Consider the following 278,235-nt stretch of genomic DNA (forward strand, 5'->3'; position numbering starts at 1 on the left):
ATGTAAAGGTTAAGATTCCACGTCCTTTTTCATTCAAACATTTAGCAAAGTCATATTAAAACAATCTCAAATTTATTGTCGGAAATTTGATTTTAACTTTGGATAGGCAACATAAATTTTGGGTGAAAAAAATCTTGTCATAGCAAGAAAAATTTAATAAGGAGAAAAATATCGAAATACTAAAAGAGCGGACTTATCGTACCAAAAATACGGAATTTTCACTATAAGTTCGATATGATACTTTATCGGAATAGGAATTTATAATTTCGGTTTGGGTTGAGTTCAGGTAACCCATTAAAATCTATTATTATTTTGATTCTTGTATAAATACTACTTTTATTGTATTCTATATATTCATGTTAATTCGATTTATATTATGTAAATTAGGTTTAAATCTTTTTAATCTGTTTAATAGTAGTATTAGGTTTCAATTTTGTAATTCAGGTTTAATCATATATGTTAATGGTTTGACTTGTTATTGGTCGTGTTCGGGTTTGAAAGTAGTAGGCCGGGTTCGTGTTCGGGTTGAGAATTTCCTTAACATGTCGGGTTCATGTTAGGCCTTATTTGATTGGGTTGCTATCGGATTAGCCTGATAACGGTCAAACTCACACAATTTAACCCGAGAACAGCCTAAATCACGCGATTTGTCACCTATATACTGTGATTTTTAATGCAATATGATACATTACCAAATATTGCAATATGATAAATTTCGGTATATACCACAATTTATAGGTGCATCGTGTATATACCGACATAAATATATATTGTACAAACGGTATATACTGTGAATACAGAATTGGAAAATAAAAGAAGTGAACATTTTATCAGTAGACTATGTTGTGTTTTTCTGTATAACGTCTTTGCAATTATTTATATAATTAATAATTAATTGGCTATAAAATTAAAAAAATAATAACAAAGCTCGTGTGCCTCACGCGAACGACAAGCGATTGGTGTGCCATTTCGGCATGCGCCCCCCTTCAACGTGGGACGTCCCCGGTGCGCGATTTTCCTTCCGTTGTTGATGCTTTAAAGCCGTTTCAGCATTAAATTTTTTCCTAAATTAAGTAAATAGTACGATACGACAAGCCCGGTCGGAAGAATTTTATCGACGGTATTTCTACTTACCAAATAAAAATAAAACGTACTAATATTTTTTCTTACTAAATGACAATTCTCATTAAATACACACATATTATGCTGACAAAAAAAATGACTATGGATCACCTGCCCCATAATTGCATCTTGTGGACTCATTTCTACACTTCGAAGACTCTTCTTGTCTATATATTCAGCCAATTGTCTTCACAGTCACACAGTTTAAAGAGTCAAATCACAAGAAATAGATCGTTTGCTAAATATATTTGAAGATGGAAAGTGGAGGAGGATTTAACTCTCAGCATGTAGCATCCAGATCTGGTAAAAGTGCTAAACTTAATCTGAAATTTTTATGCATTAGATTTTTTTCTTTTTTTGCCATGAGCCAACTGGTTTTAATTCTTTGAATTTTATGCTGTGAAGTATGTCAAATCTTTTGCCAAATCGTTAGCAAATTAAATTTTGCAAAATAATATTCTATGCATAAATTATTAACAAGTTAAAGCTGATTTCTGTCAACTTCCTGTGGAGTTTTGTTTTGATCTATATATGTTTATTTGTCGAGTGACATCTTTTGATTTTGTGCTATTTTATTGGTTCTCTTTATCCACTTTTGTGAGGCAAGTTGTTTATTTCATTTTTATTTTGTTATTCTTCGTATATGAACATGTTGATATGATATACTAGCAAAACTTTGTCGAAATATATCTTTTTTAAGTTTTTGCTCTTAATTGATGTATAAAGGTTGAATTTCTTGTTTTCTAAGATGCAATGGTGTGTTTTTAATTTATCAAAGTGATTTATGTGTCATTTGTTGAAAAGAATTTGATTCTAATGGCATGAATAAATTTGAGTTCTGATATTCTACTTTGGAGGGAAACCGTGTTAATATGTTGACATTAAAAAAAATTTCCTCTATAAAATTGGTGCAATGTAATAAAGTAATATTGTTAGCTAGTAAACAAAATCCATCAACCATCACACCAAAACTTGTCTTCTTGTCCATGAGAAAATGTGACACTCACAATTTCAAACAAAATTCCTTCATTTGCTAATTTCATTATAAATTATTTCTAATTAATTCATTTATTTTGTCACATTAAATCGATTTCTCTCCTATGGATCACAGAGGATGGTGCAAGTGCAGCAGCCGGTGGCGGTGGCGGTGGCGAGAGGATAGAGGAGGTGGCGCCGTTGCAACAAGTTCCGATGAGGAGGTCGGAGCAGTTCGTGCCGTCGGCGAACGTGAAGAGGATAATGCGGCGGGCTCTGCCGCTGCACGCGAAGATTTCCGACGACGCGAAGGACATGGTGCAGGAGTGCGTGACGGAGTTCATCGCCTACGTGACAACGGAGGCGAACGCTAAGTGCCGCGGGGAGAGCCGGATTACGATCACGCCGGAGGACGTGGTGGGCGCCATGGATGCCTTGGGCTTCTACAACTACTCCGACACGCTCGCTCTCTACTTGGCACACCATCGCGCCCAAGATCCCAACCGTCGCCCCGTGCCGCTCCCTCGTGGCCGTGGCCGTGGCAGTGGCAGTGGTGGAGGCGGTGGCGGAGGAGGTGAAGGCTCTTCCTCAGGGGCTGAGTTTGGGAACTACAACATCTTTCAGTAGGAAACCCTACTTTTGTTGTTGTTATTTTAATTTTGATTTAAATGGACTACAGTTATATTCGGATTTTGCATTGTTGTTTGAACTTGTGATAATAATGTTGCTTTTGCTTAAGAAAATCCTATCAAATTTGTGTTCAATAAGAAATCAAGAAATAATAATCGACCATGAATAAGTGAGTATTGGTTTGGATTAGAAGTATAATACCGACTTTCGTAATGGATAGATTGTCACACTTGGGATGTCATGAGATTTTATGAGCTTTTGTTCAGCGTGAATTATAAAGATTAAAGTATAGTTGAATAATTAATGGACATATAAAATGTAGTTTGAGTCACAATGAAGAGATAGAAGGAAGTTCAGGGTATTAGTGATGATTTTTTTTTTCCAGAAATGGAAGTGTGATATTTTTGTTTGAATGTAGAATGTTTGGTACGACAAAATGTTTGGATGTGAATTTCATATGAAAAGTAGATAATGGAATTTCAAATTTCAAATAATAATAAAATTTTCACACACCACACACACTTGCACACACACAAATACACACACTTGCACATACACACACACACCTGCACGTGCGCGCGCGCACACACACAAACCTGCACAGCTGCATTGACACACACATACACATACCTGCACACACATATATACACACAAAACACACCCTTGTACACACACACACACCTTCACACACACTGCATAATTTATTTAAATTCAACTTCATATCAATTATATCATTTTATCGAACAAAGGATTTGGAATTGAATAAAAATTCTTTCAAATCCAGTTCCATAGAATTTTTATTCCAATTTTGTGTACCGAACGGATAAGTATATTAGTATTACCTTCTTCGAAAACACGTTTATCATTTTGAGCACTTGAATGCTTTTGCATTCAAATGTGCAACATTTCAGTTCCTCATCAACTTTAAGTGAAATGTTGCACATTTGAATGCGATATGGTATTTGTAGGTGGGATTTGGATAGTGCTACGGAAAGAATCGTCAATAAAATCCATTCGTTTTAACATTAATTGTCACGTTACAACGTTCTCATGTCGTTTTCGCTGTCTGCAACGCTGCACTAGTGTAGTTGTGCAAACATTCAATATGTATATCTTCTTTGATATATGATGTCAAACATTCTTCTCTGATATATATTAAATATTTCCCATATTTTTTTAGAGGCGAATCTTTAAATCTCTTTAGTGGCTCCAACTTTAATACTTTCTTTTAAGTTTTCTTCATTGTGTTAATGGCAATATATACACATTTTCTCAGTATTGATCTCCAACTGATTCACACTACACTTTATAATATGATCATAACACATAAGCAGTGATGAAGCCACTATGGGATCTAGGGGGCAACTGGGCCCCCATCTAGTGTAATTATTACTATATATTCTATACACATATACATGAGTTCTGAGGTAGCGTAGTTGGTTTAGACCCAAGCCTCTAATTTTAGCGTCCCAAGTTCGACTCTCTCCTTCAACAAATCGATAAGTTTCTCTTGTTTTATTTATCTTGTTTTGTGTCCCAAGTTCTAATCCCCTCTTGAACAAATTGATTTATTCTCCTTGCTTTGTGTCCAATAGTTTTTTGTCTAATAGTACTACTTTTCTCTATAATCGAAATTAAATGCATTTGTATATATACTGTACGCCAATTATCATTTATATTGATTAAAATTTCACAAATCTTAGTAAATACGTAGTAGTTTATTTAATCAACTATATAAAAATAATTTATCTAATTAGATAAACAAGAACATATCAAATAAACTGAATGTATCGACAACTTTATTTGACAATCGTATGTTTGTAACACAATTGTCTCTTTTTGGTTATTCGTAATTTAATACCTAATCTTGGGATAATTTACGGCTCTAGCAATATTTGCAATTGATTAGATCTCTTCGATTTCTACGTGAAATTGTATTTGAGATTTTGTCATGGATTATATTAATATGGGTCTTTGTTTTATTTCTAAAACTTTTATGTCGAAGAGGCTTACCCGAACTGCTATTTATTTTCATATATCCGATTTTTAGTCTTATCTTTTTATTTACTTGTACTTTAATTTCTAAAGATGAGCAACATATCTATATTTAGTTTCTATTACGTATCTCTACTTTAGTTTTCTCTCATTATTCATCTATATCTCTTGCAACTCTCCATTGCCCATATTGCAACAATTTTCCGTCATACCGACACTAAAAAATACCTAAAACTTGGATCTCTCAATATAAAATTCCCGGCTTCGTCACTGGATATAAGTACAACTAGTCTACTAGGTTTATAACATAATTAGGCCTGGGGATTCGGTCGGTTCGGTTCTGACCGAACCGATTTATCGGTTAACCGACTCCCATTTTTTCTAAAATCTAGAACCGAAATCAAACCCTTAGTCGGTTCGGTTCCTTAAGGAACCGATCGGTTCGGACCTATAGGTTTTTCGGTTCCACCGAAGGAACCGAAATCAATTGCGATCGGAGAAGCGGAGCAGCAAAAGCGACAGTCGGCACAGTACGTAGGAGCATCGGAACAACAGCAGTAGAGAAGAGGGGCTAGGAGGAGAGAGAAACGGCGGTCAGAGAAGCAGCGGCGGTCGGTGCAGCAACTGCTAGGGGTGTCGAAACGGGTACCCGCGGGTACCCACACCCGATTTCAGCCGAAATTGTTGTCCCGATACTCGTCCCGCACTATGTCGGGTATTACCCGATACCCGAGTCGGGTATCCCGCACCCGACACAACGGGTACCCGACCCGACCCGACCCGATTTTTTTAATTTTTTTTTTGTTTTTATTTATTATTTGCTTTATCCTCGACTTGTTGATAGTTATATATCCATAGTAATGTTAGTATTTTTGTGCATCCTAAAATCACATAAAAGAATCCATAATCATTAGTGATTAGATTATATGTATATGCTACTGTATTTGTGTAGCTACTGTATACATATCACATATGCTACTGTATGTTATATAAGATTGGTATTTGTATGCTCTTTAATAGAAGAAAAAAAGACAAAAAAATATTATATGTAGAAATCTGAGTGTGACCTGGATAATTAAAATTTTTATTAATATTAATGATTACAAAATACTTAACTAAAATCGGGTAATTTTCGGGATTATCGGGTATCCCGAGCGGGTATCCCGATACCCGCAAAACCAAAAATATGATTACTAGATCCCGACCCGTTACCCGTTTCCGTCGGGTAACGGGTTCCCGATACCCGTCGGGTATCGGGTCGGGTGTGCGGGTACCCAATACCCGCTACCCGTTTCGACACCCATAGCAACTGCGTCGGAACAACAACTACCGAGAACAGTGGCAAGGAGAAGAGAGCAATGGCGGTAGGTGCAGCAGCCGCATTGGATATCAACGACAAAGAAGAGTGACGAGGAGGAGAGAGCAGTGGCGGTCGGCGTAGCAGCCGCGTCGGAACAGCAGCAACAAAGAAGAAGGAAGAGGAGGAGATAACAACGACTCTTTCTTAGAAAGAGCAGCAAGTCAGCAACTGTTCTTCTTAGTTAATGTCTTTTACAATTTTTATTTAGTTTGATGGATGATTGATTAAAATGAATATGGTGAACGATTAAAATTCAATCAACTATTACGGTTCTTCGGTTATAACTTTTCGGTTCTCGGTTAACCGAGAACCGCCTAAATCCAAAACTCACTAACCGGAACTGAACCTTAACCTTATTTTTTCGGTCCTCGGTTAACCGAGAACCTGAAACCGTTTCCCCACCCCTAAACATAATGATGATTATCGGAATTTCGGTATCTAATGAAAACTTAAATTTATGTAAAAGAATTTGTAACATTTAGATTGAAACATAGTATACGTTAAATAGAGATCTGGCCTTTTTGGGGAGGAAAAAAGGATTGTCACGCTTGAAAGATGTGTTTTGATTACTTTCAAGACTTTTTCAAACGGGATATTAGCCTGTAAATACACGAACTTTCACTTTTTTCTGCTTTTTCCCCCGAACTTTGTTTTTTGAATATAAATGCATGAACTTTGAAATTTTTTTTATTTTTCCCCCGATGAAGAATTCCGATCAAATTGAAGTTGATGTGGAAAATACATATTATTTTATTATCTATGTGGCAAAAAAATAGAATAAATAAAATCTGACTAGGATAATAATAAAACCCTTCATATTTCAATCACTTTTACCACCGTGTTTCTCACCCTTTCACCTTTCTCAACCCACCGCTTTCACCATTACTTCTATAAATTATTTTTCTTCTCTTGGACAAGCTCTTTCTTTTTTAAATGGTGGATAAAGTTGTTGGTGGTCCCAAGTCATCCAAATCTTCTGGAGAAAAGTTGCATAGGTAAGTTATGTGATTAGTCTTGAAGTATTAAACTATGTTTTTGGTAGGGTTTAGTGATTTTCCTTTTTTTTTGGGGGGGGGGGGGGCTAAAAAGGATTATTGTTGTTGTGCTCAAAACACACGTCCAGCAAACACACAAACACACGCCTGATTTATGTTAAATGGCAAGTGTTTACTAAATATGATGCAATTTTTCTCCACTCTCTTATTTGCAGTGATGAATTTGCCATTTATTTTCATTATGGAGGTGGTTTTGAGGACGTAGATGGTGTTAAAAATTATGTTGGGGGAGATTTTATTGGGAGATATGGCTTTGATCCTGATAAATTTGGTTATTTTGACATTGAGGAAGAAGTTAAAATATTAGGCTTTATGTCATGGTCTAAGATGTGCTACAAAATTCCTTGTCGGAATTTGTATGTGATTATAAAATCTGATAAGGAAGTTATGCAAATGTTGGCTTATCTTTCTCACAGAATTAGAACAATTAGTATATTTATAGATGGTGGGAGGAGATTGGAAGATGGATTTGAGGAGAAAAGTCAGGAAGTAGCTGCTGAAAATATTGAGAAAAATGTGAGTGACGATGAAGAGTCGAGTTGTGATATAGATGTGAATTATCTTCCATCTGAAAGTGAGGAGAGTGACAATGAGCTAACTGATACTGAACTGTTTGATGAGAATGACATTGTTGTAAAAGAAAGGAACACAGTGCTATATGATGATATCACTAAACTCCTTGATGGCTGTGTTGGCAATGATGATAATGAGAATATTTCCGATTATGCAAGCTCTGACAGCGATGTGCATTCATTTGAAAGTAATGACAATGATGATGATATTGGCCGTTTTAAGTGTAGGAGAAAGAGGGTTGTTTATAATCCTAAATGTGATCATAGCACCTTAAATATTGGGTTTGGGATGCAATTTCAGGATGTGTCTGAGTGTAAAGAGGCTCTTACGACTTGTGCTATAGAGGCCGGGAAATTTATACACTTTAAGAGGGTTGAAAAAGATCGCTTAGAAGCCAAATGCAATCCACCTTGTTGTGAGAGATAAAAATATTGTTGAAATCAAGGGATATGATGGTGAACATGATTGTCATAGGGATATGAATAACAAGCTTATAAGTTCAAAATGGATTGCCAAAAAATACTTGAATGTGTTTAGATTGCGACCAAACTTCAGCGTGAAGGATTTAGCAATGGACATCCTTCAAAGATATGCGAGTGAAGTCAATAAAAATAGACTTTACAAAGCTAAGGCCATTGTTGTAGAGCTCTTAAGAGGATCAATTGAAAAACATTATGGTTTACTCAAGAGTTACATAGCTGAACTAAGAAGAGTTGATAAAGAGGGCAGATTTGATTTGCTTTTGGATAATGGGAATGTTTTCAAAGGACTGTATATTGGCTTTAGTTCACTAGTGAAAGGCTTCAAGATGAGTTGTAGGCCTTTGTTGCACTTGATGGCTGCTTCTTAAAGACTTTCTTGGGTGGAATTTTAGTGAGCATCGTTGGACAGGATGGAAACAATGAAATATATCCAATTGCTTGGGCTATAGTTGAGGTAGAGAATGAACAATGTTGGACATGGTTTCTAAAGCGTCTCATTGAGGATCTTAAAATTGCAGATGGAGCGGGATGGACATTTATCAGTGATCAACATAAGGTATACATTTATGATTTATTTATGTTATTAACTAAAATTTTTATTAATTATTCTAAATGCTTGAATTTGCAGGGGCTTACAAATGCAGTCAATACTTTAGCGCCGCTTGCTGAACATAGAAATTGCGCGCGCCATGTGTACATGAATTGGAAGAAGGCACACAAGGAACATGATCTAAAGAAACAGTATTGGAAGGCAGTTAAAAGCACTTATGTAGAGAAATTCAAATCAGCCATTCAAGAAATTAAGGTAGAGAGTCGAGATGCTTATGAAGACTTCATTAGCAGGGATACAAAGAAATTTTGTAAGGCATTCATTTCCACCTCTGCATGTAGCGACGTGATTACTAGTAACATCGCTGAGTCATTTAATGCATCTATTGTTGAAGCTAGAGGCAAGCATATAATTTACATGTTTGAGAAAATTACGTGTACCCTCATGACACAACAAGTAAGCAGGTTACATACCATGTCAAGTGTGCAGGGAAGAATTTGCCCCAATATTGTGAAAATGATTGAAAAGTTAAAGTTTGATAGTCGAGAACACATAGCACATCCTGCGTTAGGTGGAAAATTTGAGGTTCACTTTGAGGATGATAAGTTTGTTGTGAATCTTAGGGATCGTACATGTACATGTAGAGGTTGGGATTTGACAGGAATACCGTGTGTGCATGCTGTAGCTTGTATAAGGTTCAAAAATGAAGATGTAACTACCTTTGTTGATGATTATTATACAGTAAGTAGATATCTTGAGGGCTATAGGGTGGGATTAGAACCCATTAGGGGCCAGGGAATGTGGCCCGAGGTAGAAGAAACCACTGTCAAGCCTCCAGTGATAAGAAGAATGTCTGGTCGACCCAAGAAAAAGAGAAGAAGAGCACCTGAGGAAAAAGATCCTAAATTTCCTCAAAAAAAAAAGAGGACAGGAGTGCAAATGACTTGCCAAAAGTGTCACCAACAAGGGCACAACAGCAGGGGATGCAAGAACGATCCAGTTGAAAAAATGCCTAAGGAAAAGGTAGTGAAGTTTCCTATAGTATCTTTATATAACTATATTAATTGCTACATTTCTATATGATTCACTAGGGTAAAAGGGGAAGGCCTGCAAAGAAAATTCCACCACAAGATAGCTTGGCAGGCTTGACTCGAGGAACACGAAAAGAGCATCCACAAGTGTTGATCTCTGCAAATGCTCGTCAAGTGAAGGAAAACAACAGGGGGTGCAAGAACGATCAAGTTGAAAAAATGCCTAAAGAAAAGGTAGTGAAGTTTCATGTAGTATCTTTATATAACTATATTAATTGCTACATTTCTATATGATTCACTAGGGTAAAAGGGGAAAGTCTGCAAAGAAAATTCCACAACAAGATAGCTTGGCAGGCTTGACTCAAGGAACACGAAAAGAGCATCCACAAGTATCGATCTCTGCAAATGCTCGTCAAGTGAAAGAAAGGGCATTAGCTAGGAAAGGAGTTGGAGTGATTGGTTTTTTGAGGAGAGTGGAAACATTTATATGAGGGTATATTGATTAAACTTAAGTTGTTTTGTTAAAGCTCATTTTTTGAAAAATTTATGTGATATTCTGACATAATGTATATGATGCAGATGTCTTCTCACAACAAGGTAACGCATGTGAACAAAGAGATTCTAAGCACGTCAAGTTCTAGGATTCAAAGCAATGTCGTTAAAGTTCGTTCAACACAAGGGAGTCAGAATGCACAAACACATGGGAAAGCACCAACACATGGGAACAATGATTGATTACAACTTTTTAGAAAAAAACTGCAGTCCTTTTTGTTAATTTTTGGTGATATTTGTTTGGATTAATGATGAACTTTTTAAGTGCTGTGGAATGATGGAGAAATTAATTTGAATGGAAAAATGATTAATTGAATTTTAGTTTTCAGTTCTAACTTAGTCAAATTATTGTAGTGTTTTGGTTGGGTTAGGAATATTTAATTGAATACTGTTTATAGAATGGATAGAAATGTACTAGCATCTTACTGATTTTGGGTATTGTTTATGTGTGTTTACTGTGAAGATTAGTGAGTTGAACAATCAGTTTGAGAAGTGCCAGCGGCTTCTGAACTCCAGTGCCAGCAGCTTGGGGAAATGCCAGAAAGTTTTATTTGATTTGGGGAAATATCAAAAAGTTTCAAAAGTTCAGGGGAAAAAATAGAATATCTCAAATGTTTGTGTATTTACAAGCAAATTACCTCATTTCATAACAAACGACGTCGTTTTGATTACCGGCGATTCTGCCATGTTGGCACTTCCGATGAACACCTCAGCTTTAATTTGGGGAAAAATTATATTTTGGGGAAAAATAAAAAAAGTCCAAAGTTCATGCATTTATATTCAAAAAATAAAGTTCGGAGAAAAAGCAGAAAAAAGTGAAAGTTCATGTATTTACATGCTAATAACCCTTTTCAAACACAGTAATTAAATAAGGAGCATCTTTTGAAGAGAAGTTAATTTGAAAAAAAATAATAAATACGGAGTTTTTAAAACTCCTCAAATGTTAACTGCAGAATACGTAGATTCATAATGTTAATTATGTTTTGTGCAATTTAATTTTTAACATTGAAACCACAAAAAGATTTGTAATGTTGACCAATCAGGGCAAATAAGTCCCTCCACCCAATGGCCTAATCTATGGTGGGATTTATATGCCCAGTTTATCTTGATATCTATTTGTATTTTTTTACACATATGTTTCTATTTAACCTATATATATGGAAATATATTCAAATTATAAATATATAACGAATTACTATGTTTATTTACATCAATCAATATAAAATAGCTAAATTTTAAGTACAGTACAATTTTTGTAATAAAAAATTGTGTGAAATATGTTAAAGAAATCAAAACAAAACTATTATTTTTAAAATACATAATTAAAATAGCATAAAGTGAGAACTTTTAGATAGATTGAAATATACTGTACAACTCTATCACCATGTAATGCGGTACCCGAAACTTGATTATAGTTTTGGATCGGATATTGCGTATTGTTATTCGCGAATTTCGGGATCGGGTACCTGCAGGTACCTAATTTGATAGCGCTCAAGTAGTAGTTTTTGAGGACTAAAACTATATTTTATATATAAAAAATATTTAAAATAATGAAAATAATGTGTTTGATATTTTTTTTTCATAATTATAATTTATATTGTTCCTAATATATCCTAATATTATTTAAGTAAATACTCCATAATTCCATATAGTATCAGTTTATAAAAATCAAATTTGAAAACTTGAAATAAATATTCATGTATAGTACTTATTCGCTACATCTTCTTCCTTCCGAAAAAGATTTTAAATCAAAATCAGCAAAACCCTAAACCCTAAAACACTCGCGCGACGCGTCTCCTTCCTTTCCTCTGGTCGACAAGTGAAACAATATGGTTTCTGAGAAAAAATCAAAGAAAATTCCTGTGTGGGATTTGCCTGATATCCCCAAAGGTGAGCTGCCGCCGCACATTCAATTGCAGAGGACCCGCGTCTCTTGCACTCTCGATGCCCCAACTCATGTATTCACCTACTCACCCGTTTCTTCCCTAATTTTCTTGTTAAATTTCTTTTCGATAGTTAATTTGATTCATGTAAATTTTTAATTTTGGCATCAAAGACCGAGAATGTACAATACTCGGGTGCTTATGCGGCGATGGGAGTGGATAACAGTTTGAGACTGCCGGAGTTTCGCAACAATTTTAAGGTTGAAGTGATTAGTCTCACGGAGGATGACATGGAGTTCGATATGATTGGTATTGATGCTTCTATTGCAAATGCTTTTCGAAGAATCCTCATAGCTGAGGTGCGAGTTGATTATGTTCATTGAGTTCTTTTAATTGAAGAGATTATTTTTGTTCTTCTCTGTTATAATCTGGAGTTTGCTAGTTAGTTTATTGTTAAGGTATGTATGGATATCCTGCAGTTGGATATCATTGTTTTAACTTGCTGATTTGTAGTGTAAATAATGTGTGAAAAGAGGAGTTTCTGGGATCTCTGCATTAAAAAATCAAAACTTTTATCATTAAAAGTAATTGAATTGGTTACTGGGATTTATGCAATGTTCACTGTCCGATTCTGTGCTAGTTATCTTGTTCCAGCAGAGAAAAATACTGAAGTGATGAAGGTGTAATATGAGCTTACTTATTCAAGACTCTGTTTTTAGATGAAAAGTGTGAAATATGAAGGCTGGTAAATTTGTGAATATTGTTATAATTAATTATGTTTAAAGTGCTAGATATAATTGTCTGGTTCCAAATGTTTTATTTGTTTTGGGTGTAAAGCTGAAAGTGTTGTAATAATGTATGCCTCTTGATCGTTGTTTCTTATATAAACTTGGTCCTATGAGATGTATATGCTTTTGAAGTTTTGGTTGGGCTAATGGCTGATCTCTCTCTCTGGTCTAGCTCCCCACCATGGCTATTGAAAAGGTTTTTATTGCAAATAACACCTCAGTGATACAAGATGAGGTGCTCTCCCACAGACTGGGTCTTGTCCCACTTAAAGTTGATCCAAGACACTTCAATTATATGTCAGGTTAAAATTTCATCTTATTTTTTAGTTGATTTCATTTGTAAGTTGGTCAGGCATGATGTCTGATGCTTTTAGGTCTTCTGATTCTCCAGAAAAGGATGAACCAAATGAGAAAAATACCATTGTATTTAAACTTCATGCACGTTGTGAGAAAGGGGGGTCACGTATTAAAGGTACTACTCAATGCCCAATCACTGAAAAATATTTCTCATCTTATGATAAACGATTTTTCTATCTAAAATTGTTTCTGAGAATGCAATCTTAATGCCTTTCCTTTTGTGGTACTAAAAAATACAGTGAAGTCCAATGAACTAAAGTGGTTGCCCAATGGCAGTGAGTTCACACTAAGTACAGAGAAATCAAATCAAGATTCGACATCAAAGCCAAAAACTTACACTTCTTTCGGTTGTAGTCAGGATTCCATGCCAGAATTTGCAAACAACCCAATTGCCACCAAGCATGGGGATATAATTCTTGCTAAACTTGGACCCAAACAGGTATTGTAGTGTTGATATTTATGATCTTTTTCTTTAAGCAAAGATTAAGGTGACTCTCATATTGATCCCTATGTTTGAGTTGTTGGTTAAATAGTCTAATTAGTTCAAGTGTAAAATCATGACAAATAACTCATCTTAGTTATAATCTGAAATAGCTCAGACAATTCCTGCACATGACTATTAGAACCCTGATACATGGTTAGACTGTAATACAAAGAGCATAGAGACTCTACTCAAAGGTTCTTATATTAGCGACTGATTGTTTTCTTGTATGGTTTTGTAATGCTTTCATTGCATTCTTGCATGCCACCTTCATATTAGCAGTGGCTTTTGGTCGAGGGTATTGCCATTTCGGGGAAAGGTAAACAAGAGACGTTATTTCCATATTGGTGTTTGGTTTCCAATTTTAGGCGATTCCCTTTCCTCAATTTTCATATTTTGATTCCCCACTCCTTACTTGGGATCTAGATTCCTCCATATCCTTATTTCTTCACCATCCATGTACCACCTCCACAACCACCACCCTCCTCCTCCGCTGCCACCACCCTCCTCTACCGCCGCCACCACTACCACCCACCACCGGCGCCGCTGCCACTCCCTCCACCCCCACTGCCCCATCTCCTCCGTACATATATAATTACTAGACCAAACAAACACAACCATTTGTTTCACTTTCATCATTATAGTCTGGTATTGGTTTAATTACATTCAAACTTCAAAGTGAGGAGTTGGTTTGGAGCTCATTTTGTACAAGCAACACTAAGCAGCCCACATACTCCAGTTTCTAAGAATAATATCCCACCTGTGCAGGAAATTGAGCTGGAAGCACATGCTGTGAAAGGAATGGGCAAGACACATGCTAAGTGGTCGCCTGTAGCCACTGCTTGGTACAGGATGCTGCCTGAGGTATAAGAATTTTCTATAGCCCACTAGAGATACTACTTCTAAAATATATAAAAAAAATTAATCTATACCATTTCTTCAAAATATCTTATTAACAAATAAGAGCAAGAGTATAACACTTCACAAAATCTATAAATGTGCAGATTGTTTTGTTAGAAGAAATTGTGGATGAAAAGGCTGAAGAACTTGTCAAGAAATGTCCTGTAAAAGTGTTTGACATTGAAGATATTGGTAAAGGTAATGTGACTTCTAACTTGTGAGCTGATGTTCATTATCGTTCATGTTTAAATTGTTAATGAACCGTGTTGGAACTTATTTGCATTACTAGATTGTTTCAGATGTATGGGTCTTGTCCATCAGGTAGAGTTTGTGTAAGTTGTTACTTATTAGTTTATTGTTGACTGCCAATTAGGTTCTAAAAGAGCAACAGTGGCAAGGCCTAGATCTTGTACCCTCTGCCGTGAATGCATCAGAGGAGATGATTGGGAAAAGCTTGTGGCCGTTCGGCGAGTAAAAGATCATTTCATCTGTAAGTATAATTTTGAAGATGTTAAAATCCCTCGCATATAGTGGCTGTAGTAGGAGTTTGATTTTATTTCCACTGTAGGACTTTAATGTGGAACTTTATCATGGCTCTCTTTACTGGGTATACCAATTAATATCTATGACAACATATAATCGTTGAATCTGTACCACCTAAGCTGCAACAACATGAATAAATTCAACATTTGAGTAAAGTAGGTTGACAGTTGGTTAAACATAGATATCTATATGGCTGGAAAAATTGCTTTTAACTTGTTTGCTTATACTTCTCTTCTTCAGTTCATCCCTATTTAGATAGTTTTTAGGATCAGGTTACTCACAATCTCTAATTGCATCAGATAACATCAAACTCTTACTGTAAAATACAGTTGTACTCTAATTATTTAAAGCTTAGATAATTATGTGTAGTGTTTTTGTCTGTAGAACCTTATGATCCTTATTTCCCTACTTCCGCAGTTACAATTGAATCTACGGGAGCATTGCCCCCTGAAGTATTGTTCACTGAAGCGGTGAAGATTCTGGAAGACAAGTGTGAGCGGGTGATAAGTGAGCTCTCGTGAGGCAACTCGGAAGGAAAGTTTTCCAGGGACAATCAAAGTATAATGTAAGCACACTGTGATCACTTAAAAGATCAAGTATGAATGGGTTTTCAATTTGAGTTCTATTTTGCTGGCGGATTTGAAAAACCAAGAATTCTCATACTACATCTATTAAGAAAAGTTTTTTTTGTTCCTGTTATGTTGTAATTTAAAATGTCAGACTTGGAAGAGTTTTCACAAAGAGCCAAATGTCTAACCTCTAATTTGTTTTGTTATGTGACAGCCAGGAAAAGGAGTACAATATCAACTTTAGAGGCTCGTGAATTAAAGAATGTTAAATCCTCAGAAATCACATGTGAAGAGCATATAGTGCTAGACAAATATATCCATGTAATCTGCTCCAATTAGAGAAGCATTTTCCTAAGATTCTTGTCTGCAGGTTAAATCACATTATTATATTTTAGGAACATCTTTGCATGAATTTGTTTGGCATTTTACCTTTTTCTCATCTCAGACTCTCTTAGCAAGTTTTGAGCAGTTATGTAAATTCAAACGAAATTTGGTCTTGATTATTCTACAATCTACATGATGAATTTGCTGTAGGAATGGTGGTTTGTCTGAGGAGAAACATTCTTTGGTTTATGGTCTGACCTATTTGGTGTAGTTTGGTGGGGGAATGGACTCTTGACTAAATCACAAGAGTTTATGTTATATGTGTCACTCAACCAAGGGAGATCCCCCTCTCTACATGCAATCCACCACACAGAAAAATGAAATTAAAAAAATTCCTTTTTTATGTCCCTTTAATTTCAATAATCAAAATTAGCTGTCTTCCTTTGCAGTCTCAATTCAAAGTATTTTACAAGTCCGTACCGATGAATGTGCCTCTTCTTGGTCATATTTTTGCATTTACAATAGTCTATGTCCCCAAATTCTTTTTCTTGGGTTTCTTGAATTTGAAGAAGCCCAGTCTAAGATTAAAATAAGAAAATAATTTGTCAAGGTCCTAATAAACTCCAAAATCATAGTGCATCTACACTAATTAAATACTAATTTACAATTACGAACTAATAAGCCATTCTTTGAAATCCTAAAAACCCATTATTTGATTCTTAATAAATACTATAGTTATTAATTGCGGTTTTTGCTTTCAAATATAAGGCAACTTTTTGATTTTGCACTATCTACAATAATATGTGAAGAATATTTTAGAATAGTAATTATAAATCAGTAGAAAACTCCATTGGCCACCTCATGAATTGACATGTAGTATTTGCTATTAAGTATGTCGTATTCAAATGGAAGAAAATGGACACAATTTCTACTTATCTAGAAAGTCATACATTAATAATTATTGTTGCTCTATTCATGCCACAACCGATTATAATCTACTTATTTAGAAAGTCTTGCTCCGGCAACCGTTTCTTTTTCATGATTCATCACAAAAAAAAAATATATATATATGGCCAACTCCCTACCCCTATCCATTATTATTTATTTTCTTTTCCAAAAGTAATGATAATTTGGGACCATATGCCCATAATTCACTCAAATAGTAGCTTTACAAGAATAGTTGTCCCTTTTCCATTTCTCATAATTCACTCAAATAGTAGCTTCACAAGAATAGTTATGACATTAAATTAAGAAAAATTGTTTAATTGGGAATTGATGAGAGAGAGAGAGTATGATAAGTAGAGCATGAGAGACAGGTTGGAGCATTTGAAGGCCCTTTTGTTGTCGAGAGACCCTTGTATTTTCTGACAAAAATTCATGGGAATCATTGAACATGTAAAGCTTCACTTTACTCTTCTTTGACCCCTCCACCCACTTCTCCACAGATAATTGAAATACAAGGAGTATTAAACTAGACAAGTACTGCGTTGGAATTGGTATAGCCCACAGGCCAAAACTCTCTTTCACCATTCTCAAAGCCTTTTCCTTTTCTCTCTTCTTTCTTTTATCTATCAGCACAGACACCACACATCTTTTTGGAAGGAGAAAGAGAGAAAAGTGGAGGTGCCACCCTCATTTATCTCGCTCCACAGTTGAGTGCCCCCCCTTTTTCCATTTCCCTTTGTTAAATTTTAGTTAAAGTTCTGATCTTTGTGACTTGCATCGCCTCTTTTTAGTGTTGGGCTGCTTTATTTTTCATCTGTCCATTCATTAGCTAGGTGGGTCTTTCGCTTTTCCCGGATTTGATTTCTTTTAGCATTCTCTGAGTTTTCTGTGGGGTTTCATGGATCCATCTTGGTAGGGTTTTTTGACAGAGAAGAATTGATATTGCAAGATCTGTGTTTTTCATGGACCCATTTTCCAGCTATTTATACTTGGCTCCATCTCTGTGCTGTGTGATAATGTTTGATTGCCAAGGTTTTGTTTTTAATTTCTCTAGTTTTATAGATGAATTGTTCTCTCTGACTGCAATTTGATGTTGATCTGATGAAGTATATGTTATTTATTCACTTTGCAAAGTGAAAAAGACTGCATTTTGGGGTATATATATAGAGAGAAGAATGGTGTTTTTTTTCATTTTCTATTGATCTGCATCTGCGTTCAAGTCCCTATGTCTTGACTCCTGTTGTTAATTTTTTGGTTTACCTTTTCAACATCTTTTTGCTACCTCACTACTGATTGTTGGATATGATCTAATTGGTGGTTTTTGGGAATCAAGTTTCTTTGTTAATATATGGCAGGACTAACTCTGAGTAGGCTTAATTGCTATTCCTTTGATCCACTTGTTTGGTCATTTTCATCATAAATAAGCTCCTCTCCATCTTTGGGCTAACCTGTAGATGTGGATGTACTTGCAGATGATGATGATGCTTGATTTCGATGCTTAAATGGAAGATTTCTTGTGTCCCAGCCCTATCTGATGCTGCTGTGCAATCTGTTTAATTGCAAATTTTGAATTCATTCCAATGGCCTCAGAGTCATATCTCAAGGGTTCCTCGGGAAAGCAAAGCAAGAGTCGTGGAGGGGGTAAAACAGGAAAATGCGACCCTCTCGTGAATGAATTGCCCGGTAATGTGGAAAGTCTTGCCTCAAAGAAATCACACAATCATCTGCAGAAGGGGGCGGTTTCTTCTTTGACAGATAAAATTGATTCAAGCTTACATTTGGGTAATGCTAAACAAGCACGGGCGTTGGAACAAACTGCTGATCAGCAAACAAAAATATCAGATCTTGGGAATGTAAAAGATAAATCAGCACCTGCAAAAGCTAGTGATGGAGCAAGCAGCCTTGCAAAGACTAGTGGAAACGCCAAGATAAGCGATCGAGTTGATTTCGTTGAGAGTGGCAAGAGCAGTTTGTGTCGCGGGAGCACAAGTACTGATGTCAGTGATGAAAGCTCTTGCAGCAGTTTCAGTAGCGCTGTTAACAAACCCCACAAAGCAAATGATCTAAGATGGGAAGCAATACAGGCAGTCCGCTCGAAAGATGGGGCCTTAGATCTGAGGCACTTTAGACTACTGAAGAAGTTGGGCTGTGGTGACATTGGAAGTGTCTATCTATCAGAATTATGCGGTACAAAATGTTATTTTGCTATGAAGGTGATGGATAAGGCTTCACTAGCTAGTCGTAAGAAGCTTTTGCGTGCCCAGACAGAGAGAGAAATTTTGCAATCTCTCGATCACCCTTTCCTTCCGACTTTGTACACTCATTTTGAAACAGACAAGTTTTCATGTTTAGTAATGGAGTTCTGTCCTGGGGGAGACCTGCATGGCCTTCGGCAAAGGCAGCCAGGAAAGCATTTTTCTGAGCAAGCTGTTAAGTATGACACATTCTTAACTCACAACTTCTTATATGGTTACTGTTTATCTTCAAGATGCCATATGTTGATGATGGTTTAAGAATAACATGTGATTTTTTTACAATTTTTGAATCATAATGATTTCGTAAAGATGCTTAGACCTCCAGATAAAGTACTAGATAATACAGAGAACTTGCTCTCAGGTTTTTATGATGCTCATACTTTAGTTTTTGTCTTAGGGATAGCTGTGACCATTTCTAGATGTAGAGGTTTAGGACTTGCCATTCATAATTAGTTTCCGAGCCAGTGTTCTGTAGGTAATGTACAAGATAATTTACCTCAATTCTGTGTCTTGCATTCTCTGTGAACATTCCATTGCAAAAGGGTAACTTACAGAATCTGGATTCAGATTGATGAAGACAATTCAGCTTGTCTCAATACCACATTTCAGCTTCATCCAATGTGCTTGCTCATATGCATACTTGTTTCCAATATTAATTCTTTCGATGTACCTCATTAATTCTGTACCCGATTGTTTCAAACTAAACTTTTCTGTAGCTGATATAACTTGAGTAGGTAAACGTAAATCCTATGTTTCATTACATTCATATTACAGTCTGGCAAAATAATACTTTTACATGTGTATTTTTCTGTAGCTGTGGATGTTCCACAACTGTGTTTATGCTTCATTATCTGCAAAGCATCCACATTTCTCTCATGTTCAACGGCGATGTCTTTGTTTGGAAAGCAGGCCTTATATTATCTGAGCTTTGTATTTTACATTTTTCTCATTTTATTGCTGTAACAGCTTAATGATTGAGATGTTATCGATTTGTGATATTAATTTGAGGATTTCACTTGTAGGTTTTATGTTGCTGAAGTTCTTCTTTCTTTGGAATACCTTCACATGTTCGGTATTGTTTACCGTGACCTCAAGCCTGAAAATGTCCTCGTGCGAGAGGATGGGCATATAATGCTATCAGATTTCGACCTCTCTCTCCGCTGCACTGTAAGCCCCACTCTGATAAAATCCTCGTCCGCAGAGCCGGATCCCCAAAGGAAAAACAACGTTTACTGCGCCCAACCTGCTTGCATCGAGCCATCATGTATCGTCCCAACCACATGTTTCGGGCCTCGCTTGTTTTCAGGCAAATCCAAGAAAGACCGTAAACCTAAGAACGATATTGGGAACCAAGTCAGGCCATTACCGGAGCTGATGGCCGAGCCTACAGACGCACGCTCAATGTCATTCGTTGGCACCCACGAGTACCTGGCACCGGAGATCATCAAAGGCGAAGGGCATGGCAGCGCCGTGGACTGGTGGACTTTCGGGATTTTCTTGTACGAGCTACTGTTTGGAAAGACGCCGTTCAAGGGATCAGGCAATCGAGCCACCCTATTCAACGTCGTTGGCCAGCCCCTGCGATTCCCAGAGTCACCGGTGGTCAGTTTCGCAGTCAGAGATCTCATCAGGGGCTTGCTAGTGAAGGAGCCACAGCATAGGTTGGCGTACAAACGCGGTGCAACGGAGATCAAGCAGCATCCTTTCTTCGAAGGCGTGAACTGGGCTCTGATTCGCTGCGCCACCCCTCCGGACGTCCCTAGACCAGTCGACATCGAGAGAATCCCTGCGCCACCGGCACCGGCTGGGCAGAAAGCTGCTGCTCCTGTAGCCAAGCTTGCTGCTGCCCCTCAAAGTAGTGACAATTATCTAGAATTTGATTTCTTTTAGTAGTGATTGATCATGTTTGAGCAACTACTTTGTTTTCAGACATTGAAGAGGATGGAGAGGAGGTTTCTTTGGCAATGAGTATATGATTATGTGTTTGGACAGTTGGTGGTGGTGATGATGATCACGATTTGTTATATTGCAAATGTTGTAATATTGATGTTTCTATCAATCCATAAACGCATTAATTCCTTTGAAATTTGCTGCCCATAATCATGGATTGTGGAATAGTACTATCTTTCATGCCAATGTGTGGTTGTAAAACTAAGCAAATAATTGATGTTTTTTTAGTTTGTTTGCAGGTGCACAAGAAATTGCAAATAATTCCATTTGTGTTGAGCTTTGGGTATAGAGAGTATATAAAATTGGATATAGATTAAACTAACATTTTCATATATTTTTATTTATATTTTTTAAAATTTGTGTCAAGTCAAAGTCGAGATTTGAATCGATAAAATGGTACTGTATTTACAATTATTCTTTTTTGTCAATAAATAGTAAATAAAATTATTTACTTAGATTAAAACCTATTGTTGTCCTTAAATAATTATCTAAAAGAACTTTTTGGTTTCTGTAATTGCTAAATTTTGGTCTTAAAATATTCTCCCTTCGTTCTAGAGATTGATTTTTTTTTTCACTCAAGTTTAATTTCAATTTTTAGCTCAAAATAAAATATCTAATATTTTTTATTTTATTCTTTTTTTATATCTTCTATTTTTTACCTCTTATTTTATTTTTCTGTACTTGACTTGTGTCGAAAAGAAATCAATTGCATGTGGTTGGACGTTAGAGTATAAATTTGGTAAACAAATTGGTTAGATTTTTTCATAGTCCCTCCATTCCAAGAAAGATGGGTTTTTCTCTTAGGTAGTACGAGATTTTAAACAGCTTTATTTTGTGAGTTAAGTGGAGAGAATAAAATAAAAGAGAGAAGATAAACTAGAGATAAAAGTGTTTTTAATCTTAGTAATAAACCATTTTGTTTGAGACAAATAAAAAAGAAAAAAAGTGGTCCTCTTTAGTGGGATGAAGGGAGTATAGCTTTTTTTGTTATAGATTTTTCTAGAAATAAATTACATTTCCCCATTTTTTGAAAAATGTTAAGGACGGACATATTGTTTAATACTCATTTCGTCTTCTAAAAATATAAACTTTTGAAACAATACGAATTTTAATACTATAAAATGGCTAAAGTCTAAGTAAGAAAGAAATAAAAAGAAAAGTAGGTTACTAGTAAAAGATTAGTACTGAACAAAAAAAAAGTAATACTCACACTTTTCTTTGAAAAAGTTTCCTCTCACGTAATTATAAAAATATACTCCCTCTGTTCACGAAAATTCGTCCCAATTTGACCGGGTACGGGTTTTAAGAAATGTAATGAAAAGTGAGTTGAAAAAGTTAGTGGATTGTGAGTCATACTTTTATATATTAGTTTTATAATAAAATGTGACTAGGAATGAATTAGTGAAATATGAGTTCCACTATCAAAAATGATAAAAATGAAATGGGAGAAGTTTTAGAGGACGGACGGAAATGGAAAAATGAGACAAATTTTGGTGGACGGATGGAGTACTTTCTCTCACATTTAATACACAAATTAATATCTCCTAAAATCCTGTGTCATCTTTCAAATGGCCAAGTGTGACATCTACTACGGAACGGATTGAGGATTTATTTTGAGGGAAGAGATAATATAAAAATAATTTTTGGATCAGTGTAAGTGAAAATTCTTGAAAAAATCCCTCAACATGCAAAAGCTTTTACTCACCTTCTCTGACCTTTCTCTCTCACACACAGATACAAAAGGCAAAGGGCAACTCTCTCTCTCTCTCTGTGTCACGCCTCCATAGACATACACAATAGATATAGTATTAAACTACAGTAGTACTGCTTCGGTATTGCTACTGCCCACAGTCCAACTCTCTCTTTCAGCATTCTCAAAGCCTTTTCCTTTTCCTTTAATCTATCAACACAGACACCACACATATTTTTGCAACAACAAAAAAGAGGCGTCACTCTCTCTTGTTTATCCCACTCTACAGTTCACTTCCCTCCCTTTCCATTCCTTTCATCTCTGCTGTTTCAACCCAATTTACACTAATGTGAAAAACACTAAAGGTCTCATCTTTGGCTCCTTCACGTTACCTCTTTCCTTGTGTGTGCTGCTTTTTCTTGCTTTACTTTTGAAGTGGTCCAATGCTTTGCTAGGTCAGTTTCTCTTCTCCAAGCTTTAATTTTTCTGCACTCTGAATTTTGTCTGGGTTTAATTGATCCCAATTTGTAGGGTTTCTTGACAGAGAAGAATTGGCTGTTCAAGATCTGTGTTTTTTTACATGGGCCCTTCTCTTTTTTCCTCGCTTATAATATCCTGATTTGATTGTTGTTGTTATCGGTAGTGTTTGACCATGAAGAGCTGTTTAGAGAAAGCACATTTTAGTTTTGTAGGTAACATTTCAATTCCTGTTAGTGCAATTTGATTCTAATCAATAAGCAAGTGAAAAGTTTGCATTTTGGAGAAGTACAATGTTGGATCTTGAACAAGGATAATCTAGCATTTTTCCATTTCTGAGAAGAAAATTGATGGTTCCCATTTAATTTTGTTAATATATATGGATTTTGTTATTGGATGTGATGTCTGTGGTGGTTGAGGATTATGCTCTTACTTAGCAGAGATTTTGTTCTAAAAAAACCAATATTTTCTTAGATTAAGTGTTCTTCCTTTGATGTGCTTATTCGTGTGTTTATTGTAATTGTTGTATCAACCGTATGTATGCTTGATCTTGTGACTGACCTGCGAATGGATGCAGTTTCAGATATGATTCGTGGTTTCTGTACTGAAGGGGCACACACTTCGTATTATGGTTCTATTTAGTGGTGTCGTTCGATCTGTGTAGTTGACGAAGTTGATATACGTTCTTCCCATGGCCTCAGAAGCGCATATCAAGAGTTCCTCGGGGAAGCATAGTAAAAGTCAAGCGTGCAAAACTGGGAAATCGGATACTGGTATAAGAGAATTACCTGGACATGTGGAAACTCCTGCCTCGAAGAAAGTTTCAGCAGATCCAATTACAGATAAAAAGTTACAAAACCAACTGCAAAAGGGCGCAGTTTCTTCTTTGACTGGTAAACTTGACTCAACCTTACATTTTGGTATGAGTGAATGTAGTGGTGATAAGGAAAAGAAAGCATCGAATCTCAAAAATGTCAAAGATAACTCAGCCTCTTCAAAAGTTAGTGATGGAACAAACAGTCTTGCAAAGACTAGTGGAAGTCCCAAGATAAGTGATCGGGTTGAATTTGTTGAGAGTGGCAAGAGCAGTTTGTGTCGGGGCAGCACAAGTACTGATGTTAGCGACGAAAGCAGCTGCAGCAGCTTGAGTACCGCTGTTAACAAACCCCATAAAGCAAATGATATGAGGTGGGAAGCAATACAGGCAGTCCGTTCAAAGGAGGGGTCGTTAGATCTGAGGCATTTTAGACTATTGAAGAAGTTGGGCTGTGGTGACATTGGAAGCGTATATCTATCAGAATTATGTGGTACGAAGTGTTACTTTGCGATGAAGGTTATGGACAAAGCTTCTCTAGCTAGTCGCAAGAAGCTTTTGCGTGCTCAGACTGAAAGAGAGATTCTGCAGTCTTTGGACCATCCTTTCCTTCCGACCTTGTACACTCATTTTGAAACAGACAAGTTCTCATGTTTAGTAATGGAGTTCTGCCCCGGGGGAGACCTGCATGGCCTTCGGCAAAGGCAGCCAGGAAAGCATTTCTCCGAGCAAGCTGTGAAGTATGTCACATTTTAACTCAAACTTCACTGATGGTTTTACTCTTTATCTTCAAAATGCATCTATGTGTTTTTCTTAACCTCGGGTGTTTCCTGCAAACTTCGTATATCACCGCTTTCATTTTGTGATTCTGGATTTTGACACCAACTAGTCAAAGATATATTACTATTTAGATAAACTTGAGAAATATATTTGTCTAAAATCTGAAGCTGTGATAACTGTGTTATACTTATCTGGTACAGATGCTATGAATAAATCATTCGATCACATAATTTTCTTCGTAGGTTTCGTTGTACATACCTCGCCTACTCTTCCTGCCTTCCCGAGTACATGGTCATAATGAAAGGATACGATTTAGAATCTGAATCTGTTCCAGATTCTAGTTAGCCGGTGTGTACGATTTAGAATCTGAATCTCTGTTTAAGTATCAAACTCTTAGGGGTACTTTGGTAGGTTAGATAACTCATCTATCTTGGATGAATATGACCAAAAATGATGTAAAATGTGTTTTTTTTAATAATCATGTTTTGTTTATTTATCTTTATACATAAATTGTTATGAGCTAATAGCCTGCTGTCTTAGGTTTTATGCAGCTGAAATCCTTCTTGCTTTGGAATATCTTCACATGCTCGGCATCGTCTACCGTGACCTCAAGCCTGAAAACGTCCTAGTGAGAGACGATGGCCACATAATGCTGTCAGATTTCGACCTCTCACTTCGATGCAGTGTCAGCCCAACTCTCGTAAAGTTCCCATCCCTCGAGCCAGACACCCTACGTGCCAACACTACTGAATGCATCGCGCCATCTTGCGTCCAGCCCTCGTGCATGGCCCCAACCACATGTTTCGGCCCTCGCTTCTTCTCAGGTAAATCCAAGAAGAAAGACCACAAACCCAAGAACGACATCGGGAACCAAGTCAGGCCGTTACCGGAGCTCATGGCCGAGCCGACAGAGGCGCGATCAATGTCGTTTGTGGGCACACACGAGTACCTGGCACCCGAGATCATCAAAGGCGAGGGGCACGGCAGTGCCGTGGACTGGTGGACTTTCGGGATATTCTTGTACGAGTTACTATTCGGAAAGACGCCGTTCAAGGGGTCCGGGAACCGCGCCACGCTGTTCAACGTGGTCGGCCAGCCCCTCCGGTTCCCGGAGTCGCCTGTCGTTAGCTTTGCCGCGAGAGATCTCATCAGGGGATTGTTGGTGAAGGAGCCACAGCATAGGCTGGCGTATAAACGCGGGGCGACGGAGGTAAAGCAGCATCCGTTCTTCCAAGGCGTCAATTGGGCGCTGATCCGGTGCGCGACGCCTCCGGATATTCCGAGGCCGGTCGACATTCCGGCGCCCCCGCCGGTGAAAGCTGTGGCCCCACCTCCTGCTGCTGCTCCACAAAATACTGATAATTATCTGGAATTTGATTTCTTCTAGTGTTTTGAGTAAATATGGGGATTTTTTCCAGACAAGTATGTGATTGATTATATTATGTGGTTGGACAATTCATGATGATGGTCTGTTGTAATGTGTAATGCAACTTATGCTATCAATCAATCAATGTTATCATTCTTGGCTTCAATTTAAACAGATAACTAAAATATACTAATATTAAATGAAGTTAAATTTCATTGTAGTTTGTTATTTAAAAGAGTAAAGGTCAAATGTGGTTTCTAACATACGGTCGTTTTATCAATTTGGTCCTTAATATTATTATTTTGATTATTTGGTCCCTCACAAATAAACTCGGACCTGAATCGATCCTCACTTAACTGAACCGTCAAAAAATAGACGATAATTGCAATTTGACTATATTAAATTACCAATGGTAATTAATTATACTTAATTATAATTCTTAATTCCTATTAAATTACAAATTATTCATTTCATTTTGCAACTGATACTATCTTTTTTCCATTTTTGCTAATAGAAAAAGAATTATAATTAGGTATAATTAATTACCATTAGTAATTTAATATAGTCAAATTGCGATCATCGTCTATTTTTTGACGGTTCTGTTAAGTGAGGACCGATTCGAGTCCGAGATTATTTGTGAGGGACCAAATAATTAAAAAGATAATGTTAAAGACCAAATTGATAAAACAGTCATATGTTAGGGACCATATTTGACCTTTACTCTATTAAAAAATTTGAGATTTGTAATAGAAACCTATATTGGCTGGCCCAATTAGGGTAATTAAGTTTTAAGAAATCAAAAGGGCCAACTATATTAGTAGTATCCAAATAAAAGGCCCAAGTATAAAAAACACAAAAAGAGAAAGAAAAGCTCCAAGCTTAAAAACAATGCGGTGAACGTGGATCGAACACGTGACCTTCAGATCTTCAGTCTGACGCTCTCCCAACTGAGCTATCCCCCCTTCTTGCTTATAATATGTGATTCGAAATACAAATTTCCAAAATCTTTTTTTAGCAAGTGCCGAATTGGGAAACCGTGAAATCGAAATTGAATTGTTTGTATATTACTACTACTATGTATTTGATTATTCGGAGCTACTTGTAACAACTTAGAACTGGCATAGATTAATAACTATTGCAATTCAGCTCTTGATTATTTTATATATGTATGACTTCCCAAGTAGTATTTTTCTTATACTATAACTTGTATAGTTTGTAAATAGTACTCCCTCCATCCACAAACAATAGATCACTTTTTTTCATTTTGGAACGTCCACAAAAAATAAATCACTTTCTTAAAATGGAAAGTTTATCTCTCATACTTTTTCCACTTTTTCTTCCCTCTCTCATACTTTACTCATTTTTTCTCCTATCTCTCTTACTTTAGCTATTTTTTCTCCACCTCTCTCTTACTTTACGAATTCTACATTAAAACACGTGTCACACACAAAGTGATCTATTTTTTGTGGACGGAGGGAGTATATTATTTGGAGTCGAACTAAAAAATTATTCAAGGAATAATACTTTTCTTAGTACCCATAGAAAATTGGCCAAGTGCATTTATTGAGATCCACACAACTCAATATCTTATTAACTTTTGCATTTATAAAAAAAAATTGAATTAAAATACTCTAGATTATAAGAGCTATTTATTTATGTATTTTTCATGAAATAGTGAAGTGTTTTTTGTTGGACGTAGTTCATTCATTACTGTTGTATTCTCCCACGAGAAATCGTCAAAATACGTGGAAAATAATTGCTAGTCACAACACATACTTAAAATTACTTGTACGGAAATGAATGAACCAAAGTAATGATTATCTCTCGCATGAAAAAGACATAAATAATCCTTATAGTCTAAGGTATTTTGGGCCTAAAAAATTTCCAATGATATTACATCAATGTTCAGAAATGATTGATATTATTTTTGAAAAAATATGAACCACTAATAATGTTAGTGCAATATACAGAAATAAATATAGTTCTCTCTATTAATTATTAGTATATATTCCCCATCTTTAGTATGGTGAGGGACACACGTTACCAAATAAAAATGTACTACTAGTAAACTAAAGAGACCAAGTGAAAGAATCATATGAAGTGAAAGATAATATATGAATAAAAGATAGTCGCAATCACATGTCCACTCTTCCAACTTTATGATAGATCACAATAAATCAAATCTATATAGTATAAACAATCTATTGACACCATGAATTTTTGGCAAAAGGCAAAGGCCTATACCATAGATGAATGCCGCTCCTTTTGAAAGTGCGCTTAATCGACGGTGTTACGCTTTTACACATCTATAAACAATCTATTGGCACTAACTAAGTTTAACTTAAACCATTGGTTATATTACAAATCTTTGCTTTCGGCATAATATCTTAATTTGTTCTTTCTTATTTGTTGAGTTGATATCCTGATTTGTTATTTTAATTTCACTTTTCATCTTTTTCGTATTCCATGTGGACTTTTAGAGAAAGAAATGTATTATTGCTGAAAATTTAAACGAAATTTTGGTCCATCCACGAAAATGTACTCCGGGGTTTTTCTGCCTACTCGAAACTCAATTTGGTTGATCTCGGCCCGAAATCAAGTTAGAAGATATGCTTAAGAATTAATGAAAAAAGAATATACGGCCTTGTTGATGAGTTAAAGGCCATCCATAATGGGGCGGACTATGCGACGGACGATGCATCGTCCGTAGCATAGTCCGCCACTGCAGCACCCCGCCTGAAGCCCAATTCTTAGTCCACGCCCTATGCATTGTCCCCGGACTATGCACACATTTTTGCATAGTCCGGTCTATCGTCCGCCCCATTGCAGGGGGTAAAGACGATAGTCCGGACTATGCACATATTTTTCATTTTTTTTTAATTTTTTTTGTATTTTCTTCTATATATATCACCAATTTTTTTTACTTCATTTCACACCTTTCACTCCACTCTCTTCCCATCTCAATTTCTCTCTAAATTCAATAACGAATTCCAACGATTTCCATATTTGCAAGCATAAAATATAAAAAAATAAAAAAATAAATACTGACAATAGGATATGCCTTTAATTTGGGGTGTTTTTTTATATTTTTATTCCTGCTAATTAATATATTTGCAAACATAAAAAATAGGATTAATGAATTTTTGTAGTGTTTAAATATTCAAATAATAAATAAAATGTTTAGGGCGGGCTATAGTCCGCCTCATTGCAGGTGGAAGGGGCAGAGGATAAAATGCTGAGTGGCGGTGATAGGGCGGGGCTTAGGGCGTCGTATAGTCCGCTCCATAGTGGATGCCCTAAATGAGATCGTACAATTTCAAACTTGGGTCCCTTTTTTGTATGGTCTCTTGAAAGTAGGTTAGCCAACATGTTTAGCTCAATAATTATTTTTGCCCAATTTGCTTTAGATGCTTAAGATGTTGGTGATTATATATGTTGGTATTGTTCTCGACTCTTTACATAATCTTAATAAAAGTTAATGTTGCTAATTCATTTATTTTGTTTACTTTTATAATTACTTAAGTGGATATAATGTTGGATGTGATATCTCCCTCTTTGAATTATTTGATGTTACTACTAACAAAGAAGAAAATATTGATAGATCATATTTCCTCACTCTTTAGGTGGGGAGTATAATACAACATGTCACTAATTTAATAATATAAAAATCAAACAAATCTAGCTTTGTGTTTGGTTTTTAATTCGTGGATATAAATATACACTTGAAATCTATGTTTATGTGCACATCATAGATACTAAGAAAACAAAATACTACCAATATATTGCATTTTTTATGTAAACTATCATATGAGACATTTGCATGTGGTTTCCTCAAGTATTTGAAGATTCTCCTAACACGAAGACCTAAAATTTGGCACAAATTTAATGTGATTCAAACTAGCAACGGTGGCAAAAATGCGTGAAGGAATTACAAATATTTTTAGAAAAAGCATTAGAATTTCCTCTTTATTTCATTATCTTTTAGGCATCATGTGCTTGACGAGTAGCATCCACTCTAATAAATTAATGAAATTTTGTTCCAGCTTTTTGTTTGTTTTCTTTTAGGTGTGATTGGAATTCTAAAAGACCTCAAGAATACTTTAGTGGGAAATTGTTGCATCCAACCAACTATATATATGGAAATGTCATGTCAATTATAAAAGGATCAAACTATAGACTCAAAATGTGTAAAGTCAGCAATCAATCTAGTATAGTAGTATTTTTAAAAAAAGAATAATATTATTTTAATATCTACGAACTTTTTCCCTAAAAGTACACCAATTTACATACAAGGAAAAAATAGTATTTTCATCTCCACCGGTCGTTTCAATTACAAATTAATTTTATTATTTCAAATTTTATATATTTATTAAATTTCCATTTTTATAAAATTAACATAAAATAATAGAAATTCAAAAATTAAATTAATCGAACTTAATAGTTTATAGACCAATTATGGAGCCCACTCTTATTTTTAGCTTTTATATTGTAATAGTACTAGTTATCAATATTCAATAGGGTCATCGTATTTTTTATTAATTTTAAAATAATTTATACTACCTCCGTCCCTGAAAACTTGTCTTATTTTTCCATTTTCTCCGTCCCTCAAAATTTGTATAATTTCACTTTTTACCATTTTTTTTATAGTGGACCTCATATTTCACTAACTCATTCATACTCACATTTTATTATAAAATTAATATATAAAAGTAGGACTCACAATCCACTAACTTTTCCAACTCACTTTTTATTACATTTCTTAAAACCCGTGGCGGGTCAAAGTTGGACAAATTTTGGGGGACGGGGATAGTAACATTTTAATGTAATTTGGATTTTTTAAATTTAATGTATGTATTGCATTGTGAAAATACGAAACTATTAATGCTATTAGAGAATAATTCCCACAATTGTTCTTTTGCTATGAGAAAATATTGCCCACAACTATTCGTTCACTATTATTGGTGATTCTTTTCTCATCGTTCCACAAATGAAAAAAAAAGTCAAATTTTTTGTGGAGTGTCGCAATAAAACAAAAAGCATCATACATTGAAAAATAGAAGAAAAAGCATCAAGTAATTTTTTAAGTACACTCTTCTGCTAATAATTCATAGGCCACTTTTAAATGTGGACAACTGTGACGTTTTAGTATTTAAAAAATATGTTATAAAAATTAATATCAATTTTTATATTAAAAATCAATTTTATATAAAAAAAATTTAAAAAAAAATTAATTGTATGGGCGCGACGGGCCCAACAAGTATCCAGCTATGCCAATTGCAATTTGATGTAACGTATGTATGATCTTTCCTAATATTTTAGTTTTAGTATATTGCCACAATTATTTTTTTTTATATTGTAATCAACAACTTTAATTATGCTGATTCTCGTGAGAAAGAAATCTCGACAAATATGATGTTGCGCACAACTTTGTGTTATTTGACAATATTATATATTTTCTTGCATGGTCAATTGCAAACATGTACTCATACTCTTTATAACGTGCCTATTAATTTACATGGCATTGGCAGTTGACACACACCAATAATATCAATCAATTACTCCCTACGTCTCATATTTGGAGTCACATTTAGTTATGACACGAGTTTTAAAAAATTGGTGTAGTGTGTAATTAATGAAGTGGGCTGGTAGAGTGTGTAATAAATGAAGTGAGTTGGTTGAAGGTGGGTCCCTTTTTGATTTTTTAATTTTTTATTTTTGTTTTGGTTTATTTTAATATAGATAATGACATTTTGATGAACAATGAGGTAAAATTGTGTGACTAAATATGGAAAACTCTAAATGTAACTCTACAACTGGGACAAATTTTTATGGCAAAATGTGACTCCAAAACTGGGACGGAGGGAGACTACTACTTAACTGCCCTCACATTTTGGAAGATAGTACAATTTTATGTACTACTACATGTTACGGAAATTACTCACTTATGGGTAGTGATAAAATGCAAACTTATATATATTGTATAAACTCAAAACTCCTCAACACAACTTCAACACGGTTTCATTACAATATCAACATAGTGTAAAATTCTAAGATTTTAATGTCAACATAGTATCAACATAATATCAACACAACATCAATCATTGACTACAGTTGAAATTCTGTTGACATTTTTCTGTTGATGCTTTTTTGTGATCGGTTGACATTTTTCAATGGTCCAGATCATAATTTTGAGTTTGTACAATATTTAGAGTTTTCATTTGATCACCTCCCTTATTTCAAATATCTATATACTTAATATTTTATTGGTGTGGATTATATGAAATATGAAAAAAAAAAAATTAAAGTGGAGATAATTTTTTTTGAAATTGGAGTTTTAACCATGGAAGTACTGAAATAGCAAAATGAGGCATACTAATGCAGTTAAGAAGACAAAGGATAAAACAAAGACTAGAATCTTAGACAACGAGTAGCTTAAATAAAAGTGATAATCTAAGAACATTTTTTATACTAGATACTATTATAAACTAATGCTGCATGTTTTAACTTTAATTTAGACTATTGAAGTGGAATATATTCCTCAAAACGTTTTTTATCTATGCACCATCACCACTGATCCTTATGGCTCTTGCTTCTACCAACAATCAATTTCCTCTAAATTTTAAATTGCCATTTATTACTAGTAATAATGCTATTAGCCTATTACTAATTTGGTCTTCAAGTATTTATACATCTGCAATATATAATCAGAAAACATATTAGACACTAGTATTGTTTATCGTTTGATGGGATATCCATCTTATTTCCACTTTATATTATTTAACTAAATATATTTGGATTTTAACTATACCATCATTTTTCAAATTTACATTTCATAGCATTGATCTCTGTTTTTAATAAGAGAATCAGCCAGATTTTTTGGGTAAAAATACGCAAAATTAGATGATAATCTATTTCCCATCATCACAACTACCACCAGTGTACTACACACCTAGATGTAGGTATATTTAATAAATAACTATGCTTTAAGTTTGCGAACCTACTAAAATATAATCGAGTCTATACATTAAATTTTAAGTATATTTTATACTCCTATTTGATTATTTTATTTGACAGTAAATTAATACTCCATATGCTTAATTAAAAATACAATGTGGTTTTCGCTTATAAGGGATAAAATTGACTAGATAGTAGATAGTTATCCATAACACTGTTTAAATTATAAATGTATACGTTAAATATGAAAATTAATGTTTTTATACAATTAATTTCACTAACAAGTTTAGCTTGAATTCTAACAAATCTTTTATTAAACAAACTTGAACATTTTTTTTTTATCTAAGATCATCTCTAATCATACATCAAATCTTATTTTTTATAGAAAACTTCTTCAATCATACTGCAGATCAAAATCTATTTTTGCATTTTTCTACAAAACAACATCAAAATGGCGCCACTGCAAAAATTTTATGAGACATATTTATAAATGATGTAAAATTTGAGTTTGGTGTAAATAAATTGGAATAAAATTACTTTTTAATATGATATATACTTAAAAATAATTTTGAATCTGATGTAAAGCCTGCAAATTTTAAATATGGATAATGTAATAACATAACAAACAGAATTAAAGTACAATTTTACACTTTAACAAAATTATCTTTACATATGCAAACAGTCTAGACCATGTATGAGATCTATGACTTGAATGAATTAGATTACATACTATATATACCATTTAAACTTTGGATATTGGATACTAAATTATTACCGTTTAAATGATTTTATAATAAATAATCAAATTCACCATTTAAATCATGAATTACAAAAAAAATATTTTTTTTATTAAACTATCAATTTCAACAATTTATATCACAGATGTCGAATTAAAAGAAGTCATTTGTAAAAAGTTTTGTAATATCATGGCACGGCATGGAAATACATCTATATGAAATCAAATTCCCAACATCCTATCCAGCTTTATATTATTGAACATTTTCATTATAATTACAAAAATCATATTTAAACTATCAATTTCGACCAATTATATCCTGAATCACAAAAGGTCATTTGTAAAAGTTTAGTAAAATATGTATAATTTGTAATTTGGCATTAAATTGCACTAATAAAAGATCAAATTGCCAACATCCTATTCAGCTTAAAATTACTGATTTTCTTTGTGATATAAATCTATAATTCACCGAAATTTAAAAATTTAATACTACTTACTTTATGATATATTTAGCCATACATACTAAAATAGCCTTTTGTAATTATAGAATAGTGGGCGTGACAAGCTTTAATTAATCAATTGAATTGGCATTTACCTAATAATTACTATACATATTTCCTTTAACAAATCACAAATGCCTTAGCTTTAGCTAATCGGATTCGTTTTTTGACAGAGCTTTAATCACTGGTTTATATATTAGCGAGAAGAAGACTTTCATTTTCGTTGTGAGAGTCTGTAACACAAGCTGAGAAGATTTGAAATAAATAATCATGAAAAAAAAAGCATCTTTTCCCATGATTCCTATGCCTCAATTTTAATTTCTTTCGTTGCTTGTCCTTTTTCCTTTTCCAGCCATTTATAAGATCCAAGAAAGCTCAAGTCTTTGAGGTGAGGTGGTTGATTGTTGTTAGGATCAAGAAAGATACACACAATACAAGGCAGCCCCCAAAATTTGAAGGTGGGGGCCGTGATTTCGCGACCCTAAATTTGTTCAACAGAAAATGGTGTTTATAACCGAAGATATGATCAAGGATTTTCAAGCCCAGATTGAAAAAAGTCAGCCTTTTTCTGCTTCCCAACATTTCACATTTTTTTTTTATTTGCTGATGTTTTAATCCTTTCATTGCAGTCGATGCACCGCTGAAGAAGACATTCATGGTTTGTAATTTTGTGTTGATTTGTTTTATGTTTTTTTTTTGAGTGTGTGAAGAGAAGTGATTGACTTTTGAAGCTCTTGATTTTGTAATACTTGCATAATACATGTCGTTAGTGGTTTCTGTTTATCCGAAAATATTGGATGGAGGAGAGAGGTTGGAGTGGTCAATGTCAACGTGTGGTTGCAATGAAGAAGACTTTGGTGGTTTGAAATTTTTATCTACTTTTGTCTCAATTTCCTGTTGTCGGTTACTGAGTTTGAGTAACTTGCTTAGTTTGCGTGAAAAAAGTTGTGAAATTTGGATTGTTTTTACTATTTGCTTTTCTTTTCAGCAAGTAGTGTTCTTGACCGGTTTATTTGTTGGTTTCTGTATCATTAATTGTACCAGTGTGAGTTTCACTTGATAGGCCAGTTTTTGTGCCTAAGATCCACAGACTGTTTGATGTAACTTTTGGTTTTACATTTGCCATAAAAAAAATTGACTGAAGTGAATAGGAGCTTGAACTAAAGAATTGGGGAAGAGAGCCTTTAGCTAAAGATTGATGCATTGGAACTTATTTGGAGTTTATTTGTTCGTCCCCGTAAACTGATTTTTTTACAACTTTTGTTCATCTTTGATAATATGCAGAATGTACATAGTGGTTATGAAAGGGAGACCTTGGTGAGGTTTATAAAAGCGAGGGAAGGAAGTATTTCGGAGGCATATGATATGGTTTGCTTCGAGCCTGCAATACCTTTTCTCCTTTTAAATCACGTTGATTATTGTTATGAAGCATACCCGTAAAACTACCCGATATTTTCCAGCTTGTTCAGAGTTTAAACTGGAGGATACAGAACGACATTGATAACATACTGGCGGTGAGTTTTTGGGGTCATTTTCTCGAATGCATATCGCATTCCGTGTGTTTCAATCTTTGTAGTCCAGTTTCATTTGATTTTTCATCAAATCTTATATTTGGTCAGCATTCAATACTGACTGATAAGGTATTCCATTTGTGTTAAGAGGAAATATAGAAGATTGATAATGTTTGGTATAGCCATTTAAGTTTCAGTATAATAGTGTAATCTACGGAATATACATTACTGGATTCAAGAGTTTTGTTTTAAGCACTCGAAAACGATGTCAAAGTTGGAAGTTGTGACAGAATTTATAAAACCTTCCAATGCTAAAAAACAAAAAAAGCTCTAAATCTTAACCTACTTGCATGCCATGGAATGAGGCAAATATTTTTTTCCGCACGTTGATAATGACACGGTTGTTTCACGTTTTACAGTTTCAATGTAATTGTGTTTCTTTGCAGAGGCCAATTAACCCTAGCGACGTCTATAGAGCAATTCGGGATACTCAGCTTGTAGGGATATGTGGATGCACTAAAGAGGTTAATTCTAACTGCTTTTACAAGACATATTTTTACCTTGTTCCATAAATCTGACCTAATGTCTTAGTCCCTAACATCTCGGTTTATTTTCCAGGGTCTTCCCGTCATTGCTATTGGCGCTGGGCTCAGCACATATGACAAAGGATCTGTAAGATGTCTATGCTTTACTTCCTTAAAGCAACCGCCTCTGATCATACACCATGTTGTATATATAGCAAGATTGTGTTTAATGTGGCTGTGTACTGTATATGTTTTCTTTTTTCGCTTTGTATTCCTTTCTAACGACTTTCTCCTGTTTTAGATTCACTACTATATTCAGTCACACATCCAGATGAATGAATACAGAGATCGTGTGGTATTGGTAAGCACCGCCATCCAATTTTCAATCTTCAGCTACCTGTACATCTCTAATTGTATCTGTTTAACCTACTTTGTGTTTTTGCAAACAGCCTTCCGCTTCCAAAAAACATGGACGCTATATCGGGACATGCATAAAGATTCTGGATATGACTGGTCTAAGGCTTTCTGCTCTGAATCACATGAAGGTAACATGTCCATCTCCATGTCCTTTCCCAGATGTTTTTTGGTCTATTGCAAGCTAATTTTGTACCTGCATCGAAGATTTTATAGCCACTCAATTTGTATGAGAATCGTAATCTCTTTGCCTAATTGGTAAAAGAATTTGATATTATAAGGTCTTTTCTGCTTAAAACTTAAAAGCCAGCCTTAATTGAATTCAAACAGATTTCTTGCATATTAGCCTCAACAATATAATAAAAGGCACATTGAAGTTATATGAGCTTTTGTGAAGAAGCGACTTCTATCGAATAAAGGAATTCTTGTTCTTTCTCATTCCGGCATCAATTGTAACGCTAGAAAAGTTTGACAACCGGCCTGCATTAATGATGAAATGAGCGAACCATTTATCTTTTTTCGTGTAAAAATTGCATTGGAATTCATATAATACAAAACTAACATCAATCCACCTCTCTTGTTTGCAGTTGTTGTCTGCAATATCTACAATTGATGACTTGAACTATCCTGAGAAGACGGAGACTTATTACATAGTCAATGCCGGATACATATTTTCATCATGTTGGAAGGTCTGACATCGGACAACGATGCACTTAATATGTTTGCATGTCAGCATTCGATAATGCCATAATTCCCTTTCATGTTTGCAGGTCGTTAAACCCCTTCTACGAGAGCGAACAAGAAAGAAAGTTCAAGTTCTTTCTGGCTGTGGCGAAGATGAATTGTTGAAGGTTGGCACTTTTCTGGCTCATATTCTTTCGCTAGCGAGTCTCTTAATAAATTCATCTCGAAAAAACATCATATTTTCTTGTGAGATAATGGTGAATGAATGTGAGGACTTAATCATCGTTCAACTCTAACGATACGCCTCATTCTGCAGATTATGGATTATGATTCCCTTCCGCACTTCTGCAGAAAAGAAGGTTCTGGATTTCGGAGATCTAGAAATGGAGTAGTTGGCAATTGTTATAGCTTGGACCATCCCTTCCATCAGCAGCTCTACAAGTATGTAAAGGAGCAAGCTGCATTACTGGAGTCGGTTGCTCCAGCGAAAGATGGTTCAGTCCACGTGGATTATCCCGAGCCTGATCCAGAAGACGTGAAAGTTGCACAAACCATAGAATCCGAGTTCCAAAAGCTTGAGAACCGGAAAGGGGTCTGTGACTCGTTGCACGAGCTTGAGATAAGTGGGGAGTGAGGCCAGCCGGTGGGACGTCTCTTATATTATTACAAACAAAAGCATTCAACGAAGCTCTAGGGCTGGAGACGTAGGAGCCGTCGAGGATGCGAGGATCCATCCTTTTATTGTTGGAATCGCACGACTTCAAATGTGTAAAATGGGTGGTCCTACTATTCTGCTATTGTTCTTCTTTTGTATATTTTTGTTATACAAGGCTTATAAATAGAAAGGTGCAGCAGCAGACTTTGCAGCATAATTGATGATCTACTCTTATCGATTTTTATAAAATTTTATTATTGTGTGAATTTAGATATTTTGGGAATGTAGTCTATAAACACTGGTTGGGAAAAAATGCAAAATATGCTCAATCTTACACAAACACAGCACATTGAATAAATACACCAGAATCAATACATTATACATATGCTTATAAAGGTGTCTGCAGTGGCTACATGTTCAATAGTTGGTCGTGACTCGGTCGCATGGCCATTGCACCTGTACAAACTACTCAACATGTACAAAGTAAGGTAGGAAGGGACACAAAATACTGAACATCCATTCTGCGTCCCGGCAACTTATGTTTTCTTTCTTGTCGCCCATCCTCACTGAGACTGCAACTATCTCTGATCGTACAACATAAGCAAATGCTACCAGGAACTTAGCTTGATTGCCTGTAGCACTTGTAGGCAAATGCAACTGATGTAGCAGCCATAACAACAGCAAGAGCAGCATATGTATCTTCCCTCTCCCAGCTTTCGTACCACGTAGGCATTGAGCAGACTCTACGTGGGCCAACCCCTTTACCACTATTTTTACGTGAGATGGGTTTTTTGGAGCTCTTCTTAGATTCAGTGGTAAAGTTTGGTACAGCTGGAGGATCTTCTCTTTTCTCTTCCAACATGGGGTTCTGACAGCAAGAGAAGTCTCCACTGACCTGACAACAACCCTCACCCCGCGTTTGAGATTCACACACTCTACCACTTTCTTCATTTGTTTGTATAGAGTCCTTCAAGCTCCTATCCATACTTGACCCACCTTGAACCTTGAACCTTAATTCCTGTGTTTTCTTCTGTTCTTCTTCAGATAATCCCATCTGTCCCCTGTAAGAAAACGATAATGTCCAATGACTAAAAGAAGGAAAAAGACAATTGAAATTGTCCAAAAATAGATAACGACCGACTCTAGAGTCAGAAGCATAGAAGACAAACCAAATTGTAGTTACCAACCATTTCTGACACCAGAACTTGCTCAAAAATTCAACTAAAGAAAAATCTCACGAAAGTGGATCTATCATTCCCTTCTTTATTAACCAATGTATATTCTTCAGCCTTTACTTTATCAAGGGAAAAGGTATTGACATGTCGCGCTTCTTCCGGTATCAATATAACATCAGGCATCTACTTGGTCGCTTAAATTTAGAGAATACCAAACATTTATGGACAAGTTTTTTATTGGATTTCAGGTTCTAACATTATAAGGAGCCTCTAATTTACCATGCACTCATATTTACATACATGGAAGATAAAGGAAAATACCTCCACAAGAAATCTACGATTTCTCCTTTACCAATATGCTGTTCGAGCAAAAGAGGCACATCTTCAGGCATAACATATCCATACCTGCAGCATAGCGGTCATAAGAAAACAGGTAATTACAGGTCAGAGCAACTCAGTTATAGACACGCATTGGCATCTTCCTCTTCATAAGGGTGTCCACAACTTCTAATAAGAAAATAATTAATAGCTGCAAAAGGCATTCTATGGCCAAACAAAATCACTAACCAATGCCCTGTGACTTCTTTCTTCATATTTGGTCCAAAAATGATCACGTTCCCTGCATACTTATGGCCTCCAATGTGTGAACAGGGGCTAACAGACACTTTTCCTTGTAGATCACGTAACTCAATCTCAGTTTTAAATTTACTAATGATAGATGGTCCGCATACACCGCATCGTCGATCCCTTGACCCATGGCAGCATACAAAGATGTACCAGCCCCTTAGATGTTCTGGACTTCCAGGCAACCATTCACCATTCTTCACAAGCACTTCCTCAACAAATGTGTCGACATCAAAATGTGTTAATCTCCTGCAATAGCAGTTGATATTAGTCCAAGCAATGGGACATTAAGGACACCAATGGTTTACTTCAGCATTAAAAGATGGATTTCTTTCTTTAACCTGTATCTGATCATATCCGGAAATATTAACACATCACCATTTGATGTCTCGGTTCCATCATGTCCCTCACATATTGTCAAGCGAGTCTGAGAGGAAAGGCACATTAAAGGATAATGATCATTAACACAGGCATTTCCATATAATTGCCATAAAACAGTATCAGGGAAAATATGCGCTATGATACAAATTAACGAACGATATGCTCATAAATTCCTCACATAGGGATAGTAACCATACAGAAACCAAAACACCACTATGGAGGGAACTATTATTGAAAAGTAAGGCACCCCATACCTAGATAACGATGTACATTAGGTTGCAGTTTGTAGGATGTAAATCACAACTTTTCTTGTCACTTTCACTTACAAAATATTGATAGTCTTTTTACTAAATGTACATTTAACCAAACACAAGCATGAATCAAAAGCACACTGACTAGCAAAAAATTAGGCAAAAAACACAATTTAGCAAACAGCAAAATGTTGAAGTCAGGCTAGTTGACCACAGAAATTCAAATTTCGAAAACATATAATTTTCACAGATCATCCAAATTCGAAGCAAAACCAAAAATATCATGTCAGAGTAACTGGCATTATTAGAAATGACACCAGCCGATTTGAAATTTCTAAACTCGTGGAACAGTGAGGCGAAACTGAAAAAAAAAAAAACATAAATCGGAAGAAAGGGGGGAAATACCTGGAGCAGCATGGAAGGGTTTCTGGCAGCCAAAGCGGCGGCGAGGAGGCGAGGGAGGCGATCGAATTCGGCGGCCTCGATGCGGGGAGGCCAGACCTGAGGGTTTTTGTAGCAGAGGAAGACGTGGCGGTCGTAGAGCTCGACGGTGCCGACGAGCGGAGACTGCCTGAAATCGGGTCGGGCGAATCCGTAATCGGATTCGTTAAAAAAAGCAGAATCGTATGCGCCACCGAGTATGCTGCCATCGTTCTGGAAGCTTCCGGAAGCGCTGCCGATTTGGGGGCCATCGAGGAGGTAGGCGTCGGCGTCGGAGACGGCGATTGGGGAAGAGGAGGGGTGGTGGCCACTGAGGAGCAAAAGCGGGTCATCGCGATTAGCAGCCATGAGTCAATTTTGGAGTCAATTTGGATTCTTCTTCAGTCAAAAACACACAAAAATTTGCCACTCACATTTTCAAGCAGGTGAAATGGAGTAAATAAATCATTAACCTTCACGTTCTAATTTATCATTATTATTTACTGAATACTTTTTCAGATTAAGGTAGTCAACACAGTTTAGAAACATGAGGATTGATGGTTGCAATTTGCAAATATTTAATCTGATAAAATTTCAAATTTATTAGATTGCACTCTATTAATGTTCGAGATGATTGATCCAGATGAATAACTAAACAAAAATAATAAATTTAACCTCTAATTTTTTTATTTAATAATAATATAGTACTACACCGTATTAGATTTATTAATATACTAATATAATGGTCCTGTTAAATTGAGATTTTTTAGTTTAATTATAATTAAGATGTATTTTCAGATACTCATCTATAATATTTTCGAAATATTAACATCAACTGCAAGTAGATTATGTCAACTCAAAGTATTATCATCAATAGTTTGCACATCAAATGTCAACAACTTATAGTTGATATTATATGTGTACAGTTGACATAAATTGTATATGTAGTTATATGTGTAGTTGACATGAATTGTATATTTTGTGGACAAAAAAAATAAAAAAAAAATAAAATTTAAAAAATAAAAAAAAAATTAAAAAGTTTTTAAAAAAATTAATAAATCAAATGTACCATGAAATTATCATTCTGCTCTTTCATAATTAATTAATCTAAAAATATTTTCTGTGTGATAAATTCTGGACCCAATCAATTAATAAAAATGAATGGTGATAATGAAGCTAAAAAATCTCAATTGATCACAACCCACTAATATAATAATAATAATAATAGATAGTAATATTTTGAATTTACTATTATAAATATTTCAAATTCTGATACATAGTCTAAATTTAATCGAAATATGTTTATATTCAATTTTAATTTACAAAACCTTAAATTAGATTGAAACATGTCAAGATTAATCATAATATATTCATATATGTTATGTAATAATTCAAGATTTATCAAAAGTTATTATAAACATGCATATCATACTGTACATACTTTTTAAATTTCTACATTAATCGCGTTTGAATCAAAGTATACATATTGAAAATTTTCTAATTAAATATTCTACATTAATTAAATATAAGAATTTTATAATTATGCATTTCCTTTGGATTTTTTGAAATATTTTTAAAATTTAATTTTATAATGTTATTTATATCTTTTATTTGGTATATGTATTTATGTAATACTCCCTCCGTCCGCCATTAAAAGTCTCATTTCTTGGTGGCATGGGTTTTAAGAAAGATTAAGAAAAGTCGGTGGAAAAAAAGTTAATGGAATATGGGTCTCATTTGTATATATTAGTTTTAAATGAAATGTGAGTGTAATGAGTTAGGTGGAGGTGAGCCCCTATTACCATTTATGGTAAAAGTGAACCGAGACTTCTATTCGTGGACTGACTAAAATGGAAAAACGAATCTTCTATTTGCGGACGGAGGGAGTACTTACTAGAATATTATAAGTATAGGATTTTACTATAAAAAATAAATTTTTATTGTTAATTTTTACCGCAACCAGTTTGAAATAAATGTATTTATAATTAAGATTGAAAATTTATAACTTGGTCAACCCACAGTCGGAATATGATTAGTCTAAAATTCAATAGATGGGGCCCATCGATACTCGTAATGGACTAACTCAATTGACATTCCTAAATTACATATTACACGGGTATTAAGAATTAAGAATTAGTCTTCTATCTTTTGTTGGATTTTTTGAAAATATTTATTTTGGATTGTGTTTTATGGAATACTAGTAATGATTTTTCAGTCATAGATGTTAATGTCTTGTCATTTTGACTGCGTAAGGTATAGAATGAATGCGTGGTATGAATCCTAAATTGCTCTAAACGGGATGTGTCTCGGAAAACACTAATAATTACGATTATTAAATTTTTACCCTTTTTTATACATGGGGATATGGAGTAATGACTGTCGATTTATTTTTCCTTAACCAAGATACACCTACTACTATTATTTAAAAACACTCCTATGACAGAATATACACCCATTGCATTTGCATAGTTGTAGATTCTGACTTTAATACTCCCTCCGTCCCAGATAATTTGAGACGATTTAAAAAATCTGATAGAAAGTGAGTTGAAAAAGTCAGTGGGACGTAAAAACTAAAATATTAGTTTTATATATATCACCGTCGTCATATCCAAACAATAATCTTTTTTCTATCATTTTTGTTCGTTTTAGATTATTTTGTAGACTTTATAATCTAGAAGTAAAATTCTAATTATTTTTATATTTTTATCTATATTATTTTATCATCCTATTTGCTTTTCGTTGAGAAATACGGCTTAGTATTTCAGTAGAATCAAAACAAACGAAATCAAATACGTATAGGAGAGAGGAAAGGGGGGAAGGGAAAAGAAAAGGAAGAGTTGGTGGCGGAAGTGTTGGAAAAATTTGAATCCAGCCGAAATCTAACAAGCAGATATTCATTTTCAGTTTCAGAAATTTCACTCTCTCACATGCTCGGCGTGAATTTGGAAGCCGAATCATCCGCGCTGGGCAGATGAGGAAACTCTGATCCAGGTTTTATGAGTGCAATTATGAAACCCCCAAATAATCGGCCCACTCACTATATATATTTATATTATATTTTTTGCACAAATTCCAGATTCAAATTATACGTGAGTGAAGAAGAGGAGTGAGAATCGAGAATCGAGAATCTCTCGATCGCGATGCCGAATACCAGCGGGAGTGAGAGTGATTCCGCGGCGGCGGACTCGCCGAGGTGGACGTGGGAGGAGGACAAGCAATTCGAGGACTGCCTCGTGGATTTCCCCGACGATTGCGCCGATCGATGGGAGAAAATCGCCGCGCGCCTCGGGACCAAATCGGCGGCGGAGGTCGAGCGGCACTACGCTCTGCTGCTGGAGGACATGGCGGCGATCGATGCAGGGGAGATCGAGCCGCCGGCGTACGTGGACCAATCGCCGGAGCCCCAACCGTGCCCTAAATCTGAGAAAAAGCAAATGGGGAGGAAAGCCGGCAGACCTTGGACCGAAGACGAGCACAGGTAAACTGAATTGCATTCTAGTAACATTTTTGTTTATTAGTTTGATGATCGAATTGTAGTTTTGTTGAATTGTTGTTTTGTTGCTGTCGTTCTTCAATTGTGACATTTTTGTATTCATGGAAAAGGCTGTTTCTGCTTGGACTGGAGAATTATGGGAAAGGGGACTGGAAGAGCATATCGCGATACGTCGTTCTCACGAGGAACCCGACGCAAGTGGCAAGTCACGCTCAGAAGCACTTCGAGCGTCAGGAGAGGGAGGATCAAAGCAAGAAGAGACGAAGCATTTTCGACTCTTCCATTTCTCAGGCGAAGGCGAAGACCAAGACATGAGGAGTTGTTTTAGGACATGAATATTTGTAGATAACATACTCTCAGTATCCATTCTATCTCTTCATTTTGTTCACAGATTAAGTCATTCACATCAGTTCATTCTCTTCTTCAAACTTTGTGATATTTGACATTACCAAACTCTCATTTTATGCCAGAAAGCAAAACCTGCATATTTTGCAGTTTCAACACCACTATTGATTTACAACTTGCACCATATAAACTGCAAATGCTATCTTGAATTCATGGCTGGTTTGAAAAAATTATGCATCAGTACAATGTACACAGGGAAAGTTGTTAATAAAGACAAAAGAAATGCCACAAAATCACTGTTGATGCAGGCGTTGCTCAAGGAGCTCGTTTTCTTTTCTAATGGCATCAAGATCTTCTTGTAACTTGCTCATGTTCATGCTCATACCATGGAGGGTTGCAAGTTTGGCCTCATAATCAGCAGCTTCTCTACGCGATCTGTCAGTGGCTAGGACTTTTTCGGCTATCTGTTCGAAGCTTTCATGGATATCCGTGAGAAGCCTATGAGCTTGTCGAGCAACACGATCCTTTTTGGCTTCCCTATAGAACCACATATCAAATGATAATAAGAACTGGATTCAAACAATTGATGTGCCTTAATAGACTTCAGATGAAAAGCCATGGGTGCATTTCAAAACTATACCTGAAAACTGTTTCATTAACTACTGCATAAGTTCGATTAAGGCGTTCCTGGATAGTATTACTCTCCAACTGGAGCTCCCTGGTATCTTTCAGGATACGTTGTATGTCGTTATCCTGTTTCCTGCTGTTTCTAGTAATTTCAGTGACACGCTCAATGTAGGACCTCCTTGGTGGCAGCTTGGGCTGTTTCTTGAGATCTTGTGATAGCTTAGAGAGTTCCTCCTCCCTTATTTTAAGAAACAACACAGACATGTTAGTTGATATTTTAACATACATCAACTAACTCTAGCTCTAGCAATACCTGGAATCTATGAGATAAAGTAAAACTTGAACTGTGTTGCACTAGAGACAGTAAGCATAAGAAATAATCTTAGGGGTGGAGATTGAAAACAACTGTTCCAAGAGTTTAACATGGGAAATAAGCCTAAGCAAACCAGCTGGTATCTGTGAAGATCATATAAGTACAACACCATTTACAACACTTTCAAGTCATAAGCAGACCAGTGTATGCCAATAAAGGAATTGTAATATACTGCCCAACTGCGGTCACATAGGTGCTTAAAAACAATATTTGGCTCAAATGACAAGCAATAGTCATGTGGCATCAAGACATTATCGTACGAAATTAAATCATGTCTTCAACACTCAGTAATACTACTATCTTGGTACAAGTGATCATGGTGGACAAGGAATAACTGTATCTGTTTGCTATCTTGCTACATCTAGTTTCAGAAAGAGATGCAAAATAGCAACCGAAGTACCTTGTTTTGATCTCCGCTAAAACAGATTCTGTTTCCATTTTCATCTTCACAAGCTTTCCACTTGCCTCAGGATATAATGAAAAGAGAGATTGTTCAAGATTTCTCTTCTTCTCCAACAGAGGTCCTTCAGTAGCTTTCCTGCATTTAAAATTCGTGACAATCCTTTTGTGGAAAATAAACACCACACTTCTCACTCAGGTTGAATGGTATACTCCTCAAAATTCAAAGAAATAAATATATAAAACGACTTAAAATGAAATCAATTATACAGTAAAGCCTGTCTGTTTCAGGTGTCAGTTCAAGTAAAATTAAAACCCCAAGCAAGTCATCAACAAATCCTACCACTCTGATTCCAGCTCCTTTAGCTTATGTCTTTTGGCTTCCACTTGTTCATTGAGCTGATCAATGTAAAATTCAACAGGGTGCTGGCCATCACACACCATTTCTGCAGCTGCTTTTAACAGCTGCAACTCTTCACCAAGATGCTGCAAGTAGAATAACTTGCTAATCTCAGCACTCAGTAAGTATACAATACATAAAACATCAATGGACACAAGAATCACCAATTTCAATATCACAAAATTCAACAAAGGCAAATACTTCTCTCCCGGTTGCATTTTCAGTATCGGTTTGATGTCGAACTGTAAAATGATTTTTCTAAGAGAATATTACTTCTAAGCTTTCAAGCTAATCACAAATAAATTCAACTGGTGAAGCTTGAATGAAGGAACACAAATTTACCTGAGAATTTTTTTGGTCATTCCTTCCGGAGCTCTCAGCCCCTTCTGAAATACACGAATACCGATCTCCCTTCGCATTAGTTTCTTTATCCTCTAGTTTCACATTGTGTAAAGCTGAATTAAATCCATCCAAAATCTCTTCAATTTGCACAGTATCTCCCTCATCACCGAGCTCGTTACCTCCATCTCTTAAAGGCGCTGTGCGAGCTGCAGAAGATTCAGAGAGTTTTGCAACCAAAAATCTCACTAGGTTATACGAGTCCTCCTCGGATGGGTACAGAAACTGCCTAATGAAAATCCATATCACTTCATCAGAGATAATAATTGCTCCATATGATGGAGAAACGGGAAATTTGTGAATTGAAATGCACAATTGAGAGAATTGAATGATAGTACTATGAAACAAACTGCCCTAATTGAATTGTGCAGTGAAAACAAGTAAGGATGGAAGAGAAGCAGTGGAAACCTTGTGGAAACTGAGGTCGGCGCTGTAGCCTAACTCATTAAAGGCGTGTGCGAGTTCGGAGCAGATTTTGAGCCTATCAGGGATTGAATCCACCGGCAAGCATGGAGGAAACGCCGACGCATAACGCTGGCCGTCGATCAAGCGGAGTGCGGCGGAGCAGAGGGAGAAGAGAGAGGGCGGTGTGAGGTCTCCGACAGAAGAGCAGCCGAGCGGAATCGGTACGCCCGAGTTGGCTAGCGAGTTGAGTAAGATCTCCTCCGAAGCTTCCATAGCTACAGTTGAGGTCTAAGCTCTGGTTCTGGCGATTTTCCAACCCCACGACGTCGTTTGGCTTCCAATAACTCGATATTTACAAAATCGTTGGAGGTTTTACTACTCTCCTCTGTTTCTTTTTAATAGAGATGCTTAGATTAAAAATAGTGTGTGAACTAAAAAATAGTGAATAAAATAAAATAGATAAAAAGATAATAAAATATAAGAGATAGTTTCTTTTAATACTTTTTAATAGAGATGCTTAGATTAAAAATAGTGTGTGAACTAAAAATAGTGAATAAAATAAAATAGATAAAAAGATAATAAAATAAGAGAGATAGTTTCTTTTTATTAAAAGTAGAAATAATTTAATTATTTTAAAATAAAAAAATGACTCAATTAATATGAAAATGATGGTAACGAGTACAATATTCATTTGAGTGTATACATATTTAGAAAGGCAAAAAAATGTTATCAAATTACTTATTTTATTAAATTGAATCTATTTCAATTTCTTATTTGATTTAAGATGATTAGACCAAACTTTGAAACAAATACTCCATCCATCCTCAAAGAATATGGCACTTTGAGTTCGTAATCCATTCACTTTTCTTTACATTTCATAAAATTCGTGCGAAACAAATATGAACAACAAAATTAACGATTAAACATACCATCTAACTATTACTCCCTCCGTCCATGAGTAGGAGTCCCGTTTTTCCATCATGGTCCGTCCACGAATAGGAGTCCCAGTTCATAATTACCAAGGTAAAGAGACCTCACATTCCACTAACTCATTCCACTCACATATCATTTAATACTAATATATACAAGTGAGACTCATATTCCACTAACTTTCTTCCATCTACTTTTCTTAACATTTCTTAAAACCCGTATCGGATAGAAATGAGACTCCCATTCGTGGACGGAGGGATATGTCTAGACTATAGAATCCACAATCCTATGCTAACCTAAAATCGCTACTTGTCCACCGTCGACCAACATTGAGAAATTAACACAACAACTCAACCAAAATTAAACATTATCAAATATCACAATAATTAAACAACCAAAATCAAGAATATCCAGAAAGATTACATGCCATGGCGGCAACCACCGGTTGCATGATGCGAACATGCCATATGGATCTTCTCGCCAAGATATGGGTTGAGTTTGCTCTCACAAAAAATCGGAGCAACATTAGCACCTTTTTTTGAACAAATTATCGATCGCCACGAGCACCCATCATAAAAACAGGCCCCAAACCCTAAATATCTATTAAAACAAGCAAATATTCAACCACTCAAACTCACTAAAATCAAGAAATCACCAAAACATTACCTCATTAAAGAATTTAATTACTCCCTCCGCCCCTTATTAGGAGTCACTCTTTGACCGGGCACGGGTTTTAAGAAATGTAAAGAAAAGTTGGTTGAAAAAGTTAGTGGAATGTGAGACCAATTTTTTTAGATTGATTTTATAATAAAATGTGAGTGAATTGAGTTAGTGGAATGTGAGACCTACTTACTATTTATGGTAAAAATGAAGTGTGACTCTTAATTGGGGACGGACCGAAATGAAAAATTGTGACTTTTAATAGGGGACGAAGGGAGTATAAAAAAAAGTCTAAATAGGAGATTGCACTCCAGTTGTGCATCCCTCCGTTATTTATGTAATTAAGAAATAAATAAAAGACTAATCAATTCTATAAATACCTAAATGGGGTAGTGATAAAATGCAAACTTATATATTGTATAAACTCAAAACTCTTCAATACAGCTTTACACAGTTTCAATACAATATCAACATAGTGTAAAATTTCAAGATTTTAATGTCAACACGGTATCAACACAATATCAACATAGCATCAATCATTGACTATCGTTGAAATTCTGTTGACATTTTTCTTATTGATATTTTTTGTGATGCATTGATATTTTTCAATAATCCAGATTATACTTTTGAATTTGTACAATATTTATAGTTTTATTTGATTACATCCCTGTCTAAATGAGTAATCAAAATCTCAATCATCAGTTAAATAAGTATGAGTAGTAAGATTACTATAATTGCGATCCTGAAAATGAAAATGTTAAAATCCTCCCCAAAATAGATGGTCACATGCTGAAAATGATTAGATTCAAAAACGTATGACCAATCCAAACCGTGCCGACAACTACGGTGCGAGTGGTGGGCCCCCACGTGAAAAGTTAGAAAACCGGAAAGGGCTTATTCGTCACTACACTCAAAATAACTAATCATTGCTTGACACTGAATTTAATTTTAAATCAAAAAAAAAGAAAAAAGAAAAATCAAACTGATTCAGAGAGACAAAGAGACAAGAGAAACAGAGCAAGACCTCTTCTCCACTCTCTCAAATTCTGTTAATTATCCCTTATCCCATTCTAGAATCGCAACAAAGACCCAATTTTTTCCCATGAAAGAGGGGGCCTGACGTCATTCCCCCTCTCCACATTATGGCCTTGGTTCCATACGATTCAGAATCCAAATCAAAATCCAACACCTTCTGCCCTCCCTGGCAGGAAATGTTCCGATCCGCCTCAATCAGAAAACCCGACACCAATTCGCCGTCTCCCGCCGCGGCGGCGCAGCCTCCGCCCGATGACGGCGCCGCCAATTCCCTCTCCAGTGATCCCCAGGTGCGCCTCGCCCTCTACATCGCCATGGCCCACGCCGGCCTCGCCTTCACCATCTTCCTCGTCTTCGGAGTCGGGAAGCTCCTCGAGAATTTCCTGCGCCCCATTTTGTGGGCGGTGCTCTGCTCGATCCCTCTCCGAGGAATTCAGGAAGCCCTCTTCGGATTCTGGGCTGAGCCCTTGAAATTGGGGCTAACCGAGACCACGCTAGCAATCCCCGTCGCCATTTTCAGGGTCTTCTTCGGAACCCTAGTAGAGATCAAGGAATTGTTTTTGGGAGTTGCGCTTAGGAAGAACAAGGCTGCGACTCCAATGCGGAGGAAGCAGAGCGCTTTCTACAAGCTTGTGCGGTGGCTGGTTTCATTTTGGTTGTTTGTGATGGCGTATGAAGTGATTGGTGGGATTGGGTCGGTTACGCTTGTGGCTTTGGGTTTCATGTTTACCACTAATGCTGTGGATGCCACTATGAGTAAAGTCTCGACCTTTAGGAGCAAGAGCTTCCGTAGGCTGCCGGTGAGTGCGTTTTTCACGAGGGTTATATTGTCACGGTTGAAGACTTTTATTGCTATTGGTTTGATTGTTGCTATGATTGTTGGCTCTTTAGCTGGGATTATGTTCTTCTCTTACAAGATTGGGTTGGAGGGGAAAGATGCTGTTTTTGCTCTCAAGTCTCATGTGGAGGAGAGCAACTATGCTGAGTGGATTGGTGTGAGGAAATGGATGGATGATAATGATGTTCCCGGAATGGTGGATATGTATTCGACCAAGCTCTACGAGACTGTGTCGGATCAGATTGATTCCTTGGCAATGCAGTATAACATGACTGAATTCGTCCTTGGGATCAAGCAGTTTGTGATCACGCCGTCAGAGAACGCTTCCACCAAGTCCACGGCTTTGATGAGTCCTTCCCCTTATGCTGAGAGGTTCTTGAGCTTGAAACAGAGAGTGAGGGAGCGGCATTGGGGGCAGATATACACCGAAGTGGACTCCCTTTTTCGGGAAATTTTGATAACGAGGGAAGATTTGGTGGAGAAGGCGAAGGGGTTTGCTTCTCAGGGGATGAATGTGATGCAGAGTGTGTTAGTCAGTAGCACGTCTGTTCTAGGTGGAAGCGCTAAGCTAGTGTTCTTGGTTGGGAGCTCCATTCTCTCCGGTGCTGCAGGGCTGCTCAACTTTGTTTCACAATCCATGGTGTTTTTTTGGGTGTTGTATTATCTGATCACATCGGAGTCTGGTGGAGTTACCGAGCAAGTGATATATATGTTCCCCATCACACCTTCTGCAAGAGACCGGTGTGTTGAAGTGCTGGATAAGGCCATCTCGGGAGTTCTGTTAGCAACCGTTGAGATTGCCTTCTATCAAGGATGCATGACTTGGCTTATCTTCAGATTATTCTCAATACACTTTTTGTATATGTCAACTGTAATGGCGTTTGTGAGCTGTTTGCTGCCTCTGTTTCCCCATTGGATCTCGACAATACCAGCAACGCTGCAGTTGGTGTTCGAGGGAAGATATTTATTGGCAATCACGTTGTCCATCATTCATCTTGCGCTTGTGGAGTATGGAACTATAGAGATACAGGAGGATATTCCTGGTCATAGTGCTTATCTTACGGGTCTCAGCATCATCGGTGGGATGACATTGTTCGACTCTGCATTGGAGGTAGTTTACTTCTGTCTTTGTCTGCTGTTGTTTGTTACTTATACTTTAATAGACAATTCAACATCACTTTCCATGGTTTCATTACCTCTGTTAAACTACATCAGATCATGCATCGTTTAGACAATGATTTTGGAACATCCTATGTAAGATGATCTTCGACAGAGCTGAACGAAAATCAATCAAAACTATGATTGTCAAGAAAATAGCCATTTAGACTGTCAAGATTGTAATCCTATGATTGTTTATTTGTGAATGTCTTCTACACCATTGATTCCTAAATGCTACTCACCCAAGTTCTCAAACAAGATTATGTAGATGTCGATGATAAGATTCATTGAAAAATTTGTGTTCTTGTCTTGTTTGTGCTGTTTGTCACTAGGTACCTTTATCTATTATGGAATCTTTTTTTGCTGGCATAGGGTTACATGATGTTTGCTGTTTGCTTCACTTTTGCAGGGAGCAATAATGGGGCCACTGATCACTACGGTTGTAATAGCTCTGAAAAATTTGTATGTTGAGTTTGTATTGGAAGGACAAAAGGAGGAAAGTAAATAGGAATTGGTGTGGTCTGATCTGTTTGGAATGTTAAATCGGCTCTGTAATGAGTTGGTGTATGGGTTGTGCGCACAACTCTGCTTCTCAATAACCGAAATGTGCAGATACCGCACCACCATGAGTCGTGTGGAAAGGTGTTTTGAGTTGCGTGGGGTCGAGTTGTTCGATATGAAGATGGTGCTGAAGTTTGCTCTTCCGCACAGCCAAATTTGACGCCACGTTCGTGTTTTTATGGCTTGATATAGCTTTGTGAGTAATACATACACGTGTCCAGAATTGTGTTATGACAATAGTACATCTGCAAATTGATTGATGAGTATTTATCTTCAGTCCTTGATTTTCTTACATTCGACTTAGCTTCAATCAGGTTACCAAGAGTTGTTCATCATTTGATTTGGAGATCACAGCATAACATAAACCGAAGTAATCTAAGCCATCATTTGATATATGTATATAGCAACTCAAGATCATATCACATCTTTCTTTACAAATCTTTTACAGCTCTCAACTAGTTCCACAATTTCACTTTAGCCCAAAGGTGTTAAACACATCTTATCTTTGACAATTATATAATTATACTATTATATGGCAACAATGGTAAGCAACAACTTGCAATCATAATCTATTTTCACTCGCATCATAAATCCAAGGCAGCTTTAATATTTATAATAACAGAATCAGGTAAAACTGTATATTAGGACTGGATTCCAGGGTGAAACACATACAATCCGTACAATCTTTACGAGTTTAGAAACACATACAATCCACATATCACATCAATACTTAGACCAAAGAACTGTTTCATTTGGTGGTCTCAATTCTCAACATCAGGCCAGAGTTCTATCAGTGAAATAGCGAAGTCATTATTTCATGTATTTATGGAGAAATTTCCTGTGGAAGTCGCTCCTGATGGTGTCATTGATGAAGCGCTTAGGAGTCTTGGTCTCACCACGAGTTTGGTTCTTGAAAACCACATCATCATCCCACCTGAACAAGATGGATTCAAAGAATGATTAGCTGGGCATAACAGTATAAAATTAAGTAAAGATATAAGAAAAAAGAAACTTTAAAAGTTGAAGGAAAGATGCAACCCCCAAACCAAGGAGACGAAAGGAAGGAATAGTTTTAGTACCTCCTCTTTACACTAAAAGAAGTAGGATTGTTTAGTAGAGGATTTCCACGCAAAAGTTGCTCTTCTTTAGCTTTCAACTCCTCATCTTGTTTTTCGCGTTCCTACAAAGATAAAACTCATCAGTTTTTCATCATGACCACATTTTTCAAATGGCGCACAGCACAATTCATGAATTGGACTAGCATGGACTCCAATTATACACTCCACCTATATAACATGCAATGTCTTAGACTCGTCATACTCGGTTAATACTTCAATTTGGAAATTTTAGAACATAATGCAATCAATAGGAAGAGTGATAACTGCATAAACTTGAAAACAGCAGAAAACACGCTGCTTACTTCTCGCTCTCTCTGCTCAGCTTTTTCTCTCCTTAGACGTTCAAGCTCAAGCAGAAGTGCTTCCTCATCATCATCATCGTCATCTTCATCACTACAACAAATGATTAATATAGCGAGTTAGCAATTACCAAGAGAAAAGATTTTTATGCGAACATAAATAGAACATTTCATCTTTTCAATGTTCTATTAAGAAGGGAAACAAAAAAAAGATCAGAGAAAATTAATCTAAACTTGCCCTCTGCAAATGGATAGTAAAAGATTATAGTAAAAGGTTTGCACAAAAATACATTAAATCACCATATGACAGGAGCCAAAAATCAACAATAACATGATAAAAGTAGATGAAAAATTGAAAATGGAAAACCTATCATCATCACTCTGAGCATTCACATCAGCATCATCTGCATCTATACTTCGTGGAATAATACGGTCCTCAACTTCTCTCCTAGACCCTGCAAATAAAGTAAACCAATTACTGCTAATTCGAAAAAGCATACAGTTCCAATTTTCAAACTCCATACGAGCAATCATGCATTGTTTACCTTCTAAAAGGAGATGATTTCCCTTCCGGCGATCTCTATCCTCTGCATAACATAGAATAAAGATTTGTATTAACAAATTAAATCACTTGAGAACTCACAGCCAGATACTCAAACTCAGAAGTGAAATGGATTATATTTTTCGGTTTGACATGGAGAAAACCAAACCTTTTGATGAGAAATGCCTCCTCTCTCGATCCTCTAGCTCTTCCCTGAGATTTCTCCTTTGCACCTCATCTTGGGTGTCTTGTCCTTCCTTTCTGCACCAGACCACCAGGACAAAATAAACTGGTATTCAGATTAACGTTGGCATCAAAATGTACGAGTAAACAGAGAATGCTAATTATGTGTCCTCAATGAGGAAAAAAACACATCGAATTCATATCTTTAGCTTGTGAAAGTCCTAACTCCTAAGTAATAGTTAAACATCACCATAACAATACAACATGAAAAATATTCTCATTATTCCCCTACATTGACAGACTAAAGTAGTTTACACCATAAAGTGACGAATCCCTCAGTTTCACATTAAATAGAAGACGTGAACATATAAAACAAATATCAGTATATCACCCAATAGTTCGACGCCAACCTCTTCCCTTGTTAAGAACTCCAGTTTGTGAAATTAAGACGTAATAAAACAGAATTTCTATACATGTACCGTAAACAGGAGCAAACCCTAGGAAATTTCAAGGAAAACAGAAATCAAAACCTAAGAAAAATTGAGGATGATAAATGCGAAAAGAACGAACCTAGGTTTGAGGGTAGTATGAGCAGCGATGTCCCTAGACGAATACTTTTGAGATGGACCGAAGATTCGAGTTCCTCCTTGTTCATTCCCACCTTTGGCTGGTGCCCAGGTAGGTCTTGCAGCAGTCGTCATCGCGGGAGCTGGAGATTATCAGAATCGAAGCTACGGATCGATAGGAATAAACCTCGAGAGCTGATAATCTTCACAATCGGTCGCCGAGTAGGATATTGGAAACCCTAGTAGATCGGAGATGCTTCGATTTGGGGATTTCTGTGGGAGATGGATAATATTGAAAAGTGACGGAATACAGTGCTCGACGACTCAATTTACGACCTATAAATATTAAATAATTAAAATCCTATTTAAGAAAGAAACAGTTATCTTAGAATGGGCCGATGGCCCAGAATAAAAGACCGGGCTTTTAGAAACTAGTCTTGGGCTTGGCCATGTTGAATAAAGCAAGGCAACATTCACATTATAATAGCAATGTTAGAAATTCAATAAAGCGAAAATTGTCAAATAAATGACATAAGACGATTCTAGTCAGTCACACACTTTTCCAAAATTTGAAAAATAAAGGGTAATTATACAATTTATACAATATGTTTAACTTTTGTTAGGGATTGGTACAAAATGTTTCAAGTTTGCATAAATTAGTAGTACAAAAAAGTTTCATCTGCGTTTCAATCTAATATATTTTGTCATATGTGTTTGAACGTCCTTAACTCTTTTACCCACATGGCGTATAAAACATGAAATAATGACTAAATATTTTGTATTAATATAAAACAATGATAGAACTTTGTATACTAGTAACATAGACCAATAATGAAACATTTTGTACCTCACATAGAAAAAAACAGCTAACGGCATCAAAACAAAAACAACAGAATGTACTTAAATGAAACACAAAGGTGAAGTATTTGTATGAGTTGTGTACATACACGATAAATAAATTACGAACTTTGAAAATTTTGCAATCATCCCATCCTTTTCTTTTCCGGCGAATTACTAGCTAGTGTGATCGTCGGTTTAAAACTAGTTGATAAAACATTATTTTGAACTTAAGCAAACGAGGTCGTTTTGTCCATAATCATTTTACCCACATGTTTTAATTGGAATGCTATAGCAGCATAATTCGCTGAAAAATGATTAAACTATAAGGGCCCGTTTGTTAATTTAGATATGCCAAGAAATGGGTAAAATAGATTTTTTATCTACGTATTTCCTTCTGTTTGATACACCAGAAATGCTTAACTCAAAGCCCGAGAATGGGGCTAGGCCCGTCTAAGCCTGAGGAAATTTTCCTTATTCTACTCGGTTACATAACCCACCAAATCTGTTTCGTCATGTTTTCCTCCACTACCCCTACTACTTTCACTCTCTCGTTTCCCCTTTCGGCCTTCCCAATCGATCTAGCTTTCAGCATCAAGATACATCTCTCTCACTATCAATTTGCTGTTGGGGGCAATTTCGACCCCAACGGTAGTGTTTTCTAGGTCGGCAGCTCTTCAATTTCTTGAGTAAGTTTCACTTTGGGCTGCTGTCAGAGCACGAACACTATTGAACCATAGCTGACGCCGATTCTATGGTGGGTTTCTCCTGGCTGGTAGATTTTTTGAGGATTTTTCAATTGGGTTAATGATTAGGCTGGTATGCTGTGGTCCTGTTCGATTCAGAGGGTTTTCGCCGGGAGGCAGTGACAAGCTATTATTGATTTGAACCCTGGTTCAATGCGTTTGATAATCTAATTGAATTGGTTACTGTCAATTGTCATTGATGATTTGAGTTTGGGTTCAAGCCCCCTTAATTTGATTTCATATTCCAAAGGTATACGGAATACTTTCATTTTTGACGAAAATATGTTATCAATGGTGAGTTCTATTATTGTTTATTGGAAGTTGCAAAATGGGTGATTAATGACTTATAATGATCAATAATTTGGATAATAGAAAATGGAAGTTGCAAACTGTGAAAATGAAAGATGTAGAAGATAAACAATGCGTCAATGGAAGTTGCAGAACATTGTTGACTTAATAATACTCCCATTAATTAATAAATTAATTTACTAATTCAACAACTAAATACATACAAATCTCAGAGGATAATTTTGTCATTTTGTGTTAACAAATATGCTATCTCTGATACGGGTATGTTTGATTGCCCTGATAGAGTCAGATAAGCCCTCCTATCTAGGGCTTATCTAGTCTTTGATTGCCCTGATAGTCTTATACAAAGATCCGGTATACAACCACCGACCCGGAAGAAATTAAGATACCAGTCTGGGTTTTTTGCATAAGCCTAACAGAGGTTTCGGCTCCGATAAACTTCTATGTGATATATCCAGATTGTGTGAATCTCAATGATTGTCTACAAAAGCCCTCCCTCTCTCATAAATTCAAATTGGTTGGAATTATTTTTCGCCGCAAAGGAGGATTTGTAAGCCGGCAAAATTTTGACGACGGCGATTTGTGGTCATCTCCGCATCAATTCGCCGATTGGTGCCTGTAAGTCCTTTACTTTGTTTCATTTTTTGATGAATTGCATAATTACCACTGAATTATTAGTTTGTTTGATGATATACAAAACTACATTTTCGCAGCGGCTTCATATTTGGTTGCACTGTTTATCCATTGCAATGGCTAACGAAGAGAATTTGCGGAAGGTATGCCAAATTGGTGCAAGGGACCAAATGCGAAATTGCATAAGTTTTGAACAATTGCAATTGCCGACTTTCATTTCTGTGTTTTGGGTTCTGTTTTAAAATTGAATTCGTAACCTTGTTCTTTTCCATTTTTTTTGACTTATTCTAACTGTTCTTGGTTGAATTTTTGATCTGTACACACAGATCCAATTTCTCAAATGGACTACTATTTGGTGTTTTCGAATAAAATTTGCAACTTTGTTTATTTGGCTTGGTTGATGTCAGTGTATGTGTTTTTTCAGTTGGTCTACATTTTGTTTCCATACCAATTCTTACAATAGGCTGAATCAACATGTTCAATTTTAGCTTCACTGATGGTGTGATTTAGCTTCTCTGAATCTGGTGTGATTTAGCTTCACAACTGTTAGTTTTTCTGCTTGTGATGTTTGTTGACGTGTGTTGTACTCAATTTGAAGTGAAGTGTGGTTTGTTTGAATTAGAAACATTGTTCAGGCTCTATGTCTTCAAAATGACTTGACCACCGTTATGATTTTGCTCGAGGAGATTATAAGGAACTACCAAATTAACTTGTTGCTTATCTCTTTTATGATCACAATGATCTGCCCTCAAAACCGCAAGCGTAAACGTTGGGATCGACTAGGTCAGTCAGCGGTTCTAGATTCTATCTCGGCTCATGTACGTCATTTGGGTAGACTTGTGCGTGTAACAGATAGGGCTTGTATGGATAATTTAAGAATGGATAGGAACAGCTTTGGGCGTCTCTGTCGTATTCTCCGTGACCGGGCAGGCTTAATTGACCAAAAACTAGTGACTGTGGAAGAACAAGTATCTATGTTCTTGTGTGTGCTAGCACATCACAAGAAATCCCGCATAGTAGGATTCAATTTCATGCGATCATCTCAAACCGTTTCAAAATATATACACACTGTACTCCGTGGAATTCTCACGCTGCATAACCTTTTTTTGGTGAAGCCCAACCCAATAGATGAGGCTTGCTCTGACCGTAGGTGGAATTGGTTCAAGGTACAATGAGATTGGAATGCTTACTTACATCAATCTTGGATAGAATGCTTGATTTTTTTTGTATTATATTCGCAGGGTTGTCTAGGCGCTTTAGACGGTACTTATATCAATGTTCGTGTGCCAATTGCTGACGTTCCCCGTTACCGTAATCGAAAGGGTCACATCACCACCAATACACTGGCCGCTTGTGACCCACAACTCAGATTCATTTACCTCCTTCCAGGATGGGAAGGATCAGCGGGTGATTCAAGGATTTTAAGGGATGCTATTACCAGACCCTTAGGTCTCAAAGTGCCTAAAGGTTTTGTTTACAGAGTTGACTCATTTCATACTACACTAAATATGATTTCCCTTGACTTACTGCATCAATATTTGTTACATTTTTTAGGATGCTACTACCTTTGCGATAATGCATACCCAAATGCCGAAGGTTTCTTGACACCATACAAAGCTGTCCGTTACCATCTTAAGGAATGGGGCGTCGGAAGACAAGCACCCCAAACACCCGAAGAGCTGTTCAACCTTAGACACTCCGAGGTGAGGAATGTCATCGAAAGATCATTCGCGGTGCTGGAGATGAGGTGGGGTATCCTACGATCAGCAAGCTTTTACCCGATTAATGTTCAAACCGGCCTGATAATCGCATGCTTTCTACTACACAATTTCATACGAATTCAAATGGTGGATGATCCCGTTGAGGCCGAATTGGATAATGAGGCGGATATTGATGATGAAAGTGACAACAAACCACTGTTAGGCGGGGATAATATTAGTAGCGTGGAACCATCGGCATCGTGGACAAAAAAAGGGATGATCTAGCAAGGGCAATGTGGGCCGACCGAAATCGTGGTTAAGTTGGGGTATCGGTGCATAATTTTTTTTTATGTATTACTGCCTTAGTTTAAGTTTTGTCATCGTGACTCCATTCTTCTTAACATCTTCCGTTTTGTTGTATTAATTCATGATACTTACTTTTGTATTGATTTTAATTGAGCATAAAGTTTCGCATGATGCATCCCACTTTATCAGAAAGCTCATTACTTTTATTATAGGCATTAAACTACAGATTGCAAACATATCACTTGTGTGTATATCATTTGTTGCTTTACTTATAATTACCTTATGATGGAGTCTATTAGTAAACATAAAATAACCAAGCTTTTATGGAAATAAGAAACATTACATACCATAGTCCACATAGTCCATACCAGTAGCATAATATCCAATATTCTGTAAGGGATTGTTGAAGCAAAACTATCAAAAACAGAAGCACATACATAGGCACCTATCAAACTAATATAATACCAATCCGATCAAGAAAATTTGGTGAACTATACTCACCCAACAACAAGCTGCATCGTACATTACAAACACCACATTAAACTACATTACTACCACGGTTCCACCAAGACAATCTGCATTTTTTTAAGAGCGATCAAACCACACATAAAACTGGACGTCATTCCGATCAATGAGCTTGAAGTGGCAGCGCACATCCACCACCAGATTGTTACCATATTTGAAACGTCTCCAGCCACGTTTCACCCAGATCTTGATTTCATTGTGGTCGAGAATGATGTACCAAGTGTCACCGTTCACATTGAAGTAAACCGGGTCTTGCAGGGCATTCATGCGAATGTGGTGGCGCCAAAAAGCCATTGGAATCTCCAAAGAGCGGTTGATGTTCGAACTGTCCAGTGTAATGGTGAAAGTAGGACAGACATCATCATTTACAACCCCTGGGTTCGGAGCATAGTTGTCATCATCCGATGAGTCGCCCCCCTTTGTTTCCGTTGGCACATAGTCGTCCTCCGTATCAACATCGGGGGCATCACTGTGGTCGGAGTCTCCAACTCCAGTGGCTTCTCGGAAGGTACATGTATAAAAGATAAACTGAAGTCAGTCGAATTCAATTAGTTAGTAAGCTAATGAACAGAGTTGCAATTGAGGATTCAATAGTTTCTTCGCTTCAATCAATCTTGTAAATAATCAGCAAGTAAAGAGCAATTGATTCGACCGTCAATGACTAAAATGAATGATTTTATTTTAACTGCTACAAAAGGTGACAAGTATTCGAGTTGATGACTCACCTGAATCTTCAAAGCACAACACCCACAGTGTTAGTGGAATTGAAGATTAGTTACAAATATGAAGGAAAAAGCAGAGTATCGAGTAAAATGACTGCTGCAACAACTACTGCACTATGTCGCAACAACGCCAAAGAAATTTGAGAATCGGAGAGAACTCAAATATTACACTAGTGTTAAATTTTATTCTTTTATCCAGTTACGCACCTTGAAAATCACCGAGTAGAGGGCATCCCGTTCTTGGATTATAGCGCTTCACATGGAATATGCACGCGTCAACCATAGTGAACGTAAGCCAATCGTCGTGCACAATGTTATGAATGATCCGAAAGTCAGACCATCCAGCATGGAAATGGCAACCACTCGCAATCTTCATCAAACGAACTGGCCAACTCCTTCCATGCGTTATGACTAAACGGCAGTCGAAAGGGAGATCCGCTCCATGAAGAGACACAAACTCTGGTGGAATGCGCTACAAATATGATGAACAATCGATTAAAACCGACACAATCCAGAATAGGACAACAACAGCAAAAAAATAACTACACCAAACTTTACCAACTCATTCATCCTCGGCCTGAATTCCATCTCTATTTGGATAAATGGTCCCTGCAGCATCACCAACGTCTACACGACGATCACCATCAGCACGGTCATTACCAAAAACCTCCTTCCAGTCTTCATATTGAGGCCACGATTTGTTCCGCATATACTTGGCATTTTTGTCTTTCTGGAAACCAACATTCACAACACACATACTAACAATTAGACACCAATTAGTTAAACATATGCAGCATTGTAAAAATGCATTTGGATAAATCATACCATACTCACTACAACTTTTATTATTCTATAAAAGCTATAAATGATTTGGATAAATCATACCATAAATCATACCATACTCACTGTTTATAAATTCATTTCACATAGTGTTGTAGTTGAATTAAGTATTCCTATAAATCATATGCAGCAACTTGGATAATTATACCATACTCACTGTAGTAAACCGCATTTGGATAATTATCATAACGCAACAGGGCATCGAACAACACAATACAAACCTTACAAAACAGAGCCCATTGCTCGTCATCACATTTAATTCGGTAGGTACCATCCGAATTGAAGCCAATGCCACTGTGGTTAAGCATCATCTTAAGTGATCCGTGATTCCTCTTCCAGCTAGTTATTTTCGAGTAGATGTGCGGGTGTGGCATGATATCGGTCTTCGGAAATTCACGCTTTATCGCCTCCCTCGCCCGCACAAGGTGACCGTTGCGGAAGCCATTGTCGGACTTCCATCCGTTAGCTGTCAAGTCCTTCAACGTGGCCATTAGTATCTCTTCCTCACGAACCGACCATACGCGTCTCGACCTGTCAGATCTCTGGTTCCTATTCGGGCCCAAATCGTTGCTTCCTGACATGGTAATAAACACTAATCAATCGGCCACAGAATTGTTTTGTATGTATTTCAGAGAAGCAATTACAGAAGAGAAATAAAGTTTTACCATTTGGGCTTCCATCGTCGTCGCTAACATCCTTGTTTTGGGAGGCCATACCAATCAAACTAGAGATGAAAACAACGATTACACTGCATTAGGTACCATTTCTGTTCAGGCATCAAATTTGTAGCAGGTTAATAATATATAATCATAACCCAATCGTACTACCTATGCATTTCACAAAATAGATCAATTAAGCCCAAAATTCAAGTATTTGTGGTTCGGTATCACAATCAATCGTTTAAATGTAGGGTTGATTCCCATAAAAATTTAAATTTTATGCTAAATCCACCATCAAATCAGACCAGGAACACAAAGCTATCAATGACATACACCAGCATATCAAATTCGAAATTAACAACGGTGTGGTGTATAATTACATACCTGTCGGCGGCGAGTTTTTTAGGGTTTAGGCGTTGGAGAGTAACAAATTCTGTCGCAGCTCTGTGGTAGATTTACAGCATATAGCATTCTTCGATGGGTAAAATGGAATGGCGCGGGAGATTAAAAATTTTAGGCGGCATTCTGAAATTGGTAGGGTTGTGTATAGGTTTTCAAGGACAAAATTGGAAATATAACAATTTCATGAGGACAAATAGGACAATCATGCTTCTTATCATTAGTTTTCATTTGCCAAATCAAAAACAATATAAGCTAGCTTAATAACCTTATCAGGGCAAACAAAAGGCTGGATGTGATAAGCCCTATCAGCCATATCTCGCAAAACCCTTTACACCTACCCTATCTCATTTAACCCTATCAGGGCAATTAAACGTACCCTACGTATATTTTTTTATCAAACAATAGTAATGAAATCTTATACGCGTATATCTTAACACAAAGCCCACGTTTCGTATCTTGATGTGCATATCTTGATATATCCCACGTTCCTTATCAAACGGACCCTAAATATTTTAAACTTCATGATTTATTTTTTATATTTTGAAAAATATGGGATGGACCAGAAATTGATCATCTTTCAAGCTTTATTTAATAAATTATTATATTTCATTATTTTTAAAATAAAGATAAAGTCTATTTTTATTGCCTTTTAAGTATAATATGACCATTTTACAATAAAAAAAATAACTCCTATGATTATTGATTAATATTTAATAGCTTCTGAACGCATTTATTTAAGTCGGCTCAAATAAATTACGTGTAAATGTAAATTAGGTGCAAAAGGTAGCATCAAAATTTGTTGGTTGACCAGTTATAGGCTTCCACATCTTCTTCTTCACGAATCATGGGCCCACACACGATGTATAGCAGAGCAGCAGCATCCATGGAATTGAACCAACAGAGCTACTCTGTCTCTAACCGCCACTATTCAAAATCGTTTAAAAATTCGCAACTGGTCAACACACCTTATTATCTTAGACCCGTCTGCTTAATTTATAGTATTCGCGACGTTAACATCACAATCAAAGGAAAAACTGCTAATCAAATCCACACAGCGAGGAAGCCTTCCATTCTCAAATGAACAACACTTGCTTCGCAGTTAAACAATTAGACCTCAGGAAGTTAGGCCAACCGTCCATACTCTGTTTCTCAACTCACTTTGAATCAAAGCAAAGCCGTTGGATTCTTGGTCGCGATCCCCATCCATTTTCCACCTTCCACTCTTTCGCCAACTGCTACGCCTCACCTTAATCCCATCCTTTTTTTTATTTTAGAATCAAGATTCGGTTGTGCTAAATTGCTAATTACTACTGCGCCAATTTTGTTTTTAAGGCCATGGTTTTTGGATTAGAAAGAGTACTGAGCGCCAAGTGTTTGTGTTTTTGCCTCTGAGAGACTAATCAATGAATACGAGGTATTTCTTCAGTCCGGATTCACTATGCACTTCTGCAAGCGGGATATCGATTTCATCGGCTCTGCCGGCAGCTGTGGATGAGGGGATTGGCCTGAATTCGTGGCCAAGGCAGCCGTCGAGGAATACGCCGCCTTTCTTGATAAGATTAGCGATGAAGGTATCGAGGTCGAGGTCGTATAGTTTTCTGAGGAGAGTGTTTCATTACCAGAACGGGTCGGGGTCGGACCTCGGTCCGAACCCGTTTGATTCCAAGAGATGGATGCTGATGGAGTTCGTGGCGCTGGCGGTTCAAATCCTCGTCACGCCTTACGTTTTGGTCATCACCAAAGACGAGAAGCCGGTTTGGCCGATGCGAATTTGGGTCGTCGGCTATGCCTTCGGATGCTTCCTTAGCCTCGTTCTTCTCCTTTACCGCTACCGCCATGTTTATCTATCTCCACGAGATGTTGAACGAAGCAACGATGAATCGAGGTAGAAATCGTATATTTTCGACTTCAAATGATAGTAGTGATTATTGATATTGGTGCTGATGTATTTGTCTATGTGTGTGATCAGAAACTTGCAGAAATGCAAGACGTGGCTCGAGCTGATGTTCGCGATATGGTTCGTGATGGGGAACGTGTGGGTGTTCGACACGCGCTTCGGATCATACCACCGCGCTCCCAAGCTCCACGTCCTCTGCATCTCGTTCCTGGCATGGAAGGCCGTCACCTACTCGTTCCCGTTCATACTGTTCGTGCTGCTCTGCTGCTGCGTGCCGCTGCTCAGCACCCTCCTCGGGTACAACATGAACTCGGCCTCCCTCAGCCGCGGAGCAACCGAGGAGCAGCTCTCCGCCCTCCCGAGCTGGAGATACAAGGATGTGGAGCAGGCTCAGAATCATGAGATTCAAGTAATCATTTACTACTATTACTTTCCCACACAAAGATTCTTTCACAGTAGTGTAAAAAAAACACACATCATATGACCCACAGTTTGTCAGCATGAGTTATCTTATGTTTCAATCTTATCTGATTCTTGAAAAGGAAAAGGGGGCTAAATGAGATTTATACATGTTTGTTTTTTTTATTTATTACAGGAGTGTTGTATATGTTTGGCTAAGTACAAGGAAAAGGAAGAAATAAGGCAGTTGCCATGTACTCATCTTTTTCACCTCAACTGTGTGGATCAGTGGCTCAAGATTATCTCATGCTGCCCTCTTTGTAAGCAGGAGATAGACAAGTAGAAACTGCCCAATAATTCTTGTATTTTTTAGGTGTTAGTACATTATTTTTTTTGTTGCCAAAATAGGGGAAAAAAGGGAAGGGAGATGCATGTTTATAAGTTGTGCAAACACAGAATGTTACTAGAGTGAGTGGAGGCCATGTATATTGAAGGCTCACCAGTAATAGGTATCAAGATTTGCTTTGGGAAACAGTTAGATACTTAGAAATATACAAATGCTTGTTTTTTCTGTTTTTTTAATTGTTGTGGGGAATCAGAGGCTGTGCAGTCCACAATTATCGAATGAATGATTTTCTTTAATTTATTTAGCTCGAGTACCTAAAACACACCAGAAACTAATACCATTACCAACCACCAAAAACAATTTCTAAGATTAAAGTGGCCTACAAATTTGATAATTCATCTTCAACTATATTCCATTTTTCAAGAATTCAAGAATGCAAGAAGTAAGCATATAGAAAGACATCTTTGACGACAGTCATAACTCATATACCATCTCAACAATTTTGTTACGAGGTTATGGACTATGTATAGAACATAAATTAAAAGGATGGAGCCATAATTTGTTGAATAGACTAAAAATTTTGTTGAATAGACTAAAAATTTAGTGATTTAGACACACTATCACAGTAAATATTCATGCTTTTCATTTTTTTTTCTCTTTCTTCCGTTGTCTTGGTTTGACACATCACATGATAATGTGTATCTGGACAACTAAATTTTCAATCGAAGAGCAAAAAATTGTACTCCATAGTTAATAATCAAACTAACATTAATGAATTAATATAAAAATGAGACAAAGCTTCCATATATTATCGGCAAAATAATAAAAATACTTATGGTAATAAGGAATAGAGGGAAAAAAACATTATGAGAAAATATTCAGTGGTCCTTCCACACCAAAGTGTCATCATGAGGTGGTGTATTCAATTATTTAAATTTTGATAAATAAAAAAAATAAATAGCTCACATCCAACTAGACATGCCAACTAATAGAGTTATTTTTAGAAGATATTCAATCACTTTTATAGAAGATAAGCATTAAATCACTTTTATATAATAATATATAAATTTTAATATTGAAATTATCAATATGTTTTGGCATCCTACATATACACTACATACTTATATGTATAATAATAATATATTTTATATATTCATCATCTTTTGGCAAAAAAAAAGTATAACCACGGATTACAACCCTTTGTTAGTATTATTTGAATTTTATGATTATAATTTTCTTTATCTTATATGTTTATACATAAAAATATATATGTAAGTGAAAATGCACACAAACAAAAAGTATGATCATAATTTAACTTTTCTATTTTTTAATTGCATTTAAATAGTTATATGTACTTAGTAAATTGATATGAATGTAAAAGCTAACTTATACTAACTATTTAAGTACAACTTAAATATATTTATATATAGGAGAAAAAAATATTACTAGCAATTTTAATATTTTAAAATTATCAATATTACGTAAAAGTGGTTTAATAAATTTTGTAAGATTTTAATGCATTAAATAGGTTATATATTTATTTAGAGTAACTTAATATAAAAATAAAAATTAAATTATAACCATATAAGTGTGTCAATATATTTATAAGTGTGTCAATATATTTATGTATAAGAAGAAAAAATATTGACAATTTTCATATTTTAAGAATTAAGAATTTAAGATTGTGCAACATTCTATAAAAGTGGTTTAATAAATAGAGTATCTTCTAAAAATACCTTCACTAGTTGGCATGTCTAGTCATTTATTTTTCCATTTGTCAAAATTTAAATGGTTGAGTACACCACCTCATAAGAGCATCCACAATGGGGCGGAGGATGCGACGGACGATGCATCCTCCGCCCCTTAGTCCACCACTGCAGCACCACGGACTATGCACATTTTATCCTCCGCGCCCTATGCATCGTCCGCGGACTATGACACGGAGGATGCATCCCCCAGCCTATCCTCCGCCCCTTAATCCGCCATTGCAGGGGGTGCGGCTATAGGGCGGAGGATGCACACATTTTTATTTTTAATTTTTTTTTGTATTTTCTTCTATATATATCATCAATTTTTTTACTTCATTTCACACCTTTCACTCCACTATCCTCCTCGTCTCAATTTCTCTCTAAATGCAATAATGAATTTCGACAATTTTTCATTTTTGCAAGCACAAAAAATAAAATAAAAAAATAAATATTGACAATAGGATTTGCCTTTAATTTAAGTGTTTTTATATTTATTCTTGCTAATTGATCTGTTTGTAAACATAAAAAATAAATATTGTAGTGTTTAAATATTCAAATAATAAATAAAATACGTAGGGCGGGGCTTAGGGCGAGTTATAGTCCGTCCCATTGCAGGTGGAAGGGGCGGAGGATAAAATGCTGATGTGGCAGCGCATAGGGCGGGGCTTTGGGCGTCGCATCCTCTGCACCATTGTGGATGCCCTAATGACACTTTGGCGTGGAAGGACCACCGATTATTTTAGTTAAGTATGATATCTAATTTTATTTCTAATTCTTACCATAAAAACATTTATGCTTTATTAAAACTTAAAAGCCTTGTGCTCCTACTAAACAATGTTTTTGAGAGCTTCTCTATTTAGATAAAAAAGAGTTGCATCGTTGGCATAACTTCAAATTTTGAGTTTTTCCTCATTATTTGTATTTATTCTTACATGACGTAAAGGACCCTGCATTTTTATTAATTATTCCAAACTTATGGATGATAAGGTGGACAATTGTTATACATGAAATGATTTGGGCTCTTATCTTTCTTTTTTTGTTGCAAAATGTTCGTTGACCGCCATTGTATCTAAGGCGGCTAAAGTGGGCTCATTAATTATGTTTTGTTATGACTTATGTGAATTTGTTTGTTGGGGATAAATTCTATAAAAGAAAAATCCCTTATTTAATAAAATAATAAATTTACAAATTAAAGTACTAAGTACGTACCTATTTTATTCTACAATTCTCTAAATTAAATTACAAATTTATTTTATAATATGAAAATTAGAAAATTATAATTTTTTTATAGATAAATGAATATTACTATAAATTTAAAGATTACTATCACATGAAACTCAAAATCAAAAACATTTAGCCTCAAATATTACCACTATACCATTAACCAACTCCTTAAAAATCATACTACTATTAATTAATCAATTACTAATAATTAATTAATTAGTTGTGAAAGAAGACATAAAATTCACGTGCGATGCACACTGCATAAAAGGCCTTTGTCATCTAATAATCTCCTCTCTTCTTTTGCTGACCTCTCTCGCTCCCTCCGGTTCGCTCCTCTGCCATTCCGGCCGATTCCAGGTATACTGCTCGCCTCAGAATCTCCGTCGCTCTTCACTTCTTCAGAATTAGGTCTTTTCAATACATGCTAATTCATTCCCTTAATTACCCTTTGTTGATTTATTGCAATGATGTTCTAGATGAAGATTAAATGTTCGTTTTGCGGCTGTCGTTATCTATTTTATTTGTTTTTCCCAAAAATTAAGGATTCATCTTCGACAGAGGGCTGCGATTTGGTTTATATTTATCTGGACTGCTGTATTTTAATTTTCAATTGTGTTTTGTAGCAGAAAAGATAGGGTTAAATTTGGTTTCTTATCACGAAATTGTTCAGTAAAACAGCTTTGATTTTGTGTGTTTCGGTTGCTTCCATTGGGAATTGGTGGTTTATGTGAAGTATTTCAAGGAGATCATGCACCAGTTTTTGTTTTTGTTTCTAAGTGAAGACATCGTGTTGGTGTCTAGATATGGGGCAATTATTGCAGAGCAGTTCACTCTTGGAATGTTGGAGCTGTTTCTAACTTCAATTAATGATAATGTGGGCATGCTCATGATATTTTGATATTGACTTTTCCCAGGTGGTATCTGTAATAAAGAAGGATATGTCACTCATTGCCACTGTTTCCAGTCCAATTGCATCACCATGTCTTGGTATGACTCTATCACCAGATGTGTAAATTGCATGGATTATCTTATGTTTTTTCAGCTGTAATGAGCATCTCACATTAGATGATGCTTTGGAAGCTTTGAAATTTTCAATTGGCTATTTGAGTTGTCGTTAAGTATTGTGATTTAGGTAGACTAATTCATCTGTTGTGCTTGCGACATATACTATCACATATGTTTTCAAGGAGTATGATTGGGTAAGAGAACGGGGTTCTGATTGGTTAGAACACTCCAGAAATGTTTGCTTAACAGCATAGGCTTAAAGCCCATGGATTCATTTTCTGTTTAGTTTTAGTTATGGACTAGATAATGATAGTCTATCAACTTACTCTAGTTGGGCATAATGTGAAAGCAGTCTGGTAAAGTCCAAGAACAATTAATCGGATTTTTTAGGACAAGGGAACATAATTATCTATTGCAAGGTGCAAGGTGCAAGGTGCATCTTGCAGCCCTCAAGATATGGTTTAATAAATCCACTTTCTGGTTCATCAGTTGATTGCACTGCAAGGAATCGAGAATTCTTCATAATTCCTTTAAATATGATTTGTGCTATAAATGAGCTATGTACAACTGACAGTAATATTATTTCAGTTTTCTTCACTATGTTGCAGTTGAAGTTTTATGCTATTGATATTAGTAACTTATACGGATATTTCTTTCTCTTTTTAGTACAATCACAAGACCGGTATTTGAAGCCACAAAAGAACGTCCAAGCTCCAGTTCGAGTAAAGCCTCTTTGCTTGCAGTTTCATTCACTTGAAAGGCAAAGAATCATTACTCATTCTTCCAGAGTTAAACGTGCTTCTGTGATATGTGCTGCTGCTCTGGTAACTTACCTTATTTGATGTTCTACTTATGTTTCATACTCCAGCTATCTGCTATGAATATGTAATCATATCTTTGAGGATGGAACCTACTTGTACAAAACATTTAGTACGTGCATGTGAAGTTACTTTTACTTTTGGCTAATCCACAAACCAGCAGAACATGCTGCAATACTCTTTATAGATTGAAAGAAATAAGATCTTGGCAATTATTATGTTGGCTCCCAAAAGAGGGTTTTAACTTTTAGATGCGCTGTGTCTGTCTTGTTCTTGGTAGCCAGCAACACTAAGTAGAACTTATCAGCTTAGTGTGTTTCTTGAACTGCAGAGTGCCACCTGTGCTTCAGAACAAACGCAAACTGTGACTCGCCAGTCATCTACCATAACAGTTGCACCCATCCAAGGTGAATTTTTTTTCTATGCACTTGGTTTTGATGTAGCATGCAAGTTATCAAGTGAGGTAGGCCTGCTTGATAATGTATATCAGAGGTGTGAGAATGAGTTTGGTGTAAAGTAGAGTTGTTCCCAAAATATGTTTCCACACACCCCTCCCCTCTTCTTTATGTATTGTGTAGTTTAGTATGTAAACTATGACTATAACATGACACCTGGGCTGCTGCCAAAAACAATCCATCTTGAGATGGCTCCTATTTCGAGTTCGTTAAGAAGTATGCCAGTCTACGACCTATCTTATCAATGAGCTCTTTGTGATTGATACCATGTATTATGCATATTTTATCACCGTGTAATCACTGTAAAGAACCTGAGCTGCTTGGATTAGCCAATATGTCACAATCCGATGCCTGAAACATTACTTTTTTTACCCGTTTCAGGAAAAGAAAAGTCTCCAGATCTAGATGATGGTGGAGATGGATTTCCACCCCGTGATGATGGTGATGGCGGCGGCGGGGGTGGTGGTGGTGGCGGAAACTGGTCCGGTGGGTTCTTCTTCTTTGGCTTCCTTGCTTTTCTGGGTTTTTTGAAAGATCAAGAGAGTGAAGGGACCTACAGAGATGAAAGGAGAAGATGAGAGATATTATGTGTTCCGTGATGCTATATCGCTTCCTCTTTACCTTTTACACTTTTGGTTATTGGATGATCTATGTCTTGCTCTATACTCTCTGGGTGCTTTAGTAGGATATAGAATGTAGCTGTGGAATTTCTGGTGACAAAAAATGTACCGTGCACTAATTATAGTCTTTTCAGCTTGAATTGAAAGTTGAGAGAGAAGTAATATGATCCATTGCAATTATTTTGTCGATGAGATTATCGATTGGGTCCAATTGTTCTAGATGTATAGACATTGTTTAAACCTACAGATACTGTATAATTTGATGAAATTGTTAAAACTGAATCATACACTGTTCAATATCGTAATGTGAATTTGATGAAATTGTTTAGAAATATTGAAAGTTGCATGTGAATTTATCAATTTCAAAACATACTTTGGTTCGAATATTGAAAGTTGCATGTGGATTCATCAATTTCTAAACATACTAAAGCAGACGACAAAACAATGTCATCTATGCTTCAACATGATAACAGTGTGCAAAAAATAACAGACCTTAATGAGAAGACAAGACCCATGTTATGTAACCACTTGATTTCATTCATGACTAGAAAAGTGGTATACACATAATACACTAGTTGGTAGTATTGTGAGACCCTACTCTCCAACAATGGTATCAGCAATTCAGCATAAGCTCAACCAAAGAATGTTAGGTTACATATGGAGATAACAACACTAAAGTGATTCTCTAATCTGTCGGCCTGACCCACGAAGTTACTGATGTCAACACGTTTCCGTAGTATACTTTCTTGGATGAAACATCCCAGTACGCCTGAAAATGAAAATAACAGTGTATTGATGAGTTTAATCTGGATTTCTGGAACTCCATAACTCAGAAAGTAATTCTTTTGAACCATAAGTCACGAAAGAGGGCACAAACCTGCCATCCAGATGGGAGGCTTTTTGAAAGTTCTATAAGATCAGGTTGCTGCTGGCTTTTATCTGCAGAAGCTTCTGGTGAAGTTTTTTCAGTTTCTTTTCTCTTTTCTGCCCTCCTGCGCTTTACTCGTTCTCTCCTGCATGATAACGAATATGTCAAAGATATGGTGGTGGTGGATGCGTCATTTGAATAAGAGGTTTGGAACATTTGAGTTTTTTTTCTAATTAAGATTGGCCACCGGAAATAAACCAACTTCTATGATTCTCCAGAATCCCAGATGATAATGTTATATTAGTCCGAGGCCAACTGAAGACATTCTGAGAAGACTCTGTACTATATGTAAAGCCTAAAGAGGAAGGACCAATACCAATCACCACCCAAAGGCTGAAAATTAGCATTATCTTTAGCCTCGCCACTGGCTATCTGATTCGCACGCCATTTCTGCAATTATATGAACTCAAGTAAATCGGAGAACCAGAGAAGAAAAGTAATACAAAAAAGAAATGTCAAAAAAAGTCCAATACCTCTATTTCCCTTTGCCGTTTCATCTCCAATATTTCATAAGCATCTTTAGGTTCTTCAACCTCTTCATGCAACTCCTCTTTTGCAGCTTTCCACTGAAGAAAAGGTACATAGAATTTAACACGGGACCACAAATATAGCTACAATAATAATAATCTAGTTGCAGTCAGAAGAGTAGTTGAGAATACCTTGTCCACCATGCTAGAGACCTTCTTGTTAGATCTCAACGTGGGGCCCACTGCAATTGTTCGCTTCTTTGTGCGGGAAACTGTAAAGAAGAAAACAAAATCCTGCAAGTCAGATCTTCGCCACTGAACGTCTAAAAGAACAAGAATACCACTCAATTGATCATTCTAAAGAAATTTAGTTAACTGTATCCCGTCCAGGACATCAATAGCAAGACACTAATTGATACAGGTTCGCTACTGTACTACAGCTGGCATGCTAAATTGCATCATCCAAAATAATATATACTACTCTGTCATTACCCTTAGACTGAGACTTCATTGCAGCAGCAGCAGCGGCGGCGGCAGCAGCAGCAGCAGAAGAGGATGAAACCGAAGCAGTGGTATCTGATGTTGAGGTAACAGGAGCATCATTTTCCTTAGAAGAAGTTGCTGGAGACGGCCGAGCTTCAGAGAGCTCTGGAGGTGCTATTGTAGTGCTTTCAAACGACTGATTAACATCGAAGTTGTTCTTCAACAATAGACTAGACCCAACTTCCACACCAGTATCTTCAAAAGAAGGTTCACCATTAGCCTTGCTATGCATCAATGGCACAGGATTCAGGGTTCCATTTTGAAGGCCATAATACGATGTAGTCTCGACAGGATTGACTATTGCAGGTGCAACAGGATATATATCTGGACCTGCTTCATAATAATTTGGTGGTGGTACATGGGAAAGAGCTACTTGTGCTCCCTCAGAATGTGTATAAAGGGCACTGCCAGAAACTTCAGGGTTTGTTTGCAGATAATAGTCAAGCCCAGTACCAGGATACAGGGTGTACTCTCCTGAATAAGGATTAGCCTGAACCAAGCTAAAATTGGATGGAGGATATGAAGTTTCTGGAGGTTCGTCAGGTGGTGGTGGAGGAAAAGGTTCATCGTCAGGAGGCAGTGGTGGAAAAGATTCATCATCAGGAGGTGGGGGAGGGATCCACTCTTCATCAGTAGGAATACTAACCTGCCCTGGCACGTTGGATTCCTGGTTTGAAAGCATACTCTGCATATCTAATGGCTCCACAGGGACATGATACTGAGCAGTGGGTGATGCATCTTCGACCTCCATGTCAACATCCATATCAACATCTTCCATGGAATGAAGAGAAAGCCGATTAAGTTCACTTTCCTTTCCAGTTACAATTATTTCACTTTTTTTACCCAGACCATGTTCCATGGTTGTGGCGCCATCATTATGAGCCTCTGGCATTGCCTTCTCGGTTGTGTCATGCAACTCCGGTATAGGAAATAGTGCCTTCATTTCACTAGAACCCATGTTTGTGTCATTACTGGTGTCTTCATAAGGTTCTTGTGCAGCCTCAACTTCATCCATGAATGCTGGAGTCGCTTGTTGAATGGCACAATCAATGGCAGCTTCAAGTTGTTTCAGCTGAGTCTCAGAATGCAACCAAAAGGGAAGCAGACATGATTCATAGGATGATAATGCCTTGATGTCCGCCAGTCTGATCTCAATCTCCAACCTGTACTTTGATTTAAGATCTTGGTCTTCCAGAGAGCTGTTCAAACTGAATTGCAGTAAAAGAAATAAGTGATGAGAGGGGGAGTAAGAAAAGTATGTCATATGTAGAAAGTAACAAAAACCTGATGGTCACCAACATGTTAACCAACACAATATTGATAAGGAGAAAACTAGATTCGTAGATATGTAGCATACCCTTTCATAGAGCTAAGTCTCTCTAACAGGCTTTCACACTGCTTTATCAGCTGGACAGATAGATCAGTGGAGCTATTACTTTCTATAGAGTGTCCACCAAGTAAGGAAGTACAGTGATCTTGGTTTGCTTCTCTATTGTCTTCTTCAACTTTCATCACATCCGTAATGGATCCATCATTAGGCCCATCTTTATTTTTCCATGGATCAACACTGTCAGCGGCTTCAGAATCACCCTTGGGATGAACACTAGCTTGGAAATCATCTTCTACCTTGCCCAGGGCCGTACTTGATTGGTATGTGCCCATGATAGCATCAGTTTTTTCTGCAGTATCACTGATATCTTTCTCTGCAGATGTGTCAACAGTTTGTTGGGCCAGAACATTAGGCATTTCCCATGAAGTTTCACCCGTTGTAACATTCCAATAGTAATACTGATTACTCTCTTCATGCAACACCATTTTCCAGCCTAAATTCACGTCACCAACAAGGTGTCCATCAAGTGCAGCAGAGTTTGTAGATTTCTTCATATTATTTGCTTGATTCTGCAATTCATTAGAATCGGTCTGCCCATCCTGAGGTTTTTCTCCAGGACACTGAGAAGCAGCAGAAGTGCTATCCATCAAAAGCTCTCCCACCTCTTCCGTGGAATCTTTTCTGTTATTAATTAAAGCAGCTCCAGCTTTGTTCGTGGCCACATCTTTTGGCTGAAAAGCAAACAAACAGAGAGAGAGACTTAGTGCATGGAAGGAGGCAACAGTATCCAAGAGGAAAGGAGCAGATTCAAGTAACGCTAGTTCTACAGCTATTTGACTACTCATTTCTGTAGGATCACCTGCTCATCCGTGCCGATAGGTGCATCCTCTGCATTTGCAGCACTTTGTACTTCCTTTGAATCCGCATCCAACTCATCATCACTGTATTGCTCAAGCAGTAGGAGCGGATTCTGTGGCTGTTGCCCTGTGAACAAGATACTACAATGTCAAACACCGAGAAGATCTAAATATAATTGCTAGGGTATCAAACTGAACACAGAAATGCTGTTTCATGGTTAGGATTTTACAAATATTTGTCATAAACATCAAATGAATAATTCAACATTAAGGGCAAAGGTTAGAGCATCAGCAATGCCATCAAACCTGTAGCAGAAATTTCAAATGTCAGTACCGCCAAAAGGAAATAAAGCCAAAGACATACGGACCAATTCAGCAAAATCCAGGTGAGCTCCAAACTGCCCTTGATGCCGCCAAAATAAGTTCAAGGCAGGTGGAAAGTTCACAGAATTATGCACTGTGGCAGGGGGCGGATGAAGTCTGATTACCAATTGATGTTCCCAATACCACAGCCATCCTACAGTCTCAACATAAAATTTTCGAGGTGCAAATAACATGTCTTGCACAAAAAAACCGAATAATTTCCACCAAAATTATGCGGTCACATCATGTCTTCTCTACAAAGAGCAGTCCTTTGAAGAAAACTGACGGAACCCACCTGAAGATGATGGTGAATCCGGAAACTCGGCATGTCTTTTGGAGTCACCGTCCCCTTCAACTTCTTCCTGGATAGATGAGCCCCCCAAATCTCCTAAAATGTTAACAGACAAACAACAAATCAGCTAAGCTCTATTTATAGGAACAATCAAAACACGCATAAATCGCATAGATATTGATCAAATAACATTCAAAGGAACACTCTTTCTAATGTCAAACCTAAGCCAAAACCAATACAACAGTCAACAATTACAGAAAAACAGCAGAACAGACACAGTTCCTCAAAACAGTTTAGGGTTTCACAGCCACCAATCCGAATGAAAGTAAAGCGATAATCGAAAGTACCAGTGGGTTCCGCGAACAGATCGAGCTTAACTCTACGACCAGCGGTGGCGGCGAGCCGGCGCTCTTTTCGCCTCCCCATCTTGATACGGATTCGACGATGAAATTCACCGAACGATCTACACAATTGATTAATGTGTAGCTTGGTACCTTGTGAAATTGAAAAGTAATGATGATTAAAAATTGATGATAATGGAGCCCTAGAGAGCTCGTGAATTGGGAAAAATTCAAGGGCTCCTTGAAATTGTCTGATTTTATAGAATGGGTCGGGTCAGTAAGGCCCAATTTTAAGAAGATGAACTTTGCAACATTAAAAATCCATTTTACATTTGGGCTAATCTTGTTGGACTGTCGAGTATTTAGTTAGAGTTAATTGGGTCATCCAAAATCAAGACCAAATCTCCACCTTTAGATTTTAAAATGAGTGGTGAGATTAAATCTAACGAATCTCAATAAGTAATAGACAAAATATCAACAAAATGGTAATATCGTCATTATATTATCATATGATAATTTTCGTGAATGTTTTTTTATATCAACGTAGGGGTGTCCGGTTTGCAAGATTGTATCCCGGACTAAATTAGTAGTGTGTGTTTGGTTCATGAGATTTAGTCCCTCAACTCAATCCTAGCTGGATAATCATTGGATAATTAGTTTTAGCTAACCCCCCTTTGACTAAAATAATCTCACAACTTCATCCTAGATTGTATTTTAGTATTATTTTATTTTAGCAACCGAACACCACCAAAGTGTATATTACAAATATCAACAATATGACGTAAGAATATCAACACTAGTACAAGAAAATATCAACACATATTTATTGAGATTTTTACATGGTTTTATTGAGATTTTTTTGATGTATTTGTTGATAAAAATCAGGTTATTAACATTTACGAAAACTAAAATAAAAAATATCAAATTTCATCATCCGAACATCGTCGGAACATATGCAATTGAAATCTCGTTGGAATCTTTATAAAATTATCTTTAATTTGATATATTTTTTACGAAAAAACAATTTAAATCGAGAGAGTTACGGAAATTTAAAGTTTTAAGATGATTTTAATGAGAGAGAATTGACATTAACACCCTCTAATTTTATTTATTATTTTTTTTAATTATAAATATAAGACATTATTTTAACCACTAAATCTTCTAATCTAATAACTAAGATTTAATTTTAATTTGAGATTGCTAATTAGTTAGCAATTGATCCCTTCTCTTACGGGGGTTATTCTATAATGTTGTGGATGTTCACTATTCGATTTAGAGTTAGTTGTTAAGCTAAATAAAACTATAAGTTTTGGATTAATCTGTGGGTCCCTTTGGATTGAGGGAGGCATGCGTTGGGCACGTGTGAAGATAGATTTGATGAAATGTGTTGGGTGGTTTGAGCGTCGGCCTAAATTTCTAATCTTAATCTACCATTTACTCAGTTACCAGAAACGATGGAAGCTCGAGCAGCGTTTGAAGGGCGTCTCCTGCTTCCACTCCTCTCCGCCTTTAGCAGCACCAGGTTTAAATTCACATATGCTTTTATTTGTATTCTCTTCAATATTTCTCAATTTTACCACTACTTTTTATACCTTCGCTGAATGTGGCGGATCAACTGGCTTTTTCTGTGACATGAAAACCATCGCACCCTTACTGTTAACGACATCAAGCTGAAAAAGTAATTTTAGCACTAAACCTTGATTTTTAGTGTCCCACATCGAAGTCTTAGAGAATAAATAACAGGTATATTAAGTGATGGCTTGGTGAAGCAGGCACGACCTTACTTGAACAGGATCTGTTCTATAGGCTCGTACCTCTGTATCCTTGATTTCTAAGGAGACAGGCAACCACGTCTGGTGGATGAACCGTGGCTGCCTGGCTAGAGCGTGATTAACAGCCACTCGGGTCAGGTCTCTGGCTTGTTGTGCAGTAGATGATCGTTCTTGGCTCGACTCTGGTCCAGTTAGGATGGCCGGGCAGCTGTCTGACAGACCTAAACCATTTTTTGTGTTTTCAACTTTTGATTAGGTGTGCATCACTTGATGAGTATGATAGTTATTATAGCTTCAATACAATGCTAGAATTTAGATTCTGTTCCATATTTCTGGTTGGATATCCAAATAAGAGGTCATTCTAATGGCAAATTAAGATGCATTTTTGCCATAGTTATGTTATATTAATTTTTTGGAGTCATATACTACTAAATGTAAGATGCTAAATATTGGTGAAGACTATAATATACAAGAGTGTTGGGGCAACTAAAGAAGAGAAGTTGTGCTTGTTTTCTTCTTCTGCACTACAATATTTGAGTTGGTTCTTACACATTATTATGGCTGCTCCAGTTTTGAAGTATTCAGGACATTGAGGCTTCCTAGTGGGGTAATAAATACAAGGTTAATTCTCCCAATAAATTTGGTATATTAGAGCTGAACATGTAGATAAACTTAACTCACAGAATTATTGATTAAATGTATCATTCAGAAATTTGGATTGTTACACAAGTACTACTTGATGGAGAAAGAGTTATCCGTGCCTATAATGGCAAGGACTGTCCCTGCTACCTCACTGTATAGCTTTTCACAAGTTTCTTCTCCTATGCACATTAGTCTGATAATCCACGATTGATACTCCATATTATAATTTTGGTTGACATATATTGCCAAGTCATTGTTGAAGGTTTGTCAGCATTAATATCCCATATCGAATTCTCTAGGAATAAATTACAAGTACTTAAATTGACAGGAGAGTGAAGTAGTCACGGCCTTACTTAACATGATATGTTCTGTAGGCTTATAAGTCATACCTTTGTATCCACCTTGATTTCTAAGGAGACAGGAATCCACAAAACCACGTTTAGTGGATGAACCGTGGCTGCCTGGCTAAAGCGTGGTTAAATAGTGTGATAACCTCTATATCTTTTTGGCCCTATGCTTTTTGAGTCATGTTCTGAATGTAACTAAGATACCAAATAATGAAGAATACAGTGAGGGTAGATGGTTTCTGTGCAAAAGAAGATGGACATGGAAGCTGGGTATCCATCAATTGTAGCAGTTAAGGTACCAAGAAGAGCTAATGTGTTCCTTGGAAATGTTTGTGCTGCACGGATGTGGGAAATGAAAGAACCCGATGTTCTAAGTTATATATACGCTTCCTGAGCTTGTTTTCTCTTGTAGATGCCTGTATGTATTTTAGTTGGTTCTTATCAGTTTAATATCTGATATGTGAGCCATTGGTTCACACGATATTAAATTTATTTTTTGAGGGGGAAGGCCCATCAAAGTAGCTTGCTGCTTGGGTTTTCATGCGTCGTCTTTGTGTTGCACTATTGCATTGGCCTGGCGCACCCCACCAATTTTAGTTTAAATTAGTATGTATTTGCTAGTTTGCTCCTTCGAGAGCAGTAGCCACCAATTTTGTGTTTGAATCTCTCATGAATGTTAAGTTTTTTTATAACTTAAGTTGATAATTCTCTAGTGGCTGGAGTTATCTGTGTTTATTTATAAATGAGTTGTGGTGGCATTTGATTAGTATGATATGTATTGGAGTTAGGGAAGTGAAGGTGGTTTGTGTGTAACTGTTAAAAGGTAATTATTCCATAAGAAATGGCATTAGAGATGAACATATATCACCTTCATGAATTAACCGCACAGTTGTGTTGTAGCATCATTCAGAAAAGTAGATTGGACTTTTAGCTAACTTCTGAAACCAATGAATAAATTAAATGTGTTGGGTGGTTTGAGCGTGGTTGCAATCTTACCATTTATCTGAAACGATGGAATTGTTCGAAGCCCGTCCCTGCAATCTCCCTTTATAGCTTTTCGCAAGTTTCTTAATCCCATGCATATGTAATATTTTGATATATATTTTACATAATTCTATCTACATTAGTTTAATGATCCATGATTGATCTCAAATAATTTTGTTTGCTATATGTCCAAGACATGGTTGAAGGACAAAGGTAAAGGAATGTGATCATTATTTTCCCACATAGAATTTTTAATGAATAAATGTCAGGTACATAAACTGATGGATTCGTGAAGTAGTCACGACCTTACTTGAACAGGATCTGTTCTATAGGCTCGTACCTCTGTATCCTTGATTTCTAAGGAGACAGGAAACCATGTCTGGTGGATGAACCGTGGCTGCCTGGCTAGAGCGTGATTAACAGCTCCTCGGGTCAGGTTTCTGGCTTGGGTTGCAGTAGATGATCGTTCTTGGCTCGACTCCGGTCCAGTCAGGATGGCCAGGCAGCTGTCTGACAGACTTTATATCTTTTTGTTTTCTAAACTGTTGATCATATTGATAATAACCATGAGAGGTGCTCTCTCATTCAGTTTGTTTGATAATTCCCTAGTAATGGCAGCCTCCCTGAGTGTGAGATTACATCTGTGCTTATTTGAGGTGTGGCATTTGATAAGTATGATAGTCATGTATTATTGAATGTTAATAAGGTCTTAGTATCTATTGATAATTATGGTCATCGAAATAATACTAATAATTCTCTTGGGAAAGTAGATGCATTTTGTTCCTAGGCTTTTTGCATCCTGTGCTGAATATAAGATGCCCTATATACAGCGTTAGGGCAACTAAGCTGGTTTGTGTACAAACGAAGCTGGACATGGAGGATGGTTATCCACCCATTGTAGCAGTTAACGTAGCAAGAAGAGCACTTTTGGGGATTGTTGGAGTTAACGTGGTCCTTGGTAATTTTTGTGCTGCTCGTGCTGCACCGATGCAGGACATGAAAGAACCGGATGTTCTCAGGTGTATATATATGCTTCTTGTGCTTGTTTTCATCTTCTATACACATGTAATTATGCATTTGAGTTGATTCTTACACACTATGGCTGCTCTGATTTTGAAGTATCCAGGACACTGAAGCTTCCTAGTGGGGTCATAATACAAGGTAAATTCTTCCAAAATTTTTGTTTAAGCACAGAATAAGTGTTTTAACACAGATAGTGAATGTCATTAATGCATCATTCGGAAAATTAGATTGGACTTTTAGCTAATCCTATGTGCATTAGTTTGATAATCCACGATTGTTTTTTCTTGCTATATTTCAAGACATAGTTGAAGGAAAAGGGAAAGAAGCTGGCGAAGAAGATACCGTGCAATTCAATTATGTATGTCGGAGGTCAAATGGTTATTTTGTCCACAGGTATTATCAGATGGTGTATATATGTATTTATAATGCTAAATCACATAATTTTTTTCCTTTTCACTTATCTGTCAGAGTCATTGTTTGTTAGTTGATGGTGATTTCTTTTTCATCTATTTTCTACGTTGTAGCACCGTCAATCAGTTCAGCGGAGAAAGTTCTCCTGTCATACTCCGTCTGGGTGACGAGCAGGTTTGCATACTCGATACTTTTGTGGAAGAGAAGAAAGCACTCTATATAGGAAATGTTGTTTCTCACTGCTGTTATTTTGATTTACTTCTGGAAATCACAGATGATAAAAGGTCTCAAGGAGGTTTTGAGTGGAATGAAGGTTGGAGGTTGGTTGATATTCAGATTAAAAATTGTTGTTTGGTTTACTTACAAAAATGAATACCTCAACTTGTATTGGCATATATACTTCAGGAAAACGACGAGCTTTAATACCTCCTTCAGTCGGATATACTAGTGAAGCTTTACAACCGATTCCGGAAGAGGTCTTTTTAAAGTTATTATTCATCAAGATATGTGTGTGTGATGCAGGATCATCGTGTAATCTTTCCTTGTTATTTTGATGCAGTTTGGTCCTCGTCGAAGCCTTCTGTCTCATGCGAAGGAGCCTTTAATTTTCGAGGTGCAACTCTTGAAGCTTCTTTGATTATTCTTTCCTCAGATCAGACTCATATATAGATTCCATTCATATAACTTTTTCTGGATTTACTCTATCCCATCATGGCATCATCGATAGCCATACATGAATTTCTCTATCTGCAAATTGTGGTAATTTGAGATGGAAATGATTGTATCTGCAATCATACATATGAATATGATATTACATCTCAATCAGTTCATTTTCTGTGTACACGCACATGATACTCCATATTAGTAGTATAATTTTGGTTGATATAATTCCAACTAATAGTTGAAGGACAGGGCCAAGAACTGTGAGCATTAGTTGGTTCTTAGGGCAGCTGTCTGACAGACTCAAATCTTTTTTGTTTTTTCAACTATTGATTCATTGATGACAGTGTTTGATGTAGATTGTAGAAAAAGTTTATCCATACCTGTAATAGCAGGAACTGTATTGCAACATGACTTAATAGCTTTACACAAGTTTCTTACTCCTATGCACATGTAATATTTAGATATATAGTATGTCTACTTAATTATATGTACATTAGTTTGATAATCCACGATTGATACTCTATATTAGTATAATTTTGGTTGATATAATGCCAACTAATAGTTGAAGGACAGGGCCAAGAACTGTGAGCATTAGTTGGTTCTTACACACTATTCTGCTCCAATTTTGAAGTATCCATGACATTGAAGTTTCCAAGTGGGGTAATAATACATTCTTCCAAAAATATAGCATTATAGCTGAATATATATCACATTCATAAATCAAAGTCCCAATTGTGTTTTAACATAGCTTGCCTATCCTTATTGAAATTTTATTCCCACATCGAATGTATAAAGAAAGGTTGAGCAGACCATGTGGTATAAACTCATGGGTCAGTCTATAGAAAACTCATACCTTTCTCGGCCTTTTGGCTAAGATCAAGTGTAGTATCTGTTCTTATCAGTTTAATATCTGATATGTGAGTCATCGACTCACACGATATTAAATTTATTTTTTGAGGGGGAAGACCCTTCAAAGTAGCTTGCTACTTGGGTTTTCACGTGTCGCCTTTGTGTTGCACTATTGCATTGGCCAGGCACACCCCACCAATTGTAGTTTCAATATTTGTTTTAAGGAATTTATTGGGGCTTATTGTAGCAAATTTTATGGCATCAGGAATTTGTTGGCCTCGTATCAAATTTTGACAAAGACTAAGGATTCATATTCAGACACCTATTTTTCCCTTTTTGATTCCCGGGTTTTCGTTTGTCGCCTTTGTGTTGCAATATTGCATTGGCCAGGTACACCCCACCAATTTTAGTTTAAATAAATATATCCATTTGCTAGTCTGCTATATTCACCAACACAGGAATGGGTTCCTGGCTTGTGGTGAAGTAGATGATTGTTCTCGACTCGACTCCGGTTTAGTCAAGACAGCTGGGTATCTATCTGATAGACTCATCTTTTTGTTTTTTTCAGCTTTTGATTTATTGATGCAGCTAAGGGTGTTTGAGATCCCGCATGAATATTCAGTTTTTTTTTTAAACTTAAGTTGATAATTTTCTGTGGCTGGTGTGTAATATCTGTGTTTATTTATAAATGAGTTGTGGCATTTGATTAGTATGATAGGTATTGTAGTTAGGGAAGTGAAGGTAGTTTGTGTGTAACAGTTAAAAGGTAATTATTCCATAAGAATGGCATTAGAGATGAATATGTATCACCTTCTTGAATTAACCTCACAGTTGTGTTTTAGCATCATTCAGAAAAGTAGATTGGTCTTTTAGCTAATTTTAGTAACTAAGTTTTTACTACGATCTTCCAACTACTACTTGATGTAGAAACATTACATAGCTCCCTTCATAGCTTTTCACAAGTTTCTCAATCCTTTGCTTATGTAATATTTAGATGTGTTTTTTTACTTAATCCTATGTACATCTGTTTGATAATCCACAAAACTGTGATTGTTAGTGTCCCACGTCGAATATACGTAGGAGTATATTACTCCCTCCGTCCCCGATTAGGAGTCACATTTTTCCATTTCGGTCCGTTCTCAATTAAGAGTCACACTTTACTTTTACCATAAATAGTAAGTAGGTCACACATTCCACTAACTCAATTTACTCACATTTTATTATAAAACCAATATAAAAAAATGGGTCTCACATTCCACTAATTTTTTCAACTAACTTTTCTTTACATTTCTTAAAATTCGTGTCTGGTCAAAGTGTGACTCTTAATCGGGGACGGAGGGAGTATATGACGTTTTGATTTTTCACTTTATTTTTATTCTTTTAGAAAAGCAAAGAAAACTATATTTAGTCCAATTTATAATTTTTTCACTATTTCCAATAAATTGTGATACCATTACTATCACATGTTGATTATTTTGCAATAATATAAAGTAAAATTTAGCCACAAATTAACAACTGTCATTTTTTCATTTAGTTTCAACTTAAATTTCAAGCATTTTGAAGGCCGTCTCATCTCCGATTTTACCTTTAGCAGCTCAAATCCCACTTCAATACTTCTTGTTACGTTTCCTTATACATTCCAATTTCCTAATCAACTAACTCACTTCTTTAAAATCAAAACAATCACACCCATTCCCATAGTTAAACTGTGAGCATTAATATCCCACATCGAAGTTAAACTGTGAGCATTAATATCCCACATCGAAGTTAAACTAAATAAATGACGAGTACATAAAGTGATGGCAGTGTAAAATAAGCACGACCTTACTTGAACAGGATCTGTTCTATAGGCTCGTACCTCTGTATCCTTGATTTCTAAGGAGACAGGAAACCACGTCTGGTGGATGAACCGTGGCTGCCTGGCTAGAGCGTGATTAACAGCCCCTCGGGTCAGGTTCCTGGCTCGTGGTGCAGTAGATGATCGTTCTTGGCTCGACTTCGGTCCTGTCAGGATGGCTAGGCAGCTGTCTGACAGACTCTTTATCTTTTTGTTTTCCTGAACTTTTGATCATGTTGCACACAGCTAAGGATGTTTGAGATTCCATTGAGAGGTGTTCTGATCATGTAGTAATCTGAAACAATAAAATTGGTCATTAATTTATTGACTTTTCAAAACTATATTGTCATTTTTATTATACTACTATAATAGTACTAGTTAGGTTGTTATTTTCGTGCCAAAAATGGAATGTGCGAAGCTGTTTTATTTTTTGGTTTTGTTTCCAGAGAAATCTACTTTAACATAAGTATGCATATGCTATCCTAGGAGTCTAGGACTCACTCATTTTATTTACATATTTAAATTGTTTGCATGTTTTCTAACGTTTTAATTTTGTTCTTAAACGATATTATACTAGCTCAATTTTATGAAGGACATTACATAGATTTTACTAATATTATTATAAATAAATAAAAAATGATAAAAAATAGGTAGTACTACGTGATATGATTTTTTCAAAATTATTTCAGTCACCAATTAACATACACAAAGAAAGTAAAGCAGACTCAAATGATTACGTGATTGGGCAAAGAGCTCAACTATCAACTTGTGTGTGTTGTGTGTGTTCTGATTCTAAAAAAATGAATCACCGAGCTAATACATGAGAGTACTCCCAATGCTCTCCCTAAAAACTCTCTTATTTCTTCTTAACTCCTGCCACATCAGCGCCAAAATTTATCCCCAGTTTTTAGCCAACTTTTAGCCAACTGCTCCAATGATTTCTCCCTTATTTCTCCCTAACTCAACATCTCATTTTCACATCATTACTAATTTAATTGTTTTATTTTTGTATATAATAAAGCTAGCTAATTTAATTTATAAGATAAAACAAATAATAGTAATAAAGTTCGTTGTATTAAACACGAGTAAACATTACAACGACGAAAATTAAAAAAAAAAATAGTACAGGAATGGAAAAAAAAATTCAAAGTAAAAAAATTCAAGGGCGGTGGGCGCGGTTTCTATTTGCCCACAATTCTTCGATCATATCGTGTTGTAGTGCTCGATGGGATAGGGAGAGAATGAAGAGAAGGTGTGTATTTATAGGGGGGAAAATTAAAAAAAAAAAAAAACAATTTTTATCGCCGAATTATCGCCCACAGTGGTCGGCGATAATTCGGCGATAATCCGGCGAATTTTCGGGAGTTGGCGTTAATTCGGTAGAATTAACGCCGAATTATCGCCGAATTCGCCCCATTGCCCGGCGATAATTCGGCGATAATCGGCGATTTTTCGCCGGATTTAACGCCGACCCATTGGGAGTGCTCTGAGAGACTACAAGCAATGGATCTAACAAACTCTTCAGGTTTCAAAGTTCAGTTGAGTCGTATTCCTTTTTAGTCCGTCCCAATAAAGTTAAGTCATTTTCTTTTTTAACAAAAGACAAAACATCTAATCACTCTTTTTTTATTCCATAATTTACTAGACTTTCTCTTATCTTTTCTACTTTTTTCATCTCTCCTATTTATTTAATATAAATTCTTAACCTCGGTGCTTAAAAGTTTTGTCTCAACTTTTATGGGACAGAGCGAGTAGATAGTATTATGAAGAAATAATAATGCAATTAGAAATAGTGATAGGGACTCGGACCCTCTCAGTAGCTCGAGTCCATCTTACCAAGCCCATCCTATCAGCCCCGTCGACAACAACCTCGAGCGAGTCCAGCCCAACAAGTGACGCAGCGGCCCAATGATGACACCATTCCAAATCACAAGATATCTCTCATCTTAATTCAAGGATTTTGTGTATCAATTAAGATCACAAATCCATATCTCGTATCTTATTAGCTTTATGTTATTGAGTCATTTAGATTGCTATAAATTAGTTATTTGTTTAGCATAATGATTATTGAGAAATAAATATAAATTTATTCTCATTCTTCGTGACGTGAAAACGCATCCTAGAACTTCAACTAGGGCTTTTATCGTTCCGTCATCTTCTATCTTTCGTGTGCTCTTTGATTTCCGGCGATAGACCATCGAAGGTCTATCAAATAGTGAGGAAATTGCAAACCAGATTTCACAAAATTTGCAAATTTTTTTTAATACAGTTTGGCATAGTTTTCTAAAGTTATCAATCATACTTTCCATTTTTAGTAATAATGAATTTATAGAATTTTAGTTGTAAAAAAAGACAAAGAAATTGAGTTGTTGGGCCCATTGTAGTTGAAGTGTAGTGTGTCTCGCTTAACAATTAAGATTGAGTAATTTTAATTTTATTATTTCAATTTTCAGATCATAAACTTTAGAAGCTTATGATAAGAAAGAGCACAAATTTTAGTCAAAATCAGTTGTAAATCCAAAAAATATTCACTCAAAAAATGCAGAACTGGTTTTCTGGTGGCGTTGCCGATAACGGAAATTCTCCTCAGCCGGCGACAGCGTCGTCTTCATCTCTGCTCGCCGATTGGAATTCGTATGCCTCCACTAGATCCTCCGATGAGACGACCGGCGGCGCCCTCGCCGGCGTATTCGATATCGAATCCGCTGTTCGCTCCGCCAACGACACCGTTTCCGGCACTTTCAACGTGTAAGAGTGGATCTTATTTTACCGCCCCCAAATTATTAGATTTGTGCTGTTGTGCATACTTTACTGATTATTATTATCAATGTAATCCTGTGGATTATGCTAATGGTTGTGCCTAGGTTTAAAGTTATTCAACCACATGAATTAGGGGCGAAGTTCTGGTGTTGAAACACCAATTCATTTAGCTTAGAGGATATATGCTGTAGTATTGTTAGTGCGATTGGCAGGTGCAGATCGGACATATGTTTTCTCCTATTTATAATGTGAACTGTGAAGTCTTACTGCTGAACTCGCTTGATTGAAGTTTGTGGCATCTTAGTCTTAGTGACTGATAAAAAAGTAATGGACTGTGGATCTTTTAGCTTCAAGTTGTATTTTCTGTACGACTGTCAAGGTGGAGAAAGTGTATATGTTAGCTTTTCAATGCTGTTCAAGATATACCAATATGATTATGCAGCTATTGATGTTGTAACATATATAGCATTCGTATGCCAGTGATTCAGCTGGAATCTTATTGGTCTTTGATAAACAACCTCTGCTGTTAGGACTTCATGAAGCCTTTAGATTGATCTTGTTGTGTGATGCTTTTCAATTAATTTGATGAGGATTAGCATCCATGTTCCCGCGGTTTCATAAAGTAAGAGAGGAAATAAAGTATGAGAGAGAAAGAGAGAGTAAAATATTAGAGAGAGAAAAACTTTTGCCAAATAAGGAAATGACTCGACTACCTTGGGACAATCCAAAAAGGAGTACGACTCAACTACCTTGGGATAGGAGGGAGTATTAATCTAATTTTGAGTTATCATCTTATAGACATTAGACTGGTTAAATTAAAATTGAAGGAGTATGTTGTTCGTTGGAGAATCATGCTCTATAGGATTTTGGATTATACTCATTTACCTCGTAAAGATAGTCTCGAGTTTAAAAGAATATTCTTATAAAGAGCTTTAGTGATCCATTCAGTCTCTCCAATTTTCATTGTTTTGCAGCCCGCTTCATTATGATTCCAAGTTTTTAAGTTCATGTAATTCCGTGGGACTTAAGTACATTCAGATATGAGCGTCGAAAAAAATCACATTTCTTGCTATGAACTTCTTATAACATATGAAGACATTCTTATCTTGAATTATCCACAGAGTTTTATCATGCATTTCTTTGATTTCAACCCCAGGACCCTTTTCTACCATATGGCGACCCAAAATTGTGTACCAAGCCTACCCCTTCTTCCATATGCATAATCATCCCTTTAACAAGATCATGGCTGATAACTAATGAAACACTCCTTTTCTTATTTTGGAAGCATTTGAATTCCTGGGGTAAAATCTTAAACTATTGTTTTGAAAAGAATTTTACCTCTATCTAATAAGTCAATTAACTTGTACACAACCAACAACTATGCTTAAGTAGGACAGAAGATAGTGAAACTAAGTGGACTGAATTATCTGAATCCAAAAATAGATTTTCCAGGTGTGCATATGAGGAACATCGACATAGTTAGTTATCAAGGTTTGTAGCCTTGATTATCGAGAAGGGAGTTGGAGCTAGAGTGGGTGGCTCAAAGATTTTGGTTGAAATGTAATTTGGTGTAGTTGGACAATTTATTCAAGTGTTGATTACTGTGACTTTCTGATCCTTGAATATATTGCACATGGGATTTGGATTCCTGGACTTTCATGGGAAATCTATACTCTGTTTTCTAGCTAGCTAGTCAGGAATACACATTTCTTATGCAATGAGAAACACCTATATGTAGTTGTCCACTCATTTCATTTTAAAATAAAAATAGCTCATCTTGTTTAGTTGTTTTTGCATAGTTTCTACAGTATATCCCAAGGTTACAATTAATATTAGGAAAAAAAGGATCTGGGACAAGGTATCTTTTCCTCTGTCACTAAATGTTTAAGATTATAATGGCAACACTGCAATAAATTGTATCTTCTCCTCTGTCACTAATCATCTCGTGGCTTCTTTTGTTAGAACTTACATGTGTTAGTAGATTGTCTATTTGTTTGGAGACGTCTTTTCTATACCTTCTTTTCTTCATCTTAAAGTGCAATCTTCTTGTCCAGGGTTTCCAAAGGAGTCAGAGAGTTACCAGGGAATCTCCAGTCCGCTACGAGTAGCATCCCTTCAGGAAAAGCACTCGTGTATTTTGGGATGCTGCTGGCCAGTGGAGTTTTCTTTGTGTTTATAGCATTCACTTTATTTCTTCCAGTGATTGTTCTGGTGCCTCAGAAATTTGCGATCTGTTTTACTGTTGGGTGTGGTTTCATTATTGGGTCCCTTTTCGCCCTTAGAGGCCCAAAGAATCAGTTTAACCATATGTCATCAAAGGAGGTATCACAAAACTACTACTACATAAGTTTTTAACTTTTTTTTACGGTTTCTCTATGCGCACTTCTCTAACATTGTATTTGTCATGTTTCTTTCTTTTTTTCTTTTCATCAGAGGCTTCCTTTTACGTTAGGGTTCATTGGAAGCATGATGGGAACCATTTATGTCTCTATGGTGCTTCATAGCTATATTCTCTCTGTGCTGTTTTCCGTGATTCAGGTAATAAGACTTTTGCATTATACTACAATCTTTCATTATCTTCTAGAAATGCTTTTTTTGGTATTTAGATTTGATAAACTGGATTGCTTCCCCCCACGGGGGGAACAATGTAACTCCTCTAATACGAAAAAATGATGAAGTTGAGTAATTGCATGTAGGTCATGGCGCTAGCATACTATGGTATCTCTTACTTCCCCGGTGGATCAGCTGGGCTGAAATTCCTCTCATCATCATTGATGTCCACTATTATGAAGTGCTTTGGCAGGTGACAATGACATCGTCTTGGTAAGACCACGACTATGCTTCAAGCTACATCGTGTTTCTTTTACACACAACTTGGAGTTGGATTATATTGAAAAGTTTTCCGAAGTACAGAGAATGTAGTATAGACCAGAAAATCTTGAGGCTTCGACCGTGACTTCTCTGAAATCAAAATTTGAGCTAATTCATGTCGAAATGGTTGTCAGTGTAGCATCTGAAGCTGTGCACTGTTCTAATTCTAGCTCACTATTAGCATTTGTGTACTGTAGCGTGTCCTGAATGTTTTTGGATGATAATATTGTTGATCGTATTTCCAATTCGTAGTTATTGGAAATATTGTGAATTTTCCAAGATACCGATCCTCTGCTAGGGACGAGAATTCGATTATTTGGTTTCGTTTTGGCCTGAAAAAAGAACTAAACTGAAAGAATCAAAACTTTGTTAAGCAAACTGAACTGAAATCATCTGGTACTATAACTTTCCCGAATTTCTTTTATTTTTAATGCAAAAAAGCGTTGATTTAGTCATCTTTCTCTTTCACCACTTATGCTATGATAATAAAAATCTATACAAGTTGAAAAGACTTGTGGTGTAGTAATTGATAAATTGGAAAACTTAAGATACAAGCGATACAATTATTAAAAATTTTGATGGTTTCAAATGTGGAAATAAAATTAGTAAAACTAATAAAATTTGGATAGATTCGATCATTAATTCGAAAAAAATAATTTTCCATTAAAAAGTGATAAGGCTCACCAGAAAATTAAATTATGGCCATTACTTTCAATGGGCTCCATTAATGTCATGGGCCTACTTAACTAACATAGCGCCGTTAATAAAAAGCGGGAGATTCATCTCAGCCCAATACTTTTCAATATATAGTAGTATTTTCCATTTATTTGCAATTTCTCTTCCTTTTTCGGTACACGAATTATACGTAATTAGTAATTAATATAATAAAATAATTACTAGTATGAAAAGTAAAGTAGAGGTATAGTTAGTAGAGTATTAGGGTTTCACCGTATCTTAAAATAATACCATACCACCATTCCTAACCAATTATTTGTATACGTGGACGAATAATAAGCTGTCAAGTGGCAAAAAAAAAAGGGGTAAAAACACGCCAGCAATATGCAACACTGTATACAACAATTTTTCTCGGCCAGCAATATCCAACATGCTATACAACAATCTATAGATTGCTGTGTAATGTTTATAATATTGTTGTATATGTAATGTCACGGTGTCACGTATTGTCATTTTAATTAGCGTGAAAAGTAAAGTAACTAGCGCACTCTAAATTTGACTCCAAATCACCAAATTAAAGCTGTCACGGTTTGTGATTTTAGAAAAGGTTAAAAAGCTTCTTTGTATTAGTGCAGACTTTAAGATATTTTTAATACTACATTTTATTATTTCTCAGCTTTCTACCCATAATACCTTAATTAATTTGCCAAAAGAGGGTTTAGTGAAGCACAACCCAGAAATTAAGGAAACATAATGACATCTGCCTCAAAAGAGGATGATGATTTGACCCCTGATGTAGACCCTAAACTATATAATAAACCTTATTTTATACATAAATCATGAAACAGGCCGATCCTTTGATCATAGATGCCAAGTTTAGAATCTTGATCAAATATAGACTCAACTAATACGAACAAATTATCCAAGTCAAAATAGTATTCAAACTTTCATTAGGTGATCACAAATTAGATGCTTACATCGTGTACAAATTTTATGGCCTAATATTCAATCTCTTAGGCCGGTAGGAACTAATTAGGATAAATTTATTGTTTAACTCGATGAATTTGTTAATATTTTTGTGAGGGTTTTGTCGATCCACACCTAAACCTTAGGTTAGTATAATCTTGTATACTTTGTGACAAGTTTGATAGATAGACTTGCAGTAGTCCTTATATATATTGCTTGCAACTTTACTTATTCTCAGATGTGGGATGTGGTTTGCACCCCAACAAAAAGTGGAGCTCTGGATGAGGGGAGTCTGACCTACTTTGATACGAACCTTGGCCCCGGCCCAAGATATGTAGAATCAAGACTAATATCTGTAAACTTCCGGTTGTTGGCAACTGGCTCTAATGTCACAGTGAGTCTGTGAGGGTTCATTGATGCACACTCAAACTTACATTAATATTAGACTATTTGCTCTGGGCTAAACCCTTACAATTTTATTTTTGAATACTCTTCAAAATATTTCATACTAATATAACTAGGGCTTGCACATGTAAATTTAATCCTCAATTCCTCATTTCTTAATTCATGCTTTATTTCATGTATATGATCTACTTTTATCTTTCTACATGTTGACTGTGATTATTACTTTGATGAATTCTCTCTATCTTTTGTAGATTAGACCGGTACTTGAAATAGTGAGTTGGTAAAAAAGGTTCAATTGTTCAAGTACGAAGAAGAATAAGCAATCATATGTTGTGCCGTCGTAACAATCCAAAAATGAATGATTCATTTGTGAATATTATGATAAAGTATGATTGGTGGTAGGACATAATATTCAAGAATCCACTAATCTAATCTCACACGAGTGGTTTAATCTTTTCAAGTGCATGAACCCAACTTTTAATTTATGTCAAGATGGCTCATCTAGGTGAAATCCATCTACTACTAATATTTTCTCTTTTACCTTTTTTCAGTCATAAAAGTACAATAAAATAATAAAAAAATAAAAATAGCCGATGATCACGGGATGAAGTGCTTTCAAAAACAAAAATAGCACTAAGAAGAGTGTTCTTAATTCTCACTAATTTAAAAAAAATTAAATGTGATATGGCTCATGCATTTGAAAAGTTCTTTATACATATAGTATATCTTACGCTCTCACTAAAAATATAGTTTTCAAAATATTTTAAATTTTATATCTAGTACACCACCCCGTGCACATACATGATTGAGTTATCTTTTTTAAAACATATTACTAGTATATATATACTGTATCAATGAATACAATTAGGGATATTAGACTAGTCCACTTACTTTAAAGACAATGATTAGAAGGAATGTTGAAAAATTTCGAGAGATTAGGGTTCTCTGAGAGGAAGAAACAATAATTTTGACCGAAGATAATGAGAATAACGAATTAAAGACAACCACATTCAAAATATATATAGAATTCTAACCCTGTGCATGTTTCGACTTGTTGTGAGTCGATAAAAAACCGACTAAGAAATCCGAGAAGATTTAATCTAAAATATAAGTAGTACTCCATGTAAGAGCTACGGGGAGTGATCCATTGTTAACTAATTAGCAATCCCAAACTAAAATTAAATCTTAGTCATTAGATTAGAAGATCTAGTGGTTGAAATAATTGACATGAATTATATTTTTAATTAAGAAAATTAATAAATAAAATTAGAGGGTATTAATGTCAATTCCATCTCATTAAAATCATCTTAAAACTTTAAATTTGCGTAACTCTCTCGATTTAAATTATTTTTTCGCAAAAAATATATCAAATTAAAGATAATTTTATAAGGATTCCAACGAGATCTCAATTGCATATGTTCCAACGACGTTCGGATGATGAAATTTGATATTTTTTATTTTAGTTTTCGTAAATGTTGATAACCAGATTTTTATCAACAAATGCATCAAAAAATCTCAATAAAACCATGTAAAAATCTCTATAAATATGTGTTGATATTTTCTTGTACTAGTGTTGATATTCTTATGTCATATTGTTGATATTTGTAATACACTATGTTGATATAAAAAAACATTCACGAAAATTATCATATGATAACATAATGGCGATATTACCCTTTTGTTGATATTTTGTCTACTATTTATTGAGATTCGTAAGAGTTAATCTCATCCACTCATTTTAAAATCTAAAAGTGCAGATTTGGTCTTAATTTTGGATTATGGTGCTATAAACATTAGAATATGACCCTACGACCTACACTCTAATTGTATTAGCATGAAACCATTTGCGAATATGATTTTATGCGAATTGTAATTAATGCTTAGTTGAATAATGTATAGTGCGAATTGTAATTAAATAAGTCTAATATGTTTGTTGAAAGGTTAATCCAAAAAACAGCCCCTAAAAACGCAAACATTTACACAAAAAATCAATATAAACAGCCCCAAAATGCATGTATACACACAAAAAATATAAAACAGCTTAATTGATTTTGACTATGGACATATCATATGTTATAAAAGAAATACCACTTTTTTTTTTACTCTAGGCTTATAAAGGATTAGTCAGAAAAATATTTCAATACTATTAACCCGACACAATTTACCCCATTGACATTCCTAAGTAATATTATATGGCATTCAAAATTTATATAGTCAAACATAATTTTACTTTATCACCCTAGGGAACGAGGACTTATGCCAAATATATTTAATTTTATTGTTACCATGTACCTATAGATGTACGTAATATTAACCTCTCATGACGCTTGTAGTATTAAATAATGAAGCTTACTATCAAATACTACCTAGGTTTTTCATTATAAAATTCAATATTTTAGATCTCATAAAATACATTTGTCCCCTACAATAATTCAACCAACTTCATAGATATAATTTAATACTACTATGTAAGAAAACTGAGGGTCATGTGATCTCTCATATGCCGTATACAATACTACCATATAATAATTTCATGGCTTAATATGGATAGTCATAACATGGCACGTTCCTAAAAGTATTTTGTCTTCCAAAAATCCATTTTTAAAAACACCCATTATCTGCCAATGTCTCAATATTTATAACCTTGCTTGGGTATAAATATAATGCTCCATATGTGAGGAAAGTAATACCCAGTAATTGTTTTAATCATGTGCATATCTTTTGCCTCCACAGTTTTGTAATTAAATCCTAGTAATTGTCCAATAATGGTGGTCACATTTCATTGGTACGTTGCAATGTCATGTGCCAAGAAATTGCTACCCATTTACATGTTCAATCATGTGATGAGATCTTCTCATTCAATTTAGGGTTAAAAATTGGCGTCCCTATTTAGCATTAAAGTAATGGAGGCTATTGAAAACCTTAGATATTTCCAACTATAAAAACTGCTTAATTATTTCCTTTTAATTTGGTTCCTTTATTAGTGTAGTAGTATAAAACGGGTCAGAAAGATAACTACTCAAAATGTAAACAACAATAAGAAAGTAACAAAGCAAGTGCTTATCTGAACCATAAAAAAAAACAAAAACAAAGTGTAGCATATTTCAGACTGTTATCCGTTAATCCTCATCCATCGAAGAATAATGGTCTCATCGTATCTTTAAATAGAATGAGAAATTTTCAATATTAAATAGAATATCTTTATATTTTTCCATAAATTGTGAAAATTGTCTGGGAAAGAATGTGACTTCAATATAAAAGTATTGAATGTGACTTTTACACTGCATCACAAAAGGTGTATGGATCCTTTCTAGTGTAATAGATGAAAATAATGGCTAAAATCAAAAAAGTTGGGTGAAAAGGGTTGGGTTGGGTCCATCTTTTGATCCCATATTTCAAGAAAAGAATGAAAAAGAGGCAGGTGCCTATTTATATACTCCTACCTCTTATATCAAGACATTGTTGGCAACAATATATATGAATAGCATCTTTAATTTTGTTTATTAGAATTGTATATAAATTTTTAGTCAACACTATCTAGAGTATGATATTGACCCTTTATCTTCAAAATATATAGTACTAGTATTGTTTTCTAACCAAGTTAAATGCCATATAATTAAGTTTAGTTGGTATTGAGGTGTCTGTTATGTTCTTGGTTTGTTGTTATGGATCCATTTTGGCTTCTTAAATCCTATATTTTGTTTTTGATCTTTTTGATATATTGTGGCTTGTTAGTTTCTTTTTTTTTCTTGTTCAATTTGAATTTCTAGGTCACCATTTGATAGTGTTTGAGCATTTTGTTTCTTATTCAATAAAAAGTTAATTGAGAGTATTTCGTTATTGGATGTCTAGATGTAAATGACAATTATCTTTTGGCAAAAATTAACTCTTTTAATCTTTCTTTATTTTATTCATTATTTTACTTTATTATATTTTTACCTATTAATTTATTTCATCTCCAATTTACGACATAATGAGTGGACAGAGTGGACATAGGCAGAATTCAGAAACACACATAATGGAGGATTCGAAGGAGCTTAACCCTCAATCAACCTCTTTAATTTTTTTTTTCTAATATCGAAATTGTGAAAATTTATCTACCGCCTTTATTGAGTCATGATTGGAAATTTGGAATTGCATAAATAAATGAAGGATGTAAAACTTGGCTGCAGAAGATGGTTCGAGAAAAAAAAGAGAGGAGTAAATATTAAAAATAGTAATTTTTATATTGATCTAATCTAATATATATATGTACTATGTGAGTGGACTTGCCCTTATTTATTAGTTCTTCATGGAAGTGAGATATTTACTTAAAGTAAGAAAATTTTACGGATTTAAGTAGTAGGAGTAGTAAATATCACAGTTAATTTTCACCTAGCTAGCTTTCTTTATAAGATTTTTTTTTAACATCACGATGCATGATCATCAAATGTAAACGTTGTAAATAGTAGCATAACGCCGCCTTCTAATTTATTTATTTAATCACGACGCAGTGACATATTTAATTATAGATCTCATCAAGCATTATTGATAAAATTATATAGTACGAAATAAAATTGAGAATACAACCGAAGATTTAGCTTCTTGGAAAAGAATTGTCAATATTAATTTTGGTCGGAGCCCGTGACAAACCATTACATAGATCTAATTTAATTCAAAATCATTTTGTTCTATAATTCAATTGATTAGCTACTCTTTTTTTTTATCTTTTGCAATCACTAGATTAGCCAAAAATTCGATTATTCTCATTCTTAATTAATTTTTACAGCAAAGCGTCCGACAGCCGACCAGATTTAATTCACAGATTATTTAAATAGCTAAAATCAGACTAATTCTTCACAAATCATGTGCTCTTCACTACTACTGAGTTTGATTGCATTACTTAATTCTCTAATTATATCATATACGCATTTATATATGTCCTATCTAATCTGATTTATTCATTAATTATTAATTAATTCTCCAATAAACTTCTAAGAATAACTCGTTCAGATCCCCATGATTCGGATTGATCACCTGTCTTTGTCTCTTTTTTTACAGAGAAAAAGTTATTCCGATCTAGTTTATTAATATAATTCGACACAAAATGAAATATTAAGAAACTTTTAAAAATTCCTTTAGTTGAGAAGAAAATTAAGGATTGTGTTTCACTAAAGTTTTGATTTCAGTGAGAGCTTCAATTTAAATTTTGAATTTTTTTTGAGTTAAGTCGAGCTACCTCCAAATAAAGAATCAGCAGAAAACTTCCTAAAATAAAATAACACTAAATTAGATTGGCAGAAAAATAGGTGAGGGGCAGCAAATATTTTACTATATTCTTGATTGATGAAAAGCAGTATCCACTGACTAATTATTTCCAACTAAAAGTGTATGAATTCGAATTAAGAATGCATGTGGCTGACTCGTCTCTTTCATTGCCCACTTTCCATCACTTCATTTTGTAGTTTCTTCCAACTTTATATGAAGTGATGACAATCCAACTTAAATTGATGATTTATCATCCCGTCCCATAAAAATAGACACTTTTTATGATGATACGAGTTTAATGCACAATTTATAAAGTTTTATAAGAGATATAGAAATAAATTGAAATATTATAAATAGGGAATGAGACCCACGTCATCAGAAAGAGAAGTTATAAAAAATAAAAATGAACTATTTTTATGAGACCGAGAAAGTATAAGGAAAAGGATTAAGGTCGAAAATTTATGATGGAATCGGCTTGTTTTGCCCTAGTATTGACTGAGATCCGATGAGCCGACTCGATTAACTAATTTCACAAATTAATTTACATGATTGTCGATTGCATATTTCGATTATCATGTAGCCTTTTTTCTTAATGAATGTGGATCTAGTGGGAGTTAGATCGAGTATCATTTAATGGAATATAGTAGTGTAACAAACCATTGAAGTAGTGATTTGGTGAAACATGGGTGGAGGTAGTGTAGATGTGTTTTACTTAATTCGACAGCTCTTAAGGAAAACAATTCATTATTAGGTAGTTGTTGTGGTCCATGTGAAATTAGACAAGAAACAAACTTCTCAAAGATGGATTTTAAATGTCATGATTAATAACATTTATGTTGTAACTAGCCAGGATTTAATTTCGACGATCGATGCTATAAAGAGTGATTAAATTTCCGTTGGACTTTATAGTTGTACTGGTTGTTCACCTATACAACATATATATAAATGTAATTTAGGTATTTGATGAGGAGTGGAATCAATGTAAGTGGATTTTAGCCTCTTAAATTGTTGTATATATGCATACAATATTTACCATGTGTACCATTTCATAGCTCAATCTCACATTATAAAAAAAAAATGGTAAATGGCTAAAAAAATAATGAACTTTATTTAAGTTCTGGTCTATTTCGCAGCTTTAAAAAATGACTCATTATATCATACCTTTGATATTTTTCTCAATTGACCCATAATTTATAATTTGAGGGAAATTATGTATGCCTTTGGTGAAAAAATTATCATGCGAACAAAACATTTAGCTATTTAAAATGATGCCATTTAATAATGCGTAGCTTGATGAAATTTTTTCCTATGAAATAATTAAGAAAAATGTCAAAGTTATGATATAATTGATAACTTTTTAAAATTGTTGGATAATAGAATTTGATCAAACTTTTTTTGAACATTTATCCTATAAAAAATAAAAACTTCCCCACAGATCAATTGGAAAACCTATAAATACTCTTGATCCAAAATAGTAGTACTAGTATTGTTTGAGCGCAGATTAATTCCGTTTTCAGAATAGCTTTTAATATTCTAATCAAATGTAGTATTGCGACAAAATTATTTTATCCACGCCATAAATATAATGTGCTATTTTCCATAAATTTATTTGTATCTTCTTTTACCATAGATTTAGATACATATATAGATTGTGTCATTCAAGTTGTGATGGTTGAGATAGTTTAACTCCTTAAAGTCAGTTGTTCTTGAGAGTAATATACTACTCCTATTTATGATCTCTATTAAAGAGTCGTATCAGTCAGTAATTAAAATCAATTATGGTCATTAATTGGTTTGCCCTGTTGAGTAAAAATGCAATCTTGGTAATTAGGAGTATTAGGTTTGGGTTTATTAATGTTGGTAATATGTACTATATATTAATGCTGTTGGTCGTCAGATTTTCACATTTGTGTGTGAATCTTAAATTTCAAGTGATTAATATTTTCTTCTCAATATTTTATTTTTAATTGGTTACAATTTGTCTGTTTTCTATCACCATTTCAAATGATGCGGATACCCTCTCTTCCATCCCACCTCATGAAAATGATAAATAACTATAAATAATAGAGTACTTAATTTTTAATAATAAGAAATGAAATCATGCACATAAAGCATGACAATAAGTAGTAATATTTTTTCTTAAATGCAACCTTCACACTTTCATAAAAGCAAATGATGCTTTCTATAAAAATAAATAATTATCTTATAAATAAATGATCAATAGTACTTTTATACATGCAAGTGATATTTAAACAAATAAATTGATGACTACTAGTCCTATCTCTTAATTCTTACGATTTATCATGATTGGCATAAATTATGCCTTAAATACAACCATGAAACATATATTTATCATTTATTTTTAACGATAGACTTTTACAGAATTATATATAGCTGAAAGTGCAACGAGAAATGTGTCTTCAAACAAATTTCATGTATATTGGAGAAACATCTTAATCAGTAAATGATTGTAATTTTGTCTTTGGCCATTCTATTATTCCCATAAATCTTATCTCCCTCAGTTTCTTTCAAGATATCCAATTATTTTTTTTTCTAGATATCCACTTTTTATATTTAAAAATAAATCTCTCTATTCTTTTTATCATTAAAATATCAAACTATCTTTTCTTTTTTTAATTTTACCTAACAACTCTTTTTAAAATCACATGTCACTCGAGAATATGAACACATATTAAGTTAGACGGAAAGATTACAAACTTAATTATTAGAGTGGAGTTGGTTGTGAATTGTGATCCAAATAAAGTGTCTTAACTCTTAAGTTGGAATCCTTCAAATGCCAAGATAATATAACTTGAAATACATATTCAATAGCATATAAAATTGAAAATATCAACTTTATAATTCACACAACATAACTCGATTTGTACTTTTCTTCATTTATTTGAAGTTATCGAGATAATAAAAAAATATACTTTCAATTTTAAAATTAATAAAATCAATAATAATTTATAAATAATACTAATATAGGAGTATTTCAATTTTTTTTAAAAATTATTACTCCCTCCGTCCGTGAATAGGAGTCTCGTTTTTCGAGTTTAGTCTGTCCGCGAATAGGAGTTTCAGTTCACTTTTACCCTAAATAGTACTCCCTCCGTCCCAATAAATATGAAATGTTTGCTTTTCGGCATAAGATTTTATGTAATGTTGTTTTGTGAGTTCAAGAAGAGAGAGAAAAGTAGAGATAAAGTTATTTCTATTTTAAGAAACATTTCATTTTTAATGGGACAATCCAAAAAGAAAAACGTTTCATTTCTAATGGGACAGAGGGAATATAATATACTAATATGGTCTCACCTTCTAATAACTCACTTCACTCACATTTAATTTAAAACTAAAACTATATACCAGTGAAATCTTTATTCCACTATAATTATTTTCTATCCAATATTTTTAACATTTCTTAAAATATGTGTCATTAAGAAATGAGACTTCCAATAACAGAGGGAAGGAGTAACTATTTTCATCTAACAAAGTCATTTTAAAGGGGTCTTTTCCTCTTGTAGTGCTGATTAAGTGCATTAAAATTTTCCTCTCCATATAATTACCTCGAAGAACGTATGCCGTCATGGCGTGTAAGAATGTTTAATAAGTTACGAAATTCGAGCCAAAAAAAACTTGAGAAAATGAAAGGAAAGGAAAACCGTTAGCGCATAGCCAGTGCCAGCAAGGCCGTAACATGTGATGTGAAGTCTGGAAAAAGACATTCTTAAAGAAGTTATAATGAAAAATAACAGATAAAAAGCCAATTAAAGGCCACCAGTTTATGTTGCTACTTACTTCCAAGCAATGTATTGAAACATCATACAATGAAATGATTCAAACAGAGAAGAAGATCCAAATCTATCCACCTGGACAACCATTCACATCACTACCAAAACATAGCATATAAAAATATGAACAATTCCTCCGTTTCATTTCAAGTGATACTGTTAGGATGAAACTACCGATTGAAGACTATCTCAAACAAGAAAAATAAAGCACTCTTCAGCAATTACGTGGTTCGGCAAAGGCTGCCTACATCCACGGAGAAGTCACTCGAAGTTTATTGAATCAACACTCTCAAGAAGATGGCTCACACTTACAAATTGAATGCTCTAAACGAATCACAAGCTAGAGCTCACAAACCCCCAATCTGCTGTGTGTGTGTGTGTTTTTCACTCTGCTATACAAACTGAGAATACCGAGCTAAAAATAGAAGACTTCAACTTGAGATAACCACAACCAATTTCAAAACAGAAAATCAGTTATAACTACCACTTCACCAACGGCTAGTTTTGGCTGATGAATGAGTCTCAATATCTGTTCCCTCCCCGAGCCTTCACCGACTCTGGTCACAGCTTCAGCTCGCTCTCTATACTTCATATTTGCAAAGGGCATAATCCCACAAATCTCCACCTTGACCTTGCAAAGAAGGAGAATCAATATCTAACTTCCTTCTCAACCTTGGTACTTGACTCTAACACTCCACAATCTCCACCAACTCCAAGCAATGTTTAAACTTAGAGACCGGCAGAGCCTTTGTTAACATATCAGATGCATTTTCCTCTGTTGGGACCTTCACAACATCTATTCTCCCATTCTGAATTTCATCCCGAATGAAATGCCTTCTAACATCAATGTGTTTACTCCTTTCATGGAACATTTGATGCTTTGCTAAGCATATGGCTGAATTACTATCACATTTGATCTTCACTCTAGTTTGCTCAATCCCAAAATCATCAAGTATCCCCTGCAACCATTTCCCTTCCTTTACAGCCTCAGTCAGTGAGATATACTCAGCCTCGGTTGTGGATAAAGCAACAACTGGTTGTAAATTTGACTTCCAACTCACAGCTGTGCCAAAAAGTGTAAAGATGTAGCCACTCTGAGATTTCCTATTATCCAGATTGGCTGCATAGTCTGAATCACAAAAACCTTCCAGAATATCATCATCTTTAGACCATGCTCCACCTCCAAAATGCAAACCAACATTCATTGAACCCTTTAGGTACTTTAAAATCCATTTCAAAGCAGTCCAATGTTCCCTGCCCGGATCTGACATGTATCTACTAGCCACACTGATTGCATGGGCCACATCTGGCCTGGTGCAAATCATCAAGTACATGACACTCCCAACAATATTTGCATATGGGATTCGGCTCATCTCTCTCTTATCCTCTTCTGTCTTAGGCATTTGTTCCCTGCTCAGCTTGAAATGGTTGGCCAAAGGAATGGACACTGATCTTGCATCTGTCATCTGATATCTGCTGATCACTTTACTAACATAATCTGCCTGGACCAGCCTTAGAACCCTCCTTTTTCTATCTCTGAAAATATCCATTCCTAGGATTCTCTTAGCCTCCCCCAGATCTTTCATGTCAAACTTCAGTCTTAGATCATCTTTAATAAGCTGAATCTCCTTCTTGTGAGAGCCTGCCAACAGTATGTCATCCACATACAACAGCAGGTAAGCAATAATCTCCTTTCCTCTTTTCTTCACATACACACAGCTATCAAAGCTAGATCTTTCAAACTTCATAGCCATCATGTGCTCATGAAATTTCAAGTTCCATTGTCTACTACTCTGTTTGAGCCCATATAGGCTCTTCTTTAGCAAACACACTTTCTGCTCCTCTCCAGCTTTCTCAAAACCCTTAGGCTGCACCATGTAGATTGTTTCTTCTAAATCCCCATGTAGAAAGGCCGTTTTCACATCGAGTTGGTGCAATTCCCAGTCAAAATGAGCAGCAAGTGCGAGCAAAATTCTTATGGAAGTGTGCTTCACCACTGGTGAGAAAACCTCTGTATAATCAACTCCCTCCACCTGTGTGAACCCCCTTGCTACCAACCTTGCCTTAAAGCGTATTGTTTCAACTTCTCCCACCTCCACCTTCTTCTTGAAAATCCATTTGCAACTGATCAGCTTTTGAGTTCCAGGATCTCTGACCAAAATCCATGTGCCATTCTTTAGTAAGGAATCTATCTCTTCCCTCATTGCCTTTATCCATTTCTGACTTTCCCTGCACCTTATAGCTTCCTCATAGGTTGAAGGCTCTGCATACAATAACACTTCAGCCACGCATAGAGCAAAAAAACTCATATCATAATCAGAGAACCAACTGGGTGGTCTGGTGCTTCTTCTTGGTCTCTGATTCAGATTTGTTGGTTGTTGAACATCCTCACTTTGAGTTGTATCTGGCTGTTCTATCTGCTCTCCACCTTCTTCCATATCCTCTATGGCTTCAGGTTCTTCCTTAGAATCAAACCCACCAGATCCCTCTCCCAACTCAAAATTCTGTTGGTCTGCAGGTACCAGCTGTTTCTTAAATGGCATCTCATCCTCGTTAAAACTGACATCTCTACTTATAACAATTTTCTGATCGCCCCTCTCTAGACTCCAAAGCCTGTAAGCTTTTACACCATCTTGGTATCCAAGCATAACACACTTCTTGGCTCTTGGCTCTAGCTTGTTCTGCTTTATGTGTGCATATGCTGCACATCCAAAATTCCTCAGAACAGAGTAGTCACTCATGCTCCCATACCATCTTGCATCTGGAGTTTCATCTGATATAGCAGATGAGGGACACTTGTTTATCAATAGTGCAGCAGTAGATAAAGCCTCGGCCCAAAAACTCTTGGGCAGGCCAGAAGAAAATAGCATGCATCGCACCCTTTCAAGTAGAGTTCGGTTCATCCTCTCTGCAACCCCGTTTTGTTGAGGATTCCTGGGGGCTGTCCTGTGCCTTTTAATACCTTTGCACTTACAAAACCCCTCAAATTCAGCAGATAAGAATTCCATCCCATTGTCAGTCCTTAAACATTTCAAAACAGACCCTCTTTCATTTTCATACCTAGCATGCCACTCTTGAAACTTCATAAAAGCTTGGGACTTATCCTTCAATATGTAAACCCACACTTTTCTAGAATAATCATCTATGATAGAGATGAAATATTTACCTCCACTCATGGATTCTACTTGAGAAGTCCCCCAGAGGTCACTGTGGGCATACATGAACGGCCTAGTGGAGGTGTGCTTTCCAGATGAGAAAGATAATTTCCTTGCCTTTCCTAGAATGCATGGTTCACATTTCTTCAAACCTTCTGAACCATTTATCTTGATGGCACCCTGCTTGGCCAGCAGCCTGATCCCTTTCTCACCAACATGCCCCAATCTGGTATGCCAGCAACCTATGCTTTGAGAGTAGGTAATGTGAGCTGATCCAACAACTGTCTCAGCCTGCAAATAATATAGGCTGTTTCTCCTCTTGGCTTCCATGATGACTCTTGAATCCTTTGTTACTTTTAGTATTCCAGATTCAGAGCTGAACTTATACCCTTTTGACTCCAACAGACCTAGAGATATAAGGTTTCTCTTAATTTGTGGAATGTATCTTACTTCAGTCAAGACCTTGATACTGCCATCCATCACCTTGAGCTTTATGCTACCAACCCCTTTGACTTCACAGGTCTGGTCATTGCCCAATATCACAGATCCTTGGCTAATTTCAAGGTTTTGAAACCAAGATTTGTGTGAACAAATATGGAAAGTACATCCTGAATCCATGATCCAAGACTCCTCAATGGTATTTACACCTTGCACATTCAAGGCCTCAGGATTCTCAACTTCTTGAGTCACATCTGCAGTTTCTGCATCACTAGACTTCTCTTGTTCTTGCTTCCTCTTCCAAGCAAAACATGCCTTCTTGAGATGTCCCGGTTTCTTGCAGTAATGGCAGCTTCTTGTTTCCTTTCCACCCTCATTCTTGTCCTTCTCTTGTTTCTTTTGAAATTTCTTTTTCTTTCCTTTCTTCTCACTGTGCTTCATGTAGAGACTCTCTGCCAAAGGATCGCTAGATTTAGTTGTGGTCCTCTGGGAATCCTTGAGTTTCAAGGCTGAGTGAACTTCCTCATAGGTGATCTTTGACCCTCTGCCAAGAAGCATGGCATCCTTAAAATGCTCATAACTTTTGGGGAGAGCATTCAGCAACATCAGGGCCTTGTCTTCATCCTTGATCTCCTCATCTATGCTCTCAAGATCATCTATGCACTTGCTAAACTCCTCAAGCTGTTCAGCTACACTCTTCCCATCAGTGATCTTGAATGTCAGCAGCTTCTGCTTCAGATGCAGACGATTAGCCAGGGACTTAGTCATGTATAATGACTCCAACTTCGACCATACACCAGCCGCAGTCTCCTCTTTGGAGACCTCCCTCAGAACCCTATCCGTGAGATTAAGAATTAAGGTGCTGTATGCTCTGTATTGCATACCCTGCAGCTTTGCTTTCTCCTTCTCATCTGGCTCAGGCTTCTCTTCTTCCTTGCTACCTTGATTCAAGATCTCCCACAAGCCTTGCTGCATCAAGATCGCCTTCATCTTGAGTCTCCACAACCCGAAATCATTGTGACCGGTGAATTTCTCTACTTCGAACTTCGTTGCAGACATTCTTCAAACAGTTGGCGTGCTTCAACCAGAGAGACAGGTTTCTAGACCAAGAACTTGAAATCAAAACGCCCAAGAAAACCAAGATCAAGCACCTTCCCACAGACGGCGCCACTTGTTAGGATGAAACTACCGATTGAAGACTATCTCAAACAAGAAAAATAAAGCACTCTTCAGCAATTACGTGGTTCGGCAAAGGCTGCCTACATCCACGGAGAAGTCACTCGAAGTTTATTGAATCAACACTCTCAAGAAGATGGCTCACACTTACAAATTGAATGCTCTAAACTAATCACAAGCTAGAGCTCACAAACCCCCAATCTGCTGTGTGTGTGTGTGTTTTTCACTCTGCTATACAAACTGAGAATACCGAGCTAAAAATAGAAGACTTCAACTTGAGATAACCACAACCAATTTCAAAACAGAAAATCAGTTATAACTACCACTTCACCAACGGCTAGTTTTGGCTGATGAATGAGTCTCAATATCTGTTCCCTCCCCGAGCCTTCACCGACTCTGGTCACAGCTTCAGCTCGCTCTCTATACTTCATATTTGCAAAGGGCATAATCCCACAGATACATTTTCTGTTCAGTACAAAACCTTATTGAACACTATTTTATAATTAAGTGAAGAAAAATATAATAAAAAGATAGTAATAAAATAGATATGCTCTAGTACATTGATAGAAAAATAAATATTCACTCTGTCACTAAAAAATGGTCTCTTTTTGTTATTTTTGTTATTTTCGTCAGTTCTATAAAATTAATCTCTACTAGATATTTTAGAAATTTTTTCACAACACAACTTCAATTATTTTTTTTTCTTTCCCTCGGGTTGTATCAATTTCACATTAAAACTTATGTCGTTTTTAAAGTCTCTATTTTTAAGAGAATGAAGAAATAGTTACTCCCTTCGTCCTAGATAATTCGACCCAGTATTCCATTTTGGGCCATCCCACATAATTTGTCCCACTTCAGTTTTACCATTTTTAGTAGTGGACCCCATATTCCACTAACTCATTTCTACTCACATTTTATTATAAAACTAATACTTTAAAAGTAGGACCTACATCTCACCAACTTTTTCAACTAACTTTCCATTAGATTTCTTAAAACCCGTGCTGGGTCAAAGTATCCCAAATTATCTGGGACGGAGGGAGTAATAAATAAAATATAAAAAGAAAAACTCAGTGTCTCCATCACCATCTATCCTCACTTAATTTCCATTAAGGCAATTACAATAACAATAGAAAATTGATAGTGGTGTAGGATCCAGATCTCTGCTTTACATCTATAATACAAAAAACATGGCCTTCTTCACTTCAGCTCTCCACACTCCCAAACCAAACTCTCCTCAACTCCTCCTCCTCCTCCCTTGCAGCAATGCCTGCATTTCTCAAAAACTCAATCCTTCCTCTTCTTCTCCTCCTCCCTCTCCTCTTCCCGGGATGCGCTTCCATCGACGAGCAGGGCTCTGCCCTGCTCGCGTGGAAGAGCGCCTTAGCCAACGGCTCAACATCCCCCCTCGCCTCATGGAGCCCCCTCAACCCGAGCCCGTGCAACTGGCTCGGGATATCCTGCGACGCCAACGGCGACGTCGTCAGGATAAGTCTGAAGGCAGTGGACCTGCGGGGCCCACTGCCCTCGACTCTCCAGCCCCTCAGGGCCTTGCACACGCTCATCCTCTCCTCCACCAACCTCACCGGCCCCATCCCGAAGCAGTTCGGCGACTACCGCGAGCTTGTCCTCCTCGACCTCAGCGACAACGCCGTCTCCGGCGAGATTCCGCCGGAGATATGCCGGCTCGGAAGGCTCCAGCACTTGATCCTCAACACGAACCTCATCACCGGCCCCATCCCCTCCGACATTGGGAATCTCACGAGCTTGAAGCAGCTCATCCTCTTCGACAACCAGCTCAGCGGCGGAATTCCGGCGAGCATCGGAGAGCTGAGCAAACTCGAAGCGTTCAGAAGCGGAGGCAATCAGAATCTCAAGGGCGAATTGCCTCTCGAGATCGGAAACTGCAGCAGTCTCACCGTGCTCGGCCTCGCCGAGACCAGCATCTTCGGCAGCCTGCCGCCGTCGATCGGAAAGCTGAAAAATCTCCAAACCATCGCGATTTACACATCCATGCTCTCCGGCCCCATACCGGAGGAGATCGGAAACTGCAGCGAGCTCCAGAATCTCTATCTATATCAGAATTCGATCACATCTTCGATCCCCCGCAGCTTAGGCCAGCTGAAAAAGCTCGAATCGATACTCCTATGGCAGAACAGCATCGTCGGAACTATTCCATCCGAGCTCGGGAACTGCAGAGACCTCAAAGTGATCGATTTATCAGAGAATTTACTAACCGGAATCATTCCAGCGAGCTTCGGAAGCTTCTCGAAGCTCGAAGAGCTCCAGCTCAGCGTAAATCAGCTAACCGGAATCATACCTCCGGAGCTGACCAATTGCGCTGAGCTAACTCATTTGGAGGTCGACAACAACTACCTCTCCGGAGAGATTCCATCCGATATCGGAAAGATAAGGCGCTTGCAACTATTCTTCGCGTGGAAAAACAATCTCACCGGAACAATACCGGAGTCTCTTTCCGACTGCGGAGAGCTTCAAGCGCTGGACGTATCGTACAACCAGCTGTACGGTGCGGTCCCGAAGCAGATATTCGCACTGCAGAATCTGACAAAGCTGCTCCTGCTGTCGAATAGCCTGACCGGGTTCATTCCACCGGATATAGGGAATTGCAGCAGCTTGTACAGATTCAGGATCAGCAGCAACAAAGTGGGAGGCTCTGTTCCTTCCGAAATTGGAAAGCTGAGAAATCTCAACTTTCTTGATATGGGAAGCAATCATCTCGTGGGTGGGATTCCTCCCTCGATTTCGATGTGTGAGAGCCTCCAGTTTCTTGATCTCCATTCAAATGCCTTGAGTGGGCCTCTCCCTCAATCCCTGCCTACTTCTCTACAGTTTCTGGATATTTCAGACAACAGACTCGTGGGCCCACTCATCCCTACCATCGGTGGCCTTACTCAGTTGACTAAACTGAATGTCGGGAGGAATCTTCTCTCTGGGAAGATTCCGCCGGAGATTCTCTCCTGCAATCGGCTGCAGCTGCTCGACCTCGGAAACAATGGCTTCTCTGGCGAAATCCCAAAGGAATTAGGCCTTCTCTCATCTCTCGAGATCTCTCTAAATCTCAGCTCTAATCAGTTTAGCGGTGAGATTCCTTCTGAGTTTTCGAATCTTGATAAGCTCGGGATTCTTGATCTCTCTCACAACAAGCTGTCGGGGAAGCTGGACAATCTCAAGAGCCTCCAGAATCTTGTCTCGCTCAACGTGTCTTACAACGGCTTCTCCGGCGATCTCCCCGACACGCCGTTCTTCCGGAAGCTCCCGCTGAGCGACGTCGCGGGGAACGAGGACCTGTACGTCTCGGGCGGGGTGGTGACGCCGGCGGACGGGCTGGGGCGGTCCGGGAGGCATGCCGGGGCCAGCATGAAGATGGCCATGGCGATACTGGTCAGCACGAGCGTGGTGCTCGTGCTGCTTGCCGTCTACGTGCTGGTCAGGACTCACCTGGCCAGCGCGGGAGGCGCGGAGGGGGATTCGTGGGAGGTGACGTTTTATCAGAAGATGGAGTTCTCGATCGACGACATAGTGAGGAACCTCACGTCGTCGAATGTGATCGGGACGGGGAGCTCGGGGGTGGTGTATAAGGTGGCGGTGGAGCCGGGTGGGGAGAGTCTTGCGGTGAAGAAGATGTGGTCGTCGGAAGAGACTGGGGCGTTCACGTCTGAGATTCGGACGTTGGGTTCGATTAGGCATAAGAACATTGTGAGATTACTAGGTTGGGGGTCGAACCAGAATTTGAAACTGTTGTTCTATGATTACCTTCCGAATGGGAGTTTGAGTTCGCTTCTTCATGGAGCCGGGAAGGGAGGCGCCGGGTGGGAGGCTAGGTACGATGTCGTGTTGGGTGTCGCCCACGCTCTCGCGTACTTGCATCACGACTGCGTGCCTCCTATAATGCACGGGGATGTCAAGGCTATGAATGTGTTGTTAGGCCATCACATGGAGCCATATCTTGCTGACTTTGGCTTGGCTAGCCTTGTCAGCGCCGAGCCCGATGATCCGGACTCCAAACAGAGCCAGAGGCCTCATTTGGCTGGCTCCTATGGCTACATGGCTCCAGGTGATATGTGATTTCAGTTTATGTTATGTGAGAATGTAAATTAAGTGTTTGTTTTGTGTCAAATTGTTAACAGATTTGTCTCTTTTTTGACAGAGCTTGCATCAATGCAGAGGATCACAGAGAAGAGCGATGTGTACAGCTTTGGCGTGGTCCTACTGGAGGTGCTGACGGGGAGGCACCCGCTGGACCCTACGTTGCCCGGGGGAGCACATCTTGTTCAGTGGGTCCGCGACCAGCTGCAGAGCAGGCGCGACCCGCTCGATGTGCTCGACCCGAAGCTGAGGGGGAGGGCCGACCCTCAGATGCACGAGATGCTGCAGACGCTGGCTGTGGCTTTCCTGTGCCTCAGCACACGGCCCGATGATCGCCCCATGATGAAAGACGTGGTGGCGATGCTGAAAGAGATTCGGAATCTGGAGCCCGTGAGGTCGGACACGGACGCGCTGAAGGCGAACGTATCGGTCTCGGCGAGTCATAAACCACCAGCAGCCCCTCTCAAGAAAGTGATCCCTCAAGGCTCATCAAGCTGCTCTTTTGCATTCTCTGAAGATTCAGCTTGATGTTTGTTTGTGCATAATTATTTAGGACAATGCAGTAGAGCAACATAGATAAGATAATGATAGTAGTAGTAATTAGTAGTGTTGATAGCATATTAATTTCTTGTTAATAACAGTATTCTAATTTCTGAGTAATAAACATAAATGGACAAGAAATCTAGTTTCTGTCACATCAGAATTGGATGCTCCTGCCAACATAGGACATATGCAGATGCAGATTTCATGGATATGTATAAAAGCCAGAGAAATGATTTCAATGTTGCACTAAATATTTACTACTGTAATGAAATTAAGATGATTAGTACTACACATTTCCTTCATTTCCTTCATTTCCTTGCTGCATATGGTTGGCATCAAAGATATCCAAAACATAACATTATGAGCATTAAAAGAGAGTTGGAATAGTAGTAGCATCTGGGAAGTAACTTAATTGGCACATGTAATGGCAGAAATGGCAGATAACCATCATGATATAAGTGGGTGAAGAGGAGGGGTCCATCAACTTGCTCAACCCGAAACATCAAAACATCGGTACTCTATTCGTGCATCCAAAATATCAAACACCTGCAGCACACACACAGCATCTGCCATTCAAGAATCAGGTTAAGATGTGTCTCGAAAGCAACCACTCCGGAAGCCACCTCCTAGTTGTTACTTTCGCCATTTACTACATGTACTTAACGTGCATTGGGCGAATCCAAGGTTAAACCGGTTATACTGTCTGTCAAGAATGACGAATAGGCTTGAGGGCGAGGCAGAGCAATGATGATGGATCTCGGAAGGACCCCCGGATTCCAGCTTCTTCAATATCACATTCCAATCGTATTGAGCCAATCGAAAAAGTAGTAGCAACAAACTCTTGGGAGAATTTTGTGGGAGGGCTGATATGTGAATGCAAGCATAGTCTTGGCTAGAGATTCACAAATGACTTCATTCGGAATTCATCATCTTCAGTCCTTCATCAAAATCCAGTAGCATTGATTTTCTCAACAATACTGTAGGCTGTAGCCACCACTCTCTCTTCATGCCACACACACAATCACCTATTACTTGATTCATATCTCATTGAAAGGGTATGATTCAAATTCCCACATCGATTACTTAGATTTCCAGTTTTTTACTTCATTTAAGTTTCCCACATCGGGTATGTAATAAAGGTAAGTGGATAAATGATCCTATAAAATAGTACTAATACTATTAATTTTTTCTAAAATTGGAATTCATATAAAAACAATATTTAATCTACCATTAATATGTGATGTGTTTAATTCGGTTGATTTTGTTAAAACGTTAATGTTATTAGAAGAGAGAACCGTGAACGAACGCGAAATCCGTTGAATCGAATTATCACTCCTAATTTTGACAATGATTTTGCTTTAAAAAATTTGTCTGCTTCTAATTTAATCAAAATAGTAGTGCTACTTATTATAGTTAAACCCAGTGATTATGTTTTGACAATAATATAGTTTTAAAACTTTTTGTAAAATGAAAGTTGCATGTATCCAATTTCAAACATTTATAATCCCCCGTCTCATAGAAATAAGCCATTTTTTTTTCGCCCGCCCCATAAAAATAGTCCATGAAAATCGGGTCTAGCTGATTTCCGAGTTGACCAATGATAGATAGGTAGGAATGGCAGGACCTAAACCCAATGATAGATAGGTAGGAATGGCAAGACCTAAACTTCATTTTCTTCATAGCATGCCAGGTGAACACCTTAGTATGAATGCCCTTAGTTAAGATCGGGGGGGGGGGCTTCCATCCAAGGTGCTCCTCTCCTCTGGGTGCTATCGTTGATGTTGATCGTATCCCATTAAGTAGTCTAAAGGAAAGGCAAGGTTCGCCTATCGGCTCACTTCACTACGTCAAGCCTTGATTTCCCGTTATTGTGATTTATAGTAACTTTTTTTTTATTCTCTTTTACTTTATCATTTATGATTTCACAATCCACTACATAATTTCAACTACTTTTTCTGCTTCTCTCTTACTTTACCAATTATATATTAAAATCCGTGTCAACCCTAAAGGGCCTATTTTTATGAGAAGGAGGGAGTAGTATTTACATGTGCTGAAAAATTATAAGCTAAACTTTGAATATGATTAATCACCTCGTTATATGGTGATCTAGTTTACAATAATATGATTACTCATCAAATATGACGAACAATCAAATGATGGTGAGAATGATGATAACTGTAGTATGGACTAAAAATAGTTGGCATTCTCTGTTTCTCAAATCTGTGTTACATCTCATTTCTCACAAAGAGAAAACTGTCAAAATCAACAACTTCCATAAATATGCACATCGATACATATCAAAACTTCAAGTAAAAAAAGAAGAAGAAAAGAAAAAGAATACATGCTCAAGAGTTTTTCACAATCAAATCATAAACCTTCCTAGGGTAGTCGATTTACTCCTTCGTAATTGAGGCACAGATGAATGCTGCCCGGCTTCTTTTCCATCCCGGTACCCCCCTCCCAACGAAGGATCCGTTGTCCGACTTATTTCACTGTACAACAATGAGAGTAAACCATGTCAACAAGATCATAATGATGCTGAAATGAGCAAGCAATGAACATCTTACATACCTTGGCTCTACGTTTTGAGAGTTCCTCGACAAGCTCCTGTGTAGCTTGTTCGAGCCAGTGGCAACACTAGCACATCTTGTCAGCCCAAAGGGACCGTTCTCGTTTTCAGGCTCTGACAAATCAGACTTTCCGGTCTCTTGCATTTTACCTGTGGCCACATCAGAGAGCAGCATTGATGTGTGAACTTTAGCGGATGCTTGCTGCTTAGTCGTCTTCACCTTACCCTCTTGTTTAGGTTTTCTGATTCCACCGTGGCGTATACTTAGTGCTTGCTTAAACAGTTCGTCTTCGTTTTCTGGAACCCTTTGTAGTGTGACTCTTTGGAGTCGGTTTAAACCACTAGGTAGATATGGTTCTTGTGTGATCACCATACCTGGTATGAATGAAGGGACATTGGCAACAGATTTATTAACTGAAAGACTTGCGGGAAATGGAGCTTTTAGGACTGGTGGGTTGTCAAGGGCGTTGGTCTTTGTTCTAGATTTCATGACAGCTGCTCTATCAGTGGATATCGATCTCCTACTTGGGGGAGACGGAGATCTAGGCTTTATCGAGCCTACTGGTCTATCTTCGCCACAATCCTTGTCCGTAAATTTGGAAGGCAATCGAGATCTTCTCTGTTTACCGGTGGAACAACTTCTCAACTGACAATTTAACATAAAAAGATGAGATGAGATACTAATGAGACAGATATTAGGAAATCTGAAAGTGAGGAATTTCGTTTTGAGGTACGAACATGTCAGTTATTTACGAGTCAATAAAATACTTTGATGTTACCTCGGTGTTGTGACTATCAAATTGCTGCTGACTGGTCTCAGCCTTCAAAGAGGCACTGCTGTTTGATTTAGGTAAGCGAAGAGGTGATGCTCCACCTCTAACATTTGTACGATTTTTCAACTGCTCTAGTTCCGCTTCCTTCCTCTCCAATACCAGCTTGAGGTTTGAGATCTTAATATACACGAAGAGATGGTAAGAACACACGGTTAAATGAGATTGTACGAGCAGTTGATCAGGAGATACGAACCTCATCCTTGAATTCTTTAATTTCACCGGTTTCTTTGTTGGATTGAGCTGCCCCAAGGTTTATTGTGGCAACTCTTTCAGCAAATTTCAACGTGCTGATTGTCTCCCCTAGAGCATTAACCTCCGGGTTTATATGCACGAACATCAGCGTCTTAGCATGTCCTCCTGTCGAAAAGATGAGAATAACACGATCAAGACAAAGAGACTCGATAACTAACTATGTAGTAGAGTGAAGATCATTGACATAAATTACCTAGGGAATCTTGTAAGACTTGAGTTAGTTTGCTATTCCGGTAAGGGACATGGGAACTTTTTTGTGCAAGAGCAGCAATGACATCTCCGAGAGCAGAAAGAGATTTGTTAATATGCTGAGCTTCCTTCAATCTCTCGCCAACAGCTTCCGATTTATCAACCCTCTCACTTCCCGCGAGATCTACCAAGTGAAGGCAACCCCTTAGCATCGAACCAGAGACTAGCTCTTTTCCTCGAACATGAACTGTCAAAATACTGAAGCAAAAAAAAGGCGATTGGAGACCACGTATAGATCAAAAGTCACAATAAAAAATTTACACTTCCTTGGGGAAAGAATACCTATGAGACCGGCTACTGCGCACGTTCAAAGCTGTGGCACCCACAGCACGATTTCTCTGTCCGATTCTCATTAAATCCAAAACATCTTGTGTACATTTGACGGGAACAAGACTTGCATCGGGTACATTTAGACCGTTGAGCTGAGAATTGTTTCGAATCTCTAATGTATTGGTAATTAAGGAACACACACAATATAATGTAATGAATGCATATCATAAGGATAAATATTTCATAATTAAAGAACACAGACAGACAATTGGCAAGGATATCTTCTATTGCTTCCATCAGAGACCAACAAATCTCTCACTTGTTCATTGTATATCTCAACCATTTGGACTCCTACCTCGTATTCAACGAGGTCCATTCTGGCCTTCGAAAATTCAAACAGGTCCCGAAGGGCACGGTAATTCACTCCCCATGTTTCCTCTGTTGTCAAGTCAGGGCCACTCTGTGGATATTAACTTCATATTATTCACTCATTTATCATGTTTAAAAGATCTCTTGTAACATGTAAATACATTCTTCTATGCACAGCCAAATAAAATTTTTCAAAAAGGCATATCGCGATACTGCAACATACCATGGTATATGTCTTTCCAGAGCCAGTCTGACCGTATGCAAAAATACAAACATTAAAACCATCCATAACAGATCGGACGAATGCCTGTGTATCTGCATATATATGCTCTGCAAAATCGAAACAACACCAGTTTTCAACTTTGATTTTCAAATCTCTAAGTTCAATGATGCAATATGCAAAGCCAATACGAAAATCAAAAGACTTACGTTGTGTCACGGTTGTCCCATAAACCTTATTAAACGTAAACACTTTTCTTGCATCTTTACCCAGCTTAACAGGATTCACAATCATTATACTTCCATTGTCTCCAATATAATCAACCGTCGATTGCTCATTACCGTCTCCCGAGAGGAATGGTCTAACTCTACAGTAGACTCTAATGGAACCTGTGACGAATGTACTCCGTTAAATTACATTCTTCTCCAAACAAATCACTCAAATGTTCTTGAGCATTAAGGATCACCTTTTAGATCTTGAACTTGATTATAGAGAACACGGTTTTCTTCCAAAACTGTATGATATGAAGAAGCAGCTACTTCTAAACTCTTCACATGTTGACCTGTAAAAAAGTGCTATAAATTAACACACAGAACAAGTTGTTGCTACATGGATCTGCCCCGACTTCTAATTCAATATTCAAAAATAAATTCTTAATATAGAGAGTCGGACACATTCAAAACCAGAAGCAGAAGAAGAAAAGACAATGCTGAATCTCTGTGTGAATCTCACCCAAGCTTTCTATTTCTTTCTCCCATCCGAACTGAGCTTCGTTCATTTCTCGTTTTGTTTCCTTAAAAAGAGCTTTAAGTTCCTGACAACAAGTTTAGATTACAGGAGAATAGGTGAGGGCCATATTCAGAGCTATATTGCATCACAATTTGATCCCAACCAAGGCATATTTGTGGCGTAAAAGGTCTCACGACTAATACCTCTAACTGTTTTTGCTGAATATCGAGAAGCTCTACGCCAACATGAGGCTTCGTGTTCCTAGGCTGTGCTCCGTCCTTTCTTCCACCACATATACAGAAGTTAGAAATATCTTGTGATACAAAACTTGTCCTTCTTGTTAGATACTTTGATATAACTTCCCGCAGTTGGGTCTTCGACAGAGAGCCGCCATCACTACTCAAGACTTTCTTTAAGAACAAGCCAAGCTGCAAGAAAAATTAAATTAATGATTAGCTAACTAGGTTGCTAATACTGGGTTGAATTTGCAGCCAGCCAACACGTTAAACTCGTAAATATTTAGTATAACGGCCAAAACCTGATTGCCTTGGGAGACCATCAATGCCGAGAAATCCTTAACAACTTTCCTAAGCACAACATCAATGACCTACATATATGTAATATGTCCCAAAATCAGAACAATTGAAGATGATTCATAAACTAAGAATATTGCAGCTGGCTAGATTAAGGAATCGTGTTGTTTGGATGCTAAGAACCTAAGTAGTAAGTTTTCGGATACCACTATTCTGAGAATATTACTATTTAGCTACTTCACACAATCACAACTAGCCATACATACACATTACAGAGTATAATCTTACCTACCATTGAACTCGAAAGCGAATCATCAAATCCGTTGGTTTCAGCCAGGCACGACTGCAGAAGGCCGAGAGCGAAATGATCGAAGATGAAAGTGAGAATATTGGCCGCCCTGGAATCCTCATGTGAGTCAGTTGACAAGTGAAGGAGCTCCATTAACTGCTCATACTGTGAGGATTCAGAATCATCTACTGATTCATCCGCACTCTCGCTGCTGACTACCGAGGAAGGTGATTCCTTCACAAGCGACGTAATTCTCACTGTTCCACCGTATTTCCACACACCAATACCCCCAGATTGCTTCCATTCGTAATATCCTTTCAAACAGAGAATGCAGTCCACTACTTTGCCTGATGAGCCTCCCTGTAAACAAACATAGCATTTAGCATATTCATCGCGTAAAGTGTGAAACAGAATAAAAAAAGGAGCAAACCTTTTCAAGATCAGAAGCACCAAAAGTGAGGAGCTTCATTTTGGCGACTGCAGCGAGAAAATTCCTCATGTTCTCGAAATACTGAATGGCGGACTGAGCGGCCTGAAGGTCAAGCACCGGATTCTCGACCACCTACACAATTGTTCCAATGAGGTGGATGATTGAGGATTGATAGTAAGAGAGAGGGTGGGGGGAGTTATTACCTTGTGAACGGCGCCGGGATTGACTTTGTTGAGGACGTTGCAGAGGATGAGTCCGTTGCGGAGAGCCAAACAGAATTCCTCCTCCGTTGGCTGTGTTGGGAGAACCTCCGACGCTACCTGATCCATCTGCTGCAGCCATTGCACTGCCTGGTATCTCCTTGATGCTGAAATTATGCGTTTGCACACCGATCATATTATATTTCTCCTTCCCAGTTTTGATTCAACTATAATCACGTTCTTCTTCTTCATTGTCATTTTACTTTTTTTCATGATCTTTTTTCTTGGTATAAGGTTATGCAGTTATATACTGTCATTCTAGTTGGGATAATGTCTTTACACTGTAAATTTACTGTGTGAAACTGACAGTATTTCGAGAAGGTGTCACGTTTTTCAGTTCAACAAATTCGTAGTTTATCCAAATCACATGATGTCACTCATGTAGCATAATATTGTTGGACATGTATAAATTAATATGTCTAGAATATTTAACGATATTTGTGAATAGTTTATTCTGTAGGAAAAAAAATCTTAATTTTATCTGTCACATTATGCATGAAAAATTGGCATGATCTATTCTAGGTATACTCCCTCCGTCCCGGATAATTCGTCTCATTTTGACCGGGCACGAGTTTTAAGAAATGTAATGAAAAGTGAGTTGAAAAAGTTAGTGGAATGTGGATCATACTTTTATATATTAGTTTTATAATAAATTGTGAGTATGAATGAGTCAGTGGAATATGGGGTCCACTACCAAAAATGATAAAAAGTGAAATGAGACAAATTATGTGGGACGGACCGAAATGGAAAAATGAGACAAATTATCTGGGACGGAGGGAGTATAATTATAAGCTTACAAAAATTACAAATCGAACATCAAATAGCTTCGGTCCCAACTTTAGGCACGTATAATAATATGTATGTGTAACTTTATTAAAATATACTCCCTTCGTCCCGGATAATTCAGGTCACTTTGACCGGGCACGAGTTTTAAGAATTGTAAAGAAAAGTGGGTTGGAAAAGTCAGTGGAATGTGGGTCCTACCTTTATATATTACTTCCTCCGTCCCGGCTAAGATGACACATTCCTTAGCCGGCACGGGGTTTTAGGAGTAATTGGTTAATGTGTTTAATTGGAGAGAGAAAAGGTGGGTAGAAGTATTAAAATAGAGAGAGAAAGAAAGGTGAATATTTTAATAGGGGTGAGAAAAAGTAGTTGAGTGTATTAATTAGAGAGAGAAAGTTTCCAAATAAGGAAATGTGTCATCTTGGTTGAGACAAACTAAAAAGGAAAACGCGTCATCTTAAGCGGGACGGAGGGAGTAGTTTTATAATAAAATGTGAGTAGGAATGAGTTAGTGGAATATGGGGTCCACTACCAAAAATGGTAAAAGTGAAATAGGACAAATTATATGGGACGGGCCGAAATGGAAAACTGGGACGAATTATCCGGGACGGAGGGAGTAATAAAGATTAGTGTTAATGGTATTAAAAATGAAAATAATACTGTATGTCACTATAGTTATTGTAGGAGTAATATAAAATGATTATAATATATATGTGGTAGAGTAAGTTGTAAAAAGAAATAAACATGGTTTTATAGTTTTATTAAATGAGCAAAAATAAACATCTTGTTACGGAACTAATTATCACTTAATTTGGGTAGCGCGCCAAGTCAAATTTTAAATACCGAATTTTCAGGGTAAAACAGCTAACCAAATATCCGCTCCGTACACCTGAAATTTAACAGCTACTGTATTTTTGAGCGTTGATTAAAATCTCATCTACAGTTAAAACATGATTAGTGTAAGTACGGCTCGGATCGAAATTTACAGCCGTAGATTCCTGACAAAATCGAGCGGCTGAGATAGACATCCTCATCACCTCGATCGTATATTAATTCGCAAAATACTCTCAATCGAATACAGCAGCAACACGCATCGACAAATCAATTTGGGGAAAAATGTCAGGAAGAGGAAAAGGAGGCAAGGGATTGGGAAAGGGAGGAGCCAAGCGGCACAGGAAGGTGCTGAGGGATAACATCCAGGGCATAACGAAGCCGGCGATCCGCCGCCTCGCCCGCCGCGGTGGCGTCAAGCGCATCAGCGGCCTCATCTACGAGGAGACCCGCACCGTCCTCAAGATATTCCTCGAGAACATCATCCGCGACGCCGTCACCTACACCGAGCACGCCCGCCGCAAGACCGTCACCGCCATGGACGTCGTCTACGCGCTCAAGCGCCAGGGACGCACTCTCTACGGCTTCGGAGGCTAGCTAGGGTTTTGCGATTTGGGGAAATCGTTCTCAATTCTTTGTAGATTAGGTTTTTTCTCGAATTATTCAGATTCGTCGTTCCAATTGTTGGTTTAGCAGATCCGATTTCGGAACAATTCAAATTTTGATTTCATCAATTGAAGAGTGGTGTGTGAAATGCAATAATTCTGGTACGCTTAAAAGGCGAATTTTGGTTTGATTAGCAGATGAGGTCCACCACTACTTTAAATTTACAATTCAATTTCACTTTTGAAATTGAATTGTTGAATTTTGGTTTGTGACCACTGCTTTTGACTTGTTGCAACAGATGAGCTTCTTTTTGTTGGTTTTTACTTTTTTTTTTTATGAAATCATGAAATTGAAAGCATACCTGCTTCTTCGGCTTTTCTGGATGCTAATCCGCGATCGCTGATGATTTCGTTCTTGTTGGGAGAGCTGTATATGGAATTGTGGTAGCTCTCTTGTGGCATTTTGATCTCTTCACACTACCAATTACACTACACGACAAAGGCTCAGAATTCAGAAATCATCTCAATTCATGCAGGCAGGCACAATAAATAATTAAATTAAACAACTTCACTGACTCTTTCAAATTTTGAAAAAAACGAATAAATTACTACTCCTTATCCTATTATTCATCGTTAACAACAATAACAAAGCCGACTGCGAAAATGCAGAAATCCTCATCGAGTTTGGAAATTCATAATTAAATAAAACGGAAATGATGATACCTGGTTGCCGGCGGCGATGAGGTTGAGCGAATTCCGGCGATCAGGTGGTTCCGAGAGAATGGGAGGATAAGATCATTAGTGAGATTTGAACTTATTGTTGAATTGTGAAGCGGTGAATTGATGGAGATGTCGTGAATTGTGATGTGAAGAATTGGGGAGAGATTCAATAAATGCAGTGGAGAGAATATGAGCAAATTTTCACTCAATCGAAGAAGAAAAGGAAAAGGAGGTAGCGATGATTATTTTTATTTTATTTTATTTAAGAAGGCCGTGAAAAAATAAAATGTCCCGTTGTCTCCGCTTTTTGGAACGGGGCCACCGTAGTATAAATATTTTAGTAGTATATGAATTTTGGATTCATTGTCAAAATTCTCTAAATATTTTAGTCGTATGAATAATGAATTTGATATATGGCATATGTATGCAATTTCTGTTCAAATTTAGTATTAGATCGCGAGTCAAATCGAAATTGTGAATAAGAAGGAATGTGATAATCAGATTTCAATTATTATATGGACTTTAATTACTAGAATTATATTAAAGGGGCGTTTACTTAAAAAAATAATTTTATCAATCATAAATAATAATTTAACATATCCATTACTCCTATAAATACATTGTGAAAAAAGTCAAATTTATAAATAAAGTATAAAATGGGGTGAATCTTTTTTAGTTATTCCACGTGGCGAGAAGTGGGAGTGTTGTGGAACGTTGGACTGGGCGGCAAGATCTATTATTTGATATGCTTTTATAAGCTTTTGTCATTACAAATTTGATGATGGTGGGCCTCCAAATATACCATTCTTCTATGCTTAATTGAGAACTAATCAAGGGGCAGGCCAGCTGATCTACTACACTTGTCTTTTAATTAATTACATGTTTTTTTGTTACTGAATTAGCTGCTTTTAAGGGCATCCGAAATGGTGGGGATGATGCGACGGACAATGCGCAGAGAATACCCCATCGTCTGTCGCATCGTCCGCCATTGTGGACGACACGGACGATGGGTTGGACGATGCTCACGCGTTTTGTTTTGTTTTTTTTTTGTTTTTTTTCAAAAAATTTTCTTATTTAAACACTACAATTCTCTACCATTTCACACACTCCAATTTCACATCTCTTCAATTTCTCCAATTATTCTCTCTCATCGTCTCAAAAATGAATCCCGACGACTACGATTTGAGTACATCGGATGGCTGCAGACGGGCCTCGACTCGAGCCTTGTTCGAGGTCGTTTAACAAAATTAAATCGAAGAGATAAATTATTTATGATAATGATGATGATGGAGGAGCACTCTTGCGATCATCATGATGTTTTGGCTTAGTGGTCCTTGAATAATCTATGTTAATTGGATCTAGTGACTAGTGGTGTGTGTGAGCGTGGTTTTCCAATTGATTAATGCACCCCTTTACGAATTAATACAATTGTTATTGTGTATCATAATAACTTTACTATACGTACATATAAACTGACTTTAAACGCAAAAGGAAAGAAAACTTCTCTACACAAAAAATGATAAGAGCAACAGTTTAGATTTTTGTTTTTATTTTACTACTAGTATATAATATATGTCATGCGTAATATATTCAATATTTTATTTGACTATGCAAATAAAGTCTCAATCTATTTAGACCACGATATTCAGTGTTTAATTGCACTTAATTTAAGAAATTAAGCTATTATAAATCTAATCAAAACAAAGCCAAAAAGATGAATTAATGAAGGAAAGCCACTCTATTGACTAGAAATTAATTTTTTAATGTGGCCATTTAAATTGTCACTAGACAGTATATCTAGTTACTATATTTTCACTTTCTACACATCATCGATCTCAATTTCGACTCAATTTTTCTAAAGTTGACATAATACTTCACAATCTAAAGAAATTAAAGTTTAAACTTATTCAAAATATGTTTTGAATAAGAAAATGACATTCAAATAGTCCTAAAAAAAGGTGTAAACAAATTTTATGTTTATAACATAATTTGATACTAATGACCACGGTCTAGTGCAAAATATTTTGGAAGGATTTAGGTTGTATTATTAATCGAAGCTTCGGTTTAGTGGATAAATCGTCAAAAATTTGAAAGACGTTTAAGAATGGTTAGACCCGGGAATCATAAAGGGAAAAATAGAGGTCTGAATATGAATCCTTGGTCTTTGTCAAAATTTGATACGCGAGCCCAATAAAGTCTTGATGCCATAAAATTTGCTACAATAAGCCCAATAAATTCATTAAAACAAATATTGAAACTAAAATTGGTGGGGTGTGCCTGATCAATGCAATAGTGCAACGCAAAGGCGACACATGAAAACCCAAGTAGCAAGCTACTTTGATGGGTCTTCCCCCTAAAAAAATAAATTTAATATCGTGTGAGTCGATGACTCACATATCAGATATTAAACTGATAAGAACAGATACTACACTTGATCTTAGCCAAAAGGCCGAGAAAGGTATGAGTTCTCCAAAGACTGACCCATGATTTTGTACTAACATGGTCTGCACTTCCTTCCTCTATAGCATATTCGATGTGGGAATAAAATAGCAATAGTGATGGTTAGATTAGACAACTCAAACATGCATTCATCTACAATAAGAAAACAAGCACAAGGTTGTTTCATTTCTTGCATCGGTGCAGCACAAACATGTCCAAGGAACACATTAACTCCAACAACCCCCAAACTCCTCCTCCATGTACACCTCCTTTCCCACACAAACTCACAACTGTTATCAAATGTCATAACTATCATTACTTATTAGCTGCTTCAATAAATCAAAAACAAAAAGATTTGAGTCTGTCAGACAGCTGCCCGGCCATCCTAACTGGACCGGAGTCCAGCCAAGAACGATCATCTACTGCACCACGAGCCAGAAACCTGACCCGAGGAGCTGTTAATCACGCTCTAGCCAGGCAGCCATGGTTCATCCACCAGACATGGTTTCCTGTCTCCTTAGAAATCAAGGATACAAAGGTACGAGCCTATAGAACAGATCCTGTTCAAGTAAGGTCGTGCTTGCTTCATGAAGCCATCAATTTATGTACCTGTCATTTATTCAATAGGAATTCGATGTGGGACAACAATCAATAATCAAAGTCACGGTGTTAGTGTCATTTGAAGGATTTAACCGGAGTGGAAAGAGTTTCAGATAAATGGTAAGATTGCAACCACGCTCAAACCACCCAACACATTTAATTAATTCATTGGTATGACAGAAAGATGTGGAATGTGGAGGTGATAGAATAAACACTAATTAATTAATTAATTTATTATTCCCTTATTTACCTTTAATAAATTAATTAAAATTATTAGCACTACTCATTTTTATACTACTTTCAAACAAAACACTAATTATTAACAATTCTCTCATTTATTTATTTCAATTTTTCAGTTAATAATTTTCACAAGGATCGAACCTTTATGTTTTTGCTTCCTTCCTTTTATATGTTGTGAATATAACTCCAACATTGTCACCACTGCTCTCGGAGCAGACTAGCAAATAGATACATGTATATTCATATTTAAACTAAAATTGGTAGGGTGTGCCTGGCCTATGCAATAATGCAACACAAAGGCGACACATGAAAACCCAAGTAGCAAGCTACTTTGACGGATTTTCCCCCTCAAAAAATAAATTTAATATCGTGTGAACCGATGGTCCACATATCAGATATTAAACTGATAAGAACAGATACTACACTTTATCTTAGCCAAAAGGGAGGTAGCAGGGACAGTCCTTGCCATTACAGGCACGGGTAACTCTTTCTCCATCAAGTAGTACTTGTGTAACAATCCAATTTTCTGAATGATACATTTAAAACACTTATTCTGTGAGTTAAGTTATCTACGTGTTCAGCTCAATATGCCAAATTTATTGGGAGAATTAACCATGTATTATTACACCACTAGGAAGCCTCAATGTCCTGGATACTTCAAAACCGGGGCAGCCATAATAATGTGTAAGAACCAACTCAAATACTGTAGTGTAGAAGAAGAAAACAAGCTTATAACCAGCTTCTCTTCCTTTGTTGCCCCAACACTCGAGTATAGTCTTCACCAATATTTAGCATCTTACATTTAGTAGTATGACTCCAAAACATTAATATAACATAACTATGGCAAAAATGCATCCTAATTTGCCATTAGAATTACCTCTTATTTGGATATCCAACCGGAAATATGGAACAGAATCTAAATTATAGCATTGTATTCAAATGATGCACCACCTAATCAAAAGTTGAAAAAACAATTTTTCAAAAAAAAGTTTACAGTCTGTCAGACAGCTGCCCGGCCATCCTAACTGGACCGGAGTCGAGCCAAGAACGATCATCTACTGCACAACGAGCCAGAGACCTGACCCGTGGGGCTGTTAATCACGCTCTAGCCAGGCAGCCACAGTTCATCCACCAGACGTGGTTTCCTGTCTCCTTAGAAATCAAGGATACAGAGGTACGAGCCTATAGAACAGATCCTGTTCAAGTAAGGTCGTGACAACTTCACCAAGCCATCACACTATATACCTGTTTTATATTCAGTAGAACTTCGATGTGGGACACTAAAAATCAAGGTTTAGTGCCAAAATTACTTTTTCAGCTTCATATCGTTAACAGTATGTTACAGAAGAAGAAGCCAGCAGATTTACCACATTCAGTGTCCAGTGATGCAATTAAAAGTGAAAGTGAGAATTATTGAAGAGAATAAAACTAAAAGCATATGTGAATTTAAACCTCAGTAAGGTGACAGCGGCGAGTAGCTGGACGGAGGCGGCGGTGATGGTCTCACATCGTCAGTAAATTGAAGGAAGAAGTGATGGTGATTTATGGAGAGGAAGAGGGGGAGACAGACATGGCTTCCATTTTGCTATTTGTTCGATTCCCAATTATCATAAAAAGTGAATGAGAGAGAGAGAGAGAGATGAGATGACGGAGATGAAAAGTCATTTTTGACAAATTAGATAATTTTAATTTATTTACTATTGTAATAAAGTTCAAATTTGATCTACTATGCCTACATATTACTCCCTCCGTCCCAGTTTTAGAGTCACATTTTACCATAAAAGTCCGTTCCAATTTTAGAGTCATATTTAGAATTTTTCATATTTGGTCATACAATTTTACCCTATTGTTCATTAAAATAATAGAAAATTTTATGAGGGTGACAAATTAAAAAAAATGATGCACTTGAATCTTAAGAGTGTTATTAAATGGGCTATTTTATAATTATGGTTTATAGTTCTAATAATTACATTAAGAGTTTTTTAAATATTACTACATTTATAAGTATGACCATAATAATAATACATACTATTAACTATAATATCTATAATCTATCTATAAATATATAAAAGGAGAGTTTTGGGAATAATTACATGAGTGGCATTGATAATATAAAAAGATTTTTCTAATATACTTACTATATTATTAAATTTAAATATTGTGTAACCTAAATGAAATATTAATACTATGACTCTTCATTTTTTTCATGATTAACTATCCACTAATGATATTAATTGTCACTTACCCACTAACCTATTATTTTTAGAATTTATATAGTTGTCAAATTATGAAGAGATCAATTTAAATATGTATGTGGACGTACAAGTCAACCATCTTGAAGATTATGGCCGGGCTTCTTGCTCCAGACAAGGTAATCTTGATTCTTCCAAGTTCGTTCCTTTCATTTGGTATTATGTTGTACATTATCTGATATTATTATTATTGATATAAGCTAATTTAGATTGGGATTGACTGTCTTCTTGTGGACTCTCATTAATTATGAACAACTAGGGTACTGAGGTATTGATTCGCGGGAGAAGACGGCACGGGTTGATCAATGATGAGGAACTATCTGGCCTAAGAATTGGCTTGGTGAGATAACATTGTTTGCACCTCCTCAATTATTTCAGTGATTCTAATCTAGACATTTCTTGAATCTACTGCCCAATGTAACAGGTTTTTCAGAGTGCATCACTTTTTGATTCTCTCACTGTTCGTGAAAATGTCGGGTTTCTGTTGTAAGATATTTGTCTTTATAATTAGTTTTTGTTTCATTGTTATCAATTGTATTTCATGTTTAAGTTATTGGTACAATAAATTGCTATTGTATAAATTTGTGATTTTAGAACTTGAAATAATAATATTGTTTCTCATTCGGTATATGTGTTATTTTTTTTCTATGTCTGATTTTATATTTTATAATAATTGTTTTTTATTATATATATTTATGATTTCAGATTTCATACAATAATATTTTTATGAATTTGTAAAATCATTTTACAGTATAAAATAAGTTTAAATAAAATAAATGGGTCGTGCATCGCACGTGGGTGATACTAGTTAAGTGTTAAAGGGGAGTAATCAAATGCTAACTCACTCTCTAATTACTAACTACAACTAATTTAAGACTATAAGATTTTAGAAATATAGTGGTCTAAAATTTTCCACGTGTAGTTTTCGTTTCTATTAATTAAATCGAAAAAGATAAAAAAAAACTTTCATTATGATATTATTGATTAGTTATTATATATAATAATACAATTATAACTATTGTTACATGGAATATTATAATCATATAATAATAATAATTATTATTATTATATTTACAAATATTATAATTAAATAAATTTTATAATTTAAAATTTCATTATGATTTTATTGATTAATTATTATTTTTAAAATATTATGATTAATAATAATAATAATAATGATGATAATGATAATAATAATAATAATAATAATAATAATAATAATAATAATAATAATAATAATAATAATAATAATAATAATAATAATAATATATTGCATTTAAATATGTAAGAATCCTAAAACTGAGAAAAAGAATATCTAACTTTCCTTGTTTTCGGGATTTTAATTACTTTCCCAGGTTGATTAAAAATCGAAACAAACAAAGGAATTTAAAATTTAAGAAATCGGATTATTTTTTCAAATAGAATCCTAGTAGCCAAATATGGCCTATGTTTTTGGAATTCTTTGATTAATGTGGAGTAATAAATATTGGAATTTAAAATTAAAACAAATCAAATTAATTTCTCAACAGAATCCTAACAAGCATGCCCATAATAATTAACTACATATACGAATTTACAACATAATCATAGTCAAAATCATCAATTCGACGTAGAATATTAATAATTGTGAAATACAGTTATATTTTACTAGTTTTAATATTAGTGGATAATCTTATCGTCAATATCACAAACCATTCTGTTTTGTTTATCATAAATTTTATCCGTCAATTCAAGATGTGTAATGGAGACTATAGATGTGTATTAATAGTCCACACCGATCAAAGAGCGAGTAATACTGGCATCATATTTTCTTCGTTCACGAATAGGAGTCCCAATTCATAGTTTCATAAATGATAAAGAAACTTCATATTTCACTAATTCATTTTGACTCACGTATCATTTAAAATTAATAAATATAAATGGAAATTCATATTCCATTAACTTTCTTTCATCTTTTTTTCTTAGGGCATTAGCAATGGTAGCCTATTTCCGGAGTCCATGTCAGGTCTATCTCCATTTTTTCCCGTCACGTCAGTATACTCATCTCATAGCATATCTCCTTGCAATGGGAGCCCATCTCATTTCCACGTCATCGCTATTTTTATATATTTCACTAAACAAATAAAAAACAAGATAAAGATAGATAAAAAAAACATAGAAAACAACATATACACGCATCAATCGGACTCGGGTTCGGGCTCGTCCACCTCGACAAGCAAGTTCGAAAACTGACCTCCTTGGCCGGCAAACTGGTTCCCATCGCCTGAATTAGTGGACTCATTGGAATTTATTTTGTTAGAGAGAAGTAAAACACTAAAATTGAATAGGGGTGCAGGTGAATTGCGGAATGAGGTAAATATAGTGGGTAGATGAGATGAATTAAAAATAATAATTGATATCAGCACTTCATCAGCCCAACGACCTCGCAATGGAGGCCGATGATGGCCGATAAGTCTATCGGTTGGGGCGATGCAGCGGCCTTCGGGTGGAGGCGGAAGGGTGTGGCCATCGGCTCCCTCTCCACAATGGGAGCCGAGAGGAGGGGGGGCGCTCATTCGGATCGGTCCCCATTGCTAATGCTCTTAATACTTCTTAATATCGGTGCCGGAAAGAAATGAGACTCTTATTCACTGATGGATGAAGTATTTAGTATACCATTTGTCTTATTCAAGATGTCCACTTTTCCTTTTTAATTTGTCCTACTCAAGATATCCAATTTCTATATTTGAAAATAAATCTCTCTCGCAATTCTCTCCTTATTACTCTCTTTGTCCTAGAATATGAGTCCTATTTAGTTATGACACGAGTTTTAAGAAATATAAAGAAAAGTGAGTTGAATGAGTTAGTGGAATACGAGTCACACACATATAAATATTAGTTTTATATTATAACGTGAGTGAAATAAGTTGGTGGAATGTAGGGTCTACTAACTATTTATGGTTAAAGTGAAATATGACTCTTATTGTGGGACGAAGAGAGTAAAATATTCAATCATCTTTTTCTCTTTACTTACCACACCTAACAATTCCTTTTAAAATTCCATACCATTCAAGAATGTAGACATTTTGAGTGGACGGAGGAAGTATTTAACTAAAATACTCCCTCCGTCCCATAATAATTGTCACTCTTATTATGGACACGAGTTTTAAGAAATGTAAAAAAATATTGATTGGAAAAGTTATGGAATGTGGGGTATATTTTTTATATTGGTTTTATAATAAAATGTGATTGAAGTGAGTTAGCAGAATGTGAGATCCATTTACTATTTATGATAAAAATGAGGTGTGATAATTAACGTGGAATGAACTAAAATGGAAAAAAGTGACAATTATCGTAAGAACGACAAAGTATCCATTAACTTAAATTAAATGTGGACCTTAATTAATACTCCCTCCGTCCCCCATAATTTGTCACTATTTGACCCGGCACGGGTTTTAAGAAATGTAGTAGAAAGTGGGTTGAAAAAGTTAGTGGCATGTGAGTTCTACTTTTATATATTAGTTTTATAATAAAATATGAGTGAGAATGAGTTAGTGGAATATGAGGTCCACTACCAAAAATGGTAAAAGTGAAGAGCATCTCCAATGGCAATAGGTCAGCCACAGGCTAACCACTCTCTCTCCCTGCCACGTCATCAGCACTAAAAATCTACCTGCCACATCATCATTTTAATCGAATAGGCTAGCCTAAGGCCAGTCACAGGCTAACCGCAATAAAAATAATTAAAAAACAACTATATTTACGGAATTAAATTTAGGATAAATTACGGAATTAAATTTACGAGACATTTAAGGGAAAATTCATTAATTTCATTTAAAAAAAGTACATTCATTTAAAAAAAATTACATAATAAAGAAAACTATCGCCGTGCAGTCTTCCGTGACCACAACTCTTCAATTATATCCTTTTGGAGTTGAATATGAGCATCAACTTGACGCATGTCGGCATGTGCCTGGAGACGGTCGGCTTCATCGTGAGGTACCCCCCTTCGTACGTTGGGGGTGGCCATGCTGTGGCTTGGACCGGCTGCATCAGTATCGTCATTGGCCCAACTAGTCAGTTGTACGTCTTCGTCTTCGACGATCATGTTGTGCATGATAATGCAGGCGTACATTATATCCGCAATGCATTTGACAGTTGGACCCTTAATTGCCGCCCATCGAGACTGGAGCACACCAAATGCGCGCTCCACATCCTTGCGCGCCGACTCCTGCCGTTCCGCAAAGTAGGCCTTCTTGTCATCCGCCGCGTGCCTGATCGTCTTCACAAAGACAGGCCACCTAGGGTATATCCCATCCGCCAAGTAGTAGCCCATATCATGCCGGTTGCCGTTGGCCACAAATGAGACGGCTAGACCGATGCCCTGACACTTCTCGTTGAAGAGGGGCGGCGAGTTGAGGACGTTGAGGTCGTTGTTCGACCCGGCTACCCCAAAATACGCATGCCAGATCCACAGCCGGTAATCAGCTACGGCCTCGAGGATCATCGTGGGATTCTTTCCCTTGTAGCCGGTCGTGTAGGCCTCCTTCCAGGCAGTTGGACAGTTCTTCCACTCCCAATGCATACAATCTATGCTGCCTAACATCCCGGGGAACCCATGCTGCTCCCCGTGCATCTGCATCAGATCCTGACAATCTTGGGGGGTAGGGCTTCGAAGGTACTGATCACTGAAAATTTGAATCACGCCCTGACAGAAATACATCAGACATTCCAGGGCCGTCGACTCACCGATGTGGAGGTACTCATCCCACATGTCTGCCACGCCTCCGTACGCCAACTGCCTGATTGCCGCCGTGCACTTTTGAATAGAGGTGTGGCCGGGCCTGCCAGCCGCATCGTGCCTGAAGCGGAAATACAAATATCGACGCTCCAAAGCGTCAACGATACGCATAAACAACTCCCTGCACATTCTAAAACGCCATCTGAACATGTTTGCGGGAAACCGCGGGTTCTCTGAGAAGTAGTCGTCATATAGCCGCTGATGTGCAGCTACGTGATCCCAATCAATCACTACTCGGCGGTGGACAACGAGAGGAGGGCAAGGTACCGCCTGCTGTTCGACCCTTCGCACGTACCGCTCTATCTCGCGGTTCATGTAGGCCTCTATAGCCTCGTTCATCCGCCGTTTGTAATCCTCAGTATCCCCACCACTACCACCACCACTGCTACCACCCGCGTTACTCATTGTTGCTATTGTACAGAAATTTAGAGAGAGAGAAAACTCGTTAAAACAAGTGGTGCAAATGAAAATGAAACTTAAATCGCATATATATATAGTTTTTCAAAAATATTCAAAAAATAAAAATAAAAAATGGGCGCTGGCCGATCGCTCGCCGATCGGCACGCCACAATGGCGGCCATCGCATCGGCCAGCGCCTGGAAATCAGCGTGCGCTCACCGGTTTGTATGCCGAAATGCCGTTGGCCGGTTCCAATAGTTCGGCTAGCCGACCGGCTAACGATGCGAATCAGCTAGCCGGTGGGCTAGCCGCTATTGGATATGCTCGAAAGGTGACAAATTTTTAGGACGGAAGGAGTAGTATTATTAAAATAATAAATTACGAGAAAGTATCTATTAACTTAAATTAAATGTGGACCTTAATTAATATTATTAAACTAATAAATTACAATGACATGATGGTGAGCGATATGTGGGGCCGTGAAAGAATCGGGGTGGGCCCCAGGACACGTCCGCGCCAACGGATTACGCTCCGCGAAACCAAACCAGAGGAAGAAGGATTATCTCGACAAGAATGGGACCCACCAGCCTCCACCGCCGGGGTGAAATCTGGCGGTGAAAACCTCATCGAGCCTCTCTTTCACCGCTCCCACTGCCCAAGGCCTAGATTCAGTGTAAATCTCACTCATAGTTAGTTAGCTAGATAGATCGCTGAGGGGTCCCTGCGTAATTTCCCAATTTATCAAGCCCTGTTCATGGCAAACCTCGAAACTCGTATTTCCCCTATAAATTCTCACTGCCAACATTCCGCACGCCTCCTCTCTCTCCCTCTCTTACTCTTTCAAATCGGAGAATCACGCCGGAATAGATTCCATTCCAATTCCGCCATCTCATTAGATTATTATTTCAGGTGCATTGATCAATCTCTCTGTGTTTCTCTCATTTCTTTATTCAAATTGCGCCTTTGTCTCAGATCAATGCGTATTACTACTTGAATTTATCGGAAAGTACTTTTTATTTTGTTTTGAATTATTTCGAGGTGCTTATTGATTTCAGTGATTGATCCGAAATGCTAGTGAATGAAAATTGATATCTTTTGATCCGTTGCTTCTATTGCAATTTGCTATTGGTTGATTGCAAGCTGGTGAAGCTGCTTTGATTTTGATTGAGCTCCTGTAAAAAATGGGAGATTTTTTTGGGCAACTGATGATGACACCTCTTCTCTCCATTGGCTTTGTTCGATACTTTTCATAATTTGGAAATATTGTCCCTATCTGTATGATTGTGAGATGCACCATCACTCCACCAGCTTATAGATTCTTTTTTCTATTAAGAAATGATGCTCTGTGATCTATACGCTTTCATGTTTTGTTTCATGCTTATTCACAAGAGAACCTTATTTATTAAAGGTGAAAACAGTCATTTTCATTCCATTGATTTCCATTTCTTCTCCCTATATTGTCTATGATGCTTTTTTCCCTTAAGCTTATCCATGTTACTTTTCCTTTTCTTCTTTGATTTTGCAGTGAACGCTTAAAATGGGTTCAAAAGCAGTTGAAAATTTGATAGAGGCTTCATCAGATGTCCATTTTTCTGGGTTTCATTTAAAAAACACAGGTCCAAGTAAATTAGTAGCCGAACAACCAACCACCTCTACGACTGAAAATATGAAGCAGCCCTTTGTCATAGGTGGTGCAACCATATAATTTCTTCCAGTAATAGCCAAATTTTAGGTTTTTATAATTTTCTTATATTCTTGTGTTCATCAGCATTGTGTTTTGGTGTTGATGCAATTTGGCATTCTGTTTTGCGTTCATTAGCATCTTCTTTGTATATCTGGAGAAGAAGATGATAGCTGCCATATAAATTGCTGACTTAAAAAATCTCAAGAATTTGCATGATATGTGTGAAATCTGGTTCACTTGAAGAAAAGTTATTTCATCACAACCCTGGATTCAAATGATAACAAGTCACATTTCAAGGTAGTGACTGCAACATATATGAATGTTTAAGAAGATCATTGGACTGCATGAACCAGGACTAGGAAAAAAGGATACAACTTTCCAGTTACTTCATGGGCTTGTTTGGTGTGCATGGTAGGGGCTTTCCTAGTTGCGCAAACCACTTGATCTGGCTGCTCTGGATTTGAAATGATAAACAACTGCAGGTGGTGTATGACCTATTATTACTGATCTATGTTTGTTGCTTCAAAAAGTTTTTGAAATCTCACGAGGCATCTCTTCAGTAAACTATGATAAACTTCCTGTTTTTTGGTATCCTGGTTTGCTAGAGTTGAAGTGCGATTGGCCTATTATAGGCTCTTATTTCTTTCTTTCTTGATCATTTAGAATGGAATTGGGCATGTCTAAATTATTTTTTTGTAATAAAATAGAAGTGCTCCATGTTGATCCTTTGATATGATGTATGCGTATCAGGAGTTGCTGGTGGTGCAGCTTCAGGGAAAACTACAGTCTGTGATATGATTATAGAACAGCTTCGTGATCAACGTGTTGTACTTGTCAATCAGGTACCCTATACATTTTCCTATGCCTAGAGATGCTTGTCGACCTTCTGAAATCTAATGTTTTAGTAGGAACTAGGAAGAATTAACATCGTAACCTACCTCATACATTCTATGTTTACTCTTTGATGGTTCTATTTTCAATTTGGTGTATTCGTGCCTCCCATCATCCTAAAGTTAATAATTACTCATTTGTGGAAATCATATTCCTTTCAAACAATGGTTCTGTTGACAGGTATGGACTTTGACATGCCTCGGATATGTTTAGTGCAGCCATTACTCTTATTTTCCTTGAGAATCCTTTAAAATTGCCACCATTCACTAAATTAAATTTCAATATGAGTTCGATCATATATATTTATCTTGTGTTTCTTTGCTTGTTGTGCCCCCATGTATCTCTGCATACTTAAATAAGGATTAGAAACTAATGTGCATTTCAGGACATTATTTATTTACTTCTAGTATTATGCTCTAGAAGCTTCTTAATCTGTTTCTTCTCTTATTCCAGGACTCCTTTTATCACAACTTGAAACCAGATGAACTTAAAAAAGTTCATGATTACAATTTTGACCACCCTGGTGGGTACTTTCTTAACTTTGAAAGCTTTTATTCTTTTCTTCATAATTTTTTGTCTCTAGTCTAGGCACCTGTTTATTTAAGATTAGTTGTATTCTTATTAGGAAAAACACTCTTTACTGGAATGTTCATTGTAAAGGTTGAATTTGCTATAAATTTCCACTTAAGAGACATCTCCATTTTTTTAATGTTCATGTGGCAGCATTCTATACTTTCAGTGCATTATTCTCATGCTCAATCCGATGTGAGTTTCATGTTTGTCAAAACTTTTGCCACCATAACAAGATCTTCTCAGCTGTATACATCATGAGCTAGACAGAAATTCTAGGAAAACCTAAAACTAGTAAGAGAACAGTAGCCAATGGAAAGCCTTCTTAATTTCATTTACCTAGATAAGTCAGAGATTGCCACTTTGCTGAATTTATCAGTTGCATTTTCTGGTTTGATCATACAGGAATTTTAATGCTTACTTATTCATTTTGGTCCAGATGCATTCGACACAGAACAGTTATTGAGTATAATGGAGAAACTGAAATATGGACAGGCAGTTGATATTCCAAGATATGATTTCAAGAGTTATAAAAATGATGTCTCCCCTCCTCGAAGAGTAATTGTTTTCATCTTTGCAAAATTTCTATTCTTTTGTTTTCTTTTCTGTTCTTTCTTGCTGCATCTATGGAAGCATGGAACCCTTTTTCTGAGTAAGCATCTATTGAACCGAATCACTTTTGGTTATTTTGCCAGGTGAATCCCTCCGACGTTATTATTTTAGAAGGAATACTCATCTTTCATGATCAAAGGGTTCGAGATTTTATGAATATGAAAATATTTGTGGATACAGGTTTTTCTCTTATTCTCTCAGTATTGGCCCATTCACATGCATTAGGTCTGTATATTTAAAAGTCCTAATTATGACATCTTTCAAAGTAAATTGAGATTTATGACAAAGACATGCTACATCTAACAATTGAAGGAAGTTCTCGCAACATTCTAATCCTCACAACTAGTTTCAGTGGCTTAGTCTAAGTTATGCAGTGGGTTGCTAGGTACTTCATATTATATGCTAGTTGAAGCAGTAAGCTGCAGACTTCCTTGGTTTTCTTGCTTGCCATTTTTTTTTATCTTGTTATAGCTTGTTAAGAGATTGTTTATATGGCTCATAAATTTACCAGTCCTTTGATTCTTATAAATGTCAATATTCTACTCAGATGCTGATGTACGTCTTGCAAGGAGGATAAGACGTGATACAGTAGAGAAGGGTAGAGATATTGGTATGGTACTTGATCAGGTAGGACAACATTCATCTCATTTACAGAATTACTTCCGTTTTGATCACATGCATCTCAGGTAGGAGTAATTGGCTAGTTAGTGCATGTAAAGCTTATTCCTCTCGTTTGTTCAAGTCATTAAGTATATACTGTTCTTTTTAAATTTTAGATGAGATGATTAGGATTCACTCTATGGGGCAGCTCATTTTTTAGAACAAATATGAGATTAATGTTGAGCATAGATATGAGGCTCACTAAAATTTTAGCATTTGTTTTTTGACTTTAAAAATTGACATTACTTGAGGAATTGGTGTTTAATCAAGGTTATGATTTCAATAAACAAAAATAACAATTAATCAACCTAATCAAAATAAACAACATTTATATTTTTTCGCCTTCATGATTTCATTTCTTTATGGTGTATTTCTAAACTGAAGATTGTCTCTAAACTGAAGATTGTCTGAGTTTTCAAGTTTCCCTTTTACTTATTTTTACCATTTTAAAATTGATGCTGAGCTACAATTTATACCTTCGTTTTAATTGTAAATTGAATGAATGTTTGATTATTAACCACCCGGTTTCATTCATATGCAGTACTCAAAATTCGTGAAGCCTGCTTTTGACGATTTTATACTTCCGACGAAAAAGTATGCCGACATTATCATTCCTCGTGGAGGAGACAATCATGTTGCCATTGACTTGATTGTGCAACACATTCGGACTAAACTCGGTCAACATGATCTTTGTAAAATATATCCTAATTTATATGTTATTCAGTCGACTTTTCAGGTAATGTTTCCATCTTGCCAAATCTAAAGTACAACGCTATTACATTTCCTATGTAAATATCATTTTCTACTTGGGAATTTGGAATATCCGTTTTGATACTGTTGATTGAAAATGAAGATTAAATGAAGTTCCACTGTAATCTAACCTTTTTCTTCTGTTTTATGGTCTGGTGATTTTGTCTTCTCTAGATACGAGGTATGCATACACTTATACGCGATGCTCAAACAACGAAACATGACTTTGTCTTTTATTCTGACCGGTTGATCCGATTGGTAGGTTTGTGTGATCTGTTACCTACATTTACATAGAAATAACTTTTGACTCTCTTTATTCAGTGTATACTTGTGCATATTAGGTTGTTGAACATGGTCTTGGGCATCTTCCCTTTACGGAAAAGCAGGTGAACACGCCAACTGGTAAGACACTATCATGTTTATTTAGAATATGTGCTTGGGTCTTAGAAGAACTCTCCATTCGAAGGTCTTATTAGTTATAAGGTGCAAAATAGTTCGGTAGATGAAAAGGCAATTACAGTTGTGAATGGTAAATAAGTTTTTGACATTTATAATCACAATTGGGGTCATATGTTCATAGTGGATATTGATATTGATGCCATGGTAATGAAGTCTATAAGACTCTCTAGTACTTCATGACTTTTTACAGATCATAACACTATCTTTGCATTTCATGTCCAAGACAGTATCTTTTGGTTTGATTTTTAACCTCACTCACTTGACAGTGTGTATTACATCTTTGATTTTTTTTTTTTGTTTTTTTTCAGAATACATTAGAAAATTATGGGTATTTCTTAAAACCCTGTTGTTAATGCAGGATCTGTATACACTGGTGTTGATTTCTGCAAGAGATTATGTGGTGCCTCTGTTATCAGAAGGTAGAATATCATCTCTCGTTCTTATTTATTTGCTAAAGATGGTTTCTTGAGGTCGTTTTGCTTCGACTCTTTTATCCTTTTTTTGCTATGTTTCCTGGTTTTCTAAATGTTCCAAGTATCTGCAGTGGTGAGAGCATGGAGAATGCCCTGCGTGCATGTTGCAAAGGGATCAAAATCGGAAAAATTCTCATTCATAGGGAAGGCGACAACGGCCAACAGGTTGGACGAATACTCTTGGTCAAATAGTCGCCAATCTTTTACGTTTGGTTTTAGTTCAACTAATCAGTACTCTGTGCAGCTGATCTATGAAAAACTGCCATCAGATATCTCGGATAGGCACGTGTTGTTGCTAGATCCAATTCTGGGCACGGGTAAGACTCGTAATTATGCTATCTAGTTGTTTCGTCCAGAGTGTGGCTGATAATAAACCTGTAAATTTGATTCGACAATCAGGAAATTCTGCGGTAGAAGCGATTAGTCTACTTATCAAGAAGGGAGTGCCAGAATGCAACATCATATTCCTGAATCTAATATCTGTAAGTTTTAGATAATAGAATGCAATAAAATTGAAGTTGGGGAATGAGTGGTGATGGTTTGTATATATTTATATATATGCAGGCTCCCCAAGGTATTCATGTGGTGTGCAAGCGATTCCCCCGAGTGAAGATAGTGACATCTGAGATTGAAATTGGTCTCAACGAAGATTATCGAGTCATCCCCGGGATGGGCGAGTTTGGGGACCGTTATTTCGGGACCGACGAAGATTAAACACACACACACAAACACAAATTACCTGAGTCTTACTATTCAGTGGACATGGATACTAGTATTACTTGTTTTTTTGCCATACTACTTCACTTCCTAAATAATTAATTCACATTTCATTTTATAAGGAATTTATTTAAATATATAGTATTGGTGTGAAAAGATCTATTTTGGGGTTTAGCAAAAGAGTGAGGATAATGGAATAACAAGTGATCACTCATTCCTCTATCCCAGAAAGATAACCTTTGATGGGCTAATCCGTTTACACGTTTTCTTCATATGAGTCTATTTAAATTGCTTCTCATTTCATATTATTATTAGCTTCTTCCAACTTATATCCATACAAGCAATGTCTTCCTTCGTTGGAAAATATGCTGGTAATTTCCCTCTCTTTCAGCTAATGTCTTAATATTGTTTTTTAATTAGTGTCTTAATATAAGAAATGAAAACAAAAACTTTTTACTTAATGATTTAATTTGAGAGTTTATGGGAAGAAAAGTGATGTAGTGGAAATGTACATAACATAGATGAACTGATCAAGAACGCCAAGTACATAGCAACCCCGGGCAAGGGCATACTCGCCGCCGACGAGAGCACTGGCACGATCGGGAAGCGTCTATCCAGCATCAACGTCGAGAACATCGAGTCCAACCGGCAAGCCCTCCGCGAGCTCCTCTTCACGGCCCCCTCCGCCCTCACCTACCTCTCGGGCGTCATCCTCTTCGAGGAGACCCTCTACCAGAATACCTCGGACGGCAAGCCCTTTGTCGAGCTCCTCCAGGACAACAACGTTGTCCCGGGGATCAAGGTCGACAAGGGCACTGTCGACCTCGCCGGCACCAACGGCGAGACCACCACCCAGGGCCTCGACTCCCTCGCCGCCCGGTGCCAGCAGTACTACAAGGCCGGGGCCCGCTTCGCCAAGTGGCGCGCGGTCCTCAAGATCGGGCCCACCGAGCCCTCCGAGCTCAGCATCCAGCAGAACGCGCAGGGACTCGCCCGCTACGCCATCATATGCCAGGAGAACGGCCTTGTCCCCATCGTGGAGCCCGAGATCCTCACCGACGGCTCCCACGACATCGACAAATGCGCCGCAGCCACGGAGACCGTGCTTGCCGCGGTCTACAAGGCGCTGAATGATCACCACGTGCTCCTCGAGGGGACGCTCCTCAAGCCCAACATGGTCACTCCTGGCTCCGACAGCCCCAAGGTACATGCTTCATTAATTATCACTATATATATATGTCATAAACGTAAAAATCATGAAATTTGGTCAAACTTGAAAATCATCCATAAAATCATAAAGTGAACATTTATCTCAATTTTTCATTACAAAATATTTCTTAGAATATGTTGTTTTGATGATGTATTTAAGTGAAATTGCTATGTGTCCTCTTAAAATTTTTTAGAGGTCACATTAAATACAATTTCATATAAAAATTAATTATCGCGGGAAAATTGAAAAAAAAAATCTAAATTCACAGTTTTTTCTTCCATTATTTAATGTTGCAGAAACCAAGATTTGAATAAAAATACAGTGCTATGATTTTTCTGGTAATTTGCCCTAAATGAAATTGATTTTTCTCGATTTCACTAGACAGAATACTCCCTCCGTCCCATAAAGATTGCCCCACTTTGACCGGGCACAGATTTTAAGAAATGTAATGAAAAGTGAGTTGAAAAAGTTAGTGGAATGCGAGTCCTACTTTTATATACTCCCTTCGTCCCAAGATAAGTTACTTGTATTCCTTTTTGGGGTGTCCCACTATAAGTGACCTATTTCCATTTTTAGCAAAAAGGCATCTCTCTTACTTTATTCTCTCTTCTCTCCTCTACTTTTCCCTCTCTCATACTTTACTTTCTCCACTTAAACTTATTTAAATACCATTCCTTAAATCCCGTGCCCAAAAGAAGTAGGTCACTTATCTTGGAACGGAGGGAGTATTAGTTTTATAATAAAATGTGAGTAGAAATGAGTTAGTGGAATATGAGGTCCACTACCATAAATGGTAAAAAGTAAAATAGGACAATCTTTGTGGGACGGACTAAAATGAGACAATCTTTGTGGGATGGAGGGAGTAATACGATTTCCTATTTTTATCATGTTAATTTGACGCACATATATTTCAAATTCATGACGTGGTTGAGTTAATTGACGAGTGCATTGAGACAAAATAAGATCAAAATTCATGACTTTTCTCGCAATTTGTCCTAAACGGAAATTGATGCACGTAGGTGAGTGCGGAGGTGATAGCCGAGTACACGGTGAGGGCGCTGCGGAGGACGGTGCCACCAGCAGTGCCGGGGATCGTGTTCCTGTCGGGAGGGCAGAGCGAGGAGGAGGCTACGGTGAACCTGAGCGCGATGAACAAGCTGGAGGTGCTGAAGCCGTGGACGCTGTCCTTCTCGTTCGGGCGGGCGCTGCAGCAGAGCACGCTCAAGACGTGGGCCGGGAAGAAGGAGAACGTGGAGAAGGCGCAGGCCGCGTTCGTGGCCAGGTGCAAGGCCAACTCCGAGGCCACGCTCGGGAAGTACGTTGGCGGGGCCGGCGGCGACTTGGCGGCGCAGAGCTTGTACGAGCAAGGATACAAGTATTGAGAGCTCCGTTTACATATTTATATCTCTTCTTCTCTTTGCATATATATACACTCTTCATAATTCTAATATAACATGTCCTTTTTCAATTTCGTTACTATGAAAATAAAAAAAGATGTTCCAATTGTGTTCCTCAATAAATAAATGGACATGGACTTTTGAGTGTGGTTTATCTTTCACAAATTTCAGTTTTCTTATTTATAATGATATAAGTCCTGTTATGATTGGTACATAAGAAAAATAAGGTACTGTAGATGTGTAAAATAGAGAATCATGCATTAAGAAATTTTTATGAAAATGTTGATTTTATCTTGAAGAATACTACCTTCATATTTTTAGTAGGATCAATAATATTTATTCATTACCTCATAATAATTGGAATCTAAATATGCTATTTTTAATTGTGTTGCAATTTATGGTCCTTGATTCATGAAGAAAATGACAATATATAGTTTTTTAGCAAAACTATTGGACTATGATTATATTTACGGATTCAATATACATTTTCTATTTATAAATGCAACTTTTTTGGTGAGAAATATATTTATACTAATAAAATTTATAAAATGAGTATTTATGCAACATGGGACATATCAAAAGGACTTTTTTTTAAAAATATATTTGAGGATGTGAGAACCATTTTTAGTTTTTGAATGCAGTAGTAAATTAAGAGAGATTGCGATAATGTTTTGTGTTCAATTGAGCATTCACCACTAGGGGTGGCGAAACGGGTTACCTGCGGGTACCCGCACCCGACAAGTTGGGTACCCGTACCCGATTTTAGCTAAATTGGTTATCCCAATACCCGCCCCGTGATATACCGGGATTACCCAATACCCGTGTCGGGTATCCCGTACCCGGCATTGCGGGTACCCGTACCCGACCTGAAATTCGAATAAAAAATTTGAAAACCGTAATAATCGTCAATGTTCCCTAATTTACTTAATTAATATTGATGGTAAACTTTGAATAGATTAAGAATAAAAGTGAGGGGACTCTATAGCTAGTTCCGATGAGTTTTCAATTGTATGTTCGTCGGAATATAAAAATGTTTCAAAAGAACTCTTAGAAACATTTCATTTTCTTCACTCATTTTGGAAAAATAATAATATAAATACCCTTCTCTACATTATTATCTCTCTTACTTTATTTTTTCTTCATTCTAACTATTTATTTTTAATTTTTCAAAATGAATGTGTATATGGCTATTATTATTTAACTATTTATTTTTTTTCTAATTTAACTATTTTAAACGCCTCTATTAATATGGAATGGAGGGAGTATTAAAAATGATATATGACTCTAATACTAATAACAACGGGTATTAACGGGACTAACGGATATACCCGTATGGGTAGTGGGTATATCCGCTACCCGCAAAACTCTAAAACACACTACCCAATCCCGCCCCATTTCCGTTATCGTCGGGTATCGGGTACCCGATACCCGGCGGGTAGCGGGTTGAGATGGGAATTACCCATTACCCGCTATCCATTTTGCCAACCCTATTCCCCACCCTTATACAACAATATACCAGTATCAAATAAATTACTATGTTTGCTCATACAAAAAGAATACTAATAATTAGAATATACAGTTTATTCAACCCTCTCACTTGATAAGCTAGTTTAATGTCTGACAAATTCCAGCTCAATTCTCCACATCCTAAACTCTCTTTATCTTTTTGCTATTTTATTACTCTTCTTGTGCATATGCAACACAATGTGAATATCCCACTATGGATAATTATTTCTCTTCTCTCCTCACAATGAAGTATTCCTTTCATTGTTCCAAAACTTTAGAATACAAAGAGCTATACATAATTTCAGACAAGTATATACTCATAAGAATAAATTGTGGCTTCTTAATATAGTTGCTATATGCTAAAAATGGACTAAAACAACCTATCTCTTGGTTTTGCAAGTGTGGCTTATGTGTAGGCTGGTGGGAGGGCTACTCATATCCATTTGGCAATCTCCATGTAGCCAATAAGAATAATGAATCAATCCCAAATTGAGTGTCACTTTAAAACTTGCTTTAATGTTGTAAACCACTCTGTTCCTTATCACCTCTTTCTGAAACTCCACAGCTACATTTGGTGGCAGATGGACCAACCCGGACACCATATGGACCGGCATCAACCGCGCCTCTCTAGGCCTCAAGTCGAATCCCGGGACATCATGCGTTGCTACTACCACCTCCATCAAGTGGACCTCCACCTTGATGTGCTCGAACCGAACGCTCAGCTTCCTGTTCTGGTTGGAGAAGTTAGCTAGGATGGTGATGTCTGCATTGATGTACTCCGGGAAGTTGAGGAAAACCGCGTTGAGGGTCGCTCCGGGGGTGTCGAACGAAGGGATTCTCGGCTGGACAGCGACGAAGATGACTAGGATGGCGATGCAGAGGAAGATGATGAGGAGGCTGAATATGACGCAGAGGATCGCGGCGCACCATATTGTGGGGGTGGTCGCGCGCGGCTTTCTCAGGATGGCTCGCTCTCTCGCTCGCGCCTTGCTGCTGTGTAGGAGCGTGTCGGGCGTGGCGAGCTTCGGGAGGACAATTTGGTAGATGGGGGAGAGCTTGGATTGCTTGACTGAGGGTGGTGTGTTGGGGTGTGTTGGGGATGTTGGAACAGAGTCCATTCTGTTTTAGCCTTTGGGAAAAGAGGCATTCATCAAGAATGTGTGTGTTGTGTGTGTTAAATAATAGGGAGAGAGGAAGGGGGGAAATGAAATGGAATAAACTAAGCAAAGTGTAAAGTTGCTTTTGAATGTGGTGTAGTTTGAATTTATGTAAGGCCAAAGGAGATGTGCATGTTTGTGGGGTTTCTACTTTTGATGAAATTGTGATTGTTGAGGAAGATCAACGGTGGGATGGTGATGTTGTCACTTTAGTGCCACCACTTTTTGATAGTTAGGCGATATGCTTAGTCATGAAGAAATAGAAGAGAGTAGCCAATGTGATTAAGGTAACTCGGTAATAGTTGTACAATTGGTTACTTTGGTGTGCCATCTACCAATCTTGAATTTGACTTTATTGGATAAATGTACTCCCCCGGTATCCAAGGTTTGAAAATAGTTAAAGTGGAGAGAAAATAAAGTAAAATAAAAAAATTACAGAAAAGTCTTATCTATATTATTTTATTTTTTATTTTACTTTTCTTCTATTTTGAATATTTATAATTATTATTTTAAAATGAATGCGCAAGATGAAATGTCTCTAACAGAGAGAATATAACTTAGCCAGGTTATTTGTTTGGGGTAGCGTTACATTTTTAGCTACTATAATGAGTGTCGATTTTGGATCTTTAATCAACAAGTGCATTTGAAATTTAAATTAGATTTAATATATATTAAACTTTGAATAGGAATTTTGGCCCGACAAGTAATGCCAATTATACGGGACCTGCCACAATCGACTTTGTTGAAAACAGTGAAATAAAGGTTAATTGTGAAAAATCACTACTCAGAAATAAATAAACTCGCGTAACAAATTTGCATCAAATTAAATTTAATTCAACTTTTGAAAGTTGAAAATCAAAGTCAACTCAGAATTTGTTTAAAAAATACTCCTCGTCCACCTTAAAAAAACCATTTTGTCATTTTGATTGTCCGCAACTTATAGAATCATTTACTTTAGTCCATTTTTAACATGCGGACCTCACATTCTATTAATTTTTTACACTCACAATTCAATACATAAAATTAATATTTTAAATGGGGTTCACATTCTATTCACCTTCTCTCTTACTTTTCTTTACAAAGTCCAATAATTACTTAAAACCCGTGCCGAGTTACAAGAGATCTTTAAATGGTGGACAGAGTATTATCGCAGGCTACGTTTAATTTTGAAATGTAGAACCTTAGAAAAATTGACAAATCTTTTCTAGATTCATGTTAGTTTAGAAAAGTTTTTAATCAAACGAAACTGAACTTGGAATATAGTCGAACCGAACAAAATATTGATTTTTTATTTTATTCTTTTACGAGGGAACATCTTTTTAGGTCCACGAACTTTGCCAAAGTATTATTTTAGGTCCGTGAATTTTGAAAATATCATTTTAGGTCCGTGAACTACAAGTTAATATCATTTGAAGTATTTTGAATTTTTTCGGACAAAAATGTCCTCAAGGCCTTCAAAGGGCAATTTGGACAATTCTTTCGCTACTCATCTTGCGTCAAAGACCTAGAGTCCAACATTTTTTTAACTACTAGTACTATTTAATTCAGTTACCATCCAAATTGCATTTAAATATAATTAAAATTTGCCGTAAAAAATATGTGTTAGTTTTTCAATTATTTGATGACCAATTATTTAATGATAGTGAATTGGGACTTGATACTTTATTTTATTTTTTTCAATCGAAACTGCATTTTAATACTTACTATAGGTGATGGGTGAATTCTATTTAGTTTATTTGTTTTGAAATTAGATAGCTATTAATTTTGATTGTCATTCGGAGATGAAATTCAAAATGGAGATCAATTAAATTTAACATCTAAATTGAATTCAAATATAAAACTTTGCCGTTAAAAATTATTGGATTCTATGTCTCTGACGCAAGATGATTGGCGAAAGAATTGTCCAAATTAACCCGTAGTTGATGGACCTAAAATGATATTTTCAAAGTTTACGGACCTAAAATGATACTTCGACAAAGTTTATGTAATTAAAAAGATAGTTCCTTTTTTTTTATTTATAAGCCCAAAAGGTCTAGGCACATTAGACCAAACCACACCCGCCCAGGTCCATAAACTAGTCCGGAAACTCAAGGTTATACAAGTAGTTGAAGTTAAGGAAGTAGCAACTAAAAAATTCGATTGAATTTGATCCGATTTGAAATCGTCTACACCAAATATTTTAACCCAAAATCAGATATATCGCCCATATGGACAACCCTATTACCATGCAATTTTTTACTAATATAAATGCACTTTATTCAAAAAAATAAATTATAACAATAAGTGCATGTTTGGTAGGGTTTGATAACTCATCTAGAGATGAAATTCTATTATCAACCCTACCAAATATGTTAAAAGAATACTGGAAGGATATTACTACAAGAATAGTTTTTTAAGCAGTATAGTATTGTTAGTTGATTAACAACAAAATATGTGCTATTTTAGAATGCATGTAATAGTTTGAGATGATCATGATAGTTTTCTTTGACATAATTGGTTTGCTTAAGTTTTAATTACTCCATCTGTCCCAAGATAAGTGAGTCATTTTATTTTTTAAGCAAAAAATCTGATCTCTTACTTTATTCTCAACATTATTCTCTCTTTTACTTTATTATTTATCAACTTTAACTATTTATCATCACTTTTATAAAACGAGAGTGCAAAAGTAACCGGGACTCTAAAGTGAGACGGAGAGAGTATTACAAATAAAATAAACTTCAATATGGATAAATGACCAAATTTCTATGGGACCTTGTTGAAGGCGACCATGAGTTTGTTCCCTACACTGCTACACATAGAGTCATAGACGCATGTCACCTTGCAACTTTTTTCAAAATTAAATAGCGCACCTTGACACTGGAATTGTCATTTTATCTTTATGGGTCCATTAAATATAATTATAGAAATTCAATGCATATAAATTGTGATTGTTTATTAAAAATGATAATGATGAAAACACATTTTCTTAGAAAAAAAATTAAACTGAGTTGTGGTCTGGCGCCTTGCAAAGCAACTTGGCCGGACCAAAAGTGAGTCTCCACCGATCCTCCGCCCTCGCTGCAACACACGGACTGGACGAACCCCTACTTTCGTGGTGCGGCCACAATACCCTCATCAATCTTATCATTACTCTTAGCTAGACAAATACTATTACTACATTAAATATTTTATATAGTCTGCGATTCGGAGTTTTATTTATTTATTTTTATTTCAATCCGTATGTGAGTTCGTTTTATTTATTTATTTTTGTTTCAATCCGTCTGTGAGTTCCCCATTACTTCACTTTTTTTAAAAAATTTCAATCTGTATGTTAGTTCCCCATTAATTTTACTATCAATAATAAGTTTACTAAATTACTATACACACATTCTATAATAATTTTGTACTTATATTTCTTGAAACTAGTTTGATGAACAGAGTGGTACTTGAGTAATAGGAAAATGTAACGATTCGTATTTCACACAACAGAAAAATGTCCTCGGAAGCAACGCATATTAATGCCTGCCTCTTTACCTCTTCGAGAAAATACACAACTGATGTTCCAAACCTCAAAAGTTACTTGTCTTTTTTCCATGAAATGTGGTGAAGATCAAGAACAATGGGAAATTTCCATAGCAGATTCTTGGGCCCTAGAACCCCAGATGAAGAAGAAGGTGGAAATGTGGGTTATCCAAATTCGGAGAATGAATACAAATCAAATGAAGAATCAATGCTGGTTTCGTTTACTTCAATCTACAAAGCAACAAAGGCCATACTGCAGAAGCTTGTAGTCTCTACAGAAGCAGCAGAACCATCACTCCCCATTCAAAATCCATCACCCCATCAGCCGCTTTTAGCCCCATCACCTCAAATTTTCAGTCGCGGCGATTCGTCTGGTTTGATCAGTGAAGAAGAAGCTCAGCACGACGACAACGTTGGTCGCTGTCAAATATATGAGATAGATCGTGATCATGTTGTCTCTATGCCTGAGATCAGGTGCTCGAAGGTGGAAATAAACCCATCTACAGAGGCCAAGCAGAAGGTAAAGAGGAGTAACGCTGAGAAGAAGATAAAGCATTACAGCAGCCGGCACAAGATACTGTTGGTCGGAGAAGGAGACTTCTCCTTCTCCGCTTGTCTCGCCTTGGCTTTTGGCTCTGCCGCCAACATCATAGCCACATCCCTCGATTCTCAAGGTAAATATACTGTATACCAAAAATTCGGTATTTTTTTTAGTACGATAAATCCCTACTTTTACTAGTCTTTTGTAATTTGTCGCCTTGCTTGATCCATCGAATGTTGATATTTGAGCTTTGTCCTCGTACTTTCCAACACCAATCTGTGATTGTATCAGCATTTTTGAAGGAGCATTATGGGAATGCTATGTCCAACATCGAAGAATTAAGGAGGAGAGCGGGCAAGGTGATGCATGGGATCGATGCCACAAAAATGGCGAGCCATGAACTGCTCGGACAACTTAAATTTGATCGCATTGTATACAACTTTCCACATGCTGGATTTTTCGGCAAGAGCATGCCAAAAGAATCCCAGCTTAGGTCAGCCAGAATTTGATTTGTTTCTATGTCATGATTCATTCATGTATTAAAAGAATTTTTGTTTGCACAGTCGTCACAGGAAACTGGTGAGCAAGTTTCTGATGAACGCGAAGAATATGATAAGTGAAAATGGTGAGATTCACGTTACGCATAAGACCAATGGTTTCCACGCCAACTTTAAGGTGGAGAGCATTGCCTCATCGCACGGGCTAAAACTTATCCAGGCCGTGAAATTTAAATGTGGTGATTATCCGGGATACAACACCAAGTACGGTTTTGGGGGTGATGGCAACTTCGATTGCAACCCTAGCAAAACCTTCAAATTTGGCCTTAAATCAGTGTCGCTTTGATCTGTTTATCTTCACTTTTTGATTGCATAGATTTCAGTTAATGTTGTGCCAAATGTATGATATTTGGGACTCTTGTTTTATGATGTTTTTGAAGTTATATGTTTTGTTACCTAAATGATTTTGGTGATATGATTTTAGTTTTATTATTTAATAACTTCTCTTTTCCATCTTATGCTTTGATCAATCAACTTTTAAAAGGTGACCAATTATTCTTCATTTCTTTTCTATCACTAGATATTAGTCTAGTATAGTTAATTTGGTTATTGGTCTTGGAACTACGTGGAAAATTCAGACTTTTTCCGCCTAGATAAATTACCAATCTCAATTTATCAGATAGTAGTATCATTTAAATTGGGCCTAACAGAAAAGACAAAAAAGGTTATCTTGTACTATAATTTTTTTCTAATTTAGTTAAATATCATACTACAACATTTTTTAAAATTTGGCTAGTTTAGCTAGAATAGTCATTATAGCTAATATGATAAGCTTGGTCAAAAATAGGTGATAACAAGGACATAAAACAAAATATTACTAGTACCAGATTTATTTTAATAAATCAAACGAGACATATTTTGCATCTCCCTTCACATATTATTGTTCAAATTCTCTAATAATGATTCTTATGAGAGTAAATATCAATTTGAATCACAAACTATATTCATTTTTAGAGAATATATTCCGATTATAAGAAATACTCCCTCCGTCCCAGATAATTTGGGACACTTTGACCTGGCACGGGTTTTAAGAAATCTAATAAAAAGTGAGTTGAAAAAATTGGTGGGATGTGGGTCCTACTTTTAAAGTATTAGTTTTATAATAAAATGTGAGTAGGAATAAGTTAGTGGAATATGTGGTCCACTACCAAAAATGGTAAAAGTGAAGTGGGACAAATTATGTGGGACGGTCCGAAATGGAATACTGGGTCGAATTATCCGGAGGGAGTATTTGTTTAAAATGCCAATTATATATCAGCTTTTTTTTTTCTCGGCCAATATATCCTCTATATAATATGGGACAAATTAATTAAGTGGAGTTCTAGTTCGAAAAAAATTTAAACTTTCAATTATATGAATATAAATATTCTCAGTAGTATTTGTAGTTGAGTACTTGAAGTGAATGCCGAGGGTGATTCTTACGTGGCAAAACATACTTTATCACCAAGCGACTTGAGGAAAAAATCAATACGCTCAAAGAAATGCAAATTAAAAATTTGAAGGCTGGAGCAGAAACTCTCTATGTCTATGTTCTGGGCTGATCGAATCATCGAATGGCCTCAAGTTCGTCATCACATGACGTTACCACTTAATTACTTACATTCTTGATTTCTTCATGAAAATATTGCTAGTACTTTTTTTTTTAATTCTGTTTATTTTCATTGTATGAAAGAATTTAATACTACTACAATATAAGGATTTTTTGTCAATGATAAAAAGCTACTAATTGGTACAGTTTTAACAATTCGGACTTTTAATGACATTATTAAAAGTTTATGACAATTTTACAACCGGACAATTTCTGATTTAAACTTATTATTATTCCGGGATGGCAAACTGACTAAAATGGTAAACCGAAGCGGAAAAAATATTACTTATTTCACTTTTATTGTGTTTTTTTTACTTGGAATTTATAAAACAGAATCCAAAATTCAAAAAACATGTACTAATATTATTTTATTGAATGAAGCATAGTTATTACAACTCCACAAATACAAGAAACTAGCAAGTCGGAGGGTTGATGCCGCAGACGGCAGCAACTCTCTTGGCATTGGGAGAGTCAACATAGGGCTTCAACTGCGGGTTCCTGATGTAGTCGCAGAAGCACGGCTGCTGCTCCTTGAGCTTCGCGCAGCACTCCGCCGACGGATCGCTCCCCGACGATATCGCCCCCATGCACGGGAACAGCTTCATCGGGTTGCAGTCCACCGCCGCAGCGCCCTGCACCATCGCAGCTGCCATCACAAGCATCACAAACAAAGCCGCAATTGCAATTCCCTTCTTCATTTTCAATCTGTATTTGTTTGTTTGTTAGTAACTAAGAAATTGAGTGAGTGAATTGAGTGGAGAAATAGTGGGGTATTTATAGGAGTGGAGTTGGGGTTCAAACCGTGGCTGTATTGGAAATCTGTGGGCGGAATTGCGATTCATGTTTCTGCTCTGCATGCCGACGAATGGGATTAACAGTAGATGCTCAGCTATGCTATTCCTAACTAACTCAGATTCTTTATTTACACTACTTTCTAAGCTTCACGTTTCTTCTTTTCTATATAGCCTAACTACGTCTATATTTGTCTGCACACTTTTAACTGGGTGGATGCTATTAATGCCAAATTTTTATCTTTTCCTAAACTTTTTAACCAGTTTTTAGAGCATCCGCAATGGTTAATAGGCCAGCCATTCTCTCCTCTGCCACGTCAGCAATACTAAAAAAACCACCTGCCACGTCAGATTTAGGCCAGCCATAGGCCAGCCGCAATAAAAACAATTCAAAATATACTACATTTACGGAATTAAAATTGCGATATACGGAATTAAATTTACGACACATATACGGGAAAAATAATCCATTCCATTAAAAAAAAATTACAAAGATTTTAAAAAAAAAGTACATGATTTTTTTTTAAAAAAAAAGGGCTTCAACACCCGAGCCCCGCCACTCTCTACTCCTCATCGCCGTCTACGCCGCCGTCTCTGCCGCCGCTGCCGCCACCCGTGGTATCTGAGCCCACGTCGGAACCCCCCAGCCGTGACCTCGCGATCTCTAAATCAGCACGCATGCTCTCGAGCATCTCGTAAAGAATCCTCTTCTCCGTGGGGTCAGTGGCGTTCTTCCACTCTCGGAAGACCTGTAACATCTGAGCCCGCGTTTGGTTACGCGAATGGAGAGTGTACTCGAGTGGGACGGCTGGGAGGGCGGAGGACTGGACCTCGCGGGGCGATAGGGGGGATCCGTCCCTCGCAGCCCGCTGCGCCCGCTTCTGTCCAACCGGGCGGGGGCGACCAGTAAATGAAGGAGGGGATGGAAACTCCTCAGCATCCGGGGGGAGGTCGTGGGATCCGCCGCTGTAGTCGCCGCTATAGTTAAGTCGCCGCTTCATCGGCCACCCAGCGTCGCACCCCGCCCGGAACTTCTCCGAGTCCTTCAGCAACAAGAAGCACTCCCAGAAGGTGAACTCCTTATACGTCCCCTCCAAGGGGAACTGACTCGCGGCTATCCTCCGGGCGTCGTCCTCAGTCTGCCCACTTCTGAGCTGACGGAGGGCGTTGGCGTACAAATTCGCAAAACGGCCAACCGCGGCCCTGGTGCGCTCCCACCCCTTCTGGACCTCCTCGTTGCTGAAGTCCTTCCCGTGCGGGCAGTGCCTCTTATAGGCAGCACTGATCTTCGCCCACATGTTGACGACCCGCTGGTTGTTCGCAACCAGTGGATCGTCGCACACCTCCAACCACCCCTTGGCCACCGCGGCGTACTCATCCTCCGTCCACTTCCTCCGGCCGGTGGCAGTGGGCTGCGATGACTCGCCGACCGCCTTGCCCTTCCCCTTCCCCCTCGTCTTCTTCCTCGGCGCGGGCGGCGTCGCTCGAACGGGAGTATCATCGTCCCCGAGATCGATCCCCATATCATGCAATGACAGAAGGTCATCGCCAGAGAACTGCGTCTCCACCGGGGTCGACGTGTGAGACAAAGCCGTCAAAAAATCAAGCGAGGGCCGATATACCGCGTCCCCTCCCGGTGACCCCTGCACCCCCCCCCCCCCCCCCCCCCCCGGCATCCCGGGATACATACCGTGCAACATCCCCCCCGGCATCCCCCCCTGCCACATCATCCCCATCATCTGCTGCTGCATCTGGGGCATACCCCCCCACCCGGGCGCTGACTGCCCGCCGCCCGGCATCCCCCACGGCATACCCCCCGGCATACCCCCCTGGTTCCCCCCCATCGCCCCCCCCGGCGCACCAGCCATCATCCCCATCATCTGATTCCAAGGGATGTTAAATCCCGGGCCCATCTGCCCCCATCCAGATTCCACGGGTACTGTGGGAGTCTGAGAGCCGCTCGTCGCCGGACTGGACTCGTTGTTGTGATCCATCACTCGATGATGCTCTTGAACAGAAAGTTAGAGAGAGAGAAAACTCGTTAAAACAAGTGGTGCAAATGAAAATGAAACGAAAATCGCGTTTATATATGATTAAAAAAAATAATAATAAATCAAAAATCGGCGCTGGCCGATCGCTGGCCGATCGGGCCTCCACAATGGCGGCTAGCCGATCGGCTAGCGTTTCGGCCAGCGACGAGCGATCGGCGAGCCCATGCCGATCCGCTCGCCGATTTTGCGCTGGCCGATTGCAATGGTTCGGCTAGCCGATCGGCCAGCGCGACGAATCGGCTAGCCGGTCGCTAGCCGACCATTGCGGATGCTCTTATGAATTACTTTACCATAATTTACTACACAATTTTTACAAGTAAGCCACATTATACAACGGTAACATTAACAGTAGTATACGGATGTCAAAATAATTTTATTTACTTCCTCCATCCGCCATTAGGAGTCTCATTTATATGCGGCACGGACTTTAAGAAATATTAAGAAAAGTGGGTGAAAAAAAGTTAGTGGAATAGGAGACCCACTTGTATATATTAGTTTTAAATGAAATATAAACGAAATGAGTTAGTGGAAGATGAGACCCATTTATGATAAAAGTAAACCAAGACTCCTATTCGCGGACAAATGGAGTATTTATCACTCCCTCCGTTTCTTCATAGTTGAGTCATTTTTCCATTTCGAGAAGTTTCTTCATAGTTGAGTCATTTCCATATATGGTAACTTCTTTCTCTTTCTTACTTTACTCTATCTTACTTTATTCTCTCTACTTTATTCATTTTATACTTTATTCTCTCTACATTTTCCTCTTTCTTACTTTTTTTATCTATTTATTTAACACACCCAACATTTCTTTCTAAAACTTCGTGCCCAAAAATTCCGCCTCAACTATGCAGAAACAGAGGGAGTACTATTTTAGGTTGGTATGATAACTTTGTGTCCGAGTTAAAATTTCAGAAGATCACACAAGTCTATATAGGGACTCTGTCTTATTTTGCAGTTGTATTAAACTTTTTGAGAGGATTTTCTTATAAGAAAAGAAACTTGACAGTATTCTTAAAATTGATATTCTAGAAAATGTGATTGAAATAATGTGACTCATCTTGTACTCCATAATAAGATTTAACTAAAGTTCAAAACTTGAAATATGAAATACCCATATTTGATGCACACCCCCAATGGTAATGATGTGAACCCAAATTCTCCTACTTTGATAAATTACAATTAATTATCATATTATCATTTAAATTGGGCCTAACTGAAAACACACCAAAAAGATCTTGTGTGATTTTTACTAATTTAGTTATATCATACAAGCTTTTTTCGGTTTGGCTACTGTTTTTCAGTTTGGCTAGTGTAGCTAGAATAGTAATTACAGCTAAATATGATAAGCTTGGTCAAAAATAGGCGATAACGAGCAACACGAAACAAAATACTAGCATCAGAGATCATTTACTTTCACTAAAATGAAGGGCCAAAATTCACTAGTTCACATTTTGCGTCCCACTTCACAATTCACACATAACTATTCAATTCTTTCTGATAATACATACTATAATTGTTATTTATGAGAGTAAATACCAATTTAAAGAAAATATTCTAATGGTAAGAAATACCTGTTTAAATTGCAAATTACTAGTACTCCATGTTTAAAATAAAGTTAATTTTGGTTGGGGGGGGGGGGGGGGGGGGTAACATATAACATGTGAGGTTCTGTTTTGCCATGAGTTGGAATTTTTTGTCTTCCACCAAATCAAATTATATTAATGCATCTATTACACGAATATTTCCACTTCTTCTCAACTACTATAATTACATATGCATATATACTATATAGTATGGGCAATTATATACATGAGAAATATCATGCTAGATGCGACCTTATTTGACAATCAATATACGTGAGCGCATTTGGATTATATTAAGATTTTTTTTTTAATTTATATATTTAATTTGTTTATTAATACATTAGAATTTGTCTTTGTCGTCGTTAAATTTTGCAAACAATATTAAGTCCTAAATTATATAGAGGTCTAATTTTAAAAACTCCTTCCCCTGTACTCAAAACATCCAATTTTTTTTAGTTCTGTCCTACTAAAAATATTAACTTTGTATATTTGAAAAATAAATTTCTATCTATTCTTTACTTATTAAAATAGTTGATCACATTTTTATTCGACTTTATTATATTTTAAAATTTCACCTAAATCATCACTAGTAGTTTGTGGTTGGGAGAATGCCGAGGATGATTTTTATGTGGCAAAAACATACTTTGACGAAAACAATAGTTAAGCGCATAAAGTAGGCGCTACGTAATTTTTGCACTATGACTGTGATTATTTTCCCACATCGAATTTTAAAGAATAAATAACAAGTAGTTAAATGGACGACTTCGTGAGGCAGTCACGACCTTACTTGAACAGGATCTGTTCTATAGGCTCGTACCTCTGTATCCTTGATTTCTAAGGAGATGGGAAACCACGTCTGGTGGATGAACCGTGGCTGCCCAGCTAGAGCGTGAATAACAGCTCCTCGGTTTAGGTTTCTGGCTTGAGATGCAGTAGATGATCATTCTTGGCTCGACTCCGGTCCTGTTAGGATGGCTGGGCAGTTGTTTGACAGACTCTAAATCTTTTTATTTTTGTTTTGGATGCATTTACTAAGTATGATAGTTACGTGAGGTATGGTATTTGATAACAGTTGTGAGTTTATGTGGAAAAGAAACTGTACATGGAGTTTGGGGATTGTTGGAGTTAATGTGTTCTATAAAAATGTTTGGAAATGAAACAACCTTGTGCTTGTTTTTTTTTACTGTACATGAATGTATGTATTTGAGTTGGCTAATCTGATTTTGAAGTATCTTTATTGAAATTATATTCCCACATCGAATGTGCTATAGAGGAAGGAAGAGCAGACCATGTAGTATAAAATCATAGGCCAGTTTATGAAAAACTCATACCTTTCTCGGCCTTTTGGCTAAGATCAAGTGTAGTATCTGTTCTTATCAGTTTAATATCTGATATGTGAGTCATTGACTCACACGATATTAAATTTATTTTTTGAGGGGGAAAGCCCATCAAGGTAGCTTGCTATCTGGGCTTTCAAGAGTTGCTTATGCGTTGCACTACTGCATAGGCCTGGCTCATCCCACCAATCTTAGTTAAAATATTTATTGTAAGAAATTTTTTGGGCTTATTGATTGATTGTTTAATGGTTTATTTTTGTTCATCATTAAGTGCGAGAAAGCCCTAGCCATGTTTTCTGTATTGCCCATTCTAATCTAAATGTAGGATGAACTTGTTGGAGTATTGTTTTCAAATTTCCTAATTCATTTTTCTTCTTGTGATGAATAATTAGGCAATTGGACATATCATAGGCAAGTTAGGGACCGTATCATATTTTATAATCTGGTCCATTAACCTTGAAGAGTGATCTTTGCCTTTCCCATTTGAAGAGGCTTAATAGTCTCTAATTGTCAGATTTTGACCCTAACTTTAGATTCATTGTTTTTTTATGAATTACTATCACTTGACACTGTTTATAAGTAAACCACATTATACATTCTCCATAGGGTAAGCAGTGGGAACGGTAATTATATACAGATGTCAAAATTAATTTGTTTACTATTTTGTGTTGGTATGATAAGTATCTGTTCAAGTTCAAATTTAGAAGATAACACAACTCTATAGAGCAACTTTTATCTTGTTTTATACTGTATATTTTGAGAGAATTTTTTTATAGGAAAAACTTAAACAATATTTTTAAAATTAATATTCCAGAATATGCGATTGAGAGTATTGTTAGTGAATTATGACTCACCTAAAATACTAGTAATCCATTTTATTAAAGATCAAAACTTGAATCTTATTGAGACAAGGTCCTCTGTTGATGCACACCCCCAATGATAATGATGTGAACCCGATAATTGTTGAGTGCCTTTTTCCTCCTAGCATAATTACCATTATCAGTTGATCATACTCCTATTATCATTTAAATTGGGCCTAACTCGAAAGACCACAAAGATCTTGTGTGATTTTTTACTAAATTCTGTTTGGCTAGTGTAGCTAGAATAGTACTAGTCCACATTTTGAATCCCACTCCACACGTACTATTCAATTTTTTTTCTGATAATAACTCTTAGAGGGTAAATATCAATTCAATTTAAATCACGAACTATATTTATTTAGAGAAAATATTCTAATGGTTTAAATTGGAAATTACATATTAACTTGATTTAATACATTCTGTCATGTGTATGTTTGAACGTCATTTAACTCTTTTCCTACATGGAGTATAAAGCATGAAACAATGATGGATTTTTTATACCAATATACACAATGATAAAACTTTTTGTATCAACATGTTAAAAAAAACTCGCTATTTAGTGACGGAATGATCCGTAAACTAATTAGTGAAATTTCTTTATTTAACAGATTAGTGACAGATTAAGTTTCGATAGATCCGTCACTAATTGTTGAGCTATCGACTGCCGTCACTATTTTCGTCACTATTTAGCATTTTTTTGTAGTGATGTAATAATGAAATAAGAGTAAAGGCCAAAATTGGTCCTGAACATATGTCTTTTACCTTTTTGGTCCTAAACTTTATCTTTTGAATTTTTTGGTCCTGCACATATGGAAATTTGATCATTTTTGTCCTCCGTCAATAGTTCCGTTAAAAACTAACGGTCAACCTGATTTTGACCAAATTAAACTCTTAATTTTAATTTTTAATTCACTAATTAATCTCCTAATTATTCTAATTATTTTTAATAATTATTTCGGCTCCACGCTGAAGCTCGCCACCATGCCGGAGGACGGCAGTGAGATCTGGATCTCCTTCTTCACCGTCACCTCGTGCTCGACCTTCACGATCGTTCCGTTGCTCTTGTAGTTGTAGAAGAGGAAGGTGATGTTGACGTCGAATGCGCCGGTGAGGAATTCATCGACGGTGTTCTCTAACATAACGGAGAGGGAGAGGCTTTTCCGGCGGAGGAGGGCGGAGAAGCGGGTGACGTCATTGGTGAAGGACCAGGAGACGCCGTCGGGGGTGGATTGGGAGTGCTGGTACGGAGGAGCTCAGCGCCGGTGAGCCAGACGGAGGCGATGCGGTCGAGTGCTGTTGGCGGCGGCGGAGAAGTGGAGGACGGCGTTGGACCAGGTGCAATTGGGGGGGGGGGGGGGAGGCCGGAGGTGTGGGCGAAGGTGTGGTTGAGGAGTTTAAGTAGTGAATTAAAATCAGATTTAAGAGTTTAATTTGGTCAAAATCGGGTTAGACCGTTAGTTTTTAACGGAACTATTGACGGAAGACCAAAATGATCAAATTTCCATTTGTGCAGGACCAAAAAATAAAGTTTAAGACCAAAAAAGTAAAATTGTCATATGTTCAGGACTAATTTTGGCCTTTACTCAATAATGATAAAACATTTCGTGCTTCACATGAAATAATGATAATAATAATAATAATAAATTGTGCTAAATTGAAACACGAATAAAACTTTTTGGATTTACGTAAACTTCAAAATTTTTGTATTAATATAAAACAAAAGTGAAATATTTAGTATGAGTTGTGTATTTAGCCATGATGCTCATATTTAATCGAACTCTGATAAACTCAGCTAGTGAATATAGAAATATTCGAGTATTTGGCCTTTACTCAATAAGGGAATTGAAGGTTGGGCCTGTGATTGTATGGCTGGGCCATGGGCTTCTATGATATGGCCTGCCCGTTCCAAACAGCGGAGTTGGGCCACATGGTTTCATTCAAAGAAATGGGCCAACGTTTTAAGGCGCTACAACATGATTTAGCAAGTGTTTGCTTGTTTGAGTTATTGTTTTCAATTTTCCTAATTAATCTTTCTTTGGTGATAAATCTTAGACAATTGATTACATCATAGGCAAGTTAGGGACCATATCATATTTTGCAGTAATTTGGTTATTATACATGAAGACAAATTAAATGAATGTGGTCTTCGGTCTTCGCCTTTTAAGTAAATGCATATATTCGCATTTCAAGTGGCTTTGACTGCTAAAAAAAAAAATATATCATAATATAATTAAAGACACTAATTTGTATTTCTAAATATACACTAATTCTTTAATTTTTTTTTATCGTTGGTGTCCTAGTTAAAATTAGAGGACGCAAATGTAAGCGTCTTATAAAAAAAATTAAAAGTTAAGTTAATTTTTTAAATTTAAAAGCGCTTTCTTTTGTTGCATACATTTTCTTAGTCATCCATAAAAAATAGAGCACATTCATTTATGGAAAGTTTTCAATAAATAATAACCCTATACATTATTCCACTAACACTACTTCTTACTTACTTTTTCTCCTTTTCTCTTACTTTTTCCCTTCTCTCTTACTTTACTAATTTTACATTAAAATTCGTATCATACACCAATTGCCCTAAAGTTGAGATTTTTGTTAGGAGTATTTTTAAAAAAAATTCACGCAAGTAATTGTGCTGTGATTTTGTTTGTCTTTGATTGAAACTCTAATTACATAAAAAGATGTGGACAAAGAAATTAAATAAAGCTAGCTAGCATCAAATTTACTTGAGTATAATTGGGGAAACGAATCGATTGGTGTTCAACATCAAACGTCAACAAAGAAGAAGAGAAAAAGCAGTAGTGATGTGCACTAAATCTCTCAATATATAGTCAATTCTGTATTTCCATGAAATGTTGTGAAGGCTGAGAATAATGGGAAATTCCCCGAGCATCGTAGCGGTGGAGAATGAGAGAGAAGCCAAGGAGCAAGTGAAGAATAGTAGTAGTAGTAGTAGTAGTATCATAGAAGAGAAGTGGATAAAGCATTACAGCAGCCGCCATAGCATACTCTTGGTCGGAGAAGGAGACTTCTCCTTCTCCGCTTGCCTGGCCCGGGCTCTCGGCTCTGCTGCCAACATCATTGCTACATCCCTTGATTCTCAAGGTAAGTAAACCCTATTCATAACAACTTTCTTCAAACTTGATTTGGTGATGGATGACTATTTCACAAAATTCATAACAATTCAAAAAAAAAAAAAAACAAATTTAGCAGAATTTCTCATGAAGAATTATGGGAATGCTATGTCCAACATCGAAGAATTAAGGAGGAGAGAGGGCAAGGTGATGCATGAGATCGATGCTACGAAAATGGCGAATCATGAGTTGCTTGGACACCTTAAATTCGATCGCATAATATACAACTTTCCTTACGCTGGAATGTTCGACAAGAGCATGCCACGCGAAACCCAACTTAGGTTAGCTCGAATTTTATTTTGTCTTTATTTCTTGATTAGTTCATTGATGCTAATATATGTATATGTGTTAATTTGTTTAATTATGAATGTGCAGTCTTCACAGGGAACTGGTGAGCAAGTTTCTGATGAACGCGAAGAATATGATAAGTGAGAATGGTGAGATTCACGTTTCGCATAAGACGAATAGTTTCCACGCGGACTTTATGATCGAAAGCATTGCTTCTTCGCACGGGCTCAGGCTCATAGAGGCGGTGAAATTCAACCGTGGTGATTATCCAGGCTACAAAAACAAGTACGGATTTGGGGGTGATGCCAACTTTGATTGCAAACTTAGCTACACCTTCAAATTCGGTCTTGAATAAGTAATGCCTTTTGATTTCTTTGTGTTGTTAAGTTTTGTGCCAATGTATCTTAATGTAGTAGTATTACGTATTAGGGACTCTTGGTTTTTGATGTTTTTGAAATAGTATTAAGGGAACTCTTTTGTATGCTAAATGTTAGTAGTGTAAATCGATAATTTGTAACGAAATGTTTGTCTTAAAATGCTTCTCGTGCATGCTCATGATAGAATTCGATCATCCATCTGGAATACAACAATTAATTAACTAATTCTGCTCGGCATAGCTATTTTCTTTTTACTTACTTTATTTTTTTTCTATTATTTTATTTTCCCCACTTAAAACACAAAATAATAATGTAGTATAAAATTCGATGTCATTCAAGGAAAGGGTCATATCCATAGGACGAGGAATTACTGATGTTTTAAAACTCGCAAAAGTCAAATATGATACATCTATTAAAATCTAGACATGGGGAATATGAATTTAGGAATTGGGTTTGAATAAATTTGAAATGATTAAAGTCTTTGTTTGAGAGTCTTTAATTGTTTAAAGTAAAGATATCCTAGACATGGGGTATATGAATTTAGGAATTGGGTTTGAATAATTAAAGTGTTCGTTTGAGAGTCTTTGTTTGGAAGATTTGGGTTTGAATAATTAAAGTGTTTGTTTGAGAGTCTTTGTTTGTAAGATGTGAAGTAAAGCTATCCACAGTATAAAAAAAGAAAATACTGAATGAATAATTTTAAAGTGTAATATTTTGTAAGCGTGGTATTTTCTCCATTCCTTTATACTCCATCTGTCCCATAAGAATATTCACTATTGGTTAAGCACGAATTTTAATGCACAATTGGTAAAGTAAAAGAAAGATAGAGTATTATTAATGGATAATAACTCTCAATTCATTAGAGAGAAAAAAGTTTCTAAAATTAAAAAGTGCATATTTTTGTGAGATGGACTAAATAGGAAATAATGCATATTATTATAGGACGGAGGGAGTAATAATGAACTCACTTTTTATTTCTAGTACTTTATTATCTCTTATTTTATTATATCTACTTTATTCAATTTCCTACTTTATGGGACGGACTTAAAACGTGATGATTTTTAAGACTACTTTTAAAAGTTGTGGGATATACCACTTTTTTGTGAAAGTTCACGATTTTTCGGACCAAATTTCCTAAAAAGTAAGTAAAATATATGAGAGAAAGGGGAATAAGTGGGTAAAATATGAGGGAAAAAAATTAAATTTATTAAAATGAGACTATTTTTTTTATGTACATATGGATCTAAAATGAAGGGACAAGATCCACTAGTTCACATTTTGCATCCCAATTGACACATATTCCCTCCACGACTCCACCCCATTTTTAGTCAACTTTGTAGTGGTACAGATTTTAAGAAATGTGGAGAAAAAAAAGATTAAAAAGTTATTTAAATGTTAATCCTACTTTTATATATTAGTAATTGTACAATAAAATATTAGTGAAATGAATTAGTGGAACGTGAGGCCTACTTACTATTTACGATAAAAACTGAAAGTGGAGAATAAATGGAAGACAAATGAAAATGACAAAAATGGACAAAAAATAAGGAACGAATGGAGTACTATTAAATTTAAATCACACAAACTATATTTACTCTAATTGTTATGGGAGTATATATCAATTTAAATCACAAACTATATTATTCAATTTAGAGAAAATATTCTAATGGTAAGAAATATACATTATTTCTTTAAATTGCAAATTATATATTGCGTAAATGGAGAGGTAAACTAATATAACTACCATATTTACCTTTTCTTCGTGAAAAATCATTCTCTAAGGAGAGAGTTATTTGAGAAGGTATTATACCTTTTTCCCATTTTGAAGAGGTATCTTTACCTCTCCATCAATGGAGAGGTAAAATCATATAACTACCATATTTACCTTCTTTTCATAAAAAAACATTCTCCAAGGAAGAAGTATTTGAGAAGGCATTGCACTTTATGTTATTTTAATGCTTTTGTATTATTATTTTATTTTTTTTAAATGATATACCTTTTTATATACCTTTTATCCTTGGAGTTGATTGATTTTTAGAAAGGTATATTACACTTTTTTGAGAAGGTATAAACATAATATACACTTTTCATTTACCTTCTCCCCTTGGAGTTGCTCTAATGAGACGAGTCTCATTCTCAACTAACAACACTCTACTTACTTTTTTTTAATCTCTATCATATTTTATTAATTACACATTAAAACTAATAACGTAAAAAAATAGTATCTATTTTTATGGGAAAGAATGAGCACCAAAGCTAACTTCGATTAATGAAACACCGTATAATTAATACTCCTACTTCTTACTACTATGCTTTAAAATTACCAAAGCTAACTTCGATTAATGAAACACCGTATAATTAATACTCCTACTTCTTACTACTATGCTTTAAAATTACTAGTAGCATTTCAATTCATGCATGAAACATAAATGTAATGCTCATTTGAAATCGTCAGATAAGTTAAAGCAACTGAATAGAGACATTAGTGATTATACACATCAAATTTGTATAAAGATGAACAACATATCCATCTATAGCTCTTTGTTCCATCACCTCAGATTTGCTCTCCATGAATTCGTCTTCACACTCTAGCTTAGAAAGAAGAAGAAAGAGAAGCCAAGGAGCAAGTAAAGAGTAGTAGTATCGCAGTGGTGGAGGAAGAGAAGACGATAAAGCACTACAGCAGCCGACACAACATACTTTAAGGTGGAGAGCATTGCTTCTTCACCAAGTATGGATTTGGGGGTGATGGAAACTTCGATTGCAACCCTAGCAAAACCTTCAAATTCAGCCTTAATTCAGTTTCATCTTCTCTTTTATATTTCATAGATCTTACTTGTTCTTGTTTCACAACACTTTTGTCTTTTTTTTAATCTCGGATTTGGATATCTATATCCATTGATCTTGCCGTCAACTCTATCAACGCTATGAATATTTCTGGCATATCATTGAATTATTTTCCGAGAAATAACTGGATGACTAATTCTTTTCAACTCAAAAGATGATTAAAAGCAACAACAAAACAGGCACGACCTTACTTGGTGATTATTGGTGTCCCACATCGAATCCTAGTGAATAAATGACAGGTATATAAGCTGATAGCTTCGTGAAGCAGGCACGACCTTACTTGAACAGGATCTGTTCTATAGGCTCGTACCTCTGTATCCTTGATTTCTAAGGAGACCAGAAACCATGTCTGGTGGATGAACCGTGGCTGCCTGGCTAGAGTGTGATTAACAGCTCCTCGGGTCAGGTCTCTGGCATGTGGTGCGGTAGATGATCGTCCTTGGCTTGACTCGGGTCCTGTCAGGATGGCTAGGCAGCTGTCTGACAGACTCTAAATCTTTTTTGTTTTGATTTATTGATGCACAGCTAATATGTAACGATAGTTATGTGAGATATGTATGACATTTGACAACAGTTGTGAGTTTGTGTGGGAAAGGAGGTGTGGTGTACATGGAGGAGTTTGGGGGTTGTTGGAGTTAATGTGGAAATGTTTGTGCTGCACAGATGCAGGAAATGGAACAACCTTGTGCTTGTATGTATTTGAGTTGGCTAATCTGATTTTGAAGTATCTTTATCGAAATAATATTCCCACATCGAATGTGCTATAGAGGAAGGAAGAGCAGACCATGTAGTATAAAATCATGGGCCAGTCTATAGAAAACTCATACCTTTCTCGGCCTTTTGGCTAAGATCAAGTGTAGTATCTGTTCTTATCAGTTTAATATCTGATATGTGGACAATTTGTCCACACGATATTAAATTTATTTTTTAAGGGGGAAGACCCATCAAAGGAGCTTGCTACTTGGGTTTTCATGTGTCGCCTTTGTGTTGCACTATTGCATTGGCCAGGCACGCCCTGCCAATTTTTAGTTTAAATATTTGTTTTAAGGAATTTTTGCGCTTATAGTTTAAAGAATTATTTCTGTTGTGCCCTACCTCGAGCATGGTTTAAGAAGTGTTTGCTTGTTGTAGAGTACAGGCATTCCCACTTGAAGAGGCTTACCACTTGAAGAGGCTTAATGAACTGTCATTGTTAGATTTATACCCTAACTTGAGTATAAATAATAAATAATTATAAAAGTAAACAACATTATACATTCTGCATAGTGTATTTACCCATTGAATAATGCTCATATCAAATCGAACTCAGCTGGTGAACAGATAAATACTCGAGTATTTTGGGAGAATGAAACGATTCGTGTACCACTTCGTACGTCTATAAAGATGAACACAGGGTTTCATCTTCATCTATTCGCTTTAGTTCCATCACCTCAAATTTGCTCCAACATGGATTCTTCTTCACTCTCTAACTTGGAAGACACATTTGCCTCTTTAACTGTTTCGAGAGGCGCCATCGATGATGAAGAATCTAAGTGTGAGAATGCTGCTCATGTCGTCTCTGCTCCTGCGATCAGATGCTCGAAAGAGATTGACCTAGAAACTTGCCCTACCGGGAAAGAGAGCGAAGCCAAGGAGCAAGTAAAGAGTAGTACTAATATCGTAGTGGTGGAGGAAGAAAAGTGGATAAAGCACTACAGCAGCCGACACAACATACTCTTGGTCAGAGAAGGAGACTTCTCCTTCTCCGCTTGTCTGGCCTTGGCCTTTGGCTCCGCTGCCAACATCATTGCCACATCCCTCAATTCTCAAAGTAAACCTTTTTTCATACTTAAGTAATAAAGAAAATTGATCAGTTTTAACTTTTAAACTTTCATATTGATCGTTTGAGTGTGATTATATCAGCGTTTCTGAAGGAGAATTATGGGAATGCTATGTCCAACAGAGGAATTAAGGAGGAGAGAGGGCAAGGTGATGCATGAGATTGATGCTACTGAAATGGCCAATCATGAACTGCTCGGACAGCTTAAATTTGATCGCATTGTCTTCAACTTTCTTCATGCTGGATTTTTCGACAACTTGTCAAGGGAATCCCAACTTTGGTCAGCCGGAATTTCGTTGTCTTAATTTTGTGGTTCATCGAAGCTAATAATGTGATCACAATTCACTAATATATGTATGTATGTGGTTGTTTATAATGCGCAGTCTTCACAGGGAACTGGTGAGCAAGTTTCTGATGAACGCGAAGAATATGATAAATGAGAATGGTGAGATTCACATTACGCATAAGACCAATGGCGGTTTCCATGAACGCTTTGATGTGGAAAGCATTGCTTCTTCGCACAGGCTCAGACTTGTAGAGGCTGTGGGATTTGAACGTGGGGATTATCCGGGCTACAACACCAAGTACGGATTCGGGGGTGATGGCAACTTCGATTGCAACCCTAGTAAAACCTTCAAATTTGGTCTTAATTAAGTAGTATAACTTTGATCAGTTTATCTTATCTTTTTGATTATGAAGATCTCAGGGACTCTGGTGTTGCTGTTGTGATGTTTTTGAAGTTATACTATTTTGGATAATCTTTTGTTAGCTAAATGTTTTTGGAGTAAATCAATAATTTGTTTGCAACAAAATGCTTATAATTAATTAGTTAAAATGTTTATCGATAATAATCTGTAGTAAGGATAACCACAATTAAGCACTAACAAGTGTTGAACATAATCAAAATACGTAGGTCATTTTAGATTCACACTTACTTATCTGATTGGTACTTACTCCCTCCGTCCCGCTTTAGCAGTCCCATTGACTTTTCTGCCTTCTTTTTGTGAAAATGATAAAAAATAGTTAAAGTGGAGAAATGGTAAAGTAAGAGAGACAATAATGTAGATAAAACTCTTCTTTATATTATTTTCTCTCTTAATTTATCATTTCGGCCTACTCTATTCTTTTAACTTATCATTCCTCTTCATGAAGTCTTGATTGAGTGTAAGAACTCTGCTAAAATCCGGATCGTTGAGACTCATCTCCTAAGTAGTAGTAGTACATTAGATATCCATTTCTGATGGAATATGAAGTGACTAATTCTTCTTAATTTATTGTGTTACAACTTAAAGAGTTATTAAAGCAACAACGAATGTCTATCCAAAAATACAACAATAAATATGGAATAAAGTATTCGATATAGGTTTTGGGTGCATAGCCTACGAAGTCACTAGCTCAGTACTCAATTCACATTTAGAATCTTAGATGCCAAAACTGCGAGGGAATTAAAATTATGGTTTGATCATTGTCCCATATCGGCACGTACAGTAAAAATAATACTCCATCCGTCCCCGATTAAGAGTCACACTTTTCCATTTCGGTCCGTCCACGATTAAGAATCACACTTCCTACTTGCTATATTTGGACATCAAAAATACCTTTATTTTTGGCAAAATTTACACAAAATGTCATTACCTAACTCCATTCATTACACAAAATGTCATTACCCAACAAATTTATTACCCACAAAAAGTTAAAGAGGTCCCACATTCCACTACTTAACTTCATTTATTACACATTCAAACACTTCCTTAAAATTCGTGTCCGATCAAAGTGTGACTCTTAATCGGAGACGAGAGAGTACTATAGTGGCAAATGATAGTATGATTCCCGGTCTTGTAACGTGGGCTTGTGACCTAAGTGGGGGCAATAAGGGAATTGAAGGCTTGGGCCGTGTGGTTGTTTGGCTGGGCCATGGCTGCTATATATGGCCTGCCCGTTACAAGTGGCAAAGTTGGGCTACATGGCCTGTTCGAAGGAATGGGCCACGTGGGCTTTATTTAGAGTGGAGGGCACCGCGTCAGACTATTAAGGATAGAGTTCCTCAACAAATGAATTCGCGTCGAACGTCGCGGGAGCTTTTGCCTGTCGATCACTCAGGCGTCGAAAACTAGGGTTTGTGCGTTGAGCACAAGGAAAAGAAAAGCTGTGTGTACAATATTTTATTTCTTGAGAGTGAGGAAATAAAATACACACGTATTTATATCTAAGGACCCTAGGGTTGATTCGACCTACGATTCGGGAAAGAATCAAATAAGAAAACCCGAAAAGGAGCTTAACGTTCACTCAACGAATAATTAATTAAAAGTACTATAATTAAAGCAATTACAATAAAATAAAAGACTCAAAGGAAATAATCCTGCCTCACTAATGAGGCACGAAATCTGCATAGCGCGATGGGCGCTTAGACTGCCGCTGCGAAGTCCTCTCGTGCCTCGGCGGCTCTGCCGGCATTTGGTCCTCCGGCACGCTTGTATCTACGTTAATCTCTCCTACCTGCTGCTGATCCGTCCCCTTTAGCCTTGCTAAGGGATGACCCGTAAACAGATACGGTTTCATAGAGCAACGTTAACTTCCTGGTCTCCGCAGACCGCAGTGGAAGGATTACACCTTGTTTGCCCCTGGCCCACTAAAAGTTGAATCTTTGCCTTTCTAAGCCCTAACTTTAGATTCATTGTTCCATAAAAGACGATTGGACATTATGAACTTTGGTTTCAACACTTTGTAAGAATCTCCAAATCTAATCATCTGTATTAAACTTGTGATGTCTCAACATCTCACTACGAAAAATCCTCGACTTGTTACCTTCATCAATTTCATTGTTATTAGAGTCTGAAAAATAAATACTCATGGACTATGGCCATTTTTAGCCATTTCGGCCCCCATTTTTAGGATGATTTTTAGTTAGTTTGTAAACTACATTAATTGAAGTCAAAAAATAAATACCCATGAAAAATACAATAATTTGAATACCAAAAAAATTATGAACAAAAATTAAATACCAAAAAATTTATAAAAATAGCAAAATGAGTATAAGTTTGGATGTGCATAATGTTGGTAATTGAAACTAAAAATATACTAGTAACATATAACTATCTCACATCGGTGTCAAGAGAAAACTGAAACTAGAATATAAATCACATGGGCACTCCTCCTATCACTTTGAAACCCATGAATTTCTATCATGGTATCAGAACGGGTCATCGATTGTGGGTAGACCTGAAAATTTAATTCGCGGATTTCGGATATTCCCGACCCAGTCCCAATACTCGACGGGTTATGGGTACCCGAAACCCGAAATTATGGGTTCGGGTACGGGTTTGGGTAGTTAATGTTAGGATTTTTCGGGTTTAGGGTACCCGAAACCCGTATTAGGGTACCAGATTAATACTCGATCAAACCTGATTAATTATGTATTTGTGATAAATATTTTTGTTTAGTATAGGGTCTATGGCCCGTAAGGTAAATCTAGGGTAACTTTATTTAATCACATGTAGATTTATAAATTTTTCGTGTGCCTCACTTTTTCAAGTTTCCTTCACGCCGCTGCTGCTGCTACGCTCTTTTTGCCGTTTGCTCTCTTCTTTACATTTGTGTTCGGTTCATGTTGCATTATTTATGTTCTTAATTGTTATCTTTTGAAAATATATAGTTAATTAGTTATGCTTTCTCCATTTTATTTACATGTTCATTTAATGTCTTAAAAAATTATTTTAATCTCTTATATGTTTCAATTTATACCAAAAAAAATTTTAATTTAAAATTAAGTAGTGTCTATTTGTCTAATGTCTATTTTTATATGATATAGAATTATAGTCAATAAATAGTACTCCCTCCGTCCCATTGAAGATGACTCACTTTCCTTTTTAGTTTGTCCCAATCAAGATGACCCATTGCTTAAAATGAAAACCCCTTTATCTCTACTTTATTTCCTCTCTCTTACTTTACTCTCTCCACTTAACACACAAAATAAAGTTGCATAAAATCCCGTGCCGTCCAAGAAAGTGGTCATCTTCCTTGGGACGGAGGGAGTATAAGTGTTGTGTGATTTTTTGATAATTTCTATTCTCGTCACAATTTAATTTATATAAAAGAATAAATTTTAAATATAATAATTCCGGGTTTATGGGTACCCGATTAGTTGGGTTTGGGTACCCGCATCGGGTATTAGGGTACCCGAATTCACATACGGGTCGGATATTGGGTATGATATTTTTGAGATTTCGGGTTTGAGTACCCGCGGTTACCCGAACTTACACCCATAATTGTGGGCTAAAAATTAACTGACCCAACAGTATATCTGGGCTTAAAATCTAGGCCAATGACCCAACCGATCTGAAAAAAAATTGGGTCAGTCGTCCAAACAATCAGAAAAAAAGTCCAACCAACCCATGAATTTCTATTAAAAAATAGATAGAAAAATAATCCATTCATCCCATTAAAATAGCACTTTCCTTTTCATCCATCTCATAAAAATATTCTTATTTTCATTTATGGAAAGTTCTGTCAAACTCACGTACATTAATTTATTTACAACTTATACCATTAAGTCTTACCATTAAACACCAATAATAATATGATCTCACTATCTTTTAATACTCCATCCGTCCTACAAAAGATGTCACGTTTGTGGAATAACACAAGATTTTAGGAGGTTTTATTTTGTGTTAGGTGAAAAGAGAAAATATAATATTTATATTATTGTGAGAGTGAATTTTTTCTAAAAATGAAAATACGACATCTTTAGTAGGACAAACTAAAAAGGAAAGTAAGACATTTTTTACGGGCTAGATGGACTATTTTAACTACTTTTCTTTCTATATCTCTTACTTTATCAATTATTCATTAATTCTCGTGCAATTTTAAATTTTTTATTTTTTATTTTGGAATGGAAGAAGTACTTATTTAAAGATAGAATTAGGTAAAAGATCGTGGATAAAGAAACAAGCTAGCTAGTCCAACTTTACTTTGAGTATTGGGAATATGAATCGATTGGTGTTTCACATCAAACGTTGATAAAGTAGACAAACACTCTCAACTCAAGTACTAGATTAGATTTAGATCGAACTCAACAGTCAAGAATAATGGGAAATTTCCAGAGCATCTGTACTAGTAGAACGAAAGATGAAGAAGGTGGTGGTGGAAGAGATAATCAATACAAATCAAAAGAAAATTCATCAGTTGAGATATTGGTGTTCTTCAGTTCAATCTTGAAAGCAACAAAGGGCATACTGCAAAATCTGTGTGTCTATTTGAGGCCTCGAAAAGCAGCAGGTCCATCACTTCCAGTTCAAAATCCACCACCCCAAATTTGCTCGCCTTCACACTCCATCTTGGAAGACAAATATCCGTCTTCAACTGGTCTGATCGATGATGAAGAAGCTCGGTGTGAGAGAAATGATGATGAGGTAGAACAAGAAGAACATGTTGTCTCTGTGATTGATGTAGAAATTGAGCCTTGCTTGGACGAGAGAGAGGCCAAGGAGCAAGTAAAGAGTAGTACTCCTACTATTGTAGTGGTGGAGGAAGAGAAGAGGATAAAGCATTACAGCAGCCGGCATAGCATACTCTTGGTCGGAGAAGGAGACTTCTCCTTCTCCGCTTGTCTCGCCTTGGCTTTTGGCTCTGCCACCAACATCATCGCCACATCCCTCGATTCTCAAGGTAAACCCTTTTTCATTTACAATAGGCCTAAATTTTCAAAACAACTACTACTTCCGTCCTAGATAATTTGGGACACTTTGACCCGGCACGGGTTTTAAGAAATTTAATAGAAATCGAGTTGAAAAAATTGGTGGGATGTGGGTCCTACTTTTAAAGTATTAGTTTTATAATAAAATGTGAGTATGAATGAGTTAATGTAATATGAGGTCCACTACCAAATATGGTAAAAGTGAAATGGGACAAATTATGTGGGACGATCCGAAATAGAATACTAGGTCGAATTATCTGGGACGGAGGGAGTAACTCTGTCTATTTCACAAAAATTCATAACCCAACACTTTTAATTTAATCAGCATTTTTGAAGAACAATTATGGGAATGCTATGTCCAACATTGGTGAATTAAGGAGGAGAGAGGGCAAGGTGATGCATGAGATCGACGCTACTAAAATGGCCAATCATGAGTTGCTCGGACACCTTAAATTCGATCGCATAATATACAACTTTCCTTATGCTGGAATTTTCCACATTAGCGTGCCTCGCGAAACCCAACTTAGGTCAGCCACAATTTTATTTGTCTTGATTTCGTTGTTCATTGATGCTTATATATATATGACTGCGCAGTCTTCATAGGGAACTGGTGAGCAAGTTTCTAATGAACGCGCGGAATATGATAAGTGAAAATGGTGAGATTCACATTTCGCATAAGACCAATGGTTTCCATGATCGGTTTTATGTGGAAGACATTGCTTCTTCGCACGGCCTCAGACTTATAGAGGCTGTGACATTTGAACGTGGTGATTATCCAGGCTACAACACCAAGTCCGGATTCGGGGGTGATGCCAACTTCGATTGCAACCCTAGCAATACCTTCAAATTTGGCCTTAAGTAAGTAGAGTATGTATCGCTTTGATCACTTCATCTTCTCTTTTTTTTAGCTCTATGCTTTTAGTGTGTATGTTGTTACCTTTTGTGCCATATGTATCTCAGGGACTCTGGTGTTAATGTTATATCATATGATGTTTCTGAACTTGTATTATGGTTTATGGATAATCTTTTGTTAGCTAAATGATTATGGAGTAAATCTATTATAGTTAGTTTGTAACAAAGTGCTTATTAGTTAAAATGTTTCTCGATAAATAATAATTAAGTACCTCCCGTCAATATTAATATTGGTCGGCAGTTCATTAATGCTCTCCTACAACAAAAATATTATCGGTTGCATTACTTATATAGAGGGTTTTCGGTTACTTACTCCATATAACATCAGTTTTACTATTCAAGATAATCATTTTCTTGACATTGTTTAAACTATGATCATATGTGGCAGCAATATGAAATTCTTTAAACCTTGAGGAAAGAGCCGTACTCTAGCGAACCATAATCATGAATTGAATTCTTGAACCCGTAAAAAACATAAAAGATGTAAATTAAGATTAAAAAAACCCTTAAATTGATTAAGATTATGGAAACTACAATATTTCAGTGTATGTGCATAGATGACATGTACATCGTTTTGAAGAACCAGCATTTTGTCCATGACGAAAATCTGCCTTCCACGTCAGCATTAATTATTCAAGATTTGAGAATTATAGAAATAACTAAAAGCGAGCCAAAAATTATAACTACTCTGTGATTATCTCTCAACTTATCATTGTGTTAACAAATCTTTTACCATGGCATTTTAGTTATCAGGGCATTGACAAGGGTAGTTTTTTGGAAGTGTTGGACCGCTCAGATCTAGGTGGTCCACGGGCATGGCACCCCGAGTTGGATCATCTAATTCTTTTCCTACATTATCTCCTCCTGCTCCACCTCTCACAAACATAAGTAATGGATCCATCATCATATTTTATGTTTGTAAGGGATAGAGCAGGAGATGGTGTAGGAAAAGAATTAGGTGATCCTCGCTGCTATAAAACGTTTTAAATTTTAAACTATATTATTTGATGTTATAAATAGGACTAGTTCAAAAAATGAGTATAATAACTACAGCTAAAACTTAGTTTATTGTGGAGTAATTTAAGGTACGAAATGAGTGTAGATGGTGGATGACCGAAAGATGAGGCTTACAAATAATGGGAAATTTCGATAGAATCACGTTCACGCCAGAGCAAGTAAAGATCATGAGTAGCAACTTTTTGAAGTGAGATTATTTATATCAGCATTTTTGAAGAAGAATTATGGGAATGCTATGTCTAACATCAAGGAAATAAGGAGGAGAGAGTGCACGGGATCAAATGCTACAAAAATGGCGAATCGTGTTGTGCTCGGACACCTTAAATTCGATCGCATAATCTTCAACTTTCCTTATGTTGGGCTTTTCTACGGACTACAAACCTGGACAACATTTTCTTGGATGCACCGAAATGGCAAACCTTGACAACATTTCACTCATGGATGTATGCAGTGTAATTTTGTATATAATGATTAAAGTATACGTTTGACGTATGTTTGACAAGTTGTAAAGCTAGTAGTAGAAGAATACATTATGCTTCCTCTATTCTCTCATAATTGAGTCATTTTTTATTTTAAAAAGTTTCCTTTTAACTAAGTTATTTTTATATATAAATATGTATTCTCACTCTTGCTTACCTCTTAGTAGTACTTTATTTTCTCTGCTCATTCACTTTCTACTTTATTCTCTCTAATTTTTTCTCTCTCACTTACTTTTTTTTCATCTATCTAGCTACTTAAGGATGGGATCCACTGTTGTGCAAAATGCCATAGCAGGGGATGTTGTACAGATCAAAACCATCCATTGCTGAAATAAATAAAAAAACAAGTATGTAAAATTAATAAATCGTGTGTGGATCTGCACAACATCCCCTGTTGTGGCATTTTGCACAGCAGGGGATCCCAATCCAGCTACTTAACGTAGTAGTCCCTCCGTCCCGCTTTAGGAGCCTCGGTTGAGTCGGGCACATCTTTTAAGAAAGTGTTTGAGTGTGTAACTCTTAATTGAATGTGTAGTAAATAAATGTTGTAGTAGATGTTAAGATCTCTTTTAACACTTTTTTACTTAATTTGTAGGCATTTCTTATTAGTTTATCCCAACCGGAATGTCCGAAATTGATCAACCGAAACTTTTAAAACGGAACGGAGGGAGTACAAATATCAATTTCTTAAATTTCGTGACGAAACATTTTGCCTCAACTACTAGGGACGAGGGAGGAATATGAAAAAAACTCAAAAGTGGAGTACAAATGAATCCGGACAAAGTGGTGAGATTGGAGGAGAAGACCTGTGTTTGAGATGTATATATGGGGTGGGAATGGTAACCTATCCTTTTTGTCACTTTTGATTTGAGACTATGGTGTGACGGCTTCACAGTCTACACTATGGAATTGGATCCCCTGCTGTGGCAAAATGCACAGCAGGGGATGCTGTCCAAATCACATTCCTTCATTGATTTTTATTAAATTAGATTATTTTCTTTTATGCATAAATGAGTGGCTTTGATCTACACAGCATCCCCTGCTGTGCATTTTGCCACAGCAGGGGATCCAAGTCCCTACACTATATACGTACCACGTGACCACGTCCTTCCCCATCAAATAAAATTTATAGGAATTGAAGTTATTGTAAGGTGCATGAAATTGGGTTTGTGGAATTAGAGTATTTATTCTGAATTCCAGGTTTGTATTATAAAAAAAAATTAATTTAAAATTGAATTATACGGAGTAATTTGAATTTTCTCAGTTCCACAATTAAAAATTTCATATCTACACGTACTCAACACAAAAAAAAAACACACACACACTATACATTGCACATACACTATACGCAAACATTGCACACTATACATAAAACACACTATACATAAAACATACATGTACAAATTCACATTACTAAGTGTGTGTATGTATTTTACTCCCTCCATCCGCCATTAAATATCTCATTTTTTCTTTTTCATCCGTCTGTCAATAAATGTCTTACTTCACTTTTACTATATTTGGTAACACTTCCAAAAAAACGTTGTTTTTCAAGCACCCAAGTGCTTGCAAATAAGCATATATGCTCGCAAAACGTCATTTTGCAAGCACTTTGCGATCAGGAAGGGTGCTTCCTCAAATGTGGTCGCTAAATTAAACTTCGGCGAGCATTCTGTTGTGCTCGCAAATAGTTCCATTTTTTTTTACTTCATTTTGCGAGCACCACTATGCTAGCATGTTCAGTATATTTCTATTATATTTTTATTAAATTTTTTAAAATTAATATTAGGATTTATTTTTTCAAATCATAGTACTCTCTCCGTCCCACAAAAGATGTCACACTTGTGGGATGACACGAAATTTTAGAAGGTTTTATTTTGTGTGTTAGGTGGAAAGAGAAAATATAATATTTATATTATTGTGAGAGAGAACTTTTTCTATAAATGAAAATGTGACATCTATAGCGAAACAAACTAAAAAGGAAAGTGATGCATCTTTTATGAGACGGAGAGAGTATGAAATAATTCAATAGAATGGCGATATTTCCTAAAGGCTATGTTTGAGAACATAGAATTGAAGGTGTGGAATTGGAATTGGAGCGTTCAATTTCAAATCCAATGTTCGGTTCCACAAAAATATTTGGATTTCGAATTGAATTGCAATTCCAAATCTTTCGATTCCACAATATGAATTTCATATCAAAAGTAGAAAATTTGAATTCCAAATAGTTATAAAATTACATATTTTCACTATATATCCGCAACACACACTTCACACGCATTTCACACACTTCACACAGCTCACATAATACATACACTACACGCATTTCACACACTACACACACAACACAAATTTCACACACTACACAAATTTCACACGCTACACACACTTCACGCATTTCACACATTTCAACTCACTATACACATTTCACACACGCATTTCACACACTACACACCACAAATTTCACACCTTTCACACACTACACACATTTCACGCACACTACACACTACACACACACCACACATTTCACACATTTCAAGCATTCAATTTTTTTTTCAGTTTGAATTTTTTTAAAAACTTTAAACTGAACTGTATCAAAACATTTAAATTTTTAAAAAGTTTAAACTGAACCAAATTTGAAATTTCAGTCTGTGAATAGTGAGTGTGCAATGTGTGTATTTTGTGCCGAGTGTATGAGTGTGTGTATTTTGTGTGTATTGTATTTTGTGTATAATGTGTGTAGTTGATACAGTTGGATTTTGCACTGTTTTAGAGGGTAGTTTTGTATGAATCTAATCATAATTTGTCTATTATTAGGCGTGTTTATATCTACTTCTATATTATGTTGGTATTTTGACCATTTTGTGAAGAATGTCTAGGAAAATATACAAAATAAATGGATGTGCAGCAGCTTTGGTTCGAGATTGTTTTTCTGGAGATTTTGAAGTTCAATCAGTCCATAATGCATACCATTCTCTTCTTCTTCTAAAGATCTTCACGTGGATATCTTCGTCTCAATCAGAGTTCAGTAGAAGAAGTTATGGTCATTTTACAAAGATTGCGCGGAGTAGTGACATATCTGGCGACCCGCTTGTTCGCGTGCAAACGAACCTGGCGACCCGCCAGTAACGCACGGGAAAAGCGACGTAGGCAGCTGGCGACTTTCCAGCTTCGACCGATAGCTTATTTCGCCCCAAAGTCAACCCTAGGTATATATATGGCTAGAAAACGCCTCCCAACATCATTCTACACGCCTCCAACCCAAAAAAATACCAGTTTTTACCTAGGGAGAAGAGAAGAACGAGTAGAGGACAAGTATTCGTCGCAAGATTGAAGACGAGACCTCCAATCCGCCCAATCCAATTCTAGGAGTTCATATTTTAGTTTTATCTTTGTTCAAACAATGTTTTTGAATATTTCTTTTACTTTTGTGATGAATATGAGTAGCTAAATCCTCCTTAAAGTTCTACGGGGGAGCTACAATGATTCTTATATTTAATTGATATCCTTTTTATATGCCTTGGCTTATGTGGTTATTTCGATTTCACACACTACACACTGCACAAATTTCACACATTTCACACACACTAAAATATATGGATGTGCAGTAGCTTTGGTTTGAGACTGTTTCACACATTGCACACTACACACACTATTTTGATTTATTTTGTACTTATACATTTATTTGACTGATAACCTTATAAATGCATGTTGATTTTACGACAAGAACCGAGAGGTGAGTAGTCTAATTTGAAAGAGAAGAAATTGACGTCTTTGTCAATATAATCGAGAGATTTGGGCCTTTGAATGAAGCTAAGTATCTTATGAGCTTTTAGGAGTTGTTGCCTTAGTTCTAGGAAGAAGACTTCGGTTCTAGGTAGTAATCTACAATTGTATGCTTAAAGAGAAGATACAGTGTTACCTTAGTAATAGCTTAATAACCCTTGAGACCCTGTGTTGGTATAGTTTGGAAATTAGTTGAGCATATGATAGTTGTTATTGATCCCTTAGGATTCTACCTTCCGATCTACATCCGTTACCTTTCGTTTGCTTTAAGTTCCCCAAGTTGTTTCCAATTGCTTTAATTATTGTTTATTATTTTGCATTTAAGTAGATTTAGAAAAACAAAACATTTCTAATTCATCTAAATAGTAGTTGAGGTTGCTTCGTGGTACTTAGGTTGACACTCATTGTCTCTGTGGATACGATACTTTTGCTTACTATTTGCTACATTAGTCCCGTACACTTGTGGGTATATTTGTGTTAAAAATAAATTGAGTCAGTAATGTGTGTATTTTGTGTGCAGTGTATGTGTATTTTTGTGTATACTGTGTGCAATGTGTGTATTTTGTGTATAGTGTGTGTATAATGAGTGCAGTGTGTGTATTGTGTGGATTGCATGCATTTTGTTTATGGTATGTGCAGTGTGTGTATTGTGAGTATAACGTATTTTTAATGTGTGCAGTGTGTGTATATTGTGTGCAGTATGTATATTTTGTGTGTAGTGTGTGGATTGTGTGTATTTTGTGTATGTTATGTGTGGTGTATGTATTGTGTGTATAGTGTGTTTGTAATATGTGTAGTGTGTGTATAGTGTGTGGATTGTGTGCATTTAGTGTATGGTACGTGCGGTGTGTGTATTGTGTGTATAGTGTATTTGTATTGTGTGCTGTGTATATTTTGTGTATAATATGTGGATTGTGTGTGTTTTGTGTATGGTATGTGCGGTGTGTATTGTGTGTATATGAGTTTGTAATGGTGTAGTGGATTTGGAATTGAATTAGTGACCGAGTATTGGAAAATGAAACTAGTCGTGTTCACAGTTCACGTCAATCATCAATAAATTATGAAGAGAAAAATACTCTGATTGAATAAAAACAGCAGCGAATATGGGTAGCGTGATCGCTATTGTAATGTTGGTGTCTAAAACTTGGAAAAATTTCGACTAGTATATACTTTTACAAGGCATAATTGACAATCCTATCCATATATGAAAGTTAATCAATAGTGCAATAATGAATCCGGCCAAAATGGTGGGGCAAGAGCAGAAACAAATATTTTGGAGATCTATATAGGGTTAACCTATCCATCTTTGTCACTTTATTTTACTTCTCTTTCTCTCTCAGTGGATAATTAAATTGATAGAGCCATTGATTTGGTAATTGATAACCAAGCTCCAACCTTGCTCATCAGGTAAATTCTTCTTATACTTCTACTTCTTTTCTGCTCTTGCATATGATCATCACAACTTACTTTACTGTGGATTTAATATATCAATGCCTCCAAATCTATACAATAGCTTATGGTCGAAATTTCATTGTATGAGGAAACAGGACTACATAGTTCGGATTTTCAGAAGAAAAATAAATAGAGAGAAAATAGTAGAGTTCTTAAATATTCCAGTTTAAAAAAAGTTACTACTACTATCTTGGTTGAGTTTAAAAACAAGGAAAGATGAAAATGTTGTTTTCAATAACTCAATTTTATTAGTGAAAAGAAGACTTAAGATCAATTGATTTTTCTAACTAATTTTCGTTTCTTGCTAATAGAAAAAAATCGGAAAGAATCATGATACTATATTATACTTTTGTTAGAGCGTCCACAGTGGGAAGGGCCGCGGCCCCCCACTACTGAGGCGAGAGGTGGACGCGGCTCGGGGGGGGGGGGGGGGTGGACGAGCGATGGCCGAGCTCTCGGCCAGGCCGAGGCTCCTGGGCACCTGCCGCGGCTCGCCACTGCACGGGCCGAGAGCCGCGGCCCCCGGGCCATGATAGTAGTAGTAACTTTTGATTGAGTTTAGGGTTTTGGAGAAGATGAAGTGGAGAGAGAGAGTATGTGAATTAACGGTAGTTATCAAAAAACTTTTGCATTAATTTAGGAAACAAATCAATCTCAATAACTAAATCCCTATTAAATTGGTCAACTTTTTAATTAAGGATTGTGATTTCAATTCACACCCTAATTACGGAAATAATTAAAATTCAAATTTTCAATAAATATATTTACTTGTTATTGTCAAATTTTAATTTACATTTTTTTAATTATTATAGTTCAATAATTTTTATTCTAGTTAAATTAAAATATATCAAAAAATATAAGAAAATAATTTTAATTGGTGACCCGGAGGGCCACCATTGTAGTGGCTAAGTTTTCATGGGCAGAGCATATCCAAAAAATAGTGGCTTGAGCGTGCCGAATTGGTGGACCCCCTTATCACTCTAATATACAAATTCAACTTTTTATGCACAATTCAATTTTATATATTAAGAAGTAAAGTAAATCGATTGATTTTAATAGATTATCTATCATAACTGAATTATCTTTGATTGATTTAAATTGATTTTTTCTCCTCTTAAAAAGATTATTTATATCCCTGATTGATTTTTCAATATTTATTCTCCCATTGTTTAGTGTTGAACACTGGTAGATTGGTAGTCCATGAGTCGTAGCCTGTGAAGTGAATACCGACTCTTTAATGCGTCGATTTCTGTGAAAACCGCCGGTTTTCGCCCAATTATTGTGCAGGTAGAAAAATGTGAAGCCCCCAATCATTAATGCATCCTCAATTCTCCTCAAATGTGAAGTCATGGCGTCGTAGTTGAATCGCCATGATGAATGATCGGAGGTGGATAAAGTATTACTCGTCGGCCGACGATATTCTCTTGGTCGGCGAAGGCGACTTCTCCTTTTCTCTCTCTTTGGGGTTGGCTTTTTGCAATTCCTCCAAAATCGTCGCAACTTCACTCGACACTCACGGTATACTTCTCTCCATTTATCCAAACAAAATTCTTATGCATTGTGTGTTTTTTTAATCTTCAATTGATTTCACAACTTGGATTTGTTGACCTTTTTTTCCAGTTTAGTCAAGTAGACTTCAAATTCCTATGATTTTTGTTGTTAGATACTTCATTTCAATCACAAAAATTGGAATATAGTATCAAATAATTGATACTCCCTCCGTCCCATAAAAGTTGTGACAACTTTTGGGCATAGACGTTAAGAATTTATATTAAATAAATAGGAGAGATGAAAAAAAAGCAAGAAAGATAAGAAAGTAAGTAAATGATGGAATAAAAAAAAAGAGTGATCAGATGTTTTGTCTTTTTGTTAAAAGAAGGAAATGACTCAACTTTGTTGGGACTGACTAAAAAGAAATACGACTTAACTTACTTTTTTGGGATGGAAGGAGTACTACTTTTTTCCTTATAAAAACACTGTTTGATTTTTCTGAGTTATGGTGCTCACTTGATTTTCATAATGACAATGTTCCTTTGATGAAAAACAGAAGAATTACTCCAGAAATACAAGAATGCAATGCAGAATGTGGTGTTTTTGGGAATCCTAGGGGCGTTTGTGTTGCACGGAGTGGATGCAACCCGAATGCGGAATCATCCTCAACTCCAATTCAAAAAATTTGATTACATTGTTTATAACTTTCCACATGCTGGTTTCTGCCTCAGGGAAGATAATCCAGACATGTTGAAGTGAGCCTCTGTTCTCTGCTTGAGGGCTTTCTTATTTGAAGTAGTAGTTACATTAACTATATGTGATGCTTGTTCTTGTGTTGTTAGTAACTGCTATTTTCCTGATTGCTATCCTTTTATGACTTGCTAAGATAATCCAGTAATGATGGTGTGAGCCTCTATTCTTTTTGCCTGAGGAACAAGTAGTTGCATTATTTAGCTGCTTGCATTGTTGAGTTGTTAGTCATACTGTTTTGACTAGCTCGAATGTATAGGATGCATAGGGATCTCGTCCGTGGATTCTTACTGAACGCGAGCTGCATGCTGCAGTTTGATGGCGAAATACATATCAGGCACAAATCGAATGCAACCTTTGACAGATGGAAAATCGAGGATCTTGGATCGGAGTGTTCACTGGTTTGCATCGCGCAAGATGAGTTCAGAATAGAAGAGTTTCCAGGCTACAACAACAAGAGGGGGTCCAGTTCTAGAGCTGATGAGCCGTTTCCACTCGGCCCTTGCAAGACCTACAGATTCAGACTGATGTCTTCTTGGAAGTTTCATTTGATGCGTCGGATGCATCCAGTGCCCTCTTCTTTTGCATCTCAGATGTTTCCAAATCCTCCTCCTCGGCCTCTCGTCCCGCAACTCCAGCCTCCGATCACAACAGTTGATGATAATAGATACTGCACATGTTGGGATTGCAGGACAAGAAGAGATTCTTCAACAAAACAGCGTCCGATGATGCATCCAGTGCCTCCTCCTGCACCTCGGATGCTTCCAAATCCTCCTCCGATCACTGCAGTAGGTGATCATGGAGCTGCACAGCGATACTACTATGGAAGTTGGGATTGCAGGACAAGTAGAGATTCTTCAATGAAACGGCGTCAGATGCATCCAGTGCCTCCTTTTGCATCTCGGATGTTTCCAAATCCTCCTCCTGTCGACCAGCAACACCAGCCGCTGATCACAACAGTTGATGATCATGGAGCTGCACGGCGATACTATGCAAGTGAGTGCCTACGTTGGGATTGCAGGACAAGTAGAGATACTTCAACAAAACGGCGTCGCCTCGGCTAACTTCAGTTCCATAGTCGAGGTTTATAGAATCATATCTGATTCTTTTAGAAAGCCATTCGTGTAGTCGTTGAGTTGAATATTATCTGCTTGTTGCTCATTCCTCACTTCCTTTGCCATTTTCTCAGCACTCTGTGGGCTGTGCCTAAAATATAGTACTACTAGTGTTTTGTGTAAGGGAACTTGGTTGGGCCTTCTTGTCTTATATGTACAGTAGTTTCCTTTTACCGAAACAGGCCCCAAAGGCGGGCCTGCAAATTTGGCTACCCGAACCTAAAAAATTGGGTTTCCAAACTCGAAATCTCTAAAATATTCTACCTGACACCATACCTGCATGTGAATTCGATGTGGCGTAAGCCCGCTTGTTATCAGGTCGGGATTGGGTACATGTTGTGGGTGTTCGGGCTGGACCGCTTAGGCCTTAGGGTGTAGAGGGTCAAGTATGTGTCACTTGACCCATGTACAAGCGGAAGAAGCAACTCGGAAAGTGAACCACTTGAGATGATACTATTACTCTAAACATGCATCATTAATTAGTAGGTATGTATGTATGTATGTATCGACAAATCAATAGAGTGTGGTAATATATATAATTAGCCAATTGAAAATCGTTGACAAATTTTTAATCTATACTTTGAGTAAAGTTTATTTTATAGTACTTGCTATTTTAAATGGTTTGAACTACGTTACGCATTTTGATTTCTGGCCCCAAGTTGGATATCAACTTATTAACGTGTATTTTATCCACATCACTGTCCAAAATGATATAATTTCTAGGTTTTTCCATTTCTTCATATTTTCTACAAATAAAAACAAAAACAAAACAAAACAAAACAATTGACGAATTAGAATAATTCCCTTCGACTCATGCTATGAATTTTTCCAAATGACAATGAATTGTGTCGACGCAGTCATGGTCAACAGAATACAGATAATTAGGAGTATTCCGTATAATGATTGTTGATATGCAATATATATTTTTTTATTAGTGTTTCGGTTTTGCAAAAATATTTAATTAAGAATCTGGCCTTGATGACTTATTTTCATATCTCGATCCTTTTCTTCCAAGTGGTAGATTGTGATTTAGGTGATTTAATGCTCTTGTTTTCTTTAGTAGGTTCGAGGAATAATGTTGGGAGGGGTTGGCGTTTTTGAGACATGCTTTATATAGGGAGTAGGCTCTAAATTATGAATTAAGAAAATGATTAGGCTCTAAATTAATACTTTCCAATTTGTGAAATTTAAAAAATACTACTCCCTCCGTCCCCTATTAAGAGTCACACTTTTCCATTTCAGTCCGTCCCTAATTAAGAGTCACATTTCATTTTTACCATAAATAGTAAACAGGTCACACATTCCACTAACTCAATTCACTCACATTTTATTATAAAACCAATATAAAAAAATGGGTCTCACATTCCACTAACTTTTTCAACCAACTTTTTTCTTCACATTTCTTAAAACTCGTGCTCGGTCAAAGTGTGACTCTTAATCGGAGACTGAGGGAGTAATAGCCCAAAGATATAATTAGGTTGGAATAATAAATTTACTCTAATGATTATCAATATCTATGAAATTGATTTATAATGCTATTGTCAACGTGTGACATCTCTCACGCAACAAAATTTCACGTAAATTATTATTGTCCACTTTATTGCATGTTAATACTTAGTGACTTGGTCCAACTAATTAATTTACTAGTTTTTTTTATAACAAAAAATATGAATGACTATTCTTAGTTTACTTTGCCCTACGCTGCACTTGTGGTTATTCAATACTAGTCCCTAACTACACAAGTTCTTTCTATTTCCTTTTTTTGTCAAACTTGGCAATTGGATTCGCCGTTTGCAAGTCTCAATTTATGTATTGAAATTTTCGTTGAAAACTTGAAATTCGGTCACACTTTTGCATTTGCTAGAATAATTAAAAATAGGAGTAGAAATTTAACTATATATAACGCCTATTTAGATTAGGGGTGGGTCGATACGATATATCGTATCTAAAACGTTGTATCGTGTATCGTATCGAAAATATCGATATGAAATAATTTCATATCGTTATCGTATCGAAAGTTTCGATATATCGAACTTTCGATATAAAAAAATTTCATATCGTTATCGTATCAATATTTCGATATATCGTACCGAAATTCGATATATCGTTAAATATCGATATATATCAAAAATTTCGATATATATCGAAAATAAAATATCGATATATATCGATATATATCGTTAAATATATCGTTAAATATCGATATATATCGTATTTTCGATATAAAACGATATATCGCGATATAAGGAAATTCATATCGTTATCGTTATCGTATCGAAAACTTACGATACGATATCGTATCGTTCAAAAATTACGATATATCGAAAATTCGATAATTTTTCGATATTTTTCAATACGATACGAACAATATATCATTTTTTCGGTATTTTCCCCTAGCCCTATTTTAGATCCATCGACCCACCTCACTTCCACTTTATAAATTGTACATAAAATATTTTTTATTAACAAAAGTAAATATTAGTATTAATTAATTCTCACTATGTCCCGACACCACGAGTTTAGTGTCAAAGTTATACACCTATACTTATCTTCGTCTTCTAATACGACGATTTGTTGTAGGCCTTCTCAGTTAAACGCAGATTCCACGTATTAAAAGTTTTGATTGCCACTTGTGTCCCTTCCAACTTATTTATATACATATCATAACCACTCCAACTCCCACAAATCAAAATTTGGGCTAACCGTTTATAACATCTCATATTAAGGGATTGTAAGAAGCCAGAAATGAAGGTAAATTTTTCAAGACTTCATGCAATTAAATTTTTGCATTGTTACATATACATAGTAAACAAACTGTCAATTTAATTTATGCCATCTTTGTATTACTAATAGATGAAGATTGTGATCAAAGTGCCACTGCATAAAGAGAAGGATAAATCCAAGGCCATGAAGATTGCTGTGGCTGAAGAAGGTATTTATAGTATTTATTTATTTTTAATTCAAAACCCTAAACTCATTAATTCTATGCATATAAAATGCAGGAGTGATCTCGGTGAGTATCGGAAAAGATAACGATCAGCTTGAAGTGGTCGGAGTAGGAGTTGATTCCGTTTGTTTGGCCAAATCTCTTAGGAAAAAATTCTGTTTTGCCGATATTTTAAGCATTGCCGAAGAGAAGCCGGAGAAGAAGTCACCGGAAAAAGATCCGCTACCACTTTGTATGTTTCCGCCACCACCTTTCCAACCTTTATACGAGCGCCACTATTATGATCCTGGAAATCCTAGTTGTTACATTATGTAATCAACTTGTGTATTAATAACTCTTCCAAAAACTAAGGTGTTCGAAAATTAAACCTTTGTATTATTTGTAATTGAAGAATCTCAGTTTGAACTTTTAATTGTATGGTTGTAATTACTTGAATATTGATGATGGATAATATATTATATATATGTCGTCATATGCTGACGACCTAAAAGTCTCAATTGGATCTATGCTAAAATCTTGAATTTTTTTTGTATTAGTACCATATTTCAACTGGAAACAATATGAGCTGGCAATTTTTGAAACGATACGGGCCCACACGAAGTTAACACGACACGAACACGCACGTTTAGAATTTGGGTGCTTATAGGGTCGACCCAATAAGAACCCGAAGATAACGGGTTAGGTCGGGTCGGGTTGGGTCAGGTTTGGGTCGGGTTACAATACATTAAGAAAAATTAATAAACTTTAATTTTAGTTATTTTTGTTGATTAAAAAATATTATACTTTAATTTTAATTAATTAAAAATATTATACTTTAATTTTATTAATTAAAAAATATTATTAATTTTTTGTGACTTTTAAGAAAATTTTATGCTTAGATTTTATTAAAAATTAATTTTTTTTAATTTTTTAAATTTTATTATTTAGATTTAATATTACTATACTTTAATTTTATTATTTTGATTAAGAAAATAGTTATTTTAATTTGGTAATTTTTTATTTTATCGTGTTATATCATGTTTAAATCATATAATAACATCATGTTTTAGTCGTTATCGTGTCGTTTCAAGCTAACTGACCATCATTAACAGGAGGTTGACTTTTTTTTGGTACACGATAACATGCACGAATCCGACATGAACCCGTTGAGTTGGGACACGATAAGAACCTGATGAGTTCGGGTTGGGTTGGGTTTTGACCTTATTAGGTTGGGTCGATAATGAGTTGACACGATAACGACTAAACCCGTACGATTTGACAGCCCTGCAACATCACAATAAAAAATGAATTAGTGTGCTTGACTGGTAGAAATATGATTGATCATAATTTTAACGATACAGTACTATCGAAATTATAGTTTGGGAGTAATGATAAGCATGGTGATTAACTATAGGCTGTATATATGTAAGAGTAATATTTAGCAAACCATAGCGACGTGAAAGATGTAAGTGTAATGGAGTATTTTGTAATTGGAGTTTCAACGTCAAAAGGATTAAACCAACTTCCTAATAATAATACTCCATCCATACGCACCACAAAATAGACATTCTTTTTATTTTGATTCGTTTCATAAAAATATTTCACTCTAATTTTTGGTAATTTTTTTTCTCTAATAAGGTGGAATCATATTTTCTATTAACAATACTCCAATCACCTTTTCTTTCTATTTCTTTCCAAATTTACAAATTGTGCATTAAAACTCGAAATTAAAGTACTCTGTATATTTGTTTTTTTTGACTGAAGGAGATAGTATGCCAATAGTGGTCCCATTTATTTAAAAATATTTGGAAATATTGCATATCAACAAAAGCGACTTGCATACTTTTCCAATTGATGCTCAACATATACTTGCTCACTCCATTCAATCAGATTTCTTGCATGCAGGTGGACTTGGATTATTAAATTACTAATAAAATTTCCAAGTCTTCTATCTGTGACAAGGAACCCATGTCTCGAATTCTTCGAGATAATGACATAGAGAGAGCTAAGCTCTTTTGACAAATATTCATAAACAAAATTTCTATGGAAACTTCAATATTTAATTAATTTCTTAATAGAGTTATTATTTCTCTCAAATTTGAAAGTTTATGGCTGAAGCCTGAATCACAAGGTTTAATTAGTCATAAAAAGACGATTTCATAACGTGATTTATTATGTGGACTTTGCCTAAAAAAAACATTAAACTATTAATGTTATGACCCGAATTAAGTCGGATATCTAATTAGGACGATCAACGTATTAACGTGAATTTTTACATGTCACGGTCCGATTAAAATGATATAATTTCTACACTAATGTCGGTCTATTCCATTTCTTTAATTTTTCTACAAATAAACACAAAATTAAGGATGAAGAGAGTATTGATTTTGAACAAACGGCGAAATGGAATGAATCGTGTTGACGCAGTCATAGTCAAAGAGAATTCAGAACATAAGTATCCGTACAATGCACTTACTTGTAAATAGCTTTTGTTGGTGTTTGGCTTTTAGAAACTACTACTCCGGTTCGCCGTAACGTGTCACTAGTTTTCTTTTTAGTTTGTCCTACAATATTTGTCACACTTAATTTTCACTTATTTTTTGTAATGGACTTCATATTCTATTAATGTATTCTCATTTACATTTTATTAACCCTCCGTCCACGATTAATTAATTACGTTTGACTCGTCTCGGGTTTTACGAAATATATAGAAAGTGGGTTGAAAATATTAATGGAATGTGAGTATTAATTTTATAAAGTGTGACGGTCCGGTCCGGTTCGGCCCCTAAAACCGTTGGCATGTTGAGCCGCCCTGAACCGTCGGAACCGGCCGGTCGGACCGGTTGAACCGGAAACCGATTTTTGTATTTAAAAGCTTGTTTAAAATATGAGACCGGAAACCGGTTTTTGTATTTAAAAGCTTGTTTAAAATATGAGACTAGAGGGAATTGAACCCTAGACCTCTAGGTAAAAAACTAACACCTCTACCACTTCACCACATGGTCTTGAATGAAATATTGTGAACATTAATTATTGCTATATATTAACTTCATAATTTTTTGTCCACACAAATTAATAATTTGTGTTTAGTTTTATACTTTAAAATAATTTTTAGTTATGATATGTTTAATTTTAATTATAAGCCACTAAATTTTATTTTTATTGATGTAATATGGAGTATATATTATTAATATAGTTTATTACTCCATATTTACTAATAATTCAAGTTTAATTTTATGTAATAACTAATAATACTATTATAGTATATATTTATTCAAATTAACTAAAAGTTGATATTTAGTTTTATATATTGTCTATAATATTATTTCACCATATAAATGTTTTGAGATAATATGAATTTTATCTATTTATTATATGTAAAATATGTAATTTTTTTGGCTACATTAATTAAAAATTTAGATAAATTTTACCATTCACTTACTTTAAATACTCTTAATATTTAATTTACTTAAAATGTTTAATATATGTTAATATTAATTGTAATATATTACTCACTAAATTTAATATATTTTGGAAGAGCATACTTAATTTTATATTTGCAAGGTAAAACGGTTCGACCAGTGATTGAACCGGTCGGACCGGTTGAACCGTGAACCAGTAGCCTCACCGGTTCACCGGCCGATCCGATTTTTAAAACATTGGTACAATGTGGGTATATTACTAAAAGTGGTAAAAATAAGAGCATCAATTAATTGTGGGCAGATGAAAAAAGAAATTGGTGTCAATTAATCGTGGATGGAGAGAGTACTATAAAAGTAGGACTCTATTTTATTAACTTTTTTAACTCACTTAACATTTTTTATAACTTGTTCCGAGTCAAAGTGTAACAATGAGTATTATATAACGGGCAAATGTGTATTAATTATTTGGATTTAACGACTTATTCTCTCTTTATTTTTCTACTTTATTCTCTATTGTATTTTATACTCTCTCCACTTAACTTACTAGATACTCTCATTTTTCAAAATATTTCATACCCAAAATAAATCAATCACTTAAAATGGGACAAACGGCATATGTTCTTTTTTAATAGTCATTTTTTATGGTATTGTTTACTAGTTGTATATCTTTTGAGTTCATTATGCTGTTTTTGAATTGATGTTCTCACTGCATGTTTGAGCGATTTCAGCTCTTTTAGTTTTGTCGGGAAAAATTGTCTAATTTTTCAAGTTAAATTTTCAAGTTAGATTCTAAGTAAGTACTAATACTTTCTGATGTTGTGATATTTAATAGTAGTACCATAAATATAAGGCTGGAATAATAAATTTACTCTAATGATAATCAATATATGTGAAAATTAATTCATATTCTATGTACTCTTCCCGTCCACGAAAAATAGAGCACATTTAAAAAAGAAAAGTTTTCAACAACTTCTCTCTTGCTAATAATATGGACTCCACATTCTACTAACACTACTTCTCTCTCACTTTTTTCTCTTCTCTCTTACTAATAATATAGACCACACATTCCACTAATTCCACATTAAAACTCTGTAATTCACAATGTGTCCTATTTTTCGTAGACGCAAGGAGTATCATGTATATCTAGCCTTGGACTTTATTGTTCATTGTGTATATGTTTGTGTTATAGGAAATTTATCCACTCTCCAAAGTATTTCAAATTTTCAACTGATGCATGACAAGTGGTTTTGATGGAATTCCAGTTCTTCACTAGTGACTAAAAAAAGGAGTTCCAATTTATTAAAAATGGAGTTCAACTCTCACATTAACAAACAACTAGCTAGCTAGAGCAACTTGTGAATGAATTATAGTATAGCAACAACTTCATAAAATATCGTTATATATCCGATATTATATATATGAAGACCAGTATCCGTAGCACGAAATTATATCCAACCACATTGGTACTTTTTAATTAGTGACTTGGCCGGTCCAATTAATTAACTAAGAATTTTTAATCTAGAATTTTTATAATAAAAATATTAATGACTATGTTCTTAGTTTACTTTGCGCCACGCTGCACTTGTGGTTATTTTAATACTCCCTCCGTCCACAAACAATAGATCTATTGTTGTTTGACACGAGTTTTAATGTAGAATTGATAAAGTAAGAGAGATGAGGAAAAAAAGTAGGTAAAGTAAGAAAGATTGGGAGAAAAAGTGAGTAAAGTATGAAAGAGGGAAGAAAAAGTGGGAAAATTACAAGAGATAAACTTTCTATTTTTATAAAGTGATCTATTTTTTGTGGACGTCCCAAAATGACAAAAATGATCTATTTTTTTTGGACGGAGGGAGTACTTTTACACAAGTTCTTTCCTATCTTCTTTTTTGTCACACTTAGCAATTGGATTCGCCTTTTGCAACTTTGCAAGTCTCAATATTGTTTCGAAATGTTCGTGAAAACTTGATAATCAGTCACACTTTTGCATTTGCAAGGATAATTAAAAATAGAAATAATTACGAGTAATTGTTTATATCCTTTGTTCCATATTTTGGTGTTCCATTAATCTTCTGTTCCACTTAACATTTTTATATTTTTATAAAATTTCATCTCTAGTTTTATATAGTTGCATTTTTTTTTGTTTTAATTAATAACTAGGCTCTAAATCTCTTTTTCTTTTCATTTCTCAATATACAGTTTATTACCAACTCTAGAGTTGAATAATTCAACTAAAAATATGAAATACTACTAAAATCTGAACCCACATCAAACAATCAAGTGATAGGATGAAATTATGTGATCCTGTGTTCCTTATAAGTACTTTCAAGATATATAGATACTCGTACTTTGTTTAACAAAAAATTACTAATATTTTATTTAAAAATAATACTCCTTCCGTCCCAAGATAAGTGACCTACTTCTTTTGGGAACGGGATTTGAGGAATGGTATTTAAATAAGTTAAAGTGGAGAGAGTAAAGTATGAGAGAGGAAAAAGTAGATGAGAGAAGAGAGAATAAAGTAGGTGGAGAATAAAATAAGAGAGATGACTTTTTGCTAAAAATGGAAATAGGTCACTTATAGTGGGACACCCTAAAAAGGAATACAGGTCACTTATCTTGGGACGGAGGGAGTAGTACTTAATCTGTCCTCTGTAGCTGAATCGTATTCTTTTTTGGGTTGTCCCACTGTGCTGAGTCATTTCCTCTTTTGGCAAAAGTACTTACTCTCTCTTCATTTTTCTACCTTTTTCCTTTCTACTTTATTCTCATTTTACTTAACTTATTTAAAATATTTTTTCTTAAATCTCGTGCAGAAAAGAAATGTCTCTACTACAGAGGGATGGAGGGAGTAGTAATTTCTTAAATATTATGGTGATGTTCGGTTTCCAAGATAAAATAATACTCCCTCCGTCCCCGATTAAGAGTCACACTTTTCAATTTCGGTCTGTCCCCAATTAAGAGTCACGCTTCATTTTTACCGTAAATAGTAAGTAGGTCCCGCATTCCACTAACTCAATTCACTCACATTTTATTATAAAACTAATATAAAAAAATAGGTCTCACATTTCACTCACTTTTTTCAACCAACTTTTCTTTACATTTCTTAAAACTCGTGCCCGGTAAAAGTGTGACTCCTAATGGGGGACGGAGGGAGTATCAAGATATAATATAGGATAGAGTTAGTGAGATTATTTTAGTCATAGGGATTTAGTTATGACTAATTATCACATGAATATCCATGTAGGATTGAGTTATAGGATTGAATCTCTTGAACCATACACACTACAAATTTAATCCTGGATACAATCTTGCAAACCGAACCCCCCTTATATGTACTATATTGTTATTAATTCTTCAATATTCTTCGATATCGATGTAGTTAGGAAATATACTAACATTATCAGTTTATCCTCGTCTTCTAATACGACGATTAGTTGGAGGCCATCTCAGTTCTACGCAGATTCCACATATTCAAAGTTTTGATTGCCACTTGTGTCCCTTCCAACTTATATATATACATATCATAACCACTCCAACTCCCACAAATCAAAATTTGGGTTAACCGATTATAACATCTCATATTAAGGGATTGTAAAAAGCCAGAAATGAAGGTAAATTTTTCAAGACTTCATGCAATTAAATTTTTGCATTGTTACACATATATAGTAACAAACTGTCAATTTAATTTATGCCATCTTTGTATTACTAATAGATGAAGATTGTGATCAAAGTGCCACTGCATAAAGAGAAGGATAAATCCAAGGCCATGAAGATTGTTGTGGCTGAAGAAGGTATTTATATAGTAATAGCTATAGTATTTATTTATTTATAATTCAAAACCCCAAACTCATTCAATTCTATGCATATAAACTGTAGGAGTGATCTCGGTGAGTATCGGAAAAGATAACGATCAGCTTGAAGTGGTCGGAGTAGGAGTTGATTCCGTGTGTTTGGCAAAATCTCTTAGGAAGAAATTCTGTTTTGCCGATATTTTAAGCGTTGCAGAAGTGAAGCCGCCAGAGCCGGATAAGTCGCCGGAAAAATGTCCACCGCAACCTTGTATGATACCGCCACCTTGCCAACCTTTCTACGAGTGCCACTATTATGATGATCCCGGAAGGACTATTTGTCACATTATGTAAATCAAGTTGTGTATTAATTCTTCCAAAATTAAACATTTGTATTATTAATTTGTAACATAAGAATCTCAGTTTGAACTTTTAATTGTATGGTTAATTTGAATTGTTTGAATATTGATGATGGATCATTATAATCGTCATATGGTGACGAGTCTATCTCCTAAAAGTCTCAATTGGCTCCATGCTAAAATCTTGAAATGTTTTTATTATAATATGATGAGCATCTGAATGAAAAATGAATTAGTGTGTTTGAGTTGTTGAATATTGATTGGTGGATACATGTGAACTGAGATAGTCTCCAAAAGAAGAATTGGTATGTGATGTTAAAAAATATCTATGGTGATTAATTTCACTATGAAAAAGATAGTTTTGGAATGATGATAAGTATGGTAATTAACTATAGGCTGTGATAATATTTAGCAAAACAATAGGTCAACGAGTATGTAATCTGGAGTTTCAACATCAAATAGGCCCATGTGATTAGTTTAATTAAAGGTTTAAACCAACTTCCCCAATAATAATATTAGTTCTAGCTAGTTAAATTATATGGAGTATTGTTGACACACTCTTGGTCTTTCTTTATTAACCCTTACATTTGACCAATGTAAGCACCAAACCTTAATTAACAATACTAGTTTTGAATTATTTTCTCTCTTTTTTTACATTTTAAATGCTACAGAATTAATGTCGGCAATTAAGTACGGAAATGGCATTATGGTCAATTTATAAAATATTTTTCACTTTTTCAGTGAAACATTGATTACAAATTTACAATTGTGTTTTGGCAATTTAAATTTTAAAAGCATTGAATAATCACTAATCATAAATATCAACCTACTCTGCGAGTAGAAATCTTAATATAAGGAAATCTAGGACGTAGGGTAGTTGAGATGGCCTACCAAGTTGTAGTACTACTAAGGTTATACTAATAAATTAAAAATATAATAAGCAGCAACATTTATTTTTAATTATTCATACCACCAAATTACCGGACTTTGTGCTAATCAGTAATTACAACAGTCATGTAGATACAATTAAAATCAAGTGATTAAAGGTGTCATGTAGGGTATTATATTTCACTTAAATATATTAGTCATATATATTTGTAGAAAATAGCACTAGTAAAAGATTGCATGCGCATGATTTTTATCATATTCTATTTCCTTTGTCTCTATGGAGCTGGATCGTATTTCTTTTTGAATTATTTCATTATAGCTGAGTCGTTTACTTTTTTGGCAAAAAGCAACAACTTTTCTTCTTTCTTAATACTTTATTCTTTTTTACTTTATTCTCTAATCATCTCTCTATATTTTTCCTTTTCTACTTTATTATTCATTTACTTACTTTATTTAACACAACTTTTCTTAAATTTGGTATAAAAAAAAAGTCTCTACTACGTAGATATGGAGGGAGTACTATTTAGCTAAACTATGATAAGTTTTATAAACGAAAAATAAGTATTGGATGGGCCGTGCAGTATAGTGGGTCAACAAACCTCAAATCATAGTCCAAACTAGCCAACCATTTGAAACCCAATTGCAAGTTGCCTATAAAATTTAGATCAACTTAACAATTTTGTATTAATGGGATTGGGAGGGACAGATAGTTTAATACTACTAACTAAATTTGAAACAGCATTAACTACGAAAATCGTTCAATCTTTGAAGTATTGTGACATTTATAAACTTCAGTAAATAAAATTACATCTTACTCTCTCTGTCACAGGTTACTTGGGTCATTTCTTTTTAGCACTCGTTTTGAAAAAATAATACTAATAAATAGTTAAAATGGATAAAAAAAATAAGAGAGAAAATAATGTAGAGAAGAGTCTTAACTATATTATTATTTTTTTTTTACTTTATTTTCTCTTCACTTTAATTATTTATTATTATTTTTTTAAAACGAGTGCAAAAAAGAAGTGACTCAAGTAACGTGGGACGGAGGGAGTATAAGTGAGTTGATTAATTATTGTGCATTACTACAATTTTAGTTGATATTAATTTATGATATGGGAAAGTACATAGGAGAAACTAATTATATTAATAATATAATATTAAAAAATAAAAATGAAAAAAATATAAATGTAACAATTAATTTTGTGATATGGAGTTATATTGATTGTCGATCAATAAATATTTTTCCTTTTTTATGTAATCAATATTAACTGTTAATGATCCTCCCCTTTTCATCATAATCTCCAGTACTATTCCAACCAGAATTACAATGATTTAGGAAATTCGACTATTTTTTCCTTCGAAACATATAACAGAAACAAAAACAAATCGATAATTGCTTGCGGCTTTAGCAAAGCAATCAAGGTAAGTCAATTCGAATAGAATTAATTATATACCAAAAGGTGAGACTTATCACTCAATTACAGTACAGATCATATAAAAGCCATTATTGAAGATGCAGAATTTAATTATCAAATTTTTATAAGGTTTTCTTAGTAAAAAAAATATACTCCAGCTATTGAGTCGTGACCATCTTAGTCTTTCTTTATGCTGCAACAATAATGTTTTTGTGAATTAGTAGTTAGTAACCTTTCTTCATTAAGTCGATACTATAGTGTGAAACGATCAGATTTCTCGAATTCTCCTAGGAACTATAAAAATGTTAATTGAAAAAGTAAATATATTTTTTAAAATTAATGCGCAACAAAATGGACTCAGAATTTAAGAAGTTGTTAGTAAACTATTGCCACGGAACCACGGTTCAACTAAGTCATACAATCATTCTTTTTTAGAGTAAAAGCCAAATGTGGTCTCTAACATATAATCATTTTATCAATTTGGTCCTTAACATTATCATTTTGATTATTTGGTCTCTCACAAATAAACTCGGACCCGAATCGATCCTCACTTAACAGAACGGCCAAAAAATAGACGGTGATTGCAATTTGACTATATTAAATTACTAATGGTAATTAATTATACTTATTTATAATTCTTAATTCATATTAAATTACAAATTATTCATTTCATTTTGCAACTAATACTATCTTTTTTCCAATTTTGCTAATAGGAAAGAATTATAATTAGGTATAATGAATTACCATTAGTAATTTAATATAGTCAAATTGCGGTCATCGTCTATTTTTTGACGGTTCTGTTAAGTGAGGACCGATTCGGGTCCGAATTTATTTGTGAGGGACCAAATAATCAAAAAAATAATGTTAAGGACCAAATTGATAAAACGGCCATATATTAAGGACCACATTTGGCATTTACTCTTTTTTTTTACAAATTAAAATATGTGCATATAAATATAAACAAAATGAAGTCAAGTTCAAAAGTATCATTCGGTAATTAAAAATGATATAGTATGTAGTTTTACAACAGCCACACTCTTGATTTCTTTCCTGGTTGCTTGCATTCAAATAGTGAAATAGTGGATACAATATGTTATTTTATTGGTGACAAATATTTTCTTGCTTTCACATTTTTAATAGTGTCAGAATATAAGCTTACAGTGAATAATTTGAGGAGAAATCTAATACTTCATTAAACCTGGACTTATTGGAAAAACAAGATTCATCCTATGAAAATTAAACTCATCCGAAATTTAACATGTGTGTCAGTTTTATTTGTCCCATAAAAATATCACCTTCGATTTATACACAATTTTTTTTCTATTATCAGCTAAGTGCATGTTCAAATGCCGCCACTCCACCCTAACTCAATCAAAGTCACCAGATTATCCGACGTTCGGTTACTATGACATAGTTATCACTCGGCATGCGTCTCCTTTATCATGGCCCGTCTCGACTGATTATTTTTCACCCTAATCTCGCGACATTTCATTTGGGCCAAATCCATGCGACTAAAATTGTCGCAATGTACACTGTTTCCTGGACGTTAAAAATTTAGGAAAATGGGTAGTCGTGTTGATTAAATGAAATTAAATATGTACATTTTTGGGATTGGTGAAGAGGTTGTGAAAACTAAATAAGATTAGATAAGTAATAATGCTTATGCTATAATTTTGCTTTTATGTTAATTATGTATTTGTAGTGATCCTTTCCATTATGTTTGTATGCTTTTGAGTTTTCCTCCATACTTTTTTATGAACGAATTCAACGATAATAATTAGCTAATTACTTATTTAATTGAATTGAACAAACAAAATTTGATTCGTAATTTATTATACTAGTATTAATCTTATCTACCAAACATTATACTAAATTAACTTGCACATAATCTAGTTAACCAGACAACATTTATAGATCCAATACTAATTCTATCCTAGACAAGACACATCCTAACTTATCCCATATTATATCTTCCTATTATTTAGTCTCATGAACCAAACAATTATTAAAAATACTTCAATTACTTTTTATTTAATTATTATCTATCTCTTATTTTACCAATTATACATTATTAATTTTGTGTCATTTCAAATGCCTTTATTTTTATGAGACAGAATGAGTATATATATGAAAGTGTTCTATTCCGAGACCAAGTTAAAAACGAGTTGAACTTAATTAATGCAATTAATTAGTTGATGTGGGATCGAGTTACGATTTCAACGATCCCTTAATAGTTGGTTGAAATATTTAATTATGTTGCTTATCGCTATTTATGTACGAGCACTTCGTTGTAGCCAAATATTTTATGAATATATAGCAAGAATTGGTACAAATATATGTATCAAATTATCATAACACACTCAATACAGAAACAGTGTAACTCATACCTGCCCACGATGCTTCCGAAACAAATTGCACATATAAAATTTATTTATTTTTATCCTTTTTCCGGTTTCAAAATTTGAACATGGAAAATACAAAGAAAAAACAAGGAAAAGAATGTCCTTAACGATATTATTTGTTAATTATCATCGTTACCACCAAGTCCAACAGTCAATTATCGGTTCCATATTTCTTCACCATACACGGTGATCAATATTTTATTTAACAATTAACAGTACATATTAAAAAGTTGCTATGTATTGGTGGATTTTTTCCCTATAAATTGAAAACAGAAGGGTTGCATATAATTAGGTTTTTGGTCTCTAAAACTTCCATAGTAAGAAACCAACTACAAAAGCTCTCGAAATGAAGGTAGAGTTTTGTTCAATTAATGCAGGAGATTAATTTCATTTGCATCTAATTGTATGATTTTGTAATGTAGAAAAAGATTGTGCTAAATGTGCCAATGCACAATGAGAAGGCTAGATCAAAGGCCATGTCGATTGCTGTGAATGTACTAGGTATGTATATTTGTTACATGTAGCAAACTCTATGCAATGTACAAACACCAAACTCATCAACAAAGTGTCAAAACAACATCAGCACAATGTCAACACGATGTAAAAATTTCAAGATTTTGATGTCAACACAATATACACCACAGTATGAAATTTCAAGATTTTGATGTCAACACAGCGTCAACAACATTTGATTACATCCCTCTATATATGTATATATTGATTTGAAACTATCACACAAACCCTAATTTATTGTACTAAATAATTTCTGATTAAACACTGAATCCATCATAGATCTTAATGATCTAATTATATGTCTATAAAGATGATATCTGAGATGATGATAATGCAGGAGTGGAGGCGGTGAGTATTGGAGAAAATGACCGGCTTGTGGTGACCGGAGAAGGGGTGGATACGGTGTGTTTGGCAACGAATCTCCGGAAAAAGTTTTGCTTTGCTGATATTGTGAGCATAGAAGACGTTTAACCGGCCAACTCAGGTAGGCCATCTTCACCGATTTCAAGTCCTCTACGGCCAACTCCGGCCCTGTACTGCCCACCGGTTTATTATGAAAGGGTCGTGTCATTCTAATTGCACCATACTCTGATTTGCTAGGTTTTCATTTCATTTTTTCTTTACAATTTTCGAGTTATCATTGTCATATAAATGCTTGATCGATGGTGTATACATTTGTTTCATTCAATTTCGATGACTTGAATTTAACAAATTATTTGCTAGTATTAATTACTTTCTTGCTAACTTATGCATTCAAATATGACTTGGAGTCAATGGAGACATTAGACATACATTGTTCTTTCATAAACTCTAGTTAAATGAATCAATTAGAAGGCACTAGTATTTATGATTAGAGAATTGAATGGCGATATATCCTTAAATTGCTCGCCTTAATAAAACATTCTAATGCTACTCTCTTCATTAAAATACTTCACAAATATTCATATATCAAAAGTAAACTTAGGATCTCCTTAGTAAACTAAGGATCTCCTTGGTTTCTATTAAATCACAGTTGTGCATAAAACGCAGGAAATATTGAATGAAACGCAAGAAATGTAATTTATAAGTTTCTCTCATTTTTAATCATTTTTCCATTTAATTATTTTTAGGCAATTAGTAATTCAAACATCATTCTACCACAGGGGCCCACCACACAAAACCTTTATCTCTTCCATTTAATATGTATCTTCAAATAAACTTTTTTATATATAAAAATTGGTTTCAATTTTTTAAACATTAACTATAAAAATTTATACTCTCTTTGTCCCACTTTCGGAGTCCCAGTTGAGTTCGTCACGGATTTTAAAAATTGTAAACGAAAGTTGGTGAAAAAAGATAGTGGAATGTGGATCCTACTTTTATATACACCACTTATGGAATATCCCAATCGGAACTCTTATAGTGGGATACCCAAAAATGAAAAACCGAGACTCCTAAAGTGGGACGAAGGGAGTACTATGTTTTATTCAAAAGTGTAAATAGTGATGAAATTTTACTAATTGTTTTATCAACAGAATCCCATATATCATGATTATACTAATTGTTTTTTATCACAAGAATTTATCATTTACATTTTAGAACAAATGATCATTTATCATGTGCTCCTCGATACTTCCAAAATTAATATCTCTAAACAAAGATCCACTTCAATAAATTAAACTCCTAGAAAATTCATTTTTGAAAGAATATTACGAGCTAATTAGTTAAACAACATTCATAATAAAGAATAATATGCAATGATTCTAATGGGGATGTGCATCCTACGTTCGAGGTTTATTAAAAGGAAATCCGTAAAGTCAAAGCATGACTCTCTAATTAAATTAGGAATTTAAAAAAAAAAAAAAGTTATTCCTCACTTAGAGTCCAAAGCAATAAGTAATGAGAGCCCAAAACATTCATAATAAAGAATTGGTATGTGATGTTAAAAAATATCTATGGTGATTAATTTCACTATGAAAATGATAGCTTTGGAATAATGATAAGTATGGTAATTAACTATAGGCTGTGATAATATTTAGCAAAACAAAACAATAGGTCAACGTGATGTAAGCGAAATGATATGTAATCTGGAGTTTCAACATCAAATAGGCCCATGTGATTAGTTTAATTAAATGTTTAAACCAACTTCCCCAATACTCATAATAATATTAGTTCTAGTTAAATTTATATGGAGTATTGTTGACACACTCTTGGTCTTTCTTTATTAACCCTTACATTTGACCAATGTAAGCACCTAACTTTATTAACAATACTAGTTTTGAATTATTTTCTCTTTTTTTTTTTACATTTAAATGCTAGAGAATTATGTCGGCCATTAAGTACGGAAAGGCCAGTATGGTCGATTTATAGAATATTTTTCACTTTTTCAGTGAAAAACATTAATTACAATTGTGTTTTGGCAATTTAAATTTTGAAAGCATTGAATAATCACTAATCATAAATATCAACCTACTCTGCGAATAGAAATTTTAATATAAGGAAATCTAGGACGTAGCGTAGTAAATAGTAATGGCCTACTTACTAGTAATAAATTAAAAATATAAAGCGTTTATTTTTAATTATTCATACCACCAAATTACCGGAGTCTGTAGATACAACTAAAATCAATTAATTAAAGGTGTCATGTAGGGTACTATATTTCACTTAAATTAGTCATATATTTGTAGTAAATACTACTCCCTCTCTCCATCCATATATAATAGATAACACATTTTTGGATAATGACATGAGATTCTAAGAAATTTTGTTTTGTATGTTAAATAGAGAGAAAAAATATATATTTATATTAATGTGAGAAAGAATTTTTTTTTAAATGTAAATATGACATCTTTTGTAGGATAAACTAAAAACAAAAGTATGACATTGACATCTATTATGACACGCGCGTGACTTTTGTCATATACTCCCTCTGTCCTACTTTAGCAGTCACGGTTTACCTTTTTTGGGTGTCCCACTTTAGGAGTCTCGGTTGAAATATTTCACAAATAATAATAGACTCATATTCCACTAATCTTTTCTTACTCACATTTTATTATAAACTAATATATAACAATATGATCCATATTCCACTATTTTTTCACCAACTTTTCTTTATATTTCTATTAATTCGTGCCGAACTCAAATGGAACTTCTAAAATGGGACGAAACTCATGGAAGGAGTACTACTACTTTTTAACAAATCAGATAAGTTTTATAAACGAAAAATAAGTATTGGATGGGCCTTGCAGAATAGTGGGTCAACAAATCTCAAATCATAGTCCAAACTAGCCAACCATTTGAAACCCAATTGCAAGTTGCCTATAAAATTTAGATCAGCTTACCAATTTTGTATTAATGGGTTTGGAGAGGGACAGAGTTTAACAACTGAATTTGAAACAGCATTAATTACGAAAATCGTTCAATCTTTGAAGTATTGTGACATTTACAAACTTCAGTAAATAAAATTACATCTTATAAGTGAGTCGATTAGTTGTGCATTACAATTTTTGTACATTTGATCGTGTAACTATAAAAGTCATGTAGCCAATTTTTATGATATATGAAAGCACATAGGAGAAACTAATTATATCAATATTAAAAAAATAAATATGAAAAAAATATAAATGTTACAATTTTGTGATATGGGGTTATATTGATTGTCGATCAATCATATTTTATTCATTTTTATGTAATTGATCCTCCACTTTTCACCATAATCTAAATCTCCACTATTCCAACCAAAATTACAATGATTTAGGAAATTCAAAAACAAATCGATTAGAGCATCATCAATAGCTTTAGGCCAGCAATAGTCTAGCCAAAAACTCTCTCTGCCACATCATCAAGACAAGAAACCCTTCATGTCACATCATCAGGACAAGAAACTGGACAAGCAATAGTTTAGCCATAGGCCAGCAAAATTATAAAAAATAAATAAATTACAATCACGCAAAATACGGAATTAAATTTACGACACAGATACAGAAAAATGCAATAATTTTATATAAATTTAAAAAAAGGTACATCCTAAAAAAAATTACATAATTAAAAAAATTCATAAAAAAATACAATAAAAAATGCATAAAAAATGCATATAAAAATACATTAAAAAAAATGCAATCAGCTAGCCGAAATTGAGCCTGCTATGGCGGACGCATCGGCCAACGAATCGGCTAGCGCCCACGATCGGCTAGAGCTCGCCGATCGGCTAGCCTAAATTGCCGCAATGGAGGTTAGCGGATCGGCTAGCGCCCGCGATCGGCTAGCCTATCCGCTAGCCTCCATTGGAGATGCTATTATTGCTTGTGGCTTTAGCAAAGCAATCAAGGTAAGTCAATTCGAATATAATACAATCGATGCCATTATTGAAGATGCAGAATTTAATTATCAAATTTTTATAAGCTTTTCTTAGTAAAAAAAAATATACTCCAGCTATTGAGTCGTGACCTTCTTGGTCTTTCTTTATGCTTCAACAATAATGTTTTTGTGAATTAGTTAGTAAGCTTTCTTCAATGAGTCTATATATACTATAGTGTGAAACGATCATATTTCTCGAAATCTCTTAGGAACTACATATAAAAATGCCATTAAATTAATAGAAAAAGTAAATATTTTTAAAAAATTAATGCGCAACAAAATGGACTCAGAATTTAAGAAGTTGTTAGTAAACTATACTATATACATAGGCATTGTCACGGACCCACGGTTCAACTAAGTCGTACATTAATCATTCTTTGTTGACAAAATAAAATATGTGTATATAAATATAAACAAATGAGGTCAACTGCAAATATATCATTCGGTGATTAAAAATGTTATATATATGTAGGTTTACAACATTCACACTCTTGCTTTCTTTCCTTGTTGCTTGCATAATTAGTTGATACAATATGTTTGATTAATTATTTTATTGGTGACAAATATTTCCTTGCTTTCAAATTTTTAATAGTGACAGAATATAAGCTTACAGTGAATAATTTGAGGAGAAATCTAATATTCATTAAACCTGGACTTATTTGAAAAACAAGATTCATCTATGAAAATTAAACTCAATCAGAAATTTTACGTGCGTGTCTATTTTGTCAGTCCCATGAAAATATCACTTCCTATTTTTAGTGCTAATGTTTTTTTCTTTTTAATGAAGTAGAGCATATTATCCACTATTCCTTTATGATTCAATCTCAGTCACCGAACTATCCGACGTTCGGTTACTATGACAGAGTTATCACTCGGCCCGTCGGCCCGTGTCTCCTTTATCATGGTCCGTCTCGACTGATTATTTTTCACCCTAATCTCGCGACAATTCATCTGGGCTAAACCCATGTGACTAAAATTGTCACATCTCTCTTCTCTCCCACCTCTGCTTCACCCGGCCGTGCACAACCCGCTATGCAACAAATTATTTTGATCGAAGTTGTGAAAATTAAATAAAATTAAATAATTACTAATGCTTGTGCTATAATTATCCTTTTATTATGTATTTACAGTAATCCTTTCCATTCCTTTTTATGCTTTTGAGTTTTTCCTACATATATTTTTATGAACGAATTCAACAAATAATTAGCTAATTACTTAATTAATTTAATAAACAAATTTTGATTCAGAATTTATTAAAATGTAATTAAAATTATTCAAATTTTAATATTTTATTAAAATAAGATAAACAAACAACATTTCTAAATCCAACACTAATTCTAACATAGACAAGACACGTCCTAACTTATCATCAATGGCGGACACAGAAATACACGGGAGTAGGGGCTAAATTCTCAAATTTTACCTTAAAAATAAATTTGTAGGTAACTTAGATTATTAATAGGGGCTTTTATATAATAATGTGTATAGAATGTGAATAAATTTTAGAACTTTATAGTATAAAATAATTAAAAAAATGAATTTATTAGGGGCTAAAGCCCCTCCCCCATTAAATGTAGGTCTGCCAGTGCTTATCCTAGTCTCATGAACCGAACAACCTCTAACGATACTCCAATTATTTTTTATTTCTATCTTTCTATTACTTTATCAATTATGCATTAATTCTCGTATCATTATAAAATATCCTTATTTTTATTGGACATAATGAGTATATCAAAGGAAAATAAATAAATAAGTGTTCTATTCCGAGAACTTAGTTAATGCAATTAATTAGTTGAAGTGGGATCGAGTTAAGATTTCAACGACCCCTTAATTAGTTGATTGAAATATTTAATTATGTTGCTTATCGCTATTTATGAAGTTAATTCGGTGCAGCCAAATATTTTATGAATATATTAGCAAGAATTGGTCCAAATATATGTCCATAATTCTCACACCACACTCAACAGTGTAACCCATACCTGCCCACAATGCTTCCGAAACAAATTGCACATATAAAATTATTCATTTTTCTCCTTTTTCCGGTTTCAAAATTTCAACATGTAAAATACAAAGAAAAAACAGGGAAAGGAATATCCTTATTCCTTAACCATATTATTTCTCAATTGCCATCGTTAACACCAAGTCCAATAGTCAATAATTATCGGTTTCATATTTCTTCACTATTCCACGTAAAATATTTTTTGGTCCGTCACCATACGCGGTTGATCACACATTTTCCTACATATGCATGACATATTTTATTTAACAGTACATAATAAAAAATTGCTATGTATTGGGGGATTTTTTCCTATAAATTGAAAACAGAAGGGTTACATATTAATTAGGTTTTTGGTCTCTAAAACTTCCATAGTAAGAAACCAACTACAAGAGCTCTTGAAATGAAGGTAGAGTTTTGTTCAATTAATGCAGGAGATTAATTTCATTTTCATCTAATTGTATGCTTTTGTAATGTAGAAAAAGATTGTGATAAATGTGCCAATGCACAATGAGAAGGCTAGATCAAAGGCCATGTCGATTGCTGTGAATGTACCAGGTAATGTATATTTGTTACATGTAGCAATATATATATTGATTTGAAAGCATAAAACAAACCCTAATTTATTGTATTAAATAATTACTGATTAAACACTATGAATCCATCATAGATCTTAATGATCTAATTATATGTCTATAAAGATGATATCTGAGATGATGATAATGCAGGAGTGGCGGCAGTGAGTATCGGAGAAAACGACCAGCTTGTTGTGACCGGAGAAAGGGTGGATTCCGTATGTTTGGCAAAGGCTCTTCGGAAAAAGTTTTGCTTTGCTGATATTGTGAGCATAGAAGACGTTAAACCGGCCAATTCAAGTGGATCGTCTTCACCGAATTCAAGTCCTCCACGGCCAACTATGGCGCAGTACTGCCCACCGGCTTATTATGAAAGGGTCGTGTACGATTCCTCTCCTCCTAATTGCACCATACTCTGATTTTCTAGGTTTTCATTTCATTTTTTTCTTTACAATTTTGGAGTTATCATTATCATATCGTATCATATAAATGCTTGATCGATGGTGTATACATTTGTTTCATTTAAATGGATATTGTGAAGTAACGTAGAGTTCATGAATTTCGTTGAGTACTTGGATTCTAGTAGTATTACTTTCTTTGCTTAATTATGCATTCAAATATGACTTGGAGTCGATGGAGACATATATATCATTACATTGCTCACATTAATAAAACATATGCTAATGCTACTCCATGTTTCTTCATTAAAATATTTCACAAAAAATCTACTCCATATATTATGATATTCATATATCAAAAGTAAACTCAGGATCTTCTTAGTTTCTAACTTTCCTGATTTGTTTTTGTAACTTCCTATAATATACATAAAATTCATAGAAAGTCTAGTATGGGATACGAAACATTCAATGTTCAAAGTATGATTATAAAAAGACTCTCCAAGAGTAGTTATAAATTTTCAGAGATTTTGGTTATTTAATTTTATACATTCTTGTCCTTGTAACTGGTCTTTGTTTTAATGGTCCTCTCGCAAAAACATTTATTATTCATCTTGGAATAGTTCTAGGAGATATAGGAATCCTTGTCACTGATAGTCAGTTATTTTAATTCATGAAAATTTTTATGAATATTGGATAATGTAGATACACCAACCGGCAACCACACACAAAGAAAAATGCACACACAATTATTAATATTATATTGGATACGAGCCCATTTTAGGCGGCCTGCGATCATATAAACATTTAATGGGCCTAGATTAGTTAATTACTACTATAAGAACTTCATGCATGGACAAAACCCCACGCCTAATTTTATTATCAAGCCCAAAAAATGTTCTATTGTATAGGCCATAGGGTTTCTTATATCTACATGCAATTTTATGAAGAGGAGATTTTCTATCCGTGCCGCTTGTTGCGTGGTGCTTTTGTAGTCGTCTTGCTCGTCTAGTCGAGTGTTTCGTTCATACCAAACGAGTCTAACGTGTAGTAGACGGCCAGTGATGTGCCGCCATGTCAAACACAAATAAAGTAATATTTCAAAAATTAAAATGAAGATTGAATTTTTTTTAAGAAAATGGCCAAGAACAATGCACGCGATTATCTTAGACGGTCCAGGGGCGGACGCAGAAATATTTATTTATAAGGGCTGAGATTTCTAAATTTTATTTTAAAGTATATTTTTTAATAATTTCAATAATTTATAGGGGCTTTCAGATAATAATTTACATTAAACTTGAATAATTTTTTTTAAAATTAATAGAAAAAGGTTAAAAATTAAACATAATTTAATGAGGACTTAAGCCCCTCCCCCATCTCACTTGGGTCCGCCCAAATGCCCATGACGGTCATGTAACTACTACATGCGCGTACGTGGTAGTGATGTGCCGCCATGTCGAATCTAGCTCCTTCAACGTACCACATCTCACATCACTCGAGAACGTGACACGCAGTTTTGACTACCTTAAGGTAGATGTTAGCAAACGAGTGCAATAAGTCAATATGATCAACTTCCACCCATATCCCTTGAAAAAAATGGTTGTTGACATATAGTCCAAAATATAGATGTCAAATATCAATCTTAGTAGTACTACTAATATTTATGGGAGAATTGACTTGGACCTTTAACACACATATCCATCGAGAATACCCATTGCTATTGATGTCAAATATACATTGCTATTGCCTTAAACAATAGTTTGTCCTGAAGAAGTACATTTTAGAATAGGAGAGGCCAAAAGAAGTCCTGTTGCTACGTGTTAGAAAAATGAGTGCAACAAGTCAATTTGATCGATTTCATTTTCTTGAATTAAAATGATCGCTAACTAATTTATGACATGAAGCCCCACAAAATAGATGCCAAGTGGCCATCATACTATTTATGGGAAAAGTACAAGTCCGCTACTATTCATGCAACGTGGACTCATTAAGCTTTCATTGATTAAAAAAACATTTTGGGGAAAAAATCATGTCGTCGATCATACGACATAGGTTAACTTCAACTCAAATAAATGGGCATGAAGCATGAAAAATCATATTTTATGACTTTGAACAAGAAAAATCATACTTTCTCCGTGTCAAGATAGTTGAATCATTTTTATACACGTATTTAATATAATATTAAATAATTAAATTGGAGAGAGAATAAAATAAAATAGACTCTTACTTTTATTTTCTCTCACTTTAATTATTAAGTTAATATTTTTTTTTAAAACACATGAAAAAATTGCCATATATACACTCATTTAGTATCCACTATTCATTTAAGAATAAATTGCCATAAAATCATAAAGTTTGTTCAATCTCATATCATTTAAAAGTAGCTAATTATATTACAATTTTAGTATTTTTCACATTTCTCCCATTAATTTTGATTTGGAGAAAATTATATAAGCGTGTCACAAGAATGACCGAATTAATAGGAAAAAAATATATTAAAGAAAAAAAACTTAATTTCTTGAATTCCAAAATTTATCAATTTTTTTTTATAAAATTAACTAAATTAGGTCTATTTTAATAACAATCCCACACTTTATCATCAACATATGCAAAATATTAAATCAAATGGCAAATGAGACATTCAACAGATCGAACGACACATGGTCGCTGGCGAATTAATCAATAAATCAGGCTATGCCTAATTGACCATAACTACATTCTAGACTATAATCAATGCTACCTCCCATGAATTTCATTTTGTTAAATGTCATAACATATTGTCTCTCATGCTCTCTTACTTATCTCAACCTTTTAAATGTCGCAAGCAAGTAATCTCTTTGAACATTAACACAAAATTAATGCTATATTTAATTGATTAATATATACTTAGTAAATAAGTTTATTTATAATTGTAAACTGTGACAATATGCTTTAAATATATGTTTATATACAGAAGAACTTTAAATATAATGTAATAGAGTATTCATATAAATATCTTGAGAGAAATTGAGAACGTTGATTGCGTATCTAATATTTGCCAAATCCATAATATATGTAGAATATTTGTCACACGATCTAGCATGGAACATCATCAGACATCAAGCAAAGAAAGACACGTACAAACAAACAAATGAACTCAATCATGCCTTAGCCCTATTTCAATTATTAGGGGAAGATGTACACGTACACTATATGTTCTTTTTCGATAGATTGAAATGTTTCTTTTAAATGAATTAAATTGGTCTCGAGATCTTTGACCTCGGACGTGCTATTTTATTTTGCATTATGGTAGCTGTATAATCGATTATTAGAGCATCTACATCGCGTCTCGATGAGGGCTCTATCACGTCTCAGAGAGACGTGACCGCATCGAAACAGCGATGCGGGACGCCGTCTCGTCTCTATCTCGTCCCACATCTCTCCGCGAAGATGTGGCTGGCGAGACAGCTCGCCACGCACGTTGGCCACGTAGCAAGCTCCCGTTCGTCTGTGACACCCACTCGCCGACCATCGTTTATATCCATTGAAAAATATATATATTTTTTTATTTTTTAAAAAAATTCCGAAAAAAATCGAAAAAAAAATCCCAAAAAAATTACTACCCTTTTATAGCCATTTTTTTCAAATTTTTTATTTATTTTTTCTATTTTTTTAAGCCCCCAATCACTTCTATAAATGTCAAATCATTCCCACAAACTATCCACCATAAAAAAACTCTCTATTCTCACCTATCATTCCCACAAATAATTATGCGGATTTCAATAAATTGTAATATTAGGATTTCAATTATGTATTTTTCGTATTTTCGGATGTTGTAATTTTCGTGGTTTTTAATGATTTTATGAATTATTAGTATAATTTAATATTTCAATGAACTTTTAATTGAATTTGTTGGAAATAAAAATAAAAAATGAAATTGAATTAATAGTTAAGGGATGAGATGGTTAAGAGATGGAGGGATGCAAGTGATGTCTATTAGTTAAGAGATGAGGTGAAAAGTGCAATGGGGTCCATGAATAGTGAAGAGATGAGACGGTTAAGAGATAGGGATGCGGATGACCTTATTGAAGCTAGACTAGCTAGAAACTTATTTGAAGATTTACAATATTAAGTGTCTTTCAGAATGACAATTTAGTTCCCCTAAAATAACTCACACTTTGAATTATGAAAGAGCACTAATCTGAGGGTCAGAATCTTTCATATTAATAAAGAGAAAGTGATACAGGAAAATAAAGTTTTTCATTTTACTTTCAAAACGTGGTAGAGGATCAAACAATAAGGAAAGGAAATAAACATAAAATTCGTTGCTTTAAAGGATCATAAACTAAATTCGTTCCCTCAAAGCATCCGCGCCCATAGAAAATGGCCACACGCCATTAATTAATACAAAATGTAAAATGCATTGCCACGGGTCCAATTATTTAGATATACTAGATCTTATTTTATATTCTAGGAAATCTAATACTACCAATTATTACTAATAGTATCCGCAGCGGGCTTTTGTCCGTTCGTGCCAGCGGCACGGACCGCCGCTGCGAGCCGTCCGTCCTTGCCAGCGGAAGGGCGGTGCTCTTAAATAAGAGCACGTTCGTGCTGCACGCGATTGGCCAACGACAATTTTGTTTTTCTTTTGTTTTTTTTTTCAAAAATTTGAATTTAATTTTAAAAATCATTTTTACATAAAAAAATATTTTCCCACTTCTCAATAAATTATATCCTTTTGCTACACACTTTTAATTTTTTTTTCAATTTTTTTCTCCAAATTTTACATTTTAATTATGTATTTTTATTTTTTACGATTTTAATTATGTAATTTTTATTTTTTAGGATTTAATTATGTAATTTTAATATTTTAATGTATTTTGATATTGCAGAAATATTTTTAGTAATTGAAGTATTTAAATTGAATAATAGAATATTGGGACCCTTGAGATTGTCCTTGTGGTAGAGCACAGATGTGGATGTTGTGCTCTTGCCTAAGGACAAGGAGTAAAAGTGGGTCCGGGTCCACCTCCGTGCTCTTATCTAAAAGCACGGATGGGGATGCTCTAATAATAATAATAATATTGCTTAAACTGACAAAAATATAATAGTATTCCTGAACAACTTTATCCAAATAAACACAAAAATTATTGAATAATAAAAGCACGGATGAGGATGCTCAATATTGCTTAAACTAGGAAAAATATAATAGTATTCTTGAACAACTTTATCCAGATAAATACAAAAGTTACTGAATCCAATGTTTATTACTTGTGAATATATACATATTTTAGTGTTATACACCGACAATTATTATGGTTTTCAAATTTTTTATTAGGATTTCGGGTTGGGTACGGCCCGTACGGGTACCCGCAATATCGGGTACGGGATACCCGACACGAGTATCAGGTAATCCCGGTATATCACGGGGCGGGTATTGGGACAATAAATTTGGCTAAAATCGGGTACGGGTACCCGACTTGTCGGGTGCGGGTACCCGCGGGTAACCCGTTTCGTCACCCCTATTCTTAACTCTACAATACAAGGAGACTAAAGTAGTACTCCCTCAATCCCACAAAAGACACTTTCCTTTTTAGTTTGTCCCACAAAAGATGTAACATTTTCCTTTTTGAAAAAAGTTCTCTCTCACATTAATATAAAAATTACTTCCTCTGTTTCTTCATAGTTGAGGCAGAACTTTTTGGCATGAAGTTTTAGAAATGAATGTTGGGTATGTTAAATAAATAGATAAAAAAGTAAGAGAGAGGAAAAGATAGAGAGTAAAAAGTATAAAGTGAATAAAGTAGAGAGAATAAAGTAAGAGAGAGTAAAGTAAGAAAGAGGAAAAAGTTACCATATAAGGAAACGACTCAACTATGGAGAAACTTCCCGGAATGGTAAAATGACTCAACTATGAAGAAACGGGAGGAGTATATTTTCTCTCTCCATTTAACACACAAAACAAAACCTCCTAAAATCTCGTGTCGTCCATAAATATGATATTTTTTGTGGGACGAAGGGAGTATATTTTTCAGCTCACGATACAAGCACATTGAAGTATATTGGTCCAAAAAATCAATGTACAGTATAACACTAGTATACAAATAATAAAAAAAAAAATCAAAAAAAAATAAGGACCATTCTATAATTTTTTTGAAAAAAATGAGTATGTGAAAAATTGAGTACTATAAAAAGTCATTTGAGAAGTATTACAATGAAACAGTGTTAGAGAAGTAGAACTTTGAAAGCAATTAATTTAGGAGTACTACACGTTAGAGGTTGAGCATAAAAAAAAGAACAACAATTGTCACTCGTTCTCCAATATATAAATAAATCATAAATCAACCTACCTCAAGTGTAGTACAAGCAAACAAATCAACTAAGCAATCAAACTCAAACCCCACTCTCTCTCTCTCTCTCTCTCCCCCAAAATATCAAGAAACAGAGGCAAATACTTCACTATCACTGAACTGATCAAAGTTGCGATCACCAATAACCTGGCGTGCCGGCTAGTATCTGTGTTCGCTCGCTCTCTCAAATCCATTTGAAAGTGTATGAATATATATATATATAGAGAGAGATTGAAAGAGGTGTGAGTGAGAAGTGAGTAAATATATGAGGAAAGCAGAGACAAGCCAAGCTGGGAAAGCACGCCGATCAATTCTTGGAAGGTATTTTGGACTGCATCCATGATATCACCGCCGCGCTCCTCTTCTCCCGGATGACCGCCGCCGCTGCCTACCGCGTCGATACGACGTCGCGCCTCGCTCAGTGGCGGATTGACGATTTGGCCGCCGCCTCCTACAGGAAATCAGACCCTTTCAAGATCGGCCTCTGGAATTGGTCAGTTTCATTTCTCACTTTTTTTTTCCTTTAATCAGCCACTGTAATTGTAGAATAAGGAAAAGGGGTTCAAAAAATCACTTAAAGTTGCAATCTTGATGCTAATGGAATGTAAGGGTTTCATCATTCTAATCAGTTTTTAGTAGTATTGAATTGTAAGGAAAAGGGGTTCAAGAAAATACTTAAAAGTTGTAATCTTGATGCTAATGGAATGTAAGGGTTTCATCATTCTAATCAGTTTTTAGCAGTATTTGAATTGTAAGGAAAAGGGGTTCAAGAAAATACTTAAAGTTGCAATCTTGATGCTAATGGAATGTAAGGGTTTCATCATTCTAATCAGTTTTTAGCAGTATTTGAATTGTAAGGAAAAGGGGTTCAAGAAAATACTTAAAGTTGCAATCTTGATGCTAATGGAATGTAAGGGTTTCGTCATTCTAATCAGTTTTGGGTGTTTGAATTGAAGGCATTTATCTGTGGAGAAGAGCCGAACACTGATCATTAGATTGTATCCTGAGGTAACAACTTTAGCCAAAGAAAATCCCCCGATTGCATCTTTTATGATCAAAGTCATCAGCCTTGCAGCAGGGGAGCGAAAGTGTTTTGTTCATCCTGGTGAGAATCATCTCAATCTCACTATGTTCTTTAATGGAAACCCACAGTTAATTTCATGACTTACAACCTATAGTTACTTGTAGATGTTATTGATAAGCAGCTCAAAAGCAGTGAGGATTTTGTATGGACAATTGAGGTTCCTTTGAGTGGCAAGTTCATCGTCGACGTTGAGTTTCTTGACATCAAAACTGCTCCTCCGGGTGTAAGATAACGTTCAATTTTCACTATTGTAACTAAATGAGATGGAGAACTTACTTGTGGAACGTGCAGGGGGCAGAGCCTTGCTCAATTTGGAGTGGAGGGCTCATGTGTAGCCAGTCTAATCATACGGCTATTGCATTACTTGGTCGAATGCTGTCTGAGGGCATTCAAACCGATGTAACGATCAATGCATCTGACGGTAGCATCTCAGCACACCGGGCCATTCTTGCATCCAGGTCTCCTGTCATCCGCAGCATGTTCCTGCACGAACTCAAGGGGAAGGAAACGGCTGCCATAGACATTTCCGACATGTCAATTGAAGCATGCAGAGCTTTACTGAATTACATGTATGGAAATGTGAAGAAGGAGGAGTTCTTGCCCCACAGGCTGTCCCTTCTTCACGCAGCTGATAAGTACGAGATTTCAGACCTGAAGGATGCCTGCCACGAGAGCCTGCTGGAGGATATCGACACGACAAATGTGCTGGAGAGGCTCCAGAACGCCAGTGTGCATCATCTGCCAGAGCTGAAGAGCAGCTGCCTGCTATATCTTGTGAAGTTCAGCAAGATCTATGATATCCGAGATGAATTCAGATCGTTTCTGCAATGCGCAGATAGAGAGCTCATAGCTGAGATATTCGACCAAGTTCTTGGCGCCTGGAAGGGGTTCTGAAATCCTATGTAATCAAGGATGGATATTCTTTGGTTCAGTTTGCAATTGTTTGTTGGCTAGTAAATGTTACTATCATTAAAGGTAATGATTTAATGTAAACTGAGTATATCAGCAAAGTCCAATGTGTATAAGCTGATGTGCTATATATATATAGAAAGGAGAATGTAAGATGTGAATATGATTGAAATCAATAGAAAGAATGTTTGCTATTTTCCTTCACATATCAAACAGTCTTTGAATTTGAATGTATGAATCTTCAGCTTTACATACTAAAACATCATAAACCATCTCAGATCATCTACCTAGTTTCTGAAACAGAGTTTAAATACAATAGAATCGAACAAACGAATCATCAGCAATCCATCCTAATCGGCTATCTGAGACGGGATCTTCTACTAGAAAATTTTTGTTTCATCAATGGTTTCACTGACTGCAATATTACACATAGTGATTCTCTATAAGAAAAAGGGGTTGTGGATGGGAGTACCTGATAAAAGAGCAGCATAGTTGAAGAATTCATCTCCATTTTCTTACATAGGGGAGATATATATAGTGAGATGCCATTTCATAAAGTGGGAAAGAATATGGAGGGAATATTATCAGGATCTATCTTCTACACTACCAAGGACCAATATTTTATTGTTTATTGTATAAATTATCTTAAGAGTTTTATCATATTTGCCAACAAAAAAGTTTCCAACTTTAAATCATCTTATTAATCTTAGTCTCAGATAAATCAGAAATGAGTTATCAATTCATAGCAATTAAATGCAGGCCTTGAGTCTTACAAATCAACAAAAAATCCTAAAATTGGACCTTTAGAGAAAAAAGTTGATATAACATAGCCAGAATTCAACCAAACCTTTTCGGAAATGAGACATGAATGTGCGAAAATGAAAAAGAAAATAACGAGTCCGTGTAAGTGTAACAATTATCCAAAATAAAAGTATCTACTTTGTCGAAATAATTAAAGAATTCATAAGTATAGAGCATTAAACGAAGACATCATCAAGTACTTGCTAATTCCGTTTGGAATGAAGCAATCCGTTCCTTAAAATCCAATGTTTCTATAAATAGTCCAACTCAGAAAAAAAGCAAGAATTTTCTTTGCAGTTGCAGGGGGATCCCCTTCACCCGAAAAGAAATCCGGCAGCTTGTTCTTCGTTGCCATTAAAAAGCTTCAGAGCCTGAACCACCTGTTCTCTTCCGAACCCAAGTTCGACTAGCTTCACAACTTTAGCTTCAAACTCAGCTCCCTGCAAACATTCATCACTCGGGGTTAGAAAGTCATACTAATATACCTAAACATACAATGTGCAACATCATTTGACCCAGGCAGAAGTAAAATTCATGACAAGGATCCCACAACTTAGTAAATGAGCTATAAACATATAAGCCCCTAACAAAAATCAGCTTTGCGAGAAAGGAGAGGTAACAGGCACAAACATAATACTAGTACGAAAGAGTAGATATCTTCATCAGATGAAGCAAGGAAATATACTTCATTAATAAAATTTAATTGAAGTTGAAAGCGGTAAAGAATGTGTACCTGGGAAGCATTGTTGCTGAGACTTCCTGCAGATTGCAAGAAAGGGACATTAGTTTCCCATAGTATACGTCTAAAAGTACGTGTAAATGCCACGGAAAAGATGGTAGGAGAATCACACAAAAATGGTGGATTAAATTTTGGAAGAGTAATCAATACTAACAAATAAGTGCAGAAACAACAATGTCCCTGCTACGTTAGGATATTTATCATGTGTTCCTTATCCATAAATAAATGCAGATTCAAAATTGTCTGAACTAACCAGAAGGTCCACTTGGTGAACTGACGTTCTCTCTAGTTGCTGATGTTGCCTGAAAGTCAGAAGACATTTGTGAGATTTATTGGTTTGATTTACCTTGCATGGACATATATTTAAAGAACAAAAATCTAAAGCAATAAGCATAAAACTTAAGTAATATGTTACTGTATTACACAAGAATTTGACTAGTTCTAGGAGAATATGGAATGATCTGACTGTCTGACATATGGAAATCATTTGTAAAACACAAAACTGGGAAAAATACGGATATAACTGAGCAGCAAGGTCAAGTTTATCCTTACTTGTGCTCCTGAGCTCGAAGCATCCTTTGCATACCTCTCTTCATCCAGAAACTGTGATGGAATGTCCTTCTCTGAATTTCAATAACATTAGTCAAATGTGATCAAAACCGTATTTTTGAGCCATATATTCAACGATATAAATTTTTCCATAAACATGATAGCCTTCAAACAGATATACAATGCCAAATAATTACCTGCTAGGAAAGGTACAGAAACCTCTCCTCCACCAACTCTCAGTACATTCTCCTTTAGATCAATAATGCACTGCATATGATGGCTTTATATCAAACCAAGCATCCTAGAAGGACTAAAGAAATGTAAAAGAAAAAGAATTGAACAAAATAAAAGAAAGGTACTTGGTGCTTGCGGAGCATATCCAGGCCAAAGAGAAATTCCATGTTGGGTGCATCCAACACCATAAAGGAACATGGATAGAATATACTTCCAATCTACAGTGTTATGTAAGACCATGTTAAGCTTATAAGGGATAATGTGTAATATGATATACATTGTTCAGTCGTGAAAACACTAAAACGCATCTGAACTCATGTTCCCAGGAAGCCTTTGTTAAGAATTTAGAAATGAATTTATCCAATTCTGAAACTTACACACTCCCAATATGATTAGACATCAAAAATATAATTATCACACGTTTTTAGAATAAATATATCCCTGCCTTCTCTTATTTCCAAAACAAACAATAAGCAAAACATTAAATTCTTGCAAAACCAATTCTACCATTTTCAGAACTCCCATTTCAAATTCTCAGACACCTCTTAGTAATCATATATAAAAGCAACTAATCATTTTTTAGGCCTACCTTGATAGGAGCAACATGTATCCGACCCAAAATCTCAGACTGCCCAACTCCATGGGCAATACCCTTGTAGCGTGTATCCAAAAGCCTCAACAATCTGTAATGAACAATAAAATAATACGACCATCCCAATCAGTCAACAAGTATATCATCTAAAGAACATATAATGCAGTAAAAAATATAGTACTATGTTACCCCAAACGTTCAGCACAGCTTTTAGATATAATTGTTGACTGAGCTCCACTGTCAACAAAAGCCTGTAACAAAGAAAACAAGATTGTTTCACATAGCTTAACAGCAGAAAGTGCTTCTGCACATTAGCAGGAACATTATCCCCATCGTTCTCTATATTAAATATCACTACAAGCATTGTGCATATTGTCAAAATGGTTTTACATTCCAATCAATTAAAAAACAGTCCAACTTGAACTATACTAGTATGAAAAGTCTGGATTGGAATAGCCAAGCAGCTCACGGCTACCCAGTAATAACAGATAGCACTTTAATTGTGTTTGTGTGTGATATTGCAGCATTTCAGATACCCATGTAAAGAAATAAAGCCCAATCTAAACTTTTCCAAGCAACCTAATTAGTATGTCTTCTATGTCAGTCGAGTGGGTTCGCCTAACAGGAGATAGAGGCCTCATCTTTAAGATTCCAGATCTATCTATTTAGCCCCATATCTCTCTTTCATAGGACTTGCTATCATATTTCCACCCGGTCTCTTGAAAAAGCAACTAAAAAGAAACAAATTAAACTAAATTTTCAGATCATTACCTTCATCGGAACACCATTAACTTCCATGTCAACATACAACATGACCTGGAAATATGAACATTGATGTAAACTTTATATTCAAAAAATAATTAAGTACTCCGAATGGAAAGCTGGCAATCATAATTACCACTCTTGCAAATGCCTCAGGGTTGTATTCCAAGGCTGCAGCCCAGTTTTCATCAATGCCTTTCTGCCAAAAACAATTACGGTTTGTTGGATCCAATAATCTTTTGTATACAAATGTTCAAAACAACAATGTAAAGGTCAAAATAACTGATTTAAGCAAAAAAAATTATCTAGATCCTGAACCGACATCAAAACCACAGTAAAAAGTATTCTAAACTGAATTTAAGATTCCTGCAACAAGTTTTTGTCATCGGACACACGGAGGTCTTAATGACATGGATACCAACTAAAACCAGTTCACTTGCATGCATCTTCATAATATCTAGGCTATCTAGCCACCAAAAAACACCGGCAAGATAAAAGATGATAAACATTAATCTACAAATTCTTTCATATTGGAATATTTCTCAGTTGCAGCAAACAGAAAAGGAATATAGGAAATATTGGCTAATAAGCCAAAAGAAAATATTCAAAAATGGGTTCAGAAAACCAGTTAAGCATAACTATGAATGATCTTAAGTAAAGAGATTCTCAATATAATATCAATGTCAATCTACGCACTGCAAATTATCTTGACATTATATAGAGGAAAACTGAGCAACCTGGCGAATAGAGGCTTCTATTTTCTTTTGTGCCTCCACATCAAATGGATCTGCATAAAGTAAAGCCTGCCCAAATAAACAGCATTAAAAAATAAAGAATATGAATTTATTATGTATAAGAGAGAAATGCATTCAAAACGAAACCAGGAAAAGAAAAAACCAAAAGGCATGTGCTAATAAAAATACTCCCTCCTTTTTTAAAAATAGCAACTATTCCCATTTTGGGCCGTTCCTTAAAAATAGAAACTTTGGAATCTTCCTGTTTTAGGACATGGACCCCACAATCCACTAACTCTACTTTCACTATTTTTTCTCTTCCTCTCTCTTACTTTGCTCATTTTTCTTTTCCTCTCTCTTACTTTACCAATTCTACATTAAAAGTGCCGTTTCAAATGTTTCTATTTTTTGAATACGGAGGGAGCATAAAACTAATGAGCTTATCAGTATTCTGATTGGAAAGTAACCAAGAAAATAATACTAAACAATGAACGAAGAGATTCAGATGACAGCAGTTTAACTGTGAGTCAGGGCTGTTATTTAAGAAATTGCATTTAGTATTTCATCCAGTAACTTTTGCAGATTCCAGCCAAGGATCAGATGTGATGTGTTATGAGAAGTTAGTAAATTCTTGAGAAGCAGGAAAAACAATCTCTTCAAGTCAATTATGAGATAGGAGGAAGCATCTAAACATAGCCATGTGAAATTACAGCATTACTACACATGATCATCCCCGTGGCAAGAAGCATGTACTGCTATATCTAATAGGGGAACTATAGAATGGAAACAATTATAGATGAAGGAATAGCTGAGACACAACTGACCATTTCCTCTTCTTGTTGACGCCTTAATTCAGATTTCTGGCGATTACGTGCGCGCAAAATGTCTTGTAACCTGTTGAGATCATTTCCAAGTATGGCTTGTGCTAACTCCGGATCCCTCTATCAGTTCAAATGCCATAGTAAGATCAGCACCAAATCTAAGTGCTATAGATTTAGATTTTTGGATGCAAATATACCAAGAATCATAAAACCTAAAAACAAAGATGGAAGAAATGAAGGCAATCACCAATACTAGCCCATCCCCCACCCCCTCCCTCAATATAATAGGTCAAAAGAAAAGAGGTAATCATCCTTTCAAAATACTCTAACTAAAAGGTAATGGGCACTTTTAAAAGCCATAGTATAATATTTGAAGAGTAACATTTGAGTTCAAATCATGGCAGTGAGTTTTATGAGTGGATATAATCCATATTGGTTTACCATGACTACTTTTCTCGTAAGCATGGTTGGAACTAATAACACTAGAGTCAGGCACCCCCATTAACATCAAACACAAGAGTCAGGCACCCCATTAAGAACAAACAAAAGAGTCAGGCACCCTCATTAAGATCAAATATAGAGATCGCATTCATTTTTTAGCATGATCACATGTCTCAAATCACTCAGCACAAATTGGCTTCACATATGGATGTTTGGATAGCTGCATATCAAGAAGAGAGGAACATAGCAATAAAGTTAATTGAGTTTGCAGCGATAGTGTAACTCTTGACAACAGACTTAGCACAGGATCCTAATCATGTATAAGAGCATGACAGAACATTGTCAAGATTAAATCTTTATCAACATCATTACGTCTGTACCAAGAACATGCATATTATTTTTATTTCTTTTTTAATAAACTAAATTAGGAAGCACTTTATTTGGTTTCCCAATTGATATAGTACCTGAAACAGTTGTGCCATCAAATTCGAATCACTGCGCACTTGCTGTTGGAAAGCTGAGGGATTTACAGCTGAACCATCAGGATTGAAGCCCGCAGCTTCGCTTGAAGGTGCTCCGGCTCTATTTAAAGATCACAGCAAAAACTCATTCATTCCAAGGAAACACTTTAATTCCCATACATTCCCAAACAAAATTATTACTTTACCAAAAAATTAAAGGGGACAATTTAAAGAAGAGGGGGAGAGAGAAAGGAAAAGAATTATGAGAAGCAAGTAATTAACATTATAGCATCATACATTCATACTATGCTATAGCTAAACGTACAACTACATAGAAACTTTCCTAAATAGTACTATAAATCTCAATGCCATAAATATTAAAACTTCAAGAATTCAAAGATAAACCTGGAACCAGAGGACGCGGCGTTCGGAACCATCATAACCAAATCTCCATCAGCAACACCCAGAGCACTCAATTTCTGAGAATTCCCCATCTCATTCCCGTTAAGCAGCAATTGCTGTTGCTGCAGCGGCACCCGAGTCTGTTCACACACATTGAATTGCACATAATTCCATATCAATAATCACAAACTATCCAAAAAACCAAGCAAAATTAGAAAGAATCAATAACAACACTAATAATCACCCCACCTCAACTTCAAGCAGAGCTTTCAAGTTCTCAACCTGTTAATTATGCATTGAAAAACAAAAAAAGAACAAAAATCAACAATACTTCAAAAATCAAGGGGAGGTAGGGTTCAGAAAGTTAGGGCAAATTACCGATTCGTCGCGATCGACTTCTAGCGTGACGATTTGCTCGTCGGTGGTCATGACGGTGATCTTCATCTTCTCCGGCGCAATTGGATTCGGATTCTTCGAGGAATTATCCAAAATTGAGTATGGAGCTATGCAATTAATAAGAGAAGGCTCTAGATTTTCTCCTACTTGGTTGATACTTTAACTAATGCCGAAAGTTATCTTCCTCGCCGTTGACTGATGCTTTCTAGGAAATCGGTCGCTTTACTTCTTCAGCTATTTACCACTGCGGTGAATTTTCGGCTGCGGTAAAACCTGTTTCTGATTGAGACGACGCTTTTATACTACTCCGCCGTTAATCAAGTTTTTATTTATTCATGGCATTTTAAAAGCATTTTATATGTATAAAATAAATTAGGTAATTTCCATAATTTCAGTTTTAACTTTTGTTTATTTCCTTCTAAATTCGAATTTGGATTATGACTTGTAAATCCGTATTAGTTAAGTTTTAGAGCATCTCCAACGGCGGACGTCGCGGTCGCGGAAGTCCTACCCGACGTCCGCCATTGTGGAGCAAAAGGTCGGACACGCCCGTCCCATTAGCCCGTCGGATGTCCTCGGATATCCTTGCAACGTCCTACCTGACGTCCGTCATTGTGGAGGGGGTCGGACGTCCGAGTTAAAATTTAATTTATTTTTCTTTTTAAAAAAATTCTATAAATACGGCTCTATATATATGTCTCGTTAAATTTCATAAATTTGAAACATATAAATTGAATAATTGTGATTTTATTTTATTGCGGAAAGTCCTGCATTGTGCAGTGGGATGGAAAGTCCTAGTGGGAAGTCCTAGTGACGTGGCAGGAGGTTTTTGTGGGAAATCCTAATAGAAGTTATAGTGGAAAGGGCGTCACCGGAGATAGCTCTAAAATTTCCTTTTACCTTACGTATGATTCTTGTGCCGTGCGTATGAGAATTGGGTATTTCCCATGAACTTTGAAATTGGTATATAATATCACGAACTTTATATTTTATTTGGTATTTCCCAAATTCACTCAAATAAGATATTTTCATCAAAATCTTATTTAACATAGGCAACCGTGATATGTTTTATAATATTTGAAACCATTTTTTAAGTTCATAACATGTAGCATAAAAAGTCACGTTGAAAACCACGTTGATTTAATTGTGTCAAGTATGATAAAAGCCTCGTAAGTTAGTCAAATATAGTAATAAACATGTCATGGGAAATACCAAACAAAATGCAAAGTTCGTGATATTATATACCAATTTCAAAGTTCATGGAAAATACCAAATTTTGGGCAAAGTTCATAGTTTTAGAGACCAATTTCCCTTTTTTTTTTTAATTGGGCCATAAGCGTTATGGGAAGAAATTGGGCTATGATTTGATAATAAATAACAAACTGACTATATTTTCTAGTGGATCATTAGTGGTTGGGTTTGATTAGGTCAAGTCAAGGATGTGGATGGATGATTAGCATACCCAATCAGAGAACTTGTTAGTGGATTAATATTATCCATTATTAGAAAAGTTGACACTTTTGATGTGATTATGTGATTCTGAAATAAATAAAATTGTCATTTTTAATGAAATAGAGTGAAGTCAAACTTACTCAATTCAGGTTGATTAATTGGAATTTACTAATATAATTTAAATGTGTTATCTGTATTTCTTCTTAAAAAAAATAAATTATTATTGATAAATTCAATCATAGAGGGGTGATCAATCGCTAACTCACTCTCTAATTGCTAACTATAATTAATTTAAGATCATAGAATTTTAGAAATCTAGTAGTCTAACATTTACCACACGTAATTTTCATTTTTATTAATTAAATAAAAAAAGATAAAATTAAAAAAAAAAAACAAAACAAAACAAAACAACTACCAAATTAGGATTTTGGATTAAAATGTCAATATAGTGTTTTGAAAATATCAACACAATGCTTTGAGAATGTCAACACATTGCTTTAAGAACATTCTACATGTATTATATTTACATATTTTATACACTATGTTGGCATTTGTTGATGTACGGAAAAATTAAAAATTTCTGATTTTTTTTTAATTTTGACATCGGAACATATACAAGTGAGATCTCGTTAGACTCCTTATGAAATTATCTTTAATTTGATATATATTGTGCAAAAAAATAATTTAAATCGAGAAAGTTATATGCGTCTTAAAGTTATGTGATATTTTTCAAAAGTTACTTACAACTAATTTGTTGTAAATTGGCCTTAATACCCTTATTGACGTTTTTTGTTGATCGTATTGACATTCCGGGGTTGATGATTTAGGCCCTTTATTGAATATCTTTTGTCTATTTCACATCGGTATAGTTAAATACTTTAACGTACTCCATTAAACAATAACTCTTAAAACTCTACTATTTAAAAAGGATTACATATATCTAACTTAGAGGGTGTGTTATACTGTTAACTCACCCTTAAATTGTTAACTACAGCCAAATAATAGGCATTAGATCTTAAATCAATGCATAAGATCTTTGAGTCAAGAGTATCAATACAATGTAAATTAACAAAAAGTTAGTTATAGGGATGTCAATTCAACCTGAAACCCATGGGTTGGCCCGAATAGCCCGGTAAAATTAACGGGTTACTTAAATTGTTAACTACAGCCAAATAATAGGCGTTAGATCTTAAATCAATGCATAAGATCTTTGAGTCAATAGTATCAATACAATGTAAATTAACAAAAAGTTAGTTATAGGGATGTCAATTCAACCCGAAACCCGTGGGTTGGCCCGAATAGGGCTGTAATTTTATAACCCGAATACAAAACGGGCTAAACGGGTTGGCCCGAACGGGTTGTGGGTTGGCCCGACGGGTTGCAACTTTTAATTAAAAAATATTGAGTTTTAAGGATTTTTTGTATTTTTTAATTTCATGTGACACACTCATTAGTATTTTTCAATCTACATTCTACACGTTTAACTCAATCCCACATTATCAACTTTCAAGTTCCACCTCAACTCATTATTCCATCGTCCTATCACCTGCCATTATTGTTTTACTACCACCAACGCCAAAATTAAGAATTAATCCATCAAAATCTCAATATATTTATCATTTTAATAATTATTCACGTAAGATATGATTTTTAATTTTAAAATAATTAATTATGACCAATGCCAAAATAATGACACGAACACAAGCTTTAATTGAAATTAATCGATATAACATTAATTTATCTTTGTTTAGATTATAGTTGATTGAGATGAAAGACTTCTCTCCCAACTATTGAGGAAAACTATGAAATTTTTTTGAAGATTTTATATGATTCTATCACTAAGAAGAAAAAAAGAATTAAAAATTAAAATCATTTTATTGAGGGAAATTTGATTACAAGAGATTATTTTTTAAAGTTCTTAGGCCCGAATGGCCCGATGGGTTAGCTCGAAACCCAGCGGGTCAGGGTCAGGGTTGAAAATTTATGACCCGAAATTTCGTAACCCGAATACCCCGGACCCAAATAGCCCTCGGGTTGGTCCGAACCCGAACGGGTTGGCCCAATTGACATCCCTAGTTAGTTATAACTAACTTTTAAAAATATTTCAAAACTTAAATACATATAACTATCTCAATTTAAATTATTTTTTACACTACATATATCAAATTAAATATAATTTTACAAGGATTCAAACGAGATCCTACATGCATATGTTTCGATGTCAAAATTTGATAATATTTTCGCCAATTTTCATATATTTCGTGCAACAGATTACATGAATACAATATAATACATGGATAATGTCAATGTGAAACTGTATTTACGTTTTCATGTATTCGTGTTGACATATTTAATACACTATATTAACATAACGCTTCCCAACCCTAAATTTGATAGATATTCTTATCTTTCCAATATTACAAAATAAAAAATAAAATTACACATGATAATTTATAGACTGTTAGATCTCTAAACTTCTATGATCGTAACTTATTTATAGTTAGTAATTAAGAGATGAGTTAGCAATTGATCAACCCCGGACTGGGATTACATATTTTACTTTTTAAAATACACACTAATATTTCAAGTTGAGATATCAACTCATGATTAAATGCAAATGCTTTTTTGACTAGGTTGAAACAAACAAGTGAAAAACTTTTGATGGTAAAAAGAAAGTGAATATATCAATTGAAGACAAAATTCGTGCATCACTAATTCTCAAATCCATCAATATATATGCGACTCATTTTAATAAAATCATCAAAAATAGAACCTAAGCCCTAACATAAGCACCAGTCATAAATCCAATTTGCAATCATTTAAAGGACCAAAGTAGTATATTCCAAAAATACAAGGACTTTCTCGGGAAATATGTCACTGAATGACGCCATGAATCTTTTTTTCCGATCAAATGAAAACTGGCGACGACTGTAAAAACAATAATATTTGTGAATCCATCTTTCTTCATAATTTGGTCGCTTAAAAGTCTCTCCTCACTCACTCATCACTCCATCCCCATACCCCCAAATTCCTACATCGGATCTCCCAATTTCTCACTATTTCAATCCACTTCTCAATCAATCTATAGATGCCCGCTGCTCTGAATCCACCGGAAAATCGATCAGATCGTTCCACCTCAGATTCCAGCTGCAGCAGTCGATCGGTTTGCTTGATTGATTGATAGGTAGATACGTATACAGATGGCTTCCCCTGGCAATCCCCACGCACCAGGCGGAGGTCCCTTCGATATGCACAAATTGTTCAAGCCCTCCACGCCGCCGCCTCAGCAGCAGCATCCCACCTCCACCCCCAATTCCAACCCTAACCCTCAGAGCTTCCCCAACAACGTCAGCAATGCTAATTCCAACCCTAATTTGGTCTCCGCCCCCTTCCCAGTCCCGTCGGCATCGTATCCGCCGCCTACCGGCGCCGGAAGTGGGAACTACTCCTATTCCCCACAGACGTCGCCGTACCATTACCACCCGGTGTACACCCCCTACTCCAACCCCCCTCCGCCGCCGCATCAGGAGTATGCTAATGTGCACCCTCAGAGATCGATGTCTTATCCCACCCCGCCGCTCCAGCCCCAGCTGCAGGCGCCGCCTAATTCGCAGCACCAAAATAATTTTCAGAACCCCCCAAATCCCCACCCCCAAAACCCTAATAATCCAGGTGCTCGTTTGATGGCGTTGCTGAGTGCGCCGCCTTCTACCATGGATGTTGTTCCGCAGCAGCTGTCAATGCCAATGGCTCAAATCCACCCCACTTCCTCATCGGGCTCTGATTTTGCTATGCTGCAGAATGTGAACGTCTTGCCCTCTTCTGGCCAGGGTATGGCTGTTTCACATCAGGGCCCGGTAATGCGGATGCCGAGTAGTAAGCTGCCCAAGGGGCGGCATTTGATCGGAAGTAATGTTGTTTACGACATAGATGTTAGATTGCCCGGAGAAGTGCAGCCTCAACTTGAGGTTACACCCATCACAAAATACGGATCAGATCCTGGACTTGTTTTGGGGAGGCAAATCGCGGTCAACAAGACTTATATCTGTTATGGGCTGAAGTTGGGGGCCATCCGGGTGCTCAATATTAACACTGCTTTGAGATCCTTGCTTAAGGGTCTAGCGCAGGTTGCTACCACACTATGCTCATTAGATTCTGTTGTTTTCACTTAAGTATGTCAAATATTGTTTCCCTTTATTGATTTATTAATCTCTTGGTTAAACCAAATGTAGTTTCTGACTGCTTATGGTCATGTTTTATTTTGCTTGCATCTTTGTATTGGTTAGTTAATGGTGTGATGCAACTAAAATGTATTCTCTGTCTTGAAATTTCTGATTAAGCTGTCATTTTTCGGGCATTAGTGAAAGGGAGTTCTGCTGTGGGAATGGAATATAGTTTTACTGATAGTACAATCTTTCTGGATTCCAGGATATGTAACACTAGTGGAACTTGATAGTTTACTATTAGGTCCTTGTAGAACATCCTATACTATATGATGATTGCCTTGTTAGCTAGACTTAATGCATTAATTTGTATGATATCCCATGGCATGATCTGTGGTTTAGAGTGGTAAAATCACTCTATTGATCTTATTTGTGGTAATTTTATGGTGACATGTTTCATTTGTTAGCTTGGCTCGTCAATAGCATCAATAAGTTCTCCTGATTTACGTATTGAATGGTGAACTTTCTTGCAGAGAGTCACAGACATGGCTTTCTTTGCTGAAGATGTTCACCTTTTGGCTAGGTATACTCTTCGCCAGCTGTTTTTATTCTTCACACCAATTAATTTCTCCTTAACATGCTAATGTGCTCCACACAGTGCAAGCGTTGATGGGCGGGTTTACGTGTGGAAAATAACAGAAGGTTCTGACGAAGAAGATAAACCTCAGATTACTGGAAAGATAGTTACTGCCTTACAAATTACTGGAGAGGGGGAATCTCTCCATCCTAGAGTTTGTTGGCACTGTCATAAACAAGTATACTGCCCTTTTATATATGTTCTGTAGTTGTGTTTTTACACCTCCCTGTCACTAATAGTTAACCAAGAAATTTATCCTTCTTCAGGAAGTTCTTGTAGTGGGAATCGGTAGGCGCGTTCTGAAGATTGATACTACAAAAGTTGGAAAAGGTGAAAAGTATTCAGCAGAGGAGCCACTTAAATGTCCAATTGAAAAGTTGATTGATGGCGTCCAACTTGTTGGCAGCCATGATGGAGAAGTGACTGACTTGTCTATGTGCCAGTGGATGACCACACGCTTGGTATCGGCTTCAGTGGATGGAACGGTTTGTTTTTTAAACTCTCTTATTTCCTGATGGAATTTTATTTACTGCCTTCATTGAGTGCTAGCCTTGATTGATATGAATAATGACATCTCTATATTTAGTAGCTACGGTACTTTTCTTGCTATAACATGGATAGAGTGGATATTCTCCTATGGATCAAACATATTAGTATTATCAGATCTATCTCTTTACTTTTTACTACCACACTCTATTTTCTTTACAACATATGTTGTCAAGAAAGCAAAGTATGTTTGAATGAAAAGCCTGGATTAAATTTTACTTGGAGTTTGTGAGTAATGACTACTGCTATAGATTCTACATTACGTGTGAATTTAATGATTATAGTCAGTCGACCCTGCAAGAAAATGTCATTCAAAAAGCTATCTGACAGAATGAAATGGATGTAATTTTCCGAAAAGGAAAGATGCTGAAATATCATGTTCTGATGAATCAATTTTTGGATTACATAAAAAATTCTTAGAAGTAGATCTTTATCAATCTGTACCACACGTGGGGACTATGGATAAAAATACTTGGTTGAAGACTTGTTACCATTCTCTGCAAGCTAAAAAACATGATAGAATAAGGTAGAACACTCATTTTTTAAATGAATACAATGAAGATGCAGATTTTTTTGGGGGAAATAAAGAAGCTAGTCAAACCACGACTTTTACTGGTTTGACAATAGATGATGCTATACGCATACAATGAAGTAATCCGAGAAATACTGGAGACTTGATATTAATTTACATAACTTCAACTTAGAATATAGGAGTGAAAAGTAACACCTATGACAGATATTCCATAAAGCAAGAAAATGAAATCTGATATGAAACCAAGGAAGATTTGAAAATAAGGTATGTAGAACGTAATAAGCTGCCTTAAATCATTTGCACACTTCATTGCAACTTAAGTCTAAAAGAGCCTCCTTTGATTTGTAAAGTTTGCTCATACTATCAAAATACCACTGAATGATTTATTTGGTACTTGATCAATCGAGCAATATCCGTAATTAATTGTGATGATGTTTTAAATAAAAATCTTCATTAACACTACCATACAAGAAAAAAAAGTTGCGCATTTGATGTTGAGAAAGTGTGTAAACTCTGTATCTGCAATTTCCTTCTGCACACTTAGGCCGCCCCTTTTCTGATAGTTTTGGTCATTCTCATACCTGTTCTGTTTGTAACTGCAGATAAAGATTTGGGAGGATCGCAAGTCATCTCCAATTGCAGTTCTCAGGCCACATGATGGACAACCTGTCAAATCCGTGACCTTTGTGGCTGCTCCTCATCGCCCCGATCATATCATACTTATCACTGGGGTACATGCAGCGGAGAATTTTCTATATTTCATCTTCTGAATTTATTACTCCCCCGTGTCCCCCCATCCTGAAAAATAGGCACATGGATGGATGGCACAGGTTTTAATGTGAAATTGGTAAAGTAAGAGAGGGAAGGGGAAAAAGTGAGTAAAGTATGAGAGAGACGGGAGAAAAAGTGGGACTACTTTTTGTGGACACCCCAAAATGAAAAAATGGGACTATTTTTTGTGGACGGAGGGAGTCATTTTTTAAATTAGACATCTTCATTTTGACGGTGTTCATGATTTTCTGTTGCTGCACTCAATTGTCAAAGTGTTCATGCAGGGCCCCCTGAATCGAGAATTGAAGATATGGGTTTCAGCAAGTGAAGAAGGGTGGTTGCTTCCTAGTGACGCAGAATCATGGAACTGTATTCAGACGTTGGAATTGAGAAGTTCAGAGGGTCAACTAGAAGAAGGTTTCTTCAATCAAGTAGCAGCATTGTCACAAGCTGGCCTTCTTTTATTAGCAAATGCTAAGAGAAATGCTATTTATGCTGTGCACATGGAATATGGTCCTAACCCAGCAGCAAGTTGTTTTGATTATATAGCAGAATTTACAGTCACTATGCCAATACTCAGTTTTACAGGGACAAGCGAAGTAGGACCTCATGGTGAACAAATTGTTCAAGTGTATTGTGTCCAGACACAGGCTATTCAGCAGTATGCTTTAGACTTGTCACAGTGTCTGCCACCCCCTACAGAGAATGTAGTCTATGAGAAGACAGACTCTAGTGTCTCACGGGATGCTGCAAGTATTGAAGGGATTGCTAGGATGGAGCCTTCTGGCAGTAAACCATCAGAGATTTCTTTATCTAGCACAGCTCCCAAGGCAAGCCTGCATGAAGGTGGCTTGGATAATGCATCAACCATTAGGTATGCTGTTGGTGCTGCTTCCGGTGAGTCACCAGCTATACAAGAGTTTGCTACCTCAAGTATGGAGTCCAAACAAGTTAATTTGTCCAAAGCTGTTAATGAAACTGATATTTCTCTTGCCACTTCAACTCAACTCCCTCTGAGTCCCAGGGTTTCTAGATCTCTATCTGGTTTTAGTCGATCAAGCAGCATTGAGCATGGCCCACCTGGTTCGGAGCAGAAAGTGATTGAATATTCAGTAGATAGACCAATAGATGGTATTCATGGAAACTTGTCTGATGTTGCTTCATTGGATGGTGATTCTCAAGATGATATTTCTGCCGCTCGCAATCATCCAATCAAGTTCAAACACCCCACTCATTTGGTAACTCCTGCTGAGATATTGATGGCCACTTCATCCTCTGATGTTAACCACGCAATTGAGCCCCAAAGTGAGGGTGAGCGTAATATTCAAGATGTGGTAGTTAGCAATGATACAAGGAATGTTGAGGTAGAGGTCAAAGTTGTTGGCGAAACAAGATTCAGTCAAAGTAATGATATTGAGCCCCGAGAAGAACTTGAGACTTTTGTGTCAGAGAATAAGGAAAAAACCTTTTGCTCTCAAGCTTCTGATCTTGGAATGGGAATGGCTCGGGAATGCCGCATCTTGTCTCCTGAAACGTACACTGTGGAGGAAGCTAGGCAGGTTAGTGGGACAGATCGAAGAGAAGCAGATACCCAACCCTCTACCACAGTGGAAGAAGGTCATGACTCTGCAAAGGATATGACTCAGAAGGATGCCGATTCTTCAACCCCTTTGGCTGCTCAACCAACTGCACCAACTACGAAAGGGAAGAAGCAAAAGGGAAAGAGTGCTCAAGGATCGAGTCTATCTTCACAATCTCCTAGTGAGTTCAATTCAACTGATTCTACTGTTGAACCAGGTGTTAGCTCTAGTACTCCCCAGGCAGAAACTGGAGTTCCACAAATACTTTCCATGCAAGAAATGCTGAATCAGGTGATTTTGCTTTCATTTTTTGCTAGTATTTATGATAGATCTTGCATCAGTAATTTTTGTTAGCACCATTGTGATACCTTTCATGATTTCTAGTGTCTGCTCTTTTATCCTTGCCCCTCAGTGAATATTTGTGTCCATCTGAATTGTATACTTAATAGTTGTAGGGCTAAAGAGAATTCTTCGCTCACGACTTCTTGTTGTTTGTCATTCTCATTTTTGTATTTGACTATTTTTACATCTCAAATTGAGCAACTTTATGGAAAACTTAATGGCTACATTCTCAATTAGGATACCTGAGTATGGAAACATATATTTGTAGCTAATGCTAAACATGTAAGTTGATCTATGCTTTTTTTAAATTAATTTTTATTTGTTTTGATATTACAAATCTGCAGTCTTATACATTGTTGATATTCAAGTACTGCCATTTTATGTGGATTTACTGTGTCTTGATGCATCAAACTATTGCCATTACTTCATTTTTACTTTTTTGCTTTCTTTTCTTGCAGATTGTGAACATGCAAAATGAAATGCAGAAACAAATGGCACTGATGGTTGCCGTTCCAGTTACCAAAGAGGGAAAAAGACTTGAGGCAGCCTTGGGAAGAAGCATGGAGAAAGCTGTCAAAGCCAATGCTGATGCTTTGTGGGCTCGTCTTCAAGATGAAAATGCAAAACAGGAAAAAGCAGCTAAAGAGCGCATGCAACAGCTAACGAATACAATCAGTAATTGCTTAAACAAAGACTTGCCTGCTATCATAGAGAAAACTGTCAAGAGAGAACTGACTACGATTGGGCAATCTGTGGCACGCACCATTACGCCAGCCATTGAGAAAACAATTTCCACTTCCATTATAGAGAGCTTCCAGGTTAGAACCTCAGTTTGTTTGGTTCTCTTTTGTTCAACCATGTATTGTAACTTACATGATTTTTGTTATCAGAAAGGAGTAGGTGATAAAGCTGTAAATCTGTTGGAAAAATCAGTCAGCTCCAAACTTGAAGCTTTGGTTGCTAGGCAAATCCAAGTTCAATTTCAAACTTCTGGCAAGCAAGCTCTGCAGGTATTGAACAACAATATAGTTGATTTACTACGTCGGGTGGTTGCAGTTCCTTTTTTTTCTTTGGGTGAAGCTCTTGTAATTTTTTAGGAGTATCTAAGTTAAAAGATCAAAGATCTGATTCATGCATAATCATGCTCAGTTGCTCTGTTTTGCTTTGAATTGAGGGTTGTAGATAGAGAAGCATTTATATTGTATCATTTTCTAGCCTAAAGCTCTCTAATGATGTAATGTGAAACCAAATATAATAAGGTTATTAGTTTTGCAATGAAGCCATGACCTAGCCAACTGGGAGCTTTGTTATATCAATATGTTCCAAGATATGATTAACTGGATTTTCATTATAGTAGAAAGTATTCATTTTTGTTAACACGCTTTGCCTTTCCTGAATCTTTTGTATATGATTTAGTCTGACTTTGCAATGCAGGAAACCCTGAAATCGAGCCTGGAAGGTTCTGTAATCCCTGCATTTGAGATGTCATGTAGGACCATGTTTGAGCAGGTCGATACAGCATTTCAAAAAGGAATGGTTGAGCATACGTCAGTGGTTCAGCAACAATTTGAGGCATCACATTCTCCATTAGCGCTTGCACTAAGGGTACTAAAGTTGATGGTGTTATTATGATGTTTTAATATCACCATTGCTACTTTTTAGGATAGCTTTAGTCTAGACACTAGAGTTTATCTCATTGTACTTCTTATCCACCTAACAGTAATTTTATTTTACTCTTCAGGATGCTATAAATTCAGCATCATCAATGACTCAAACTTTGAGCAACGAGTTGCTTGATGGTCAAAGAAAATTGTTAGCTATTGCTGTATCCGGAGCGAATTCTAAAGCTCCGAGTCTATTGAGTCAACTAAGTAATGGTCCTTTGGGTTCACTTCATGAGAAGGTTTGCTGTTTCTATTTTTTTGGTTATTTTTCTTTGTTGGCTGTGTTATCTATAAAATTTAATTTCTTTCTGTCTATAGCTATTTCATCTGATAAAAGGCTTTTCTGTTTTAGCTTGAGCTTCCCCCTGACCCGACCAAAGAGCTATCTAGATTAATAGCTGAGCGCAAGTATGAGGAAGCTTTCACCGCTGCCCTTCAGATGAGTGATGTTAATATAGTATCTTGGCTGTGCTCTCAGGTATTGTCTGTGCTGACGATAGTTACATGCCTTACTCTGAGTTCCTGTGGTTGGGTTCAGGTTTTAACTTAGGTAGCTTTGGCACATGGTTGGAGAATGATGAGGCTAATTGCTAGATCATACTCATGTACCAATGTAGGAATATGGCTAGGAGGTTTTAAAATGGATTTTGTCAAACTTGAGATGAGGCTCACTTTGTGTCTCCCCATTGAATGATTGAATGTTTCACTTGAGAATTGAAACTGGAGAGGATTGAATAACTTTGTCACTCAACAAAAAGATAGGCAGTTAGAAAACTGAAAATATAATCAGTTCATGGTAAAAAGACAATTTACAGAGGAGAGATGCATGCGAAGATTGGCATGTTGAACTTAGTGAATTTGGATTACTAGCAACAAAGATGTTTGTGCTGGACTAACTCTATAGTGAATTTGATAAAATTGTGGATCTAATGAAATTTGTTGTGTATGTCTAATATGACCCCACACTCACTATACTCTTCATACCTAATCAAAACTTGCTCAACTTAGCTTGGGCCTGCACTATATTCTATTTATCTGCATTAAACAGCAGACAGTTTTCTAACGTGACTATGTTTTTAGTGTAATAAATTTGTATGGTTTGGCCCAGGTCGACTTACCCGGAATTTGTTCGGTGAATCCCCTTCCTTTGAGCCAAGGTGTACTTCTCTCCCTTCTACAGCAATTGGCTTGTGATATAAGCAATGAGACACCTCGTAAGTTAACGTGGATGCGGGAGGTTATGACTGCAATAAATCCAACTGACCCGATGATCGCAGTACATGTACGCCCAATCTTTGAGCAAGTATATCAAATACTAAACCACCAGCGCAACCTTCCAACGTTGGGCGGTGCTGAACTTGCCAACATCCGCTTGATCATGCATGTCATCAACTCCATGCTCATGAGCTCTAAATGATTGATGTGGTTTGCTGGAGCCATTCGGATTTGGGTGCTTAAATCTTTTGCCTTTTCCCCGAATGATAGGACCATTGTTAGCAGCAGTTTGTGTGAATTTTAACTATGCAGTTTTAGTGAGTTTTCCATATGCAATTTTGTACTGTGGTACACTGTCTGTCCAGTTACAATTCTGTGTCTGGATTTGACTCTCTTCCATTTGTTTGTCATATTGATTTTCCCAGTTTCATTTGAAATATATATATGCAATTAAGGGATATGCTGTTGCAGTGAGTGCGCTGTGGCCCTACTTTGCCTAAACTTTAGTTACTCATTCATGTTTTTCCACATGCCAAATCTAGTGATTTGGAGTGAAATATACCCTACTATGAGAAATTGGGTGTTCAATGAATGCATTTTCATATGTAGCAATTTATTCCCTTTCTAAACCCTTTTTGCTCTTTTATAAATGAATACATTTTCATACAATACGTTAAATTCATCATAAACTAACCGTTTTACGCAATTCAATATTTGTCCCCACACTAAATCATGTTCTCCCCTTCCATTTTCTACTTAGACGATGTCGTTTTGCCTAACGCTGTTCTATCCACGTGTTATGAAATAAGTTGCCACATCAATAGTAATAGTTGGAAAAGAGAGGATGAAATAATTGAAAAAAAATTTGCCTTACGATTTTGAAAATTGTAAGACATTAATGTAGCCAAAATAGAAAATAAAAAAATGACTCAAGTAACTTGGAACCACCCAAAATTGAATAGAGTACGACTCAATTAACTTGGACGACTGAGTATTTGATAAGTTGCCAATATAAATTTAGTTCTTAGCTAATACTCCGTTCGTCCACGAATAAGAGTCCCGTTTTTTCATTTTGGTCCATCCACAAATAAGAGTCCCGGTTCATGATTACCATAAATGATAAAGAGACCACACATTCCACTAACTCATTTCACTCTCATATCATTTAAAACTAATATATACAAGTGGGACCTCTATTCCACTAACTTTCTTCCACCCACTTTTCTTAACATTTCATAAAACCCGTGTCATTTAGAAATGAGACTCTTAATCGTGGACGTAGGGAGTAGCAGTAATCAACAAAATCAGATTCTCCACAAACAACTAATGAGTGTTGTGTAAAGAGATAAAAGCACAGCTACCAGAAAACTGGAAAGGAAGGCTGAAACCTTCTTCCTCTTTGCTTTTGGGGTGGGGAGATAGTTTCTCTCTATTAATTCTTACTAGTATTTTATTTCCGCGTCGCAGTCGCGTACAGCATTTTCTGTTTCTGAGAATAGATCTTCAAAGGTAGCCAATGAGATTAAATTTTGGTTCAATCACAACAAATTCTTTCTCAATAATCAGTCTTCATTAATATTATACTTTTCTACACCGGGGAATTACATTCAGAATTCCAAACAAAAAGAAAAAAAAAGCAAAGAAAAACCGTATTCTAATAATTTCCCCTTCTAAAAATCGGAAAAATCAAAAGGATCGCAAAAGCATATACATACGACTTGTCAATGTTCCTGAATCGCGATTGACGCGGCATCACCAGCACTGGTCCGTCTCCCAGCGACGCGTCTGGTAGAATCTCCCCCTGCCAGGGCTCCGGTAGCCGCCGGGATTCCACCGCCCGCGCGAATCGACGGTCAGATTGAGATCGTACTCCGCCCTGGCGTTCGGATCCGAGAGCGTGGCGTAGGCGTTGTGGATCTCGATGAAGTCCCCGCCGTCCGCGGACGTTGCGATCGAGGAATCCATGAATCGCGCTCTCGCGTCGGGGTGGTGCAGCTTCGCCAGCGTGCGGTACGCCGTCTTGATCTCCACCTGCGACGCGTTCCGCCTCACGCGGAGGACCTCGTAGAGGCTGCGGCGGTCCGGCGCCGCCGCCACGGCCAGCTGCGCCGCCTCGGCTCGGACGGACATATTGCGGCTGCGGAATTGCTGGAGGGGAGCCGGCGATGTGGAGGCGAGTGCGGGGCTCTGTAGCATCGAAAAATCGGAAGGGGAAACGGAGATTTTTTTGGTTTGGAGAGGAGAGAAAGAGAAGTGAATATACAATTGGAAATGTGTGGAGAAGAAAGGGTTTAAATGGAAGTCAAGAGGGCGCGTGGGCCCCACCCGTGAGAGGGGGAAAAGCTGTGTGTTTCTGATGATTTACTGTGTGCTGACTTGGCACACTGTATTGCCTCTCTACAGCTCAATAGCGTCGACTCCACATTCTATTTATTTTGTCTTCTATAATAAATTGATTTAAATATTGAAGCAAAATTATACTCATATTCTAAAAATTGTTTTCGTGAGGGGAGAGAATATACAAATTTATTTTTAAATATAAAAACTAGATATTTTGAGTGGGAAAAAAAATTATTGGGTTTTCTCATAAATGGTCCATGAACTTTAAAAATATCACCAGTAGTCCCTAGACTAAGGGATAATATCAAAAACGGCCCTTTTGCACTATTTCGAGACGAAAATGCCTTTTGAGGGATTTGGGAGGTTTGGGCAATTTGGTCTTTTTACACTTTTAACATTTTAAATCTGATATTATTTCAGTTATGTACTAAATCTGATATTATTTCAAAATTATCATTCTTCTTCCCTTTTGTCATCCTTCACTTTGTTTCTTTATTTCAATATTAGAATTAATTTTACAAAATTAAATTTTAAATATCAATAAATCTTTTTAATTATAAAAATTATTAAATAACAAAAATTAATAGTCATAATCAATATTTGATAGTGTCTAATATTTAATCAATAAGATATGACAGCGCCTTAGTTTTAATCAATATTTAATAGTTTTAATCATAAATAGATCATATAACACGATTTATTATGAAATAAATATGCATCTAATGTAAGACTAATATAATTTTCGTTTATTAATTTAAAAACAATCAAAATGACTATAAAATTTCAACAAAAATACTCCTATATAAAATTTTTAGTCAACTTCATAATATTTAATCACAAGCAATTATAACAATCGAAGAAGGCTAAATAGAATAACTCTTATTGTTCCATCATGATTAATTATTTTTCTATACTTCTTCAATTCAGCTGAATATTATATTAAATAACAAAAATTAATAGTTTTAATCAATATTTATAGTGTCCACAAATTAATAGTTTTAATTAAAAATTTTATTGATATTTATAAATCAAAATTTAAAATTTAATTTAATAAATTAAATCTAATATTGAAATAAAGAAACAAAGTGAAGGATGACAAAAAAAGAATGATAATTTTGAAATAATATCAGATTTAGTATATAACTAAAATAATATCAGATTTAAAATGTTAAAAGTGTAAAAAGATCAAATTGCCCAAACTACCCAAAACCCCTCAAAAGGGCATTTTCATCTCGAAACAGTGCAAAAGGACCGTTTATGATATTAACCCTTAGTCCAGGGACTACTGCTGATATTTTTAAAGTCCAGAGACCATTTATGAGATAATCCTATAGTCCAGGGACCATTTTTGTAGTTCACTCTTGCGTAAATTGTTGATTTTATTCTATCTCTGAGGCATTTATATGAAAATGTGCAATTGTCGTTTAGTTCTCGTTGTTTAATTTTTTAGAATAAAATATCGGTGTAAAAGTATTTCGAGTAATCAGAATGTCGACATGACAACAAAAATTATGTACATCGATCATCTACATTACACGTTGTTTACATATCAATTACTTAATCGACGTGTACTTCCAGCTGCTACGTTGATATTCAGATCACAATTAAATATTTTTTGTAGAAAATAATACTTCCCTCCATTCGTGAAATGTTGTCCACATTTGACTCGGCATGGTTTTTGAACAAATATGAAGAAAAGAGGATGGAAAAGTTTGTGGAATATGAGTTCCACATTTATAAATTAGTTTTGTAATAGAACGTGAATGTAATGAGTTAGTGAAAAGTGAGCCTCATTTATCAAAAATGAAAAAAGAAGAAGCAAAATGAACAACATTTAACGGATGGACTGAAATGGCAAACACTACAACAAAAAAATCAGATAAAGACACTTTTTAATGCTATTAAGGATGCTAATTTGTGTGTCTAATAATACCTCATATGCTTCATAAAGTGTCCTTATTGTTTGTGTCTCAACTAAAGTTAAGGGAAACAAATAAATGTGTCTTAAAAAGCAAAAGATTAAGATAATTTGCCCTCAACTAGGGCCACTTTCTTTTGTATCCTAAATTATGGTTATTTTAAAAAATTTCTTAACGCTAGTAATTGCGCCTCAAACTTTGTGTTCATAAGAGATGGAGTACTACTAAATTTTTTGTAGTGAAAAGTGGATAATATTTCATGGATGGATGAGTAATCAACACTAATAGAGTGGAGGAAGTACATTGTTTGTATTCCCTCTCTCTACTAATATAAGGACAATTTAACCGGACATAGGTTTTAAGAAATATAGTACTCCCTCCGTCCTATTGAAGATGACCCACTTTCCTTTTTGGTTTGTCCCAATCAAGATGACTCATTACTTAAAATGGAAATCCCTTTATCTCTACTTTATTCCCTCTCTCTTACTTTACTCTCTCCACTTAACACACAAAATAAAGTTGCATAAAATCCCGTGCCGCCTAAGAAAGGGGTCATCTTCCTTGGGACGGAGGGAGTAAAAAGTAAGTGAAAATGGTTCGTGGAAGGTGAGTCCTACTTTTAATATTATTAGTGTATAATAAAATGTGAGTGAAATAAAGTTAGTGGACTGTCAGATCCATTACTAAAAATAATGAAATATAAATAAAATATTTATTGGTGGATGAATGAAAATGATAAAATGAGACAGTTATTGACGTTGGACGTAGAGCTCAATCAATTTATTGAAAATTCTATGTGGATAATAGGATAAGGATGAAAAATTGGGTCGTATTGATGTTGAGTTGTCAGAGAACCCAACTCTACTTCCATTTGCGTCAGTATTTAAGCTTTTTAATTTTCTTATAATTTATTTTTTCATCAATTGCTTTCTCTCTTAACAATTGTAGAATAATTGTTGTGTGTTGATTCTCCTTTTACCTTTACATCTATCTTCACTAAGGATCTGAATTATTGATCTTCGCTTCAAAGTCTAGTAATAGTGGTTATATTCCTTTTATTTGTCTAGATAAATACACACATATATTGATATAGATGGTTAAAAACACAAGTCATATATACACGGTTATGTCACGAATATCAAAATACAGATAAAAAATTGATATATTATGATGATGATCTCACTTAACTCTCACCTTCCTCTGTAATCAATTAGTTATCAAAGTAATACATTACATATTATAATTGCAAATGAATGAGGAAAATATCTTTTGAGATGCGAAATGGATATGTCTTGAATGTAATAGAAATAGATTTGTACAATAATTATGAAAGACTAGTGTAGCGAAAAATTGTCCCACCATGTGTGCAACTCCTAATGTTGTTTATCCTTCAAGGAAAGCATGACACGAAGAACAAGTTGTTTTCAAAGATTTTTATGTGTCTTTTGCAAAGAGGAATCATAAAGTCTTAATCATATGCAAGTATTCCTTTAGTATTTTTGTTGCAAATGTTAGAATCTAATCATTTTGCTTGCTCTGATCACGTCTTTCTTCAAACTTGATAAAAAAAAAAAAGACTGTGGAACTCGCTCTTCTTTGTTTATGCATGGTTTATTTGGTGGTTTCAGAACAACGTTGTCTTTCAGAAGATAGATCCAAATTGAGAGGTTGAAAAAATGTTAGTAATATTTTGGAGACTTGATTCGTGGATCAAATAATGGTGTTTATAGCTTCCCTCTCTATCGAGGCAAATGTAATCGGAGATGATTAAGGTTAGAAGACGGTAAATAATAAGCAAATGATCAAAGTTTCAATCAAAGATCAGTAATGATGATATAATGTGACATTTTTCTCGTCTTTGGTTTGTTGTTTATGCTTTTGATCCTTGATCTTGTTTGCTCTGCAGATTTGTTACGTGTTTTGTGTGTTTCACTTGTAGGTACGTGTGCTGACAGTTGACATGCGTGCTACTTTGGACTATTTTGGATTAAGAATTTTTCTGCTAAAATATTTTTGGAATACTTGCTCATCGTTCTATTCTATGATTAAAATATTTTATTTACCAAATAACCTTGCATAGACTATACAAGTATTCAAATGTTTTTGAAATACTTGCTTATCAAATAACCTTGCATAGACTAGACAAAAATTCAAATGTTTTTTGGATACTTGCTCGTCGTACTTAATTTATATTGAAGTTTTTTTATTTATCAAATAATCTAGCATAAACTCGACAAATATTCAGATGAAATGAAACTGAAATTTACTCATGATATTTGAACTCAGAGTCACTAATGTTTTACCCTTGTCATTTTAATTAGAAGGCTATAAAAAGCATCATATTAACAATTTACTTGTGACGAGTAAAGATGATGAATTCCGATGTATAGGAGGTAGTATAAGATTAAAATATTATTGTAAGGATGCATGGAGGGGCCAAAAATTGATCTCACTTTTATGACAATATTTATATGGATTTTTGGCTTTTTAAACCAAAATCTTTGCCGGAATTCCGGTTTTTCCCATAAACTATGAAATTTGTTTTTAAAACCACGAACTATCATTTCGTTAGGATTTTCCCAACCCGACCCGAATAGCACATTTCTGACCCAAATAGCATAATTCAAAATGTTAAAGTTGTGTTTTGTTTATTCAAAAGTTGTCATTTGTTATGTAATAATTGTGACTGTATGTATTATTGTGTCAAATAGGATCCAAGTAATCAATTTAGTGACAAATAGGCTTAAAATTGACATGTAGACAACCCGGGTTTCGTCTTTAACCCGTCAGGGGAAAATCCTAACGAAATGGAAGTTCGTGGTTTTAAAAACAAATCTCATAGTTTATGGGAAAAATCGGAATTCGACGAAAGATTTTGGTTTAAAAAGCCAAAAGTCCTATTTATATTATTAATATATATCGATAGATAATTACTATTTCACACTTTCTAAATCCAAAATTTAAAAATAATTTATTTGAAAATGGCGACTGACTCATCGCACATTAAGATATAGAGAATGTGCATCAGACTTCCAACTTTTCTAAATATTTTTTTTTAAAAAAAGTACTAATACTATTTCTCGACTCAAATCATAACTGTTTTTATATGAAAATTACCTTCAAACCAATCTTGAGTCATAACGTAACAAATTAATTTTTATCCATCCACGTAAGTCCACTATCTGTTTCAGTCAAGTGCTCCATTGTTCATATCCATTAGTCTTAATAGACGACAATAAAAAATAATTAGCCTCTTATTTTACCAAGATCTTCACGAATCATTAGTTTGATTGACTAGGAAGTTAACTTATTTAAATTGATTTCCTCGTGACTCATAAGCATTCACAAATAACAGGCAAAATTTGGAACAACTTGTAATAAAATAGGTTAATATTTATAATTAACAGAAACCTCATAAATAAGGGTCTGATTATTATTAGTACAAAATACATGAGTGGTTTTATTTACATAGCCACAAAGTCTCCAAGAGTAACCGAACTCGATATCACGAATAACTAATTAAGAGTCAACTTATAGCAATTAATTATATAATTTGTTCTTAAGTTGTGTGCTTACAATGATTAATTGATGGTATGATATATCTTCAATATTTATATACTCTTTGGTTTATAGGACACTCTCACTATACGAATGTTATTATTTAAACAACAAAAGCCCCCACCACTTTTATACTAATCAAATTTTATTTAATAAGTATAATCGACTCTACTAAACAGCCTCCTCATAAGTTAGAAATAGAATATAATCAATTATTTGTTGGAAACGCAGATCATATATAGACAAACAAAATTCATTTAAATTCTCCAATAGTATAGATCCGTTGTCACAAAAATCCACTACTAAAGCTAGTTTTAATTTATCAAAGTGAAATTTCCAAAATGGATACCATACATACACCAACTTAGTTTTTGATACTCTATTTTATATTTGCAATTGCATAACTCAAACTAAATGAAATAGATAAATAGAAAATAATACTCCCTCTACCTCATCTCAAGTGATTGACTGGTTTTCGACACGTATTTGGGAAAATGATAATCAATAGTTAAAGTGAGGAAAACTAAAGTAAGCGAGTAAGAGAATAATGTAGATACGACTCTCTTCTATATTATTCTCTTTCTTATTTTTACTTTCTCTTTACTTTAACTATCTATTTATTATCGTCTTAGCAAAATAACGATAAAAAAGAAATAAATCACTTGAGTTGAGCCGGGACGAAGGAGTACTATGTAAACCCACTAGATATAGTCTGCAATTTGCAATTTGCAATTTGCAATATGCAAAGGCAATAATGATTGAGTATATATTAAATTATATGCATCCATCCACAATGTACATGCTGATGAAATAGTAGGGCCAATCACTAGCATTTGTTTCCTAAAGTAGCGCGCAATTGTGCAAGTGTTCGGATTTGGATTATGAACTAAGACACACTTTTGGCAAAAAAATCTCTATGATTGCCCTCGCATCAAAATATCTCTGATCATAAAACAATTAAAATTTTATCTAAACATAAACAAATATGAACAAAGTTATAGTAATTATATCACTGAATAAAAGTTTGTTTCTGGATTGTCTTACAAATTTAGTTCGTAAAATAATCCTATTTTTTTGTCAAGGTATACTTAAGGTTGATGGAATCTACTAAATTTAATTACCATAAGGTTGATATAATCTATTAAATTTAATTACCATCCTTGTTAAGCGGCGAAACACAACTCAATTGATAAGATGCTTAATCTCTAGCTAAGAAGTTAGGGATATGAATCGTCGTGGTGTATGTTTAAATCTAAAAAGGAATTCTTAGTCTTGTAAATTTTATCAATATATTTTTTTTCTTTCGCGCATGTGAAGTGGAACTGATTACACTCATCCTTCACCTTTACATGAATACAAATTAAGTTCGAGATCGTTGGTAGTCTTTCTATAATGTTAAAACCGCGAGAAGCAAGCAAGATTAAAAAAAAATCTCTGTTGTTATTTGGTTGATACTTAATTTTTAAAAATCAAAATAAAAAAGTGAGATTTTGGTACCTAGTTTGTTTAATATTTCGAGTTTTTCTACTTATTTATTTTATGTCCCAAACATATTGGATTATATTGATCCTTTTTAAATTACTCCCTTGAGTCATTTCTTTTTTGCACTCGTTTTGAAAAAATAATAATAAATAGTTAAAATGGAGTGAAAAAAAAGTAAGAGGAAGAATAATATAGAGAAGAGTCTTAACTATAGTATTATCTTTTTTACTTCATTTTTTCTCCACTTTAACTATTTATTATTATTTTTTCAAAACGAGTGCGAAAAAAAAGTGACTCAAGTAACATGGGACGGAGAGAGTATTACTTATTGTGCTTAGGTTCCCCTCAATACACTATTTTTCCGGAAAACCATTTCTCCCAATATCTATGCGTTTTCTTAAAAAAAAAATTATAAATCTACGCCACTCATTTTTCTATATTTCTTTTTTTTTTTTAATTCCCCCCATTGGTACGTTCCAATTTTCAATAAATTATGGTATTTTAAGAAAATATTCGATGGCTGAATGATTTAAAATTTGAGTTTATGAACATGATGCAAGAAAATTTAATTACAATTTTTTTTTAATTGAATTATTAAATTTGACCATTCCGATTATAAGAAGAGATAGATCACAAATCGTTTTCAAATGACTCGTAGTGACATTTCATATTCAGCCTTCCAAAGCTTCTATCCAATCGAATGAGATAAAGATCAAATATTCCACTTGTAACATTTCATAATTCAAAATAAAATAAAATTTCTTGGCACGTGCCAAAGCTACTAGAAGCCTTTCACTCTCACACTCGAAATAGCCACACATTTTTAGCTAACGTATTGATTGTTCCATTTTCTTTTCTTTTCATTATTGACCCTCTGCAGTTGTACCATTCGCTCAAGTGGTTGGACCTATTCCACTTTCCATTGTGTGATGAGATTGATATATAATTAGGCTGTCAAAGTGTGTTACGGATAAAATTTCATAATTATAACTATGGTTTGATTAATCAAGCCAACAACAGATTTCATAGGTTATGATGTCACTATAATAAGTATACGATTAATTTAAAATTTTCACTAATGGGTTTAAAACAAGGATTAGTATATGGTGATGGTTTGATAACGATGTGAAAGCTATATCTTCGCCACTACTACTATTTTTTATATACTCCATTAAATTATATAAATGCAATCTGATGTACTCCTATACACTATGTTCTAGAATATTTAATTGTGTTATCGTGTAAACTTGTATTTTATTTCAATCATATAACATTAAATTTATAACCAGGGTTTCAGGTGAAAGTTAACTTAGATACATGATTTATTAAAAGTGATCCATCCATATTGATTAGTCTCGCATGCTCTTCGATACAAGTAGTGTATATTGGAAAATTACCTAATTAAGTAATCAAAGAGTTAGCAATAAAATACCCATACTATTTTATTAGTACTTCATAGTGAAATTACTTACCTCTTCGTTCCATAGTAGAGTCATTTTATTTTCTGCATTTATTTTAGAAAAATAAATAATAAATAATTGAAAAAAAATAATATAGAGAAAACTTTTATATTCATTATTTATTTATTTTTACTATTTCTCCACTTTATCTATTTATTATTATTTTTAAAAAACGAGTGCAGAAAATAAAATGACTCTACTGTTATGAAACGGATGGAATATAATTTAAGTGCAGCTAGATTTGTATAAAATATAAGTAAAAGCAAATTTTTATGAGAACACAACCTTATCATGAGAATGTGACAGCCATTTTAGTCTTTATTAAAATATTTACGGTAAATGCATTTCTTATAAAGGATAAATACAAGTTTACAAAAAATAGTCTTATTTTTAATTTTGTTATATAATTCAATCTTAAGATCTGAATTTTCTAAGATAAACAAAAACAAAAAAAAATGATAGATGTTTCTGATAAAGAACTATTTTCTGTGTTTTGCATTTAAGGGGGATATTTTGTTTTCAACATGACCTTATATGAAGAATGTATTTGATTTGATGGAGCAACATATACAACAAAATCTATATTACTACTACTATTTGAAACTACAAATACCTAATCTCTGTTTTATAAAATCAATTCATCATACACAATATAAATGGCCCGTGAAGGATAGAAAAGACCAAAATCATAAAAAATATACTACCGTCAACATCTCGAAAAAGATAATGAGATATCAGCTTTTATATTTAATGATGTTTAATTAATTCAGCAACCACAAATATAAATAAAAATCTCTATAATAAATAGTCATTCACGTTTCAACTTCATGTGTTGATGTACATTAACTTTAAATTTAATGAAAAGGCTTTGAAAATTCAAAATTCCACATTTCCACTTGTCCGTAGAAGTAGAAATGTGCAATTTGCTCAAAATTCTACATTGTGAATTTGTGATTTTCACTAAATAATTGAACTTAAACAACTTCAATAGATACAATGGATACTTCAGTATATAATGAATCAAGCTTTTTCAACTATTTAGAGCAGACTCAATAGATAAATTTATCCTCATTAAAGTTTTTAAAAAACGTTCTTCATTATCCTTTGTTCATTTTAGTCTGCAAAATCATTTTCATCCAATATATCCACACCCCTCAAAATTATATTTTAGATCCGCGACTGGTTAGTTACTAAAGTATATACTCCCTCCGTCTCCGATTAAGAGTCGCACTTTTCCATTTCAGTCCGTCCCCAATTAAGAGTTACACTTCATTTTTACCATAAATGGTAAGTAGGTCCCACATTCCACTAACTCACTTCACTCACATTTTATTATAAAACCAATATAAAAAAATAGGTCTCACATTCCACAAACTTTTTCAACCAATTTTTCTTTACATTTTTTAAAACATGTGTCCAATTGAATAGACTAAATTCCTATTATTTGGTTCCATCTCGTTAATAAACATTTAATGGTGCGTGTTGGTGTTTGTCACATGATAATTGAGTCTTGATTAGATAGAATTCTTATGGTTTGGCTCCATTAAGTTAAGATAATGGTACGTGTCATGTATTGACTAAATTCCTATAATTTGATTCTATTCAGCTAAGAAACATTTCTTAAGCTGTGTGTTTATGTTTGTCACATGCACTTTTTCGTTAACATTAATTGAATCTTAATAGTGTGTGTTAATGTTTGACACATGCATTTTCCCGTTAATTGAATCTTGGATGGACTAGATTCCTATAATTTGGCTCCATCCATTTAAGAAACGGTTGCAATCTCATGGTGCGTGTTAATATTTGACGTCACATAAAGTTTTCATTAATAATTGAATTTGAATTGACTAAATTCCTATAATTTTATTCCACTTAAGCTAAAAAATATTAATGTTTGTCCCTTTTTATCCGATATATGCAGTAGATGCACCAAAATGTTCACACCCCCGTTAGCATAGAGTTACGAAACAAAGAACACAAAACAACATACTCAAAGCCATTTAGAGCATTACGCACACCAAGCTAAGATAATGAAGACAAAGAAACAGCGCTAAGCTAACCTTACACTAGCACAAACACCACAACCACCACAAGAAGCTTAGAAAGCCAACATACCTACATCAGTCGCGCACCTTCTGCAAATATGGAAAAGATAAAAGCTAACCCCATGTGGACATCATAGTCTAGCTAATGTTTGTCCCGTGCATTTTTCAGTTGTTAATTAAATCGTGGATAGACTAAATTTCTATGATTTAGCTCATCCGATTAAGAAATAATATGTTACATGCACTTTTCTAATGATAATTAAAGTTTGAATAGACTAAATTTATTGGCATGTAATTCCATCTCTAGTTAAGAACATTTATTTGTGTGCATGTTGATGAATGTCACATGAACTAACATAATATTCTCTGTTTATTTCAAGCTTGTAGCCTACAATCTACATCGAGGTGATTATACGTTTTAAATTTCTAATACTTAAGGAATTAAATCCATATTCACACTCACAATTATTTTGACGTGTTTCTTAACCTAATAAATAATTAGCCATAAATATAAGCTCTACTCCTTGCGTATCCGGTAAGGACATTTGACTATTAAATTCTAGTACATATATTTCGGCCAAAATCCGCAACTTATTATTATCTGTCGGGGAAAAGTCAACACCAACTATTAGAAAATTGAAATAAACATCATTAATAACAATTGTTGTCGTATTAGCCGCAGTAGGAATCAACTTGTTTAGTCCTAATAATAGAGAATACTATTGGGGCTTTATTTATAAAATTTCTTCTAAGAAATACTTGAATTTAATATTCAACATAAAGTTTCGATGCTATCCAATAAGGTGAGGTTGTAGTATAATTTGGCTTTGACTTCCTAGGCCATTGACATAACTCTACATCCCAAATCTTCGGATCTAGCTAGCTACTTTATCTAATGATCTCGATTCATTTATACAACTTGAATATAGTACATCATAACAAAAATAATTATGGATAAATGAGATTTTCATCCGTCATTAATAAATGTACTAATACTAGTATTATTTAACAATCAAACATTAAATAGTATTTCAATTCACCGACCAAAACATCATGACCTTGATTCACTTCCCTAAGACCCTAAGTTGGTTAAAAGATAATTTAAAGTAATCTCAAACACATTTACGTAATAGCTAACAAAATACACAAATGTTTTACAATGTATTTTGAACTTAATCCGAGTACTCTAAATTCATACCAAATTCCCCTCGATCAAACTATATAACCAAAGTCCTAACAAGTTTATCAATCAATTTCCATTAAAACGCTAAAATGGTAGGATATTGCAAATGTTTTCCACCATTATAATAATAATACTAATACTAATAATAATATATTTATTACTATATTATTATAACCGACTGTGATTTCCGACATGCTTATTTTACTTGTCTCGTGAATCACATATTTTTCGACAAACTAATCTTGTTTTAATTTCTTTCTCATCACGCATGTATTCACACAATACATCACATCCACGAATCATTTTAGGGGGTGTGCAACTGATAATGTTGGGAAGCATAAGAAGAACTTTGAAATAAATTTAATTAGACGTTTATTTATAAAACCTTTATGCAATCTTAATTCATAACGTGAGACTTTTTTATATATAAAATGACCCATAAAAAAAGGGGTACAATAAAATTATGCGAAGCTATTGATATTTTACAATTATTGTGCATATACCTTGATATTTCACATATTCTTGAAAAATTATATGCACTTCAATAACTTTTATAAATTGAAGCATAGATCAAACTAAAATAAAATTATCTAATTCAATGATGATCGTAAAATTTGATATTTATATGTTTCTATTTGCGAAAATATATAATTTTTTAAATCAAATTATTAGTAATAGTTAATATATAATTTTTTAATTTTTTTAAAAATATCAATTTGGTATAAAATTACCACAATATGTCTATTCTTTACCCCAAATACCCCTTCCCCTACGTCCCTGATGATATCAAATGGATAAATAAATATGTGGATCTAAGATTACTGTCACACTAAGCTAAAGTATTTTAATTTTTGCTTTTTCGAAGCATATACATTTTATTTATCAACTTGACTGTGAACCTTGCAACGTGGCTTACTGCTATTTGTAGTAACCAAAAGATCAAATTAGTTTAATTAAATGACTGCTACCGTGCTACGTGAGGTTAATATAATGTTAATTGGTTTGAAGTCAAAAACAGAGTTACATACTAAATAAACTCCACAATACTATTGTTTAATGTACTGACCTATTTCCCTTCGAAACAACATAAAGTCACAAGCTCTTTACTGTATTTAGAGGCAAAACATTCAGATTGAAAGATTATGCATTTGTAAATAATTAATTGGGTATTTAACTTTTCATTTTTGTTTTGTGTTCTTTTGTAAAATTTATATGTATACTTATTTAGGACAGAATACTTAATAATGTGTAAATATGTTATAACACAAATTAAGTAAAACATTTCTTACATATTTGTGTTATTTGATTAATACTAGTAAATAATGCAAAAATATTGAAGTGACTAATTAAATAAAATGAAACCAAATAATTGGATTGTAACAAAAATGAATCTTAAAATGTGATCCGACCAAAGAAAAAGGTTTTAATAAGCAAGAGTTTGTACCGTAAAAGAATGTACTCCCTCCGTCCCACTTTAGGAGTCTCGGTTGAGTTCGGCACGAGTTTTAAGATATACAAAGAAAAGTTGGTGGAAAAGGTAGTGGAACGTGGGTCCTACTTTTATATATTAGTTTTATAATAAAATATGAGTGAAAAAAAAAATGAGTGGAATGTGGGACCTATTACCAATTATGAAATATTCCAACCGAGACTCCTAAAGTGGGACACCAAAAAATGATAAACCGGGACTCCTAAAATGGAACGGAGGGAGTACTAAATACAGTACTTATATTTTGGTCGAAATGTGGATAAGGTTCGGTAAAATCTTACCAAATTGGGTTGGGTCAAGCCCGGTACAATTTTTTTTTTAGCCCCACTTTCCTTTTTCCATAATCCCTAAAATTAATTAAAATGAAGCCCCACAGTCCTTCAGGATAAGAAAATAAACAAAATAGAGAAAAAAACAAAAATGTAAACAAAAGCTATATTTACACCGTGTTGTTCTGAGATTAACCTATGCAATAATGTCCTGTGACTTCTTGTCCATGTTTTCTAGGATATCCACGCAATGATGACGATGATGTGGATAAGGATAACGAATTTCGGATCTAGCTTAGGATCAGAAACACAGTGAAATAGATCATCGGTAGCGTGAGAAGGTAGAAATTGTATGGTGGAGCTCCGACGACGATGAGGCCCATAAACAAGCATCATAGTAATATGAGTATTATAGCATGACTATTTATGTAGGTTCAAATGTTCAATAATTTGTATGTGGTGGATGAATTTAGAATTCTTTTGTTGCTTTTATGTTTTTCTTTTACTATATATACTACTATAATTCATTTTACAATGATCAGTGAGATCTTCTATGATTTGGTACCCAGCCCATGTCTTAATTAGTCCCAAATGCTGTGGTCAATTTTGACTTATATATCATTCAATATATATACTGGGCTTAGGTTAATAAGATTTGTCATGACCTAACCAACATCAATATCAATTGTTAATATTGTTGGAGTTTTGATAAGGTGGTTGAAACAAACCATCAATTCATGTAACCTATGAATTATGATAGTAGTACTTACAGGACAAAACAATAATGGAAAAATATTAAATGAGATTTCATGAAACATAGGACATATTTGTAATATTGAGAAGGCTGATTATGAAATTCCCCAAAATGAAGTGTCAAACTGTCAAATAAGTAAGAGCTTGAAATCTGGGCTGGGCTTCAAATTAAACAAGTTTGGGCCTGAATTTAGCTAAGATGATCACTTTTATGCATATTGACACAAAAATTTCCCTTACATCTCCATTCCAACAGAATTGACCAAACTACAGAGTGTTTGCAATTCGTCCAAAAATTAATACTTCCTCCATCCCATGTAACTGAAGCATTTTTTAAGTATGAAATTTTAAAAATTAATTTGTTGAAGGTTGCATAACTAAAATTCTAAAATTATAGGACATTACTGAAAGCTGAAAATATACTCCATATGATAGAAATATAAAATACAAAATTCATTAAAAAATAATTTCAATTAAACTCAAAGATAATATTTTCTTTTTCTAAATTAATATCCCAATTAAATTTTTTCCATCATTTGGAGCGTTTATTAGAAAAATATCCTACTCTCTCTGTCCCTAAAGAATATGTACTTTGGTTTCGGCACAAGTTTAATGTAAAATTGGTAAAGTTAGAGAAAAGTGGAGAGAAAAATTAATTAAAGTATTGTTAGTGGAGAACGGTTCCCACCTCATTAGAAAGAAAAAACTTTTCAAAATTAGAAATGCATTTTCTTATAAGACAGACTAAAAGGAAAAGAGTGCATATTATTGTGAGACGGAGGAAGTATCATCTAGATAATAACCATTAAGCAATCACTTATCGTATCATTTTTGGAAATAAAATGTATCGTAAACGATTGAAGGCGATGTAATCTTACTTATCAAACTATAATTCTATTTAATATTATATTGAGCATTTGCTAGGAAGATTATCACAAGTCATGTATATGACTAGTTTGCTATGAAAACGTATATATATATCTCTAACCCATTTTGTCTAAATATTTTAACAAAAGATTACAATAATAGACAGTTTAGCGAGGAGGTAACATGTTGTCTGATTAGAGGTAATTTGAAGTTCATATGGTTGAATCATCACTCATATGTCAATCGAGCTGGCCCCACCATAAACTCGATTTTTGACCACAACTAGACTTATCAAGTAGGCTGAGATGACCTGCAGGTACACTCCCCAATATCTCCCCCTACTTCGTCTGATTTTAGGGGCGCTGCTTTTTCTCCGGTCATCGTCTTCTTCCCTATAAAACATAAAACGTAAAGGGCAGAGCTTTTGTCCGGTGATAAAGAAGAAACACACCAACACTTCCACTACTGGACTTGGGATTTTGAATCACTACTTTCAAAATAAAAAGCTGGTTACTGCTTAGATATCCAAATTTAGCTCACGATCCATTTTTTACGAAGGCGGATTGGTGTCTTGTTATCGAAAAGCCTCAATGCATCCTTCCGGTGAAAATCTGTGCATCCTTCCGGTGTCTTATATGTTTGGTGATAAGATGGCTTGTTATGGATCTTCAATGTTTTGATCTACACATGAGTTCATGGATTATATCCATATGTTCAAGCGCCCTAACAAGGTTAAAGGCTTAGGTTCATTCGACGTTGAAGAACTTGGAACACAACACAAAATATCGTGGTGGCATATAAGTTGTAGTTCCATCTAAATTTACGAATCTCTTCTCGCTCTCTCTTAACTTCCCCCACAGCGTCGGCGCATTTTGACTTGAGATCTTCAAAGCCGTCGTGGAGCCGGCTAGCGTGGGGGAGGATGCCCTCCTCGCCGTCGGCACACGCACGTAAGTCGGTCAAGGCTTTCTTGGCCTTGGCCGCAACGCGTGCGCACATCAAATTGCACTGCCCTTGGACCTCCCGCTCGGCAATCAGTGAAATAGCTTTCCTGGTAGAGTTGGCGGCGCCTCCGCCTCGTAGCGGAGGTGAAACTCCAACTTCTCAACGTTGGTGTACTCTTCTCCCTCCAGCCTCTCTACGATTTCCCGTCGTGGGATGAACTTGAAATTGAATCAGCAATTACACTTTGGGATCATGCATCCTTTCTTCAAGAAAAAATTACAAAAGAAATAGAATCAGCATACACTTTGGGATCATGAAGACACTTAGAAGAAACATAAACAATATTACTATACTATTAGCTGTTGCAGATACAACCACGGTCTGGCAGACTGCTGCCGCAAAACGAAACAATGATACAGAGGAAAAGTGAACAACAAAGAACACCATCATTTGACAAAAGAACCTATAATACATCAACAAAATACGATAATAGTCGAGAACATAGAGCCATTCCAACATTGTAGTTGATGATGATTTAAAAGAACTTTACAAAGGCAGATTGGTGTCTTATTAACAAAAAGCCTCAGTGCAATCTTCCGGTGAAAACTCTGTGCATTCTTCCGGTGTATATATTTGGTGATGAAATGGCTCATGATAGATCTTCATTGCTTGGATCTACACGAGTTCATGGATTATATCCACTTGTTCAAACGCTCTAACAAAATTTCAAGGTTTGGATCCATTCGACGTTGAAGAGCATGAGTTTGCAACCAGTTTTAAAATAGTTTTTTAAAGGAAGATTGATGTCTTATTATCGAAAAGCCCTCAGTGCATCCTTCCGGTGTCTTATATGATTAGTGATGAGATGGCTCATGGTAGATCTTCATTGCTTGGATCTACACAAGAGTTCATGGATTATATCAAGCGCCCTAACAAGGTTGAAGGTTCAGGTCCATTCGACACTGAATAACGTGGGTTTGCAACCAGTTTTAAAAGAGCTTTTACATATGCAATGTGTATGGTGTATCCCCTTACCGAATTATCCGTAGGTCGGTAATGTTGGTACTTCACGACATGTGGATGGACCATGGAATGACATCGTGAACTTTAATGAGTGTTCGATTGAATTTATTGAAAAAAATTCATATAATTGACCATAAAAGACTATACACCAAGGAGCAAGTTCTACATAAGCTACACAACTAGCCTGCAATGTTCTATACAATTGACCATGGAAGACTAAAGAAATTTTGTTAGTTGAAGGCAAATTGTATAAGAGACTTCATGGTGTGACTATCACAAGTTAAGATTGTGAAGACAAAAATAATTACTACCTATGCCAAAACTTATATGAAGCATAAGAGTTATTTTAAGATCTTGAGACGCCTGATTGGATACTACAACCCATATTATAAATACTACTTCCGTCGTCCCACTTAAGATGACACACTTTCCTTTTTAGTTTGTCCCAACCAAGATGAAACATTTTTATTTTTGGTAACTTTCTCTCTTCAATTAATACACCCAACTACTTTTTTCTCTTTCCAATTAAATATTCACCTCTCTTTCTCTCTCCATTTAATACTTCCACGCGGCACACGCTATTTCTCTTTCCAATTAACCGCATTAACCAACAACTCCTAAAATCCCGTGTCGACTAAGAAATGTGTCATCATAGCCGGGACGGAGGGAGTAGTTTTGTACAAGAAAAAAAAAATTGGTGTACAACCTTACCCCATTACTCCAAAGATCTGTCAGTTGTTGAGATAGTACATAGTTATATTTTAGATTAAGGGGTCTATTTTATCATATTGTTTGGGATGTCTATTAAAAAGTGTCTCATCGATTAGGAAAATAATAATTTTGTACCAATGTTTTGCTTTTGAAATTAAAATGTCTCGCAAAAAACAGGCAATAAAAAAATTGATGTGACAAAAAAATTACACATCACCACTTATCTATGTGCGTCGGGATATCCCGACCACAAAGTAGCTTGGTGGTCTTCCCAAACTGGGCTTGTGGTGAAATTCTTGGTGAAATTACTCCGAAACAACCATAGTCTACTGTACAAGTTAAACGAGGACGGAGATAGCATATTTCATGTTGCTGTTTTGTATCGTTGTGATGATGTGTTTGCCTTGATGCATGAGTTGGGTAGGAGTAAGGATACGATAGCAGCACACGTGGATCGTGATGGTAACAATATGTTGCACTTGGGGGGGGGGGGGAATGTCTACACTAAATTGGGTCGGCGACAACTTTTACGTGACCCCTTTGCGGATGTAATGGGAAGTATGGTGGTTCATGGTATGAGATTTGTGTTTATTGTTTTAGAACATTCATTAGCATTGTCCATTAATTTTGGCTTTTACAAGTTTAGACTAGCATGAAAAAGAGAAATTCTTAGGCGGTGGAGAAGTTTGTACGGCCCACATTCCGATGCATGAAAAACAATGACGGGCAAACGCCTTTGGAACTATTCATAGTCTAGCACAGAGAGACCTGAGGATATAGAAGGTGAGAAGTCTATTAAGAAGGCTTTGAAATTGTGCATGGTGGTGGCGATCTTGGTCACGACGTTGGCGATCACGACAACTTTCACCGTCCCTGGCAAATACAACGACAAAGGCGTCCTGATCCTCCTGAATCAGAGCACGTTCAAGGTCTTCTCTGGTTATGAGACGGTGGCGGTTCTTTCCTCGGACACCTTGTTGATAACTTTCCTCTTGATCCACACGTCCTGCTACTCTAACTCGGACTTCCCAATAACCCTGTCGTTTCACTATTTTTCAATTTCTTATATTTTACTATTATTTGTGCATTAAATTTGTGCTATCTACAGCTAAGATTACTTTTAAACGGATTGGTAACATTTATTTGAAAAATAAACTCGCTCAATCCTAGGTTCAATTAAATAAAAGATGAAAGTAATTATGTATTAAATAATAAGTTGCTTTACTAATATATAAAAGGATAGTAATTGAAAATTAATTATCCTAGGAAATGAAAAAACAATGATGACAGGAGTAATAATTACTAATGAGTAATCAGCACACGCAATCAAGACTAACAACGATTCTATTTTTGTGCTAAACTCGCCCTCCCACTATCTATTTGTACTGCTAAATTCTATTTATTTGCTAAACTCACTCTCCCTCAATCCATATCAGGCAACTAAGAATCCTTGAGCCCTGCAGTGATCAGCGATGAACTTCTCTCCTAAAACCTCTCTCCCTCTATCCCTTCATCAAATGCATTTGAACCAAACAATTTCTCTCATTCTCATTCTCTCTCTCAAAGAAGGATGGGTAGCTTAGTTTCTCTGTTCTTCATGTTACTTTGATGCATTAACGTTTTATTTGAGTCTATTTTAACTGATATTTCTCCTCTATTTTGTGTGTAGTTCGAACTGAAGGTGCGCTACTATGGGGATTTTTCTATCAAGACAACTACGAAATCACAATCCACATGGTTCACATTCCTCATCTCTACTTTTTTTCATGTCCATGCATATGCTTAGAGTTATTTTTGTGTTTTTTCTACTACAATTTTTTAAAAAAATTTTGAATACCCTTGCTACACTAAATCAGTGCCACTCAAGACAAAAATCTCTTAAAATTGAATGTTTGGAAGCTAGGACAAAAATAGATGAAGAATGGCGGCTGTGTGCGCCTTCTCCTTTTTTTATAAAGTTGTTATATAATAGTATTATTATATTAAGTATATTGTAAAAGCTTTGTTTGTAAAATTGTGTATTTTCACTTTAATTTGCTTTAATTTTTTTTAGGAATTAGGGTATCCAAACCCGAAATATCTAATATATCATACTCGATATCTAACTCGTCTGTAAATTCATGTACCTTAATATACAATGTTGGTACCCGAACCCGACTAATCAGATACCCGTAAACCCAAAATTATTATATTCCAAAGTTTTTCTACTTAAATAAATTATATTGCGATGAGTATAAGAGTTATTTATTAAAAATAACACGATATAAATAAAATGGGGCAAGCATAATTGTACTCTTGAAGAGATAACAAATTAATAAGAGAATATAAATAATGTCAAATCCTATATAAACATATTTATCACAAATCCTTAAATGGATATTAATCGGTACAAATTAGGTACCCGAATACGGATTTCGGTACCCAAAATCTGAAAAATGTAATTTTGGGTTTTGGGTACCCATCGTTGGGTATCGCTCGGGTATACCCAAAACCCGAAAACACCCCTATTGAAAAGTAACATTTTGTTCTAACTTATCTCATACTACTAATTCCCATATCGAAAATAAGAATATTAGCTTACATACTCCCAAGTCTCTTTTTTTCTCGATTTTTCAGTTTGACTGGTGAATAACCGATCATAATTAATGGCTCCAATTGTTTACGTCAAACTCAAACTCATTTTTGAGTAATATCCCACTAAAAAGTAGTTTTACTCCATCTTTAAGTTTACACCATTTTTGAGTATTTCTCTAACAAAATTTTAGAGTAAACACCATATTTGGTGTTATTCCATTGAAAAACCCAAAAATGGGTTTGAATTTGATGTATGGTTGGAGAAAATTATCTACACCAAAAATGAGTTTTGGTGTACGGTTGGAGATGAACCATTTAGAGTTTAGACCATCTCCAACAATTTACACCAAACTCAAACTCATTTTTGAGTATACGTCACACCAAAAAGTAATTTTACTCCAATCATTTACACCAAATTCAAAATTTACACCATTTTTGGGTTTTTGTCTCAGAAAATTTTTGCAGTAACACCATATTTGGTGTTGTTTCACAAAAAATACCAAAAATGGGTTTGAGTTTGGTGTATGGTTGGAGAAGATTTCTACACCAAAACTTATTTATAGAGTACGGTTGGAGATTGTCTTACACCAAACTAAAACTCATTTTTGGGTATACGTCACACAAAAAAGTAGTTTAACTTTAACCATTTACACCAAATTCAAAATTTACACCATTTTTGAGTTTTTGTTTAACAAAAAATTTGCAGTAACACCATATTTGGTGTTGTTTCACAAAAGAACACTATAAATAGATTTGAATTTAGTAATATGATTGGAGAAAATTTCTACACCAAAACTCATTTTTAGAGTACGGTTGAGATGGTTTAAGATACGCTTTTTTTTAAAGCACAAATTGATTCGATTTTCTATTAGCTCAAGCAAAAAAGAATTAAAAGTTGAGCTCAAAATTCATAACAATATGCGCCATAGAAATAGGCTCCGTTTATCGCATTACGTAATCCCCCCTACCGATTGAGAAATCAAACTCTCTGCTTCACCGCTAAAATGCCAGCCTTATCTCTTGCTCACGGAAACCTGAGCGTCAACGCCAACTGCATTCTCAGCGATGTTCGTGAAAATATCATTCTAACTCCCGCCGGAACTGAGCACGGTAGTTTCATCGGTGTCAACTCCGACCACCGCGGCAGCCGCGTCGTCTTTCCGGTCGGAAAAATCAGGTGAAAACCGACTCAGCTATTTGCTTGTCTGATGATTGAACTGACTGGTGCTTAATGATTCTCAATTTTGCAGAGGATTGAGATTTTTATGCCTCTACCGATTCAAATTGTGGTGGATGACTCAGTGGATAGGGACACGTGGCCAGGATGTACCGTGTGAAACTCAGTTTTTACTGGTGGAGGTACCGAATTCAGCTCACTACGCTGTTTTCTTGCCGGTTATCGAAGGGGATTTCAGGGCTGTGCTTCAGGGAAATGCGCATGATGAGCTGGAAATCTGCTTGGAAAGTGGTATTTAGTTATCTGATGCATTTTTATGGCTGTTTTCAGTGCATTTGGGTAGTGTTGCGATTTGAATTTGGCGATGTTTGCAGGCGATCCTTCTGTGGAAGAATTTGAAGGGAGGCATTTGGTTTATGTGGCAGCTGGAACCGATCCTTATAGCTTAATTGAAGATTCAATCAAGTATGTTAAGTTTTTAGTCTCTTCCAGGAATGCATGATGCTGTCAAATTTTGTATTGTCACGTTTGCATATTTTGTTATGCGATTCGGATAGGAATGCTAGTAGATCATTCTCTTATAAAACGCTGTTGCGTTATAATGTATAACCTACATCTAACTGAAAATGCTTTGGTAATCTGTCATTGATGCTTTTTGTTGTCCAAGACCAGATTGCATTACTTTCTTTTGCAAATATGCACAATAATCACCAAACTTGAAGTTAGTTGATATGACTCTCTTGATTTTCCATAATACAGTATGTGTTATGCTATCAGAATTCAAGTTTCCTCTCTATTTAAATAGAAATGCTTAACAGGTCCTTGCAAAGCAATCTCCAGACGTTCCGTCATCGTAATGAGAAAGAGGTAATTCTTATATTGTAATTGTTACTTTGATTGATATGAGTGTGTTCTTCTCTGATGACTTTGGCTCTGCTTCCTTGTTAAGATGCCTGATATACTGAACTGGTTTGGATGGTGCACGTGGGATGCTTTTTATACTGATGTCACTGCTGAGGGAGTTAAGGAAGGAGTAAGAAGGTCATCTTAGAAGATATTAAGTATCTTTGAATCAGTTAAAGACTTGGTATAACTTCTGTGTTATATTTGTAGTTTGATTGCAGGTGGAGCACCACCAAAGTTTGTCATCATCGATGATGGATGGCAATCAGTTGGCATGGACCCTACTAGTACAGAAGCCAAATTTGACGACACTGCCAAGTAAGCAAATGTACCTAAAGGCTTGCGACAGCCTCCCTGAAATATCACTGCTAGGAAGCTAATATTGCATTTTAATTTTGGGCTCCCAGTTTTTCAAATCGGTTAATTAGTATCAAAGAGAACCACAAATTCCAAAAGGACGGAGGCGGGAATGATACCATGGATACAAGCACTGGATTTAGCAATTTTATCGCTGAGATGAAAGGCCAATTCGCTCTCAAGTACGAACGTTCATATTTCTAATCTCTTTTTTTTTCCTGGCCAAGAGAGAAGTATTATACATATTTCCCAATTATCCAGGTATGTTTACATCTGGCATGCGATAGTAGGTTATTGGGGTGGTGTAAGCCCTGACGTTGCTGGAATGGCCCAATATGACCCGAAGATTGTACCCGCTATTCCATCCCCTGGAGTGAAGTCCAATGGCATTTGTTTCGTATTGAAGAGCATCATGATGAACAATGTTGGTGTTGTGAACCCAGACAAAATCTTTTCCTTCTACAATGATCTGCATGCTTATCTTGCATCAATTGGCATTGATGGGGTTAAGGTAGATAACCAAAGTATACTTGAGACTCTTGGAGCTGGTTACGGAGGAAGAGTTAGGATTGCAAGAAATTACCATGAAGCATTGGAGGCATCTGTGTCTAAAAACTTTAAGAATAATGGAATTATTTCCTGCATGAGCCACAGCACTGATGCGCTGTACAAGTACGTAATCTTACATTTGGACCGGACTTTGGATTTGTCTATTCATAGAAACGTGCCTCATTAGCTTCATGAGTATTAAATTTGAGCTCTCTTATTACTGCAGTTCCAAGAAAGCAGCCACGGTCAGAGCATCAGATGATTTCTTTCCAAGAGATCCAGCATCCCACACAATTCATATAGCATCAGTTGCATACAACAGTGTCTTCCTCGGAGAGTTTATGCAGCCTGATTGGGATATGTTTCATGTGAGCATACCATTTTTTAGAACTCATTTTTTCAACTCACCAACAATACTTAGTCAGCCAAGGTTCATCAGGGATATTGTACACTAGTACTGAATCACTTCAAATGTTCTATATCTTAGAGCTTGCATCCCATGGCCGAATACCATGGAGCTGCTCGTGCTGTAGGAGGCTGCACTATCTATGTCAGGTGCTGTTTTCATGATACTTCTTGTACTTTTGGAACTCACACTTCACCCCTTTATTGTTTGTATTCATTGCATCTTCATTTCAGTGATAAACCTGGAAACCATGACTTTGATGTTTTAAAGAAGCTTGTACTTCCTGATGGCTCCACTTTGCGAGCCAAACTTCCAGGTAGACCGACAAGAGACTGCTTGTTTTCTGATCCTACTAGAGATGGAACAAGGTATAGCTGTTAGATTGAAATACAATGAATCTCTTGATTTACAAAATAGATTGATTAACTTATTAAATCATCGACTTCGTGGCAGTCTTCTCAAAATCTGGAACATGAACGATGTCAATGGAGTACTTGGGGTTTTCAATTGTCAAGGAGCTTCATGGTGCCGTTCTAGTATAAAAAATTTGATCCATGATCAACAGCCTCCAACAATCTCTAGCACCATCCAGCCAACAGATGTTGAATACCTGCACAACACTGCTTGGAGTGGATGGAATGGAGATTGCATTATGTATTCACATAGAGATGGTACGTATCTCAGCCAAAAAAAGTGATCCTTATACACAAATACATGAGAGAGTTTGATCAATGATCCCATAATATAAATTAACATGTAACATCCATCTAAAGTTTGATAATTGTCAAAGGTGGTAAAGGGCTAGATCAGGATGTCAGGGCAAGGGAAATTCTGGTTCCGGCTGAGCTAAAATTTCTGTGTCAGCAATTCTGGAGCTTGGCCCAACCTCTAAGAACCTAACAAAATAGTAGTAAAAATAAGCAAATATGACAAGAAAAGACTGTCAGTTTAGTTGGGCCAAGTAGGCCTGTTGGGTTTACTTAGGTGGGACCAAAGTTGCCAGTTGTATTCCTTGTTCATTGTACTCTGTTAGGTCCAACTATCTAATGTAAAACATCCAAGCCAGTCTCTAAACATCATTATCCCTTGTTCATTGTTGTTTGTTAGTTCATAGGTAAATCAACAGAAGTCAAATCATGTTTGAAGTTGACTATGGAAATGTTATCATGCATCTCAGTCCCAAAAATTCTACTCAAGCTGTTAGTTTGGTGCACCTAAAACACAATTAACCATTAATTGATGTATGAGGAGGCTATCATACGACGAAGGATAAACCAAGAAACAAGGAAAATAAATTGACTAGTTTCAAAATTATTGTTACATGAATTCTGACTTACTGGAAGTTCCAATAATCATTTGCAAAATTCCCTACAGGAGAACTCATTAATGTTGGGATGAATACATATCATCCAATTGAACTAAAACCTCGCGAGTTCGAAGTGTTCACAGTTGCAGCTGTGAGGCAACTGGCAAATGGTGCTGCATTCGCACCAATAGGTCTCGTCAAAATGTTCAATTCAGGCGGAGCAATAAAACAAGTCGACTATGAGTCCAAGAAAGCTGGGCACGTGGAGCTGAGAGTCCGCGGATGTGGCACGTTTGGTGCTTATTCGTCCCTTAGACCGAAAAGGATCACACGGGATAAATTAAAGGAGCAGGAATTCGATTACGATGAAAATTCGGGACTCCTCACTCTCGATTTACCCGTTCCGGATGCAGAGCTGTACGAATGGAACCTATCAGTTGATCTTTGAACCTTGGTTCAAATAAATGATGAATCTCCACTAGTTTGGTATTATGCCTCTTCCCTCTGTCCAAAGATTGCACAGGCACATTGTTGGTGTTGCAAGTGTCCATATTTTTTACTGAATTCAAGATTGGATCTGTCGTTATTATGAGTCCAGAGCAGGATTGCGATCTCACCTCTCGTGCAAGAATTTAGACATTATTATGGGTACATGTGTTTGGATCCATTGGTGTTGGAGTGGACCACCCAATTAAAATAGGTGTAAAGTGGCAGTACTTTCTGAAGCTGCAGATCTCATTGCTTTGATGTCCTTTTCTTTTTATGAATGGTGATTTTGGTAAGTCTTTGGAGTAACCGGTCCAAAACGGTTTGTCTCGAGCGATGACGGTTTTGATGTGGCAGTATAAAAGTAGTGAAATGTGAGTTGGTTTTATGTTTGGTATTTGGACAGAACAAGTCACGAGCGACCATGTTATACAATGTGATATGTCTTGTCATTTAGTGTATCACAGTTCAGGAATCTTAGGCATATTACTTTCGTCCATTTTCTTGTCTTAACTTAATCCATTTATATGTCCTATGCAAATAAATTGCATGCTTTTTTAAAGAAAAAAAAACTCGTCGATTCATTCCAAGCCTTAAAGTGAATTAAAACTTTAGTAATTCGGATATATTGTTACGTGGTATGTCTAGCCAGTCACAATTGCAAAAATATTCCCTTTTCTATTTCCCCCTCTTTTTGTTGTTGTGATTGCCTGAAACCACAACATGATAATATGTTTTATACGACTAAGGTTGTCTCCGGCGGCGCCCCTCCCATTCGCCCCTCCCACGCGCCCTTCCCATGCCACGTCAGCACTAGCCCCTCCCATTCCACTGCCACATCACTAGCCCTTCCCACTGCACTAGCCCTTCTCACTCGCCCTTCCCACAATTAAATTAATTCACAATTAAAATTTAAATTCACGGAAGACATAATCCGACAAAAATACGAACGGGAAATACGAATATTTCATTAAAAAAAAAACATACATAATTCGAAAAAAAAAATTACATAGTAGAAAAAGAGGTTTAGAGAGAGAAACTTGTCAACACAAGTGGTGTGAATGAAATGACGTTGGAGGAGCCCTATTTATAGAGTTTAAAAAAAATAAAATAAAATAAAATAAAATATGTCGGACGTCCGAGTTGGGACGGGCGCAGGAGCACCCGGGACGGGCGTGGGCGCCCTTCCCGCCCACTATGGCGCCCGTCGGGTCGCCCGTCCCCGACAGGCGAACGGGAAGGGCGCCGTAGGAGATAACCTAAATTTTTATTGAGAAGATTATGGTTATTGTTTTTGTAATTTATATTATCAGTAATCCATAGAAAAACAAAATTTGACTATAATAAATTAATTATATGCAGCATTTATCTCAGGGATCGTTATTGATTAACTTTTAACTGTAGAAACTATAAACTCACATTCTAGTATGCTTCTTGACACATAATTTATTTCATTTGACTTTAAACTATTTTAATTTCATATTTCTGAAAATTTCTGTATCACAAACCCCAATTAAATAGAAGTATGTATGATTCATGTATTCCTGTTAACAAATGCATGATTAGTGTTTTGGTCTACAGTTAGTATACCAAAAACGTGTGTTACTCTTAACAAATGCATGAGAGTATTTCATCATCCTTTTTTAATAAGAAAACATTGGTTCAATTCAATGTCGTCCTAATTTAAATAAAAACAAGTGCATAACCACAAGTTAATAACATAAACGCATGGATGAGAACTAATAGATGAACATTCATCTTGTAATTTTATAAGTATAATTATTGTTTCTTTCATTATTTGCACACTTTTGTACTCCATTGGAATACCAATTGAATACAGTTAATTGCCATTTGAACAAAGGTATCGCGTGCAGATTTTCGCTCAACGTGGCCCTTTCCTTTTCTATTCCAAATCACCAATTTTAATTAGAAATTAATGAACTTCTGTGACTGTTACTAGCAATTTAATTACATTAAAATTTAATACTACTAATTTAATGAAAGATCGTAGCTCAATCAATAGCAACACTCTAGCTAAGTAGTTAAGGTGTTATTATGCTTCCTCCTCCTGTCAATTTTTGAAATTAAGAATAGGCGAATTAAGAAAATAAAATATACATAAAAATTACAGCATAAAAAGTCAAATAGAAGAATTAAAGTTGGAAACAAACGGGTGCGTTACGGTCAGAACGTTCTGACGATCAGAATGACAAATAATGTAGTACACTTTATGCCAAGTAATGTACCATCCCCATAATGTACATATGGGCTGATACATTACTTGTGCATAAACTGTACATTATTTGCCGTTCTAACCGTCAGAACGTTTTGACCTGAATAAATAAAAATCCTTCCTCTTCAATGATGACAAATTCAGTCTTTTGAATTTTTTGATGGGACCTTTTTTTATGCCTTTTTCCTTGGAAATAGGGTTTTATTGATGAAAAATGAGGTGGCATTTATCCACAGCAGCTGGCTGAATAACACGTCAAAATTCGGTGGCTTTCATTAACTAGTTGAATCAATCTAAGCCGTAGGATTAGAGTTGTATGCTAAATCTAGGCCGCTGATTACACGTAATGACAACACGGATCCCTCTCATCCTATAATAATTACACAAACTAATGTATTGTCAACAAGAAAGATCATGCATTAATTAATATAAACCCCACCTATGCTAATTGCATTCATATTTGCCAAAATATTTACACTCACAATTTTCATTTTCCAACCTAATTCGAGTTGTAAAACACGTGACCTAATTTGGTTAGGAATTATTCCTAAATTGCAATTTGGTATGTCTAATAGTCATATTATAATATAGAAATGTGATCAAATGAAAACTCTAAATATTGTACAAATTCAAAACTATAATCTGGACCATTAAAAAATGTCAACAGATCACAAAAAAGCATCAACAGGAAAATATCAACATAATTTCTACAGTAGTCAATGATTGATGCTGTGTTGATATTGTGCTGATACTGTATTGACATTAAAATCTTGTAATTTTACACTGTGTTGATATTATATTGAAACTTGTTGAAGCTGTGTTGAAGAGTTTTGAGTTTGTACAATTCATAAATTTTCATTTTATCACTGCCCTTATAATATAACCAATTTCCTTAATTCTGTTTTTGGGTTTCGATCTAATTCTGTTGATATATACATGATTTAGTCAATTAAATACACATGCAATAAGCTTTACTTGGTTCACATATTGACTCAAAATCAATTCCACGTTATCAAGCCTTATCCAAAAACTTAGAAGACCAAATGTATTCAACTTTTGACACTTAAAATATTGGATTTAAATTAAAACATTAGTAAGGATATCACATGTATAATCAAAATTGTAATTATGATTTATGACAATGGGAATGGATACAATGATATTGAATTACATGTGAAAAATAAGAAACATGCCTAAACATGAATTTTGCATCTAGAAACATATAAATTCATGAATAAGATATGGACCAATGTACTTAAATCAGATTTGACTCATGCTACATTCATCCAGTATAAAAATGTACTATCATAAATCTTGATTGATAGATATTATTTCTAACCAGAATTTATCATTTTCACAATATTATTTTGTGGTAGCAAATTCATAAATAGATTGTGTCATATTGTACCAGTATTATACACTAGAGATATGGTAGGTAAACAGATTATTATAAACCGAATGCATATTTTATAAAAGGTAAAGACATAGATTCTTGTTTTGGACCATGTTGAGTAAAATTTATAATCACCAACTCTCAGTTTGAAATAAAGCTGTCACTTTTGAATAAATACCATATGAAAATTGGATCGAGATGCCACATTAGTCGTATTAATTATAACCAGAAGCATAATTGCAATTTGCAGATCTATCCAATCTCCTATAAACACGTCGTGTATTATTACAGATTAACAATCTTCCCTAATTAAATAGGACCACCCTTCTCACACAAAGACAATCTCATAACATCCTATTCATCAATATTACGTATACTTCAATTGCAATATAATGACTCATTTTATCATTTTCATATCTCAATAAGAATTTATTTTCATTTTTCTAATATGAATAAACAGAATTCACACTTCACTGAACCATTACATTCAAATGTTTTTACTCCTATTCAAATGTTATTACTCCCTATGTCCCACTTAAGATGATACGTTTTCCTTTTTAGTTTGTCCCAACTAAGATTGACCCATTTTCTTTTTCGGAAACTTTCTCTCTCCAATTAATATACTCAACCATTTTTCCTCACTCCTATTAAAATATTCATCTTTCTTTTTCTCTTCATTTTAATATTTACATCCACATTTTCTCTCTCTAATTAAACACTTTAACCAATAACTCCTAAAACTCTGTGCCGGCTAAGGAATGTGTCATTTTAGACGAGACGAAAAGAGTATAAATCTAATGGAAGTGAATATATGGTGAAACTGATGCAATTATTTACTGTTCAAGTGTCACCTAATAAGTTAGGTAACGCATTCTACGATGCACATTTTGTATCTTTTAGCAAATCGTATTAATTAATCATGTGTAACCAGTAATAGTGTATAAACAATTTTCCCTACTTTTAATCGAAATTATTTAAATCTCCTTAGATAAATGTTTACAGTATTGAGTAGAGCTTTTGCAAAAATACCTTTATCTTTAATATTTATAAATAAATAATTAAACGAAAATGAATTTGTACGGAACATCATCACCAAATTCCCGCCAGATAAAGATATTTTCACCTCTCTCCGTTTCCGCTACCTATAAATACCCCCTCACACTTTTCATCATCTCACCATTCTTTCATTTCCGTGTTGTTGTTGCTGTGCTGTCATTTTTTCCGTTTATTTGATTTTCTGAGATTTCCCTAGGGATCGAAGATGACGGTAGGGGCTGGGATCTCTGTGAGCGATGGGAGGTTGAATGTGGTTGGGGAGACTATATTGACCGATGTTCATGACAACATCATCGTGACGCCGGCCGCCGGAGGAATCCTGACAAATGGAGCCTTCCTCGGCGTTGTTTCCGATCAGATTGGTAGCCGCAGGGTTTTCCCCGTCGGCAAACTCATGTTAGTTCTCCTCTTTCTCATCTGAAACTTTTGCATTTTCTCGTGTTATGATCAAACTTAACCTTATGTTAGTATATGAATTTGAGTTGAAATTACTTGTACAGATCGCCTTTCATTTCAGCTGTATTTTGCCATTTTAACTAGTTTTAGAATTTGACGGCATGTATAATTTTTAAAATTGTTCGGCAATCGTCATATTGGATCTATTCTGGAAGTCGGTGGTGAGGATGGAATAATAAGCGACATTACTGAATTGTGATCGTGATTCTCCAGGGATTTGAGGTTTATGTGTGTTTTCCGGTTCAAGTTGTGGTGGATGACACAGAGGATGGGCAGTTATGGCCAGGACATTCCGTTTGAGACGCAATTCCTGATCGTCGAAGGGCGGGATGGTTCGCATTTCGGCGAAGATGAGAAGGAACAATCAGCTCAATATGTTGTGTTCTTACCGATTCTAGAGGGAAATTTTAGGGCAGTTTTGCAAGGAAATGCAAATAATGAGCTGGAAATTTGTTTGGAAAGTGGTATGAACAAAATCTAGAGTTTCTTTACTTTTTCCTCGTTTTTCAAATGTTCATATGCTAATAGTTGAGTAAATCAGGGGATCCTGCTGTTCAAGAGTTTGATGGGAGCCATATGGTGTTTGTTGGAGCTGGATCTGATCCATTTGATGTCATTACCAATGCAGTCAAGTATGTTTTTATCATTAATTCATCTGAGTGATTGTATACCGTCTATAGCTTATTACAGATCTCAGGTGTTCATTTATTTATGTTTTATGTGAGAGATAAGGTGTTGATGATACATTGTCCTTGAGGATTGAACTGGTCATAGTGAAACATTTTCTTTACTGCTAGATTTAGAAACAGATCTATGAATGTTCCTTTCACCAAAATCCAAGATGAGATTTATCATGGCTCTTTATTAGGCTTTAATGTTGTTTCTCACTTTATGGATCAAAACTGTAGGTTGTGATACTAACCTCTTAAGAGGATGGTAAATTTTTAAAACAGAGGACCATATCAGGGTTTGTTTGTGGCTAGAAATATTATAGTGCTCTTAGATGATTTAATATTCCTATATGCGCTAGGCATAGCTGAAATACTAAGGATATATTTCCAAATAATGCAGGACTGTGGAGGGGCATTTAAAGACTTTCAGTCATCGTGAGAGGAAGAAGGTAAAGTATTTCTTCCAATATTTCATTTCCAAATTAGTTTTTCCATGAGAAAAATGAATTCTCAAAAGCTGATAACGTGCTATTAATATTGCTTGTATCACATTTCAGATGCCGGACATGTTGAACTGGTTCGGATGGTGTACATGGGATGCCTTCTATACTAATGTTACTGCCCAGGGAGTGAAGCAGGGATTGGAGAGGTAACCTGGTTACATTCTAGTGTGGCCTGACCTTTTGAAACTTCTACAACTTGATGTTATTTTATTTGCTATTTCTTAATGCAGTTTGGAGAAAGGCGGGATTCCCCCAAAGTTTGTAATAATTGATGATGGGTGGCAGTCAGTTGGCATGGATCCAACTAGTGAGAAAACAGAAGCAGATAACTGTGCTAAGTGAGTCCATTAATCATCTTATACCTTTCATTTATTCTTGCTACTCTTTTCTATCGCTAACTGTTGCACTTTGCTCATTCTTGTGTCCAGCTTCGCGAACAGATTAACAAATATCAAGGAGAACCACAAATTTCAAAAGGATGGGATAGAGGGTGAAAGAATTGAGGATCCAGCAAAAGGAATCCGGCACATTGTTTCAGAAATCAAAGATGAACACTCTGTCAAGTATGGCCTTAGTGATCTTGTTTACTTCTTACTTGTCATGAATATGAAGACAACAATTGTTTATGCTTCTCATATCGACCTTGCAGGTATGTCTATGTGTGGCACGCTTTGGCTGGTTACTGGGGTGGTGTCAAACCTGAAGCAGCTGCAATGGAGCATTATGAGTCCAAGATGATTTTCCCTGTCTCATCTCCTGGGGTCGAGTCGAATGAACCATGTGATGCCTTCAATAGCATTGCCAAGAGTGGCCTTGGTTTAGTTAATCCTGACAAAGTCTTTAGTTTCTACAATGAGTTGCACTCATACCTTGCATCAGCTCGCATTGATGGTGTCAAGGTAGATGTCCAGAACATTCTCGAAACCCTTGGAGCCGGCCATGGTGGAAGGGTGAAGCTTGCTCAGAAATACCACCAAGCACTGGAGGCGTCTATCTCAAGAAACTTCCCAGATAATGGGATCATTTCCTGCATGAGCCACAACACAGATGGTTTGTACAGGTAACCAAAATGGATTTTACATTTTGTGTAGGCTTTAATAAGTGCATGTGTTGATTCAGATGGTGTTTTGTGCTATCTTTGCAGTTCCAAGCGATCTGCTGTTATAAGAGCATCAGATGACTTCTGGCCACGCGATCCAGCATCACACACTATCCACATTGCATCAGTTGCTTACAACACCGTTTTTCTTGGGGAGTTTATGCAACCAGATTGGGATATGTTCCATGTAAGCTGACGACCATGACAAACTATATGTTTTTAACAAGAGTTGATGATGATACATAAACAGATGCTAAAGTTTTCTCTAATCTAATGGCAGAGTGTGCATGAAATGGCCGAATACCATGGAGCAGCACGAGCCGTGGGTGGTTGTGCTATATATGTCAGGTGCAATAACATACCTCAAATATTGTCATCACAAAGGTTTCTATTTTACATAGCATTGTTTTTCTTATTCTGGACTTTGTTATGTTATTTGCAGCGATAAGCCCGGGCAGCACGACTTTAACCTTCTCAGGAAGCTCGTGCTTCCTGATGGCTCCATCTTGAGGGCCAAACTTCCAGGAAGACCAACTCGCGATTGCCTCTTCTCAGACCCCGCTAGAGATGGAAAAAGGTGCATACAGTTCCTATTTTATGTATGTCATGTTACACTATAGGTGTTCTTTTTCATCTAACAACTCCTATCATCTGACTACAGTTTGTTGAAAATCTGGAATCTGAATGATCACAATGGAGTTGTGGGGGTGTTCAATTGCCAAGGAGCCGGGTGGTGTAAGACTGGAAAGAAGAACCTCATTCACGACGAACATCCTGGAACCATTACTGGAGTCATTCGATCCAAAGACGTTGATTATCTTCCAAGAGTCACGGATGACAAGTGGAAGGGAGACACGGTTGTCTACGCTCACCTGCAGGGTACTTACTTACTCTTCTAGGAAACCTCAACCGCGTTGAACAAAATGAACAATACCAGGATAATGAATGTAATCTAATGATGGTTTGTGTGTGTATGTGTGCAGGAGATGTGGTCTATCTGGCCAAGAATGCTTCTCTCCCCATCACGCTCAAGACCAGAGAATACGAGGTCTTCACAGTGGTTCCGGTGAGGGAGCTGTCGAATGGCGCTGCATTTGCGCCTGTTGGCCTCACCAAGATGTTCAACTCAGGAGGAGCGATCAAGGGATTGAAGTACGAAGCAGAGAAGGCGGGAAGTGTTGAGATGGAAGTGCGCGGGTGTGGCACGTTTGGAGCGTACTCGTCTCTCAGACCTAAAAGAATTGAAGTGGATGCAAAGGAGGTCGAGTTCGAGTACGAGGAAGCAAGTGGGTTCATCACACTTGCCTTGGAAGTTCCAGCCAAGGAGTCCTACCTTTGGAGTGTTGTTGTTCAACTATGAAAAAACCATTGTCATTATCAAGATTGTTGTATTGCTAGATTTGGGGGGGTCCACATACCTCCGATGACTCGATAGGAGTTTATGGCGAGATCATTTTTTTCTTTTGCATTCCCATTAATAAATGCAGTTGAGAATAAATAAGATTGAGCTTCTCAATCTCAGTTTAGCATTGATGGAAACTGGAGAAAGGAGATTGACAATTTCAAGGAGGAATTTGCTTTTGCATTATGAAATAGTACAAGCAACTCTTTGTTCTTATTACTCTTATAAGTAGCTCGTTTTATAAAAGGTTTTTTTTGAGATATTTAGATTCGAAGAAGTGAAGATTCAAGCATGAATAAAAAGTAAGAGAAAAGTTAGATAAGAAAAGTCATGTAATAATCTGTAAAATTGTTCATCTTGTTATAGCAAGGGAGAGGCCGAAAAATTTGACAATAACCGGAAAAATAGTAAAGGAGAAATGCGTCAAATCTGTGAAGCTATTAACTAAAGAAATTACCGAACATAAACTCGTTTTTTTGTAATGCTTGAAATATTATTTTCAAAGTAAATAGTTGATTATGATTAAATATACTATGAAATTTATGCGTGCGTCATAAATTTAGTATAAATAACTTTTTAGCAAGGGTGGACATCGTTAGGGGTGAGAAAAAAAAATCGAAAACCGAATATCCGAACTGAACCAAACCGAAATTTTGAAATTCGGTTTGGTTTTTCGGTTCGGTTCAGTTTTGAAAATACAAAAATTTCGGTTTTTCGGTTCGGTTCGGGCGAAAAAAAAAAACCAAATAACCGATCTATATTTTAAATATAATATATTATATATATATTCCATTGATTTAATATATTATATTATATAACATATATATATATTCTATTAATTTTATATTATATATGTTAAACATTTATGTTTTTCGGTTTTTTCATATAGTTTTGGTTTTATTCAGTTCTATTCGGTTTTTGAAGTCGGTTTTCGGTTTCGGTTTTTCGGTTTCGAGTTTGAACTAAATTCGAATTTTCAGTTTCGGTTCGATTTTGGCAAAAAACTGAACCGAAATCCGAATGCTCACCCCTATTAGGTACACGTTTTAATTTTTAGCCTTTAGACTTAAAAATAACGTCTCATTACACTTGACAATTAGTGCATTAAGAAAATGACATTTACAAGTGATTTCAGACTGAGCATATTTAATCAGCACTTGACACGTGGCGGGAAGATTTTTCAATAATGTGCATTTTGATGGAAAATATATATATCTCAGCTAATATATTTTGTTTTTTTCTAAACTTCTGAATATCTTGTAAATGAATTGTAAAAATAGCATATTCTCTCTACCTCTCCTACAATAGTTTATTTCATTTTAATGCGTTCACATATTAATTCACATCAAATTTTAGCAAATATGAACCTTCATTTTCACCTCCCCTCTTATTATTTCTTCTATTTATTCATATCCAATTAATAATATTTTTTTATTTCTACTACTTTATCAATTTTCTATTAATATTTATAGGAGTATTATTCATTACAGAGCCAATTGGACAAATTACAAAAATATGTCCATCATTTATAGACTATTAATTTTAAGTTTATTTGAAAAAAAAATGTATCTCTTTACCATCGAATTGTGAAGTTTTAAAGTTTGTAACACGTCAATATTATTGTTGCTTAGATTGGTTACTATGTGTAACACCTGCTATTGTATTTCAATTTTTTAATATAGTCCAAAACTGTTTAAACCTAAACTCTGATACCAAACTTGTAACACCTCCTACTCGCCGCCCGACAACTGACCGAATAGGAAATGTCACAATTTGATACCATAAAATTTATTCACATAATATGTTCCGTATAAGCACATAATTTTCGCATATCATCATCTTTATACTATAATTTCATATTATGTCACTCACTATCACATAACACATTATAACGTATAATAGTGTCATATCTCATCAGATAATATCGTACACCCTGCGTCCTGGCTAAGATGACACATTCCTTGGCCGACACGGGATTTTAGAAGTTATTGATTAATTTGTTTAATTGGAGAGAGAAAAGTAGGTGTAAGTATTAAAATGGAGAGAGAAAGAAAAATGAATATTTTAATAGGAGTGAGAAAAATTGGTTGGGTGTATTAATTGGAGAGAGAAAGTTTCCAAAAAAGGAAATGTATCATCTTAGTTGGGACAACTAAAAAGGAAAACATGTCATCTTAAGTGAGACGGGGGAAGTATATCCTTACATAACTTCATGACACGTTAGATAATCTATTTCAGCCGCGTGCTTATTTCTCGATTATAATAAACTGTGTGGACTATATATTCAGAATTGGCAGAAAACCTCGTGCATGGATACGGCGCATTAATTATGACCGAAGATAGCAATGGCGAGACACCGTTGCAAGTGTTTGCGCAGAAGCCATTGGCATTTTCTCGTGACAATGTCCAAGGACTTAGGAACAAGATTAGAAGAAGTGGTTAGCTTCTTTTGTTGCATTTTGATTCCAATTTTGCAAAGCTAACAATATTTAATTCAATCATCTAAATATTTGTAGTGCTACCATACATGGAGAGTTCAAATACAGAGAAGTGTGATGCCTACAGATTAATGGATGGTTTGTGGAGGAGCTGTTGAAATGGTTACAAAGGATCTTGAAGCACCGGTGGATTTCTCGCAATTGTTCTTCATAGCGGCGAAAGAAGGAAATGTTGAATTCTTGGTGAAGTTACTCCGAAACAACCATAATCTATTGTACAAGTTAAACGAGGACGGACATAGCATATTTCATGTTGCAGTTTTCTATTGTCGTGTTGATGTGTTTGCCTTGATGTATGAGTTGCGTGGGAGTAAGGATACGATAGCAGCACACGTGGATCGTGATGGAAACAATATGACGCACTTGGCAGGCAAAATGTCTACACTAAATTGGGTCGGCGGCAGCCTTTACGTGGCCCCTCTGCGGATGCAATGAGAAGTAGGGTGGTTCATGGTATGAGATCTGTGTTTACTATTTTAGAACATTCATTATCATTGTCCTTTAATTTTGACTTTTACAAGTTTAGACGAACATGGAAATGAGAAATTCTTAGGCGGTAGAGAAGCTTGTACGACCCGTATTCTGATGCATGAAGAACAAGGACGGGGAAATGCCTTAAGGTCTTCTCTTGTTATGAGACGGTGGCGATGATTTGGTGATGTGTTTGATGTTCTCCGAAACAAAATAGCCTTTGCATCATGGACCCAACTATAGAGGCCTGACTTGCTGATATCATTAATCAACTCCAAGTTATATGGTAAGTTTGTCTTAATTGGTAAATACGAGTAGCGATTGTAGATAATTATTATTTCCTGATTATAATAAACTGTGTGCACTATATATTCAGAATTGGCAGGAAACCTCATGCATTGATACGACACATTAATTATGACCGAAGATAGCAATGGCGAGACACCATTGCAAGTGTTTATGAGGAAGCCATTGGCATTTTCTCATGACAATGTCCAAGGACTTAGGAACAAGAATATAAGAAGTGGTTAGCTTCTTTAGTTGCATTTTGATTCCAATTTTGCAAAGCTAACAATATTTAATTCGACAATCTAAATATTTGTAGTGCTACCATACATGGAGAGTTCAAATATAGAGAAGTGTGATGCCTACAAATTAATGAATGGTTTGTGGAGGAGCAGTTGAAATGGTTACAAAGGATCTTGAAGCACCGGTGGATTTCTCGCAATTGTTCTTCATAGCGGCGAAAGAAGGAAATGTTGAATTCTTGGTGAAGTTACTCCGAAACAACCATAGTCTATTGTACAAGAGTTACAACATTGTTGCCATCACGATCCACGTGTGCAGCGCAGCATATTGTTGAGACCTCGCCAAGTGCAGCATATTGTTGCCATCACGATCCACGTGTGCTGCTATCGTATCCCTACTCCCACGCAACTCATACATCAAGGAAAACACATCAACACGACGATACAAAACAACAACATGAAAAATATGCTATGTCCGTCCTTGTTTAACTTGTACAATACACTATGGTTGTATCCGTCAGTGACGGTGAAAGTTGTCGTGTTGCCATTGTTGCGATCAGTATCGCCACCACCATGCACGATTTCACGTCATGTTTACTAGACTTCTCATGTTCTATCCTTAGGTCTATGTGCTTGACTATGAATAGTTCCCTAGGCGTTTGCCCGTCCTTGTTCTTCATGCATCGGAATGCCGGCCCTACAAGCTTCTCTACCGCCTAAGAATTTTCCATTTTCAAGCTAGTCTAAACTTGTAAAAGCAAAAAATAATGGACAGTGCTAATGAATGTTCGAAATAAAAACATGTATCAAAAGACGCAAAAAGCACAACAAGATTTGACATTCAGTTTTACTTTGTAGCTCTCGATCAGTGAAAGCTCTCAATCAATTGACAAGGTGAATAATATTTGTATTTTATAAAAAAAGTGCAAGATATGGGTAATGTGAGAAACTATTAGAATTATTAGGAGAATTATTAGGAAAGACTTCTCGTTGCTGCCTTTTTATGCTTTTTAGTTTTTACAATAAGGCCTCAAAAGGCACACGCGATCATTTGTCACTAGTCACGAAGTATAATCACGGGACATGTATTGACAAAATTTTAGTAATAAAAAAATTGCACATCGTTTGAAAATATTTTGAAATAGTAATAGTAATTGAAAGGAAATAGAGGAACCCTACTATGCTTACAACAATGGAAATCACAGTGTTCAATGTTCATAGATCCAACAGGTAATAACTACTTAAACCAAATTAAACACGTTAATGAATGTTATAAAACAATAAGCACAAATTTCATACAATGAACCACCCCCTACTTCCCATTGCATCGACAAAGGGGCCACATAAAGGTTGTCGCCGATCCAATTTAGTGTAGAAATTTTGCACGCTAAGTGCAGCATATTGTTGTCATCACGATCCACGTGTGTTGATATCCTATCCTTACTCCCACCCAACTCATACATCAAGGCAAACACATCAGCATGACAATACAAAACAACAACATGAAATATACTATGTCTGTCCTCGTTTAACTCGTACAATAGACAATGGCTATATACGTCATGGACGGTGAAAGCTGTTGTGATCGGCAATGTCGCGACCAATATCCCCACCACCATGCACGATTTCACAGCCTGCTTAATAGACTTCTCACATTCTATCCTTAGGTCTATGTGCTTGGCTATGAATAGGTATCATATCCTTACTCCCACCCAACTCATACATCAAGGCAAACATATCAGCACGACGATACAAAACAACAACATGAAATATGCTATGTCCGTCCTCGTTTAACTTGTACAATATACTATGGTTGTTTCCGATAGGGACGATGAAAGCTGTCGTGATCGCCAATGCCGCGACCGGTATCGCCGCCACCATGCATGATTTCACAGTTTGCTTACTAGACTTCTCACGTTCTATCCTCACGTCTATGTGCTTGGCTACGAATAGTTCCCAAGGCGTTGCTGTTGGGACTATCGCAGCGGAAGACATGGAAACCAAACAGGTCCTTGACCGAATCTATTTAGGTGATTATGCATTCGACTCCAATTTCATGCAATTTACATAGATCTATAGATATAACATCAAATAAACACATAATCATGCATATTCGATGTAGATTCGATTGTTACCTCATTTTGATCCATCATAGGATCGAAGTTGCTAGCTGCACCACCCGGAGATCCTTGGTTTATCGACCGTGAATCTTCCAACCTATTCCCTTGTCCTTGATCATCCATCCGTGTGGGCGGATCTTGAATAAGCAACAATAGTCTTGAAGAGATCTAGGAAACCCAATCACAAACTCGATATTGTCTTGATCTAATCCTATGAATTAGGATAGAACAAGAACAAAACAAAACCCTAATTCTCCCACGTGCCAAGACACGAAAACCGAGGCAAGGAGAGAGAGAGAGAGCCGACGACGGCTACTAGGGTTTAGGGGAGGAGTGTTGTGAATAATGGTGTGCTAGGGTTTCCACATCTCATCAATATTTATAATGGACTTGTTGGGCTAGGTTGGGGATCCATGGAATGACTTAAGTGTTGGGCTCACCCATTAGATAAATTACTAATTAAATCAAATGACCCATGATTTAATATATTATCAATGGAATATTATTTTATTCCACTAAAGAATAATATTGCACTCCCACTTAAATCACCAAATTACAAATAACTTGGGTCCATTTTATTTTATAATATTTCCCGCGTTTAAGATTATCTTGATCCGTCAATTTAATTCTTTTGTTTGCTATGTGACTAGAATTAAATTAATTCTCCAAAGAGTTTTTCTAGTTTGAAACTTTATTTATTATTCGTGGTATAAATTACAACTGCGCAGATTTCTGAATAATAAATTCATCTTTCAAACACCTCATTGGGGATCACCCTTTTAGGAATTTAATCATACCACACTGGGCACGCTAATTCTATGAAATAATATTCCAATACCTTCATGTTATTCAATTACTACCACCCAAGATATCATGAACTTGAGTTACGTACAAACTCTCACATATTGATAAGTCAAAGTGGCGTTTGATTGAATAAACAATATTGATATTAATATCATAGACTAGAAAATACTAAACTTTCTGAAATATATTCTTTCAGTAGATAGCAATAAAGAATACATTTCGGATTAGATCCTTTCAGTGCTTTACCACACCGGTGTTACCAATCTCTTCTTAGGTAAGAGAGAATTATCACAAACACTGCAACCGTACCAATAGGTAGCAAAAGCCTATCTAGGTTGTGAATTATGTTTTTCTTCTTACTAGATCTGGCCAAATCCCCTATTGGAAAACTCATGAGGAGATTCATCGAATTTCCCTACTTGACCTTCTTAGTAAAAAGCCTTAGACTTGTTTATCATATTTCAATAATAAACCATTATATTATATTATTTATTCTCATAAATAGGTAAACAAGTGGACGTGGCGTTTCTCGTATACATGCACAAGCTGACTGTACAAAGGCATATACGCTCGAAGCATCTTTTAGTATACAAACCCCAACAGTTGCCTGTTCCTTTTTTTCATGCATCGGAATGCGGCCGTACAAGCTTCCAACAACATGCCTTACGTGTTGCAAGTGTGTGCGCGGAAGCCATTGGTATTTTCTCGTGACAATGGCCAAGGACTTAGGAACAAGAATATAAGAAGTGGTTAGCTTCTTTAGTTGCATTTTGATTCCATTTTTGCAAAGCTAACAATATTTAATTCGATCATCTAAATATTTGTAGTGCTGCCATACATGAAGAGTTCAAATACAGAAAAGTGTGATGCCTACAAATTAATGGATTGTTTGTGGAGGAGCAGTTGAAATGGTTACAAAGGATCTTGAAGCACCAGTGGATTTCTCGCAATTGTTCTTCATATCGGAGAAAGAAGGAAATGTTGAATTCTTGGTGAAGTTACTCCGAATCAACCATAGTCTATTGTACAAGTTAAACGAGGATGAACATAGCATATTTTTCATGTTGTTGTTTTGTATCGTCGTGTTGATGTGTTTTCCTTGATGTATGAGTAGCGTGGGAGTAAGGATACGATAGCAGCACACGTGGATCGTGATGACAACAATATGATGCACTTGGCAGACAAAATGTCTACACTAAATTGGGTCGGCGGCAGCCTTTACGTGGTCCCTTTGCGGATGCAATGAGAAGTAGGGTGGTTCATGGTATGAGATTTGTGTTTACTATTTTAGAAGATTCATTATCACTGTCCTTTAATTTTGACTTTTACAAATTTAGACTAACATGAAAATGGAAAATTCTTAGGCAGTGGAGAAGCTTGTACGGCCCGCATTCTGATGCATGAAGAACAAGGACGGGCAAACGCCTTGGAAACTATTCATAGCGGAGTACAGAGACCTACAGATTCAATGACAAATGCGCCCGGTCCTCCTGAATCAGATCATGCTCAAGGTCTTCTCTGGTTATGAGACGGTGGCGATGCTTTCCTCGGTCACCTTGGTGATAACTTTCCTCTTGATCAACATGTCCCGCTACTTTAACTCGGACTTCCTCATAACACTACCGCTTATGATGGTGATTGGCCTATTTATGCTCCTTTCCATCGGGGCGATGATGTTGGTGTTCTTCTCGAGTCTGTTGTCGTTCGACTTACAGATGAAATGGATTGTAACTCTGACCCT

General features: G+C 35.8%; 35 protein-coding genes, 1 long non-coding RNA gene, 14 other non-coding genes and 4 pseudogenes across 71 annotated transcripts in view; 38 read left to right on the forward strand and 16 right to left on the reverse strand.

The window, feature by feature from the left end:
* Positions 1-8,874: 8,874 nt before the first annotated feature.
* On the forward strand, positions 8,875-10,508 carry LOC125219730 (uncharacterized). Its single transcript, XM_089062300.1, has 4 exons — positions 8,875-9,765; positions 9,834-10,007; positions 10,076-10,225; positions 10,353-10,508. The coding sequence occupies exons 1-4, from the start codon at positions 8,890-8,892 to the stop codon at positions 10,506-10,508; spliced, it is 1,356 nt and encodes a 451-aa protein (XP_088918426.1). The 5' UTR covers positions 8,875-8,889.
* A 1,536-nt stretch (positions 10,509-12,044) lies between these two features.
* LOC125185659 (uncharacterized) lies at positions 12,045-16,379 on the forward strand. Its single transcript, XM_048082225.2, has 10 exons — positions 12,045-12,283; positions 12,382-12,567; positions 13,169-13,298; positions 13,388-13,468; positions 13,593-13,792; positions 14,603-14,698; positions 14,839-14,932; positions 15,108-15,224; positions 15,695-15,842; positions 16,061-16,379. The coding sequence occupies exons 1-9, from the start codon at positions 12,155-12,157 to the stop codon at positions 15,796-15,798; spliced, it is 1,137 nt and encodes a 378-aa protein (XP_047938182.1). The 5' UTR covers positions 12,045-12,154; the 3' UTR covers positions 15,799-15,842; positions 16,061-16,379.
* Positions 16,380-17,448: 1,069 nt separating this feature from the next.
* On the forward strand, positions 17,449-21,456 carry LOC125185658 (serine/threonine-protein kinase D6PKL2-like). Of its 6 annotated transcripts, none has more exons than XM_089056388.1 (3): positions 17,449-17,821; positions 18,588-19,549; positions 20,393-21,456. In XM_089056388.1, the coding sequence occupies exons 2-3, from the start codon at positions 18,696-18,698 to the stop codon at positions 21,258-21,260; spliced, it is 1,722 nt and encodes a 573-aa protein (XP_088912514.1). In that variant the 5' UTR covers positions 17,449-17,821; positions 18,588-18,695; the 3' UTR covers positions 21,261-21,456. The 6 variants fall into 6 exon arrangements, with proteins under 6 accessions (XP_088912514.1, XP_047938181.1, XP_047938179.1 ...); XM_048082224.2 differs by having other exon boundaries at positions 17,818-17,948; XM_048082222.2 differs by lacking the exon at positions 17,449-17,821 and adding an exon at positions 17,892-18,027.
* Positions 21,457-23,004: 1,548 nt separating this feature from the next.
* Positions 23,005-26,613, forward strand: LOC125222497 (serine/threonine-protein kinase D6PK-like). Of its 4 annotated transcripts, XM_048125148.2 has the most exons (4): positions 23,005-23,465; positions 23,542-23,702; positions 24,065-25,041; positions 25,622-26,613. In XM_048125148.2, exons 3-4 carry the CDS (start codon positions 24,179-24,181, stop codon positions 26,466-26,468), a joined length of 1,710 nt encoding a protein of 569 aa, XP_047981105.2. In that variant the 5' UTR covers positions 23,005-23,465; positions 23,542-23,702; positions 24,065-24,178; the 3' UTR covers positions 26,469-26,613. The 4 variants fall into 4 exon arrangements, with proteins under 4 accessions (XP_047981105.2, XP_047981103.2, XP_047981106.2 ...); XM_048125146.2 differs by lacking the exon at positions 23,542-23,702; XM_048125149.2 differs by lacking the exon at positions 23,542-23,702 and having other exon boundaries at positions 24,071-25,041.
* Positions 26,614-27,336: 723 nt separating this feature from the next.
* Positions 27,337-27,409, reverse strand: TRNAF-GAA (transfer RNA phenylalanine (anticodon GAA)). Its single transcript has one exon. It is a non-coding gene; the product is annotated as a tRNA-Phe (tRNA).
* A 7,381-nt stretch (positions 27,410-34,790) lies between these two features.
* LOC125222175 (phosphatidylinositol/phosphatidylcholine transfer protein SFH2-like) lies at positions 34,791-38,691 on the forward strand. Of its 2 annotated transcripts, XM_048124665.2 has the most exons (11): positions 34,791-35,193; positions 35,267-35,295; positions 35,922-36,005; positions 36,098-36,151; positions 36,595-36,672; positions 36,767-36,820; positions 36,974-37,033; positions 37,122-37,217; positions 37,674-37,775; positions 37,857-37,937; positions 38,087-38,691. In XM_048124665.2, exons 1-11 carry the CDS (start codon positions 35,139-35,141, stop codon positions 38,402-38,404), a joined length of 1,011 nt encoding a protein of 336 aa, XP_047980622.1. In that variant the 5' UTR covers positions 34,791-35,138; the 3' UTR covers positions 38,405-38,691. The 2 variants fall into 2 exon arrangements, with proteins under 2 accessions (XP_047980622.1, XP_088912539.1); XM_089056413.1 differs by lacking the exons at positions 34,791-35,193; positions 35,267-35,295 and adding an exon at positions 35,330-35,497.
* A 65-nt stretch (positions 38,692-38,756) lies between these two features.
* On the reverse strand, positions 38,757-41,711 carry LOC125222174 (Sucrase/ferredoxin-like family protein). The gene is made up of 5 exons (XM_048124664.2): positions 41,262-41,711; positions 40,566-40,651; positions 40,168-40,473; positions 39,922-40,005; positions 38,757-39,486 (listed from the first exon to the last, which is right to left on the reverse strand). The coding sequence occupies exons 1-5, from the start codon at positions 41,643-41,645 to the stop codon at positions 39,045-39,047; spliced, it is 1,302 nt and encodes a 433-aa protein (XP_047980621.1). The 5' UTR covers positions 41,646-41,711; the 3' UTR covers positions 38,757-39,044.
* Positions 41,712-44,045: 2,334 nt separating this feature from the next.
* Positions 44,046-45,272, forward strand: LOC125223297 (transcription factor DIVARICATA-like). The gene is made up of 3 exons (XM_048126380.2): positions 44,046-44,267; positions 44,353-44,754; positions 44,880-45,272. The coding sequence occupies exons 2-3, from the start codon at positions 44,417-44,419 to the stop codon at positions 45,082-45,084; spliced, it is 543 nt and encodes a 180-aa protein (XP_047982337.1). The 5' UTR covers positions 44,046-44,267; positions 44,353-44,416; the 3' UTR covers positions 45,085-45,272.
* A 30-nt stretch (positions 45,273-45,302) lies between these two features.
* On the reverse strand, positions 45,303-48,087 carry LOC125223296 (coiled-coil protein). The gene is made up of 6 exons (XM_048126379.2): positions 47,721-48,087; positions 47,256-47,537; positions 46,857-46,999; positions 46,515-46,652; positions 45,755-45,979; positions 45,303-45,651 (listed from the first exon to the last, which is right to left on the reverse strand). The coding sequence occupies exons 1-6, from the start codon at positions 47,988-47,990 to the stop codon at positions 45,408-45,410; spliced, it is 1,302 nt and encodes a 433-aa protein (XP_047982336.1). The 5' UTR covers positions 47,991-48,087; the 3' UTR covers positions 45,303-45,407.
* Positions 48,088-50,338: 2,251 nt separating this feature from the next.
* Positions 50,339-53,175, forward strand: LOC125222095 (transmembrane protein C9orf5 protein). Its single transcript, XM_048124536.2, has 2 exons — positions 50,339-52,291; positions 52,748-53,175. The coding sequence occupies exons 1-2, from the start codon at positions 50,450-50,452 to the stop codon at positions 52,844-52,846; spliced, it is 1,941 nt and encodes a 646-aa protein (XP_047980493.1). The 5' UTR covers positions 50,339-50,449; the 3' UTR covers positions 52,847-53,175.
* A 311-nt stretch (positions 53,176-53,486) lies between these two features.
* Positions 53,487-55,930, reverse strand: EMB2769 (Cwf15 / Cwc15 cell cycle control family protein). The gene is made up of 7 exons (XM_048081906.2): positions 55,611-55,930; positions 55,027-55,118; positions 54,862-54,903; positions 54,684-54,771; positions 54,320-54,410; positions 53,979-54,079; positions 53,487-53,833 (listed from the first exon to the last, which is right to left on the reverse strand). Exons 1-7 carry the CDS (start codon positions 55,739-55,741, stop codon positions 53,710-53,712), a joined length of 669 nt encoding a protein of 222 aa, XP_047937863.1. The 5' UTR covers positions 55,742-55,930; the 3' UTR covers positions 53,487-53,709.
* Positions 55,931-60,545: 4,615 nt separating this feature from the next.
* LOC125218111 (uncharacterized) lies at positions 60,546-62,938 on the reverse strand. The gene is made up of 5 exons (XM_089062301.1): positions 62,890-62,938; positions 62,446-62,798; positions 61,962-62,114; positions 61,592-61,856; positions 60,546-61,162 (listed from the first exon to the last, which is right to left on the reverse strand). Exons 1-5 carry the CDS (start codon positions 62,936-62,938, stop codon positions 60,723-60,725), a joined length of 1,260 nt encoding a protein of 419 aa, XP_088918427.1. The 3' UTR covers positions 60,546-60,722.
* Positions 62,939-64,108: 1,170 nt separating this feature from the next.
* LOC125218238 (E3 ubiquitin-protein ligase At1g63170-like) lies at positions 64,109-66,227 on the forward strand. The gene is made up of 3 exons (XM_048119873.2): positions 64,109-65,170; positions 65,255-65,591; positions 65,778-66,227. The coding sequence occupies exons 1-3, from the start codon at positions 64,689-64,691 to the stop codon at positions 65,922-65,924; spliced, it is 966 nt and encodes a 321-aa protein (XP_047975830.1). The 5' UTR covers positions 64,109-64,688; the 3' UTR covers positions 65,925-66,227.
* Positions 66,228-69,139: 2,912 nt separating this feature from the next.
* LOC125185446 (uncharacterized) lies at positions 69,140-71,994 on the forward strand. The gene is made up of 5 exons (XM_048081980.2): positions 69,140-69,256; positions 69,814-69,886; positions 70,571-70,728; positions 71,054-71,129; positions 71,559-71,994. Exons 2-5 carry the CDS (start codon positions 69,838-69,840, stop codon positions 71,753-71,755), a joined length of 480 nt encoding a protein of 159 aa, XP_047937937.1. The 5' UTR covers positions 69,140-69,256; positions 69,814-69,837; the 3' UTR covers positions 71,756-71,994.
* Positions 71,995-72,311: 317 nt separating this feature from the next.
* On the reverse strand, positions 72,312-77,139 carry LOC125185444 (WW domain-containing protein). 5 transcript variants are annotated; one of them, XM_089056434.1, is made up of 11 exons: positions 76,925-76,980; positions 76,291-76,673; positions 76,153-76,228; positions 75,925-76,049; positions 75,093-75,796; positions 73,685-74,943; positions 73,385-73,464; positions 73,199-73,291; positions 73,042-73,115; positions 72,675-72,810; positions 72,312-72,566 (listed from the first exon to the last, which is right to left on the reverse strand). In XM_089056434.1, exons 3-11 carry the CDS (start codon positions 76,169-76,171, stop codon positions 72,483-72,485), a joined length of 2,574 nt encoding a protein of 857 aa, XP_088912560.1. In that variant the 5' UTR covers positions 76,172-76,228; positions 76,291-76,673; positions 76,925-76,980; the 3' UTR covers positions 72,312-72,482. The 5 variants fall into 5 exon arrangements, with proteins under 5 accessions (XP_088912560.1, XP_047937933.1, XP_047937936.1 ...); XM_048081976.2 differs by lacking the exon at positions 76,153-76,228 and having other exon boundaries at positions 76,581-76,673; positions 76,925-77,139; XM_048081979.2 differs by lacking the exon at positions 76,153-76,228.
* Positions 77,140-78,303: 1,164 nt separating this feature from the next.
* On the forward strand, positions 78,304-85,647 carry LOC125185670 (FKBP-like peptidyl-prolyl cis-trans isomerase family protein). 5 transcript variants are annotated; one of them, XR_016128874.1, is made up of 10 exons: positions 78,304-78,440; positions 81,494-81,682; positions 81,790-81,824; positions 81,986-82,079; positions 82,211-82,271; positions 82,372-82,417; positions 82,503-82,573; positions 82,657-82,710; positions 83,323-83,420; positions 83,875-85,647. XR_016128874.1 is itself a non-coding variant. In XM_048082240.2 (9 exons), exons 1-9 carry the CDS (start codon positions 78,373-78,375, stop codon positions 83,911-83,913), a joined length of 657 nt encoding a protein of 218 aa, XP_047938197.1. In that variant the 5' UTR covers positions 78,304-78,372; the 3' UTR covers positions 83,914-85,647. The 5 variants fall into 5 exon arrangements, 2 of the variants coding, with proteins under 2 accessions (XP_047938197.1, XP_047938200.1); XR_007170207.2 differs by having other exon boundaries at positions 83,334-83,420; XR_007170206.2 differs by lacking the exon at positions 83,323-83,420 and having other exon boundaries at positions 83,875-83,999; positions 84,178-85,647.
* Positions 78,693-78,912, forward strand: LOC125185807 (small nucleolar RNA U3). The gene has a single exon (XR_007170303.2). It is a non-coding gene; the product is annotated as a small nucleolar RNA U3 (small nucleolar RNA).
* On the forward strand, positions 80,081-80,267 carry LOC125185858 (U2 spliceosomal RNA). The gene has a single exon (XR_007170341.1). It is a non-coding gene; the product is annotated as a U2 spliceosomal RNA (small nuclear RNA).
* Positions 80,964-81,183, forward strand: LOC125185804 (small nucleolar RNA U3). Its single transcript, XR_007170301.1, has one exon. It is a non-coding gene; the product is annotated as a small nucleolar RNA U3 (small nucleolar RNA).
* Positions 83,610-83,805, forward strand: LOC125185834 (U2 spliceosomal RNA). Its single transcript, XR_007170323.1, has one exon. It is a non-coding gene; the product is annotated as a U2 spliceosomal RNA (small nuclear RNA).
* On the forward strand, positions 85,428-85,647 carry LOC125185805 (small nucleolar RNA U3). The gene has a single exon (XR_007170302.1). It is a non-coding gene; the product is annotated as a small nucleolar RNA U3 (small nucleolar RNA).
* A 2,250-nt stretch (positions 85,648-87,897) lies between these two features.
* LOC125218836 (protein transport protein sft2-like) lies at positions 87,898-91,356 on the forward strand. The gene is made up of 4 exons (XM_048120612.2): positions 87,898-88,194; positions 90,261-90,528; positions 90,640-90,744; positions 90,903-91,356. Exons 1-4 carry the CDS (start codon positions 87,986-87,988, stop codon positions 91,011-91,013), a joined length of 693 nt encoding a protein of 230 aa, XP_047976569.1. The 5' UTR covers positions 87,898-87,985; the 3' UTR covers positions 91,014-91,356.
* A 16,724-nt stretch (positions 91,357-108,080) lies between these two features.
* On the forward strand, positions 108,081-111,816 carry LOC125185156 (uncharacterized). Its single transcript, XM_048081647.2, has 2 exons — positions 108,081-111,002; positions 111,096-111,816. Exons 1-2 carry the CDS (start codon positions 108,194-108,196, stop codon positions 111,560-111,562), a joined length of 3,276 nt encoding a protein of 1,091 aa, XP_047937604.2. The 5' UTR covers positions 108,081-108,193; the 3' UTR covers positions 111,563-111,816.
* A 1,944-nt stretch (positions 111,817-113,760) lies between these two features.
* On the reverse strand, positions 113,761-121,750 carry KP1 (kinesin-like protein 1). 2 transcript variants are annotated; one of them, XM_089056469.1, is made up of 18 exons: positions 121,526-121,749; positions 121,165-121,291; positions 118,524-118,687; positions 118,321-118,452; positions 117,894-118,250; positions 117,607-117,675; positions 117,272-117,496; positions 117,072-117,153; positions 116,806-116,901; positions 116,549-116,728; positions 116,343-116,449; positions 116,030-116,210; positions 115,763-115,925; positions 115,425-115,678; positions 115,173-115,336; positions 114,926-115,096; positions 114,149-114,792; positions 113,761-114,069 (listed from the first exon to the last, which is right to left on the reverse strand). In XM_089056469.1, the coding sequence occupies exons 2-18, from the start codon at positions 121,262-121,264 to the stop codon at positions 113,940-113,942; spliced, it is 3,219 nt and encodes a 1,072-aa protein (XP_088912595.1). In that variant the 5' UTR covers positions 121,265-121,291; positions 121,526-121,749; the 3' UTR covers positions 113,761-113,939. The 2 variants fall into 2 exon arrangements, with proteins under 2 accessions (XP_088912595.1, XP_088912599.1); XM_089056473.1 differs by lacking the exon at positions 117,607-117,675 and having other exon boundaries at positions 121,526-121,750.
* On the forward strand, positions 120,436-120,976 carry LOC125222453 (histone H4). Its single transcript, XM_048125075.2, has one exon. It carries the CDS (start codon positions 120,483-120,485, stop codon positions 120,792-120,794), a length of 312 nt encoding a protein of 103 aa, XP_047981032.1. The 5' UTR covers positions 120,436-120,482; the 3' UTR covers positions 120,795-120,976.
* Positions 121,751-123,788: 2,038 nt separating the features above from the next.
* LOC125185835 (U2 spliceosomal RNA) lies at positions 123,789-123,984 on the reverse strand. The gene has a single exon (XR_007170324.2). It is a non-coding gene; the product is annotated as a U2 spliceosomal RNA (small nuclear RNA).
* Positions 123,985-124,315: 331 nt separating this feature from the next.
* Positions 124,316-126,439, reverse strand: LOC148934438 (uncharacterized). The gene is made up of 2 exons (XR_016130546.1): positions 126,254-126,439; positions 124,316-124,570 (listed from the first exon to the last, which is right to left on the reverse strand). It is a non-coding gene; the product is annotated as an uncharacterized LOC148934438 (long non-coding RNA).
* LOC148934439 (small nucleolar RNA U3) lies at positions 124,320-124,539 on the reverse strand. Its single transcript, XR_016134780.1, has one exon. It is a non-coding gene; the product is annotated as a small nucleolar RNA U3 (small nucleolar RNA).
* On the reverse strand, positions 125,062-125,255 carry LOC148934440 (U2 spliceosomal RNA). The gene has a single exon (XR_016134766.1). It is a non-coding gene; the product is annotated as a U2 spliceosomal RNA (small nuclear RNA).
* On the reverse strand, positions 125,796-126,015 carry LOC125185809 (small nucleolar RNA U3). The gene has a single exon (XR_007170305.2). It is a non-coding gene; the product is annotated as a small nucleolar RNA U3 (small nucleolar RNA).
* A 6,407-nt stretch (positions 126,440-132,846) lies between the features above and the next one.
* LOC125217705 (uridine kinase-like protein 3) lies at positions 132,847-139,169 on the forward strand. Of its 3 annotated transcripts, none has more exons than XM_089056495.1 (16): positions 133,358-133,640; positions 133,758-133,920; positions 134,270-134,398; positions 134,667-134,758; positions 135,261-135,330; positions 135,817-135,935; positions 136,073-136,169; positions 136,537-136,616; positions 137,191-137,385; positions 137,574-137,657; positions 137,741-137,801; positions 138,217-138,277; positions 138,403-138,496; positions 138,576-138,648; positions 138,731-138,813; positions 138,896-139,169. In XM_089056495.1, the coding sequence occupies exons 4-16, from the start codon at positions 134,711-134,713 to the stop codon at positions 139,043-139,045; spliced, it is 1,215 nt and encodes a 404-aa protein (XP_088912621.1). In that variant the 5' UTR covers positions 133,358-133,640; positions 133,758-133,920; positions 134,270-134,398; positions 134,667-134,710; the 3' UTR covers positions 139,046-139,169. The 3 variants fall into 3 exon arrangements, with proteins under 3 accessions (XP_047975183.1, XP_088912621.1, XP_047975184.1); XM_048119227.2 differs by having other exon boundaries at positions 134,332-134,398; XM_048119226.2 differs by lacking the exons at positions 133,358-133,640; positions 134,270-134,398 and adding an exon at positions 132,847-133,141.
* An 85-nt stretch (positions 139,170-139,254) lies between these two features.
* On the forward strand, positions 139,255-141,726 carry LOC125217706 (fructose-bisphosphate aldolase 5, cytosolic). The gene is made up of 3 exons (XM_048119228.2): positions 139,255-139,419; positions 139,570-140,252; positions 141,278-141,726. Exons 1-3 carry the CDS (start codon positions 139,392-139,394, stop codon positions 141,638-141,640), a joined length of 1,074 nt encoding a protein of 357 aa, XP_047975185.1. The 5' UTR covers positions 139,255-139,391; the 3' UTR covers positions 141,641-141,726.
* A 1,636-nt stretch (positions 141,727-143,362) lies between these two features.
* On the reverse strand, positions 143,363-144,375 carry LOC125217707 (uncharacterized). The gene has a single exon (XM_048119229.1). The coding sequence runs from the start codon at positions 144,277-144,279 to the stop codon at positions 143,542-143,544; it is 738 nt and encodes a 245-aa protein (XP_047975186.1). The 5' UTR covers positions 144,280-144,375; the 3' UTR covers positions 143,363-143,541.
* Positions 144,376-147,916: 3,541 nt separating this feature from the next.
* LOC125217688 (uncharacterized protein At4g26485 pseudogene) lies at positions 147,917-149,203 on the forward strand (annotated as a pseudogene).
* Positions 149,204-150,847: 1,644 nt separating this feature from the next.
* LOC125185534 (non-specific lipid-transfer protein 2 pseudogene) lies at positions 150,848-151,258 on the reverse strand (annotated as a pseudogene).
* A 4,449-nt stretch (positions 151,259-155,707) lies between these two features.
* On the forward strand, positions 155,708-155,927 carry LOC125185815 (small nucleolar RNA U3). The gene has a single exon (XR_007170310.1). It is a non-coding gene; the product is annotated as a small nucleolar RNA U3 (small nucleolar RNA).
* Positions 155,928-156,257: 330 nt separating this feature from the next.
* On the forward strand, positions 156,258-156,453 carry LOC125185831 (U2 spliceosomal RNA). The gene has a single exon (XR_007170320.1). It is a non-coding gene; the product is annotated as a U2 spliceosomal RNA (small nuclear RNA).
* A 3,410-nt stretch (positions 156,454-159,863) lies between these two features.
* LOC125217536 (uncharacterized protein At4g26485-like) lies at positions 159,864-161,033 on the forward strand. Of its 2 annotated transcripts, none has more exons than XM_089063346.1 (3): positions 159,864-160,235; positions 160,341-160,545; positions 160,640-161,033. In XM_089063346.1, exons 1-3 carry the CDS (start codon positions 160,004-160,006, stop codon positions 160,905-160,907), a joined length of 705 nt encoding a protein of 234 aa, XP_088919472.1. In that variant the 5' UTR covers positions 159,864-160,003; the 3' UTR covers positions 160,908-161,033. The 2 variants fall into 2 exon arrangements, with proteins under 2 accessions (XP_088919472.1, XP_047975013.1); XM_048119056.2 differs by having other exon boundaries at positions 160,344-160,545.
* Positions 161,034-164,046: 3,013 nt separating this feature from the next.
* Positions 164,047-164,266, forward strand: LOC125185810 (small nucleolar RNA U3). Its single transcript, XR_007170306.1, has one exon. It is a non-coding gene; the product is annotated as a small nucleolar RNA U3 (small nucleolar RNA).
* Positions 164,267-164,599: 333 nt separating this feature from the next.
* Positions 164,600-164,795, forward strand: LOC125185837 (U2 spliceosomal RNA). The gene has a single exon (XR_007170326.2). It is a non-coding gene; the product is annotated as a U2 spliceosomal RNA (small nuclear RNA).
* Positions 164,796-165,159: 364 nt separating this feature from the next.
* LOC125217675 (uncharacterized protein At4g26485 pseudogene) lies at positions 165,160-166,249 on the forward strand (annotated as a pseudogene).
* A 4,430-nt stretch (positions 166,250-170,679) lies between these two features.
* LOC125217666 (uncharacterized protein At4g26485 pseudogene) lies at positions 170,680-172,149 on the forward strand (annotated as a pseudogene).
* A 6,672-nt stretch (positions 172,150-178,821) lies between these two features.
* On the forward strand, positions 178,822-182,526 carry LOC125224490 (uncharacterized protein At4g26485-like). Its single transcript, XM_048127895.2, has 4 exons — positions 178,822-178,885; positions 180,218-180,448; positions 180,978-181,176; positions 181,431-182,526. The coding sequence occupies exons 2-4, from the start codon at positions 180,301-180,303 to the stop codon at positions 182,233-182,235; spliced, it is 1,152 nt and encodes a 383-aa protein (XP_047983852.1). The 5' UTR covers positions 178,822-178,885; positions 180,218-180,300; the 3' UTR covers positions 182,236-182,526.
* A 2,363-nt stretch (positions 182,527-184,889) lies between these two features.
* LOC125185356 (heavy metal-associated isoprenylated plant protein 16-like) lies at positions 184,890-185,645 on the forward strand. The gene is made up of 3 exons (XM_048081879.2): positions 184,890-185,037; positions 185,140-185,218; positions 185,289-185,645. The coding sequence occupies exons 1-3, from the start codon at positions 185,032-185,034 to the stop codon at positions 185,546-185,548; spliced, it is 345 nt and encodes a 114-aa protein (XP_047937836.1). The 5' UTR covers positions 184,890-185,031; the 3' UTR covers positions 185,549-185,645.
* A 6,478-nt stretch (positions 185,646-192,123) lies between these two features.
* Positions 192,124-192,889, forward strand: LOC125185355 (heavy metal-associated isoprenylated plant protein 16-like). Its single transcript, XM_048081878.2, has 3 exons — positions 192,124-192,245; positions 192,347-192,425; positions 192,511-192,889. Exons 1-3 carry the CDS (start codon positions 192,240-192,242, stop codon positions 192,774-192,776), a joined length of 351 nt encoding a protein of 116 aa, XP_047937835.1. The 5' UTR covers positions 192,124-192,239; the 3' UTR covers positions 192,777-192,889.
* Positions 192,890-197,795: 4,906 nt separating this feature from the next.
* Positions 197,796-198,728, forward strand: LOC148934441 (heavy metal-associated isoprenylated plant protein 16-like). The gene is made up of 3 exons (XM_089064306.1): positions 197,796-197,838; positions 197,909-197,987; positions 198,337-198,728. The coding sequence occupies exons 1-3, from the start codon at positions 197,833-197,835 to the stop codon at positions 198,468-198,470; spliced, it is 219 nt and encodes a 72-aa protein (XP_088920432.1). The 5' UTR covers positions 197,796-197,832; the 3' UTR covers positions 198,471-198,728.
* A 5,968-nt stretch (positions 198,729-204,696) lies between these two features.
* On the forward strand, positions 204,697-205,431 carry LOC125218553 (heavy metal-associated isoprenylated plant protein 46-like). The gene is made up of 3 exons (XM_048120238.1): positions 204,697-204,739; positions 204,810-204,888; positions 205,059-205,431. The coding sequence occupies exons 1-3, from the start codon at positions 204,734-204,736 to the stop codon at positions 205,322-205,324; spliced, it is 351 nt and encodes a 116-aa protein (XP_047976195.1). The 5' UTR covers positions 204,697-204,733; the 3' UTR covers positions 205,325-205,431.
* Positions 205,432-211,635: 6,204 nt separating this feature from the next.
* On the forward strand, positions 211,636-213,829 carry LOC125220086 (BTB/POZ domain-containing protein At1g55760-like). Its single transcript, XM_048122222.2, has 4 exons — positions 211,636-212,125; positions 212,589-212,737; positions 212,821-212,939; positions 213,008-213,829. The coding sequence occupies exons 1-4, from the start codon at positions 212,004-212,006 to the stop codon at positions 213,608-213,610; spliced, it is 993 nt and encodes a 330-aa protein (XP_047978179.2). The 5' UTR covers positions 211,636-212,003; the 3' UTR covers positions 213,611-213,829.
* Positions 213,830-214,541: 712 nt separating this feature from the next.
* DDI1 (ubiquitin family protein) lies at positions 214,542-220,811 on the reverse strand. The gene is made up of 16 exons (XM_048122221.2): positions 220,540-220,811; positions 220,411-220,443; positions 220,165-220,301; positions 219,763-219,880; positions 218,861-218,977; positions 218,040-218,105; positions 217,439-217,501; positions 217,312-217,356; positions 216,730-216,791; positions 216,538-216,631; positions 216,074-216,166; positions 215,912-215,981; positions 215,718-215,788; positions 215,419-215,467; positions 215,160-215,185; positions 214,542-214,866 (listed from the first exon to the last, which is right to left on the reverse strand). Exons 1-16 carry the CDS (start codon positions 220,603-220,605, stop codon positions 214,741-214,743), a joined length of 1,236 nt encoding a protein of 411 aa, XP_047978178.2. The 5' UTR covers positions 220,606-220,811; the 3' UTR covers positions 214,542-214,740.
* A 4,124-nt stretch (positions 220,812-224,935) lies between these two features.
* On the forward strand, positions 224,936-233,919 carry LOC125185627 (enhancer of mRNA-decapping protein 4-like). Its single transcript, XM_089056533.1, has 12 exons — positions 224,936-226,136; positions 226,706-226,755; positions 226,831-226,987; positions 227,076-227,294; positions 228,490-228,618; positions 228,943-230,529; positions 231,039-231,398; positions 231,471-231,590; positions 232,015-232,185; positions 232,322-232,483; positions 232,597-232,722; positions 233,353-233,919. Exons 1-12 carry the CDS (start codon positions 225,210-225,212, stop codon positions 233,659-233,661), a joined length of 4,317 nt encoding a protein of 1,438 aa, XP_088912659.1. The 5' UTR covers positions 224,936-225,209; the 3' UTR covers positions 233,662-233,919.
* A 1,088-nt stretch (positions 233,920-235,007) lies between these two features.
* On the reverse strand, positions 235,008-235,721 carry LOC125218817 (chaperone protein dnaJ 11, chloroplastic-like). The gene has a single exon (XM_048120591.2). The coding sequence runs from the start codon at positions 235,653-235,655 to the stop codon at positions 235,212-235,214; it is 444 nt and encodes a 147-aa protein (XP_047976548.2). The 5' UTR covers positions 235,656-235,721; the 3' UTR covers positions 235,008-235,211.
* Positions 235,722-256,960: 21,239 nt separating this feature from the next.
* On the forward strand, positions 256,961-261,760 carry LOC125222786 (putative galactinol--sucrose galactosyltransferase 1). Its single transcript, XM_048125592.2, has 13 exons — positions 256,961-257,254; positions 257,328-257,545; positions 257,629-257,719; positions 258,073-258,121; positions 258,204-258,295; positions 258,368-258,475; positions 258,565-258,696; positions 258,776-259,186; positions 259,290-259,431; positions 259,551-259,618; positions 259,703-259,837; positions 259,923-260,140; positions 260,844-261,760. Exons 1-13 carry the CDS (start codon positions 257,082-257,084, stop codon positions 261,221-261,223), a joined length of 2,217 nt encoding a protein of 738 aa, XP_047981549.2. The 5' UTR covers positions 256,961-257,081; the 3' UTR covers positions 261,224-261,760.
* Positions 261,761-266,060: 4,300 nt separating this feature from the next.
* Positions 266,061-270,290, forward strand: LOC125223941 (seed imbibition 1). The gene is made up of 13 exons (XM_048127260.2): positions 266,061-266,339; positions 266,613-266,863; positions 266,941-267,031; positions 267,471-267,519; positions 267,628-267,719; positions 267,804-267,911; positions 268,002-268,136; positions 268,223-268,633; positions 268,718-268,859; positions 268,953-269,020; positions 269,115-269,249; positions 269,334-269,551; positions 269,656-270,290. The coding sequence occupies exons 1-13, from the start codon at positions 266,149-266,151 to the stop codon at positions 270,030-270,032; spliced, it is 2,268 nt and encodes a 755-aa protein (XP_047983217.2). The 5' UTR covers positions 266,061-266,148; the 3' UTR covers positions 270,033-270,290.
* A 2,357-nt stretch (positions 270,291-272,647) lies between these two features.
* The window catches only part of LOC148934442 (uncharacterized), a 6,214-nt gene continuing 626 nt past the window's right edge, over positions 272,648-278,235 (forward strand). Inside the window, exons 1-3 of the mRNA XM_089062302.1 lie at positions 272,648-272,942; positions 275,397-275,578; positions 277,994-278,235. The exon at positions 277,994-278,235 is cut by the window's right edge and continues 37 nt beyond it. Coding sequence (XP_088918428.1) covers positions 272,648-272,942; positions 275,397-275,578; positions 277,994-278,235 — 719 coding nt within the window. The remainder of the gene's footprint in view (positions 272,943-275,396; positions 275,579-277,993) is intronic.

This window comes from Salvia hispanica, chromosome 1 (genome assembly GCF_029641045.1).
Source record: "Salvia hispanica isolate PSC_SH4W2 chromosome 1, Shi_PSC_v1, whole genome shotgun sequence".
Lineage (NCBI taxonomy): Eukaryota > Viridiplantae > Streptophyta > Magnoliopsida > Lamiales > Lamiaceae > Salvia > Salvia hispanica.

What these genes read in the sequence shown, in the direction of transcription:
- LOC125219730 (XM_089062300.1), top strand. Translation starts at nt 8,890, where the DNA reads ATGAATTGGAAGAAGGCACACAAGGAACATGATCTAAAGAAACAGTAT. An exon ending in AAAAAATGCCTAAGGAAAAG is followed by an intron (nt 9,766 to 9,833) that starts GTAGTGAAGTTT and finishes ATGATTCACTAG; the next exon opens with GGTAAAAGGGGAAGGCCTGC. An exon ending in AAAAAATGCCTAAAGAAAAG is followed by an intron (nt 10,008 to 10,075) that starts GTAGTGAAGTTT and finishes ATGATTCACTAG; the next exon opens with GGTAAAAGGGGAAAGTCTGC.
- LOC125185659 (XM_048082225.2), top strand. Translation starts at nt 12,155, where the DNA reads ATGGTTTCTGAGAAAAAATCAAAGAAAATTCCTGTGTGGGATTTGCCT. An exon ending in CTCTCGATGCCCCAACTCAT is followed by an intron (nt 12,284 to 12,381) that starts GTATTCACCTAC and finishes TTGGCATCAAAG; the next exon opens with ACCGAGAATGTACAATACTC. An exon ending in GAAGAATCCTCATAGCTGAG is followed by an intron (nt 12,568 to 13,168) that starts GTGCGAGTTGAT and finishes TCTCTGGTCTAG; the next exon opens with CTCCCCACCATGGCTATTGA.
- LOC125185658 (XM_089056388.1), top strand. Translation starts at nt 18,696, where the DNA reads ATGGCCTCAGAGTCATATCTCAAGGGTTCCTCGGGAAAGCAAAGCAAG. An exon ending in TTTTCTGAGCAAGCTGTTAA is followed by an intron (nt 19,550 to 20,392) that starts GTATGACACATT and finishes TTTCACTTGTAG; the next exon opens with GTTTTATGTTGCTGAAGTTC.
- LOC125222497 (XM_048125148.2), top strand. Translation starts at nt 24,179, where the DNA reads ATGGCCTCAGAAGCGCATATCAAGAGTTCCTCGGGGAAGCATAGTAAA. An exon ending in TTCTCCGAGCAAGCTGTGAA is followed by an intron (nt 25,042 to 25,621) that starts GTATGTCACATT and finishes CTGCTGTCTTAG; the next exon opens with GTTTTATGCAGCTGAAATCC.
- LOC125222175 (XM_048124665.2), top strand. Translation starts at nt 35,139, where the DNA reads ATGGTGTTTATAACCGAAGATATGATCAAGGATTTTCAAGCCCAGATT. An exon ending in TCAAGCCCAGATTGAAAAAA is followed by an intron (nt 35,194 to 35,266) that starts GTCAGCCTTTTT and finishes CTTTCATTGCAG; the next exon opens with TCGATGCACCGCTGAAGAAG. An exon ending in ACAGAGATCGTGTGGTATTG is followed by an intron (nt 37,034 to 37,121) that starts GTAAGCACCGCC and finishes TTTTGCAAACAG; the next exon opens with CCTTCCGCTTCCAAAAAACA.
- LOC125222174 (XM_048124664.2), bottom strand. Translation starts at nt 41,645, where the DNA reads ATGGCTGCTAATCGCGATGACCCGCTTTTGCTCCTCAGTGGCCACCAC. An exon ending in ACCCTTCCATGCTGCTCCAG is followed by an intron (nt 40,652 to 41,261) that starts GTATTTCCCCCC and finishes CTTTCCTCTCAG; the next exon opens with ACTCGCTTGACAATATGTGA. An exon ending in AAAGAAGTCACAGGGCATTG is followed by an intron (nt 40,006 to 40,167) that starts GTTAGTGATTTT and finishes GCTATGCTGCAG; the next exon opens with GTATGGATATGTTATGCCTG.
- LOC125223297 (XM_048126380.2), top strand. Translation starts at nt 44,417, where the DNA reads ATGCCGAATACCAGCGGGAGTGAGAGTGATTCCGCGGCGGCGGACTCG. An exon ending in TGGACCGAAGACGAGCACAG is followed by an intron (nt 44,755 to 44,879) that starts GTAAACTGAATT and finishes TTCATGGAAAAG; the next exon opens with GCTGTTTCTGCTTGGACTGG.
- LOC125223296 (XM_048126379.2), bottom strand. Translation starts at nt 47,990, where the DNA reads ATGGAAGCTTCGGAGGAGATCTTACTCAACTCGCTAGCCAACTCGGGC. An exon ending in ATGACCAAAAAAATTCTCAG is followed by an intron (nt 47,000 to 47,255) that starts GTAAATTTGTGT and finishes TTCTACTTGCAG; the next exon opens with CATCTTGGTGAAGAGTTGCA. An exon ending in GTTAATGAAACAGTTTTCAG is followed by an intron (nt 45,652 to 45,754) that starts GTATAGTTTTGA and finishes GTGGTTCTATAG; the next exon opens with GGAAGCCAAAAAGGATCGTG.
- LOC125222095 (XM_048124536.2), top strand. Translation starts at nt 50,450, where the DNA reads ATGGCCTTGGTTCCATACGATTCAGAATCCAAATCAAAATCCAACACC. An exon ending in TGTTCGACTCTGCATTGGAG is followed by an intron (nt 52,292 to 52,747) that starts GTAGTTTACTTC and finishes TCACTTTTGCAG; the next exon opens with GGAGCAATAATGGGGCCACT.
- EMB2769 (XM_048081906.2), bottom strand. Translation starts at nt 55,741, where the DNA reads ATGACGACTGCTGCAAGACCTACCTGGGCACCAGCCAAAGGTGGGAAT. An exon ending in AAATCATCTCCTTTTAGAAG is followed by an intron (nt 54,772 to 54,861) that starts GTAAACAATGCA and finishes CTTTATTTGCAG; the next exon opens with GGTCTAGGAGAGAAGTTGAG. An exon ending in CTGAGCAGAGAGAGCGAGAA is followed by an intron (nt 54,080 to 54,319) that starts GTAAGCAGCGTG and finishes TTATCTTTGTAG; the next exon opens with GAACGCGAAAAACAAGATGA.
- LOC125218111 (XM_089062301.1), bottom strand. Translation starts at nt 62,938, where the DNA reads ATGGCCTCCCAAAACAAGGATGTTAGCGACGACGATGGAAGCCCAAAT. An exon ending in CGACGATGGAAGCCCAAATG is followed by an intron (nt 62,799 to 62,889) that starts GTAAAACTTTAT and finishes TTACCATGTCAG; the next exon opens with GAAGCAACGATTTGGGCCCG. An exon ending in TCTACTCGGTGATTTTCAAG is followed by an intron (nt 61,163 to 61,591) that starts GTGCGTAACTGG and finishes GTACCTTCCGAG; the next exon opens with AAGCCACTGGAGTTGGAGAC.
- LOC125218238 (XM_048119873.2), top strand. Translation starts at nt 64,689, where the DNA reads ATGAATACGAGGTATTTCTTCAGTCCGGATTCACTATGCACTTCTGCA. An exon ending in CGAAGCAACGATGAATCGAG is followed by an intron (nt 65,171 to 65,254) that starts GTAGAAATCGTA and finishes GTGTGTGATCAG; the next exon opens with AAACTTGCAGAAATGCAAGA. An exon ending in CTCAGAATCATGAGATTCAA is followed by an intron (nt 65,592 to 65,777) that starts GTAATCATTTAC and finishes TATTTATTACAG; the next exon opens with GAGTGTTGTATATGTTTGGC.
- LOC125185446 (XM_048081980.2), top strand. Translation starts at nt 69,838, where the DNA reads ATGTCACTCATTGCCACTGTTTCCAGTCCAATTGCATCACCATGTCTT. An exon ending in TGATATGTGCTGCTGCTCTG is followed by an intron (nt 70,729 to 71,053) that starts GTAACTTACCTT and finishes CTTGAACTGCAG; the next exon opens with AGTGCCACCTGTGCTTCAGA. An exon ending in AACAGTTGCACCCATCCAAG is followed by an intron (nt 71,130 to 71,558) that starts GTGAATTTTTTT and finishes TACCCGTTTCAG; the next exon opens with GAAAAGAAAAGTCTCCAGAT.
- LOC125185444 (XM_048081976.2), bottom strand. Translation starts at nt 77,003, where the DNA reads ATGGGGAGGCGAAAAGAGCGCCGGCTCGCCGCCACCGCTGGTCGTAGA. An exon ending in TCTGTTCGCGGAACCCACTG is followed by an intron (nt 76,674 to 76,924) that starts GTACTTTCGATT and finishes TTAACATTTTAG; the next exon opens with GAGATTTGGGGGGCTCATCT. An exon ending in CTATCGGCACGGATGAGCAG is followed by an intron (nt 75,797 to 75,924) that starts GTGATCCTACAG and finishes TTTGCTTTTCAG; the next exon opens with CCAAAAGATGTGGCCACGAA.
- LOC125185670 (XM_048082240.2), top strand. Translation starts at nt 78,373, where the DNA reads ATGGAAGCTCGAGCAGCGTTTGAAGGGCGTCTCCTGCTTCCACTCCTC. An exon ending in TAGTGGGGTCATAATACAAG is followed by an intron (nt 81,825 to 81,985) that starts GTAAATTCTTCC and finishes CTATATTTCAAG; the next exon opens with ACATAGTTGAAGGAAAAGGG. An exon ending in TACAACCGATTCCGGAAGAG is followed by an intron (nt 82,574 to 82,656) that starts GTCTTTTTAAAG and finishes ATTTTGATGCAG; the next exon opens with TTTGGTCCTCGTCGAAGCCT.
- LOC125218836 (XM_048120612.2), top strand. Translation starts at nt 87,986, where the DNA reads ATGCAGAACTGGTTTTCTGGTGGCGTTGCCGATAACGGAAATTCTCCT. An exon ending in GTTTCCGGCACTTTCAACGT is followed by an intron (nt 88,195 to 90,260) that starts GTAAGAGTGGAT and finishes CTTCTTGTCCAG; the next exon opens with GGTTTCCAAAGGAGTCAGAG. An exon ending in ACCATATGTCATCAAAGGAG is followed by an intron (nt 90,529 to 90,639) that starts GTATCACAAAAC and finishes TCTTTTCATCAG; the next exon opens with AGGCTTCCTTTTACGTTAGG.
- LOC125185156 (XM_048081647.2), top strand. Translation starts at nt 108,194, where the DNA reads ATGCCTGCATTTCTCAAAAACTCAATCCTTCCTCTTCTTCTCCTCCTC. An exon ending in CTATGGCTACATGGCTCCAG is followed by an intron (nt 111,003 to 111,095) that starts GTGATATGTGAT and finishes CTTTTTTGACAG; the next exon opens with AGCTTGCATCAATGCAGAGG.
- LOC125222453 (XM_048125075.2), top strand. Translation starts at nt 120,483, where the DNA reads ATGTCAGGAAGAGGAAAAGGAGGCAAGGGATTGGGAAAGGGAGGAGCC.
- KP1 (XM_089056469.1), bottom strand. Translation starts at nt 121,264, where the DNA reads ATGCCACAAGAGAGCTACCACAATTCCATATACAGCTCTCCCAACAAG. An exon ending in ATTCGCTTTCGAGTTCAATG is followed by an intron (nt 117,676 to 117,893) that starts GTAGGTAAGATT and finishes ACATATATGTAG; the next exon opens with GTCATTGATGTTGTGCTTAG. An exon ending in TCTCAAAACGTAGAGCCAAG is followed by an intron (nt 114,070 to 114,148) that starts GTATGTAAGATG and finishes ATTGTTGTACAG; the next exon opens with TGAAATAAGTCGGACAACGG.
- LOC125217705 (XM_048119226.2), top strand. Translation starts at nt 133,770, where the DNA reads ATGGGTTCAAAAGCAGTTGAAAATTTGATAGAGGCTTCATCAGATGTC. An exon ending in GTGTTGTACTTGTCAATCAG is followed by an intron (nt 134,759 to 135,260) that starts GTACCCTATACA and finishes CTCTTATTCCAG; the next exon opens with GACTCCTTTTATCACAACTT. An exon ending in TTGGTATGGTACTTGATCAG is followed by an intron (nt 136,617 to 137,190) that starts GTAGGACAACAT and finishes ATTCATATGCAG; the next exon opens with TACTCAAAATTCGTGAAGCC.
- LOC125217706 (XM_048119228.2), top strand. Translation starts at nt 139,392, where the DNA reads ATGTCTTCCTTCGTTGGAAAATATGCTG. An exon ending in CTTCGTTGGAAAATATGCTG is followed by an intron (nt 139,420 to 139,569) that starts GTAATTTCCCTC and finishes TACATAACATAG; the next exon opens with ATGAACTGATCAAGAACGCC. An exon ending in CTGGCTCCGACAGCCCCAAG is followed by an intron (nt 140,253 to 141,277) that starts GTACATGCTTCA and finishes TGATGCACGTAG; the next exon opens with GTGAGTGCGGAGGTGATAGC.
- LOC125217707 (XM_048119229.1), bottom strand. Translation starts at nt 144,279, where the DNA reads ATGGACTCTGTTCCAACATCCCCAACACACCCCAACACACCACCCTCA.
- LOC125217536 (XM_089063346.1), top strand. Translation starts at nt 160,004, where the DNA reads ATGGGAAATTCCCCGAGCATCGTAGCGGTGGAGAATGAGAGAGAAGCC. An exon ending in TACATCCCTTGATTCTCAAG is followed by an intron (nt 160,236 to 160,340) that starts GTAAGTAAACCC and finishes AAACAAATTTAG; the next exon opens with CAGAATTTCTCATGAAGAAT. An exon ending in CCACGCGAAACCCAACTTAG is followed by an intron (nt 160,546 to 160,639) that starts GTTAGCTCGAAT and finishes ATGAATGTGCAG; the next exon opens with TCTTCACAGGGAACTGGTGA.
- LOC125224490 (XM_048127895.2), top strand. Translation starts at nt 180,301, where the DNA reads ATGATGAATGATCGGAGGTGGATAAAGTATTACTCGTCGGCCGACGAT. An exon ending in AACTTCACTCGACACTCACG is followed by an intron (nt 180,449 to 180,977) that starts GTATACTTCTCT and finishes GATGAAAAACAG; the next exon opens with AAGAATTACTCCAGAAATAC. An exon ending in GATAATCCAGACATGTTGAA is followed by an intron (nt 181,177 to 181,430) that starts GTGAGCCTCTGT and finishes TCGAATGTATAG; the next exon opens with GATGCATAGGGATCTCGTCC.
- LOC125185356 (XM_048081879.2), top strand. An exon ending in GATTGCTGTGGCTGAAGAAG is followed by an intron (nt 185,219 to 185,288) that starts GTATTTATAGTA and finishes TATAAAATGCAG; the next exon opens with GAGTGATCTCGGTGAGTATC.
- LOC125185355 (XM_048081878.2), top strand. An exon ending in GATTGTTGTGGCTGAAGAAG is followed by an intron (nt 192,426 to 192,510) that starts GTATTTATATAG and finishes TATAAACTGTAG; the next exon opens with GAGTGATCTCGGTGAGTATC.
- LOC148934441 (XM_089064306.1), top strand. An exon ending in GATTGCTGTGAATGTACTAG is followed by an intron (nt 197,988 to 198,336) that starts GTATGTATATTT and finishes ATGATAATGCAG; the next exon opens with GAGTGGAGGCGGTGAGTATT.
- LOC125218553 (XM_048120238.1), top strand. An exon ending in GATTGCTGTGAATGTACCAG is followed by an intron (nt 204,889 to 205,058) that starts GTAATGTATATT and finishes ATGATAATGCAG; the next exon opens with GAGTGGCGGCAGTGAGTATC.
- LOC125220086 (XM_048122222.2), top strand. Translation starts at nt 212,004, where the DNA reads ATGACCGCCGCCGCTGCCTACCGCGTCGATACGACGTCGCGCCTCGCT. An exon ending in AAAGTGTTTTGTTCATCCTG is followed by an intron (nt 212,738 to 212,820) that starts GTGAGAATCATC and finishes AGTTACTTGTAG; the next exon opens with ATGTTATTGATAAGCAGCTC. An exon ending in TCAAAACTGCTCCTCCGGGT is followed by an intron (nt 212,940 to 213,007) that starts GTAAGATAACGT and finishes TGGAACGTGCAG; the next exon opens with GGGGCAGAGCCTTGCTCAAT.
- DDI1 (XM_048122221.2), bottom strand. Translation starts at nt 220,605, where the DNA reads ATGAAGATCACCGTCATGACCACCGACGAGCAAATCGTCACGCTAGAA. An exon ending in AAGCTCTGCTTGAAGTTGAG is followed by an intron (nt 220,302 to 220,410) that starts GTGGGGTGATTA and finishes GTGTGTGAACAG; the next exon opens with ACTCGGGTGCCGCTGCAGCA. An exon ending in TTCTGTACCTTTCCTAGCAG is followed by an intron (nt 215,789 to 215,911) that starts GTAATTATTTGG and finishes ATTGAAATTCAG; the next exon opens with AGAAGGACATTCCATCACAG.
- LOC125185627 (XM_089056533.1), top strand. Translation starts at nt 225,210, where the DNA reads ATGGCTTCCCCTGGCAATCCCCACGCACCAGGCGGAGGTCCCTTCGAT. An exon ending in CCATTATAGAGAGCTTCCAG is followed by an intron (nt 231,399 to 231,470) that starts GTTAGAACCTCA and finishes TTTTGTTATCAG; the next exon opens with AAAGGAGTAGGTGATAAAGC. An exon ending in TATCTTGGCTGTGCTCTCAG is followed by an intron (nt 232,723 to 233,352) that starts GTATTGTCTGTG and finishes GGTTTGGCCCAG; the next exon opens with GTCGACTTACCCGGAATTTG.
- LOC125218817 (XM_048120591.2), bottom strand. Translation starts at nt 235,655, where the DNA reads ATGCTACAGAGCCCCGCACTCGCCTCCACATCGCCGGCTCCCCTCCAG.
- LOC125222786 (XM_048125592.2), top strand. Translation starts at nt 257,082, where the DNA reads ATGCCAGCCTTATCTCTTGCTCACGGAAACCTGAGCGTCAACGCCAAC. An exon ending in GGAAATCTGCTTGGAAAGTG is followed by an intron (nt 257,546 to 257,628) that starts GTATTTAGTTAT and finishes CGATGTTTGCAG; the next exon opens with GCGATCCTTCTGTGGAAGAA. An exon ending in GTCATCGTAATGAGAAAGAG is followed by an intron (nt 258,122 to 258,203) that starts GTAATTCTTATA and finishes TTCCTTGTTAAG; the next exon opens with ATGCCTGATATACTGAACTG.
- LOC125223941 (XM_048127260.2), top strand. Translation starts at nt 266,149, where the DNA reads ATGACGGTAGGGGCTGGGATCTCTGTGAGCGATGGGAGGTTGAATGTG. An exon ending in GTGAAGCAGGGATTGGAGAG is followed by an intron (nt 267,720 to 267,803) that starts GTAACCTGGTTA and finishes TTCTTAATGCAG; the next exon opens with TTTGGAGAAAGGCGGGATTC. An exon ending in CAGATTGGGATATGTTCCAT is followed by an intron (nt 268,860 to 268,952) that starts GTAAGCTGACGA and finishes ATCTAATGGCAG; the next exon opens with AGTGTGCATGAAATGGCCGA.